Raw genomic sequence first — 288,358 nt, 5'->3', positions numbered from 1 at the left:
ACACATGGTTTATTCAGATTTTGTTCAAAGTTAAACTATTTCACTATCAAGTCAAACCAAATGTTCCGGGCTTCCATTTCCTAGAAGCTTGCTTCGATCCATAATTGACTTATCTAGCATGCATATCATGTGTTCTTGACATTTAGTAACAGAGCTTTCTAGCTATTTCATATTGACATCTTCGATAAGATCTCCATTCAATAATGACACCTTAACATCCATTTGCCAAATCTTATAATCATAATGTGGCTATTGCCAATAGGGTTTTAATGGACTTCAACATGGGCACAAGCAAGAAGTTTTCCTTATAGTCAGTTCCCCCCATTTGATTATACATCAAGAAAGCCCACCATATTCAGTCAAAGAATAAAACAAGAAGGAATCCCCCCATTGTGTTGCTCAAATTCGAATTGTCAACAAAACCTTTTACCACTCTTGGAGGGTTTGACCAAAGGCCACAAGGGGGTGAGTTTCCCACCTTGTTGTATTTTCTTTTATTGTTATCCCTTTTGTCCTTTTCTTTTCTTGAATCTTGTTAATGTTTGGTTATTTCCCTACCTTTAGCATTAAATTCGCATGTTGTATGATATTATATAATTTTGAAATTGGTTTCATTGTGGTTAACTATAGAAAACATGTTAGAGAATTTGAGTGGTTATTATATGTCTCTACCAAGGTTTAAAATTTTGATATGATACGCTCGATACGGGGCATATCATATCGTATCTATGAAAAACCGATATAGGATATGCATGGAAATCGAACATTTCGTCTTTTTTCATGCATGTCAGACCCGTATCAAAGACGTATCGGGGGTTTATAGGGGCGTATCGACGAAAAAGATATGACAAAAAAATAAAAGAAATTAAAGGGGGGAAAGCAACATTGTTTTCCCCGAAATAACCCTTCTTTCACCCCCAAATGACTCTAAAACTCCAAATTTCATTCCTAGAGTGCTAGATTTGCAAAAGTTTGCAAGAAACAAATGTGAATCGTTAATTTTTTTAAAGAATTTTCAGATTTTAAAAAAAATATGGCAAAAATAGGTAAAATTTTTCAATCTTTTATAATATCTTGTAATTTCTTTCTTGAATGTTTAAATTTATGTTGATCTACATTTCTTACATTCAAAATCACAATTTTTTTTTGTATTATCAGTAGATTTTTGGAAATTTCCTGAAGATATTAGGGGAAAATATAAATTAACAAAAAATTGAAAATGTAAATTTTTCTCTGCCTATGAAGACTAAATATGTTTTAAATCTATGGGCTAATCTATCATATCCATATTGCAATTGAAATTTCTTCTTTAATATATATATTTTTATTTTTTATATTTTTAGATTTTAAAAATAAATAATAATTACTTATATTTTATCATTTGATCACAACAATTGAATATATTATAATTCTGTGGATGATCTTTCATATCCATAGACCAATTGAAATTTCTTCTTTAATAATTATTTTTTTTTTATTTTTATATTTTTCAGAATTATAAAATAAATAATTAATAAATTATGTTTTGTCATTTGATCATGATGATTGAATATATCATAATTCTATGGATGATCTGTCGTATCCATTAGAATCCAACTTAATCCAAGTCCAAGTAGACTTAAGCCCATGCTATCCTAACCTAGAACCAAATGTGGATCAAGACCAAGTGGACTTAGTCTCAACCTCTCCCTTGCCTAAAACCAAACATAGACCAAACTAGGTTCAAGACCAAGTATGTTTAAACCCAAATCCATGCCAACATATAACCAAACCCACTCCAAGGTCCAATAGATGTAAACCTAAACCCATGCCAAGTTAGAACTAGGTCCCAACTAAGGTTATATGAACCAAGGCCCAACTCATTTACACCCAAACCCATGACCCAAGTTAGAATTATCCCCCTTTCCTTGACTACCCTTGTGACCCATAATAATGATCATTGAATATTTAATGTGTGGTATTGCTATCAATTTTTTTGTGAATATAGTTGATTGCTCTTGATTTTATATTTGTGATTTCACTTATTGCGTACTTCCTTCTGCATTTACATCCATTGCATATCATCTTAGAATGATAGAAACTCATGTCCTATAGGTAAGGACCTATACAAGTAAGCCACTATGACCAAAGTATCCTATGGTCGCTTGGAAAGCTTTAGACCAGCCACCAACCTAAAAAGCCCACTTGTTTAGTGGTGGAAGTTTGAAGGCTGCCAACCTCACTGGAGCCTTGTGTCTAGGTGTCACCCCATCATCCTGCATGTCTACCCTAGCTTAAGTTTATAACTACCATATGACATTTCTCTTACATGTGGGTGTTGTTTCTATAAATAGGCTTAAGTCCACTAATTTTTTTTTTTTAAAAAAAGAGAAAAAGCCAAAAAAATAAGAAAAAGAAAAATCATAATAATAAAAATGTGAAAAACAAAAAGATAAGAAGAAATGAAGCAAAAAAAAATGAAATAAAATCTTGAAACAAGGATAAAATATCCTAACATAAAAATTAATAATGATGATAAAAAATCCAAAAAAAAAAGAAAAAAAGATGAGGAAAATAATAAAAGCTTTACACAAGAAAGAAGATCAAGAAAATGTTAAAAGAAAAAAGGGAAAGAGGGAAGAGTAAGAGAAAAAAAGATAAGCCAAAGATGAAAGTTAAGAAAATATGGGGTAATGGGAGGATGTACACGGATAAGAAAATTTGAGAACTTAAATAAATAAATAAACAATATATATATAAATAAAAACAAGAAAGAAGATCAAGAAAATGTTAAAAGAAAAAAAGGGAAAGAGGGAAGAGTAAGAGAAAGGAAATATAAGCCAAAGATGAAAGTTAAGCACATGGATAAGAAAAATTGAGAAAATAAATAAACAATATATAATAATAAAAAAGAGAAAAAAGAAAAATGGGGAAAAGAAAAAAGAATATGAGAAGCAAATAAAAGAAAACACAAGGGAAAGACAAGGCAAAAAAAGAAATCCAAGAGAGAGTCTTTTCATACAAGCCCTCTTTGTTAAATTAAGAATACATATTCATTTTCTCCTTTTCCTTTGCAAATGTTTTACGACCTATAAGAATGCCTTGTGTGTGACATTCAATTCAGGGAAATCATTAAGGAAAAGGGAGATAACATGTGGGCATTGAATGGTACTCTTTATTGGGACAATACAATGAACCTTTCAAAGATCGAGCTAGATTGGCCACTATTAAAGGCTACCTTCCAATTGTGGGACCCCAAGGCCATGGTTTTTAAATTTGGTCTGCATCATCAGATGTGACTGGCATTAAGGCTATTCACGGGTTGGTTTGGTTTGGTTATACAGTATTTTGGCAATTGAATCGAACATTTCTGGTTGGCTATTGTGCCAACCGAAGCCGACCGACAAATAGCATAAACCGATTTGTAAAAATTCTGACGGGTGCTCGGTTTGGTCGGTTTAAACCGAATAGAGATCTCCATTTATATATTACAACATTTGATACTTGTTTCTTGTACTTTTGTAGTTTTAGTTTCTCATAAGATGTAGCTTTTAATGTTCTATCAGAAATGATGTAAAAAAATAAAAAGAAAAAAGAAATCATTATGAATCCTAGAGTTATAGAGATATAGTTTTAGGACAAGTGTTATGACAACAAGTCAGCAATCATCATTGAAAATTTTGAATATTTTGTTCAAATATTAAAATAAAAATTAATGTCTTAATGAAATGATAGATCATGGGGGTAGGGGCTGCTAAAATAGGCCTAGGGGTAGGGGTTAGGTTGCAGACACAACAGAAAGTGATAGGTCGTTTCATTGTAAAAATGTGGTTTACAGGAAAGTGGGACATTTCTTATATGAGAGATATCACTTTTTTTAACGACTATATTATATTACACTATATATAGCCATTTGGGTCAGTTTTACTCGGTTTATAAATTTATAAACCGCATCCCAAACCGATCAGTCGGTTTATTTATATTTTTAAACCGAAGTCGACCGAAAATTTAAGAAAACCGACCCAACTCGATCTGAGTTGGGTCGGATTGGTCAGTTTGGCCCAAGTCATGAACAGCCCTAACCGGCATTGGAGGAGATTACATTCCTTTTGTACATGAGACTGCATAAACAAAGTAGATTTCCCCATTACCCAACAAGAATACAAAATGGAGCTATCTGAATTCCTTACATGCAAAAAGAATATGATAGAGATGTTCGTTGAACACTCGGTCCACTTGAGTTACTTGTTGTAGAGGACAAACATCTATCCCAGAGAAAACCTAGAGAAAGGTCCAAAAAGGGAGAAGGAACACATTTTTACTTGTACTAGTGGGTCACGTACTAGCACCCCTTGAACAAAATCGAGTACATCAAACATGGGTATCGATTTTAGAGTAGTTCAAGAAGATCGAGTGCATCATGGTCCCACTTAGCACGAATTCTCTGTGGCCTAATGCAACTATACACTAGGGGGACTTGTGCTTTCTAGGGGTCCCTTCAGTTGCTATAGCTCTGCTCAATAATGCACATCCCTACACTAATTTCCCTTAAGCAACCAATTCAATGGATGTTCTAGAGCATCTTTAACATAACCTATTGACCTCGATTGACCCAAGACACCTTAGAGCATTACCTTCAACATATTACCTCTACAAGAGCTTAATGTAATCTAAAAAGTTGGGCTCCTCCTCTAAACTAACCATGAACAACCCCGTTTGGCTAGTAAGTTTCATCACAACATTGTATTAGCTTGACTAATAGGATTTGCACAATATGTACCCTTTTAGATCCTTCAACAACTTGGCTACTAATAGACACTTCCCATCATTGATGATCTCAACAAGGACCATGAGGATTTTCTCTTTTTAACGAATGTATGAAAGTAAGGTATGACGAGCAGTGATGGTCCACTAGGAGGGAGTTTGCCATTCTAATAGCCACCACCCTCCCCTTTTGTATAGTGCCTATCTTGATTGGATTCAAGAGGGTGAAGTTAGGTCCCTCCTCCTGCTACTTGCTAAGTTGCCCACTCTAGTTAGGCCACTATCCTCAAGGAAGTTTCTAGCTTCTAGCTTGAAGTAGCCCTTGTGGATCATTTCACACAAGCTACAATAAACCTGTCCAAGAGAGAGAAGCAAAACACAACAAAGCAAACCAAGAATGCTAGATCAATAGTTAGACTTGCAGAGAAGAAAAGGAAGAAGGCAGAAGATGAGGCTCAAGAGCTCCGGAAAGAGGTTGAGAAAAGCCATATTAGAGAGGAGTATTTGCAGAGTTAGTTATGAGAGGCTTAGACTTAACTAGAGACATATCAGAAGGAGCTTGCTTACACAAAATACTGAATGAGTGAGATCTCCTTACGTGGGTTGATGGATGATATTTGCTTAAACATGGTTGAAAAGGACTACCCAGAGTCAATCATTACAATAGATGACACAATGGGCCAGATGCAAGTTCGTATTATGTAGCTAGAAGCCTATATAATAGAGATGGGGTTCAGCCACCCGTGCCATTTTGATACATTTTTCTGTTATTTCTTTCATTTATCTACTTCAATATGATTGTATGAATAACTCTTCCTCAATATTAATAAAAGATTTCTCTTTTTTACGATGGATCTCCTTTGTTACTAAGTTTTTACTTAATGTCATACTTAAGTGTTAATAACGATATATAAAAAGAAACAACAACAACAACAACAATAATAATAAGGGATGATCGAGAAAAAAGAAGAAAGAAAGGAACAATGAGAAAAGTGAAAACAAGTAATAAAAATAAACAAGAATGTTCAATTTCTATTAAGGGTAATCGTTTTTAAGACAATATTTCAAAATTGCAAAACAATGGCAATTTGCAAGAAGAATCGTAACTCAACCCATTGCTTGTGTGATGGCATAGACCAACCTACCAGCAAACATGCCAATGTCCTCCCATCTTGAAGCCCAAGTATAGGCCCGCGGAGGGGAAATAGGGGAGCCAACCATGGTTCCCTACTGAATACTTGAAACTCCAAGAAAAGTTGGATGAGGTCTTAGCCTAACTTGCAACTCAATCTTAGTTGTTCACTTTACCTACCGTGACTCTTACAATTCCTCTACCTACCAGTACCCCTACAACCACTACTGTGCCTTTTTTCAGTAATCTGACTCCTTTCGCATTGCAGCCTGTGTCCAATGCCACCACCCAACATACTCCCTTTATCTTCACTGCCACCCACATGTTGTTTGTTCCTTAGCCAGGTATAACTTTTCACCCTCCCTCATTCACAACCAAACCCTTCTCACCCTCTCTCACTCACAATCAAACCAGCCCCCATCAACCTTCCTCCATCTACACAAAAAAAGAAACAAACAAACATAAAAAAAGAGAGAGAAAATAAAACTCTACAATCAGCCATGTGAAGAAGAAGGGAGAAGAAGAAAGAGAAAAAGGGGCTGGTTCTCCCAATGAAAAAGAGGGGGAAAAGAGAGTCTCCCATCCATTTTCGGCCAGGTAAGAAACCTTAATCCCTTTCTCACACACACCACCACCATCTCCTACCTCTTTTCCTTCCTCCATCACCCAAATTCAAACCCTAAATCCATTTTCCTCTCCACTCCCCCTCACTCTCCCAACTGAAATCAAAACCCTAACCTCTTCGATCTCCATCTTCCCACTCACTACCAAACCCTATCCTCTCTCTTTCCCTTTGATTCACTCCATTAACCCAATCGAACCCTATTGAAGAAATCTAGTCCAAGAACCTTGGACCCTAAGGCCAAACTAGCTTAAGGAAGAAGAAAAAGAAGGAAGAAGGAAAAACAAAAAAAAAAGAAGAAAAAAGAGAAAAGCCAACTCCCCCATTTGATTATACATCAAGAGAGAATACCACATTTAGCCAAAAAATAAAGCAAGAAGGAATCCCCCATTGTGTAGCTCAAATTCGAATTGTCAACAAAACCTTTTACTACTCTTGGAGGGTTTGACCAAAGGCCATAAAGTGGTGAATTCCCCACCTCATTGTATTGTCTTTTATTATTATCCTTGTCCTTTTCTTTTCTTCAATTTTGTTAATATTCTGGTTAGTTTCCTACTTTTAGCATTCGTTTCTCATGTTGTTGGATGATATTATACAATTTTTTATATTGGTTTCATTGTGGTAAAGTTTAGGAAACATGTTACAATAACTTGTTAGAGAATTTGAGTGGCTATTAAGAGAATAATGCAATCCTTAAACAACTCAATTCACTTTGCCTTCTTGTAAAATGCCTAGTGTTGGATAAAAAGGGGTTGAGAGGAGATCTCCCTACTTCCTTGCTTCAACCCTAGAATGGAGCTTGCTCTTGTAGAAGTATTATTGGATAAAAAAGATAGGGGATGAGACCTCAATCTTTCTTTGCTCCAATAAAAGTCTTTGAAATCGTCTTAGTGGATTGAAGTGTTCAAAGTGTTCATTATTTTCTTGGCATGGGAAAGTTTCAATATAGGAGTGACTAAAAATTTTCAAGTTTTTAACTCATTCATTTGCTCATTTTCTTGGAGAATTGGTACTATATGTTGCTTACAGGAGAGGGGTGTCTAACACCTTCCATTTCTCCTCTAAAAGTACTTAGAAAAGATTTAAATTGGGCATGAGAGTCATATTGACATGGGAGGCCCATTACTTTCATGTTTATTTCTTAGATAGATGGCGGCTCCTTCACATTTCAGCCATAAAGTGCACCCCAAATTAATTGGGTGCTCACACTTGGCTTACAATTTTTTTGGCATATCTTAGTGGTTCAGTCATTTCTTTTTAAATATTGTTGTATAAGTCAATCTATAAGTAATAGTCTAGAAAAATCGGTGAGGTCTCATTGGAAAACCATCTTAAGCCCAAGCACAATGGTTAGGATGCCATTCCTTATTGGTTTAGAAACAGGGCTTTCTTGGAATATGATTTGAGAGTACAGTAATCTCAAATGGGTAGTTTAGTAATTTTATCTTTTTTATCAATTCCGTTAGTTGGATTGGGGCAAAATGTCAAAGTTTGAAAGTTTAGGGGGCGTCTTTGTCATGAATGAAAGTTCAAGTGCCTGTGTCACTACCTCTGAAGTACAAAGTGGTAATTTGTAATTTACTATTTTTTCCTTTTTTTCCTTTGTTTCTTTGTTTCTTGTTCTTGTTCTTGTTCTTCTCTCATCTTTTTTCTATGTTTATATGTATAGGCAATGGAATCCATGGTGGTGGTCACTGGTCAAGCTGCAAGCTGCAATGGTCTAAGAATCGGGCAATGGAGGTTTTGATCCAAAAAAGGAAGAGAGAAAGAGAGGAAGAGAGAGAGAGAGAGAGAGAGAGAGAGAGAGAGAGAGAGAGTGGTTTTGATCCAATGGAGGTTTCTATGTTTATATGATTTGAGAAGTGCAAGTCGGGCGGGTTGGGCCGGGTTTATGTCAACTAGGCCTAGCCCTAAAATTTGGGCTTAAAGCTCGAGCCTGGCTCGAGCCCGAAGTCCAACCAGATTTTCTCAATCCAAGCCCAGCCTGTCCTATAATTTGCTACACTCGGGTTGGGCTCGGGCTCGGGTTGGTCAATGAACCCACTCTAAAGTTATACATATATAAATGTATTTATGCAAATATATATATACATATATTTATGTATGTATGTAAATATGTATGCAAAATATCTATATAAATGATATATATACAAATATGTATATATATACATATATTTATGTATGTATGTAAATATGTACGCAAAATATTTATATAAATGTTATATATACAAATATGTGTATATATATATATGTATGTATGTATAAATATATATAATTGGGTCGGGTTCAGGCCAGGTTCAAGCTACCTAAGGGCTGGCCCGAGCTTGGCTTAAAAAATATAAAATACCTAACTTTTTGGGCCCGAGCTCGACATGAGGACCGAAAATCCAAGTCCAACCCGTGTAAAATTTTGAATTGGGCCGATTCGGGTTTGGATTGAGTCCGCCCAAGTTGCACCCCTAGCTTGGGTGAGAGGATCTGTTCCTCACAAATTGACGCCTCACATGCACATCTACTATGCATTGAGAACATCTCCCGTGAATAATAACAAATAAATACGGGAAATGTTGTCAATGTATGATAAGATGTGTGTGTGAGACGCTAGGTGTGAGGAGCAGATCCGGTCTCCTGGCCTGGATGTTATCTTGCTAAAACGGACCATTTTCAACAAGGGACACAGTCAACCCCATCTCGGGTTCTGCATAGGCGTCTAGGCTTCCTAAGGTGACGTGTGACTGTGAGTAACGAAAATTGGAAACCTTATCTATTTCTGTTCCCCCCCGGCAATTTGGCTTGTCTTCTCCCGCGTATCGATGTCCCTTAAACCTTTGCGGCAGCGGTTTTCCTGTAAGAAACCTTGAACCAAAACCAAGAAAAAGAACCAGACTTAAAATCAAATCTAGGTTCTTCACTTTCTAGGGTTTCATTACAAAATTTCGTGCACGAGAGCTTTTGCCAACATTATTCCTCTGTGGTTTTTTAATTTCCAATACAAAATTCCAGGATGAGCATCACTCAATTTGCAATGGTAGTCTCCCTACATCTTTCTTAGTCTTTGTTCTTGTTTTTTTTTTCTTTAGTTTGTTAATTTAAAGTGGTGCTATTTTTTTTTTTGTTTACTTCTTCTGGTTCAATTCTTCATGATTGATAAGTGAAATTATGCTAAAATTGTGAATTGGAGGTTCTTTCCATGCTTTAGCTTCCATGCCAGTCAGTTAAAAATCAGTTACATATATTAAGCTGCACCTTCGTATGATACCAAGAACTTTGAGGAATCTTAAAACGATTTAGCTTTCTTATTAAAAAGCTGTTCGGAGTCATCTACTGAGCAACCTGCATTTAGATTATGATTGCAACCGGTTATTTTGGTGGTAGATATGTTTCTTTTCGGATAAAATTAGAAGCCTGCCCTTATATCATATTCTTTTGAATATTTTGATTGTGGGATTATTTCCATAAGGCTGCGTTTGGATTTGAATGGGTGGAAGTGGAAAAGCTTGAGGAAGTGAAAATTAAGGGGTCTCAAAAAAACTAGTCCTTCTATGGATTCAACTTTACACTAGAACAATGGAAAAACTTGGTATACGGTCTTCTACTTTCCAGATCTCAGATGGCTTTGTCTTTGGAGCAAAACCATGACATCCTTAATGTTGCGGATTTATGTTTCCTTTTGCATCTCATATTTCCAATTTTGTCCAATCCGGTGACAGCCTAACAGGTCAAACATTCTTGGCACAAAGTCGTGTTTTGGTTGTATTTAAATTTAGAAATTTGCCTTTTTTCCCCTTTCTTTGCTAGTAGTGAAGGCAACAATCTTACTAGTTCAGAAGTTTCCTATAAAATAAGTCATTTAGTTCCAATTTCCTTTTCCGAGCAGTTGAGTTTCACATACCTCATCTTTGAATTCAGTTTTACTTCTTGCTTGTTCCAACTCCCAGGGCAAAATTTGTTGCAGTTAATGGACTTTTTTGTTGTTTTACATGGAATGCTTTCTAGTTTTAAACAAAATTATGTCTTGTTCATTTGTTGGGAAGTTTTATGCAATGTTCTTCTTGATCTTGCTGTGTTTGATATTAACTGGTGCTGGTTTTGATGTTTTCCTTGGTTATTAGGTTCCTATAACTTTGTGTTATTTAATTTGTTCCATTGTTGCATTTAAGTATCATCATCAAACTTTAAACTGCAGGTTGAGGAGTTGGCACTTCTTATCAAGGATAACCTTCCCTGCAAGCATCTTGTTCTCTCTATGGAGGAAACGTTGGTTAACCTTCTTCAGGATGATGCAAGGTGATATTGCACTTAAATAATGGGGGAGTGTCCTTGATGATTATTTCTGTGGTTTTCATTATTTACATTTGTGATCCAACCATGATTAAAAGAGTTGGAAAGGAAAGAGAGAAAAGTTAAGGGAGGCAGAAAAAGAAAAAAAAAAAAACTCAGAAAGTACTTTGTAAACAGGAAACAAGCTTTTATGTGGCACCTAGGTGCAAATTGGCAAGGATGTTTAGGTCTTGTTTACTTAATTCTTTTCATTTTCCTGGTCTTCTATACTTAATATTATTTATTTATTTAATATTTTTAGAGAAAGATTGCTCTGGGTTTAATGGGTCTTTTTCTTTTCAGTTTAAACTTTAAAAGAAAAAGACACATCCATGGAGATGAAAGTGCGATGAGAAGAGAGCTCATAACACTTGTACCAATTTGAATGGTGGGATATCCCAGAAAAATACAAGGAATAGAACACAGGTCAAGCTTACCTTACCACGGGACACTGACAAATCCTGGGCAAAACACTGACATCTAAAAGTATGGACAGGTATAGAAAATAGTGGGGACTGATGAAACAAGAGCTAGTGTGGGGCCTTGAACTTGAGAACACGAGTAGGCATACAGTTGATAAGAAATGCAGCTTTCAATACAACATCAACCCAGAATCTCTTAGGCACATGCATATGCAACATCAAACTACGAGCCATTTCAAAGAGATGCCTGTTCTTCCTCTCAGCAATACCATTCTGTTGCGAAGTCCTGGGGCAAGTATTTAGATGAATGGTACTGTGCTGGGAAAAAAACTAATTTTGATAATATACATTTTGGAACTTCTTCTCATGAACAAAGTAAATAAATCCAAGTGTGTCTTTTTTTTTTTTTTTTAATTTTTTGGTAAAAGGATCCACTTAAAACATCAAGGATACAAAAAGGAGACCCCTTTTACAGAAGTGACAATTTGAAGCTAAGGGGGGTAAGCTAGTACAAAAAGACTGAGTTCTATTTACATTAACTTTTCTGGCTAGAGTGAACAACAACTTCTTTACTATTTGCATAGATCAGATTATATTATCAAAAAGAGTAAGAATGTACTTGGTTTGATCCAGTGAAGCTTGTTCATTCCATCTAATGTTTTCAGTGGCTCCCTTTAGCTTTAACAAGACTTCCTTTTCCTCAGATATTAGAGTAGCTTTCAGGATTCCTAGAAGAACTAGTCTTCTTAAGCCTCAGATGACTGCCCAGAGTTCAGCTTCTGAGGGGTGATTTGCTTGGCATGGTTGTCCTTCTGCAATGCCAACATTGTGGGGGTAAGATAACAAATATAAACCTGTGGAAGTTGAGTGAGTATTAATGTCCCAGGATCCATCCACAATGACCAGGGAGTGAGAACTAAAAGAGAACCAATGGAGGGAGAGGAAATCTGTAGAATTTTGTTCATTAGGATTTTCAGCAAACTGAAGATTTCCTGTTCGTGGGACATACCTGTCTGCTAGTAAGGCAATTTCACGAGGATTTGGTGATTTGCCTCTGAAGATCACATCGTTTCTGTGATCCCAAATGCTACGAAGAATGGCTAAAATCCTACCCATGAAGTAATTTTTCATTTCCTTTGATCCAGAGTATCTCTTTGACCACCAATCTAGGAAGTCAAGTGACCTCGAGGAGATGAAGTCTTCTGGTTTAAACCCAACTTGGGCATCTAACCAGATTGCCCTCGCCAGGCACTCAAAGAAAAGATAAGCTGGGTTTCTGGAGCACCATTGCAGAAAGTACAGCTAGTATCTCCTTTACTTCTTAAGCACCGGTTTGCTTGCTTAGTTTTAACTCCATTTAACAGATTTTTCCATCCAAATATCTGGCATTTGTAGGGAGCTTTTGTCGACCAGAGCAAACTGAAAAATCTCCTTTCTTTGAGGATTGATAGGGATGTTTTGAATTGCATTGACCGAGCTGGCTTCAAAGAGTTGATGGAGGAGTCTCTCATTCCACTCTCTTTGTTCTGTAATGAGGTCTTTAACAGTCCACCTTTGATTCTCTTGATGAGGGGCTGATGAAGCTTTAATCAGAGGCTTGTTATTGATTAGCCATGGAATCCATGGGTCAATTAGGGCATTTATTTTTTCTCCCCTTCCAACCCTCCAACAGAGATGAGAGGAGATTTGATCTCTTATCTTTAGAATGCACTTTCACCACCAAGAATGTGACTGTTTTGCCTTGCATTTGAAGAAGTTCTTGTTTTTCAAGTATTTTGTCTTTCATTGATCTATCCAAAGTTCTTATCCACCATTGAGGAATGTACAAAATTGTTTTGCAAAAAGCGCTTTGTTCATGGGTTCAGCTAATCTGAGGCCTAAACCACCGGCATTTTTTGGTCTACAAATTTTTTTTCCAAGATATATTGTGACCAAAATCTTTTCCTTTATCACCTTGCCACCAGAAATTTCTTTGCATCCTTTCGAGCTTTAACAAAACCGTCTTAGGCAGCAGATTTGTGACCATAAGATAGGATGGAATACTTTGTATTACAGCTTGTAATATGGTGGTTCTTCTTGCTTGAGATAAAACTTTGGCCTTCCAAGTATCTAGTTTATTTTCAACTTTGGTGATCACTTCTTTGTAAGGTTTGCTTTTGTTTCTTTGTTCATCAGTCCACGGCCCCAAATATTTGCTATTGAAGTTCATTATTTTCATACCCATGAGTCTGCAAAGAAGTTTTTGATGGACTCGATGGGTGTTCCTGCTGAAAATGATGCCGGATTTGTTGTAGCTGACTTGGTGCCCTGCTATCCTTTCAAAGAGAATTAGAGCTGATTTTACTGCCAGTAGGGAATCTGGAGTGGCTTGACAAACTAGAAGAAAATCATCCACAAACAAGAGGTGTAGAGCTTCCTGCAAGTTTAATTCCTTGTAGCCTTCTCGCGACCTCCTCCATTTCCAGCAGTTTGGAGGGGACCTGCATTCCTATTATGAAAAGGTAAGGAGAGAGAGGGTCTCCTTGCCGGAGACCTCTCTTAGTATGGAAAAATTCAATGGAGCTTCCATTTAGTTTAATTGGAAAAAGATTGTAGTGAACTAGTGATACATTGCTGAATTAGGTTGCACCACTTCTCTGGAAACCTAATTGCCGTAGGGTTTGAAGAAGGAAATTCCATCCCATCCTATTGAGAGCCTTTGCCATGTCGATTTTGAGCGTAGCCCATCTTTGTTTTCCTTTTTGATGCTTTAATTTGTGTACTATTTCCTTAGCTAGAATGATATTATCAGTAATATGCCTGCCCTTTATGTAAGCTACTTGATTCGGAGAGATTAGGCAAGAGAGATTTTAGCCTATTAGCAAGCACTTTTGCAATCACCCTGTAGGTGACATTGCATAGGCTGATAGGCCAGTAGTGATCAGCAGATTCAGCTCCAACCTTCTTTGGAATAAAAACTAAGTGGGTATGATTCAGCTCTCTTAAGAGATTTTCACTGGTAAAGAAATTTTGCATTAATTTTGTGAGATATTTGCCTAGAATATGCCAGTATTTCTGAAAGAAATACAGAGTAAAACCATTAGGGCCTGGTGATTTATGAGGATTCATTTCAAAGAGGTCTGATTTAACTTCTTTCTCATCAAGGATTAAGATTAGTTGAGGCTTTTCTTCCTCTGAGAGAATTGGAGAGATTAGACCTTCAAGAAGTCTTGGGTTGAACTCTTCCTCTTGGCCACAAATATTTAGAATGTGATTTTTGAGGATTTTCCCTATCTGATCTCTTCTAGACACCCAACTTTGATTGCCTTGTTTTAGCCATTCAATGCTGTTCCATCTTCTCTGCTTTGTTTAGAGGTGAAAAAATCTGGTGTTTCTATCCCCTTTTAACCATAATTCACGAGATTTTAACCTCCAGAGCTTCTCTTCGTAAGTCAGCCAATGATTGTTGATTTTTGAGATCTTTAAGTTTCATGTGGCTTAAGGGTCCAGAGGGTTCTGTTGGATTGATTAAATCTCTTCCTCCAGATCTTTGACTTTTTTATTTATATTTCCAAAGGTGCACTTGTTCCAATTCTTTAGGTCATCCTTGATACTTTTCAATTTACATATAATTTTATAGGCCAACAAACCTTGGACATGTTTTTTCTAGTTCTTTAAAGTCAAGTTCTCACAATCATCATGATCAGCTCACATAGGTAGAAAATGAAAGTTTTTTTCCCCAAAGAATTTGAAAACTGAATTTTTTGGATCGATCTTGCACTTAACCGGACCAGGTTTGAAACCAAATTGAAAGGAGATTATACCTGATATGGAGACCATAAATTGTAGCTCCCAAGGTGGTAGTTCATGCCTAATATCAGTCCCAAAATCGTCCTCCAACTAAAGATGGCGCAGTGTACAGGAGAAATCGATTCAACAACTATGATTTTAGCAAATCTGCTATCTAACTAACTTGGATCGAGTGGGATGAGTGAGCCTGAATTTTTTCAATGTTTTTCTTGCAAAAGCATTGGAGAAAACTGATAGAAATCAGTTATTGAAAAGCCTAGGTCGTGATAGGGTTTTTGGGAGACAAGAGAGAAGAAGAGAGATCAAGAATGAGAGGAATTCAAGAAGAATTCGCCCTCTTCTCTCTGTATCTTTTTATGGAGCAAGACTCTTAATCCAATTAAGAGATGATCCAAACCTTTCTTTTGATAAACATTATCCTCTTAAGAGGATAAATGCTCCATACCCATATCCAAGCCTAGTTTTGACCCAAATCACATGACAACTTAAGTTGTCATGTGAAAATTTAAGTAATCATATTAGTAATGGGCCTTAGGCTCATTTCTCTTAAAGGCTCACGTCCCTATTTGTTGCATGACCACTTTGGGCGTGATATTATATGGCGTGGGACCCCACAAAGGTCTCACACAAGTCCATGAGGGTCCAACCCCACCTCTGAAATAGATTAGTTCAAATTCACTACTTAGGGTAGTGAACCCCTGAGCCAATCAACATGGGCTCAGTCTGGGCCCAACATTTACACCTAAATGATCCTTGGGTTCAGCCACCCTATGAAGACCCAAGGATAATGGACTTATGTGAGATAAAGCCCATTAGGTAATCAGCCTTGTAATGGTTTCTTATACTTATCATCTTGACCCATAATCATCAGAACACTGCCCGACAGGGAAGGACTTCTCCTTTGGCTGCAAGGTGCAGTGTTACACTCTCTGCTCAGATAGATCCCGAGATTAAAACCTTTTGTAAACCTTTTTCATAAAATTAATAATATAAAAATATATATATACATATTTTGCAAAACCAGATTTCAAACACAGGTGAAATCCACTGCCATCAGTTTGGGTTTCCATTAGAGAGAGTGTAAACCTTGATATTCACTTTGTCCGACAAAGGGGTCGATCCTACCACTATGATCATCCACTCAAGTAATTTCCCAAATTGTCCCAACATGCCCAGATATTTGACCCTTGATGGATCTCACTGGTTGGCATATCAAATGCAGCCCGATCCACTACTTAGTGCAGTATCATAATCAAGTTTTGGGTTATGTGTAGCTTTTCAATTTTGCCTATCTATCTCCAAGGTCCAAGGTATAACTGGAAATTTGTCTGGGTTCAGTGTTTCTTCCGAACACCCACTACTTGTGCTTTGGGTCTAACCCTAGCAGGTGAGACAAGTTGCTCCAACTATTTGGCAACACACCAATGTTAGCCTTGTTAGGATAAACTCCCCAAGTTTATCTAATGGTTGAGAAAATTCTAAACTAACACGAGTCTTATAAGTGTCTAATTTAAGGGGTAATACACAAACATACCAATATGAACATGAAATAGTAATGTACTTTATTCATTTACAGATAAATGTTCATGTACATCAGTCTGATTGGAGTTAAGGGCATACACTATCTAACATCCCATACTACCGATGTGGGATATCTCACGTTAGCATCCCATAATACCAATGTGGGACAAATGAATTGTAACATTCCACCACGCTCCGCAGTCTCGATGCCCACACAGGCTGCTTTGCACTAGTCCACCTAGTCCCGGCCGAACACAACAATATCGATGTCACCACCTGCGACACGCGATTACAACTGGGAGGCATGGTGTAGGCTCTGATACCATTTGTTATGTGCCTTGGGAGAACTCGCCCCTAAAAGCTAACTGTTAGAGGGAGGGAACCCAAGCACGTATATACCACACAATAGTATTCCATACTACCGGTGTGGGATATCTCATGTTAGTATCCCATTACTACCAACATGGGACAAATGAATCGTAACTGACTATGACTTTGGCTTCTGTGAAAAGGTCCAGCCAGTCAAGGCTAGCAAAGGCTCTATCTAGCCTTTCTTTAACAAGCTTTTTTCCAAACTGCTTATTTGACCAAGTAAAGTAAGGGCCTGAACTCCCAACTTCAGTGAGAGAGAAGGTGTTTAGAATGCCTTTCAGAGATAGAGAGATGTGAGGGGGGTGACTTGAGCCTTCGTAATCTTCTGGAAGCAAGATATCATTTACATCACCAATCATCATCCAAGGTTTGTCTAATAGATAGCTCTTGCTTTGTGAGAAATATTGCCAGAAGAGAGCTCTATCACCCTTTGCTTGGATGGCATAGAGGAAGAGAAGGGACCAACTTTTACCTCGTGGGCCTTGTATGACTTTCAGCTCAATAAGTCTATTGTTTGAATCAATAGATTCAACTTTTAGTCCATCTTTCCAGCAGCAGATTAGACCTCCACTTTGACCTAGCACTTCAACTATTTTAAAGTTAAAATATTTCCGTCATTTACAAAGTTTTGAAGCTTCCTGCTGAGGGAGTTTAGCTTCACAGAGGAATAAGAAGTCTGGGTTATAATCATTTGAAATCTTTTTAATAGAACATTGAGTTTCTCTTCCCCCACCCCCACGAACATTCCAAGCAATAATTTTCATTTCCAAAGTAGTAGAACTAGAAGAAGGCAGAGAGAAGTAAAAGTAGATGTAATAGATTGAGGCTACTAAAGAAAAATACACAGTATAGAGAGTATCGAATACCTGGATTAACAGAGTGGCTATAGCTGCAAGCTGCTGCTTGGAATTTGGTAGAGTTTCTCAATACTTCCACCAGTCTGAATCCTCCAGTTGTCAAAAGGTTCCAGTTGTTTGAGGGCCGCCTCAGCTTCAATGGGAAACAGGCTGGGCTCTGATGGGAGCACTGGGACTGCACTGTTCGTCTGTTTTGTCATCTTGTTTGCATTGGAATCCAAATTTGCAGGTTGAGTGGTTTTCTCAGTGGTTGAGATTTTTAGTGAAGTGGCTCCTTTGGATCTGCCTATGGATTTGTCTTTTAGGTAATCCTCGAGGGAGGTTTCACACTTGAAAGAACGACCTCTTCTTTTTTTTTTTTTGATGTGTTCTGAAGGGCTACACAACAGGGGGTAGCCCATCCCCCAACCCATAACACCCCCAACTCAGGTGCAGGCAGGATTTGATCCCAAGTTTCTGCTACGACAGATGGAGACCTTACCAACCAGCAGGACGACCTCTTCTTTTTGCTACTGTTGTCTGATTAATCAGAGTTAAACCACCGGAGAGGGTGGAGTATATATGCACCTTACTGTTCTCTGAATTATCTGACAAATTATAATCTCATTGCATGTGATTCTTATTTTTTTGTGATTTGTACTGTAGTTGGACTCGTTCTGCTTATGCTTCGAAGATCTCACCCGACTTGCCACCTCCATGCTACAACTTCTGACCTTTAGACTTTTCCTCAGAAGAGAGGTTGATCTGCTGAAGGGTACCTTCAGACAGTCTCTGTTTTTTGTCCGCGCCACTTTCTTCTTCGAAGTCTTCATCTGAATTCCAGTCTCGGTGGACCAACTGTAACTTCCGGCAAGGAGAGTATCCTCAGCGAAGGTCTGGATACTTTAGAGGTTGGTCTGATTTAAGTTCAGCTCTCTACCAGTCGCCCGGAGAGTCTACTATACGATCTTCCATTTCTTTCGCAATCTGATTAAGAGAAGTACCGGGGGTTATTTGTATGCATTTTCTCCAAGAGTGGCCGACTAAACCACAGAAGCTACATAGTTTTGTCAGTCCTTTGTAAGCAAAATGAACCCAGGTTGTTTCGTTATTGTTGTTGAGGGCGAAATCTCTGAAAAGAGATTTACGGAGATCAACTTCAAGCCTTAGATGAATCATCTTACCTCTGGTGGGAATACTCATCTGAATTTCCTTATTTTCTGGCAAATCTCTTCCTGTTGCAGAGGCAAAAAGTTTGTAGTGATGGTCCGAAATGAATCTACGGGGGATATCATGCATCTGCACCCAGAGCCTTCTGGTGCCATATCTTTACCTTTTTACCAGGTTTGACATCTATCCATCTTCAACCAGCATCCAGCTAGAACGGATAAACCAAGGCCCTCTATCCACTACCTTTTGCATATCATCCTTACTCTCAAAGAGCCCATGCACTTCTCACAAAGGCCTTGACATTTTCTTTCGCTACCTGGATTCAAGGAAAGATACATCCTCTGAGAGTTCGCTGGATGTGGTCTTCCACTTCAGCAATTGGTTCTACCGGTATCTCCATGAAAGAGCCCATTATTCTCACATGTTTCGCAAGGTCTTCACCTAGCTCAGATATCTGTTTTGCTAACAGACTTTCTGTCACCTGATGTGCTTCATTTAATTCCTCACCAGATTTATCATCTTCCATTGTAGAAGGGGAGAGAAGAAGCAAACTGGAGGATAGCAGAAAAGGAAAAAACTCATTGAACAGAACAGAAGCTGCACAGGATCAGCAAATTCTCATAGGAGCAGAAACAAATATTTCGATGTCTGTTCTCAAATTCGAATTCGAGTCAAAGGTTCAAAGTATGGAAGCTGAAAAACAAGTATATCTTGAGAAGTCATCAGTGAAACTAATGAAATATCCGTAACCTCCTTCAACAATAATAGTAGTAGGGCCCTATACATCAGAGTGAACAATTTGAAATGGAAACTCAGCAATTTTATTTCTTGGAGGAAAACTTGTTCTACAATGTTTGTTTAAAGGACAAGTTGGGCACTAAAGTGAAGACTCAGACATTGACTTAAATGCATTGGAAACAAGACTCCCAAAGACAGAAAAGACAAATGACCCAAGCGGTAATGCCACAATAAAAGCTGGGCTTTATTAGACGGACTCTCAAACTGACTCACAAAACTTGTTGTATTACTTGACTCCAAAGCAGCAACTTCATCCAGAATGTAGAGACCATCAACTACAAGACCCGTACCAATCGTTCTCCCAAAAGTCAAATCCTGGAAAACATAGAAATCAGAAAAAAAATGTTACACTGCAACCTTTTGGAATTGCATAACAACCTCTATCAGTACCTCCATGCTGCTTTGACGGACATTCCTCAAATTTTCCATGGTAAGCTGGGCTATTTAATGTCCTCAAGAACTTCATTAGAAACTTCTATACTAGATCTTCCCAATGTTGAATACTATTTACGGCGAAATTCATAAACCATGTATAAGCTGGGCTAGTTAATGTCCTCAAGAGCTCCCTTACCTTCAGATTACCATTTGGAGAACGGACCTAGTGCATATTCAAACTTACTGATGTGCTCCTGCATGTTCCCATGTTGGCTGTTGTAGAGTTGCTAACTAGAGGGTGGATAGTATCCCCAAGGTATGGTTTCTACATGATTCTAAAGGGAGAGGGGTGCTGATACAAGGCGAATTTGGCTTTGCTAGTACATCCAATAATGGACTGGAGACGATCCATCAACTCTTCCTTGGTCATGTTTTGCAAATGATCTCTGAACTGCTGTGCTTCCGCAGCAGATCCAAGATCCAATGTCCCCAGAGACAGTGGGCACTGGCCTAGAGAAGGTGGTTGCAGGGAGGTGCGTGCTGGCCTTGATAGTTGTTGCTGCTGATTTGCAGGGGAATGCGGTGGATTGGAAGCTTGGTAGCTAGGCGGGAACACTGTAGGCTCCAGATCTGGTCTTTGTGGAGCCGAAACTCTGGTCACTAGGGCTGTCGCCGCCATTGATGGCCTCTATAGCTGTTGCAGTTGCTAAAAGTAGTTTTTGTAGCCAAGTGAAAAGTTGATCCTGCTTCTCTTCCAACCAATTCAACCATTCTTGTTGCTTCTCTTCCAAACTTGTCTAATTATCATTGGGCTCTCTTCAATCAAGGGAGATTCAACCTCCGGCATTGGCGGTGCTGGATCTACTGCCTCTACTGGAGTCTGTTGCTCATTTGCTCATGGAGTTTCTCATTGTGGTGGTATCCTTCCTCAAGATCAAAACCAAAACCAGAGATTCTTGATTAAGATCATCAAGAAAAGGATCATATAAGGATAGTTTGTGGGGTTTTGAAAGTTGAGCTTGGATGCTGAAGATGATATGGTGGTCATAGTTGTCAAGGCATCGCCTAGGCATCAACAAGGCGATTAGGTGCCCTTGGCTAGGTGCCTTGCCTAAACATCTTCATAATAGTAATTAGGTGCCTATCTAGGTGAATAGGCGCCTATCTAGGTGATAATGTGCCGCCTAAGCGACTAAAATGACAAAGTGGGTACCTTGTTATAATATCATTCATATTGCTACATCTTACTAATATGTATGTTATTACATTCTATTAATATTGTTTGTGTTTATGTCATTATAGTTTGTTTTAAAGTTTTACTATTGAAGTTTAAAAAATCCAGAGGTTTTGAGAAGAGAAAAAGAAAAAAAAAAAGAATGCAAATATAAAGAAGTTTATTTCTTTTTTGCTTTTTTTATAATCTTTCTCTCTTACATTAAATAAAACAGCAGCTCCACCCTTGTTCATTTTCTCTTTTACATACTCTTTGTCTTAAATTTTATTATCATATAAAAGTATTACCTTCTTTAGTTGCTAATTTAAATGAAATTTCATTTTTAAATACTTGTTATATTAGAACCATTTTTGGAAGTATTGGAGTACTATTGTCCTAGATATGTTGGTTTGCCATGTTTTGAGAGGAAATTTAATGTTATTAATAAATAAAATTGTTATTTTCCAATTAATATGCATGCTAAATTTTATATGAAACTAAAGAACTAGGAAAAACTTAGTTGTTTTTTTTTTTAAATGAAATTCTTATCGCTTGGGTATCACCTAGGTGCCTTACTGTCGCTTAGAATTGCCTAGATGCATTAACAACTATGATGGCGATGAAAGCTCATTGAAGTGGGGAGAGAACGTTTTTGAAAGGTTCCCCTGCCCAAGGGGACCAAATCCCCTATTTATAGGGAAAGGGAAAGTTGGCCATGCAATCACGTATGACCCTTGATGTGGGTGCTCGTGGTCCGGTCCAATAGGAGGCCAGCATGCGTTAGGTTTCGACACACAGAATGGATCCAATCAGCGTGCACGCAGAGCAGTGCTCGACGGGCTTTCCAGAACCAATGGCACAGATCCGATGGCCGCTCTCCCTGCATACGAACTGCATCCGAAACGTCCAGGCTCATCTACCTCCAGGCAGCCTCAAGTATAAATAGGAGGTGGCCCCCTCAAGGTAAGGGATTGGAACCTGAACTCAAGAGCAAGCACTCGAGATCTCCTATTCTCCTTTGTGGCCTCATTTGAGTGTTCATACCTCAGGCTTCGTCCACCTCGTACCACCTGGTACTAACTTGAGCGTTGGAGTCTCCGCCTCGAGTACTGACCCGGGGCCTCTAACGTCCTCCCTCCTTCACTCCTTGCAGGACCGGCCTACTAGTCCTTGGCCACCTTGGACCTCGGACCACTCAGCAACACCTCGTCTTAGGAGCGAATTGACAGTGTTGTCCTCGGCCTATTCCGAGCATCAACAACCCTCAACATTCCAGAATATTCTAAGGCGGTTGTTAGTTGCAACACCGGATCTTGGACCACCTTGGGTGAAGATGCATGTCCAGGGGGAGGACCAGGTACCAACCTATGTGGTTTTCCTCATCTCACCATGTGGTGGGATATGGGCTGCTATACCTTTAACATGTAAAGTACTATTTTGTCCGAACACAAGAGTTGCAAGGCCAGACCTTAGTAATGGGATTTGCCGTTCTGCGGATTTGATGTGTGTTGTGAGGCTATGTGGCAGAAAATACCTTTATGAGACTCAGCCAACTAGCGAACCTCAGAGGCCAAATACCAAGGAATTGCAATACTCTGATGCGATGCCATGGTAATTAAACATATCCATCCTCTTACAATAAGTTTTTGGTATCATTCAATTCTAGCCTACTCACAATCTCATCCAAAATTGTTTGCCAATCCCCCACCTCCTTCTTGATGGGAACCTCCATTCTCTGCTCCCATCTCTCTTGGCACTCAACCACTTTCAGAGCCATCTTAGAGCAAACCAGAGATACCTTCAACTCTTCACCTCATTTTTGGATTTGTGTGGTCTCTTGATTTCCATTACTTGTTTCTTCAACTTCTTGACTCATTTTGCACCTTTGTAAGTATTCATGTAAAGACTTTGCTACCATCTTCCAACCTTCCAGGAAACATACAAATTGTCTTTGACCTTGTCTGAATTGCTCTATGAGCATGAGGAACCACCCTTTCAGGTTTTTTCTTTGTTCTGACAAATAGTTCTTCCCTTCCGTTTTCAGAATGCTCCTCCAGCCTGGCGCCTGACTGATTGCATTGCCACATTGAGGAATCCCTTTAGCCAACTCACCACATCCCTTACCAGAAAAACATTTGCTCTCTTCTCTTCTCTGAACTTCAGCAATGTTTTTCCTCTGATCTTCAAATTTTCAATAGAAACTTTTCACCTCAACCTTGATTTCCTTCTTCCATTTTGTCACCAACTTGAATCCTTCTGTTTCTCCCCTCTGCCTTAAATATTATACAATATTACCTTAGGACCTTGTTATGCATGATGCATAACTATATGATAAATGCTTCATTTATGGAAAAGTCCGAGCAGCTATTACCTGGACCATCTGGACTGAAAGGAATAGAAGGGTGTTTCTAAGCAAGTCATCAACTTTGTGGTTTGCAGAATATTGGTTCCTGGATTTCTGTATCCAAAGAGTTTGCTGATCAGTCCCCAAGTCGACTCTATAATTGTCTATTGTTATGGGGATGGTTGATGTAGTTGAGGCTGGGTTTTCTTTGTTGGCACTGGCACCCCTTTCCATTTGTTGTATCATTTCATTTTCAGATCAATAAAATTTTACTTCACCTTTTTCATAAAAAAGGACAAATGTGCAAAGATATTTGGCTTTAAATGAGGACATGAAAACCACATTTCCAATAGAAAATGGCTTTCCCACTGCAATGGTAGTTCCCTACAACTAGGTACATAACTTGAGGTAAAGACACTTTCGAAATATCAGGTTTGCCTAATTGAGCAGTTATTCTCTTTATGCTTTTTCAAAAGGCTTCTCAGAATTTTTTTCCCTACACATAAAATGCTCTAGGATATTCACAGCTTGAGAAGAATCAAATGAATACTCAAAATTTAATAGATATACCTTGATCATATTTAATGTCAGTTTATTGATTTCCTCCCTCCTTCCTGTCATTTATCTGTTTAACGCTCTTGACTTTTTAGTGATTTGTGCATTGTCATTTTGTTGATAATACCTTAGCTCTTGTTTCAGGCTGTCTGTGTGTATTCTGTTGGGAGCATGGTTTGTAGTATCGCCAAAATATCGCCAATATATTGGAAGATAGCTAGGGGTGATATAATACCATCATGTAATCGTTTTTTCCCTATATCGCCGATATATTGCTAAAATTTCGTTAAAACCATCTAATATTTTTTATTAAACTAAAAGGAAAAAACAAAAAGGTACTACAAACGGGAGCTAAATCAGCAACATGCCACAAGTGTAAAATACCTCATAAAATGATTAAAAGAGAAAAAAATAGAGAAAGGAGAAAGAAGAAGAAAGAGGGAAACAAAGGCTTGTAGAGTGCAATTTTACCTTTCGGTCAAGGGACGCAAAAATGGAGTTTTGTCTTTGATACATTTTTACTCGTATTAAAGTTGAAAATGCATGGAAAAAGAGTGCTCAAGCCTTGATTATCTGGTTAGCCCCATCCATCAGATTTGTGAGCTCCAAAACCCTACACGATGTGATTTGCGAGCAGGAAGTTGGAAGCATCATCTTGTGCAAGCTTTGATTCTCCTTTTGGCTTATTCCTTATTTCTTCATATTAAAAAATGTTCAAATATCTTCGTTGTAAGATCACAGCTGAATCACAGAAGAGAGGAGAAACCAAAGAGTTTTTCACCTTCTCTGCAAGTTTATAACTGAAGGTTTAAGTTAAAAGTTTATAAATTACAAGAAATCTTTATAAATTTCAAATACTGATTAAGTCCCTATGTAATTACTAAATAACCCCTAAAAAATTTCACATATAAACCCTTCATAAATTGTTATTCATAATAAATCCTTTGGTAATTATTAATAAGTCCTTATTTATTTAATAAGGACTTATTTATTTTTGAATAAGTCATTTACTTTGACTAATTATTAATAAGCCCCTATTTGTTTATGATTAAACCCTTAAATAAGTTTTTATATACCCTTTAATAAATGTGTGATAGCTCTTATGTAACCAAAGTTCTAATAAAAATTCCAAATAAGTGATCCCTACATATTAATATATATATGCATAAATCATAATAACCAAAGTTCTAATAAAAATTCCATTTTTATCAGTTTTCATTTTATTTTTAAAATTTCCAAATATCTTAGAAAAATTAGCAAAATTTCTCTGATATTTCTCTATTTCCTAATAGCGAAATGTTTGTCAATATCGAAATTGCAAACCTTGGTTGGGGGAAGGGGGTGAATCTGTATTTATTGCCCAAGTTTTATGAAATGCTCAGTCTTATAAAACAGATGCATTTCATGTTCCTTCTTTCTTTGTCATTTTTCTCCCATAGCTCCTATAATTTCTGAAACTGGGAATCAATCTATATGTGTAAAATATGAATGTGAGAAATGTATTTTTACACCATGTAATTGCAGTCCAGATGGGGTCCTGGAGCTGGAACCTATGAGTCCTTACAACCGCCTTCTTGTCCATCGCCTTGCAGATATTTTTGGGTATGTCTCTTTTTAATACTTTTTTGTTAGATTCTCATCCTGTTTATGCATTATCTGAATGTAGTTGCTTTTTCCATTTTTTTCTGGATTCCTAACTATTTTCTCAAATATAAATCTTTTCTTTCCTTTGGCTTGTCAATGATGGGAATATTTGCTTTCAAATCCTAGGTTTTCCCATAACTCTGTTGGTGATGGAGATGATCGCCATTTGATTTTGGAGCGTTGTCCAGAATCAGCAATGTACGTTGAGTTACAAGAATTCTTCACATAGGAATCCTTCATTTATCTGCAAATTTTTATTACAAGCATTCCATCCTAGTCTCAGGTGCTATGCTTTATTAGCTAACCTTTTAATGGTAATACAACCTTTTGGAAATTTGTTTGTTTATGTTTCAAAAATTTATTAAATATGTTACAAGTGTAGGATGAATTGGGGTAGGCAGCAGGCAGTTCTGTCCATCTCTCTGAAATTACTTAAGGGTAGTCTGGTAATTTCAGTTGTAACTAGTAAAAGTAATGGTTGGGCGTAGGTGGAGACTGATTTTCTCTCCACCATCTCTCTCTCTCTCTCTCCTCTCTCTTCTTTTCCTCTTATACAAGCATTTTTCTCACTATTCACTTTATGCTCTGATATTTTATGATATGGTATCAAAGCATTAACTGAGATAGGATTAGCTGAATGCAATAGCTGTTTAGTAGGCTGTGGAACCAATAATAACACTTCACACCAGTCATAAAAATACATGGGGCCCACAACCATTCAATCTCAGTGTGGGCCCCATGTATTTTTTCCACAGTCTGCTACACACCTAAAGAGTTCAGCTAATTTAACCTGGGAATAATCTCTTTCTTTCAACCTGTCTTTTTCTTTCTTTTATAAAGACCTGCAATATCACAGATCTGAATCCATCCTTCTCATAATTATTCAGACTTGTGAATACTTTGCTTGTTGTTTTCACTTATAGTCACCTTTGGTTGGTGACTGTAAGGTGTTTGTGGTTGTAGTTTAGTTTCCTCATTGACCTTTGAAAGACGAACATGGTAGCTGGTGATGATAGTGTTCAGAGTTGAAGCTGTGTGGAACACAGCAGGTCAGAGGGAATATTGTTGATAACAGTACCTTGTGTTTGGTGAAGAATGAAGACTGCAAGTGTTAATCAAGAAGCCTGTGTATGCTGTTTGACAGTGTAAAAGTGTGCAGTGTGCTGTACATGTGAAAGTTTCTGGTTTATCTCCCAAGTGTGTTGGCTACAAGGACTGGTTCAGTGTTAATTTGAAGGTGCAGAGGTGTAAGGAGAATTCATGTAAGGGTAGTCTGGTAATTTAAATTATAATCGACTCTAAGAATAAATAATAGTTGGTTGCAGACTTGCAGTTGCGTGACTGTTTTTTCTCCCCACTGTTATCTTCTATGTCTTTTCTTTTTTTCATGACACTTTCTCTTCACTAAAAACAGGCTAAGGCCAACCGAAAAAGCACAACACCTAACCAAACACAAACAGAAGAATCAATGCACACCCATATACTTTAGAATTCCTCAGTGGAGGGAAGTGCCACAAAGTTACTCCTCCCAACTAAGGTTTAAAATGTTGGCTTCAATGGAAATCTTGACCACTTAAAATAAAAAAAAAAATCAAAATATCAGAAATTTCATACAGATTTGTTATAATAAATTTATAGCATTTGTAAATATTAATATTTTTGTATAGATTTTATTTTTAATATTTTTGAAGTTTGTAGAAATACTTGGATAGTGGGCCGAGGGGTTGTTGGGCTTTGTAATCCTTTGGGCCTACTATTATTTATGCTCTTACAGCTCTCTTTATGTTTTAGTTTATATGCAACTGCCCTAATAGGGGCATCCATTTAGTTTTACATTCAATTATGAATAGTTTGATAAATTCAATTGAGGATTTGAGGGGGAATGAGAACATTAGATTCTCCTCCCTCTTCACCCTATTCTTCAAACCTTCTTCTTCCTTTGTCGGAACTTCTTTTTCCTATTCTCTAACTTTTTTTGATTAAATCTCATATTACACTTCTGATTCACATCTTGGTATCGAAGCAACAATTTTTTCTTTTTCCTCTTCCTTGAATTTGTACACTCTAGGATCAGCAGGGTGTATGGAGGATTGAAGTGCTGATCATCTTTGGTTGATGTCACCCAGTTAGTAGAAGTTTTTCTTGGAGATCTCAGAGTTAGTTATTGAAGTCAAGAAAGAGTTCTGGAGATTTCTGCCCAAAATTTGGACCAACTGGAGCAGAATCTATTTGTGGTTCAGGTAAGGATTAAAGAGACCTTTTTGGACTGGGGCATAGTGCTCTGAAGGAACTCCTTTTACTAGTTTAAAGTGTGGAAGCCTTTGTTTTTTAAGTAACAGGGTATATATTTATTCATTCAATACCAAACCGCACACAAATTATGCAGAAAAAAAGGGTACAACATTGAGCCACCCAAGAGAAGCCTTACCACAAGTAACAACAGAAACAAAAACAAGTGACAGAAAACTGATTACTTATTACAAATTAGCAGCTGGACCTGGGCATCCCCAATCTAAACAAACTTTTCCAACCCCAGCCTTAGCCAGAGAATCAGCCATTATGTTGGCACTCCTAGGCTCCCACTTGAATGAGGCATTCAAGGCAGCACCTAGAGATTGAGCCAGTCTGACTAGAGGTCTGATTTTCCAAGGGATTTGACTTTGACATGTCATCCAACATAATTCCATTTGACAGTCACCCTCTACTTCCACATTCCGTCAATCCTGCCTAGCCAACAACTTCAAACCTTGAACCAAGGCCAGAAGTTCAGCCCTTAAAGAATTCCCTTGGCCCACCAGACCTGAAAAGCTTGGTATGATACTACATCCATGATCTCTAACAACTCCATCCACTCCCAAGGGCCCCGGATTTCCAAGGATGCAGCTGTTGAAGTTGAGTTTGAGCACCATTCATCAGGAGGGGATCAATTAAGCAAGGAGCTAATGTGAGAGTATATATATATATTTGAGAGTGAGGCATCGACTGGGAGTGTGAGGTCACTGGAACCTCGATATCACAGAAAGACAGCCTCGCAGGAGCCCTTTTGGGGGGCTCACAAGATTGCAGAAACGTGATTTTGCAAGACCAAGCAAGATCCAGTGACAGGATCTCATGGGTTGAGGATCTTGCAAATACAATGTAGTCTCACTAGTGTGAGTTAGATCTAGAAGCCAGAACTAATAAAAGGTTTTGATCTCATGATTAGTTGTGAGGCTCAAATTAAGACCTTAGGGTTGTGTGAATGAGATCTAGAAGCCAGAACTAGTAAAAGGTTTTGAGCCTTTTCAGGGTCATCATAAATATTAATTGTTGTATTTTACTTTGTAACTTTAAGGTTGTGTTGGATTCTCCTTTTCATCTTGCAGATGCATTTATCATGGTTTCTTTGGAAAAATTTGAAAGATATGACATTTACTTCAACATGAAGATTTTGGAAAAGTTTTCTGATCACCTGTTTATATCATCATGATCATTTAAGCCTTATCCCAACAATATGGGGTTGGCTACATGAATCCTGTTTTGTGATTCCATTCTGCTTAGTGCCATATTGTTGATCACTTGTTTATATAACCTTTTTTATTTTAAAATGCAGACCTCCCATCCTTGTTAGTGATATTTTGTGGCAGTATGATGAATGTCAATCTCCAACAACACACCAACTACTAAGGAGAAAAGAAGCTTTACCAGGTGACTTTCTTTGCCTTCTGCCACTTTTGTGTTTTGGGCCAAAGTCCATCTTATCTTTGCTTGCCCAACATACAGCACCATAAGTAATGAAATAGGAAAATCAACCAAGACAACAATTGGATCACTGTAAAAGGTGACAATGATATTGTTGTTTTGAAATATGATACAGATTAAGTGACGAAAGAATCAGTAGAGAGATAAACCACTTTTCTGATTCCTACAGCAATTTCAGAAATTTGGGTGATCAAGATATTGGTATTTTTTGAGCTTTTAGAAATTTACCATTCTTAGCAAAAATCAACATTATCATCTATAATAAATAACTTTTAGGTTTATGGCAATTCTTGCAAGCACGATTCATAGTGAAATCATGATTTACTATTTTAATAATTTCTGGTTTCTTTACATTAAGTTAGTTTTAATAGGATTTGTAATGAGTTACAAATTTGAGTGCCTCTATAGGTTTGTCTTAGTTCTAAATCAATTAGAAGTTTTTTGGGTCAATTTCTATTTCTTAAATTAGTTTTATAGAGAACAGTGTTCTCATGTTAAAGTCAAAATCTGTTTTTGACAAACTGGCAGTGAAGGAGGAAATAAAGTGGAGACAGAGAGCTAAGACAATCTGGCTTAAAGCAGGGGACAGGAACACTCGTTATTTCCATAAGATGGCAAATGCTAGAATCAGAAATTCTTCAATTAGCAAACTAATTTGGGACGATAAGGTGGGAGAATCTGTTGCAGAAATTAAAGTTATTGCAACTTCTTTTTATAAAAATCTTTATAAGGAGAATTGGAAGTGTAAACCTCTCCCTTTAAATCTCCCATTTAAGAGGTTGAGTGAAGATTAAAGGTGCTCCCTTGAAAGACCTTTCACTGAGGAGGGGAGATTAAGTCAGCAATCAACATTTTGGAGAATGAGAAATCTCCTGGGCCGGATGGCTTTTCCAACATGTTCTATGTCAAGTGTTGGGTTTTTGTGAAGCAAGATATCTTAAATACTTTTCAGGCCTTCCACTCAAGTGCTTCATTGCAAAGAAGCTTGAACAACATTTTTATCACTCTTATACCCAAAATTGAGGGGGCTGTGCAGTTAAAAGACTTCAGGAAAATAAGTCTTCTGAACAGCTTCTACAAGATTCTGGCTAAAGTTTTAGCTGAAAGGATGAAGGAAGTGTTAAGTAGTGTGATCTCAAGCACTCAAAGTGCCTTTGTGCCGAGAAGACAACTTATTGATTCAGCTCTCATTGCAAATGAATTGATTGACTCAAGAAAGAGAGAGGGGAGACCGGGTTTGATGTGCAAACTAGAAATAGAAAAAGCTTACGACCATGTAAGTTGGAGATGCTTAGATAGTATCTTGAAAAAAAAAATGAATTTTGGTAAAAAATGGAGGAACTGGATGAAAGTTTATGTATCCTCTCCAAAATTTTCCATCCTGTTAAATGGACAATCTGCAGGTTTTTTTGAGAGCTCCAGAGGGCTTAGGCAAGGAGATCCCCTCTCTCCTCTGTTCATTATTTGTATTGCTGAGGTCTTATCTCTCTTCAGTCAGAAGGCAGCTCAATGTAGTCTGTGGGAAGGGTTTACTATATTCCCAGGGGAGGAAAAAGTCAATATCCTCCAATTTGCTGATGACACCTTATATTTCATAGATGCTTCCCAAGAGCAGTTGGAGAACCTACTAGGGATTCTCAGCTGGTTTGAAGTAGTGGCAGGTCTGAAAGTCAACCTCAGCAAAAACCAAATTATTCCAGTGGGTCAGGTTCCTAAATTGGAGGAATGCGCAAATGTTATGGCTTGTCGGGTGGAACAGCTCCCTGTAAAATACTTGGGACTGCCCTTGGGAGCTAAAAGTTCCTCTTCAGCCATTTGGGACCCGGTAATAGAAAGATTGGAAAAAAAGTTGTCCACTTGAAAGGCAAAATATCTGTCTTTTGGAGGAAGAGTAACCCTTTTAAAATGTACCCTCTCAAATCTCCCCACTTATTTTCTTTCCCTGTTTCCTATCCCAACAAAGGTGGCTAAGAGATTGGAGACTCTCCAAAGGAATTTCTTGTGGAGGGGTTGGGAGGAAGGAAAGAAGATTCATCTTGTCAAATGGGAGCAAATATGCCTTCCTATGGAAGAAGGGGGGGTCTGGGTTTAAGGAAGATAAAGGTGACAAATTCGGCTCTTCTTAGTAAGTGAATCTGGAGGTTTGCCACAGAAAGGGGTGCCTAGTGGAGAAGCCTGATAGCTGCCAAGTTTGGAGTAGAATGGGAAAACTAGAGGTCAAGGGATCCCCTTACAAATTGGGGCTGCTCTTTATGGAAAGGCATAATGAGATATTTTCCTTTAGAGAGGGTGTAAGCTTCAAAGTAGGCATAGGAGACAGAATTAGATTCTGGAAGGATCCTTGGTACTTAGATCACCCTTTGGCTGAAGATTGCCCTACTCTTTATCAATGTGCCTCCAATCAGAATGCTTCGATTGCCAATTCTTACAGTTTCTCAGGAATTGAGGTGACATGGGCTCCACAGTTTAGAAGAATTCTTTTTGATTGGGAAATGGAAGAAGCTATGAGATTGCTGGAAATTTTGCAAGCTCAGAGTATTGACTATATTCAGGAGGACGAGTGGACTTGGAAGTGGTCTAAAGAGGGTAGCTTCTCAATAAAATCAATGGCCAGTAGACTCAGTAGTAGGGTTGCAGTGGGAGACTTTCCATCTAAGCAAATTTGGAACTCAGTTAGTCCCTCAAAAGTGAACTTCCTTGTCTGGACCATGGCTTTAAATAAATGCCTGTCCAGATCCAACCTAGAAAGAAGAGGCTTGCAGATAATTGATGACTCGTGCTCTTTGTGGTTCACACTCAGAGACTGCTGATCACCTTTGTGTTCATTGCCCGGTTGCTGCCTAGGTGTGGAACCACTTCTTACGGGCAGTGGAGATTTGTTGGGTCATGCTTAAATCTGTAAAGGAGGTGCTCAGTAGCTGGAAGATCAGTAATTTGAAGAAAAAAGGAAAGCTAGTCTGGAGTACTAACTCAGCAACAGTGCTCTGGGCCATTTGGTCTGAGAGAAACAACAGAATATTTAATCAAAAAGTGAAAAGCCCTGAGGAGATAGGACAGGCGGTAGGCAGTAAACTGATATCCTGGATTTCTGTCAATCCAGAGTTTAAACATCTAAATGTATTTCAGTTGTTGAGTTCTCAACCGATTTGGTGTTCGTAATGTTATCAGGGCAGGTTGCTCTCTAATCTATTTTCTCTTCTCTTGATTCTCACGAGAAGCACTAATCCTATTGTCCTATTAGGATTTATTTCTCTCTCTTCCTTGAGAAAGATTAAGGCTGTTTTGATCAACCCTAATTGCTGTTCAGTCTACTTTGCACAACCAACAAGAGAGATTTTATTAGATCTCTCTTGGGAGACCTTGGTTTGAGGCCAAACTTCAGATCTAGTGTTGCCTTGACCTGATCTATTCACCCTACATATAGCATCTGATTTGGTGAAATTTTCGAATTTCTGATTTTCTTCTTGGGGTGGCAATAGTGTACAATTTCCTTTCTGGACTGCAATAGCTTTGGACTTCAGGCATTCTACACCAGCCCATGATCTAGGCTTTGTCAGAGTTAGTTCGAAAGTCAGGGAAAGAGAGAGACAGATAGAGAGAGAACGACCTAATGGTGGGTGTGACACCTTGTGTCAGTTGACACCCTGAAAGATATATTAATATTAAGTTGTAAAAGGACAGATCTGCCCTTAATGTACAGGAGAGATAATACAAAGAATAGATATACAACTAAGAAAAGTAAAAGTACAAAATAGCTCTACGACTAGATTTCACTGTCTCTACACTCCCCCTCAAACTGATGCCTAGGAATAAGCATAAGTTTGTCCATGAGAAATAGATGCCGAGCCCGTGTCATTGCTTTAACAAGTTTGCTAGTTGAAGCCCGAAAGAGACATGAGGAAGAGATATGGTACCCTCAAGAAGGAGATCACGAATGAAGTAGCAATCAACTTCTATGTGTTTGGTGCGCTCATGGAAGACGGGGTTGGATGCAATTTTTATTGCACTGATATTGTCTGCATAAAGAGGAACAAACAACGATGGCTCATTTAGTATTTCAAATAGAAGAGCCCAAAGCCATATGATCTCACTACACACGGAAGACATAGCCCTGTATTCAGCTTCAGTGGAAGATTTGGACACAATAGCTTGTTTCTTGCACTTCCAGGAGATAAGGGAGTTGCCTAGGAAGACACACCAGCCAGTAGTGGACCGTCAGGTGTCAGGGCATCCAACCCAATCAGCATCTACATAGGCCATAAGATGAATGGGAGATGATGAGGAGAAGAATATCCCAGGTGACAGTGTGCCTCACACATATCTTATAATCCGATGAACTACAAATAAATGTGGTTGTCTCGGAGAAGAAACAAACTGACTTACTATCTGAACTGCATAAGATATGTCTGGCCGAGTCATGGGGAGATAGATTAAACTTCACACTAGTTGATGATAAAGGGTAGGATCTTCAAGGGGAGACCCATCATCTTTGCTAAGTTTCAGGTTTAGTTCTAGTGGAGTGTCCACAATCTTAGAGTCACTAAGATTTGCCATTTTAACCAGGTCAACCGCATACTTCTGTTTAACAAAGTAGCCTCGAGAATTTCTGCTCACTTCCAGGCCCAAGAAATATGTCAAAGGTCCCAAGCCCTTCATCTTGAAGGATTCACTAAGTAACTATTGTAGCCTAGAAATTCCTTCTGTATCATCCCCTATAATGAGTATATCATCAACATAGAGGAGTAACATTGTTACTCCCTGCTTCCTCCTTAAGATGAATAAGGAATGATCAGAAAGACTCTGGGTAAAGCCAACATTGGTGATGACGGATCTGAACTTTTCAAACCATGCCCTAGGGGCTTGCTTTAGGCCATAAAGTGACTTTTTCAGACGACAAACAAGTTACGGATCTGTACAGTATCCTATACAGGAGCAAAGGTCTCCTCATAGTCTATCCCGTATTCCTGTTTGTATCCCTGTGCAACAAGTCTAGCTTTATATCTATCTAGGCTCCGATCAGATTTCAGTTTCACAGAATAGACCCATCAACTTCCAATGAGAGAGGCTTCTGGTGGAGCTTGAACCAGGTCCTAGGTGTCATTCTCAAGAAGGGCTCGAATCTTAGAATCCATGGCATCTTTCCAGTGTGGTTCTGCTATGGCCTGCTGGTAAGGTCTGGGAATGTCTATGGTAGATAAAATAGCAGAAAAGGAGCTATGGTCTAGTGAATAACCATAGCAATTAGGTGGTCGAGAGATTCTAGTAGAACGACGTAAAGCGGGTCTAAGAGGAAGGTCAGGTACACTTACTGAGGGAGCTGGAGTGATCGGATCAGCAACTGGAGGTGGAGCAGAAGGGGGGATGGAGACTGAAGAAGGTCGTTGCTTCCTGAAGTATGTCTGAAGCTGTTGCAGAGGTGACAATGGAATATCTGAGGTGCCTGTAGAATCAAAACTGTGCAATAAGGAAATAGGAGATGAGAATTTCACAATATGTTCAAAAAAAGACACTTTCAAGAAAAACTATATTACGAGAGATTCGAAAGCGACGAACCAAGGGATCATAGCAAAGGAACCCTTTATGTTCAGAACTGTACCCCATGAAGGCACACAAAGTTGTTTGTGTAGTTAACTTTGTGCGTTCATGGGGTGGAAGGTGGACAAAACAAGCACAACCAAAAACCCTGAGCATGGATAGGTCTGGAGGTTTGTGAAAAAGAGATTGAAAAGGAGAGGAGTTATTCAAAACAGATGATGGAAGACGATTTATGAGATACATAACAGTGCTGGCCGCCTCCACCCAAAACCAAGAGGGTACATGGGAATCCTGTAAAAGGGTTCTGACTACACTCAAGATGTGCCCATTCTTCCTTTTTGCTACCCCGTTTTGTTGTGGGGTGCCCGAACAAGATTTTTGGGGTTGAATTCCATGTTGTTTCAGGTAGTTCTGAAAATCCCCATCAATATACTCTCCCCCTGAATCCGATCTTAACACACAAATTCGAGCATCAAATTGGGTAATTACATAAGCGTGAAAGTGTTTAAAAACAATGTACACTTCAGATTTCTTTCGAAGAAAATAAGCCCAAGTAAAAGGAATCCAGTCATCAATGAAGGTTACAAAATACTTGTATCCCAGCTGTGAAACAACTGGAGACGACCAGACATCACTATGTATTAAATGAAAGGGAACGGTTGCATGCTCAGAATAAAAAGGAAAGGGTAAAATATGACTCTTACGTTAACCACAAGTAATGCAATCTTTATTCACATTCTTAAAAGAAACAACAGAAACAGGTAAACTACTAGAAGCAAATAACTGATCAAGTTTCTTAGAAAAAGGATGGCCAAGGCGTCTATGCCACAAATGCCAATCATTATTACAATTAAAAGATCCAGAACTAGAAGTAGTAGAAAGCAAACAAGAAGTAAAAGCATAATCAATCTTATTCTTCTCAAACTCCAAGGCAAAGAGTCTTCCCAGTCTACACCCCTTCCCCTTCACCTCCCCAGTTTGCTGGTCTTGTATCAAGCAACCATCAGAAGTAAATGAGACATTATTACCTTCCTCTACAAGTTGGCCAACAGAAATCAAATTAGTGGTGAGTTTAGGTACAAATAGAGTTTTGGATAAATGAAACGAAGATGATTTAGAGGTAGATAAGTACAAATCATCACAACCAAGTATGTCAAGTTTCTCACCGTTTGCAGTAATAATGTCTATTGGGAAGATGGGGTTTGGGATACTGACTAAGAGTAGCCCCTGTCATGTGGTTAGAGGCTCTTGAGTCTATATACCAGAGGTGGTTCGGTGAAGGGCAATAGGTCGGTGACTTACCAGACAGACCGGTAGCAAAAAACGCTGAGGAGATGACTGAGGACATGAGCTGTCGAATCCTTTCTTCAGACATACTATTGGAGGTGTCATTTTGTCCAGCTACAGAAGTGATAGAGGAGGCATCTGAACCATCTACAACAGTCTGATAAGCCTTGTAGTTCCCTTTCTTCTGATTTGGACCACTACCTTTCTGCGGCCGGGTAGGACATTCAATGATGATGTGGCCGACCTGCTTGCAATAGGTGCATGTGTTTTTCTTCTTACAATGGGAGGAGAAATCCTTCTTCCCCTTTGGTTTAGTTTCCAAGAAGACGGCATCAATGTTGGAATCCTTCCTTCCATCCAATGTAGTTTGAGTAGTCAATCTAGTTTCTGCCCTCAAAATCTCCCCAAGAATAGTATCTGAGTTAGGAAGTGTTCCTCGGCTTAGGATATTAGAATGGACGACTTCAAATTCTGGCCTTAGGTGCATTAGGAAATGCATAATTTTTCTCCTGTCGAAGTGTTCCTTCATGTATTTAACACAATAGTCTGAAGGATCATCTCCCATGTGAACTAACTCATATTCTGTCCAAAGGTTAATGAACCCGACATAGTACTCCTGGACCTTTCTATCTCCCTGATAGTAAGAAAATATGTCAACCTCTATCTGATATTGTCTAGAGGTATTTGATTGCTGATAAACTTTCTCAAGGTATTGAAACATCTCATAGGCTGTCTTGTACCCTCTCATAGGGATAGCAATATCAGTTTCGACTGAGCCTAGAATCCATGGCGCAATTTTTGCGTTGTTGATCTTCCACTAATTAAGTCCCTTGGTGTTAGAGTCATCAAGTTTAGACACAGATCCATCTAGGTACCCCCAAAGACCCTTAGCTTCGACATGGAACTGGAAATTGAACTTCCATAGTGCGTAGTTCGTACTGTTGAACTTGATAGGAAGAACATCCATCCTTTCTGATGCCATCGAATGACAAAGGGCAACAACACACTTCCAAAAACCAAAAGAAATTCGAACCAGAGAAGAAAAGAAGAATACCTTTCGGCTGATGTCCAACAAAGGCAACTGTAAAGTTCTGCTGAACCGAAAAGTGGATCAAAACCCCTCGAAGACGAATCCGATCCAAACCAAACCAAAGATGTTCAATAGATCTGCTTTGGGCGACACCAAATCAAAAATTTCAGGCTGATCCGATGTCTCTATAGAGAGATATAAAAAAAAGATTGAACCCAGTGGCGCAACAGTCCGAAAAACAGATCTGTAGAGTTCAGATCTATAGCCGATCCAAGAAGAGAAGAAAAGATGATACTTAAGAACTTCCAAATACTGTTATGGAGTTCTTGAATCAGTAGTAGCCGAGGTGTTGAGTGAAGTTCAGGTCGTGACCTGCTCTGATACCATGTTAGAGTCAATTCGAAAGTCAGAGAAAGAGAGAGACAGACAGAGAGAGAACAGCCGAATGGTGGGTGTGACACCTTGTGTCAGTTGGCACCCTAAAAGATATATTTATATTAAGTTGTAAAAGGACAAATCTGCTCTTAATGTACAAGAGAGAGATAATACAAAGAATAGATATACAGCAAAGAAAAGTAAAAGTACAAAAATAGCCCTATGGCTAGATTTCAGTCTCTACAGGTTTTTCTCTCCAGATTGAAGGGCTCTCTCAAGCTCATTTTAACCTTACACTCAGTTTCTAGTTTGGAGTTTTTCTGAGGGCTGTTTTGATCAGCACAAGGTACCTCCTTGTTCTTGGAAAAGACATCTGATATGTTGGTAAATGACAATTTTCTCTCAATCGGCTGATTCAATCGACCTATAACCCTATATCTGATGTCATCCATTGGTTCTCTTGCTTCCCATTTAATTGTTTCAGACTTTAGATTGATAGTTGAGAGTTTTTAGATTCGACAGTCCTAAAACTTTCCTTTTTTGGACTGTCAACTTTGAGTTCTCGATTTCTGAAGTTGTTTGTGGTATTTTGTGGAGTCTCTTGACTTCCTCTAGTACTGGAATTCTTTTCTATCCCCCTGGACTAGAGTGGATTGTTGCTACATTTGGTTTTCTCTGATATTGTTGTGATTGGACTATTGTTTCTTTGCTGAAATGGCCTTTGATAGAGTTGATATTATTCTTGTGAAATTCGATGGATCAACTTATCGGATTGACACTATTGTTGTAGCACATTGAAGTAAGAAATCTTCTATTGGTGGTGATTCTCCGGCATCTATGATTGTGTTCTCCAGTTATTGGTAACATCTGCTATTTCTTCTGCCTTTTCTGCTATTGGCTTATCTGGTGAGTTCTCCAGTTATTGTTCTTTTCCTTCTCATGTTTGGATCATTGACTCTAGATCTACTAGCCATATGACAGGATCCTACCCTAACCAACCAAGTAACCTTCTTGAAACCCATCACAAACATATTGTTATTGCCAATGGTGAAAAGTTAAACATCATTGGTTGCAGTCTGTATCTTAAGCTTTCAGCCATTGTGTCATTCCCTCTTACCAAGACCTTTCTTGTTCCTAATCTCAATAATCTGATTTCTGTTGTCCAATTAGTTGACGAAGGTAACATTCTCACATTTTCTCATGATGGATGTTTGATTCATAACCGAAACACTGGGAAGGTGAAAGGGGAAGGGGTGCAGGTTGGGTTATCTGTTTGCATTGGAGTTCGAGAAGTCTCAAACAACAGCATCATCAACTTACTTCAGCTCCTTCACTTCTAGTTCCTTTCTGAATCATAGAAATAATGTTTGGGATTTATGGCATAAACATTTGGGTCATGTACATGTTGAGAAATTAATTTTTTTTTATTCAGGTCTTATTAAGAATAAAGTTCCTTTCTTGTAGACTTTTGATACATATTGTATTTCTTGTTGTTTAAGTAAGAGTTGTACTTTACCTTTTCCTCGCATGTTTGAGCATGCTACCTCTCCCTTTGAGCTTATTCATAGTGATGTCTAGACTACATCTATCACTTCTCAACTTGAATACAAATATTTTTTATTGTTCATTGATGATTGTAAAAGGTACATGTGGGCATACTTTATTTTCCACAAGTTAGAGGTATTCCCAACATTTAGGTTGTTCCATGTTATGGTACGGGTTCGGTTTCATCACAAGTGCATATTCATTGTTTAGATTCAAGGGGAGAATATACTGATGGAGACTTTTTATCCTATTTGAAGAATCATGGTATCAAGTGCAACAATGCTATCCAAATATTCCCCAATAGAACAATGTGGTTGAGCGCAAGAATAGACATATCCTTAGTATTGCAAGAGTCCCATACTTTCTTTTTGGGTAGAGGCAGCCAGTACAACTGTGTTTTTGATCAACTATATTCCTTCCTATGTTCTTGGTAATATGTCTTCCTTTCAGAAGTTGTTTGGTCATTGTCTAGATTTATCTATGCATCATGTTTTTGGATGTGTGCTTGGTTCGTCTTCCCGCTCGCAAACGTTCTAAATTGTCTACAGTGTGTCATTTGTGCTTTTATGGGTTGTAATCATGACCACAAAGGATTTCTTTGCTATGATCCCTCTATTCGTTGTATTCATATCTCATGTAATGTTGTTTTCCTTGAGCATATTGCCTTTTTTGTTGGAATTGCTAGATTTTCTATACCATCTGTTTCTGTTTTGCCAAACTTTGATTCGTAGGATGCTCCACCTCTTTTTACTAAGAAGGACCTTGTCGCCTTCTCTCACAAGCAATTACATGCTCTAGTCCCTGTGCCTGTCACTCCCCTTCCTCCTGATTCAGATCATCATCTCACCACTCTCCTGTAAGTGATACATCTATTTCAGATACTACTCTTACCTTTGTTCCCCTTTGTCGTTTTATTTGTATATCTAGACCTCCTGATCGCTATGATTTTCCTTTGAACCATTAGCTCTTTGTCTGTTGTCTTATGACTCTTATCTTCCACAGATATTCTTCACTCCTACCAAGAGGCTAGTCTGTCGTAGCTCTCATTGGAAGGAAGCCATGGATGCAGAGATTCATGCATTACATGAGAATGACACTGGGACCTTGTGCCTGCTCCTCCATATGCCTCTATTGTTGGGAGCCGTTGGGTTTACAACATTAAGCTAAAACCTGATGGATCTGTTGATCGATACAAGGCTCGTTTAGTTGCCTAGGGATATAGTCAGGAGTGTGGCATCGACTATGAAGTAACCTTTGCTCCTGTTGCAAAGATCACCATATAGTCCATGTTCTCTTAGCATTCTCCTTTGTCCAATCTTGGACCATTTGCTAGTTAGATGTGAAGAATGCCTTTCTTCATGATTAGTTGAAGGAGACATTCTACAAAAAGCCTCCTCCTGGATAATGCAATGGTTCTTCTTTAGTATGTCACCTCAAAAAAATCTCTAAATGGTCTAAAATAGGCTCCCCATGCATGGTTTGAATACTTTCAAGATGTAGTTGCTGCTAGATATAGCCAAAGTTCCTTTGATCACTCTCTCTATTAGGTGATGGACTCAAGGTATTACCATTCTTCTGTTGTATGTTGATGATGTGTTGTTGACTAGGAATAATGGTGAAGGTATCCGTGTATTGTAGATATAGCCAGAGTTCCTCTAATCACTCTCTTTATTAAGTGACGACATCAAGGTATTACCATTCTTCTATTGTATGTTGATGACGTGTCGTTGACTAGGAATGATGGTGAAGGTATCTGTGAATTGAAGTTGTTACTTCATAATTCCTTTCACATGAAGGATTTAGGCCCCCTCTCCTATTTCCTGGGTCTGGAAGTTCATCGTAGTGATCAAGGGTATTTTGTTTGTCAATAGAAGTATGCCTCTGACCTTGTTAAACTTACTGGTATTATTGATAACATGTTGATACACCTATGGCGCAGAATATTAAGTTACCCAAATCTAAAGGTCCATTGCTTCCCGATGCTACCTTGTATCGCTAACTTGTGGGATCTCTCGTTTATCTCACTATGGCTCGACCTGATATTTTTCATGCTGTTCAGGTTGTTAGTCAATTTGTTTCTACTATTCGTCAACCTCATATGATTGTTGTTTCGCATAATTCGGTATGTTAGGGGCACAACTTCTCAGGGGCTGTTCTTCTTCTCCTCCTCCCCTATTTGGTTGAAAGCATATGCTGATGCAAATTAGGCTGGTTGTCCTGACATTTGTAGGTCCACTTTTGGGTGGTGTTTCTTTATGGGTGATTCTCTCATCTCTTAGAAGCTTAAAAAACAACAGACAGTCTCCAAGTTTTCCACTGAAGCAGAGTATAGGGCAATGTCTTTTGTTTGCAGTGAAAAATTGTTTGGTTATAATCTCTCTTTATGGATCTTGGTATTCAGCTTCCTATTCCTATTCCTCTCTATGTAGACACTATGAGTGCCATCAAGATTGTATCTAACCGTCTTAAATGAGAGGACCAAGCACATCGAGGTGGATTGCTACTTTACTCGAAATCTTTTCATTGTTGGGTTTATATCACTTCCTCATGTAGCTTCGGACATGCAGATTGCTGATATCTTCATCAAGGCTATGATTAGAGTTCGACACCTCTTTCCTATAGGCAAACTAATGTTTATGTCTATACATCAATTTGAGGGGGAGTGTGGAGATTCTGTGACTTGATGTATCTTGTTAGTATAGTAAATGTTGTACATTACATGTATTCTTTATCCTCTTTTTGTCTTTCAGCCCTATTCATTCTTGTCATTGTACATATCTTTTAATATATAAGACTCTTTGAGGTGGGGGTCGACCATTCTGGACACCTAAGATTGTTCTTGTTCTCTTCTCTATTCGGCCAAGAGTGTTGACAAAGTGCATACCCTTAGAAAAGTATCAAGGGATGTGGTAAATAGATGAAGCCCCTCAAATTCAAAAATAGGAAGAAAACTAAAACCAAAAAGACAGTATGAAATACTTCTCCACACAGTAGGAATCTATCCGAACAATCTGTTCTCTGTGTATCTATGTGTGAACTGTTAATTTGAAATTATAAACTTGTAAGATTGCATCTAAGTTCTTTATACTGTTTCTCTCTTTCAGACTCAACAAGAAGGCTGCCTTCATTTCGATCATCACTTGAGGAAAGGGAGGCAGCTTATCTGGCTGCTCGTCAACGAATCTTTTCTATAGATGACAGTGAGGCCAAACAATCTGTTGGCAAAAAGCCACGGAACATCCCTGTGGTTGCTCGCCGGATGATTGCACATGCATTGGGTCAAAGAATTAACCTGTCCAATGAGGTCACTCTTCCAAACAATATAGAATATGAAGGGGAAAAGGAGAAATTGAACAGTAGAGAGAACAATGAAGTTTGTCATAGTTCAAGCTTGGAACTTTCTCGGGAAAGACTCGCATGCAGCCAGAAGTTGACATTGCAACCTAGTAACTCATGTGGTAAACCAACAGCAAGAAGCCTAGCAAGTGATGATGCATCGCAGACAGAAAAGATGCAGGAATCATCCCATAACAAATCCTCAAGTTTTGGTATGTTGCAGAATGGAAGCTATGGCAGAGATGTTTGCAGGGACAGTATGAAACAAGAGCATTTGGGAGCTGCAAGGAGAATGCTTGCTCATGCTTTGGGCCGAAACTCAGTCAAGGAGAACCCTGGTCTCGTGAAATGCAGTCAAACAAAACCTATTGACCATGAATAGATACTGAAAAGATGAGCTAAATAATCATTTCACTCGAGAGCAGCACTCGTGACTTTGTTGACCAGAGAAAGCACAAATAAGCATTTATATGATAAAGCGGTTGGTTGGTATGATACCTTCAGGGAACTAAGGTGGGAATCTGAAATCATGACTCGTGATATATGACAATTTCATAGCTTCCCAAAAACTTTTTATACATGCTTGTTCATGGGAAATACTAAAAAGGGTCGAATGTTGTAATTGGGCAAAGGAGAGCTAGCCAGGGATCTTATGGGAAACAGAGGTTTCAGTATGTTGCTGATCTGAAAAGAGTTTACGAGCTGAATCTGCATATTGTTTAGTTCTCAGCCAAGAGAAATTGATACTTGGGCTTCTGTGATATATTTGTCCAGCCGTGGGTTTGTTTTTGAATTTTGATACTATTTAGTCCAGTTTGTTTCTCATTGCAAGGGTGTTTATCCTTTCAAATTGGTGGTATGAGGAGAAAATTATCATCCCTCCTATACCGAGGGTAATCTAATCAAAATTTTAATTTTCCGACAAATATTCCACTGGACAGAAGGGGCGGGATACTCCCGTGATTATTCTTTCTTAGCCTGTTGATATAATTTGGAAAGCTAAAGACTAACTTTTGCGGTATTTAGTTGTTATTTGTTAACTTTAACTCCGGTATGTCAAATAGATTATTTATAACTAATAGCTAGTCAGGCTTTTTTTTTTTCTATTGATCAGTCACAGCCTCAAAGGTAGGCTCAGTTGCACGTTTAGGTGAATCAAATTCTTACCCAGAGAACAGAAAGACGCAATATTGTAGGATTCAAGTGATTCAGTCAACGTTGTAAGACATGGACGGTTCATTAAACTGCAAAGGCCACCAGACCAGGTTATAGATTTTATTTTGGAGATTTTACCGTTCAGTCCACCCACCCCTAGGTGGAGCTACTACTAGACTAGGGGTGGACTGAATCTTGCCCGTGGATTAATTGATGCCAAATTCACGGGCAGGATGTGATTTATAGGGGGGGCTACTAGTAGAGTAGGAGGGGGTTGCAAATTCAATTTCTGACGGGATTGCAATCAATTTGTTATTTTTTGTTACGAGGACATGGCAGGCCCAATGACAAAGGCACACATGTAATTCAGGATGGTCCTCAACTGGTTAGACAACATCACTTAGAGACTAGATGAGGTAGGGTGCCCGGCAAGAGGCCGCCCACAAGGTAGCTGCCCCGCTGGGAGCCTGGGGGCATCACAGTGGATGCTCTTCCCAAGCTCCATTGATCCAGCGCCCCATTGGACCTAACAGAGCCAACCCCTCAGCGTCCAACAGCAGCAGCCCGTCGAAGACCTCCAATCGACAAGGAGGAGATCCAGCCAGGTCCCACGACAACTGTCGGGGCCATGATCAACAATATCGAGTGGAAAGCCCCCGGGATGAAGGTGGGCGCTCTGGCAACTACAGTCCTCCTCCGAGGGCTGGAGGCCAACACCATGCCTCTCCCTCTCATGTATCAAATCTCTGTGAGAACTCCTCAACAAACAATGGGCCCGAAGGAATCAGGATGACACTGGAAGCTAACACCATGCCTCTCCCTTTCATGTTTCAAATCTCTGTGAGAACTCCTCAACAAACAATGGGCCTGAAGGAATCAGGATGTACTCGCATCAGAATACTTTGGGAATAGGGCTGACCCGTTCCACGTCCGAGAGGACCAGGACAAGGCTCAAGCTCCCATCGGCCAAATGATTGTCAACCTACAGGTGCAGATCGACACCATGCAAAACGAACTTCGGCAAGTTAAAGAGAGCCGAGGTGATGCCTCTACAAGCCAGAACCCTTCGCCTAGTAGAATGGACGCCTTCATCGACTCCACCACCTTGGAGCCCCTCTTGCCCCACTTTAAAGCCCCCACATTGGAGATGTACGATGGAACCACCGACCTAGACGACCACCTAAAAAGCTTCCGAGCATTCAAGCTCCTTTACAAATATTTTGACGCCTTGACATGTCGAGCTTTCCAAGAGACTTTCAAGGGGGCAGCCCGCCAATGGTTCTCTGGGCTCCCACCTCACTCCATCAGCTCATGGGAGAAGTTCCCTAATCTTTTCCTCTCCCACTTTGTCAGCAGTTGATGGTGCCAGAAAACCGTCGTCTCCCTCATGTCCATTCGATAGAAGCGTGGCAAGAGTCTGCGGTCCCCTCAGCTTCAGCTTTAGTGTAAACGTTTTGATTACGCTTAACTGCTAGGACCCCTCGGCCGTGCGACTAGCCGAAGCAAACAACCTTCACCAAGGTTATATGCTTGGACTGGACGACAACCAAGGCAAACGACTCTTAGTGAACCAAATGCCTACTTGCCCTCCTCGCTAAGGCATGAAAGCACAAGGACCTCAACTATGGCAACGGACAAAGATTTCGGTCTACCATGAACAAACACACTAGAATGAGCTAAGTACTTTGCTAAAATAGGAAGAATTCCGTGACCTTGGCCAAGCACGTCCCCACGACCTCAACTGACCGTAGGCTCACACCCCAAAATCCCCAAGAAAGGCTGAGCCTTGCGAGCTAAGGCACACGCCTCGCCCCGAACCCTCTACGACATAGCTTGGCCTCGACCTAGCTACCTTGACGGGGATAGAGAACAAGCTGAGAGAGCTAAGGCATTTGCCTCCCTTTCCTTCCTACTAAGGAAAGGGGCCTCGAACCCTAGGCAGTGTAGCTCGGCCTTGGCCTAGCAACCTTGATGGGGATGGAGAACAAGCCAGGAGAGCTAAGGCATTCGCCTCCCTTTCCTTCCCGCTAAGGAAAGGGGCCCCGAGCCCTTGATGGCATAGCTCGGCCTCGGATAGACTCCCTTAACTTGGTTTCCTACACAAACATCTAAGTAATAGGCCACTACCTTTTTTCACTATTTGTGACCTCTCGGAAGGAGGCATCGGCCCCTAGCAAAAAAAAAAAAAAAGAGAGAGAAGCAAAAAAAGGAACAAGTTAAGCAAAAAAGTGTTTCATTGATGTCATCTGTGTATCCTTACAAAAAATAGCCTCGGATGGGAGAGGTCGAGCCCCTTACAAAATTTGGACAAAAAGAAAAGAGAAGAAAGAGCAACTCAAGGCGATCCTTCATACTTCGGCTGCTTTGGTTGGCGTGGGCTGCTTTCCAACGGCCTAGTCCTCGGAAGGCTGCTCTCTGTTGATGGGCATGGGTCCCTCGGCCACTGGATCTAGTAGGAGCCCCAATTGGTTGATGTCAAACTCAGGCATCAAGGCCAACACTTGGGGCTTAGTGTCTTTAATGCCCTCAAGATACGAAGAGGCACCATAAGCAGCCAACTCCTTCTGATAATCTAGAGTCTTCTTCCACGCATCCACGACCTCCTTAGCCCTCTTCAACACAGCCTCGCACCACTTTTCGGCCGAGAGTCGCCTATCCTTGGAAGCATTCAACTTGTTCTCTGCCAACTTCAGTGTGTCCTTCAAGGACCACACCAACTCCTTCTCAGCAGAGACCTCAGCCTCTAGGACTTGCCTCAGATCACGCTCCTCTTGCATGGCCGAGACGATTGCCTATCGGCCACTCTTTGCTTCAGCAACCTAGACCTCGAGTTGCTCCCTCTTCTCCTCGGAGGCCTTCAGCTGAGATAAAAGAACCTCCACTTTATCACATAGGTCAACGGCATAGCAAGTCTCCTGCAACAGAAATACGATCGTCAGCAAAAGGAAAGAAAGAACAAGAAAATTTTCCTAAGTGACAAAGCAAGTACTACTTACCTCGGCCATACAATCCATAAGGGTGTCTCGGACACCCTGCACGCCCTTCTGGGTCATGGTGTTCCTATTGGCCGTCGGCACCATCCCAGTGAGTAGGGCCTAACCAACCCCCGAGGTGCTCAAGGAGTCTCCATCCTTGACGTTCCACTGGGGATGGAAGGTGCACCGCGTCATCAACAACATATCGCCCCTCAACTTGGACAAGTCACGGGGCCCTGAGTGGCAGGACCCTCAATGACCGCCTCGGCTGGGTGTCCCCTTGGCGTGCTTGCATCACCGACCTCGGCAGGGTGGTCCTTCGTTGCCAGCCTCTTGCCCCTCGGAGGCTGAAGGGTCTTAGTTGGTTTCTTGGTGGTGAGCTCCTGCCGCTGGTTCGCCTAGGCAAGTCATCTCCCCTTCTCAGCCTCAGCACCAATAGGCGCTTGCATGAGTCCTCTCGACACTTATTTCTTCGACAGGCCCTCACCCGAGGTTTTCTTCAGCGACTTAGCCGCCTCTAGTAGCAACTCCTTAGTGTTCGGTCGCATCTCTGCAAAAACACAACTAAAGTATCAGTATGTGGTTTGTGTTAGACAATGTGTGCCCTTAGCTCCAATAAGATTGATGTACATATACATTTATTGTAAATGAACAAAAGTACATTATTGTTTCATGTTAATATTGGTATGTTTTTGTGAATTTACCCCTTAAACTGGACACTTATGGGACTCGTGTTAGTTTAGAATGTTCTCAGCCGTTGGATAGACTTGGGAAGTTTATTTTCCCAAGGCCGACAATGATGTGTTGTCAAAGAAGTTGGGGTAGCTTGTCTTAGCTGCTAGGATTAGACCCAAAGCACATGTAGTGTGTATGTTTGGTTGAAACATTGAACCTGAACCATTTTCCACTTATGCCCTAGACCTTGGAGATTGATGGACAAAACTAGAAATTGCACATAACCCTTAGGCTTGATTATGGTACTGCATAAGTGTCGGATTATGCTATCTTTGATATACCAATCAGTGAGATTCATTGAGGGTCAAAACCTGGGTATGTTGGGGCAATCCGAGAATTCATCTAAGTGGGTGATCATAGTGATAGGATCGGCCCCTTTGTCGAAAAAAGTGAATGATAGGGTTTACAATCTCTCTGATGGAAACCTAAATTGTCGGTAGTGGATTTCAACTATTTTTGAGATTTGGTTTTGCAAAATATATATATGTTTTATGAAAAATGCAAAAGGTTTTAATTATTGGGATCCATTCGAGCAGAGAGTGTGACACTGCACCTTGTAGCCAAAGGAGAGGTCCTTCCCTATCAGATAGTGTTTAATCATTATGGGTCGAGAGGTTAAGTGTAAGAGACCATTAAGGGATGAATATCTGATGGGTTTTATCTTACTTAAGTCTATTATCCTTGGGTCTTCATAGGATGGCTGAATTCAAAGATCGTTTAAGTGTAAATGTTGGGCTCATTTTGAGCCCATAGTGATGTGCTCAGGGGTTCACTACGTTTAGCAGTGAATTCGGCCAGGCCTTTTCACAGAGGCTGGGTCGAATCCATGTGGGCTTACATGAGGTCATTGTGAGGTCCCATGCCATACAAATCAGGCCTAACTTGGACAAGCAACAACCTTGGGTCGTGAGCCTTATAATGAGGGAAATGGAATTTTCCTATTTGGGTGATGGGTTAGTGGTTTAGGTCAAATGGATCGATGTAATAGTTAAATAATAAAATTTTTAAAAATAAAAATCATAAAGAATCATAAAAACATAAATAAATGACAGAAAATTGAACATATATCTAATATTATATCTTAATTATATCAAATAACATTTAGTGTGATAAGAAAAGAATTTTTTTTATTAATGATGTAAATGAAATGTATAATTTAAAACTGTTTGAAAATGATATTTCCATCTAAGTGGTGGGTGAATAGTGCAGATTTCTAGATCAAATAAGTGAACCTATAATGTTATAATTCAAGTAATACAAGTTAAAAGAATAAATAGAAAAACAAAAAAGTTATAAAAATATGAATTTGTAGAAAATGTGGTTAAGTTTCTATTAAAGTATAATTGTTATATTAAAATGTAAGTGTAATAAATCATAATTATTGTTTATCAATGAAATAAATCTATATTGTTATTAAAAGTGTGAATGAGAATGTGAAACTTTTGTTTGCATAAAATACCCCACTTTTTTAATTTAGTCCCTCCCTACTTGTAAGGACAGACATGTAATTTGAGCAACCACTTGCTTCCTTATTCAATCCCTCTCATTAAGTCTTATATTTAAGGCAATAACTCCCATTAACATTCATTAAATAATATCTTTTACTAAAATGGGTGTATTTTTTAATTTGGTCCTCTCTAATTGTGAGCACAAAATGTAATTTGAACTATTGCATTTCTCCTCATTCAATTGCCTCTCATTAAGTCTTATATTTAGGATATTAACTATCATTCTTTCATTGAATCCTATATTAATTGATAATATTAAAGAAAAATAAGTGTAACAAAGAATAATTGTTTTTATTGATGATAAAATTAAAATACAAACTTAAAAACCAACCCAAAAATGGAGTTGCTTTCTTATTTGGTGGTCAGCCAACAATTCAAGTTTTTGGGTGAAAATGTGTCAACCCTTGATGTCATTGTTAAATGATAATAAAAATTTAAAAAGATGAAAGTACACAAAGGTATAAAAAATCATAAAAAACATTGGGGCACATCTCTAATATCCTATTAAACAAAAAACGTGTGGCAAATAAGAATAATTTTTATAGAGATAGAAATATACAAAATTTTAGAAACATAGCATTCACTATCATCATCATAAAAAATTGTTACATGCAAAGCACATGCATACTTACTACTAGTAGAATAAAAAAGTCATGAGCAAAGAGAATTAATGTCTAACCCAAAATCCCACCTTTTTGAGAAAAAAACCCATAGACATCATTTCATTTAATTTGCTCAACAAAATTGTAAAATAAAAAATAAATAATTAAAACTTATGCACATGAGATCCATAAACCCATTGACCAAGTTAAATGGATCAATGGTTTAACTTGTTATGCCAATAACATAATAGTGAAGTCACTATTTTTGTAAACAAGTAGTTTGGTGGTAAATGGATAGGATTTTGTTCAAGTGACAAATTAACCAATCTAACCAATTTATTTGAGCATAGGATAAAAAAAACTAGTTAAAATCAATGTTCTAAAAATCAATTGGAATTATATTTTAATCTAATAAATAAATGTGTGATTCAAAAATTAAATAATAACAATAAAAGTATAACAATTTTCGTAGAAATTCTAAAAAATTAAGCATTTTTAAATATTATATATTCATCATGTTAAACAAAAAAAAAATTGTGGAAAATGATATCTATTATTTTTAAAGATGAAAATGGCTAAAATTATAAAAAAAATAATAATCTCTTACTCATGTCCTATTGACCAAATTAAGTAGGTAAGCAGTTTAACTAAGAAGGCCTTTTGGTTGTTAACCAAGGAAATGGTTAGATCGAAGGTGATAGCTCAATCGATTCAATAATTTGTGTTGGATTTTAATCTCATAAGAGATTAGATCCAATGGGTTTGATTGGTCAATTACATGAGAAATTGCACCGGCATACTTGATTGGAAAATTAGCTTTTCTCTTACAAAACCCAATTTTAAACTTGTCCCACATTGGAAAATTATAAGTTTTGTTTTCAGTATTTTAATAGGAGCTAATTTACACTCCTTAGAAATATTAGAGGAGAGTATGGAGGTTTGATACCGCGCAACACGTGCACACGTGGCGCAATGAGGCGCTTTAGAGGCGCCTTTACTCGCGAAGGGCGGCTTTGGTTTTGGTGCGATGTTGACCATTGGTCACCGTTGATGAGATTAATGATCATGATTTGATCGGGTGTAATCAAGAGGCACAATTCAAAGTTAACAGTCATTAAATGTTAACTACCTTTTAAACAGTCACAATGTTTGAAATTGTGATTGTTCAAGGTACATTCTCTAAACCAACACCTACCTTTTCTTCACACCTCTTCATAAACTATTTAAGTAGCAGGAATCAGATTTCAAAAACATACATTTTCAAAATCCACTTTCTCTCTCTCTCTCTCTCAATCCGGTTTGCTATAGTCTCACAAAATGTTTCTTTGGAGATTCTTCAACTTTGTTGGTTGCAGATTCTTGGTCAAGGCTCTGTTGTATCGTAGGAATGGATTTGCCTGTAACCCAACAGAAAACTCAGTGAAACTGAGTAGGGGAAAATAACGTTCTAAAGACAGTGTCTTCAGACGCGCCTTAGAGCTTCTCCTCCAAAGTTACAATGACCCCATTTCCCAACAATTTTAGAATGTTATTCTACAATGGAGGCGGAAGCAAGCATGACTTCGATCAAGATGATGAACCAAGATCTTGTTCAACTGGACCCGTTCGATGGAGCAAACTTCAGTCGATGGAAAGACAAGATGATCTTCTTTCTGACCACACTAAAACTATACTATCTGCTGGACCCGAATCTGCAATCACTTCCTCAACCCACTGACAAAGACTCGGAAAAATTAAAGAAGGAAAGAGCAAAACAAGAAGATGACTCACTTTTGTATCGAGGACACATACTGATTGCCTTATCAGACCGGCTCTACAACTTCTACAAGGAATTTACATCTCCAAAAGAAATCTGGAAGGCCCTGGAATTCAAATGCAAGGTGTAAGAAGAAGGTACGAATAAGTATCTTATTGCAGAATACTTTGACTTCACCATGAACAACCATAAACCCATACTGGAGCAAGTTCATGAACTACAGGTGATAGTCAACAAAATTCAATCCCTTGACATCATCCTTCCTGAATCTTTCCAAGTGGGAGCAATCATTACCAAACTTCCACCCTCTTGAAAGGATTAAAGGAAGAAGCTTTTGCACAAGGCTGAAGAACTTACCTTGGAGAAAATTCAGCAACACCTTCGTATTGAAGAAGAGTCTCAGAATATAGACAGTAGGGATAAGACCCTGGCCGGTATGCTGAACTCTAAGGTCAATTTTGTATAAAACAGATCGAAGAAGACTAACCCTACATTACAAGTAAAGAAGAAAGATGGGAACTTCAAGAAGAGCAACAATAAGAAATGATCTTACTATGTTTGTGGAAAGAAGGGGCATTATGCCCGAGTCTGCCAACATCGGAAAGGCAGAACTAAGTCTACAAATATGGTAGAAGACAATCTAGTGGCCATGATTACTGTAGTCAACATGGCATAATCGTTTTTTGGATGGTGGTTTGATTCAGGCGCCACAGTCCATGTTTGCAAGGACAAGTCCTTGTTTAAGACATATGAAGAAGTGACTGATAGCCAGGAGGTACAGATGGGAAACCAAACATGTGCCAAAGTTACTGGAAGAGGCAACGTAGAGTTGAACTTCACCTCCGGAAAGACACTGACTCTCCTGAATGTTCTCCATGTCCCTGACATTAAAAAGAACTTGGTCTTAGTAAATCTTGTTTGTAAGAGGGGATTCAAAGTTGTTTTTGAATCCAACAAACTAATCCTATCCAAGAATGGGATGTGATGGTGCGCAATCCGGCGGGTCCTACCTGTCAAAGATCTTGCCTTGGGCTGGAGCAGAAGGTGCCTGAAACGAAGGGGAAAGAGAGTAATCTCTGGGGAGGAACCCGGTGAGTATGCTCTGAAGCTCAAGTTAGTATTTCCTCAAAGGCAAGATAAAACCAGATGGCGCAAAGTTCACATACCTTGTTCTTGGGGGGTAGAGAGCCATTTATAACCACTTCGTGCACTCACTCCTAAGCTTCTGTCAGGTCATGCATGATTACTTCTGTGCTTCTGCCAGTTCGGGTGTCATCACCTCTGCTGGGGCAGAACCGCCACTACTCTTTTTGTCGGAGCCGTCTCTGTAACTGGAGATGGCGGTGGCAGGTGGCCGTTGAAGTGCGGCTGTCAAGCGTCAGATCCCAAGTTAGTCAGGTGCGCCGCCCCTGGATACAGACTTCTTCGATGTCAGGTACGGTGTGGTTTGTTTAGTTCGGCGTCATGGAAGCGAAGTGCTGGAGTAGTGTGCGAGGTTAAGTCTTGAGTTTGGATAGAGGTATTGCCCGAACTGCCATGGGCCGGGCCAGTTCGGGTTGTTTCGTAAGGCTCGGGGCCTAAGGGAGAGCCCGGGCTCCTTGTGGGGAGTTCGGGCTTTGTAGGGAGTTCGGGCTCCTTGTAGGGAGTTCGGACCGCTGGTTCCTCCCTTCGGAGCTCGCGCCTTGGGTGTGCTGTTGTGCTGAGCTGTTGCCTTTGCCACGTGTTGAGTGGTTACGAGGTCGGGCCAAATCTTCCTTCATCAGGATGTTTGTTGGAAAGGGATATGGTTGTAATGGTATATTCAAATTAAGTATTAATAAGGAAAAGTTTATGTTTATATTGTTGATTTTTTCTCTTTTTGGCATGATAGATTAGCACACTTGAATTTTAAATCCATAAAGAACATGATCAAACTTGGTATAATTGCTTACAATAATGAATCAACTGAAAAATGTGAGATATGTGTAAAGTCTAAAATGGCTAAGAAACCTTTCCCTAATGTTGAGAGAAATTATCAACTTCTAGAACTAATTCATTCTGACATCTGTGAACTCAATGGTGTATTAACTAGAGGAGGTAAGAGATACTTCATAACATTTATAGATGACTTTTCTAGGTACACCTATGTCTACCTTATGAGAACTAAGGATGAAACCTTTGACATGTTTAAACTGTACAAGACTGAAGTTGAAAATCAACTAAAAAAGAAAATTAAAATCCTCAGAAGTGATAGGGGTGCTGAATATTTTAAAAATGAGTTTAATTATTTCTGTGAAGAATTTGGAATAATACATCAATGTTCTGCTCCCTATACCCCTCAAAAGAATGGCCTGACCGAAAGGAAAAATAGAATACTTACAGAAATGATAAACTGCATGTTGTTAAAAGCTAATATACCCTTAAACTTGTGGGGGGAAGCACTCTTAACAGCCTACCATTTATATAACATAACTGTTTTTAAAGTTAATAACAAATGCCCATATGAATTATGGACAGGAGGAAAGCCTAATTTAGCATATCTAAAAGTGTGGGGGTGCTTAACATATTATAGAGTTCTAGATCCCAAAAGAATTAAGTTAGGACTCAGAATTAAGAGAAGTATGTTTGTTGGATATGCAGAACATAGTAAGGCCTATAGGCTTGTAGAGTTAGAGTCCAACATAATAATTGAAACTAGAGATGTTGAATTCTTTGATAATAAACTGTGTTCTGAATCTACAAAAAATGACAAAGAACCTGAAAGAGAAACTCAGATCTCAATACCTATTGATAATAATGAAACTGAAAGAAGAAATGACACAACTGTAACACCTACAATAGAACCTAGATAGAGTCAAAGACAAAGAACATAGAAACACTTAGATTCAGATTTTATCTCTACTCAGTCAATTGTATTTTTGGTTAATGCTGATAGATAAAAAATTTTAAATAAGATACTCATGGTCCTAAACATTGAAAATGATCCAAAAACCTACAGTGAGGCCATGACCTCTAGAAATGCTGCCTTTTGGGAGGAAACTATAAATGATGAAATTGATTCAATAATGTCAAATAACACATGGGTATTAGTAGACCCGCCTCCAGGATCAAAACCAATCAAATATAAATGAGTGTTTAGAAGAAAATACAATACTGATGAAAGTGGACAAACTTTTAAGGCTAAATTGGTAGCCAAAGGATTTAGTCAAAAAGAAGGGATTGATAACTTTGACACCTTTGCACTAGTGGCTAGGAAAACTTCTATTAGAACACTCGTAGCATTAGCATCCATTTATCACTTATTTGTTCATCAAATAAATGTTAAAACTGCTTTCTTAAATGGTGATTTAAATGAAGAAGTTTATATGGAACAAACAGAAGGATTTGTTTTTCCTAGAAATGAGAAGAGAGTCTGTAAACGAGTTAAACCACTATATGGATTAAAACAAGTACCTAAACAGTGGCATGAGAAATTTGTTTCTTGCATTTTAGCTTTTGGTTTTAATCATAATAGTGTTGATAAATGCATCTACTCAAAATTCACTAAAAATTATGGAGTAATTGTATGTCTCTTTGTTGATGATATGATTATTGTGGTTACAAATATGATTGGTATAAATGAAACTAAAAACTACTTATCCTCTGTCTTCAAGATGAAAGATTTAGGAGAAATAGATACCATCTTGGGAATAAAAGTTAAAAAGTACAGTAGGGGTTATGCATTAAGCTAATCACATTATATTGAAAAAGTACTTGAGAAATTTAAGCATTTAGGGTTTAAAGAATATAACATGTCATATGATTCTAGTATAAAGCTAGTAGAAAATATTGATAGAGCAATTGTACAACTTGAGTATGCTAGTGTAGTAGGAAGCTTGATGTATGTTATGTTTTGTACTAGACCTGATATTGTATTTGCAATAAGTAAACTCAGTCGGTTTACAAGTAATCCCGGTGCAGAGCAGTAGAAGGCAATTGGAAGAGTTCTTGGGTATTTCAAGAGAACTTTGGAACTTTGCTTGTTTTATTGTGATTATCCAGCTATACTAGAAGGGTACACTGATGCAAATTGGATTACTGGTAATGAAAATAACAAGTCCACTTCTAAATGAATTTTCGTCCTTGGTGGGGGTGTGATCTCTTGGGCATCCAAGAGACAAACTTGTATATATCTCACTCAAACATGGAATTCGAATTCATAGACTTAGCGGCTGCTAGAAAAGAGGCTGAATGGATTACGAATTTATTATTGGATATAAAACTTTGGTCTAGTCCTATGTCTCCGATTTTCATTTACTGTGATAGTGAGACAACTCTGTCAAGAGCCTACAATGGTACATACAAGGGTAAGTCCAGACATAAAGTCCGAGACATGAATTTGTTAGGCAACTGATTCAAGATGAAGTCATCACTATAACCTATGTGAGGTCAAGTAAAAACTTGGCTGATCCTCTTACCAAGGGTTTGGCCAGAGAATTGGTAAGAATGACAATCAAAGAAATGAGATTAAAACCTTTACTTAGTCACCTGTAATGGTAACTCAACCTAAACCGAAAAACCATCAGTATTGGGTTTAATGGGTAACAACAAGTTACAACAATGTGACTATTAGCACTGACATTGAGAAATTTCCCATCACAACATAAACAATGTTGTCTGTGATGATGAGAGGTTGAGTTAAACTCTTAATGAAGTTCTGAAATGTGTCAAATAACGGAACACATAGTGGGAGTTCACCTATGTGAATATAGAAATAGTGCCGCTTCTCATGAGAGTTTGGGTTTGATCTCGAAATTGTTCATGAAACCAAGAAATAAGCACATGGCCATAACAGTGTTGAGCAAAATTTGAAACTCTTGCAGAGACTGGACATTTTGGTGTGTATATGTGTCTCCGGTCTGTCTTGAGAGTAATTGGTTTAAGGCTTTACCACCAATAACTTTAACAAGACTCTGAGATATCTATACTAACAAAATGTTTAAGTTGATAAACACCTTTTGTATGCATAACTGTGTCATAGTAGTTTGGATTGAGAGAGAAACTATGTAATTGATCAATCAATGTGGGGGATTGTTGGATTTTAATCTCATAAGAGATTAAATCCAATGGGTTTGATTGGTCAATTAAATGAGAAATTACACCTGCACACTTGATTGGAAAAATTAGCTTTTTTCTTACAAAACCCAGTTTTGAGTTTGTCCCACATTGGAAAATTATAAGCTTTGTTTTCAGTATTTTAATAGGAACTAATTTACACTTCTTAGAAATAGTAGAGGAGAGTATGGAGGTTTGATACTGTGCACGTTGCACGGCGCAATGAGGCGCTTTAGAGGCGCACTTTGCTCGTGAAGGGCGGCTTTGGTTTTGGTGTGATGTTGACCGTTGATCACCGTTGATGAGATCAACAGTCACGATTTTGACCAGGTATGATCAAGAGGCACAATTCAAAATTAACAGTCATTAACGGTTAACTACCTTTTAAATAGTCACATTGTTTGAAATTATGATTGTTCAAGGTTCCTTTTCTAAACCAACACCTACCTTTCATAAACTATTTAAGTAGCAGGAATCAGACTTCAAAAACACACATTTTCGAAATCTACTTTCTCTCTCTCTCTCTCTCTCTCAGTTCGATCTGCTACAGTCTCGTAGAAGGTTTCTTCGGAGATTTTTCAACTTTGTTGGTTGTAGATTCTCGTCCAAGGCTCTGTTGATCCTAAGAACGGATTTGCCTATAACCCAACAACAAAATCAGTGAAACTGAGTGGGGCAAATAACATTCTAAAGACAGTGTCTTCAGACACGCCTCAGAGCTTCTACTCCAAAATTACAGTGACCCCATTTCCCAACAATTTGTTTCAATCACAAATTAATAAACATTGGTGTAAAATACAAATAAAAAGATTTAAAACTATGTCCTTAAGTTGAAGGACAACAAATCCACCAGTACACAATGTTTTGATTACCTATCTTCATTGCCAACAAATTTTTGTAAACACTAATGTGCAAATTTGGCTATAAATCAAATAAAAGTCAACATGCTGATATTTAGTACACAAGAGGCCACATCCCACGAGTCCCATGCATAAGGAACATAAATGTTCTCACTCGTGATTTGTTATGCAACTCCGTTGGCACACTTGTGTATGCACCAAATCTGAATGGGCCTTTATTACACATGTTCTAATAATAACATTCAAACCATCATCATGACTTTTAATTTACACAATTCGCTTTAATAAGACCTATGATTAAAGTATAATCTCTGTTTTCTCTCACTAAATTCATGTTTAATTCATTTTTGTTTCTTACCATTGAATTCCACTAATTTTATATATTTGCTTATCAAATCTATATGGCTATATATACCACCTAATTTTAATAGTATAGAAAACTATATTTTTTAAATCTAAACAAAAACTAAAACCATTCTTTTATTTGGATAGTAGGTTAGCAGTTCAACCATCTTAGTCAAATCCATGATGTCATAATTAAATAAAAATATAAAAATAGATATGATAAAAAATTAAAAATATAAAAAATTTGTAGGAAAAATGGAACACTCTAATATCATATATTTATCATATTAAACAAAAAAAGAAATAAGCATAGGATGAATACGAAGTATATTTATTAATGATAAAAATAACAAATTTTAAAATTAACCAAACAACAAAATTGTTTTCCCATTCAAGTGGTAGTTTAGTGGTTTAATTGTCTACGTAAAATGGGTCTATCGGTCCACGGTGTCATAAAAAAATAATAATATTTTCAAAAACAAAAATTATGAAAATTTGTGCATGTCTCTAATATCATATTCATTATAATAAACGAAACTTGTTTTGATTGATGACGGAAGTGGAATACAAAATTTAAAATCAACTAGAAATGATACCACTTTTTTTGTTGGGGTGGTGGGGGCAATTAGTTTAAACATCCAAGCCAAATGAACCAAACTATGATTTTATAATTAAACAAGCGGGGACCCGTGCGATGTACAGGAAAATCAGAAAGTTGATTAACATAATTAATTGATTATTTGAAAGATGTCATGGGAGTTTTTTGTTTAATTTTTTTTAGGGGTCAAAGTACAAGGCTTAAAAACAACAATTAGTAAATTACTACTTTTAAAAACAATAATTACTAATTAGAGATATTCGGATCTAATATTGTTTTAATAATAAATAATAGTATTTTCCACTATTTTTTGACAAATTATGAAAGCGAGTATCATGTCAAAAACCCATCCCAATAACCCGAAAAGTTAATTGTGCAAACAATCCAGATTAACTATACATTTATGAGTAATTAATTAATTTATTGAAAATTAAATTACTAACAAATAATTAATTAAATTTTTTGTTAGAAGAACTATCTAAAATTAATTTTCAAAACATTAATTTTGGTGAAATGAATTATTATAACTATTGTAGAAAATGAAATTAATGATAATTATTGAGATTTATTTTCTAGAAACAATTGTCATTAATAAAAATTATTATTTTCAATAAATTTACGATAATTGTTGAAAATAATTACTAATATTCACTGAGAGTTTCAACAATTAATGAAAAATAATTAGTTGCCAACTAATTATTGATATTTCCTGAAAAAAAAAGAGGTTTTCCAACTAGAAAAAACATTGACATTTACTGGAAAAGGAGGTAATCCACCCAGAAAAAATATCATTAGTTATTATTCAATAATAATTAGTTACCAATTTACAGTAATGTATATTGGGTGGATAACCAATTAGTTGATTACTGAAAATTATTGAGAAATGATTACTGAAAATTATTATTCAACAATATTACTAAAAATATAAAAAAAAATCATTTACTAAAAATTAATTATTCAATTAAAATATGAATATGAATTTTAGAAAATTAATTAATGATATTTACTAAAATTTATTTTTTGGAAATATAATTATTTACTTCTTATTTTGAAGTTATTTTTAAAGTTATAATTTTACCTAATTTTCCTCAAATTACCAAAATTAACTTTTGGTTTATTTTTCAACAAAAATTTATTGAGAAATTTTGCTTGAAAATTACTGAAATATTAACAAAAAATAGTAATTAACAAACATTAACTAAATAGTGAACAATAACCGGTAGAACACATTAATTAATTAATGAACAACAACCATTAAAGCACATTAAATAGTTAGTGAAACACTCTCATCAATTAGTGAACACTACATAACCAGTTATCGGAGCGATGGAAAGAACAATAATCAGTAAAACATATTAATTAATTAGTGAACAATAACTAGTAAAACACATTAATTGGTGAACATTAACCTTGCCGACCCGTTTACCCATAGATAATCCGACCTGATAACCCATAAAATGTCTCCTTCTTCACCCGATATACTTTCTTCAAGTTTGTAAATTCACATTTGTTCATTAATGTGCTTAAAGATTTTACAAACTAATGAACACTCACATCATTGAAAATTTCACCCAAAATCACATTTGTTCAAGTTTCGTTGCTAGAAAACTAATAATATTTGAATTAATGTGGTCGCGGTTCGTCTCTATCAAAAAACTTGAAAATGGACACAAAAACGGAAGAGAGTAGATGAGAGAGTGAATAAGAGTGAACGATTAAGAAAAACGGGTAGTCTGTAACTCAAAAATGCTGTGTAGCATGCGAAACAATTCTTGGGAGGAATTAATGATAAGAGTTTAGATTGTGCGTTAGAAATTTAGATTACGTACCTGTCATTAAACTGATTTGTTATCGTGCCCGAACAACGTAAATCGCAAGCCTGAGGTTGCTGAAATAGAGTGAAGCTGTGAAGGTCACTGTCATCTATGATTTATGTGTGTTACTTACTCCAGCAAAGACAAAACAAAACAAAAACGTTAGGGGGTCAATTGGCCATTGCTCCAAATAAAATGCTCAAACGAAAACAATGATGCAAAAACCATCATCACCTGTTGCACTACTCTATTTTTATTCTCCCAAGAGAACTCGACAGCCATTGAAGAAAAAGTAAGGACACAAGGATTAAGAATTTGTAAGGTAGGGAGATGAAGTAAAAATCTATGAACGAGATGTTTTGAAACCAAATGTGTCTTGATGAAGATGTGAAGGGCACGGCACGTCTTCCATAGAGTAGTCACTCATGAAGGCACGTCTCTGTCTCTCCTTTAATTAAGGTAGAATGGATGGACTATGGAGATGTTGTCAGTTATTTTCTCCAAAATTACTCAAAGAAGGGATTCCATTTATGTTTGTTTTTAAACGTGAATAGGTGAGACTCAATTTCTTTAGGGTAAGATAAAAAGACTATTTTACCCTTTATTTTTCTTCAAATTTCCAAAATAAAATAAGAAAAAGGGAAAAGAAATGCTCGTTCATCAAATCCGGTTGGAGCTCTTCTTCGAGAGGCCCTCGGTGATTGGAGCCGTTCAAGGCATGATGACCGGACTCATTTGCATCACTCCGGGAGCAGGTAGGTCTTTTTGTGATCATAGTATGGGAATTTTTTTTGGTACTGTGCGTGCAAGGGTGGTGCAATCGTGGGCGGTGTAGTGATGGGTATAATGTCTGGCAGCGTTCCGTGGTCTACAAGAAGTCTTCGTTCCTATAGAAGGTGATCAGCTAGCTAGCATTTAATTCATTGAAAAAAAGAGGTAGTGCGTAGTGGAGTGTAGAGATTAACACGCTGTTATCGTTTTAATTTGTTACTTTGGTTAGTAAGGTGGATGATACGCTTGGGGTATTCCACATTCACGCGGTGGCGGGGCTGTTAGGCGGAGTACTGAGGGGCTATTGGCGGAGCCGGTCCTTTGCCAGCTCATCTTACCGGTGAAGAACTCGAGGGGTGCATTCTACGGTGGGGAAGGAGGGGTACAGTTACTGAAGCAATTGGGTACAGTCACCAAAGTTGTTAACTCCACTTTCGCATCAAGAGAATCTCAACCATCGGGATTGGCTGGAGAATGCAGAATAGAAGACAAGAGATATTGAAGTGAAGAGGAAAACCACCAAGTCTGAAGGGATGCAAAAAAAAATGGAAACCGAAATTTTAAAGAGCTCTTGACTGGTTTTTTTCTGTCGTTTTTTTAAGCGAAATTTTGAAGCGAAGACGAGAGATATTGTTAACTCCACCTTTACATCTCCACCATTTTTTTCTGCAGGGTATGCAAAAAATTTACAGGATTTAAAGAGCTCCTGACTACTGGTTTCCCAAGTTTGAAGCATCTCTTCCGAATGGGAAAAAGACAAAATTTTAAGAAACCGATATATTCAGAAATTCAAACAGGGTATCCGACGACAGAAAAATGGAAACTGAAAAACTCTAAAAGGATCAGGCTTCCCTTTTGAGGTTCTCGTTTCTCTCTTTCTCTCTCAAAATCTCAGCTTCCTCTTTTAAAGGCCGCAACTTACCAATGCATTATGGCACCAAATCTTTGCTAGATTTGGTGGAGATCGATGAAGAAAATTAGATTTTCTTGGAAGGATGGAAAACACAGGCAACAATGGACAGAGTAGAAGCTAGAAGCACCCTGGTTGTCGAACTATACAACTCCGGTCTACCAACAGGGTTTCGTCGGTGGTAGTTCTTTGTTCACCGTCAAGAAGACGATGAACAGAGATGAAGACGGAGGAAGGAGAAGAAGAGGAAGAAAGAGAAAGAGAAGAAGAAGAGGGGGAAAGAGAGGGGAGAGGAGAGAGAGATCAGGAAAGGACCTAGTCCGAGGTGGAGAGGGTCAATACCGGTTCGCCGCCACTGTGCTGAGAAAAATAGAGAGAGGTAAGAGAAAAGAGACTGAAGGTCTGAGGAGGAAGGGCTTGTTTGTGAGAGGAAGGGAACAAGGGAGGGGTGTAATATTGGATTTTAAAAGAATTTTAAATGTTACAGTGTCTCACGTGTGCGAGGGTTTTAATGGAATACTAAGGGATGATAACGATAAAGGTAGAGTCGGTCAATTGTCAAAAACAATAGGAGTAGCATCAGTCATTTTTCAAACAATAAGGGTACACTTTGTCAATTAGTTAAACAATAAGGGTAGTTTAAGAAATTTACCCATTTCGTTATCTAAGAATAGGTGGAATGGAGAGTGAGTGAGAGGGTGATGACTTGGTAGTTTGGGAGTGGTGGGAAGGGGGAGGGAGAGAGAATTAAGGAGAGAGCAGAATGGGGGGTTTGGATTGTTTTGCTATATATAAATAATCCTTGAGTTGTTAGAGGCCTATGCCTTTAAGCCTTTAGCCTTATGATGTGCAAGGCCCAAGGATTAAATAAGGACAATTTTTGGGAATATTGTTAACAGGAGTTAGTATTATCAATTTATGCCATTAAGGAGTCCAAAACCTCTTTAAGAACTTATTCACTAAAAGACAAAGCAATAAGCTTTTTCAATTCAGCATATTCAACTATTACCAAATGACCCCTAAGTTACTGTTTAGGTGATGCCCAAGCTAGCCGAAGTTGCCATGCAGGTACCTCCTCAAGGAAAGGGAGATCCATCGAATGGATGGCCGAACCATGCAGAAAGGTTGGGCGAAATTTTAAAAATGTTCTCTCTCCCTTCCCGGGAATCCAATTCCTAGATTTAGAAAATTGCATTTTCAAAGTTTTCTTGAATCCAAAATCAGACCAAATTTGAAACCAAAGGGAAGTGAGGGATGTACCTGATACGAAGTAACAATAACTCCCAACGCAGGAGTTCACGCCCAAAGAGAAGACCAAAACCCACCTCCATTGAAGATGACATAGTGTGTAGTGAGGTAGGATCAACAGGATGGTTCTTCAACAAGAACTTGAATTCTTCAACAAGAATTGAGTGAGGGATGGTGAGCACGATTTTAGATTGCTTCTTATACCAAGAACTAGGGAAGAATTCTGCAGTTTGTTGTTGTTAAAATCTTGAGGAATTTGCCCCCTATTTATAGCCTTCTTGAATCAGCCTCCTAATCTAATTAGAAGATAGTTTCCTAATCCAAATCCAACTAATCCTAATCATTTTAAAAACTGAATTTGCCCCCTTTTAATTAACTAACTTAAGCCAAGTTCAAATTGGGCCTTAGGCCCATTGAGCTTATGTGCTCACTTACTTTTTAATCTACTGTTAATTTTGCTCTCTTTATATGGTGTGGGACCCTAACATTGATCTACACATAAGCCACATGGGTTCAGCCTAGTCTCTATTGCAAGGCCTGGCCGAATTCACTGTAGGAGACAGTGAACCCCTGAGTCCATCACCATGGGCTCTTAATGGGCCCAACATTTACACTAAATGGTTCTTGGATCCAGCCACCTTATGAAAACCCAAGAACTGTGGGCAGATGCAAGATTATCCCATCAGGTATTACTCTCAATGGTCTTACACTTAACCTCTCAGCCCATAATGATCAAACATAGTCCAACAAGAGAGGACCTCTACCTCGATTGCAAGGTGCAGTGCTGCACTCTCTACTCACATGGATCCCGGGAATTAAAACCTTTTGCAAACATTTTGAAACCATAATATATATATATATATATATATGTATGTATATCTCTATATAAATACATATTTTGTAAAAACAAATATCAACGTTTGAAATCAACTGCTAATAGTTTAGGTTTCCATCAGAAAGAGTGCATTACCCGGTCATTCACTTTGTCTGACAAAGGGGCTGATTCCGCCACTATGATCAGCCACTCAGGTGAATTCTCAGACTGCCCCAACATACCCAAGTTTTGACCCCCTCTAAGGATCTCACTGATTGGCATATCAAAGACAGCCCAATCTGACACCTAATGCAGTATCATAATCGAGTCTAGGGGTCAGGTGTAACTTTCCAGTTTTGCCCATCTGTCTCCAAGGTCTAGGGCAATACTGGAAATTGGTCCAGTTCAGGGTTTCAAGAAAACCCACACTGCATGTACCTCAGGTCTCACCCTAGTAGCTGAGACAAGACACCCCAACCAACTTGGGGGTACATCAGTGTCAGCCTTGGTAGGATAGACCTCCCCATATATATACAATGGTTGTAATGTCCAGTTTATGGGTAAAAACGCAAAAACACACCACAATAACATGAATCAATTATGTACTTTATTCATTTACTATAAATGTCAAAAGATACATCAATCTGATTGGAGATAAGGGCATAACTGTCCAAAACCACTATGGCCGACATCCTCAGACTATGTCAGTGCACTGCTCACCTACAAGTGTGGATAACTACATCATTGAAGACCTTGGATAGAAGCGGAGTCCCACATAGACAATGATAAGCACTGCCTCCCAAGTATAAGCACCCTTGCCAGGAAAGGCGAAGCTCCCCAAAAATCTTAGTGGGCGGCTTCATCCCAATGACCCCTCAAGAAGCAAGTTCAGGTACAAATTGGACACTCAATCAAGGTACAATGACTTTAACTCTCGACTCTCTTACTCTCTTATGGCCCTCCTTGGCTCGGCCCAACTCATCCTCTATAACTCGGCCTGATTGACTTCATCCCCCATTACTAACTAGAGCATTGGAGTGCCTTCCTAGGGACTTCATCCTTGGGCCTCTGACTTTGTCCTATTTGTAGATCTCCTTGGTACACGACCTCGTACTTCCACCTCAGCTTTGTCCAATTGGAAGGATTATCTATTGCATGTTCAATTCAACACACCTCAGATCGGGCAGCATTAGATTGGCGCCATCTGTAGGAACCGGCATAAAAAGCATGCTTCCAATCTTCTCTCTCTCCATGCACTCAAAGGCAATCATGCATCCCAAAAACACCTCTGACCACTTTGGCGCCACTCCCCATCTTACACCGCCCTATAGAAGAAAGTCAACCGCCTCATCCTAATGAGGGAAGTGCTACGGTAGCAAGGACATGCCCCAACCGCAGCACAACCAGCCGCACAGGTGCCTACAACGGCTGATCCTCATGACGAGGACCCTAAAAGGCTCCTTGCAAATCCTCCAAGACTTCTCTATGATGTGTTTTCCATATTGCACACACCTAGTGCCCTCCACGGAGACTCAACCAAACCCTAACAACTAACTATGAATACTTGGGATTCCTAGCTTAGACTAGGTGAAGAAATAACAGTGTCCCCACCACTCATGGCTTAAGAACGACCAAAGAAGACCACTACATGGTGTCACAACGGCCATAAAGAACCAAGGACCCATGACAAGCCCCTCGACCAAGTGTTAAGGGAAGAGTTAGCCGGACACTACAGCCAACCCGTTAAGGAGCAACAGTCCAACTACGAGACGACCAGGCTCTACAAAGCTCCCTAAGAAACTTGAGAGCTTGGAAGATCCTCAACGAACTAGACTTGGAGGCCACTTGAGCCACCAAGTTTGTGACCTTGGCCAGCCTCAAACCGCAGCCACCTAGCCAAGTGGGCACCACTGCGGCTGATGTCTTGGACCCATCAACACACTACTCACCTACAAGTGTGGATAACTACATCACCGAAGACCTCAGATAGAAGTGGATTCCTACACGAACAAGGATAAGTATCGCCTCCCAAGGATAAATGCCCTCGTCGGGGAAGCTGGAGCTCCTCAACAACCTCGATGGGCGGTCTCATCCCAATGACCCCATAAAAAATGTGTCCAGGTACAAGCCGAACACTCAATTATTTAAAGGCATCTCTCCTCAAGGAATAAGGACTTTAACTCTCTAGACTCTCTTACTCTTTTACGGTCCTCCTCGCTCGTCCAAGCTTGGCCTAACCGACTTCATCCCTCCATTAGGGCATCTGAGTGCCTTCCTAGGGAACTCATCCTCAGGCCTCTAACTATGTCCTATCTATAGATATCCTTGGTGCATGACCTTGGCTTCATCCAGTTGGTAGGATTATCTATTGCATGTTCCGTTTGCCACACCTCGGCTCGACACATCTCCGATCAGACAGCATCAGATTACAACCTTTTTCAAGGCCCTCCTCCTTCACCCAAGCTATCTTCACCTCAGCCTCTTCTAACCCCTTTTTTAGCTGCTCACGGGCTTCCTTGAGGTCGTGAACGCGGATCTATAGCTTACAGGTGGTCTCGTCCCTCTCCTTGATCCCCCTCTTTAGCTTGGATAGCTCGGCCTTGATTTGAGCATTCTTGACCGCCCTCACCTCATATAAGCATCAGAGGCCACGTAGGCTATCGAACAGACCAACAACCAAGCACACTAACTACAACAAGGAACATAGAGTTAGTTAAGACATAGGAAGCCAAGAAGAGAAGGACCGAGGAAGGAATTAATGTCATGATCTGGGGCATGGTCAAGTTCTCTAGAAGTTGCTAGTGTGACTGCTGACCTCCCTCCTAATTTCTAGAAGCATAACACCCCAGGCCATCTACTTGGCCACCCCCTCGGTCTCCATCAGGTTGCCCGGATAAACCGTCCAATTTAGCATGTAGACATCTGCAACCACACCGCTCTCAATCTACACCCGCACTGAAGTGTCCCCCTTTGGAAAATAGGGTGGTTCGTGTTGTTGCGGAGCCTTCTCAAAATCCACCACGATGACTTCCTCAGTAGACCTCAGCCCCTTCGATGTCAAGGAGTAGTCTTCATGGAGCAACATTGGGTATTCGTAGCCCCCGACAATGTGGTTGAACTCCTCGTCGCTTGTGCCTTTCTTGTAGTCGCAACCTGCATATATCGGATATGGTCTTCGGTACCAGCCATGTCTGAATTTGTACAAGACAACCATATCAATCAGAAAACATAATGAATGAATAGGAGCAAAACCCAAACCAAAAGGCGAATGGACCAGACTGGAACTAATACGCCAAGGGGCGCATCAGCCCAGCATAGATCATCATGTTAGACTAGATGTATTCCATGATTTGCACTCGTACTACCCCCTCCTTATGGCCATTGTCTCTTTCCCCGATAGCTCGGACTCAATGGGGGCCTTGCCCTTCATTCGAGGGACGACCAGTTCGGAAGAAAATGACCAGCCATCTCGATGCTTAACAAAAAATAAGCCCTCCGTCTAGTACTTGATCAAGGAGAGGGCTCCAACGAGCACCTTGATGTTCAGACGAGTAGATAAATAGTAATACCCCTACGAGTGCTTCTTAAATTGAAGGAAACACTTAAACATTGGCAGGGTAATCTATATGTCCTAGAGAGTACAATAGCAGAGCATCCTGACCAGGTACCTAGACGAGTTTGGCATCAACTGGATGGGATAGACTCAATACCACCATAGCACGGTCACAACCCCTAGGTCTAAGGGAAACCTAAGATCGCCGATCATGTTGTGTTCATACACACAAATCTCGCGAGAATGGGCCGAAGTGGCCCTCTCACCTATCCCCAAGCACCTCAACTCAAACTCCTTGGGAACGCCATACACCTCCTAGATGCAAACCATATCGGCCGAGGAAAGACCACAAGGAGCCGAGGCGAACCGCTCCCCGAACCTCCTCTCAATGATTTGCCTTTCATCCTACTCATCCTCAACCTCCTTGGCACCGACTTCCTCTTGGACCTTGGTCCCCTTGACCTCGGCCTCTTCCTAACCTCAGCCATGTTTCGTCAATCTCACACTCATAGTTGTCAAGGCAATGCCTAGGCAGTTTTCAAACTTCGTCTCATCCAAACACCATGTAAATTTGAATAAGGCGCACGCCTAGGTGATTAGGCAGGTGCCTAGATGCAATTGCAAGACACATTAATACAACCCTTAATACATTGATCATTTAATATTTTTATATTGTTTTTACTTTTTTTGCCACATATAATTTTTATTGGTTTGTTTTTGTTATTATAATAGGACATATCACATATTATCACTCTTTTTATTAGAAGAATGCTAGCAAACCTTTTGTCATTTTAGGGTTTTATTTTCAAAACTGAATAGAAGATGGAGAGTTGGCCGGTCAAGTTTGTTTCACACACAATGCAACTTCAACATGTTCTACGGTGCAGCATAACCAAAAAGGAAATCTAAACTATTTCAAATATGCCAAGTACGTCAAATGAATCATCATCATCATCATCTTCTTATTCTTCTTCTTAGTTTTTAGTCCGTCTTAGACCACTTATTCTTCTTACCCTCTTCATTTTAATCCTTTTCTTCTTCCTTTTTGTTGGTTTTTCCTCTTCTTTTTTTTCGTCTTTTCCCTTTTTTGCATGATTTTTGGAATAAAACAAGGGCTCCACCCCCCTCTTTTCTTCATTTTCTTGCAATATTTTCACCCTTTTGATCTTATTCATTTACCTACACTTTGTTTCCTCCTCGAAGGTGATCTGAAATAGGGGTTCCGCCTCTTTTCTTCATTTCTCTAAGTTTTTTCATCATTTTTCCCTCTTCATTGGTGGTCTGAAACAGGGGCTCTGCCCCCTTCTTTTCATTTTGTTCTTTTATGTACCTCCCAAGTTTCTTGGTCTAAAACAGCAATGGAGCCCCTTGTTCTTTTTCTTTTTTTGGTCTAAAATAGGGCCTCCGCCCCCCTTGTATTCTCCTTAAGTTCTTTTTCTTTTCTTAGTCACACACAGGGAGTATGCCCTCTTCAATTCTTCTTTTAAGTTTGGATTTCTATTTCTAATATTCTGTTTTGCATACTTTAAGCATGACTGCAAGAATCATAAGTAAAAAATTTAGTTTAGAGGTTTGTAGGTTAATGTATGAAACCAAGTAACTAGATCTTGAGGGGTAGAAACATCAAACATGTAGGCTTCCTATTTTCTGATTTCATCACCAAGGCGAAGCCTAGGCGCCTGGGCACCCCATGGTCACCTAGCCTCGCCTTGACACCTTGAAAACCATGGGCACACTCACTCTCAAAATGGCAAGGTGAAATGGCTAGCCCAACTCCCTCCATATATAGAGGCAGCCAACGGTTCAGATGAAGCCCCACACTTTGCATGTGCATAGTCTCAAAAAGTAAAATGATGCAATTGCCAACCCGTACAAGCAACAATAGGGGTCCTAAACTAGTTGGTTGGCCCGTCGACCCAGTCTGGCCCAACTTCGACCAACCCAAAAAATCGAAGTTCTTCAACCAAGGACTTAAGAGCTCTTCCACTCCACCATAGCTAAGCACTACACTCATCGACTTCAGAACTGGGGGAGTGGTGTTTGGATGGTGTCTGAATTGGCCAAAGTCACCACCTGTCAATCTCCATGGCCGACCTCCTCGGACCACATCAACACCACTCAACATGAATGCACCATGAGAAGGTGCATTGAGGAGATAGAGTCCTATGCGGACAATGATACATGCTACACCGAGGAAAGGGGAACCCCTGAGAACCTCGACGGGCAACCTATTCCCAACTACAACACGGATGTTTGAATATATAGAATTTTTAATTTTGAAAAAGTTATATAGCATTTAAATGCAGTTTATCCTAGTTTATACTTGTCAAAATTTTGAAAAAGTTGTATAGCATTTTTAATTCTTCTATCATTTTCAACATTTCATGTGTCCTGGTAATTCACGTTCACATTAAAGTATATATTTCTTATTTATATGCACTTTTTTTATAGTCATCCAAGACTTGGATATTGTGTTATTAATGTATTTTATGGGATTCATTTAAGTTTTCCTAGTGTATCCATGTGTACCTTAATTTTTCCACCATATCCAAAATATATCCTAATATGTTTCTTAAAATTGTCTTTCCAATACTTTGAACCTTGTAATGGATAAATGATGCCTAAGTTTATGCGTTTACAAATTGTTATATATAACCATTTCTACTTAAATGAAATATTCTATTTGTTTGTGATAGACACAAAAAGTACCAACACTAAGCATGAATTGATTTGCAGAACGAACACTTTAGCCAACATGGTGATGTGAAACAATATCTTTAGCGTCCTTCATTCATTCTCAAATTGTGAAATAGGGTCATTGACAATAATATGTGACCAATTTCAGCATTTAAGGGACAAGTGTGGGCACTAGGAAAGGTGCTTGACCTGGTACTATGTCCCCTATGTAAATTCTCTTATAACAACTTAAGTTGACAAGGCAAAACTTGCACATCACTTTTTCATAAGGGATATTCCCTAGATCACTTTTTTCATGAATTCTAAGACACAATTATAAAAAGGGAATTAGATCCCAAGAACAAACATTAACATTACAAAACCTTATCAATCCTAATCAAGAATTTTTTGAAGTCTCAAAAAATAGGAATGTCAGTGTGTTCACCGTCACTCTCTTTTCACTCCAAGGGAATTCAATTCTTCCCAAATTTTTAGCTCATCAATACTGTTGCCCAGTTTGTTGGACCCAAGAGGGGATGAATTGGGTATAGCTTAAAACTTTTACCTAAATTTTGGAGATATATAAGCATTTTTAAATAGTTGAAATTATGTGTAATGAAATGAAGGCTTAGTTTGTGCATTTATAAGCCTTCATTGTAACAAGTACATGACACATCTTTTTGGAGTAGTCGACTACATTTCTCAGATTGGTAGCCCATGCTTCTATTGTTATAGGTAGTCAATTATACATTTTGGGATGGTTGTCTATATCTCATGGGCGCATTTCATGCCTTGACTACAAAGGTATGTAGTAAGGGAGCAATGGACTCAAATAAATGCAATAGACAAGTGCAAGTGATAGTATATTGAGGCCACAAAAGATAATAAACAAGGTTACAAAGTAGAAGCTGCAAATATGTTCTTTGTGCAAATGTGGTGTAGCTAGTGAAGTGAAAAGAAAAATAACTAAAGAAACTTGAAATATAAAATTAATGCACAAAGAAAGAGAGAGAGAGAGAGAGAGAGATGAAGAGATAAATAATGCACACATATTTTTATAGAAGTTCGGCTAACCGTAACTATATTCTTTACATCAGACCACCATTAAGGATTTCCACTAAACGGCTGGACTTCCTTGGCGCTAGGCAAGCCTTTACAATCATAGGTTTTTCAAGGCTCCTACAACCTTGAATACACTTCCGAGTGCAACCAAAATTCAACAAAACTTCATAGGTGTATGTTGAACCTAACTTGGTAGAACATCAAGGTCTCTACCAAACCTTCAAATTCCCATTGTTCTCATCCTTGAACACCACTCTATTACATTAGATATGGCATTGGAGCTTAGATACAAGGACATGCCTCTCAGTAGGCTAATAGAATAATTACAAGCTCAAGCTTTGGTGTTAACCCTATATGTTTTGATGATAACAAACACAATGAAAATACTAATGATGTATCTAAGTGTGTAACAACCTTAGTAAGCTTTTTTTATGCTTAATGGGAATAAAAAAATGGAATGCTACAATCGATGAAGTGGAAGCTCTACTGAATAGCTACCTATACTTCAATAAGAATTAGCATCATCATCACCATCTCCTCTCCAACTAAAGATGTTCTAAGAAATCAAGCATCAAAACTAATCAAGAAATTAAAGGCTTTCAAGCTGTTAAAGATTGATCTACTACAACAGCTCATAAAGGAGTCAAGAAGTCTACGTCAAATTGTGCTTATTTGCTTTTATCTTTTTAGAATCTTGATGCAAATCAGTTCTATTATGTACTCCATAAATACTCAACAAGACTCTCAATCATCCTAAGAAAGAATAATCCTTATTGGGGTTGGTTCCTTGGTTATTCTAAGCTTAAACATGTTATAAAAGTCAAGAAAATATCTTTAAAAACCAATGGAACAGTTTCCAAAATTTAGGGCAAAATGTGCCAAGGTTCCTTAATTAGTGTTTGGGTCGTCTGCCAGACAAATTAGACCCGACTATGAAAAATAGTTAACTACCGAGATACATGTGTCGATTAACTATCATAGCCAAGGCATGCAAATTGCTAGTCTGAGAAGATGTGTCAACTACCCAGTACAAATGTGTCAACTACTCAAATTGACTGTGTTTACAGGTTTACCGGTTGACTAATAAGGAGGAACTAGTTAATTAGGAGAAAAAAAATTCCTCCCTTCGTATTGTAGTTGACATCAGAATTGTAATTGTTTACAATAAATTTAACTGTTTACATGCTTCAATGGCTACTGCTAATTTTGGAAATCCTTATAACATGTCAAAAGAAATTTGAGTTATTTCTCAAGAAAGTAACATCCCACCAATGGCTAGAAAGCAGTCACTTTCTCTCAAATCCCCCATAAATAGAGTTCAACTTGAATGAAAGACAATATGGTAAGAGCCAAATTTGAATCAAAGCCTCAAATCCTCCATAAATAGAGTAGTTCAATTTTATTCAAAGCTTGTAAAAACAACCTATGCATTCACTTGTACATATTGTATATAGTTGTTTTCCAAAGAGAGCAAGTTACAGCAAAAGTCTTTTGATAGAAGAAATCCCTGAGCTTCATTAGTTTTAGAGGTGAGCTTTGTTGAAAAGTCATTGAGATCATCCTCACCCATTTATTGGAACCTTCCTCCCTAAGTTGAGCATATATGTGAATACTCTACCAACTATTAGTTTCAGTTGTAAATTATTTATATATGATTATTAAGAGGTTGTTCTTGCTATAAGCATGCTTTTTTGTTATATTAGTGAAGATCTTTGAGCAAGTAGATGTTTAAAGGTCTTGTCGGCACCTCGTTAAGCCCAACTACAAGGTATTGCAGGAACCTAGAAGCCCTACTGGTTTCAATCTTTATGGCACACTGTAAGTCCAATTGGTTTAGGTATTGCAGGAACTCAAATCCTATTTGTTGTAAAAGCTTTGGTAGTGCCTGAGAAGTCCAATTGGTTAGTGAAAATTCTTAGTGATGGTATGAAGTAAAGGACATAGGCAAGGTTGGTCGAACTTCTATTAAAACCTTTGTGTGCCTTGTGCTTTTGTTTCTTTTTTTTTCAAGATTGTAGTTATTTTTCTTTATGGTAACTTTTTTCAATTGTCATACTTGATCCCTTGAGATCTTGTAGATCTATTTCTTATTTTGTTTCCTTTATTTTTAATCTACAAGATATAAGGATAGCTAATGCAATTTGAGCTCTAACATTACTAGCTCCATTAATTTCACTAACTCTACTAATTGCTTTACTTTTATTATTTTTGTTGTTTAAATTTATTGTTCATTTACATTTCAAAAATATTTACTTTTTTCCAATTAGTTTTGTTTATCTTGGTAGGTGGTCCATCTCTCATTGTCCAAGTGTAGTAGGTCTCTATTACTTGTTATGGGCTAATCTTCTCTCTCTAGCTGCTAAGGCACACATCACCAGGTGTAGTTGCCATTTAGATTTTTTTTTATGAATAATAGAAGACTTTATATAAGAGAAGTAATTACAAAGCATAAGGGGAGAGGTAAAACCTCTTAACCCTCCCCTAGAGAGCACAAACAAATTGTAGTGTAGCTCAAAACAAATGTTCCCTTCCCACCCCTTGCTTTCAAAGAGTATTCGCAAAGGAGTTAGCGCTTCTCTTTACCCACTATAACTTAATTTTCAGGTCTTCTGCTAACCGATTAAACAATTTTTTTTCATTAATTAGCATACTTTCATAGACCACTATCTTCTTTTTGCAGCCAGTCAATAACCAATATTGAATCCCCTTCAACAATAAGCTTGTGACAATTCAACTCCTTAGCCTTCTTCATTCCTTCCATTAGTGCCAAGATCTTTAGCCTGAAGTGAGTCACCAATACCAACAAAACCAGAAAATAGAGCAATGACTTTTCCTTCCTCATCTGTAAAGGCTCCACCTATGCCAGAAGGCCCTAGATTGCCATCCCTACTACCACCAAAGTTAAGTTTAACGATCCTAGGGCTGGTGGAGACCAAAGGGGGGGTAATTTTGGTCTTTGCAAGGCTGAATCAGCCATATCCTTCCAGTTCCTTTTGATCACATCTGTGGAGATATCTTCAAATAACTCCATAGATTGCACCCACTATACCGCTCTAATAGTAACTACCTCAATAATGGCCTCCTTACTCCTTTCTTGGTCTGAAAAAATTCTTTAGTTTCTTTCTTCCCAAACTGTCCAACATATAGTAGTTCTAACACACCTCCATAGAGTTCTACCCCTTTTCTTAGGCCATCTAAAGAAAGAAGAGGCAAACAAGCTTTGTACATCTAGTGGGGGGTCCATCTTTAATCAAATAAGGATAGAAACCAAACCCAAATTTCTGAAACAAAGGGGCAAGATATTAACAAGTGAAAGCAGCTCTCATCATTAGCCTTAAATGGATACACCAATTAGGAGATAAGCACAATTAGGTCTTTGTCTTTGGAGCAAGTCACAAGTCTTACACCTTTCCAGAAAAGGTTCCCAACAAAATGCCCTAATCCTAGGAGGAATTGAATTACCGCAAACTTTGAGGATTGGAAAATTATTTCAAAGGTTAACAAAAGGTTGTACTAAGGCTTTGAAAAAAGAGGCACAAAAAGCACACAAGAAGAAGTTAAAGTCCAAATCCTGCTATCCCCCCACCCCAGATCCAAAACTACCCCCAACTAATAACTGAATTAGATCTGAAATAGAAGAGATTTCAAAGTCCCTAAATCCCAATCAAAACCAAAACTTGAGTCGGAAGGGACCAAAAAGTTGGACATCGACTCATCTTTAAGGGAAGAAAGGGAATACAAAGAAGGGAAATGATCTTTCAAGCACACATCCCCCACCCATTTATGCTCCCAAAATTTCACCTATTTACCATAGCAAAGATCATACCTGATGTAAGCCCAAAAAAAAAAAAAGAAGGAAGAACAACATGAATAGATTTCCACGGAGAAACTTGTGTAGCCTTAGACAAGACTCCAATACCTATAATCACCTTAGCCCAAAGTTTGTATTTTTCCTTTGGCAATCTCCAAAGCCACTTCCCTATAAGAGCCTCATTTCTTTCTTCAATGCCCCCTAGACCTAGACCACCATTAATCTTGCCTCTAGTAACCACTTCCCATCCAACTATATAATCTCTTTTCTCCTCACCAGTTTCTCATAAGAGATCTCTCATCATTTTTCCAATCTTCTGCTCACACCTATCAGGATTCTAAAAGCCGACAAGAAATACACAAGCAAGTTGGTCAATGTAGACTTAATCAAAGTGATCTAGCCTCCCAAAGACAAATAATTCTTCTTCCAAGTGGCTAGCCTCTTGGTGAATCTATCCACTACAAGATCCAAAAACTAATACTTCTCAAATTGTTCCTTAAGGGTAACCCTAAGTAGCTTAGAGACCAATTAGAAATCATGCAACCCAAGCTATCCGTCCTTTCTATCACATACCTCTCATCCATATTAACCCCCCACTACACAACTTTTATCAAAATTGATCCTTAGATTAGACATTTTCTCAAAGAGATGAATCACTAGCTTCAAGTTCCTTACCCTGCTAATCTCCTCGCCCTCACAAAACAGAATAGTATCATCAGTAAATTGTAAATGAGTGAGTGGAACCCTATCTCTACCCACCCTCCACCCCCTCACTAAGTTTCTAGAATCGGCCCTTTTTATCAATCTATCCAAAACCTCAACAATCAAGGTGAACAAGAAGGGAGAAAGGGGGTCCCCTTGTCTAATCCCTCTAACTACAGGGAAGTGGTTAACTACTACCCCATTAATCATAATAGAATAGTGGTAAGTCTCTAAATAGCCCTGAATCCACTTACACCACTTTGTCCAAAAACCAAAGCTCTTCATCACTTGCAATAAGAAAGACCAGTCCACCAAATCATAGTCCTTCTCCAAGTCAAGCTTACACACCAAACCTTTCCTCCCACTCCTCATGCCCTCCATACTCTCATTAGAAATCAAAATCTGATTAGTTATTCGCCTATCTCTTACAAAATCTGCCATTTAGATTTAAGCTTATTTCCTTTTAGTTGTACTCTCCTTTCTACGGTTATTTACATTTGTTGTGTTATTCATTGATTAATTGTAGAAAAACTAACTAAGATAATAGGTTGTAGTTCTTTACTATTTAATTTAATTATCAGCTGCTATCTTCTTTGTTGGTAGTCTTTATTGTTATTGTGCATATTTGTTGACTTCTAACCCTTGTAGCTCCTACTACCATATTTGTCTGTTTGTTTTGTAGCTACAGGTTATCTAGTTTAGTAGTTTGGTCATTTCAAGTTTAATATCTTGAATAACTATTGAAATTTATTGGCTAAGCTTAATAGATTGGCCAACAATGGTCACCCAAGTCAATGTTCCATTTGTCGAGGGATATCCAATATTCCAAGCTCATATTTTTTATGGTACTAATTTCACATATTGGAAGGATAGAATGATTGTCTACCTCATCTCTATGGACTATTGCTTCTAGAAAGCAATGGAGAAAATCCATTACTAGAGACATGGCAAATGAAAGAGCTATGAACCTCCTCAAGAGAGGCTTGAGCTTGGATGAACTTGGTAGGATCACCTTATACACATCTACCCAAGCAATATAGTAGTACTTAGTGCTTTGACATGAAGGGATCAAAATTGAAATGGTGACTAAGTTAATGTGTGAGGAAGAAGATCAGGATATTCAGTATTCATCTACTAATGTCCCTTACATAACCTACACCATGGAGGATAAGGAAGAAACTTTTTATGCAAAAACAGGTGATGATTATCATGATGGCCTATCCTCAGAAGTTCCTCAGAGGGAAATTGTTCATCCAATCCTTGAAGCTCAACTACCGAAGGAAAGAGCTATAAGAATGCCTTCAAAGGATATAGAAAGATTATTGGGGAGCTTCTAAAGCCAAACAAAAATGAAGCTACACCAAATATCTAATCAGCAAGCAATTGTATCCTCATCAGCAAAGGACAATGGTTACTATGAGGTAACCTTAAAACCTGTCCCCTCGATTAAGCTGTTCTCAAAAAGGGTTATGTGCAATTTAAAACAAGGATGACTAACTTTATTAGGGAACCTATTAGTCCAATTCAAAAGTATGTGAACCTATCAATAGTAGGATCGATTATTCTTATAAATAGATTAACGGAAGCATTAAGAAAATTCTCCCCACATCATAAACTACCATGAACCATTATATAAGGATCACCATATCTAAAAATAAAATGTCAAAAAAGGGGGAGTCTCGTGATAATATCACTATGGGGACAGTAAATATTGTTGGTCCATAAAGCATTGAATAGTGGGGTTGTCACTAGCAATCTATTGCTAAGGCCTATTAGTTGACTACCTTGAGCAATAGCAATTGATTGACTTTATAAGTAGTTGAGCAAATAGACAAAGTAAATGAGAAAAATTCCAAATCTAAGAGAAGAAGAAACCCCAAGCTCTAAAAGTTGCTCAGAAACCCTACTTTCATTCACAAAACCCTCAGATCCCATTAATACTTTGCAAAAATGGCAAGCTCCTAGGGGAAGAGGTGAGGGAGCTTAATTAGAAGATTAATCCTACAAATGATTAGACCACAAAAGGTCTTCTTTCCATAGAAGTAGAGACAAGGTGCCAAACAAATCTCTCCACTCAAAGCATATGGGAAGGAAGGTCAATGGACTTTGAGTCTCTCAAGGTGGAAGGCTTTCATATGAGACTCCCCTAAGAAATTTAGGATGAGACAACTTACTCGACTATAGAAAACTAGTTTGTTTTTCTCTTGTAGGATATTTTTATGCAAACCTTAGCACGGACAGGGGGGAAAACTCTGCACTCCTATGTTAAAGGAGTCAAGATGACTCTAGACCCCTCTATTCTTGCACAACTTCTTGGTATCCCTTGTTAATGATCCTAAGTCTATACAAGGAGAGGATGTTCCAACCATGGGGGTATAGATTTTACCAATGCTATAAGGGAAATTTTTTAAACCCGGGCTTATCCTCAAGTTACAAACCTAGGACGAGACACCAAAGGGTTCCTATGAGAATCATGTACATATTGTGGCCAAAGGGTGGATCCTTTGATCACTTCATGGAATGAAGTTATTTTTACTTTACTGCATCGAAATTGGAGTGTCAACTAATTTGCCCTATATAATACTAAAGCACATGCATGATGCCTCTACAAATGGAAATAACACTCTTCCCTTAGAACTCTTTGGAAAGCTTAGAGTAAACTTCAACAATCCTCTCCCCCACTTTTTATCTACACCTATCTAAAGAAAGTTTCAATTAAAAAATTTTAGAATTATTTAAATATTGTAACAAAATTATATACTAAGGGTCTGTTCATTTACTCTGACGTCTAACGTCTGACCTCTAAAAGTGCAATAATTATATTAAGAGGTATATTGATATTGGTGAACTTTTCTTTCCTCTGAACTCTGAATGTAGAGAATATTGTTTTGAATTCTAAATTTTGAATTTTGAATTCTGAAAAATGCCAAATGTCCAATTTAACCCATATAAGTGAATTTTTATTTATTTATATAATTCAATAAAGAAACAATATTAAAAATTATTATAATAAATATTACCTAATATTAATTATTAATAATTATTAATAGTAAATAATTAATAACAAATTAATGATTGATTCATTAATTATTAATCAATAATTAATAATTCATAATTAATTATTTTTATGATTAATTAATACTTATTATTAATAGTTAATATTTATTACTAATAATTAATTAACTATTATTAATGATAATTAATAAATTAATTAACAATAAGTAATAATAATTAATTATTACTTAATTATGAATTATTATTATTAATTAATTAATGAAATATTATTACTAATTAACAATTAATTAGTAATTAATACTTAATATTAATAATACAAAATTCGTAATTCATAATCAAATAAATAATTAGTAATTAATACTTAATACTTAATATTAATAATTAATAATTCATAATCAATTAATAATTAATTCAATAATTATTAATCACTAATTATTAATTAATCAATAATTATTTATTTTTATGATTAAATAATACATATTTTTAATAATTACTGTTTTTATAATTAATAATTAATTCATTATTAATAAATATTAATAATTAATTGTTATTATGATTAATTAATAACTATTATTAATACTTAATTAGGAATTATTATTATTATTAATTAATGAAATATTATTAATAATTAATAATCAATTAGTAATTATTAATTAATGAAACTTATGATGATAATTAATATTGTAATTAATTAATTTCTATTAGAATATTACTATAACATATTATAATGAATATTATAATATTAATCATTAATTTGTAATGTTAGTAATACTATATGGTTATACTATAATATTAGTATTATGAATATTATATTATTACTATTCATAATTTATAATACTACTTAATATAAATAATTATTGGTTTCATTATAATATTATAATTGGTAAATAATATTCTAAATAATTAGTTATAATAATTAAAATAAGTAATTATTAATACCACTATAACACGATAATGAATAATATAGTTAATGAACTATTATTATAATAATAATATAATATGAATATTATAGTATGTTATAATATTACATTATAATAATATTATGGGAAAAATAAAATATTGGTGGTGAGTCAGATGGGTCTTCATACTAGATGTTATAAGTTAATTGAGCATTAAAGGGGCAATATGGGCCAAATCCATTAAAATAATGGCCTGAGTCATTTGTACTTTAGCTATAATTAGGCTTCAGTGTTAAGAGCCATCGAACACCTCTTTAGCGCTGAAAGTGGTGCAAAACCACTTCAGCGTTAAGAGATCAGAGGCACCGAATAGGGCCCAACTTTAAAATATTTATTCAAAACACAAAAATTAATTATAATAGATTTAATAATATTCATATTATTAATAATTCTATATTTTTACAAAATACATCACAAAATTATGTAGTAACAATATAAATTATAATTTTATGAATTATTCAAATAATAAATATTAAAAATTAAAAAATTATTTCAATATCTCAATAACTAAATATCTTAAATAACAAAACATTAAAAATAGCTAAATAATTATATACGTAAATATTTAATATTACGTAATAACTTTAAAATAAATAAAAAGCAAATAATGAAAAATTTTAAATATTTTACAAATTATTTAAATATTTAAATAACGAAATATTTAATATGGCTAGTTTTAAATAGTTAAAACAACTAAAATTTAAAAAAAAAATCTTAAAAGTAGAAACATAATTATAATCGATTTCATAATATGCATATTAATAATAATTTAATATTTTACAAAATTAATAAAAAATTATGTAATAATAGTACTCATTATAATTTTATGGGTTAGTAAATTCAATAAATAATTAATATTTTAGAAAAAATAAATAACATTCTTATTTAAATAGTGAAATAATATTGTAAATAGCTAATTTCAGTTTTATCAATTAATAACTATAGAAAATAACTTTCAAGAAAATTAATATTTATTAATAATAATTTTACAACAATAGTGTATATTCATTATATATTTATGTATACATAAATTTAATATTTATTGTATTTTCAGTAATTATTTATTGTAATTTTTTGATAAATATGTTTTCAATAATTATTTGGAAACCTATTTTTGTTTTTGTTATTTAACAGAAAATTGTCAATAATTATTGGAGATTAAACAACTATTTTAAATTTTGAAATTTAATGTATTGTATTTATTGAATTTTTGTTATAAATTTATTTTTAGTAATTATGTATTTTTTATAAATTATTGATTAATATTTATTAGAGATTAAACTATTATTTGAGATTACACTATTTATTCACTAGTTTAATATATTTTCAATATTTATTGTATTTTTGTAAGTATTTTATTTTTGTTAAATATCTATTGTGTTTTCATTATAAATTTATTTTTAACAATTGTGTATTTTTGCTATAAATTTTCAATAATTTTTCGAGATTAAACTATTGTTATTTAATTATTAGAGATTAGACTATTAATTTAGCTGAAATTAGGAATGTTCAAAGATTGGTTCAATTCGGTTGTAGGTTGTTTCGCCAACCAAATCGACCTGGTTAGGTCGAGAGTTTGCCACTTGAAACCGACTGACCATTATTGAAAACATGCCAACTAGGGTTGTATTAGTTTTGGTCTATTTTCGGTTTGGTTTGTTTGTTCAAAAGATTTAAACTTAAAAATTAAATTTAAATTTAATAAATTGCAATGGTATTATTAATAAATAAATTAAAAAAAATTATGATATAAAATTTTTTAGACTAAGAAATATGGGAATTTTCTTACTTTCCCATATTAAAAATTATATTTAAAATACAAAACATTAATATATATCTATGATTGGGTCGGTTTACAAATGGCCAAACTGAAACTAACCTAAATTTGTTATGTTAGAAAATTGCTGAACCAAAACCAATCAGAAATATTAGAAAACTGACTAACTTGAGTCGAGTTCGATCAGATTGGTCATTAAAAAGTAAAAATATAAAACAACTATATACTCTTATTAATTCTATTGTTTAGTTTAATAAAGCCCGTGCATCGCACGAGTCCCGCTAGTATATATATAAAGCAAAATGGTCCATATCAGCATGCCTCTCTTTTCTCCAAACTTTTTTTTTTTTTGCTTTGTCCTTATATTCCCTCTCTTTCCACCATTCCCCCTTCCTAGCCCTTCCATGTGAGCCGTGGCAGCCCTCTCCTCTTCACTAGAGTCCCACTCCAACTCACTCTCTCTCATGTTCCCAATCACTTAGCCAATCCCCCTCTTAAAATATCTCTCCCACCTAAAATTCCTCCTAAAACACTTCTATCAGTCCACATGTCACCTTCTTCTCCTTTAAAAATTTGCTCCAAAACCCTCATTCTAAATTTTTTTCTTTTTTTAATTTACTTACTTTTTAATGCCACATCATTTTTAGGTATTTCAATACCAACTCTGAACTAGGATTTCCTGCACTCACTTTTGGTGTGGGAAGTGGTGCACTTCTAATTCAATTCAACCACGTCATTTTCTACATGGTCCCTTGTCTTACATGTGCGAATTAAATTAAATGGCAAGTTAGGGGAGTTATTTCTCTAAAATTCTTTTTTTGGAACTTAAGAAAAAATTAAAAAATGAATTTGACTGTGTAGTTTGAAGAATGAAAGAGGTTAAACAAAGCAAATGGAGAAACTCAAACGAATGGCTTGCTTGCAAAACCCTAGATGGTTAAACAAATGCAAGGAGTAGAAATCCTTTTGCAATTGCAAGAAATGGGATTTTTTCTATACTGTTTTGTATTCTTCCCTGGGCACCATTAATAAGAGCTTTGCAATTTTTTCTTTCTTCAATAAATCGTTTGATTTCACAAGCGTTCTTCTTCTTCTTCTTCTTCTTCTTCTTCTTCTTCTTCTTCTTCTTCTTCTCACTTGAGGATCTTGCTTTTTACAAATGAAGCTACAGCAAGAGTATTATGCAACATCAGACTGCACTTTGCACCAAGTTAAGCAACAGACCAGAACAGGTAGTTGGAAATTACATCTAAACCACCCATGTGTTTAAGTGAATTATATTCGGTGAATCCTTAAAAGGAGTTCGACTTATAAAATTACGGTTATTTTTTTGTAGTAATAATGATTCTGAGAGAAATGTCTTCTTGGTTCTTTACTGTAAATGCATTTGAATGCAAGGAATTTTCACGACTAGAAGTTCAATTGAATTCTACGCCTTGACTGAAGAACAATCTACTCCTACAAATCATTTTCTAATGGTGTACGCTTGTGACTGAAATTTTTCTGATAGCAATGGTTCCCTCTTGATTGAAGAACAATCTATTACTACAAATCGTTTTTTAAGGATGTATGCTTAGAATTGAAGTTTTTCTGGTAATAACGGTTCCCCCTTGAATGAAGAACAATATACATCTATTCCTACAAACTTGATAACCAATCTCCTTTGTTTTGTTTACCTCTTCTATCTATCAAACTTGATAATCAATTTCTTCCATTATTTTAAAGACAAAACCTCCTAAACTTTCTGTTTAATTTAATTCATACATGCGAAACAGAGGACCATGTAGAAGGTGACGTGATTGAATCTGATCAGAAATGCACCACGTCCCACAGGACCCACACCAAAGCAAGTAATCAACATCAACCAACCGAGCCAACCACGTTTAGTTTGTTAATCCTGTTTCCCGCAGCCTTCTGCAAAAGCTATGTTCCTTCGGTTTGGCTTCTCAGAACATTTGGCCTGGACCAAGTTTTCAGACAATTTTCAACCCCTCGCCTTCTCCTCTTCTCCCTGAATTAGAGTTTCAACCAGCACCGCCAACGATCGACGTCTGCAATACTGCAAACCCTTCATAATTCAAAGATTCGCATCATCGTTATTTATATAGAGTCGGAAAGTGTCTGCAACTCGTAGATTTGTTTTCGTCATTCTGTGGATTTAATCAACACGCTCTTCGTCATCTATATTTATTGTTTTATGTAAGAGAATTTCTGTAAAGAGAATTCAGCATTTGTTGAAGTGATCAAGCCCTCGTAGAAGAAGTCGCGAGCTCGCAAGCGCGGCAACAGATAAGTACGCATGAATGGAGAAGTCGCAGGAGATGACCAGGAGGATCAAAGAGTTATGGACCAGTTGGTCGAGGCGTTCTCTTCAGCTTCTCTATAAGAAGCTATACAGAGTTTCCAGGAGGTTTGCTAGAGAACAGAGATTCCAGTGGTCACATGTAAAGGAAAATTTGATTGATTAATGTTCTCCTTTTAAGAATTCTTGCTCTTCTTCTCGCAGCTTTTACGAGAAATGTCTAAGATATGCAGTTGATAAATGTGGAAAGCGATGCCCAAAATGCAGGCAGTTAATTGTGTATGACTTGCAGGAAGCTCAATTAAATTTTCTTTCGGAATTTTGTTAAGCGCTTGTAAAAATTTTCCTTCTGAATTAGCAACAATGAGCGATCTTGCATAGTGAACATGGTTCTTTGAAATACCATACAACTTCTGTTTCTAGCAGAAGTTGAAGCAAGAAAAGCAGTAGGGGACCTAAACAACCGTGAAGCTGTGCGCCGGAGTCCTGAAAAAGGGTTACACACGGAATCGAGTTATCCCAATTTCTAGCAGAATGAGCAGAGAAATTTGGCTTTTAGGTTGTAGAGTGAAGAATTCATGGAGGCATTTAGGGCAACCACCCGTCATCATATGCAACCAAGAAGAACTTGATAGTGATTAGAAACAATTAGTTAGTCCACAAACAATGAAGGATGTTGGTGCTCGGATTAGCTGAGGACAACAAAGTAATTTTGCCCCTAGACTCCGAAGGCTTCGAGGGTTCGGAGAGCTTGTGCTGAGGTTGAGGTCTATAGGCCGAGGCAGAATGGGTTCTGAGTACTGCAGATGCCAAAGGTAGATGGCCGAGGCACTAAAAGGCAGAATGCGTCAGAGGCCTTGGGTGAGAACCCGAGGCAGAGTCTCCGATGGTCAAGTTAGTACGAGATACGAAGAGGGGAACCAGAATATAGTTTGTGAGCCCAGTTCCAGATTCAGATAGTAGATTATATTAGATTAGTCCCCTTACCTAGAGGGGGCACCCCTATTTATACTTGAGTTGCCTGGAGGTAGGTGGAGATGAACGCCTGAGATGGGAGCTGTGTAGAAGTGTACAGTGGGATTGGAAGGATCATGTGAATGCTCCGCAACTGGCTCTGTACGAGGGGAGCAGGGTAACCCCTGCTGTAGCGGATCTTGTTCCCAACTCTAGCGCTCGTGGGATAGGCCTCCCAGCCTTAAATGGGTAGGGTTGGGTCCCCCCACTCCCGAGGCTGAGGTGGAGAGTTCAGCTTCAGCTGATGGTAGTAGTGGTGAGCGCCAGTGGGCCCGACAGCCGAGGTGTACCCTGCAGTGGCGTCCTCTTTCGTGTCTCTGCCTGGTTCGTCTTTGTAGGTTGAGTCGAGGTTGCGAGTGATCTATTGCACTACTACTTCGGACAGGTGGCCCGGGAGGCACACTCAGTGTGGGCGCTTAAGTGCCGTCATTTGGGCCGAGGACCTAGGGGCCGAAGGCTGTTTAGGCCGAGGACCTATGAAGCCGAAGGGCCCGTGAGGCCCAAGGATTCATGCGCAGGATGACTTTCTGGTTGAACCAATGTGTGAGTGTGTCGATTTGGGTGGACACGTTGGCTCGTCTTCAGTGTTGTTTTGTCTTCCGAGGGTGAGCATTCAGGGTGCGGCATGGCTGGGTCGCAAGTGTGGAGGTGCTTCCCATCCATTAAATTTGAAATGATCTGAGTCATTATTGGCGCGTCATTTCACCTTCCGAGGCTGAACGTCACATGGCGCGCCACGATTGGGTTGTGGAGGCGGTGGCTTCTCAGCCATTGAATCTCAAGAAATCTGGGTTGTTCGTTCTTCTTTAAATAGGATCCTTAGTAGTAGCACTCTTGTCGTTTGCCTCTAAGCGTCTTTGCCTTCGAGTGAACTCAGATTCTAGACTCTCCAACCTTCAACACTTCATTCTCGCTCTTTCTTCCTCCACATTTCTTAGGTAATTTTAAACAATGTCTTTCTCAGATTCTGGACCTGTGTGCTATGATCTTCTGAATGAGTCGGAGGGGAGCTCTTCCCATACCCCTTCTTCCCTTTCTCCTTTGAGTCCTTCTACTCTTGCCCCCCTTCAGTAGGGGGTTGAGGTGATTCAGGGGAGGGTAGCCTCCGAGGGTGTTGAAGGCAACCATCAAGGCGAGGACCCTCCCTGCGAGAGTTCCGCCTCCGTGACACTGAGGGAGGCCGAGGGGGAGGAAACCCTAGACCCTGTTTCCAGGACGAGTGCTGCCCAAGCAGTAGTTGAGACCGATGTCCTCCACCTGGGTTTCGAGAATTCTTTGAATGGGGACCAGGTCAAAGCTCTAGCAATGTAGTACTTCATTCCCTCGTCCTATGGTATGAGGGTGCCCGAAGTGGGCGAACGGCCATGGACTCCAAAGGAGGGGGAGATCTGCATCTACCAACATTTTCTCCAGTTCGGTCTTCGGTTTCCCCTTCATCCACTGGTTTCTGAACTATTGAGGGCGTATGGGATTACTCTTAGCTAGCTAGTGCCCAACGCCGTTAGGACTATAGTGGCCATGCTGGTGGTGGCTCGGTTCCAGGGGGTGGAACTAACACAAAGACTCTTCCAGGCATTGTTTGTGCCAATGAAGCATTCTTCCGAAGATGGCATGTACTACCTCCAACCCTATAGGACCAAGCCGATAGATAGCCCTTCTTTCGTGCATAACTAGAAGGGAATTTCTTCTTTTTGTCATGTTTCAAGGGTTGGTCCTTCAAGTTGGGGTGGGGAGAGGTTAGCCAGGCTACGGAGAAGAGTGTCCCCCTACTCACGAGTGAGGAGAACGATGATCTCATGCAGTTGCTCAACCTGGGGAGAGTCCAAGCTTAGCCTTTGGTCGAGGAGGTCCCACTAGTTTTTGCAGGGCTCAACCCTTCTCCCCTCGGTAGGAAAGGCCCTACAGTCCCATAACACGTCCTTTTCCCCTCTTTTTTTTCTTTTTGCTGCATTACTGATGGTTTTGCTTTGTTTGCAGAGGTGCCGATGGATGCCCACAAGGCAATGTTGGAACGTGCTCGCGCCATGCAAAAGGAGCGGGCTAAAACGCATTAGAGGCTTGCTGACAGACAGAAGGAGAAGGTCTCTACCCCTACAAAGGGAGGTTCCTCTCGTCAAGTCCCTGCTAAGGGGACCATTTCATAGGTCCCTACCAAAGGGACCACTCCAGCAGCTCCCACGAAGGGAGCAACTTCACAAGTCCCTACCAAGGGGAAGAAGCCTGCCGAGGCAGGAGCAGCTCGTGCCGTCGAAGTCGACCACCGGGTCAAAGAAGCCCACCCAGGAGAGAGAGGCAGGACAAAAGAGGCTGGCCAAAGAAGCCGCGGGGGATCAGCCCCCACAAAAGGTGGCCTACTCCGAGGGCTCAATGAGGGACGCCTCAAGGGGGTCCCACAAAGAACGAAGGTGGTCATTTTCTGCCCCCACACCCTTGGAGGAGCTCGTTGAGCGGTCTAACCAGATCTTTCATCCCTAGTGGAACGTCTGCGAGGGGGACTCCATCTGGGAGGAGGGGTTGGTCAAGCCCCGGTGAGCGGGGCCCTCCTCTCGAGGGACCGCTTTTAGATGCTAGAGAGCCCGCCCAAGAGAGTCTGCACCCAGGGCCTAGGAAGCCTGGCCGAGGTAATACTTGTCCCTTTTCCTTCATGCCTTTTTGTTTCTCTATGGGAAACTAACTTTTTCTTCGCTGCAGGTCTGCCTTCACTATGTTGGTCTCGGGGACCTGCTGAAGTTGACCTTGGCTCAGAAAGACAAGCTAGAGGAGGAAAAGGGGAAGCTCAAGCAAGCTGCCACCACTGTCGAGGAAAGTACCATAAGTTCAGGTAGAGCCTCATCGACGAACAGAAGTTCCGGATGGAGGCTCAAGCACAACCAAAGGAGGCGCAGGAGAGCCTTTCCAAGGAGTTGAGGTGGAGAAGAGGGTCAAAGGAGCAGCAAAGCGTGCTGCGGATGCCGAACAGAAGGCCGTTGAGGCTGAGAAGAGGGCCTAGCAGGCAGAGAAGCAGGTCGAGGAATTGGTCGATCTTGCCTCCAAGGCTTACATGGATGGGATCGAGGATACCAAGAAGGCGCTCGTGGTGGCTCTACCTGACTTCAATGCCGAATCATTGAAGGTGATCCCTAATTCTCTCGAGGAGGCTGCCACTCTGCTCTTCCCCCTCTGACAGGAGGTGAGACCTAAGTGTTAGACAGTGTATGCTCTTAGCTCCAATCAGAATGATGTACATTATGACATTTATTGTAAATGAATAAAAAAAACATATTTGATTCATGTTATTGTGGTGTGTTTCTGTGTAATACCCTTGAACTGGACACTTATGAGACTTGTGTTAGTTTAGAATGTTCACAGCCGTTGGAAAAGTCTAGGGAAACTTATCCTACTAAGGCTAACACTGATGTGCCGCCAAGTTGGTTGGGGTAGCTTGTCTCAACTACCATGGTGAGACCCGAGGTACATACAGTGTTGGTTTACTTGAAACCCTGAATCGGACCAGAATTCCAGTATTGCCCTAGACCTTGGTGATTAGTGGGCAAAACTGAAATGTTACACCTGACCCCTAAACTCGATTATGATACTGCACTAGGTGTCGGATTGGGCTGTCTTTGATATGCCAATCAATGAGATCCTTAGAGGGGGTCAAAACTTGGGTATGTTGGGACAGTCTGAGAATTCATTTGAGTGGGTGATCATAGTGACAGGATCAGCCCCTTTGTCAGACAAAGGTAATGATCGGGGATGCACTCTCTCTGATGGAGAGCAAAGCTGGTGCCAACCGATTTCAATCGTTGAAATTTGTTTTTGCAAAATATATTTATATAAAGATATATATATATATATATATATATATATATATATATATTATGGTTTCAAAATGTTTGCAAAAGGTTTTAATTCCCGGGATCCATGTGAGTAGAGAGCTCCTCTCTTGTCGGGCAATGTTTGATCATTATGGGTTGAGAAGTTAAGTGTAAGACCATTGAGGGTAGTACCTAATGGGCTAATCTTGCATCTGCCCATAGTCCCTGGGTTTTTATAAAGTGGCATGGCCCAGGGACCACTTAGTGTAAGTGTTGGGCCCATTAAGAGCCCATGGTGATGGGCTCAAGGGTTCACCACCCATAATAGTGAATTCGGCTAGGCCTTGTAACAGAGGCTAGACTGAACCCATGTGGATGATGTGTAGATCAATGTTTGGGTCCCACGCCATATAAGGAAACCCAACTGGGCAACATTTTGGAAGGTTAGTGAGCACATGGACTTGATGGGCCTAAAGCCCAATTCGAACTGGTCTAATTTGATTAGTTAAAGAAAGGGGCGGATCTGAGATTTGGATCAGTAGATAGGATAGGGCGTTATCCCTATCCACTCAGAGAGTCCAGATCCATACAGATTTGGATTTGGAAACTCCTAATAAGATTAGGAGGGATCTAATCTACAGATAAGATAAGGGCTTATCCTTATCTCTTAAAGAGAACTCCTTATCCAAATACATATTTTTATATTAGGAAACTCCTAATGAGATTAGGAGCTCTCTTTAAGGCTACAAAAGGAGGAGGAGGGCGAACCTCCATTCATCTCAACACAATAGATCTCAGATCACAGAAAGAGAGAAGACAGCTACAGTAAGACTGCGTCATCTTTTGCTCTCCTCCTGTTGTCGCCATTGCCAGTTCGATCTCCACTGTAGGAGCGATCAAAAAGTGTTCTTGATATCAGTTTTTGGAGAAAAACTTATCTGAAGCCGTGCTCACATTCCCTCCATCAAATTCTTGCTGAAAGATTCAGTTCTTGTGAAGAACCTGCTAATTCTGCTCCACCCTACGCCGTGTCATCTTCAGTGGGAGCAGTCCTTTGAGTTTTCCTTGGGTGTGAACACCTTCATTGGGAGATATTGTTTCTTCGTATTAGGTACCTCCCTCTCCTACCTTTTCGTTTCATATCTGGTTCAGTTCTCAGTTCAAGATTGATCCTTGAAAGTGCAGATTTTCTAAAATAGGGAATGTGATTCCTAGATGGGAGAGAGAGAAATTTTTGAAATTTCGCCCTACCTTCCTACAGGGTTCGGCCATCCATATGATGGATCTCTCATCCCTTCACTAAACTGGGTTTTTTCTGTTTTTTTCTTCTTCTCCTTTTTTTTGACAATGTACATGCATTCGGACTGAGGGGCAATGAAACAATTTTGTACAGCCAAAAATTGTTGTGCACAATCAAAATCAGTGGCATTTTTATCTTTGTCTCAAATGTTGCATTTGCTGTGTTGTTTTTCCTTATGTTTTTTTTGCACTTATGCTTTTGCTGCCGAAGGGTCCATGCCCCTCCAAAAGAAAAGTCATAGCGTGAGACAAGTGTAGTTATCTTTATTTTACTTGTGCGTCAAAAGCATGGCGAAGGGGTGGCCGAGGCAAAGCCTCCGTAGCTAAGCCGAGGTTTGCCTGGCCTAATGCCCTTGTAAGTGTTCACTTAGGCAAGGCCAAAGAGGCTGCAATGGGGGGTGGCCGAAGTGGAGCATGGGGCTCACCTGGCCCTCTTCCCCTTACTTATACTTGGGTAAATAGCAAGATGACTTGTCAACGTGAGAGTGGGGCCGAGATTGAGATGAGGCTCGCCTGTCTCCCATTTTTCTAAGTGTTGGCTTCAGTGACGCTAAAGTGGCCTGCCGTGCTGAGGGGTGGCCGAGGCAGAGCTAAGGCCCATCTGGTTTCGTGGGGACTAGGCAGAGCCGAGGCTCACATGGCTCATGTATCCTCGTGCATTACTTTTGCGAGGTCAAGATGGCCTGCCCTATTGGTGGGTGGTCGAGACAGAGCTGAGGCTCGTTTGGCTCCGTGGGGCTTAGGCAGAACCGAAGCTCATCTGGCTCCCATATCCCCGCATATATGTTTCCATGAGGTCGAGTGCAACGCTCCAAGGAGGTTGGTTTCCTTTGCTGATAGCACAAAGTGTGAAAGTTCAAGAGGCTAGCCACCGCCGAGGAGGGGTGCCGAGGCGCATGGGACCCTCGGCCGTCCTAGTGTATTCTGACACATTAAGTCATAACTAGGGTGTTCGCTACTTATTCGTTAAGTCTTGGCATTGGTCTAGCGAGGGGGCATAGTCCTCAGAGGAAGTCGTTTGCCCCTGCTAGTCACGAGGCCGAAGAGTTGTAAGAACTTAGTAGGTACACGCACTGAGCATTGGGCCAAAGAGGAACTTTGCTTCATTCATTCCATAATTTCAAAAAGATATTACAATCACTTGTACTACATCCAGAGGTTCTCCAATCTCCATGTCCGAGGTATAGGTCTTCCATCTAGGTTTTCCAAGTGAAAAGTGTCAGGGCTGACGACTCGCTTGATTCTGTAGGGGCCTTCCCAATTGAGGCCCAACTTCCCTACTCCGGGATCGGGAACCATGACTTTTCTGATGACAAGGTCTCCCTCTTGATAGTGTCTTTCTTTTACCCTGGAGTTGTAGTAGCGGGCCACTCGCTGTTGGTAAGCGGCTACCCTTATTTGTGCTTGTTCTCAAGCTTCTTTCAGTAAGTTTAAGTTTGCACTGAGGACTTCATCATTCTCAGCTTCATTGTACACCTCAACTCAGAGTTTTAGTTGGCCGATCTCTACTGGGATTACTGCTTCTATGCCGTAGGTTAAGCCGAAGGGAGTTCCCCCCGTAATTGTCCGAGGCGTAGTTCGGTAAGCCTAGAGTACACTGTTCAATTCTTCAGCCCATAGGCCTTTTTCCCGGTCCAATCTGGTCTTCAGTCTATCTAGAATTGTCCTGTTGGTGACCTTGGCTATGTCGTTGGTTTGAGGATAGCCCACCGAGGTGTACTGTTGCCTGATACCGAGGGAGGCGCACCACCTGGAACTTGGCATCATTAAATTGCTTCCCGTTGTTGGTGACCAACATGTAGGGTAGCCCGAAGTGGTAGATAATATTTTTCCAAAAGAAATTTTGGATGGCTCGCGTCGTGATGGCGGCCAAAGTCTCGGCTTCCACCCACTTGGTGAAGTAATCTACTGCAACAACGATGTACTTTCTTCCCCCCATGGCTCGAGGAAAGGGGCCAAGGAGGTTCATGCCCCATTTGGCAAAGGACCATCGACTGCTAAGGGTTAAGAGAGTGGTGGCCGGTCGGTGGCATAAGTTGGCGTGCCTCTAACATGGGTCACACTTTTGCACCAATCCATCTGTGTCTTTGTGGAGGGTAGGCTAGAAGTAGCCTTGCCTTAGGGCTTTTTGGGCTAGGGCTCTCTCGCCGAGGTGGTTACCGCAGATACCTTCGTGAATTTCTCGTAGCACATGGCTGCCCTCCTCCAGACGAAGGCATTAAAGGTAAGGCAAGGTGAAGGATCTTCGGTACAATTTCCCTTTCAGCAGGGTGTAGTGGGATGCCTATCGTCTGAGTCGCTTTGCCTCATTTCTGTCTTCGGGCAACCATGCAGTTGATAGGAAGTTGACGATGAGATCCATCCATGAAGGTTCGGTCTCTATGGGGAGTACCTGGACTTCTTCAATGGAAGGCCGAAGCAGCCACTCGACGTGCACGGTCTAGCCAAGGGATCTGTTGGAGGTACTTGCCAACTTGGAGAGGGCATCAACTCGTGCGTTCTTGGCCCGCTAGACCCATTGCAGGGAGAAGTGTTGGAAGTGGCGGGCTAGATCTTGAACTTTGGCAAGTTACTTGGACAAACTTTGTTCCCTGGCCTCATACTCGTCGTTCACCTGATTCACCACCAATTGAGAGTCATTGAAGGCTTCAACGTATGAGGAGTCGAGGTCTCTAGCAAGCTGTAGACCACCGAGGAGGGCTTCATATTCGGCTTCGTTGTTTTATGCTGGAAAGTCAAACCTTAGCGCATACTCTAGAGCAACATCATCTGGGGTGAGAAGGATGAGGCCCGCGCTGCTTCCTTTAGCATTGGAGGAACCGTCTACAAAGAGCTTCCATCAGGGTTGAGCCCCGTCATCTACATGATCCCCCTCAACATTTCTAGGGGTTGGCGAAGGGCTCGGCTGAAGGTGCACTCTACTATGAAATCTATCAAGGCTTATGCTTTGATCATGGGCCTCAGCTGGTACTGGATGTCAAACTCAGACAGCTCGATGGCCCACTTCGTCAGGCGTCTCGAGGTCTCAGGTTTGGCGAGGACATCCTTTAGGGGTTGGTTCGTCAGGACCACTACAGTGTGGGCCTGGAAGTACGACCAAAGTTTCCTTGCCGAAACCACAAGGGTGAAAACCAACTTCTCTATTTCAGGGTACCTAGTATCGGCGTTGCAGAGGACCTTGTTGGCATAGTATACTGGCTTATGCATGCCATCTTCCTTGATGAGAACTGAACTGACTACTAAATCCCTAGTCGAGAGGTACAGGTACAGGGTTTCCCCCTCGGCTGGTGGGGCGAGGAGGGATGGCGAAGTAAGGTATGCCTTGAGCTCGTCAAAGGTGCGCTAGCATTCCTTTGTCCATTGGAACACTTTCAACTTCTTGATGGCATGGAAGAAGAGTAGGCAGCGGTCGGCTGATTTTGACATGAAGCGGTTGAGGGCTACTATTCAGTCGGTGAGTTTTTGGGTCTCCTTCACCGTCTGTAGGGGTACCATGTCTAATATGGCTTGTGTCTTCTCAAGATTAGCCTCAATGCCTCTCTGAGTGATGACAAAACCTAGGAATTTGGCTGATGTAACGCCGAAGGCACACTTGCTGGGGTTGAGCTTCATGTTGTACTTCCACAAGGTGTCGAAGGTCTCGGCTAGGTCCGAGACGTAGGTCTCAGCCTTTAGGCTCTTCACTACCATATCATCCACATAGGCTTCAACGTTCCTCCCCATCTATTCTTTAAACAACTTGTTGGCAAGGTGCTGGTAGGTGTCCCCAGCATTCTTGAGGCCAAAGGGCATCACACGGTAGCAGTATGTGCCATGTTCAGTGATGAATGAGGTCTTTTCTTCATCGTCTAGGTGCATCTTTATCTGAATGTATCCGGAGAAGGCATCCATGGAGCTAAGTAGCTCGTACCCTGTAGTGGCGTCAATGAGGTGGTTTATCCTTGGAAAAGGAAAACTGTCCTTGGGGCAGGCTCGGTTAAAATCTATGAAATCAATATAGATCTGTCATTTCCCGTTAGCTTTCTTTACAATTAGCACATTTCACAACCAATTAGGGCAGTGTACCTCTCGGATGAAGCCAACATCGAGTAGCTTTTCAACTTCCTCCTCTATGGCCTTCTAACACTCTGGTGCAAAGTTCATCTTCTTTTGTCAAACTAGCCTAGAGCTCGGGTCCACGCTCAGCCTGTGTGTAATGACCAAGGGGTCAATTCTGGAAATGTTAGCAGTGAACCAAGCAAAGACGTCGACATTAAGTCTAAGTAAAGTTACCAACTCGGAAAGGCTCTCAAGGGGAAGGTTGGACCCGATGTAGACTATCTTGTCATGCTCATCCTTGTCTAGGGGGACCGAGACGAGATCCTCGGCCAACTAGCCTCGGTTCGTTGGCTCCTCCTTGAGGTCGAGACCCTCTAGTGGAAAATCTTCTTTGTTCTTGCCCTTCAGCGCAGCCACATAGCACTAACGGGCGTTGGCTCCTCCTTGAGGTCGAGACCCTCTAGTGGCAAATCTTCTTTGTTCTTGACCTTCAGCGCAGCCACATAGCACTAACGGGTGACATGTTGGTCCTTATGAACAACTTCGACGCCGTGCTTGGTGGAGAACTTCAAGGCGAGGTGGTAGAAGGAGATGGCTTCTTGGAGTGCGTGAAGAGTTGGTCTCCCTATTATGGCGTATTAGGGTGACCCGATCTTCATGACCAGGAACTCTGTCATCCTTGTCACATGCTGAGGCTTCGTCCCTACTATGACTGGTAGGGCGATCTTGCCCTCTGGCTTGACGATGCTATCGGAGAAGCCGACTAGTGGGGCATCTACGGGTTGGAGACGCTCCAAAGCTATCTTCATCTTTTCAAAAGCTTCGTAGAAAAGGATGTCGTCTGACGAGCCACTGTCAACAAGGATCCTCTTGACTATGAAGTTTGCAATAATGACTGAAACCACCAATGCGTTATCCTGGGGGACTGCTACCCCCTTCAGGTCCCCATCCGTGAAGGAGAGAGACTCTTGCTTCTGCTTCTTGGGGGTCGGCCCCTAGATGTTCAACTACCTAGCGTAGGCTTTGCGAGCCGAGGCCGAGGCTCCACCCAAGATTGTGCCTCCCACTATGACGTTTATGATGCCTGTTGCTTTTTGGTGATGGTGCTACTGCTGAGAAGATGAGGCACCAGCCTTGCCTTCAACATATTGCTTGAGGTGGCCTCAACGAATGAGGGACTCTATCTCATTTTTGAGATCATAACAGTCCTCAATGTCATGGCCAGTACCTCGATGGAACTTGTAGTACTTCTTGGGATTCCTCCGACTGGGATTCTTCTACAACTTTTCAGTCCACTTCATAAATTTCTCCTGCCTGATCTGCATCAAAATCTGTATGCGAGTGGAGTTGAGTGACGTGTACTGATTGTAAGCCAAGGTCGAGGCCAGTGGCTTCCTATTTTTGTTGCCATTGTTGCGGATCGGGTCTCCGTTCTCCCTCTTCTTCTCGAGGGCTCCATCCCAGTGCTCTGTGCCTCTCTCATGGGTGTCCGTAGCCGAAGCCTCTTCGACGGCAATGTATTTCTGGGTCCTTTCTAGGAACTCAAGATTCGTCTTTGGCTGGCTTTTGGCAATGGAGCATTTGAGAGCCAAGCCGGGGAGGAGCCCGCTGATGGCAGCATGCATGGAGACTAGGGGTCGAGGTTACAAACCTCGAGTTCTTATTTTTTGAAGCGATCGATGTATGACCGTAGACTCTCTCTTCGTTTCTACTTAACAATCATCAGTGAGACAATGCTTTTATAGGGGCATCGGCTGTTGATGAAGCGGGCGAGGAACATGCTGGAAACTGCTCTCATGAGGTGATGGGTTGTGGTGGGAGGCTGGAGAACCACTATCGAGCGACTCACTTGAAGGTTTCTTGGAAAGTCCGACATGTTAAGGCGTCGGAGTACTAGTACAGGATCATGAGCGCCCTGAAGCTCTCCAGGTGATTGTCCGGGTCTGTGTTCCCATCGTACATCTCCAAGGTAGGAGCTTTGAAGTTTGGGGGTGAAGGCTCTACGATGATATCAGGGGATAAGGCATCCATTCTCCATGGGCAATTGCTTTGTCCGGCTAAGGTGTTAATTCGGCCTTCCTTAACCTATCGACTCGGCTCAAAGTTCAAAAAACATGGGGTTAGGCATGGCCTGTGCGCCATCCCGGTCTTCATGAGCATGATGGCGATCGGCGTGGACTCTGGAGTGCTCGGAAGCGAGACCGTGTGTTTCTCGCCTAGCGTGGCAGTTGTTCAGAATGTCTCGGAGGTCCGAGACGTGAGGGGAAGAGGCTCGACGCCGGCCCTCGGCCCTGGAGTGGGCGTTGGGGCGACCGCGGCATCCGCCTTCGTCTCTCGGCAGATGCTGCTCAGAGGGCTGGCGGCTATCCTCCGATCGTTCCGGTTCTTCCTCCCTTCGGCTGGGAGATTTGGAGGTCCTAGAGAGTGGTCGGCTGGACGACTGCTACTAGACTCTGAGGGCTCAGTTCGATGTGCGTGGCTGAGGTTGGGGACCGGTCAACTGATGGACTCATGCCAGACTGGCTGTGTTAACTCTTCGGTAGGGCGGTCACCCTAGGGGTGACCTCCTGTCTGGGGGTAGTTCAGCTTGACTCACTGTGTTAAGTACACCAGGCGGTCGAGCATGGCCTAGAACTGTTCATTGGTGACATGATTATGCGTGTTTCTTGTTCTTCATACCATGTTGGTTGGTTGGAGCTTAGGGACTTGATAGCTTGTTAAGGTTCTTTTTAGGGAACTTCTTAGCAACGTCTTCCCACAGACGACGCCAATTGTTGGTGCTCGAATTAGCTGAGGACAACAATGTAATTTTGCCCCTAGACTCCGAAGGCTTTGAGGGTTCGGAGAGCTTGTGCTGAGGCCGAGGTCCATAGGCCAAGGTAGAATGGGTTCCGAGTACTACGGAAGCCGAAGGTAGATGGCTGAGGCACTACAAGGCAGAATGCATCAGAGACCCCGGGTGAGAACCCGAGGCAGAGTCTCTGACGGTCAAGTTAATACGAGGTATTAAGAGGGGAACTAGAATTTAGTTTGTGAGCCCAGTTCCATATTCAAATTGTAGATTATATCAAATTAGTCCCCTTACCTAGAGGGGGCACCCCTATTTATATTTGAGCTGTCTGGAGGTAGGTGGAGGTGAACACCTGAGATGGGAGCCGTGTAGAAGCGTACAAGGGCTTGGAAGGATCATGTGAATGCTTCGCAACTGGCTCCGTACATGGGGAGCAGGGTAACCCCCTACTGTAGTGGATCTCGTTCCCAGGTTTGGCGCTTGTGGGCTGGGGCTGCTAGCCTTAAATGGGCTAGGTTGGGTCCCCCCACATCAAAGGATAAAATACAATGATTTGTTAGTCCATAAACAACTCTAAACCCTAGAAATACAAATAATAATTAGATTTTACTCAGATAAATATAATGAAAAAAATAGTAATAGTAACAAATAATAGAAAAGGCAAATGACAGGAAAAAAATAGGGCCCATTTGGCATGTCTTTTTGAGAAGATCTTCTTATAGCTCTAACAGTCAAAAGACGCATTGCGCTTTTGACATAAGATCTGGGCAGCCTGAAAACCGTTTGATAAGTGCACATATTCATCGATTTGTTGGAAGACATTATCAGTCCAAAGACTGTTTGGTAAGTGTAGGTTATTGCACATTATTGATCTGGGCTACTTGTGCATGTTTGACACTTGACCCATCATGGTTGGGTCACAGTGGCCCAAAACCATGGTGGATATGGGTCTTATGGAACCCATCTACAATAACAATGTGTGGGCCCCATATATATTGAGTATTATCTTTCATTTATCCCGTATAGCTTTAGCATTGGTGGGGTCCTCATGTCCTTAATGTGGGGTCCACAAACCATTTATGAGGCCCACTTGGATTAACTAACAATATGAAAGTTGACCCATCATGGTTGGGTCATAGTGACCCAAATTACAGTAGATTGGGGTATTGTGGGTCCCAGTTACCTTGCATTGATTCGGGTACTATGTGTGGGCCCCACACATACTTAGTACTATCTTGCATTTATTATAAACACCATATGGTCCCTGTATTGCTTTAGCACGACTAGGGTCCTCATGTCCTTAATGTGGGATCCACAAACCATTTATGGGGCCCACTCGAATTTAATTTTAACTGGGGTCCTTATGTTCTTAATGTGGGGTCCACAAAGCATTTGTGTGGCCCACTCGAATTTAATTTTAACTGATTTAACTAATAATAAGATATTGTATCTCTAAATAGGTGTACCAAACATAAACATGTTCATAAGAGTTTGCTAAGGGTATCCTTACAAGTCATTTCCATACTAACAAAATGATAATTAACAGTATCATGAAAATGATGAAACATATCATTCCACAGCAGCAAGCATTGACTCCAAGTGCAACAGCATTGTTCTTCTTATAGTCCACATTATCATGACCATTGTTGTGTTGTTCAATGACCTACACTTGAGGTTCGCCTGATATATAATTATCTACCCACATGAAATCGTATTCATGTGGCTGAAATATAATAACAACAAAAACCGATTACACATTACTCATTTTTCATATTAAGTAGTATGACTCACAAATATTGATTTGTTGATTTCACACCTCACCATTAGGGCACTTATAAAACCATCTTCCATTTTTTTTTTCAGTTTTTACCATGAATAACCTCATACGTCCTCATCCACATGTACAAATAGGTCCCTTACGAATAGTGACCATAGCTATCATTCCACAAGTACTTTTAATTCATAACATCCGAACATTAAGAAATACAAACAAGTAATAACCAAGACAGTACACATATAAGTTCAAACTAACACAAACAGTGGGAAGTACACATACAAGTTCAAAGAGAAAACAAATAATCCAAGTATCAAATCAAAACCCACACAAGCTATGTAGATTGTCTCCTATTTCTTGGTCGATTACAATTAACACCTAAGTTGTAGTGATCAACCATCTTGGCTACACGTAAGTTGTAGCTAAGTAGGGGTTAGATTCGTAGTGGTCACCAATGTTCCGTTAGGAAAAACATGGGTTTAGGGTTTCAGTTAGACTAAGAGCTATGGCACTGTTTACTAGCCAAATGAGTTGTCTACCCCTTTCGGGTGACTTAAACCAAAAAGGATAAGATGGTTATTTCAAAATTTGTATGCTTATTATTTTTTATCTTTTTTTTTCTAATTTAGTTAGGGGAAATTTTGACATTTCATCTTTTTTTTGTCACAATTTAATAAAAATGTCAATGATTATAAAACTTAGGAAGAATAACCGATAACCCCAGGGTCAGAATTTGTAGGCTCAAAGTACATTTGGGGTAGGTGCCAGCTCGGAATTGATGCCAACTCACGGGCGAGTATGGATGCATAGAGTGTGGTTTTTGGACCTTCCGAATGTTTATAACTTTGTAGTGGGAACAAAAAATCTGCATTAGGCCTATCTGTACTTTTCCGTAAAACTTAAGGTACTAGACTCAGTTTGGAAAGAATACAAACACAAATATTTGAAGTGTAAATGCATACAAAATATAAGGTTTTGTACTCTACAAATTTGTATTTATATTCCTTCCAAACTAAGCATTAGGGGAATATGTAAACACTAGGGGTACAATTAGTCCATTTCCTAAACCTTAGGTTGCGTTTGTTTGCAGTGTAAATGCTAGACCAATGTAATATTACACTACTGTTTGAATGAAGTGTAAAACAGGAACGAAGATCGGTGTAAAACTCTTTTTGAGATATTTTTACATCAATAATCAATGTAAAAAATACATAGAAAAAATCAATGTAAAAGTACTCCCGCTCTAACGTTCGATAAGATTGTCAATTAATCAATAATGGCGAAAAACAAAGGTGTCATTCTGATTTAACGTTCGGTAAGATTGTATCAAGCTCCCCTTAGACGCTACCCACCATCATCCTTCCTTTCTCGATCTTCCATTTTGTTCTCAGACGCTCTCCCTAGATTTAATCATAACCAAAGGATCAAATAATTTGTTTTATCTTGTTTTGCTCTGAAATGCTCTTCTTTCTCTCAGATGCTTTCCTCTTCCTTTATGCTCTCAGATGCTCCCCCTGACGATTATCAATTAAGAATGCCACAGGGAGAATGTCCTTGTCGACGAAGCAGCAAGTGGTGTTTCAGTATTGAGGTCCCACAAATGGAGCTTGCTATCCCAAGGAGCTAGAGAGAGCAAACCGACGAACAGATGAGACTTGAGAGGTGATCGGAATGACAATGGTAGAAGGAAGTGACAACCATGTCAGGGTTGTTGATCGGAGTGGTGATGGCAGCTAATTTTGTATCTCTCTATGAGTTTTCCTCTTTGCTGATCATGTATTCTACCTTGATCAACCAAAAGCATAGAGAATTTAATTTGTGTAAATATTGGTTCGACTTTTGTACTCAGAAATTTGACTGTTGTTAAACTCTACCAATGTAATTTGTGTTTACACTATAAATAAATGTAGTCTTAGGCCTCTTTGCTTTAAAAGGTTTTTGGGTCGAGCTTGACGAACATGTGTTCGAATTTGCTCCTTAGACGGTAAAACCTACCTCTTAGCACATGGAGCCACACATCTACTTGTAAGCATGATTTTAAAAGGCGACAGAGGTAAGGCGACAGGCGTATGTCTCAAGGCGAGGCGACCAAATTTCACTTGGCCTCAATAGCCTCAGTCTCAAAGCAAGGGGCGTAAGCCTCATATTTAGTGAGGGGTAGGCCTTTGGCCTTTCACCTCAATTTACATGAGATGGTATCCTTAAATTAAAAGGGATTTTGGGTGGGGAAAATTGGATTTTAGTATGGACAATTTTGGAAAAAAAGTAAAAGAACAAGTAAAAACCCCAAAATGTAGGGTTTTCAGTGACCAAAATCTAATTTCTTAGTTTTCGTTTTTCAATCGAACTCAAAAAGATCAAACTCATTTCTCTTCTATTGTTCTTTGTTCTATGGCTGAACTCAAGATTCAAGAAGACAAGAATATTGGATGAAATCAAATCGTGCAACTACATACAGGTCCTCCTCCTCCTCCTTGAATCTTGCGTATAGGTTCTCCTCCTTGTTTTCACTTTTTTCTTTCTTTATTTTTTATTTTTATTTGTCTCAAACTATTAGCTTGGTGGGGTCGCAGATTTGTGAAAGGTTAGAGACTCAAGAGGTATTAGCGTACTACTTTCTTTTAGTTTTACTTTTGAACAGTAAGTGTTGTGATAACTGATAAGTGATGAGATGCTTGGATACATATTACCATGTTGTCATAAATTCATAATATATATTGAATCTGGATCCATTTTGTCATTTTCCATTAATAGCTCTTATTACAACCGTCAAACCGCCTCCGCCCCGAGGGCGTCTTGGTTGTAAGTTATAGGGGTAGATGTTTCCAAAGCACGGTTGCAGCGTGTTGTAAGGTTAGTGTGAGGCGCCCAGCCCATCCCTCCGTGCACTCGGAGCACCTCCCGTGCTTGTGATGGGGAGATATTCCCAATGAAGGATGATGGGATGGGTGGTTGGGCGTCTGTGGGCAGCCGATCCCGTCACGTCCGATTATCGAATTGGTCCAAGGGTCGTTTTTGAAGTAGGGTAGCTTAAAACCCTCGGGAGGAACTCTCCTGGACTCTCTGATGACCTGATGCCTGATGGGGATTACTCTCTAAGGAGTAGCTAAAACCCTCGCACGGTCACCAACCTCTCTGAAATCTGAGTATTTTTTCTTTTTGGTAAGATAAGAAAGTATTTATTCAGACCTTTCCATAAAGACAATCAGTTTCTCATCGTGTTTAACAACTAAGAAAAAAAGTAGAACAATGCTATTGATTCGATGTCTGCGCCCTCGTATCCAGCCTTTGGCATCACATTCTTCGTTTTGTTCGGCGGCAGCTGTTCAAGCAGAGAGAACGATTCGAGAAGGCCCTAGAAACGACTGGACCAGAGAAGAAATTAAGTCTGTTTACGATTCTCCAGTTCTTGATCTCCTCTTCCATGGCGTGAGTTTTAAAGCTCCTCTTCTCTAAATCAAATAGCTTTTAACATTGCCCTTTGTTTTACTTTCTCGTATCGAAAACCTATAGGGCTTTTTTGGTAGATTTCAATGTTTGCGTTTAACATATTGTTTTTCCCTACTAAGTGATTAACGAACACGCACTGTTCAATAATTTCTGTTATTTCTAGGGTGTTTATCTGTTTTTTTTGTTCCCTTTTTAATTAAATTCTGTAAATGTGTGGTTTGTAGAATGAAACTAAAATGCAATAGGCCCCTGTACAATGAGAAGCTGGACAGTGGAATAGAAAGGGAAATCAAACTCAAAAAAAGAACAAGTGTCTGTTTTTGAAAAGTGAGTGATTTGTCAGCCACGAAAACACCATCCCCGTAATCCTGTTGAGCACCTCTTCTCTTGATTTCTGCCTCCCTTCAAAAATTCTGTTATTTCTTTCACACCATTTGCCCAGAAGACTGCAGGGGGGAGGATGCTCCGTGCTATCTTTCCAGCCTTACTGAGTCTTCCTAAGTCCTAAGAACCAAGCCTCTATGATGAAACCCTTCACATCAGCTGGGAAGCACATTTTTAAAACCGAATCTTACCCAATCTTACCCAAACCTAGTAAGCAAAGTCACAGTGTAGTAAGAGATGGCTAGCAGTCTCCACCCTTCCATTACATAATGTGCAGGCCAGATCCGCCACCTCTAAGTCTCTTCTAACTAAATTTTCCTTGATTGGAATCTTGTCCAACACTGCAGACCAAGCAAAGAAAGCTAGCTTTGATGGTACAGACCTGATCCAGATCCTGTTACTTGGAAAGGGAGTGGTATCCTCCCTTGATAAGCAGTTATAAAAGGATTTCACTGAGAAGGAGCCCGACTTCTCATACAGCCATTTCCTTTTGTCCTCCCCTGTTCCAGAGATCTTGGAATCATATAAAATCTGCAGCAAGTTGACCAAAGACTCTACCTCCCAGTCATTATTCCTCCTGAAAAGAGGGTTCCAAGCACAATGTCCATTTTTTCTCCCCATATAATCAGCCACTGATGCATCCTCATTTACAGCAATCTCGAACAGATGAGAGACTAGGGTCATTAGTAGGACGTCCCCACACCAGTAGTCCTTCCAAAAAAGCACCCTATGGCCACAACCATAGGGGGCTCTAACTTTTTCTGTCTCCCACTCCCTGCTACTAGATCCATACTTTCATACAACTAATCTTCTCCACAAACTGTCAGTGTGTTCATTGAATCTCCATAGCCATTTCAATAGCAAGGCTGTGCTGACATCTTTCACTGATCTTATCTAGGGGTGTAAATGGTATTCGAAAATTCGAGTTCGAATTCGAGATTCGACATAATCGAATCGAATTCGGATTATTCAAATACCATTGGCGGTCGAATTCGAATGAAGCATTTTTACCGATTAATTAATTGAATCGAATTCGAATAGGAGTCGATCCGATTCGATAATACCTATTATACATATATATCAATATATATTAATATATTATTTTGTTGGAGTACCGAGTACGTACAATGAGCTTTTGAAAAATTTCTTTTATAATATTATTTTTATAATAAAGAATTGAATGAAGACAGAATATGCTATGATGATTATTTTTATAACAAATAAAATAATATTTTAATATTTTTTTATCAAAAGCCCGCATCTCATTAATTATTCTGTACTTTTCATTTCAATCACTTTCAATTTACTATTCATCTTTCTTCTTCCTCGCCTAATTGGTTCTTATTCTGCAACATTTTTTCTTTGCAGCTTCTTCTCTTTTGGTCCATTGCAACTTGAATATTAGATCCACAGGTTTCTTATTCATCCCCTGGTGAAGAGGTTGGTGTTAAAAATACATTTCGAATTCGAATCAAATTTGAATTCGATGTATTGCTTTAAGAAATCACCGGATATCGAATTGAATTCGAATATGAATATATTTAATCAGTTTCGAATTCGAATCAAGCCTGATTCGATTCGAATTCACTCTGTTTACACCCCTAATCTTATCCCTAGACCCCCTTTGGCCCTGGAGGTGCAGATTTTCTTTCAGTTTACCAAATGACATTTAGATTCATCCTTCCACTCCCTCCATAGGAAGTCTCTCATCTTTTTTTTTCTAGGACTGCAGCCCATCTAGCTGGAATAGGGAATAAAGACAGGTAGTATACAGGGAGGGAGGATAAAACACTCTTAATTAAGGTGACTTTACCCCCTTTTGACAAATATTTGGTTTTCCAAGAGGTTAACTTTCTAACTTTCTCAATTATGGGCTCCCAAATCAGTGTTTTAAAAGCTCAAGGTGCAAGGCAAGGCGTGCAATTTAAAAAAAAACTACAAGTTCAAAAAAATTAAAAAAAAGCAAAAAATTGAAAAAATGCAAAAAATTCAAAAAAATAAAAAATTATAAAACATAATATTAATAAAAATATAAACTTAAGTGTTAAAATAAATGTTTTAAAAAACCTATTATCTAAAATTAAAATACATAAATATAATATGTAAAGCATATTCAAATGAGAATTTAAAAATGAAATCAAACATATAAAACCCACACTCTTTTTTTTTTCCTCAATTGCATCAAGTAGCTGATGTGACATATTACATTCCTAATTCTACGAGCCGCCTTTCTGCCACGCCCCTCGAGGCAAGCCCAAACAAGTCCATGTTAGGGTCTTAAATTCTTAGTTTTCACACAAAAAATAATAATTTTATAGTTTTAATTTCTTTTAAGAAGATATTTTATTAGGATGAATGAATGGGCAACATTACCAAATAGGGGATTCTCGAAGCTTCGGTGAAATCGTGTGGCACGGGGGTCCGTGGGCAGAGTCCCCGGCCCAGTGGCCAGACTAAAAAAAAAGGATAAAACAACAAATTTTCAAAAGGCGCACCAGGCGTGCACCTAGGACCTGGGCTAGGCACCTACTCTAAAATGCGCCTCGCCTGTGCGTCTAGGCGTGCCTTTTAAATCACTATCCCAAATGGTTATGGATTTACAATTTTCACCCAAAGGCATACCTGGGTATTTTGATGGGAGTTTACCCTCTACATCACCAATCATCTGCCCAAGATTCCAGGTTTGCCACTTCCCCAACAGCCATTATCTCACTCTTTTGAATATTAATGTGTAAGCCAGTAACTACCGCAAACCATCTTAGGATTGCCTTACATTCCAGATTTGTTTCCATGAGGCATCACAAAAATAAAAAAAAGTGTTGTCTGCAAATTGCAGAAGAGATATCTCTACTTCCCTATTACCTACTTGGAAGCCTTGCACCAGCCCTCTCACCCTGGTTCTCTCTACCATCCTGAAGAGAGCTTCTATTACACAGATGAATTAAAAAGGGGGAGAGGGGGTCCCCTTGCCATAAACCCCTAGTGCTCCTAAATAGCCCAAACGAAGAACCACTTACAAGAACTGAAAATGAGGAAGAAGAAAGACATACTTTTATCCAATTTCTCCATATCACACCGAAATTCATCCTCTTCAAAATGTAGTCTAGAAAGTTCCAGTGTACATGGTCATAGGCCTTCTCCATATCCACTTTACATAACAGTCCTGCGTGGCCACTTCTCTTCCTCAAATCTATTACTTTATTTGCAATGAGGACTCCATCCACAATTAGTCTTCCTCCACAAATGCACCTTTGTTTCCAGCAATCAAGATTGAGATCACTTTTGCCATTCTATTAGCCAACATTTTAGCTAATATCTTGTAAACACTGCTTATAAGGCTGATTGGTCTAAAGTCATTCAACTCCACTGCTTCTTTCTTTGGAATTAGAGTGATGAATGTATGGTTTAGACTTTAGGCTTCTTTCGAGAGCACCCCTTTCATGATATTCGTTTAACACATCAACTACATCTTGTTTCACAAATCCCCAACATTTCTTATAACACAGAAGTGTGAAACCATCAGGTCCCGGGGCCTTATCTCCCTGTATACCTTTTACCACCTTCCACACTTCTTCCTCTGAAAAGGGCTTCTCCAAATCTCTAGTTTTCTCAGCTGAAAGGGACTTGAACTGTAAGCCATCCAAAACTGGTCTGTACCTCAAGTTTTCCTTGTACAGGTTCTCATTGAATTTTGCAATGTGGGTCTTGATTTGTCTTTCCTCTAATTCTACCCCCTGAACCTCTACCTTTTTTATTGTATTCTCCCTTCTCGCGTTTGCCATTTTTGTGGAAAAATCTTGTGTTATTAACTTATTATCTCCATCTTTCAACCGCAAACACCTGGACCTCTGCCTCTATTTAATTTCCTCTTGGTAAGCTATTTTGTCAAATTCCCTTTTAGCCAATTCTCTTGTACTGCGCTCCTCCCTTCCAATGCTACCATTTTCCTCTGCCCTGTCAATTTCTATAATCACTTCCAAGCATTTTTTCTTCTTTTTCTATCCTCCTTTAGCATCCCTCTGTTCGATTCTTTAATTTTTAGCTTTAGGCCCTTCAGTTTTTTGCTGAGAATATGACTTGCAGTACCTTCAAAGGACATCCCTGCCCACCATTCAGCTAACAAATCCATAAAACTGACTCTTCGAACCAGTAGTGCTTGAATCTGAAGGGAGCCCGGCCTCCTCTTATAGATCCACAGTCTAACATAACCGGGGAATGGTCAGACAAAGGCCTTGGAAGAGCTTCCAGTGACAGATTTGGAAAATTCTCCTCCCATTCTGTGGGCACCATAAATCTGTCAAGTTTAACCAGTGTTGCTTCTTCCTGGTTATTTGTCCAAGTGAATTTTCCACCTAACAGCGACAAATCTACTAGGCCTTTTGTTTTTTTTGCATCCTTCTTCTCGTAGGAGAATCTGGTTGCATTGAAATCTCCCCCCAATTACCCACGGATTGTTCCACTTTGTTCTGACGTCATCTAATTCCCCCCCAAAAGAGGTTCTCAAACCTTCTTCATTTGGGCCATATAACACTGACAAAACCCACTTCCAATCGCTCTACCGAGACTGAACTAACAGAGAAACAGAGAACTGACCTAACAACTTGTCTCTTACTGTCACAGCTTCAGTATTCCACACCACTAGGATCCCCCCAGAGATTCCCTGAGCAGGAAGGGCAACCCAATCACAACTGCTATCCCCCCAAACACTCCTGACCACCGAACTGATCTAATCTCTCCATCTTTGTTTCCTGCAAGCAAAGGATTCCGGGATTCCACTTCTTTAGAAAAGCATTGGCGACCACCCTCCTTCCTGAGTTTAAGCCCCTTATATTCCACGACACTAATATGAGAGATTCCATCTGTACACCGATCACGAAGTAACAAAACTAAAATATGTACAGTCAGCCACGCCAGTTTGAAAAGTTCCTTTTCAGTCCTTCGCCCTTTTCTCCCTTTCTTCTCAAACACTTTTCTCTCTATTTGTTATCAGATATTCCCTGGTTACTCCTTCTGGACCCTTCATTGAAACCCCCAAAAGATCACCTTTTTGCAGCAACTTTGACAGAATCCAACTTGAAACTTCTAGCTGCCCTTCCCTTGTTCCTTCTGCAAACGCTGGAGTTTTCACCAGTTGAGTACAGCCATTCCATTCTGCATTCTCCTCTGCCAGAACCACTGCTAAGGTGCTAACGGATGCAAGTTCTTTTCCTCGTCAGGCTCGTTGTTGACATCGCTAAAGCTAATCAGCTTACCTCCCTGAAGTGCATCTTCCTTCCGCAACACCTAGCTCTTCCACCCCTGGCGCTAGCATTTTTCTGCCTTTGCTTGAACCTCCATGGCCTCCCCCTGCTAATCTCTGACTTCTGCTTCTCTTTTGAGCAACAACCTCAACACTGGCCACCGTGTCTCCTAATGAGAGGTTATGAGCTTCTTTATGCAAAAACTCGGTCTGCCTTGACCCCAGTACAATCTGTAGTTTAAGCTGATTGTTTTTGATGTCTTGGGCTTTCTTAAAAGTCCCCATAATATGGGCTCCCTGTGGGCTACGATCTGGATTCAATGTAAGAGCAGTCCTCAACCCTCCTACATCTAAGGGCACGGGCGACACCACTTCATCACCTTCAGGATGAGCTTGATTAGAATCATCCTCAGAGTGAATACTCATGAAGGATCTAGAGTCTTCTCCTTTGACGACACCTGTATCTGCTTCTTCCTCTCCAATGGATAGGATCACACCAACTCACCTCCAATCTTTCACAGCATTTTTCTACAATCTTTTCGCACAGATTTTCCAAGTTTGAAATGGGTCATCGAGTGTGTGACCACTCTCTGACGCTTTCCAGTCTGCTCCTTTCAATAGACGGCCAGATAATTTCTGTTCCTGCACACGTGCCCTCTTTTTACCGTGGTGCCTTCAACTCTTGCCACACGTCCCTGAGTCTCCTTAGCTTCCTCTCCCTTGAACCCCCTAACGCTGTCATCTTCTTTGGCACCGACCTCCCTTTCCCTTGCGATTGACCCTTCTATTAACTTGCCTTTCAACTTCAAATTTACTTTGGCCTCAATGTCTGTGCTGAGAGAGCCATATGGACCAGATGCTTCTCTGCTAGCACCGCTTGAACTGCGTCTTCTGGCTTCCTACAGCAATTGGGAAGAAGTTCCAGCCGCATAGTTACCACTATCATCTTGTTCCCTTCCAGTATATTTGCTCTTGCTGGCAGGTTACCCTTCCATCGCACCTTGATCCTTATCCACTCTTCCATCTCCTTAGCCTCCTGCGAGTTATCCATTCCCACATAACCTCCGCATATTTATCTTTTCTTTTTCTTCTCTCTTTTCTAAAGACTCATTCTTTCCTCTTGTTCTTCTCTATTTCATATCTGAATCTTTTCTTCATATGGTTCAGTTCCTTAGGTCTCCCTCTTTTCTCACCACATTCACCGTAATAGGACTTTCTCCTTCCCATCCTGCATCATAACTCTGTATGTACTTTTGTACTTTGTTCTTTGAAGAAAAATGAGATTTTCACTTTTTTTTTTTGAGTTTGAATGTGGTTTATGATTCCTGAATCCTAGAGTAATAATCCTAGGCCACTCCTTGAGTGTACCGGGTTTTCTTTCTTTATTTTCTCTTTCTAGATTCCTCAATTTTGCATCTATACAACCTCAAGGAATATAAAATAACACTTGTATAAGTTGATTAATCTTAAGCTATCCAACTCTTGAACCATATTCCTTGAGGTTGTATAGCTGCATCATAGACCTGGGAATTCATTTACAAGTGCAAGGTTTCTTTAATTCTTTCATTTAAACCTTATTTTCCCCAAAATTTATATACTTCTTTTGCAGCTTTGGCTTCAAAACAGTTGAACTTATAGAAGTCTCAAACACTTTTCCTTAAATAGAAATTCATTTACAAGTATTTTCAAGGTTTCTTTAATCCTTGCATTAGTCCTTAGTTCTCCCAAAATTTCTATGCTTCTGCACCTTTGGCCCCAAAACAGTTCAGCCTTGTTAAGATTGCTAGATGATCTACATTTGGGCTTTCTTTAGTTAATCTAGAGTCTGTTCTGTTGTGTGTGTTACTTTACCCTATTTCTACACCCATAAAGGTTCACAATTGTAATAGTATGAGATTGATTTAATGAATGGAATAAGAGTTTGAGGTTTGAATGTTGCAAGTTGTGTTCTCTCCCCCTCCTTCCCCTTCCCCTAAAGGTGTGATCTTTATTTCTCTCTTCTCTATTGTCTTCTATATTTCGGATCTGAAAGAAATGTAAGCATGAAAGTTTCCATGTTAGCTGTGATCTTTATCTATCTATCTATCTATTTATAAGTATTGATTTGTATATATGACATTTCATAGTTTAATATGCTTGCATTTCTAAATTAGGATCTGGCTGATTCTTGAACCCTTTGTTCCAGTTTGCTTCTTCTCTATTTCAACCTCCTGAGCAACATTGAATTTCACTTTGATATAAATTTTATTGTTTCTGTAGGCTCAAGTCCATAGACATGTTCACAACTTTAGGGAAGTACAGCAGTGTACTCTTCTCTCTATTAAGACTGGTGGGTGCAGTGAAGATTGCTCGTATTGTCCACAATCTTCCAGGTATGACACCGGATTGAAAGCCCAGAAGCTGATGAACATGGATTCTGTTCTACAGGCAGCAAGGAAGGTTTGTTCATTTTGCATTTGACACTTCGCTGGTTTCATGGAAGTTATAATTGGTAGTTTGATGTTTTGATTGATCATATAATCTCAATCACTTGTACTCCTTTTATAAATTTCCAAATTAATGATTATGACACCATATTTTTCTTGAGGTGAATCCCTTATGGATTGTGTTTCACTGGAAGCCATGAATACATTGTAGACCTGCCTTTCTATGCACTGCTTTTTAGGATTGTCTATTCTTGAAGATACAAGCATCCCTCTGTCAATATTGTCTATGTTATTGCTAGAGGAAGTACATGCAAAGTGACCTTTCCTCACTTTCTTAAACCTCTGAGTTGCAAGCTGTAAAGCTCCAAGTTTGATCTTGGGCAACACTAGTTGAGATGATATTATAAAGCTTAAGAAATGGATCAACAAAGTATAGATGGAAAGGGCAGTGCAGGAAAATGCGGGAATCCTAGGTAGAAAGGGCTAAGGAGTTGAATATAAACAGGTTGATTATTGAAGGAGATTCACAAGTGGTAATTGGCTGGATAGAGAAGACAAATGATGGGTTATGGACTTATGGACATACATTAATGAACGAAGGCAATTAAAGTGGTTAACTCAAGGAATGGATGTGCGTATCCAGTGGGTTAAAAGATGTGCCAATTCATTTACAGATGCTTTGGCTAAACAGGGTATGGGAAGAAATCATTTATTTTGGGCTACACTGTAATTTTCCTTTTGGGGGTGAGGTAAGAGGGTTGACCTCCTCCTACCCTTGTATTTAAAACCTTTTTCTTAATTGATGAAAGTTTTCTGTTACCGGTAAAAAAAATGCTGGAATCCTAGGTTGTCCTATTATTGGTTGGCCTATGAACTGCTTGGGTCTTTCTTTAGGGGTTAATCCAAGGGAGTGTGGCTTTTGTAATCCTATCATGGAGAGGCTGGGTAAGAAGTTGTCAACCTGGAAAAGGAACTACATTTCCTTGGGAGGTAGAATAACCCCAATAAAATTCAAAGTAGTCAACCTACCAATCTACTACCTGTCAATCTTTAGGATCTCACAAAAGATAGCAAAGGAAATAGAGTGTATAATAAGGGATTCTTTTATGGGAACTATAGTTTTTTCAAGGCATCAAGGCGAGGCTAGGCGACCAGGGGGGCACCCTGGCGATGGATTTTTTATGTAAAAAACATAGATCCTAAGGGCTAGGGTAGTTCCCTAGGTACCATAACCATATTTCCTTAATAACTATTCATATTTTTCATAATAAAAGTATAAAGTTCATGTTAAAGTATAGAAAATCAACATATTCATGAGAAGAAAAAGAAGGAAAAGAAAATTAAAAAAATATAGGGTCTGAACCCTTATTTTTGTTATAGGAAAAGAAGAAGAAGAAGAAAATGTGTTGATTAGACAAAATTTTATGTTCTTCCTTACTTATTGGTCCAGGTTTTGAAGTCTTTGAGGGTTCAATAATCAATACAGCATTTAGCAATATTCGTGTTAATTAAACCCTAACAAATAAGAAAATAATAAAAAGAAATTAGTATATAAAAACAAAATGAATATTTTAGTTTAATAATGTCTATTTTATAATTATAATCTCAAAAAATAAAGAATGAAAAAGTATTTTATAATAGAAAGTACAGAACTGCTTGGCGATTAGGTGAGGCAAGCCTCCAAGGGTGCCTTGTTGCCTAGCGCCACCTTGACAACTATGATGGTAACCTGGAGAAGGATACAAAGAACCACTTAGTAAGAAGGGAGGTAGTATGTAGGAGCAAAGATCAAGGTAAGCTAGGAATCAGAGAATTGGGTAGAAAGAATGTTTCACTCTTTGGGAAATGGTTATGGAGGATGATCTGGAAAGGTAAACAGAAATCTGTTGAGACATGGTTTCCCCCAATATATGGCTAGAAGAAGCTGAACTTTGATGGGAGTTGTGTGGGTAATCCGGGCCCCTCAGGCATGGGGACCATTAGAGATGTAGATGGAAACATCATTTCTCTATATTCCGGTCCTGTGGACAGGGTGATGTGGCATTTGGCAAGGTGAGTTTCTGGCTGCAGTATATGGGGTTGAAAGGGCAAAAGAGCTGGGTATTAACAGACTGATCATTGAGGGAGACTCGAAAACTGTGATAAAGTGGCTGGCTGGCTGCAGAAGGGTGAGGGGGTGACATGGCAGTTGAGAAATGAATTCAGAAGACTTAAATGGCTCTCAAAGGACATGTCAATGAGATGGGTGAATAGAACTGCCAACAGCTTGGCAGATAGCTTAGCTAAGCAGGGGGTACAAAGAACACATCTGTTTTGGTCTCAATTGTTATTTGGTTTTGCTTAGCTTTCTAAAGCTGGGTTTTTTTCACAACTTATTGTTGTAACCAATTTTTCTTCTAATCAATGAAATCTTTTCTGTGTTGCTTATAAAAAAAATGTTGTGGAGAAAAGTGGCAATTAGCATTCATGGGATGTTCAGATATGGTTGGGCTACCTTGGCCTCTCCATGGAGGGGCCATTTATGGTATTCTTCCAGTTTTTTTAAATCTCACCAGGTAAGATGCTTGTTCTAGTAATAAAGTTATATTTTTCGGAGGACATATGGCTGGGAAATTCTCCCCTTAGGTTTTGTTTCCCCCTTTGTGTTCTATGGGTGGGCAAGTCCCTCCCTAAGAAGCTTCTACTGTAATAAGTTGAATGAAAATCATAGAAACTTTTTTAGATCCCTTAAAAGTGGATAGGTACATTTGGATACTTGCCTTTGGGTTATTTTTCTTGTGCATATTTCTTTAAGGCCCTTCCCCCCTTCCCCCCAATTGTGTTTCCTTGTTAAAGAAGTATGGGGTAAGCCTATTACTCATAAAATTCGGGACACTTTGTTGGGAGGTGTACCATGAAAGGCTCAATACTTTAGACATGCTGCAAAAGAAAAGATCAAATTGGTGTCTATCCCCAAATTGGTGCAGTCTTTGTAAGGCTGATGGTGTGTCTTGTTATCATTTATTAATATCTTGTCCTTTTGTTGCTTTTATTTGGGAAAAGTTTCTTTCTTTTTGGTTGTAGGTGGACAGAGCCCTCAATTATGGCAAAGCTGTTATACGTAGGGACCATTGTATGGAGATGTACAAGGGCTGCAACTGTATGGGCAATATCGGAAGAAAGAAATGCAAAATCTTTAAGGAGAGAAGTCAGGAGTCAATCTTTGAATATATAATGGCCAGGGTAGTGCATTGCGTTAAGTCCATGCAACTTTTCTCATGATAATGTGTGGAGAAAGTGGTGGGAGGTGGCTACATCTTCATCAAAGAAATCAAAAGTCTATATTCAATGGATACCACCTGAGGAGGGTTTCATCAAGTTAAACTTTGGTGGAGTAGTGTAGGGAATTCAGGTCCATTAGGTGTGGGAGGAGTCTTTAGAAATGTGTAAGGACACATCATTAGTCTGTTTTCAGGACCAATTGACTTTGGGGATTCCACAAGGGCCGAGCTCGAAGGCGACTCTGTAGTTGTAACTGAATGGTTAAAAAATAGTGAGAAAGTATTATGTGGTTACAAGAATGAAAGCAAACAAATTGGATGGTTGACAAGGAGCATGATTATAAAAAGACAATGGATGCAGAGTTATGCAAATGGGCTTGCTAATGCTTTAGCCGAGCAAGAGGTTAATAGGAATCAATTGTATTGGGCTTGCTTGTAATTGTTGTAATATTGTTTGAGGTAGGGCAGTAATTGCTAGTGCCATGGTTCACAATATCAGTGGTATTTAGGTGATGTTATGGAATTTTTTGGGATTTTTTTTCAAATATCACTGATATTTTCCCGATGTATACATATATACATCTATATTAAAGGTTTAATGTTTGAGAATATTATTACAACTTTTTCATATTTATTTAAAATCATCATAATTTTTTAAAAACATTCTCATGAAGGAACCAATGGAGAATGGTTATTGGCTAATTGGCTTATTATTTTGATATGGTTGACTTACTAAGTCACTATAATTTCAAAGAAAAAGAAAAGTGCATATAATTACAAAAAGGTATACTTACGAGACCTTCTAGGTTAAAACAAATGTGATTGGAAGGAAGAGAATGGTTTGAATAGGCATCATGGAATGGAGATTTTTGAATGTTGGATCAAAATCCTTTGAAATTAAACGAAGCTTTAATAAAAAAGATGATTTCGTACTAACGGAAAGGGCAAGAGAGCTTGGACACAGATAGTTTTGTCTCATGAGGACATTCTATGGACTAGATCCTACATTCAGGAAGCTCTGGAAATTGAATGAAGACATTTAGCAGACCGTAAGAGAGCGTTCAAGGGAAGAATCCTATGTTTACAACTTAAATAAAACACCTGGGGCAGATTCATCTGTCTGAGCAGATGGGAAAAATCAGATAAGGTAAGACACATTTGTATTCCAGAAGAACCAACCTCCGGTGGCTGGAACTCCTTCATCCAATTTTTGGACTGGGCTGTTCCGCCTAGAGTGAAACCCCACCATACTAATCTCACGCAAGAAGCCTTTCCATCGCTCCAAGTCAAAAGCAAAATCATAAAATTTGAAGGGTCTGCGTTTCTTTCGATTGCACATCAGGGAAAGCCATTTGGAAACTGGAGTTTGGCTTTCGTCTGCAAGAAAACACCTGCATTAAGTTGGGATGAAGTTGAAGCCGGACTGTCTGCAAATTTGCATTCTGAATCCATGTTGAAACTACACACTTTTGAACAAAACAAAGCAGTTGGCTTTGCCCCTTCGGAAGACTTGATTATCTCTTGGGCCAAGCTCAAAGCAATCTTCGTTTTTGGTGACTGGGTTCAAATTGAACGCTGGTGGCCAAAGATTAATGCAGTCCCTGATCAGTCGAGGTTCTACGGTTGGCTCGAGTTAAGAGGGCTTCCATTCCACCTCTGGACGAAGGAAATCTTTTCTCCGATAGGAGACACCTATGGAGGTCTTGAAGACATAGATCCCCGATCTTTGAATTTCTCTGAGTTAAGTTTTGCCAGAATTAGGGTGAAAAACCGTGGTATTCATGCTATCCCTTGTTCATTCCCAGTTCTGGATAGAAACGTCTAGTTCTACATTTGTGTGGAGGTGGAGAAGACCTACGAGTCACCTTTCGGTCTCTCCGAGTCAACTCACTCAAAGGTCTCTCCTCCACGTGGCACTTCCACCTTTGTCGCTCAGAGATCTGGTCGTAGTAGAGGCATGCACAGAGAAGTCGGAAAGTCGGTGGTGGCTCCTTGTGAATTTGCGCAGGAGCTCTCCTCCAAATCTAAAGGTGTAGTGGAGCTCAAAAGATGTGAAGAAGTTGGACAGGCGCAATCCCTTATTAAAAAGTCTCAAATCTCAAAAGCCCCTCCTAATTCCAGGATTGCCAATATTGTCCCAACTCCCAGCCGGATTGAAAACTTGGGCCGCTCTTCTCAAACCCAAGGCCCACATAAGTCTTCCGACCCATCTAGCACCACACTTTCATTCAGGCGGCTCCCGAAACTTCTCCTAGTTCAGGCCGGCATCTGGGTAAAGTTTTCATGGCTCCAACTCCGTCCATGAGCTCTGGCATGCCATCTTCCAGTGAAGAAGAAGACACAGAGGATGACCTTAGCTCGTATGCTACTGAAGTAGATCCAGACCCTCGTGAGTTCGCTCTTAAAAGAGTTAAAACCTGTTTGCAGACAAAGGGGGTTGGGGATGTGTGGAGATTCTCGAACAGACCCAGTTAATCGATCCAAGCTACAAAATGTCTTCAGAATTAGACCCCCCTGTTCGCAGACAAGGGAGAGATTCGTCACCCTCCTTTCCTGACGAAAACCATAAATCGCACTTAGGGAGTTCCCTCTCCCCCCATTCGGTTCTGTCTTCTCTTCAGCCTCCTTTTTCTTGCTCTGCTTCTACATCTCACTGTCTTTTTTCCCCTTCCACTCTTTCAGGTTCAAATGAGTTGCCATCCCACCCAATGCAGATCGTTCCAATTCAGACAGTTGTTCCACCAAGCAGTGGCAGGAAGGAGTCAGAGAATTTGGGAATGAACAATATAGCCGGAACTTTGGGAATTGTGAGAAAAGACAAAGAAGATGAAAAGGAGAGAATCCTTAATAAAGAGGTGACTAAATCTAGGCCCAGGAGAAGAACAGGAAAAAGGGTCCTAAAAAAGAACTAAAAAGGCTTCAGTGGGGTATAAGGGATCGCATCTCAAAAGAAAATAGGATGAACAAGGGGAAATCTGTCAAAGTGACTCAATGAAGATACTAAGTTGGAATGTTAGGGGTTTGGGAGGTCAGCTCAAAAGAAGCTTAGTGAAAGAAACATTGAAGAGAGAAAATCCAGATATAATTGTCCTTCAGGAATAAAAAAAAGAAGTCATTGATAGAAAACTTATGAAAGCCATATGGGGAATAAGGGGTAGAAAATGGACTGCTGTTCCAGCTGTGGGGTCCGCTGGAGGTATCATTCTAGCATGGAAGGAAGATGAAATTTCAGGCTTGGAGATCGACAGAGGTGAATTCTCAATCTTGGTTCTGTTCACTAATATTAAAGATGACTTCAGCTGGATCCTCACTGGTGTGTATGGTCCTAACTCTCCCTCTGATAGAGTGAGGTTTTGGGCTGAGTTGGAGTCCCTGCATGAGGAGGAGGACATACCATGGTGTTTAGTGGGTGATTTCAATGTCACCAGATTCAGTTCAGAACATTCTAATGGTAGAAACCCAACCAGAAGCATGAGAAATTTCTCTAATTTTATTGACAGACACAATCTATGTGATCTCCCTCTTACCAATGGACTTTTTACCTGGTCAAACATGCAAGAAAATGCCATAAGCTGCAGACTTGACAGATTTTTATTATCTCAGGATTGGTTGGAGAGATTTCCAAATCTGTGTCAAGAACTTTGTCCAAGATGTACCTCAGATCACTGGCCCGTATTGCTGAACACCGAAAGAATAATTAAAAGAAAGACCCCATTCAGATTGGAAAAATTCTGGCTACAACACAGACTTCAGTAAAAAGGTTGCAACATGGTGGGAAGACTGCAAAGTAGAGGGTTGGGCTGGATTCAGACTTCTTCAGAAACTAAAAGCTTTGAAGAAAAATCTTAAAGCTTGGGGAAGAGAAGAATTTAAAGCTGTTGAAGAAGAGAAAAAAAAGAATACTTTCGGAATTAGAGGACTTGGACAATAGAGAGCAAAATGGGACCCTCAATGCCTTAAACAGAAATGAAAGAGCAGAATTAAGAAAGGAATGGGGGCAACTAGTTAGAAGGGAAGAGATCTATTGGAGACAAAGATCAAGAGAGATGGTTGAAAGAAGGGGACAATAATTCCAGATTTTTTCACACCTATGCCTCGGGAAGAAGTAAGAAGAATTTTATTTCTAAGCTCAATCTTAATCAGAGAGAAGTGGAGAATCCTGAGGAAATTTCTGAAGCTTTCCTTTCTTTCTTTAAAAACCTTTACTCCAAGGATAGTGAAAACCAATTCACAATATTTAATTGGGATGGCACTACCCTTTCAGCCGAAAAGAGGGATTGGTTGTAAAGAAGTTTTGAAGAAGAAGAAGTCAAGAAGACTATTTTCAGCATGGACAGTGATAGGGCTCCAGGGCCGGATGGCTTCCCTATCCTCTTTTTCCAAAAATGTTGGGAAATTGTAAAGTCAGATCTCATGGAGTTTTTCAGGGACTTCCATTCATTTGCCATTGTTAACAAGGGCCTTAACTCTACCTTTCTTTGCCTCATCCCTAAGAAAGGGGGAGTTTTGGAAGTTAAAGACTTTAGACCCATAAGTTTGGTTGGGAGCATATACAAAATTTTGGCGAAGGTTTTGGCCAACATAGACTTAAAGAAGTCCTTGAAGATCTAATTTCCCCAAATCAGTTTGCTTTTGTTAAAGGAAGACAAATTGTGGACAACATTCTTATTGCAAATGAGTGTGTAGAAGACAGAGAATCCTCTGGGATCTCGGGGGTCCTTGTGAAACTTGATCTTGAGAAGGCGTACGACAAAGTGGATTGGGACTGCATTCTTGATTGCTTAAGGCTAAGAGGTTTTGGGAGAAACTGGATCAGGTGGATTAAAGGTTGTATTGGCTCTCCAGGGTTTTTAGTATTGATAAATGGTGAAGCGAAAGGTTATTTCAAGGCAAGCAGGGGTCTAAGACAAGGTTGCCTTCTTTCCCCTTTATTTTTCACTTTGGTGATGGATATATTTAATTATCTCTTTGATAAGTCAATTCTCTTCAACTTGGTGAAAGGTTTTGAAGTGGGTAGGGATAAACTTCACATCTCTCACTTACAGTTCGCTGACGACATAATCCTATTCTTAGATGCCTCTATAACTAACATCACAAACACTAAAATGGTAATTGAATGTTTCGAGATTCTCACTGGTATGAGAGTTAATTTTTGCAAAAGCAGTATTGTGGCTATTTGTGGCTATTAACTCAGTGGAAGTGGATCTTCTAGAAAATTTCAAATCTTTATTGGGGTGCAAAGTGGAGAATCTCCCCATTACCTACCTTGGGATGCCTCTTGGAGGGAATCCAAAATCCCTAAACTTTTGGAGTTTTGTGTTGGAGAAATGCGAGAAGAAACTATCGACTTGGAAGAAGTGTTATCTCTCCAAAGGGGGTAGGTTTACTCTCTTAAAGGCCTCCTTATCAAATTTGCCGGTATACTTCCTCTCTGTCTTCCAGATTCCGACCAAAGTCAGAAATCAGATTGAGAAGCTTCAAAGGAATTTTCTTTGGGAAGGTGGTGGAGATAAGAGAAACCATTTAGTCAGCTGGAAACAATTATGTAGACCAAAAGAGGAAGGCGGTTTGGGTATTGGACAGCTTAAAGAGAAAAATTCCTCTCTTCTGGGTGAATGGCTCTGGAGATTTTCGAAAGAACCTAATGCTCTTTGGACTGCTGTCATCTCAAGTAAATGTGGACGAAATACAAACGGGTGGGATTGCAATCTCCATTTGAACAGGATAAAGGCCATCAATCCTTGGAAAGGTATATGTTCCATTCATACTTCTTTCTTTCCTTTTATAAGGTATAAAGTGGGAAATGGTTCTAAAATTAATTTCTGGAAAGATCTTTGGTGGGGGGAATCTACCCTGGATGCCTCTTTCCCTAGGCTGTTTAACCTCACCCTTGTCCAAGAAGCCTCTATTTCTGATTGCCTCCCAAACCAGTCCGCCGAGAATTCTTTAAACCTCCACCTCAGAAGACCCCTAAGGGACTCGGAGATTTCTGATTTAATAGCTTTAATCCAAACCCTCAAAGATGCCTATATATCCCCCTCTCATTCTGACAGCCGAATATGGACCCTTCACCCAAATGGCGAATTCTCTTCTAAGTCTATGTTCAGGGCTTTGATTGCTGAAGATCAGCATCCCTCCTTTCCTTGCAAGAAAATTTGGTGCAGCCACATCCCCTCAAGAATTTGCTTCTTTGTATGGGAAGCCTGTCTCCAGAAAGTTAATACTTGTGATCTCCTTCAGAAAAAGCTTTTGGGAAGATGCTCCATTTCTCCTCATGTTTGTATTTTATATCTCAGTGAGGGTGAATTTGCAGATGACATCCTTCTTCATTGCAGCTTCACTCAAAGGATATGGTCCCATTTCTTGAATATGGCAGGGTACAGCTGGGCTTTTCCAAAACACATTGTGGACAACTTGAATCAATGGCAAGGAATAGGGCTTAGCAAAAGGGGTAAAGTCTTTTGGCAATCAGTGCCTCATGCAGTAATGTGGGGCGTTTGGGATGAAAGAAGCACCCGTATCTTTGACAATAAAAGCAGAACCTTGGAGGAGTTAATCTCAGATATTACCTATCTTTGCATCCTTTGGTCGGTGAATTCAGATCTATTTAAAGGACTTTCAGTCAATGATATTATTAGAAATATTCACCCCTTTCTGTTTCTGCCTCACCCTCAGCAAACTCCCTTGTGGCATCCCGTTTCCATCAGTGAAGGTGTGATAACCCTTAATTTTGATGGTTGTGCCTTAGGCAATCCGGGCTTTGCAGGTATTGGTGGTACAGTAAGGGACAAAAGGGGCAATATCTGCTGGACTTTTAGTGGCCCAATCGGTTGGGCCGACTCCAAAAAGGCTGAAGTGATGGCTGCTCTCACCGGAATCAGGATAATTAAGAATTTGGGTATTCAGAATTTGATTATTGCCGGTGATTCAGCAAATACAATAAAATGGTTAAGAGACAAAAAAGGGGGCCCTTGGAGACATTATCACTATCTGACTGAAGCTTGGGATTCTTTGGATGGATTGAATGTTAACTTAGTTTGGATTCCTAGGGAATACAATCATATTGCAGATGGCCTAGCTAAATTTGGTGTGTATTCGAGCATCTGTATAGCGACAAGCTTCCTCCTTCGTAACTTGCAGGGGTTCCCCCCCTTGTTTTGTATATCTCCTCTTGTTCCCCCCTCCCCCTTTTATTCTCAATAAATCTTGATTAAATTTTCTCAAAAAAAAAAAAACTCAATCTAATCAAAATACAGTAACAAAAAAAGACAAAAGTCAAAATAGCAAGTAATTTGCAAATTGTATGAAAGGAAAATAGCTAAATGACTAAAAGGGAGATAAAGATAGCTATTAAAGTCTCTTAATTTTCTCTTATTTGATTTATACAGTTCTTTGCTATGGTTTTTGAACCTTAAAGGTCCTATTATATTTCTTCTAGTGATTCCTTGAAGATAAACTAATTCCATGTTTCTAGAAAGCTTTCTTGATTTTTTAGATTCTCCAAATATCTTAGCGAAGTTAGCCAAATATATTTGCAATTTCTTGATGTCTACATGGTGAAATGTCCATCTATATTGAAATTGCTAACTATGATTTCTACTCTACCTAAGGGATGGTTGTACAATTTTACACACTTCATGATTTTTTTCATTAATAAAATACTTCAGTTACTCATCAAAAAAAAAAAAAAAGAAAAAGATATATATGGTGCCCATGTTATGTGATAGGTGTGTCTTGGTAGTTCATACCTCACATAAACTATGAAGTATGTGTTTTTTATGCTTTATTTATAGACTTCTAAATCTAGATTTACTGTTTATTTTATTTTATTTTTTTCCGTTGAGATTTGTTTGAGTTTTAATCAAGGTTCAAAATTTTGATACGATACGCCCCATATCGGGCGTATTGTATCGTATCGTATCTTTGGGGGTCCAATACACCTATTTAGACCCCACTCTATGCTTAAAATATCTTCCCAAAAACCAAAATTTGAAAAAAATCTAAAAAAAGTATTTCCGCGTGTATCCAAGTACCAATATGTCTCTGCCAATACACAGAGGTGTATTGATACTTTGAACCATGGTTTTAATAGTGTATCCACATGTGTATCTTAACTTTTCTATCATATCTATGCGTATCCAAAGCCTATCCCGATACGTCCTTTAAAATTGTCTTTTTTGATATTCTTTGTGTTTCTGATACTTTGGGCATTGATTGCATAGTTATTGAAAATATACCTATTGACACAAAAATCATGGCAAAGGAACAAATTTTAACTTTATGTGTTTAGAGAGAGTTATGAATAATGACTTACAACCTTCTATTTTATGATAAATACTCTTTAATAAATCTCATTTGAACCAATAATCATAACTCTTCATATTAATGGATCAATTCCTCTAACTAATAAACATCAGGAAAACTCCAAGAAAACAACAATTAAACCAAATTAGAAAAATTCATTACTAATGAAAAACCATTGGAGAAACAGGAATTTGGGAAAATTTGATTTCTTTGTCTGTGGTTTCTTTTCCTTCTCTCATATTCATTTGTCTATGTGTGTGTGTGTAGGGTAGCAACAAAAATTAAATCAAACTGAGACCAAGATCTGGAGAGCCACAACCAGATATTTCTATAAACTAATCAAACTAGTATAACTACTTGGAATAGTGCATTAGATTATGTAGTGTATTACTGTCCAAATAATTCTCATTCAGTTAGTTTTGGATATTATTGATGCTTCTTTCTTTTCTCTTGCTTTCTTTCTTTCCTTCCTTTTTTTTCCTGACTGCTGCATGCATTTTGGTATCATTTGCATTAATTGATTTTGGTGTCATTTGAAATTAATTGGCTATCTTTGGCAGGCAAAGGAGGCGGGTAGTACTCGTTTTTGTATGAGTGCTGCATGGAGAGATACTGTGTTTGTGGTGGGGGGGGGGGGGGTAGCAACAAAAATTAAATCAAACTGAGACCAAGATCTGGAGAGCCACAACCAGATATTTCTATAAACTAATCAAACTAGTACAACTACATGGAATAGTGCATTAGATTATGTAATGTATTACTGTCCAAGTAATTCTCATTCAGTTAGTTTTGGATATTATTGATGCTTCTTTCTTTCTCTCTTGCTTTCTTTCTTTCCTTCCTTTTTTTTCCTGACTGCTGCATGCAATTTGTTTTGGTATCATTTGCATTAATTGATTCTGGTGCCATTTGAAATTAATTGGCTATCTTTGGCAGGCAAAGGAGGCGGGTAGTACTCGTTTTTGTATGGGTGCTGCATGGAGAGATACTGTGGGCAGAAAAACCAACTTCAACCAAATACTTGAATACATAAAAGAAATAAGGTATGCAAAACATCAAATAAATTTGATTTTTGCGTTTGTTGATTGAAACTTGATTCACTAATCTTAGTGCATCCTTATGTCCTGTTGAATCAAATATCAGCCATTCCATACCAAGCAAGGAACTTGGTAGTTGCAACTTGGCACTTGCAAGTAATATTTCTTGATTGAGTGACATTTTTTTTGGTTGATTTTGCAAATATTGAAATGTAGAGATTTTGAGACTAGTTCCTTGGACATGATGGGAGAGCCTCTGGGGAAGCCCCCAGAAAACCCTATGTTGCCTTTGTTCTTGCTTCTTCTTTGAACCCTTTTCCAGCAGTCCTTGGTCCACCTATGGTGGATATCCCTCTAAAAGTGCCTTTGATCAAGTGAGGAGAACCTGTTGTGCTGTTCTTGGACAAGGAGATAGAGAAATCTGTTCTGCCTTTGTGATTTGCTTTGGTAGGTAAGTGCACTTATGGGCGCCCTTCCCTAGTGGAAATAAGAGTTTTTGATTGGACCTTTTCATTTGAAAGCTGCAATTGTAGTAGCCATCCTTTCATTTGAAATCTCTGTTCGCGGTAACCTCATTGGACTTAAGCCATGTTCTGGTTAATTTCAAGATGAAGGGAGTACCTTCGTGGATGGTTGAGGGAGGTATGTGTGATCAAGGACTTTTTGTACCATTTTCTTAAATGGACTCCTGGAATGGAGTTGGGTTGGGAGCCCTCAATTGTTTCCAACTGGATCTCTTTGCCGCACTTTCTAATTAATTTGTATAACGATGTTTTGTGCGACAATCACTCAAGTGGCTGGATGTGTGTTAAAGGTGGATAATGCTATAGCGAAGTTGGTCAGAATGACTGCCGCTCATATTTGTGTTTAGGTTGATCTATTGAAGAACCATGATTGGGTTTGGATTGGTTTAGTGAAAGAGGATTTTTGGTAGAAAATAGAATATGAGAATTTACCGAAGCATCGTACCTTTTGCTTCAAGCATGGCCATTGTGAGAAATTGAGTATGAATCCAAGCAAAAGAAGGAAAGAAGGAACTAAAGGAGGACCCATCCAAGCCAAAGGAAAAAAAGATTGGAAAAAAGCTGATGATAAAACAGATTTTTAGTAAGTTGTTGGTGGAAGGAGATTCTCAGTTGACTTTTAAATGGTTGCAGAAGGAAGTGTCCAGCTTGTGGAAGTTCTCTAATGAAAGAAAGAGAATTACTCAGTTAACTCAGAATATGTCTGTAAGGGTTCAATGGGCCAAGAGGTGCACTAACTCCATGGCTGATACCTTGGCCAAACAGGGGGTGGGAAGAACAAATCTTTTTTGGGCTATATTGTAATATGTTTTTTCAGTTTGTTAGAGAGGGTTAAGTCTTTTTACCCCTCTCTCCTGGTTGTAATTTCTATATCTCTTTTTATAAAATTTCTGTTATTGATAAAAAAAATAAAACAGATTTTTATCTACAAGTAATCAGGTAGTTTTGGAGTTAGATGCCAATGATGTGTCTGATGAAATGGTGTGAAGGATTCTGTAGTGGCACATAGCAATGGGGATGGGGCTCCAGACAGTGGAGAGAAGGAACCTGATTTGATTGCAGACGGTATTGAGATTGTTCAGGATCCCAACTATGGTGTTGAAGAATGGTTTTTTTCGGATCACAGAGTGGAAGACCAGGCGCAATTTGATGGGGAACAGGGGACTCAAAGCAGTGGTCTGGTTGAAGGACCTTGTAATTTTTTTTTTTCGTCAAGGAAACCTGGGGTGGTGTTTTCTATGGCAGAACTAAAGCATGATAAATGCTTTCTGGATGAAAGGCTGAGAAGGTGCTGTGGTGATCAAGTTCTTCGATTTGATGATGAACCACTGAACTGGTTATGAAATAAAGACATTGAGGCTTCTTGTGCAGCAACAAAGGGTGAAGAAGAAGCCAATGTTAATGAGGAAGGAGGACAGTGGATGCAGGTCACTATAAAGAAGAAAAGACTAAGGCAAGGTATTTCAATGTTGTAATGGGACCGTATGAGAAAATTGATGGCTGCAGCCCGGATTGGAATTGCCATGTTTGAGTTTGTGGACTGTGTTAATATGACTGCTTTGCTGGAAGTGGATGTTGGTTTACATTGGTAATCATTTTACGTAACAATAGGGATGACTTATATAGGCTAGGCTTGATTGTATTTTGGTAAATTCTTGCTGGGTGAATAATTTTCGAGTTAATGGGGTGGTCATTCTTAGATGAGTTGCTTTGAACTTTGTGGCTTTGGTAGTAGATGGAGACTGTGGATGAGAGGATATTTAAATTTGGTACACTATTCAGTCTTGGTCAATGTGGTGGCTGAAGATTTCTTTGAAGCCAAAAGAGGTTTGAAGCAGGGGGATCCACTATTTATGCTAATAGTGGATGCTTTTAGTCATCTAATAACTAGGTTGATAACAAAGCTCTAATTAGAGGTTGGAGGATTGGGAGGAATGGGGTTGTTGTTAGTCACCTGCAATTTGCTGATGACCTTATGCTTTTAGTGAGGATTTAGGGGAGGATGGGGCTAGGAATATGAAGATTTTAATAAGACCTTTTGAGAAAACCTCTAATTTGAGAGTAAATTTTGACAAGATCTGTTTGGCAAGAGTTAATATGGGAAGGCTTGCTTTTGGGGTAATTCCTAGAGAGCTATGCTTCCTTTCTAGGTCACCAAAATGTTGACTGGCCCAGTGATTTAAAAGGCGTGCCTATGCGCACAGGCGAGGTGCAATTTAGGGTAGGCGCCTCGCCCAAGTTATAGGCACATCCCTTTCAAAAGGCTCACGCCTGGTGCACCTTGTGCTTCACCCCAAGCTTTCGCCCCCAGACCCCCGTGCCACGCCCCTTGAGGCAAGCCCAAACAAGTCCATGTTAGGTCTTAAATTTTTAATTCTTACACAAAATTAATGATTTTATTATTTTATTTTCCTTTTAAGAAGATATTTTATTAAGATGAATGAATGAACAACATTAGCAAATAGGGGGTTCTCGGAGGGAGTGGCACAAAGGCGACTCGTAGAATTAGGAATGTAATATGTTTTACATCACATTAGCTACTTAAAGTAATGCAATTGAAGAAAAAAAGAGATTGTGGGCTTTACATGCTTGAAAATGTTTTATAGGTTTGATTTTATTTTTAAATTTTCATTTGAATATGTTTTATGTATTTTAATTTTAGATAATAGGTTTTTAAAACCACTAATTTTAAAAAGTAAGTTTATATTTCTTATTAATATTATGCTTGATATTTTTGATTTATTTTGCATTTTTGGCATTTTTTTGAATTTTCTGACATTTTTTATTTTTTAGCATTTTTTTTTTTGTATTTTTGTGCCTTGCTTCAAAAAGGCGCGTGCCTCGCCTTGCGCCTCTCGCCTCTGGCGCAAATTGGCCCTTGCACATTTTTTGCGCCTTGCACTTTTAAAACACTGGACTGGCCAATGAAGTACGTAGGCTTGCCTTAGGGGGCAAATCATAAATGTAGAGCCTTTTGGGATCCTATTGTAGAAAAGTTCAGCAAAAGACTAGCTAAGTGAAAGGCAGATTATGTCTCTTTGGGAGGAAGAAGTACCTTGATTAAATCTACCCTTGCAAATCTTTTGATCTACTATCCCTCAATTTTCAAAATACTGGTGTTGATGGCAAAGGACTTGGAGAGGATCATGAGAGACTTTTTATGGGTGCCTGGGGATTCAAAGAAAGATCACTTAGTTAATTGGGCTTTGGTGAGAAAATGTAAGATATAGGGGGTTCTAGGCTGTGACAATTTAATTATAAAGAACAGGGCACTTTTAGATGTAAGATCGTTGATTTATACTAGTACGTTGACCTGATATAAATTTGAGTCAAACTGGACCGGTCCAGGTTCATTATTCACTTAATTTGAGCTATGTACATCAACTTAAGTGCTAGAACTTTCTATAATAATTGTTAAAAGGGTAAAATGGGCAATGGCAAAATATACAAGAAAGTTCTAGAAAGTGGGGAGTCAAAAACCTTATAAATGGGGGCCCACAATAGACCCATTAGGGGGCAGCAAACCTAGATTTTCTCTCTCCTTTTCTCTCTGTCTCTCTTAGGTTCTCTGCAATTACTGTCCTACTCTCCCACTGTCCCTCGAACTTTCAGAGTTTGACCAGCATATTGGAATCCACCTTGTTTACATTTGGTAAATGGTTGGTGGGGGGGTCATGGGGTGGGAGATGGGCTATCCCTCTTTGTGTAGCCTTTTGGAGCAAAAAAAGAAGAGGGATCTTGCATTCATAATAACACTACTCCTATGTTTTAAATATGGTCTTTGCAATTTCATCTTCAGAAAACCATTATTCTCAACCCCCATGGAAATTGACCACTTCCCCCTCCCCCCTTAATAGTAATATAAACTTTCTGAACTTAGATATTAGTATCATGTCTGAATCAACTACAAATTCTTAGAGTCCCCGTTTTTATTGAAACAACATAGTTTGGTAGTCTCGTATAAGGGACCTCGCAACATCGCCACTGTCAAGTACATAGATATATAACTGGGGCCTGATCTTCCATGAAATCTCTTCAAACATATGGGGGCTGATCTTTCATGAAAACTCTTCAGAATTCTGGAGACTAATCTTTCAAAAATTCTTCAGAATCAATTCTTAAAAATAGTCTAATTTTGGTAGCTTCATCCCTTAGATATCACCCCCAAAATGAGGGATAATGATTGATAACAAAGGTCAAAATCGCTGACCCAAGTGCTATGTAATGACAAATTTTCCCTCATTGTTAAGCAAGAGAGTTAATGTGAGAGAGTGTATATACATTTAAGGATTTGAGGGAGAGACAGTTTGAGAGCATGGTGAAGGTTATCTCGTAGAGTCGATAGAATCTCTCATTGAGATCTTTCCCTACACATGAGTATCACAGAGAGTCGGCCTTGCAAAACTAAAAAGGAGCCCTTTTGGGGTGATGGAGGCCCATCCCAAGGCCCATCTCACCCCTAGGGGCGGCAGCTCCTAGGATAAGGTCAAGAGTCCAAGATAAGTCAAGAAAGGATAATAGGATAATTCAAGATCCATTAAGACTCTCCCAAGACTCCAAGACTTATCAAGAATCCAAGATTATCAAGACTCTTCCAAGATTAGCAAGAATTCAAGACTCCAATCAAGATCCAACAAAGACTCCAAGAAGCATCAAGAAATCCAAGACTCCCAGATTCATGTCCAACCCAGACGATAGCAGTCGCAACTCACCCCGTGACGGAGATCAGGGGTTCCCAGCTGTTTGGAGAGCAATCGAAGAGCAGCGTACAGCCACACGTAACATTGAACGGCAGTTGGCAGAGGTGACTGAACAACTGCAAACCTTGTTACGGGAGGTTGTCCCACGAATCCGGGAAAATCCACAGCAGATCGCAGGAGACGACCACGAAAGACCACCCGTCGCTACTGCGTCCCGACGCCCAGTTCTTGACGACGACAGTGATGACGATTTCAAATTTGGTGGTGCTCCAGTTCTTCCCGGCAACGATAGAAACGGTAGAAATTGGCACAATCAAGGTAATTTCAACCCCCGTAGGAATAATGATGAATTTAAACTCAAGGTAGATATTCCTACTTTTAGTGGAGATCTTGGTATAGAGGGACTTCTGGATTGGATCACAGAAGTTGATAGGTTCTTTGATTACATGGAAATACCAGAGGAACGAAGGGTAAAATTAGTAGCTTTCCGATTAAAGGGAGGCACATCTGTTTGGTGGGAACGGATGAGAGAGACCCGGATGAGAGAAGGAAGGGGTCCTGTTCGAACCTAGAGGCGCATGAAACAATTAATCAGAGGTAGATTTTTACCTCCCGACTATGAACAATATATGTTTGAATCTTATCAGAGGTGTGCATAGGGTTCTCGTAGTGTTAATGAATATACATCTGAAATTTTGAGATTAGTTGAAAGAAATCAATTATCTGAATGTGATAACTAGTAGGCAGCCCGTTATCTAAGCGGTTTAAGACCGTGTATTAGAGATAAAATTGGGGTACAGATGGTTCTTAGTGTGCAGGAAGCAAGGAACCTAGCCTTGAAAGCAGAATTAATGTTCCAGGGCAGGGCACGCAGTGATAATTATCGCCGGTACAGCGGGAGCGACAACAGACCGGCAACTGTCGATGGGAACAAATCAGTTCCGGCAGTACAACCTTCTCACCCGGAAAGTACAAGTAACGCCAGTAAGACTACTACAGGAGGACATACTCGAGGTAATCCTTCCAACCCTCCTAAACCCAATAACCCTTATGCAAGGCCTGCTCCTATTAAATGTTTTAAATGTAATGAGGTTGGACATTAGATCCAGTGACTGTCCCAGGAGGAAGGCAGTTAATATGGTAGAAAGGGAGGAGGAAGAAGATATTGTGGAGGAAGTATATTGTGGACCTGATGGGGAGGATGAAGAGGGTCCATATGAACATGAGGAGTATACTTGTGTGGTAAGAAAATTAATGTTGTCTCAGAAAAATAAGGATACTTCTCAAAGGCACAGATTATTTCGTACCAGATGTACTGTCAAGGGAAAATTATTTAATTTAATTATTGACAGTGGTAGTCAGGAAAATATTATTTGCAGAGATGTCATCCAACAATTACAGCTGATTCTTGAAAAACATCCCAACCCATACACAATTGGGTAGATCAAGGAAGGAGGCGGCGTACGAGTGGAAGAACGCTGCAAGGTACCTTTTTCAATTGGTAAGTACCATGATGAAGCATATTGTGATATTGTAGATGCTTGCCATATTTTGTTAGGGAGGCCTTGGCAATTTGATACAGATGCAAGGCACATGGGTAGGAAGAATACCTACTAACTTGAAAAAGAAGGTACACGTTATACTTTGTTACCTATAGCAGAAAAAAATATTACAAATACTCCAAAGGCACATGAGAAAAATTTCTTTACCATCACCCATCATCATGCTGAATTTGTTAAAGAATGTAAGGATACTCATGAGATACATTTGTTAGTAGTAAAAGGAGAAGATGTTAATGGAGAAAATACAATTCCAGCTGAAATACAGGGACTACTGGATGGATTTAATGATGTAGTTCCAGAGGAGTTACCAAATGAACTCCCTCCCATGAGAGATATACAACACCATATTGATTTTGTTCCAGGTGCTAGTCTACCTAACCTCCCACATTACAGGATGAGTCCTAAGGAGAATGAAATTTTACGAGAAAAGGTAGAAGAATTATTGAAAAAGGGACACATTCAAATCAGCATGAGTCCTTGTGCAGTACCTGCCTTATTAACACCTAAGAAGGATGGCAGTTGGAGGATGTGTGTCGACAGCAGGGCCATTAACAAGATCACCATTGGGTACAAATTTCCCATTCCTAGGCTGGACGACATGCTGGATCAATTAAGCGGAGCTGTAGTTTTATCAAAAATAGATCTCAGGAGTGGATATCATCAAATCAGGATCCGTCCCGGAGATGAATGGAAGACAGCCTTCAAGACTAGAGATGGCTTGTTCGAGTGGTTGGTCATGCCCTTTGGACTAACCAACGCACCCAGCACTTTCATGAGGCTGATGAACCAAGTATTGCGCCCCTTCATTGGTAAATTTGTGGTAGTCTATTTTGATGATATTTTGATATACAACAAGTCTATCACTGAGCATGTGGGACATATTAGGGAGGTTCTGAAAACATTGAGGGAAAATAAATTATATGCTAATTTGAAGAAATGCATCTTTATGAATGATAATTTATTATTCCTGGGATTTATTATAAGCAAGGATGGTGTGAAAGTAGATGAGGAAAAGGTGAAAGCCATTAGGGAGTGGCCGACCCCATCCACTGTCACAGATGTCAGGCGATTTCATGGGTTGGCAACCTTCTATAGGCATTTTATTAAGAATTTTAGTAGTATCATGGCTCCCATTACTGAATGCTTGAAAAAGGGGAAATTTCAATGGGGAGAAGAACAAGAGCAAAGTTTTGCTCTCATAAAAGAAAAGTTATGTACTGCTCCTGTTCTTGCCTTATTCGAAGTTGAATGTGACGCCAGTGGAGTTGGCATAGGGGCTGTATTGTCCCAAGAGAAAAGACCCATTGCTTTCTTTAGTGAAAAATTATGTGAAGCCAGGAGAAAGTGGTCTACTTATGACAAGGAATTTTATGCTGTGATAAGAGCCTTGAAAATATGGGAACACTACTTAATTGCAAAAGAATTTGTTCTCTATACTGGCCACCAGGCCCTAAAATATCTTAGTGGGTAAAGGCAATTAAGGAGTGATTTACATGCCAGATGGTCTGCTTTCCTAGACAAGTTCCCATATAAAATTGTGTATAAGACAGGACAACAAAATAAAGTGGCTGATGCACTTAGTAGGCGTGTAGCTCTCATCAAGACCCTCAGCGTTGAGATTGTGGGTTTTGAGTGCCTAAAAGACTTATATGCCCAAGATGAAGACTTCCAACAGGTATGGGAGAAATGTGTGAATAAGCAGTCAGCAGAAGACTTCTTTATTTATGACGGGTTCCTTATGAAAGGGGAACAACTGTGTATCCCTTGCACCTCCCTCCGCGAAAAGATCATCAGGGATTTGCATGGGAGTGGACTAGCAGGACACTTGGGAAGGGACAAAACAATAGAAGCTGTTAAGGGGCGATATTACTGGCCGAAATTGAGAAGGGACGTGTCTACCATCGTAAGCAGGTGCTATGTTTGTCAGACAACTAAGGGACAAACCCAGAACACAGGTCTCTACATGCCTCTACCCGTTCCTACTGCTATATGGGAAGACTTATCCATGGATTTTGTGCTAGGCTTGCCAAAGACCCAGAGGAACATGGACTCCGTCTTCGTGGTGGTTGATAGGTTCTCAAAAATGTCTCACTTCCTCCCATGCAAGAAAACAACAGATGCATCCGCAACAACCAAATTATTTTTCAGGGAGATTGTTCGTTTACATGGGGTACCCAAGACCATCACTTCAGATCGTGACACACGGTTCCTCAGTCACTTTTGGATGACCCTGTGGAGGTTGTTTGATTCAACACTTAATTTCAGTAGTACAGCCCATCCGCATACATATGGACAAACAAAAGTGGTAAATCGAACCTTAGGGAATTTAATTCACAGCATATGCCAGGAACGGCCGGAACAGTGGGACTTCGCCATAGCCCAGGTTGAGTTCGCCTATAACAATGCAGTGCATAGTTCTACAGGCAGATCCCCATTCTCCATCGTGTACATGAAGGTCCCTAACCATGCACTAGATTTAGTGAAACTACCCAAGGTACCCAGCGCCAGTATCTCAGCAGAACAGATGGCAGAACAAATCCGGTCCGTCCAAGACGCCGTGAAGCAGAAGTTAGAGCAATCCAACGCCAAGTACAAGATGGCCGCAGACAAACACCGCCGACCTCAAGTGTTTGATGTAGGTGATGAGGTTATGGTCTTCTTAAGGAAGGAAAGAATTCCCGTAGGTACCTACAACAAGTTGAAGCCTCGGAAGTATGGTCCATACAAGATCGTGAAGAAGATTAATGATAATGCCTATATAGTGGACCTACCAGATCATATGGGTATATCCAAGACCTTCAACGTTGCTGACCTTCACTGGTACCTGCCAGAGATAACACTTGCCTATCCTCATCACGACTCGGGGTCGAGTTCTCTCCAAGTGGGGGAGAATGATGGAGGCCCATCCCAAGGCCCATCTCACCCCTAGGGGCAGCAGCTCCTAGGATAAGGTCAAGAGTCCAAGATAAGTCAAGAAAGGATAATAGGATAATTCAAGATCCATTAAGACTCTCCCAAGACTCCAAGACTTATCAAGAATCCAAGATTATCAAGACTCTTCCAAGATTAGCAAGAATTCAAGACTCCAATCAAGATCCAACAAAGACTCCAAGAAGCATCAAGAAATCCAAGACTCCCAGATTCATGCATAAGGGGAGCCAGGGAGATCGGACGGTGGAAGATCAAGCCCAAGAATTCCAAGAGGGTTCGACCTTATCAAGACAGCCCAAGAGGATCAAGATCAAGATCAAGACTCATGTTCTTTCCTAGTTCTTTTACAATTCCCAAGTGTATTATAAATACTGCTATTTTCCCAAAGTTATTCATCAATTCATACTTCAAATTTTCAGAATTTCTTCAAGTTCTCCTTCCTATTTTCGCCACCTTTTCTCTCTCCTAGAGAAATCGGTGTTTTTCGCTAGGTGCTAGCGAACGCCCGGTGCTTGCATAGCCAGCCCCGGTTCTCATTGCTTCCACGCTGCGTCATGGGGACTCGCAGTATTGCATTAGTACTTACTACTTAGTAGGAGAAAAAATGTGATCTCACTAGATTGAGCAAGATCTAGTGACAAAGGATCTCATGGGTCGAGGATAATATGACCTCGTTGAGCTATGTGAGATTCAAAACATAAATCCAGTATGATATTGCTAAGCGGAGTCCCGTTGTGACTTCACATCAGAAGATCTTGTGAAAGATTAACTAAGTACTTAAGAGTATGATTGGAGCAAAGCACACGATTGCATTAGGGAAACCATGATCAGCTGTATTTGACGTTCGTATAGACACGACCTTGTGGTCCTTGAGGAAACATTTGTGTGGGAGGAAAAGGTGGGATTTGCTTCCTGCATGTATGTTTCTTTTGTTTTCTTTTTTAAAAGGTAAGGTAAGAATTTTATTGATGATGGATGAAAAGGATTACAACATCTCCCTGGTGCACCTCACCAGAGAGAAATACAAGTTATAAATTCCACAGAGATTGAGAGTAAAGTATCTGAAACACATTCTGATGCTTAAGCTCAGGTGTTACAGATATCCAAGAGACAAGCTTGTTCACAGTTAGCTGGATTAGGTCCTCTGTGCTTCTCACTTTGTTACAGAAAATTCGATTTTTTCTCTCAGACCATATAGACGCTAAACCAGGCGCCAGAATGGTCTTCCAAAGCAGCTTCCCCTTTTTCTTCAGACCAAAGGTTGCTTTTTAAATTGGAAATTGCTCATGGGATGTTGGGCGTCTCTCTAGCTTTCAGGTGTTGCTGTTGTAGGAATGCCACCACCGAGGATGTTAATCATCTTTTCGTGGGGAGGGGGGCGTCTTGCAAGAAAGGTGTGGTCTCAGTTTAGTAGCATCATGGATGTGGAGTTTTGATGAGTCCATTCGTATACTGCTCACTATGTGGTTAGATATAGCTAAAGACTCAAATAATCAATGGGCTTGAATGGCTGGTTTACTTGATTGCTTCATTACTTGGGAGATTTTGAAGGATAGAAATATGTGAATGTAGGGGAATTACCAATTTTCAGAGTGAACCATTTGGGTGTTAGAGCGTTGGTTTTAGGAGATTGGCTCTTTGAGACAGTTTTCAATCTCTCTCATGGAATCAGAGTTTGTCTATGCACTGCTTGGAAGTTGCTATTCAGCCTTATTGAGGAACCATTTTGAGGGTGGTTCTCGTTACTCATGTGCCTTTGGATTACATGAAACTAAATGTTGATGGAGCTTCATGTGTCTGTCCAGGGTTGTTAGGTGGAGGGGGAGTCCTTACTGATGCTAGAAATAATTTTTTCTGCATTCTACAACTGCTATGGGGAAGATCTAATCTTTTGACTGAAACTGATGTGTTGGTGGATTGTTTGGATATGGTGAGATCGCTGGGCATATCAAAGGTGGTGGTGGAAACTGACTCCAAAGTTTTATTTAATATAATTATACAGTCAGCTTCATTACCTTAGCGGTTATGGTATTGACATGAGTGTATTTTGGATTTTCAAAGCTACATGGATATTGAATTCCGCCACATTTAAAGAGAAGCTAACCAAGTGGTAGACTGTCTTTCTAAATTAGGCTGTGACAATGGTGAAAAAGGTTTCTTCTTCAACTGTTGGCTTGTTCTTCCACGTCTGCTTCAAGCTCTTCTTTGGGCTGATGGGCATGGTATTCCTTGCACATTCAGTGATTGTCTTGGTTCTCGCAGACTCTCTAGTCCTGTTTTTATTATCTGGAGGTCTGCTGTATAGTTTTTCTAGAGGGGTAAGGCTTTTACATCCCCCTCCTAGGTTTATTGTTTGATTTTATGGTGGCCACACCCATAGTTTTCAAGGCGCGAAGGTGAGGCTAGGCGACAGGGGGGCGCCTAGTTGCCTAGGTGGGTGCCTAGATGTCGCCTAGGCGGTTGATTTTTTTATGTAGAAAACATAGATCCTAGGGTAGTTTCCTAGGTACCATGACCATATTTCCTTGATAATTATTCATAATAGTAGTAGTAGTAGTAGTAGAAAATGTGTTTTAAGTTCTGCCTTATTGGTTCAGGTTTTAAAGTCTTTGGGGGTTTAATAGTGCCTATTTTATAATTATAATGTCAAAAAATAAATAATCAAAAAGTATTTTATAATACATAGTACAAAACTGTTTGGCGATTAGGTGAGGTGAGCCTCAAAGGGTGCTTTGTTGCCTAGGCGTCGCCTTAACAACTATGGCCACACCTTGTCACCTACACTTGGAGTAAACTTTGGAGTTAAAAAAATATAGAGATCTGAAATTAAGGTGAAGGTGCCAGTTAGCTCCCTGGTAAGATTCCTGCAGGTTGGAGCAGAGACCTGGGATTCAATCCTGCCTTCATTGGGGTTGGGGAGTTTGGGGCATGCACTACTCCTGTGATGTAAGCTCTTTGCCCAGGGGAAAAAGCAACAACAAAATTTTAACTGTAGGTAAAAAGGCTCTATATTGGTATTAGGTATACTAGACTGAATAATTAGTAAATTTAGTAAATTCAGCAGCATTGGGTTCCTCAGCTAACATTGCTTTTTATTTTTCCAGATAATAAAGATTTTTATAGACAAAAAGGAGAACTCCCCCTTCCCACCCAGAAAGGATCACAGTCAACATAGAAAGCATCCCCCAACAGAAACACTGACAAACCAACATGCATAAAATAAAAACTCCACTCAGCTAACATGCTTGAGTCATGCTTATGTAATAAATCCTGGGTGCTTAAATTACTTCTTCCAGTTCCACTGGTTGTGTGCTATGTATTTTGAGGTTACAAACTAGAGTTACAAGGTATGGCCTGCAATGTTTAAATTCTAACCTATGTGTGTAGTATTTGTCATGTGCCAGGGATATGGGCATGGAAGTCTGCTGCACATTGGGCATGCTAGAAAAGCAGCAAGCAATGGAACTTAAGAAGGCAGGGCTTACAGCTTACAATCATAACCTTGATACCTCAAGGGAGTATTACTCTAAAATCATAACCACAAGGTCTTACGATGAACGCCTTAAAACTCTTGATCATGTTCGTGAAGCAGGGATCAGTGTCTGTTCAGGTATTTCAGAAGACATAAAAACCCTTAAACCATTATTTTATTATAAGTGATTGGGGCAATGCTCAAAAAAAAAAAAAAGATTTAGCACGAGTCAGATTGTTGCTTAGAGAAGAAAATGCTTATTTAAGCTGTCTACTTTCTGAAATATAATGTTACCTGGAGAGAAGGATTATCATTTTTTTTTGTGGAAAATGAAGCAAAATAATGTATCTTTTTTCTTTATCAAGCCTATGACACATTGACATCATGAATAATGTCTGATCCTTGATTTGGGACTGGATTTCTAATTCTAGTGATGACATAAATTGATGGTACTACTTGGGTAGAAATGGTGGCTTTTGCGAGTTGCCACAGAGGAATTAGTTACATTTTAATTAAGGAAATAGTAGAGAAATAATTTAGAGTTGGGGGTAAATAATTAGGTTTTAGGGTTTGACAATATGATCTAAAGAAAAGGAGTTAGCTGACAGTGACAAATCAACACACTTAAAAGAAGCAGGCTATAAGGAAAACAAGATTTAGATCTTGGGATCCACTGATTGCTGTCAACTACAAATCAGTCAAGCTGAAGTTATCAAAGAAAATATTTGAAGATTACCCTAACTTAGTGCAAAACATTTTAAATAATGAAAGTACTTCCCTACATTGAAATCAAACAAACTTTTGGTACAATTTGGGGTACAAAGAAAAATTAAGATTATTTTAAGGCATTGGATTGAATAAAGTATATGTTGATTATTATTTGAGATAGGCAATGTTGTTTGATAGTCCAAGACCAGAAGAAATGGATTTACCCACTAAATTTGTTTTTGATAGATAAAACATCACATTTTCATTAAATCAAAGACAGATTACATGAACTGTTCCTTGGAAAGGTACGGGGTTCCACCTCTCCAAACAGAAAACACATAAGCTAAAGAAAAAAGTACACGAGTGCTGATACAAAATTACAGTTGAGTGCAGAACAATGTTTCCCTATTTGTCCCTTGTTTTGCCAAGACATCAGCAAAAAGCATTAGCTGATCTCCCCACCCACTGTATTATTTCAGACATATTCTTTGTCAGCGATTTAAATTTCTTTAGCTCCTTCTTGTAACACCATGTGACATCCTCTGGATTATTTAACCATTCCATCACAAAAAGACGCATAATTCTGACACCACATGACATCCTCTGGATTATTTAACCATTCCAGCCACTAAAAGACACCACGTGACATTCTTTAGCTCATTCTTTGTCATCCATAAAAGACACATAATTCTGACATCTCCCACTTGGCCTAAAGATCATTTTTGATTATTCTGGATATATTTCCCTATCGTGACTACCCAACAATACAGGAGGTAGTGCTTTAAAGTGCCCCAAGGTCTCACTTGGAAGTAAATTGTATAGTGGTGATTTTCCCTTCCTAAACTATTTTTTTCAAGTAATAATATCTAGTTTTAATGCACTTTTATTTTTTAATGAAAGTAATGGTCCTTAGTTATAAAAATAGTTTCCTCCTTGTCACAAGATAATGCAATGGGTTCTGTTTTATTTTGCACAGCTTGTGATTCTCTTGCTAAGTTTTTAATGAAGATTGTTTCATTTGTTGCTTTTGATACTGCTGTATCTTCTACTTCTCCATGAAATTGATCCTTCCCCAAATGTAAAGATAAATCCAATGGTAGATTCTCTTTTATCCATGTTGCCTTGCTAATCTGTGTTTGCATTACATTGTATTTTTGAATTTATTAATATGACATCAAGTCATTAATACTTTTGGATGTTCTATCTATTAAGCATGTCAACAATAAAGTATAGGTTTAGACAGGTACTGACACTTTGTTTATGAGGCTTCCTTCAGCTGAACATACCCAACCATTCTTGGGGAGATTATTCTTGATGTCACTTATCTCATCAATTACATGTTGAGCATGTTTTATAGTTATCTAGCCATACATCGAATAACGTTTACTTCTTCACCTCTATTCCCCATTCCTTGATGTTTGGGTGTAAGTGTTTTGTCCAAAATTTGGCACCTACTGGTATGCTAAATCTTTTCCTTGTTTCTTTATTGGGTATCCCTTCTCATACAAAAGATGCAAGTGTTGTTATGGACCTATATCCCAAAAAGTCTTTATATCCATCGATGTAACCTTTCTTGAGTCTCATCCATGTTTTCTTCTCTCCTCAAGGGCAAAAATTAGTAATATTGAGGAGAGACAAGTTCATTTATAGATACCCATTGTTGTGTCAATGCGTTAGCCTAAGTTGCATGTATATACTCATGGCCATAAGGGTTGGCCTCTGCCTCTAACTATGGAGCCCGATTCTCATATGGTAAATCCTGATCTTATCCCTAATGATCTTGATCTTCTCATTGCTACTACAAAGGTACTGGATCATGTATATAGCACCCTGTAGCTCATTTCAGCTGTGTTATTTTAGCTTCTTCATATCCTGATTTGTGTCTATTGTGTATAGTATATCTATTCCTAAGTGTTGCAAAGGCCCTGAGATCTTCTAAGAGAAAAAAACACTATGTTAGAAAAAATTGATGCCCTTCACAAAGACCAGACACGGGAGTGAGTTCATTTTCCAGAAGGGAAACAAACATGTGGGGTGTAAATGGAGTCTCTTATAAAGCATCTAGTAGCATTGGGTTGATGGTTCAGAGGTTCAGTTGAAAGATACAAGGCTAGACTAATTGCAAGAGGATTTAGGCAGATGTATGGGGTTGATTATATTGAAAATTTTGCACTTGTGGCCAAAAAGAAGTAAATAACTCCATAAGAATCTTTTTCCCTTGTGGCAACTTCTCTTTGCATTTTCATCAATTAAGAATTTAAGATATCAAGAATGCATTCCTTAATGATGATGATCTAGAAAAAGTCTATTTGGTTAGGCCTCTAGGTGTTCAGCTCCAAGGCTTTGAGAAGGTGTGCTGTTTGAAGAAATCTTTATATGGCCTATAACAATCACCAAGAGCATGGTTTGACAAGTTTAGTAAGGTAGTCCATCAAGTGGGTTACAAACATTGGTTAGGCCTCTAGGTGTTCAGCTCCAAGGCTTTGAGAAGGTGTGCTGTTTGAAGAAATCTTTATATGGCCTATAACAATCACCAAGAGCATGGCTTGACAAGTTTAGTAAGGTAGTCCATCAAGTTGGTTACAAACATTGCTGAGCATATCACACTGTATTTATGTAGAGGGATTGGAACCATATAGCAGCCTTGGTTGTATATGTTGTGACAATATTATTATTACTGGAATTCAGGACATGGAAGCTAAAAGTGTACTTAGCATCTCAATTTGAAGTCAAGGACTTGGCATATTTTTTCCCAAGGTAATAATACATCTTGGATCTTTTCAAAGACACAGGAAAATAGGGTTATAAACTAGCTGATACTCCCATTGATCTCAACCATAGACTTGGGGAAAATAATGGTTAGATAATAACCAGATGTCAAGCTATTTGAACATTTACTTGGGAGGCTATTGTATTTATCCATGGCATGTCTATACATTGCTTATCTTGTAGGTGTTTAATTCATTTGTTTACCCCAGACATCACATTTAACTGCAATTGAATGTATGCTTAAGTATTCAAAGAAGCGCCCTAGAAAAGGACTCTTTTCTCCAAGCATGGGATCATAAGGTTGAAGTATATATGGATGTTGATTGAGCTGGCTTAATAGATGATAATATCTACTACTGGTTTGTACACATTTTGTAGGTAGGAACTAGGTGACATGGAGAATAAGGAGCAAACTGAAGTGGTCAGTTCAAGTGCAAAGGATGAATAAAGGGGCCATGGAACAGGGTCATGTAAATGATACCTTTTTGTGTGTGTGTGTGTGTGAATAAAGTGGGTTTTGATGTACCTCCTGTACTTCTTGGCCTTGGCTCCTCCCATGGCTACTAGTTCTCTTTGGTCTCTAATCCTCAACTGTGTGCATGCATGCAGATAAAATGGGTTTTGATGTACCTCATGTACCTCTTGGCCTTGGCTTCTCTCATGACTACTAGTCTACTAGTTCTCTGAGGTCTCTAAACCTCAAATATTCTGAACTTATTAGGGACAATCAAGAAAGAAACACCAAGCCTTTCTACAAAATGTAAGAAGCAGAAAAACTATCAAGAAGCTAGGCTCACTGCTTTGGAGCTATTTCTGGTTATTGGTTTATGGTAGATATTATGGTTACATCCTTACCAGAGCATGGTTGTTATATATTGAGATTTGTTCAACTGAAACTCTCTAAGAATGATGCCAACCACCCAAAAGATTATAGGCCTATTAGTCTGGTGACAAACATCTATAAAATTCTGGCTAAAGTGCTCTCGTTGAGGATCAAAACAGTCCTCCCTTCTATCATTAGTGAAACCCATGGGGCTTTCATTCAAGGGCAACAAATAACATATAAGATCTTAATTGCGAATGAGTGTGTGGAGGAAATGAAAAGGTCTAGGAAGAGAGGTTTCATTTGTAAATTGGATCTTGAAAAGGCCTATGATTTGGTGGACTGGGTGTTTCTATTAGAGGTTATGCGAAACTGTGGATTTGGGGGCAAGTGGTTTTGTTGGATTTTTGGTGTATCAGTACTTGCCACTACTCTATTCTAGTAAATGGTATGGTGAGGGGCTTTTTTCCAGCTTGCAGGGGTGTCAGGCAAGGGGATCTCCACTCTCACCCTTACTTTTTACCTTAGTAGCCAATGTAATTAGTAGGATCATTACTAAGGCTAACAGTGAAGATGCCATTAGGGGTTGGAGAATAGGGAGACACCAAGTCCCTGTCACCCACCTTCAAGTTTGCAGATGACCTAATGATCTTTTGTGAAGGAGGTTTTAGCGAAAAGGTAGCAAACCTAAAGGAGCTAATCAAAGGATTTGAAAGTATTTCTAATTTGAGAATAAATTTGGAAAAGAGCTGCATAGCGGGTATAAATTTGGAGGTAGGGGAGGTCGAGGCTATTGCGGAGTGTCTTGAATGTTCCACCTCTGCTTGGCCTATGTCATATTTAGGGCTTCCTTTAGGGGCAAATCCTAAGGAGAGTAGATTTTGGACCCTAGTGATAGAAAAGTTTGAGAAGAGATTAGCCTCATGGAAGAGGAATTATGTCTCTTTAGGAGGGAGAATTACCCTAATAAGAGCTACCTTGGCTAACTTACCTACCTATTTTTTGTCTGTTTTTAGGATACCAGTTAGGGAAGCTAGGAAACTGGAGAAGTTGATGAGATATTTCTTATGGGATCCAGGACAAGAAAAAAAGGATCACTTGGTTAATTGGGAAATTGTGTGCAGAAGTAAAGAAGAGGGGGGTTTGGGACTTAGGAGGGTAACTAGAAAAAATCAAGCTCTGTTAGGGAAATGGTTGTGGCGATGGCCATTGGAAAGAGAGAGGTTGTGGCATGAGGTGGTGGGAAGCATTCATGGGAGGTCAGAGAATGGATGGGATGCTGGTGTATCAAGGCAAGCTAACCTAGCAGCACCTTGGAAGGCCATTCACAACACCCTTCCTCAATTCCTCAAATTTTCAGGTATGAAGTTTGTTTTGGCAACACTATTCATTTTTGGGAGGATATTTGGGTAGGAGACACACCTTTAAAGGATCTGTTCCCTTCGCTATTTTTTTGTTTCTTTGTACAAAAAAGAGGTGGTCTCAAAATTTGTCTCACCTTTGGGAACACCCTTAGATCCTACTTGGGATTTTGGGTTTCGTAGGGGACTTAGGGATGATGAAATTGAATCTCTTTTTGTCTTGCTTGGTTGTCTTAATCAGGTTTGTTTGGATCCCTCCAAGCCAGATAAGAGGGTATGGACTCCTAGACCCAATGAAACCTTCACTTGTGCTTCTTTCTTTAAGTCCATCTCTCAACTTTCTACACACCAACCCTTTCTGTCAAAAGAAATTTGGTGTAGGCCAATTCCCCAAAAAATTATGGCGTTTTGTTGGGAATCCATGGGAAAGTAAACACTCTAGATAACCTACAAAAGAGAAGACCTTTCCTCTGTATTTCTCCTAATTGGTGTATCCTCTATAGAGTTCACGGTGAGGATTGTTACCACCTATTTTAATATCTTGTCCCTTTTCTGCAGTTGGCTACTTTCGTTGTTTGGGAGTAGTTGGAGTCTACCAGCAGAAGCTCACATGCTCTTCAACCATTCTACCTTTTATTGGCCTACAACAATAGGGAGAATTATGTTGAGATGTGCTCGTGCTACCTTGATTTGGACTCTTTGGGAAGAAAGGAATATTAGAATTTTTCAATAAAAGGAAAGGAGCAGTTGGGAATTGAAAGATTGTGTGTTAAATAGGGCAATACTTTGGCTGAGGACCTTGGAAATCTTTCATCAATTCTCCTTTAATGACCTTTGGAGAAATTGGTCAACAGTAGCGAAGTGTTCATCTCTAAAGGACAAATCAATTACAAGCTGGTCTCCTCCATCCGAAGGCTCACTGAAGTTGAACCTTGATGGAAGTAGCATGGGTAATCCAGGATTATCCGGAATGGGGGGTGCTTTGAGAAATGAGAAGGGAGAGATTTTGTTGCTCTACTCAGGTCCCTCGGGAATTGGGGACTCCATCAGGGCAGAACTTTTAGCTGTTGTACAAGGGGTGCAATTTGCAAACCAGCTGGGGGTACAACACCCAACAATCTAGGGGGATTCCAAAGTTGTGGTGGGTTGGTTGAAAAATCCTTAAGAGGCTATGTGGTGTTACAAGAATGAAATGAAGAAATTTAGTTGGTTGACAAGGAATATGTTGGTCACTGTACTTTGGGTGGGGAGATCAGCAAATACTTTGTTAGATGTGCTAGCTAAGCAAGGTGTAAATAGGGAAGAATTCTTTTGGGTTCAGTTGCGATTCTTGCTTTTCTTTCCTAGTTTACTTGTAAGATTCAAGGAGGGGTTGCAGCTCGCACCTCTCCCTGGGATGTTGTATGAACTCACACTAAATCTGCTTCTGAATTAATAAATTTATTATCATTCATCAAAAAAAAAAAGGATTTGAAACAATGAAGATGTTGCCACTACCATTTTGCTGAGAGCTACAAAGTTGAAAGATCTGCCGCTGTGTTGTGACTCATAGGTTTCCAGGTATGTAGGCACTCCTTTCTCCCCTCTTGAGTTTCAGCTCCAAGATCTGAATTAACCTAGGATTCTGCAAGTCTGCTGTTGTGTTGTGGGTTTCCAGGTATATAAACCTCGATTTTCTCCCTTCTATGCATGAACGGTTGCACTAGAAACTGACAATCTTTCTTTTTCACTCTTTGTTGCTACATGCCAATGGATACATCTGATCTTTCATTTTCACTTTCCTGGTGTAAAATATGCTTCCCTTTTTCTATATCCTTGCGTTTCTTTTTTGTTAGAATATGTTGACACTGGTTTCAAAGTATTTTATTTAAAAGCTAGAATATTGGATATTTTGTGTATTGGCCAATTTGGTCCACATTGACCAAAACAATACACGTGAACCGTTGTTTTTTGTATTTTTAAAACTCACTTGAACATGTCTTGTTTTGGTCTTGACACTGGAATATGTTGGTTGACATTTCTGACATATCTCAACTTCTGAAACCATAGGTATTGTCAACTCATTTGCCCTAAACTCTGTTGACAGGAGGAATAATAGGACTTGGAGAAGCGGAGGAGGACCGAGTTGGTTTATTGCACACATTAGCAACACTTCCAGCACACCCTGAGAGTGTTCCAATCAACTCACTGGTTGCAGTCAAAGGGACACCTCTTCAAGACCAAAAGGTAAATGTTTTTATAGGTCTTTTCACTGTATTTATCTTGTCTTTGTTGATGCTGCTTGTTTAACTAGTGTTTGCTTATACATTCCTATTATCTAAATTATTTCCCTGAATTCAACTGAAAGTATTGTGTTCTAGAAATTTTTAGGCTCTTTAGATCATAACAATATTTTTAGGTTGTGATGCATGAACTTTCAAATATTAGATTTGCTAATTACATAAGGAAGGTGCAAAAACAGTGGGTGTATCTTTGTTGTTTAACAAAGGTTTTGAAAATATTATTAGTACTGTTTAGTTTCTCAAAATCTCATAATCCAATAGATAATACGACCAGGGTTTTTATAGTTGATATAAATTGTTGTGGTAAGGCTTTATTATGCTCAGTTGAGATTTCTTTTTCAGAAGTACTTTTATTAGAAAACCAGAATATATAGCAATACAAGCAACCTAGGGAGAGGTGTGAAATTCACCTTATCAAAAAAAATCTACATATTACATTTAGCTTGAAGTCAACCATTCCATTAACCAATCTTCTCTTCCAAAGTACATTCATTGTTATGTTACTGGTAAGCCATTTAACCTTCTTGAGTTCAACCCTACATTCCTAAATAACAGTCTCCAGATTTTGTAGCCATCCCACTACTTTTTGAAATCTCCTTACACAATTAGTCTGTTCAAATTTAAGTCTCTAGCTATCTGTAATCGTTGAACCACTGCCATAAGTTAAGCCCTAATTGAGTCTTCCACACCCACTGGACCTGGAAATTGAGCAATGGCATGTCCTCAGTTCCTAGACACTCCTCTAAGTCTAGAAGGATCTGGATTTCCAAGGCTGCACCCACCGAATCATAATAGTTGAGGTTCGGGTAACTGGTGGGAAAGGGTTTAGCATTTGCATAGCTTAAGGATGGGAGGAGAGAATAGGGAGATTCGGCAACAACTGACGATTGACAGACCAAGGTTCAAATAATTTTGGTGGGAAAAGCTGATGATTGATGGATTGATGGACTGAGGTTCAAATATCTCCTTTGACCGTTTGTTCATCACCAATGGAAGGAGAGACTAGTCTCCAGTCTCTTAGTCTTTTCGTCATTGTAGAAGGCCATAGGAATTTCTGATTTTTTGCCACTGCAGCAATGACCAACAAATGAGGTTGGGTTTGCACTAGATCTCTCTTTGGTCTTTTTGCCATTGCAGAACAAGGCCAAAGGATATTTTGTTTTTTCTGCAATTGCACTATTGCAGAGATGGTTGATTATGGGGTTTGAGATCTGGTGCAAATCCATATCTGTGTTAATTATATTCCTCTATATTGATGGGATTTCATACTTCCATATCCATTTTCCCAAAACTTTCTGCAGTACCATGGCTGAGAGCCTATATTCTGACATTAGAGATATTTGACCACTGTGCAGAACCCACACCTGGGTACTGTAGCTGGACTAGAAACCCTATTCTCCCAAACCTTTCTGCTGGTAATAACAACAAAAGAAAAGGTAGTCTTAGAGTGAGATTGATATGCCTCTGCCATTTGAGTCTGTAAAGGAGGTCGTCCGCCGCTTTGGTGGTAGTAGTGCTTGGATCTTCCTTACAAGTAGGGCTGGCAATTTTGACCCAACTCATTTGGTCCATCCAACCCACCCATGCCCACCTATGCTAGTGGCGGATCAATATGGGTTGAATGGCCCATTAGGATTAGGGGAAAAGGGTGAGGGTGGGGTTGGGTCGAGGGTACCCATTAGGGTCAGGACAAAGGGTCAGGGTGGGTTGGGTCAAGGATGCATCAACTGAGGGATTTAGGGTTTATTTTAGTATTCGAAAGTAATCGAGAAGGTTTCTCCTTCTCGGACTCTTTGACATCTGAAGATTCATTGTCACTCTCCCAAGGACTTTGTTGAGAAGATTAAACGTTTAGATTATGAAGAAGTGATGGCCGACTTGAATGAGCATCCAGACCTGACTTGAATGAACACCATTGAGCTGCTGGTAGTTGTAAAGGCCGAATTTGAGAAGTATGGGAGAGGTATGACTAGTGTATCCACTCTATTTAGTTCCTAATATTTTCTTTTTGGTCATGATAAAAACACTGTACCTGATGGCTCTTTTGCCCCAATTTCTAGAAAGGGAGATAATGAGACTATAGATTACCTTACCCTCACCTTTGTTCATGTCCTTAAACTCCACACTAACCTTTTGTCTACAAGTAACCTGAATATATCTATAAACTGTTGTACAAGTGTATAACCTTTTTCCCTTATTGCATTTTCTTAGGACCTACAGTTTTGAAAGGTGATTAGGAGTGGCCATGAGTTGAATGGAATATACTTTCTAGATGTTTGTGAGTGAAGCCAAGGATAGCTCTTGAGAATTGCTTTTGGTGTGCCTTTAGAGTCCATCAGTTGTATTGTGTTATGTCATTTATGGTTAGGTCATTTATCTTTTTCCTCTATGAGTCATTTTTTTTCAAAGTTGTTTAAAGAAGTTAGTGTATCAAGTTACATTGTGAATCGAGTGAATTCTCAAAGCATTGTAAAAACAATTATCCTCTGAGTATTAAAAGATCTACATTTCCTTTCCAGTATCACTTGGATATATTTGGTGCGCTCATGTGATGAAATTCCAAAGATTGTGAGACAATTTCATGAATTTTTTTTACCCAGTTTGACACATCAAAATATTCCAGTCATATAATGTTAAGAAATATTTTGAGAAAAGTCTTGTTTCTTACCTTTGATGATTTTGGGGTTCACCAAAGCTCTTGTGCGCACGCTCCACAACTGAATGGAGCTGTTGAATGCAAAAACCATTTTATTATTGAAGTAGTCATATGCATCCTCTTTGCCTCACATGTTCTGAAAATTTGGGGGCAGGCTATTATTACAACAACTTATACGGTATGGCATTTAGAGTCTTGGGTTTCAAATATCCCTTTAGTCTGCTTTTTCCCAACACAGATTTTTTCTCTTCCCCTTCGTCTCTTGGTTGCACATGCTATGTCCCTATTCCTAGCTCCTAAACACAAATTTGAACCAAAGGCCCGCAAATGGTTTTTTTTGTTGATTATGCCTCCACATAGAAGAGTTACTGTTGTTTTGATCTTGTTAGTGGCACTCAATTCGTTTCTATGGATGTCTTTTTTGTATAGTCTATTCCCTTTTATGGTCTTTCTTCTTAGGGGGAGAATTCTTTTGAGTTATTTGATCTTCCTTTTCTTGTCCCAATTGAGTCCATTGATGATCACTCTCCTGTTGAGTCATCTTTTCTTCTTAACTCTCTATTCCAGCTCCACCGCTGCATCCAAATGCTCCCTCCTTTGTGACTCCTCCTATCCTTCAAAGGTGGTAGTAGTGGCGAAGGCACAAGAATGAGCATATTGTTTCCACTTCTACATTTGAGCTTCCTAGACTTCCAAGTGTTGAGCCATACCTTTGCAACCTACTTTGCTGACCTTGATATCCTCATTGCTATAAGAAAACGTAAAAGAAAATGCATTGCATATTGCATTTCAAAGTATCTATCTTATAGGTTGCTCTCTCCATCCTATTATTCCTGCTTAGCATCTGTTTCTTCTTAGTCTATTCCTAAATCTGTATCAGAAGAACTATCGAATCTGAAGGCAAGGAGCCTGTTAGGTGCAAATGAGTTTATACCATAAAGTATCATGTAGATGGGTCAATTGAAAGGTTTAAAGCCTGCTTAGTTACTAAGGGGTATACACAAATGTATGAACTAGACTACATGGAGACATTTACCCTAGTTGATAAGATGACTTCTGTGAGAGTTTTGTTATCCTTGGCAGCTAATTTTCATTGGCCACTCCCTGGATGCATTGAAAAGAGATGTAGGGCAAGGCATGTAAACTGAATAAATCACTTTATGGCCTTAGGAGTTTGAAATGCTCAAGGCTGCTCTTATTCAATTTGGCATTTGGCAATACCTAGATATGGTCTGACAATACCCTCTTTGTGATGATGAGAGATAGACTGGTTACTTTTCTGATTGTCTATGTTGATGACATTGTTGTTATTGGTGATGATATGTAGGAGGTTAAAAGTTGCAAACATTTTCTTAATACTAAATTTGAAATTAAAGATTTGGGGGATCTAGGGTACTTCTTGGGGTTGAAGTTTCTCATTGGGACAGGTAATGTTAGGGTGAAACCAGCTACCTCATCCATTGATTTGAATCATAAGTTGTCCAACTTCTGATGGAGAGCTACTTGCGGATAGGAGTGTCCCAGAGTTTTTTTTTGGGGAAGTTGTGCCTATGTATGATTCACCCTAGCATTTCTTATGCAATTAGTGTCATCAGCCAGTTTATGCATGATTCTAGGTTTACACATGTGGCTGTAGTAGAGAGAATTTTGAACTACTTAAAGGGTACACTAGGAAAAGGTATCCTTTTTGCAAAGCATGATCACATAAATTTGGAGGCCTAATACAGATGCAGACTGTAAGTTGTATTTGATGACAAGGGTCTACATCTGGGTATTGTACTATGGTAGCTGGAAATATGGTTTTGGGGAGTAACAAGAAACTGTCGGTGGTTGCCAGGTCATTAACTGAAGTAGAACATAGTCATGGATTATGGTGTATCAGAATTGGTGTGACTATGGTCTCTAATGGAGGAGATGGGTGTTGAATATGACAAGTCACAAATGTTGTATTGTGATAATTAGGTGACCATTAACATAGCACATAATCCTATCCAACATGACTGAATGAACTATATTGGGGTTGGCAGACACTTCCATCAAAGAAAGAGTGGCATCTGGGGAAGTTTGCCTACCCTTCAGTGCATCTGAAGAGCAGCTAGCTGATGTACTTAACAAGGGGAGTTCCTAAAGCAAAATTACAGCGGTATGTTAGGAAGTTGAACATGATTGGCATCTATGCTCAGCTTGAGGGGGAGTGTATAAATATTGGCTGGATGGACCCTAGTTACTTTTAAGCAAGTATTCTTATCTTTTTGAGTTAATGGGCCTGTTAGCCTCTTTTACTTTATGTTTATAGGCAGTTGCCTTGTTAAGAGTATTCTTGTTAATTTGGTGTCTTTTTCCATCTTCTCCTCGTCTTCTTGTACTGATTTCTTCCTTTCTTTTGCTGTTTTCTTGATTAAATACACACATATTGCTGGTGTAAATTTTCTTCCATAGTTTTCAAGGCGTCTATGCGATTTTGGGCAACACTAGGGGCACCTAGTCGCCTAGTCGCCTAGGCGATAAAAAATTTATAATATAAAAAACTGACTTTTGGCTAGTTTCCTAGTTTTACATTCAGCATGTATGTTAATTGAAAAAATAGCAATTCTCTTAATTAAGAACATTAAATTTCCTCAAAAAATGTGGCAAATCATCACATCTAAAAGATATAAATCTTTTACATATATTAATTTCATTATTTTCAAAAATAATACTACTATAATAAGTATTTAATAGAGCAAATTCATATTAATTAGCAGCTAAAGAAAGTTATTAACTTTATATGATAAATATTCAAGATGGAAAGTAAAATAGAAAAAAACAACAAGGATGGAGTTTCTGTTTTATTTAATTAGAGGGAGAATAGAAAAAAAGAACTTTATTATTCTATTCTTTCTTTTCTTTCTTTCTTTCTTTTTCTCTTCTCAAAACCCTTTTATCTTTTAAATTTCAATAGTAAAACATTAAAACAAAGTAAAATCGATATATATATTTATATATAGCATATAATAAAATGTATTAACACATACATTATTAAGATACAACAATATAAATGATATTATAAAAGGCGCCCGCCTTGTCATTTTTGTGCTTAGGTGGGCGCCTAGTCGCCTGGAAGGGGCGCCTAGTTGCTAAAAGTCAAGGTGTTTGGGCGAGGTGCCCAGCCAAGGGCCCTAGTCGCCTAGGCGACGCCTTGACAACTATGTTTTCTTCTATCAGCTTTGCTCTTCTTCTCCCCTTGTGTTCCTTTTTTTTTTACAACCATGGGTATGGCTGTGACATTTGATGTTATTATCAATGACTTCCCCGAGAAGATTAGAACTTTAGGTTATGAGGAGGTGGTGGATGACTTGAACGAGCATCCAGACCTGTGTCACAAGAGTATTGCTAATCCTTTACTAAGAAGATTACCACTCAGTATATCTGGTGCAGAGGCGGGAGCTTTGAGTGTGACATCATCCTTCCAGAGTTTACAATGCTTTTGGGTGTTTGCAACTGGAGCATAGATTTTTGAAGTATGGTGCAAGCTGTTCCGAAAATGAGTTGTGCCTTTGGCAGCTAGCAGATTGTTTGGTTGCTTTGAAGAGCATCAAGGAGTGTGGATTCAAGAAAACACTTATAATGTGTCAGTGAGCTCTCACATTCGTCACAACTTGAGGGAAATTTATTGTTACTTCGAAAGATGTTATGTTTCTCAATATTCCATATTCAGGGACATGTTATTTGGGGCCATGCTCAATTGAGGGTAATTGGTCCAAAGATGGAGAGGGACATAGACAATGAGTTGATGGAGGAGATTGATGATTCAAGCTACTAATTTCCTTTCAGTCTATCTACTGGTTTCCCAGTCTGTAGAGTGTAGAGGCAGCGAAGCTCTGCATTTGGCCAAATTTTTAGTCTGCCTGATGTCAAAGTTTTTATTCCTTGGTCCTCAAGTTGTGGTTGGAAACACTATTCTGTTTACTTAGGCATTTCTATTATGAATCAGACCAGTTGTTAGGCTTGTAAAGATGCTGCAAAAGGTTACTGCAAAGTGCCTTCTTGACTTGTTGGATACAAGGACTGCCTTCCGTAGAAGTTCTTACCTTGAGGTTGTGTTTGGAAGTGACAATTCATATTCAGTCAGAATAGAAGATAAGAACACTAGAATTGAGTGGGTGGATTGGAAAAGTGCAACACTAGCATTGTTGGGAGGCAAACAGAATTACTATATGTACCGCCCTAATTGAATGTATCAGCAGTTCAGGTTGGACATGTTTGGCCCCATTAGGGAGAGCTAGTACAAGAAGTTGTTTGTCTCTCTTGCGAAAAAGCTGATAGATGTATTGCCTAGTGAGATGATGGTGTCTCTAACATCAAACTTCTGGTTGTCGAAGCTGTGGGATAGCTGCAGGTAGTTTGGCTCGAGAAGACCATGAATAGAGATGATTTACTAAGAGATTTGAAGCCAGGGATTCCAAAGAAACAGAGGAAGAAAAAGATGATGCTCGTGGGTGCTACCGCCAAAGTTCCAGCTTCAAAAGGTCAAGTGACTGGTCAAAGAACCAAGCATTCTCCTGGTAAGGGAAGGAGCAAGAAGACCAGCAAGATGCCTCCTGCTATTTCCAAGAGGCCTGCTTAGATAGAAATACCAAAGAAAAGGGGATCAACATCGTTGAAGGTGGTTCTCCAACACCACCTTATGCCTTTGGTGCATCCCCTGTATACATTCATCTACGAAATCCTTTTCTTTGACATGTTCTCTATGAACTTATTGCAAAGCTCTGTAGAGTCACACGATGAATGCGATTAAATCCTCTGCTTTACTTTGTCTCACATTTCTCAGAATCACAATTGTTAGTTTCCTCTGCATCACAAACCACTTTGTAAGAAACTTCTTCACTATGTCCTTCCAACATTGAATGTTGTTCTGTGTAAGGCTGCGTAACTGAGAAACACATGTGAGGTTGACAAACCTAGTGGTACATTAGAAATAGTTTTTTTTTTCTCAAAGTTGAAGAGAGTGGATATATATTTAAGGATTTGAGACTGAGGCATTAACTGGAAACGTGAGGCAAAAGAAGTGTCATGGAATGAGAAACTCATGGTAACCTTGATATTTTAGAGAAATTACCTCTTTGAAACCCTTTGATAGGGCTCGGAGGATCCCAAAAGTGTGATCTCACAAGACCAAGCAAGATTTGGTGGTAGTGGATCTCACAGAATGAAGATCTTGCAAACGTAATGTGACAATGCAATCTCACTAGTGCGCGAGATCCAAAAGTCAGAACTAATAAGCCAGCTTTGATCTCACGAGGCTGAAACCAGGATCTTAGATTTTGGGAGTGCACCCGGGGTGTGGTGCATGAGAGCCTCAGGAAAACCATGACTGGTTGTACCTGACATCCGTGTGGATACATGTCACTCTTGGAGTGGCCCCCAAGAATGTGGTCTAACGACCTCATGGTTCTTGGCACGTGTTCATTCAGGAGAAACAGGAGGGATTTGTCTTTTGCATGCTTGTTAAAGTCGAAGAAGATTCTGGAATATGCACTCCATGCATGTAACCTGGTTCCCTGATTCTATAAGTAGGGAACCAGGGCCTTGAAGTGGGGATCCTTCTCCCTTAGCCATTTTTGCCCTAGTCTTCTCAGCAACCTAACATTTTTCTTAGTTCCTGGTCCTTGGCTCTTCTAACCTTTAGGCATCTTCATCTCCCAACTTCAAGACCAACAGAGAACCCTCATCCTATTGGCTTACAGAAAGTAAATAAAAAAAGGTTTATTAATAATACAGAGGAGGTGATAAGAAATCACCCAACATCAAAGCAAGGAGAGAAAAATAAAATAAAATAAACAATCCAAACGAACACTTGTGAACTTACATGGCCCATGTCTCAAGAGATAACTGTTTGCATGGACATAAGAAGCATTTCTACTATACCCCTATTTTGCATGTATCTCAAATACGCAAGGTTCCTGGTGCCACCATGGAATCAAGCGGATACCCACTGTTCTTTTGCCTCCTAGTATGTACAATGTGATGATGCGAATAAGTCAATTTACTGGTGTGACATCTGTTATTGCGTGAAATCTTACTAATCATCTGAAGAAACACCCCTCAAAAATGAGCCTTTTTCAGAAAGTTATCTTGGCTTGCTCTTTCTTTAGCCAGTTGAGATATGGGAGATGATTCGGATGATTGCTACTGCTCGTATTGTGATGCCAAAGGCAATGGTCAGACTATCAGCTGGGCGGGTCCGATTTTCTATGGCTGAGCAGGCACTTTGCTTCCTTGCTGGAGCCAATTCAATCTTTACAGGAGAGAAGTTATTGACAACGCCAAATAACGATTTCGACAAGGACCAGTTAATGTTCAAGGTGCTTGGACTCATCCCCAAAGCTCCAAGTTTTTCCGATGAAGCAGCAGAAACTTTTGAAGCTGAAGCAATGTCTAATTCTGGCTGAAAATATCAATCTCATGGAATTTTAATTTATAGAAGGATCAAGACCATGTTACTCTGTTAAAATGAAATTCAATGCATCTAATACAATTTTACGACATTTTGTATTTAAAATGCTACAAATCTACCTGTTCTTACCTGTTTAACATGAAGTATGGAGGGGATGTTCTTAGCAAAGCAACCTACGATCTTTCATTCTTGCGAGGACAGAACTATGAAATTCAAGTTTACCAAGAAAAAAAAGCATTAAAATGATTGTTTTTTTACAGAGCTGAAGTGGGTTTGTGTGTTAAATCTGCAATGAACATGAAAAATGTACTGATTTCAGAATTTTTATTTAATCCTTTTAGTTCAAGTATATTTACATGGTTAGGTGCTTGAAATGCATGATATATTATCTCTTGCTCAATGGTTTGAACTCTATCCAGAGTTTAACCATCGATACTCTTATTTTTTGTTTTGGTTTTTCAGTTGACAATTTCCCTACTATGTTTATTGGGACAGTTATGTTCAAACCTATAAAAAATTTGTTGCTCCCATTATTTAGCGTTTCGGTGGTCTTGAAAACGATGAATACAGTACCGTATGTATCGATACCTGGAACCTTTCAATATATGGTTTTTGCCAAGGAATTGATTTTTCTAAAAAGTTAGGAAAAGTAGGAATTGTAAAAAAAAATTATTTTCCATGTACTTTGCATGATTTTGTTGTTAGGAAAGAATCATATAATGTATTTTGCAGAGGAAAGAACCTTTGCAGCTGCCCACCGAGTGCGCCCCACTGCCCATCCAATCCATGCATTGAAAACATCTTCCGTGCTTGTCATGGTTATGGGGAGATGTAACCAGTGCCAAGTTTCAAAATATCGATATGCCCATGTGTATTGGTACCTAAGTTAATGTGTTTTTATATATTTTTTAGTTTTTTTTTTTTAATTTGGTTTTTTGGCATATTTTTAATCATATTTTTTATTAAAAAAGAGTGGTTTCTGAAATAATGGTTTTTAAAACTGGACTGGACTGGATGGTCGGACTGGAAAACTATCAGTCAAGTGACCAGTAATGTTTTTCCCCAAAATCGGATTTTTGCCAAAAACTGTTGATTTTGGTCAGTAAAGCGTTGATTTGGGCAGTTAACCGTTTGAACCATTAGACCCAGAAATCGGACTCTTGACCAGTTCGTTCTTCGGATTGGTTTTAAAAACTTTGCCTGAAACCATTTTAAAAAGGCGTATCACGAAGCCATTGATATGATACGATATGATATGCCCGATACTCGGCGTATCGTATCAAAATTTTGAACCTTGCCCAGTGCACAGGGGGAGTGGGCTGTGGGGCACACTGGGAAGCCGATCTGATCGCATGGGAGGATCTATCAAATAAATGGATCCATCGAAAATTTTACATAATTCTCGATTTTTAATAATTTTAAATATTTTAGTAATTTAACTTTATCAATTGCCCTCAGTCACGATTTGTCTTAGATATGAATTTTAATGAATTTACTACCAAAGATGATTTGGTAACGAAAGTTTACTCTTTGGGCCACTACTTTTTATGTATGTCATACAGGTTTAAGATTCTTTGGGCCTCTACTTTTCTGATAAATGGTCATATTGGTGCTCTATAACTCCATAGTTCTCTTGTAGGAGGACATAATTCGCCATGCCCCAAACCATATAATGCAACATCTTTCCATCACCAGTTCCACTCTGCCCATTTGAACCCTAGAACCACATGTTAATCCAAACTGTCTTCTCAAATCAACCTTTGCAGTCTGAGCCCCAAGATCATTCTCATTGAAGAAAACATGATTAGAGCATTCTTCTACACCCATATTTGCAAGAAAGCCAGCTGGTTTGTTTGCTTATTTAAATACATGAGAGAAAATGATATTAAGGGAATCACAATTTTGTATAATATCATGCAGATTGTTGTTTTTAGCCCAAGGTTTCAGGACCTCAACCAACATTTGATTATCACTCTCTAGAATGATATTTTTTATACTAAGAACAGGGTATTATGCCATCATTGGTTGATAAACATTAAATTTGAACAGATGACCTCACTACAGTAACTCGAGAATGAATTCAGATTGGTTGAATGCCATGGCTGTTCAGCTGTATGTGGAATCAATGATGAGGTTTCATGTCAGTAATAAATTTATGGGCTCCACTGTAAAAGGTGCGGGTCCCATATATTTTATTACTGACACAAAACTTTACCATTGATTCCACAGCCCGCTGAACAGCTATCACGTTCAGCTAAACCTGGCTCCACCTCGAGAAGTTCTCTTAGCTCTTATGAGGCCTCCGCCATACTAGGATTTCCCCTACTTGCACAATTAGTATTCAATATAAAGACACTTTCTTCACGAGGATGCCATTTTATCCATTGGATCTTCTTGATAATAATAGGCTTCGAAGTGATTTACAATTTAATGTTTCATTGCCTACTAGAATTAGCATGCTGAAGCCATGAAATCAATTTATTTAAAACCTGCAGCCAATGTTTGATTCTTGGAACAACTTGATCTGCTGTAAAAGCTTTCCCATCATAATTTTTCTACATTTCTCAAGCCAAATTTCTCATAAAATAATTGAAGGCAAGAGAATAACAAATTGACTTCGGTGACAATTTCTTGTTGCAAAATCTCCAGCAAACCCGCACTCAACCTCTCACATTTTGAGCTCTATAAACTAGAATTTCAAAGGTCTTGGTAAAGTAATTCCAGCCAGCACTTGACTGTCAAAACTCCATAAGCATGACCAAAATATTCATATAGTGAGTTTTCACAGCAACTACACTTTACACTTAGACGTCATGAACACACCTTTCTTTTTAGGGTAAAAGACTTAAACCTCCCTGAGATTTCACCTAAATACTGAAACATCCCCTACCCCCCTTGGATATAAGTGGACAAAAACCTCCCATCCATTAACTCTCCATCCACATTTGTTAGCATATGGTGCTTTGAAAATCTCAGTTTGCCCTTAATGCCTTTGAAGAGACGGATAAATAGACTTTAACATCCATCGTTGTTCTTCAAGTTTTATAAGAGATTGTGGCTGTTCACGAGGTCTCCCTCTCTCTCTCTTCACACACACACACATTAAAACATGATTTAAGGATCCATCAAGGTTTCTCAATTCTTACTTTATCTATTATTTATTGTTGAAATCTCTGCTTCTATGTGATTTTTCATTTGTTTATTAATCTGAATGAATTTAATCAATCCCTCTAACTTGGTTTGGACAGGACACTCACTAATTGCATGAACTACTTTGAAATGGGCACCTGAGCAAACCCGAAAAACCAGAACCATGCAATGGGCATCCTTAGCCATCCTCTGAGGCCCAGAGATCAGATTGTGATCTCTCTTTCATATTTGGTTTCACAACCTTACAGTTACCTAATCTCGAATTGGTCATAGTATGCCATGAGGGCTTAAAAAGGGCCTAAGGAAATCTCTCTCTCTCTCTCTCTCTCTCACACACACACACTTTTTTTCTTGATCTTCCCCGTTTTTCTTCCCTTCTCTCCCTTGTTTTTGCGAAACCAAGTTATGAGGAATTGCTATGAAACTAAACATAAAACAAAAATCTATGGGGAATTGCAGTTCCTAGATGCATCTGGAATTGCAAATGTAACTATGATTGCAATTCTAAGTAAGACCTATACGAGACCATTGTGGGGTCCCACGCCATACAATATCAGGCCCAAGTGGCCATGCAACACTTACGGACATGAGCCATTAAAGAAAATGGGTCAAAGGCCCATTACTAATGAGATTAGTTAAGTACATGACAACTTGATTTGGGTCGAAACTAGGCATGGTTTTGGGTACAAAGCACCTATCATCTTACGGGGATAATGCTTCTCTTAAAAGAGTATAGATCCAAATTAGATTTTGATCATCTAATTAAGAGAGTGCTTCACAAAAGGAGATTAAGAGGGAGAAGGCAAATAGAACTTGTTCTCTTCACTCTCTTGCTCTCTCCTCTTCTCTCTTCTCTCCCAATAACCTTATCACTACCCAGCCATTGAAAGAATTGTTTTTTATCAGTTTTCCCACTGTGTTCTACAAGAAAATTGTTGGGGAAATCAGACTCACAAATCCCAGTCGATCCAAGGCAATTGGATAATAGTTTTGTAGAAAACAATGTTGTTGAATCGACTTCTCTTTCAATGTGCCATCTTCAGTTGGAGACCGATTTTTGGGAGTCATTTTGGGTATGAACTACCACTCTAGGAGATACAATTTGTGGACTCTGTATCAGGTATAATTAGTTTTAATTTTGGTTTCAAATCTAGTCCGGTTCAGTGCAAGATTGATATAGAAATTTTAGATTTCAAAATCTTTGAGAAATCGGTTCCTGGGTTGGGTTAAAAAAATTTTGAAATTTGGCCATCCATTAAACTTGGTTTAGCCATCCATATTCTGGACTCTAACCCATCCAACGATGCAACTTTTCAGTAGGTCCAAGACATAATTGAAAGTGGTATCCATTTAATGTTCAATTAACACACACTAGTTGTACCTTAGGTCCAACCTTAGTAGTTAAGACAAACTACACCAATTCGGCAATATAATAGTATTAGCCTTGGTAGGATAAACTTGTCAAGTTTATCTAGTGGTTAAGAATATTCTAAATTAACATAAGTCTCATAGATGTCTAGTTTAAGAGGTGATACACAAAAAAAAACATGCCAAAATACATATGAAATAATAACGATTTAATTTTATTCACTAATAAATGTTAGAATACATCAATTTGATTGGAGCTGAGGTCATACATTGTCTAATAGCTTCCATTTGCACTCAAGTCCAATTAGGTATAAGTCATAGTCCCATAATATCCACATGTCCCTTAAACACTTTTTGTGTTAGTGGCTTAATTAATGGGTCCACTACATTCTTTACTAATGCTACCTTCTGAACCTAGATGTCTCATCTCCCAACTATCTCATGTAGAAATATAATACTTCCTTTCTATGTACTAAGACTTTAAGTGAGCTCTCGAATAAGTAATGTGTTGGAAGGTACAACTCATAGCTCTTGAATGAAAAGGACAAATCCTTTTTTGGAATCATGCATGTTGAACCTCTTAATGGTCTTATCAATGTAAGTAGACTATTATATATAACCCTATCAACTATTTTGATTTATCTCTTCAAACTTGAAGTTCCAAGATGTAGAAAGCCTCTCTAAGATCTTTCATAGACAACTATTATGAAAGCCAAATCTTCATTGATGACAACATTTTTATACCATTCCTAATGAGTAGGACATCATCTACGTTAAGTACTAGAAATATAATCTTTTCTCCCACTATCTTTTTACATAGAGTTCATTTGCATTTTACTCAAAGTCAAACTATTTGAAAGTTGAATCAAACTAGATGTTCCAACTTCTAAAAGCTTGCTTTAGCCCATTGACCTATTAAACTTGCACACCATGTGTTCATAACCCTTAGAAACAAAGCCTTTAAGCTGTTACACAAAAATATTTTCTTTAAAATGTCTTTTTAAGAACGTAGTCTTAACATCTATTTACCAGATAATTATAATGTATGGCTATCACCAATAGTATTCAGACTTTAGCATGGCCACAAGCAATAAGGTTTCTTTATAATCAATTTTCTCTTTCTAAATGAAACCCTTCACCACAAGCCAAGTTGTATAGGTATCAATTTTTCCCTTAGGATTCTTTTTCTTCTTGAAGATCCATTTGAAACCAATTTCTTTTACCTTAAGGCTGAAGGAGTACAAATAAAAATATGTAGAGTGCAAAACCTTGTATTTTGTATTATTTTGTATGTATTTGTATTGTACATATTTGTATTTGTACTCCTTCCAAATTGAGCCTAAGGGGTGGTTCTACAAGAGTCCATGCTTTGCTAGTTTTCATTGAGTCCACATCAACTTTTATGGTATCTACCCACTTCAAGGAGCATGTCCAATATAACTTTTGTATAAGTTAAGGGATCTTTCTCACTATCCTCGGTTTTCATAAAAAAGGTCTGTTAATCGTAACCATATTGAATAAGTCTAGACGCGAATAGATTTTCTAGGTTGAGTATTTGTATCTAGATCTTGTGGGACATTTCCTACTATATCAAATTTCTCCTCATCAAGAACAACTTCTTGATGATGATTATTCAAGATGTAATCCTCTTCTAAGAAAGAGACATTTTGATTAATAGACATTTTGTTCACTTAAGTCATAGAAAATATACCCAATAGAGTCATTAGGGTAACCTACAAATAAGCAACAATTGTTTCTAAATTCCAACTTGTCAATACTTGTCTTTTTTATGTGTGTTGAGCAACCCCATATATGAACAATTGGTTCTAAATTCCAACTTGTCAATACTTGTCTTTTTTATGTGTGTTGAGCAACCCCATATATGAACAATTGGTCTTAGATTCCAACTTGACAACACTTTTTGATGTGTGTTGAACAACCCCATATATTTAAGTGCCATACACTTGGTTTCTTGCCAATATACTTATCTTTTTGCCGTGTGCTGAACAGTCTCATATATTTAAGTGACTAACACTTGGTTTCTTGCCAGTTCATAGCTCGTATAAAGTCTTAGGAAATAACTTGGTTGGAACCCAGTTCAACACTTATATAGTAATTTCTAGTATATGTCCCCAAAAGGGACGAACAACTCTGAATGAATGAGGAGTGGTCCATATCTAATAAAGTTTGGTTTTTTCTCTCTAATGTACCTTTCAGATGTGGTGTAGTAGAAGGAGACAATTGTGAAATGATTCTATTATCCCTAAAGTAGTCCTTAAATTTGTTAGAGAGAGATTCTCTACCTCAATCTGATTGAAGTGTTTTAATTTGTCTCCTTAACTGTTTATTGACTTCATGCCTAAATTCTTTGAACATTTTAAATGAATCAGACTTGTATCTCATTAGATACAAGTGCCCACACCGAGAATAATCATCCATCAACCTATACTACTTTAAAAAGTATGAATGGCCTCAAGAATATTTCTGGAATTTTCTAAGGACAATATTTACCTTTCTATATTTAAATTTAATGATAAAAAATGAGGGCAAGTAGGGCAATTGGTTCTTGATATTAAATGAGTTGAAAAGAGGTAATATAAAGATATTCAATGCATTCAATCCTCTCTCATTAAATCCAACATTTAAGTTATTAACTTACATTCATGTTCATTAAATCATATATTAAGTCATCTTTATTTCTTCTCATCATTAAGTTCTATTACTTAAATCCATACTTAATAAATTAATAGTTTCAATAGCATAAAAACTTATACCTTTAAAATCTACCTAGAAAAAATAGTGTTTTCATCTAAGTGGTAGTAAGAAATTAAACCATTTTGGGTCAAATGGGTTAATCCATGTTGCCATTGTTAAATAATAAAATTAAAAAATAGATAAAATAAAAAAATGGAAATATTTTTAATATACATATTAGACAATAATAAGTATGTTAAAAATGTTTTTATTAATGATGAAAATGGAATGTAAAATTTAAAACCAATTAAAAATAAAAATATTTTCCTATTCTCTCTCATTAAATCCTATATTTAAAATATATTTTTCTCATCATTAAATTCTTGTAATTAAATCCACAGTATTAATTTTAATAGTATAAAAATAAATATTTTGAAAAGTAATTTGAAAACAAAACCATTTTCTTCCCTCCCCGTGGTGGGCAAGCAAGCAATTTGACCATTTGGGGTTAAATGGATAAATAAATAATGTCATAATTAAATAATAAAAAATTAAAATAAATAACTATGAAATGTAAGAAGTATTTTTATTAATGATACAAATAGAAAGCTAATTTCAAAATCTACCTAGAAATTAAATGATGTCATAGTCAAATAATAAAATTTTTAATAATAGAAAATACAAAGAATCATAAAAATAAAAAAAAAAGATAAGAGAAAATTTTGGGCACATATTTAATGTTATATGTTTATAAAAAATAAAATATTGGGTACTTCTCTAATATTATACATTCATTATATTGAACAAAACTAAGTTTTATACAAAAATAATTTTATCAATGATGGAAATGTAATACAAAATTTAATGTCAAACTAGAAATCAAACAACTTTTATTTTTAGATGGTGGGTTAGTGGTTTGAGTAAAATGATACTATAGACTTGTTGCCAACATGGGACTCTTATTTCATGTTTGACATAGTAGAAAACCTATATCGAAAATAGGTTTTCAGTTTCTCTCCCACTCCTTGTGTCTCTTGATCTCCCTCCCTTCTTTCTCACTCTCACAATCATCTCTCGATCTCCCGCTCCCTTTATATCTCCCACTCCCTCTGCTTCAGTAGAGTGGGAGAGATAGAGGGAGCGGGGTAGCCAAATCAAAACCTCTCTCTCTCTATTGTTCTCCCTCAATCTTTCTTTTTAGAGTCGACTGCACAAGGGTAGTATAGTCCTTTTATGTTTAGTTATATATGTATTGTTCAACTGATGTGGCTGACTTAAGTGAGGGCACAATGGTAATTCTTGTATATCTTAGAAGAGTATAAATAAAAGAAAGGCCGACTAGAGGGATTTGAATTTTTCTCTCTAGTTCGGCTGTAACCTTTTCTCCTTCTTCTCTCTGTTCTTCTCCTCTTTCTTCTGATTTGAACTTATATGAACATCTAGTCTGAGTTTTATCATGGTACTAGAGCCATGATAATCGGTTCAGATCAGTCGTCTCATTTTTAAGGTTTTGCAGAATTCTCATTGATACCTAGAGAGTTTTCCATAAAGAAAGAAAAGGACTGGTCGTTTTCTCCTTCTAGGGGTTTCCATGCCTCCAATGAGTGCAGTCGTTGTGGCTTTGTGTGGTTGGTAGAAAACCCTCTACTCGGCAACTCGAAGAGGGCTGGTTTTGTGATAGTGACAGTGTAGACTTGGTACCTTCTACTCGACAGGTACATGATCTTCGAACTAAGTTTTGGTATGTAGCAAGTTTTTTTTATATGTTGCAGAACTGAATATCCTATTTGTGAGGTGTGTTGTGACGGTTTCTAGAGCTGACAATAGACGGCAACAATAGTGTTGTTGCTAAAAGTGGTGAACAGTTGTGAATATTATTGCTGAAATAGTGGTGAATAGTTGTGAGTGTTGTTGCTGAAACCTGGTACTAGGAACCCTGGTGTTCAGTCATTCGTGTGGAGTGTGGTGATTTATTAGGGCAGTAGAGTAACAATTTAGTGGTATAGCTTCCCATTGTTTTCTTGTGCAGTCATGGGAGACAGTTGAATGGTGAGAATTATGTCCCTTGGGCTAAGTCTATTGAAGTTTTCCTAAAAGCCAAAAAGAAAGTGAAACATGTGAGGGAAGATAAACCCCCAATTGATTTTCAGGGATATGATAAATGGGAAAAAAAGGATGCTCAAATTATGATTTGGCTATAGAACAACATGGAGTCCAAAATTAGTGTAAACTTCATGTTTTTAGATACAACCAAGGAAGTCCGGGATCATGCAAGGAAACTATATTCTAGACAAGATAACACTACTAGGGTTTACCAATTGTACCAAGAGGACTTCAATATGCAACAAGGAAATCTGAGTCTTGAGGACTATTATGCCAGTATGAAAAATTTACGAAATGAGTTGAATGTTTATCGTCCTCTTACACATGATGTCAAAATTCAGCAACAACAGAGAGAGCAGTTGGATGTGACCAGATTTTTAGTAGGGCTAAAGTTTGAGTATGAACCCGTAAGGGCACATATACTAGGCGGATCTGCTCTTCCCTCTCTTGAGGAAGTATTTGCTCGTCTTTGGAGGATTTCAGTTGGACCTACAAAGACTTCTACTATGTCAAATAGGTCTGCATTTGCAGTTACGAGAGGGAGAGGTCATGGTTGTAGAGGAGGTCAGCATGGTCGTGGTAGTGGTGGTGGACCCATGTATGGTCGTGGTGGTGGTTGTGTTGGAAGATGAGACTCAGGGGAGCCCGTGGTAGGGTACGTGGTAATATTCAAAGAAGGTGTACTCATTGTGGTATGGAGGGACATACTATCAACTTCTGTTATGATCTACATGGCCCACCTTCAACCTGGGCAAATCATGCATCTATAAATGGTGGTAGCTCAAGACAAGAATCTCAAGTTACTGATCAGATCCCCACTACATCTACAGATGCTTCCAGAAAGGAGATGGTGAGTGTTTTATGGGATGAGTATGAGCGGTTTATTCAGGGTACATCTCAACAGAACACGACTACACTTGCATGCACAGGTATGACTTGTCTGGCATCCACACCTTCCCGATGGATTATATATTCTAGATCTTTCGATCATATGATTAGAACCCAGGTGTGTTTTCATCCATTTCTATGTCCTCCACTTCCCAATCTGTTACTCTTGCCAATGGCTCTACATCAGCCATACGTGGTGTTGGTAATGTTGACACAAACTCATTATCCCTCTCCTTAGTTTTATATGTTCCCAAGTTTCCCTTTAACCTGATGTTTGTTAGTAAATTGATTAAGTCTCTTATTTGCTCAATAACTTTTTACCCTTCCTCTTGTGTGTTTTAAAATCTCAAGATGCGGAGCAAGATTGGTGGAGGGCATGAAGCTAGTGGACTGTATTATCTTGATGGTGGTGGCTGAAAGAAAAAATCGTTACCTTTTGGAAACTACTCTGTCCCTCTTACATTAGATGAATGTCTCTAAACCCTTTTGGGGTGATGCTATACTTACATCCTGCTTTCTTATTAACTGCATGCCCATGTCTATCCTTGAAGGTCAGTCTCCTTTCTTTGTTCTGTTTCCCACGTTGTCTCATTTTCCCCTTACTCCCAGAGTTTTTGGATATGTGTGTTTCGTTCATAATCTTGGGCATGGAATGGACAAGTTAGATGCTAGATCCAAGTGTGACTTTCTTGGCTATTCCATGACTCAAAAAGGGTATATGTGTTATAATCCTCGTTCTCGGCGTTCTTTGTGTGTTTTGATGTTACATTTTTTGAGTCTGTTCCTTTCTTTTCCGGGTCGGATACTTCTTCTCCTTCATTGCCATCACCCCCTCTTCTAGTTCTTGTTGAGGATCCTGTTCCTCTTATTCCAGTTGTGACCCAATCTTTGCCTCCAGTGCAGCTACCTGAGAGAGGACCACCTACAAGTGTATACACATCGTCAAGCACCAGCTCCTCCCTCGGCTTCATCACCGTCGACAGATCTAACAGTTGTTCCCACCCCAGCCCCAACCCCAAGTTCTGACCTTGATCTTCCTATTGTTTTTTGGAAAGGTAAACATAGTTGCACTCGCCACCCCATTTCCAATTATGTTTCTGTATCTCACCTTTCAACTTCCCATCAACAGTTTGTTTCTATGTTATCCTTTATCTCTATTTCCAAAGATGTCCAGGAAGCCCTCACTTCTCTAGGGTGGCACCAAGCAATGGAAGAAGAACTCTTGGGCCTGACTCGTACTCATACATGGGACCTCACCACTCTTCCGCTTGGTAAGCATGTTGTCGGCTGTAAGTGGGTGTACACGGTTAAATACTTACCTGATGAGAGTGTTGAACAGTTGAAAGCTTGGTTAGTTGCCAAAGGTTATTCATAGTAGTATGGTATTGATTACACAGACACCTTCTCTCCGGTTGCCAAAATTGGGTCAGTTTGTTTTCTGATTTCTCATGCTGCTATGTTTGATTGGCCCTTGTTTCAACTTGACATCAAGAATGATTTTTTACATGGTGATCTTCTCGAGGAGGTGTACATGGAGCAACCACCAAGGTTTGTTGCTCAGGGAGAGGGTGAGAAGGTATGTAGACTTAAGAAGGCTATTATGGACTTAAACAATCTCTTCGTGCATGGTTTGGGAGATTTAGTGAAGTAGTGAAGGTTTGGAATGAAACAGTGTTAGGTTGATCATTCTGTATTCAGCTATGAATCAAATATTGGGAAGATTCTCTTGGTGGTATATGTAGATGACATTGTTATCACAGGCAGTGATAGACCAGGGATTGACAGGTTGAAGACTTACTTGCAAGATCACTTACAGACAAAGGATTTTGGCAAATTAAGATACTCCCTAGGGTTAGAGGTTGCGAGGTCCAAGAATGGTATTAATCTGTGCCAGAGGAAATATGTTCTTGATCTGCTAGAAGAAACAGGGTTGTTGGGTGCCAGACCAGCTGAAACACTTATGGGACTGAATGCTAAATTGGGTAGTGATACAGGTGAGGAGTTCAAGGATCCAGGAAGGTATAGAAGGTTGGTGGGTAAGCTTAATTACCTAACAAACACTCGACCTGATATCTCATTTGCAATCAGTGTAGTAAATCAGTTTATGTCGAACCCTTGAATCCCACACTGGGAGGTAGTCCTAAAGATTGTGAGGTATTTAAAGGGTGCCCCAAGTCGTGGTTTATTATATAAGAGTGGAGGAAGTCTTGAGATAGAGGGATACAGGGATGCTGATTGAGTCGGGTCTATATCTAACAGAAGGTCCACTACAAGGTATTGCACTTTTCTTGGTGGGAACTTAGTGACGTGGAAGAGTAAGAAGTAGACAGTGGTAGCAAGAAGCAGTGCAGAGGCTGAATATAGGGCTATGACACACACAACATGCGAGCTAGTGTGGTTGAAGCATCTCCTAGAGGAGATGGGATACTCGATTGACACTCCTATGAAGCTATACTCTAATCCAATGTTTCATGAAAGGACTAAGCATATAGAAGTGGATTGCCACTTTGTACATGAGAAGCTGCTTAGTGGAGTGATAAGTACAACATATGTGAACACAGGAAATCAATGGGCAGATGTGTTTACCAAAGGGTTGAATCGGGGAAGAGTGGACTATATATGTAGCAAGTTGGGACTATATGACATATACTCACCAGCTTGAGGGGGAGTGTTAGAGTCGGTTGTACAAGGATAGTATAGTCCTTTTATGTTTAGTTATATATGTATTGTTCAGCTAATGTGACTCTCACTTAAGTAAGGGAACAATGGTAATTCGTGTATATCTTAGAAGAGTATAAATAAAAGAAGGGCCAACTAGAGGGATTTGAATTTTTCTCTCTAGTTCAACTATGACCTTTTCTCCTTCTTCTTCTTCTTCTTCTTCTTCTTCTTCTTCTTCTTCTTCTTCTTCTTTTTCTTCTCCTTCTTCTCCCTCTCTCTCTCTCTCTCTCTCCCTCTCTCTCTCTCTCTCGATCAAAATCTCCTTCTCCCTCAATCTCTATCGCTCTCCAATTAGTGTAAATTTCATAGCCAAGAGTTTCTTGTGAATTTTATCAAAATGGTGTAATAAATTTTGAACCATACCAAGTTGGTCTCGTGTTTTTTTTTTTATACGATCTGATTAATACCATATAAGTGTGTAAGAAAATAAGAAAATAAAAAAAAAATGAGAGAGGGAGAGGGAGATAAACTGAGGGAGAACGATAAAAATTAAGGGAGAAGGAGAAATCGACCGAGAAAGAGAATGAAAGAGATTAAGGGAGAACGATAGGTAGAGAAAGAGAATGAGATAAATTGATATAGATAACGTAAATACAGAAACCAAAAACCATTTTTATTTATTTTCAAATCACATAGTCGTTGAGTAGATAAAGATGACTATGAGTGAAAGAGTGTGAGGGAGATTGAGAGAGAGAGAGAGAGAGAGAGAAACTAAAAACCCTTTTTTTATTTTCCAATCACCCAACATTAAAGGGCAATTTCAATATAAGCTTTTTATTGTGTCCAATATGGATTAAGAGTTCCATGTTGGCAATAGCCACATTACTCTCCGGTGACATGGTGGAGGTTTTTATAAATTGAAATGTAAAGCCGTTTGTTTGAATTTTGTAGGTTTATGGACCAACTTGTAACCAAACTTTAAATGTACAACCGTCTCTGACAATAATTTTCCCTAAGTTAAAACTAATCCAAAGGCAACGCTATTTTTATCTAGATGGTGGGTCAATAATCCAACTTTTCAAAAAAAAAAATGCATGATGTCATAATTGAATAATAAATATTTAAGTTTATTTTTAATTATATTGTTACTTTTTTAATTTTCAATTTCTATCTTAACTATGATATATCTCAAATTCAAATAATTAATATGAAGAAAAAGTTCTCACGTGCAACGCATGTGCTTAATTACTAGTGTTATAAAGTAACTATGTACATTATGTCCTAACATTCAAAGAACCGTAGATGTATGTATCAAGTTAAGTGTGTCTGTAATTCTTTAACTTTATCAGTGAAAGACCATTTTGTTATCTTGCTTTGTAAGGTTCATAAGTTACTACATCTTCTACTATGAAAAAATCCAAAGGACCATTCTTAAGTAGTCTTGTGATTAAACTCAAAAGCATATAAGAATAAAAAAGGAGACTATATATACAAGGGTAGAGCTAGAATTTTTTGTTAAGGGGAGCCAAAACCTAGAAAACATGGATAGGGGGGCCAAAAGCTAAGAAATATGGATAAGGGGGGGTCAAAATATAAGTGGAATTTAAATGGATTTTGAGGGAATTTTGAAGTCATAGGGGGGGACATGGATCTCCTCTGCCACCTAGGCCCTTTTTGAAAAATTCTGCAATTACCTCCCTTCTATCATTGTCCCAACTAGAAAATGTTGGCCTTAAGCATTAATTTTTTGAAAATACCCATTTTACCCTTATGTTTATCAATTTAGATGGAGATTTACTAAAATACTCTAAAAACTTAATTTTTATTTGAAAAATACCCTAGGTCAAATTAAAGAGTAAAGTAATTTAATTTTGTAAACTCATTATGGTTGAATGAAGTCTAAAAGGGCAAATCTAGCATTTTGATTATATTGAAAGATTTCCTAATAAGTAGTAAGGGAAATTTGTAACTTCAAAGTCTATTATGGAGACAATAATGTTGTTTTTTCTTGATAATGGACTGAGGCAATGATGGAAGAGAGGTAACTACAGGATTTTTCAAAACTACAGGGGAGGTTTTTGTTAAAATGAAACTTCAGGAGAGGCTTTTGTTAAAATGATTGTCAGAAACCTCAAGGGAGGTTTTTATATTTTACCCTATAGATAAAGATAAAGGTCAAAGAATCAAATAATGTGATACACATGTCAGAAAGGCATTTGCTTGCCCATTAAGTCTTGATTGACGGTTCACATACCCACTATATCACATCATTTCAAATTTCTGCTATAAACTTCTCATACATCCCTAAAGGCTACCCTTCGGGCTATGCTTGGTTTGAAGGAAAAGGTAGGGAAATTCATACAAGGTTTGTAAAGGTTTCCCTATCTTTCCTTTCCTTTCCCTACCTTTTCCTTCAAACCAAACATAGCCTCAATGAACAATGCTAACTCTTCCTCGACAACTGTCTTTGTGGGATGCTCCTTGGAGGACCAATTTCACTATCCCTTCCAGAATCCTCTCTGGAGGCTATCTCACTTTTCCTTGGAAAAAACACTCCACAAACCACTTTGACCTCTACCCTCAGAAAACTCCCCTCGGGAAATAATTTTATTTGAAAGTTCCTTAGAATTTTAAGGCTAATTTTGTTTAAACAATTGTTTGAAAATTTTGGGGCTAGTATCTCATAGCCATGGCAAGAGTGACAAACCCATTTTTTTCTCAATAATTGGTACACTAGTGATTGAAAAAGGGGATAATGTAAGAGGATAGGATCATTTATCACTATAGAGGCATTGCAAGTAGAGAGAGTCATTGGTTGACCATAGTTACCCACCGCAGAGCATAAACAAAAACTCAGTTACTGGCTGCAACATGATCTTTTGGACTTTTAATACATCTCTTGCCCATCCTCCCTAGCATTCCCCCCTGAGTCTCTAAAACCCTAATTTCCTCTCATTCCCTTTCTCCTCAGTTGATCTATGGATCTAAGCATAAACAAAAACTCTGGATCTATGGATATAATAGATCATCCAGAGATTCCATATCATAAGATCTCACAAAATTAGTTATTATTTTTTTCTTTTTTTGTACTGGTAAAAACAAGGAGTATATTTTCAATCAAATATGAGATCCATGCATTCTGATCATTTTATTGGCCCATCTTTCATACCCAAATATTTTTTGTCATGTAGAAATTTCCCACCAAGTTTCAGATTTGAAGCCTTCTTTAAGTAGTATATCATTTTTGTTTTGCCGCTGTAGCATATACTGTAGTACGAATGGTAGTCGATACTTGTAATCAAGGTTCAATGTATAGCATCGGTCTTTGAACCCATCTAAATATCAAGAATTGGTTGATTTCAACCATAGTAAATGTTGACGGGTGATGTTTCATCACTTACGGCAATTATGATTGGCTACTAATAAGTGGCATCACTTATTAGTAGCCCCCCCAAACTGTATCCTGCCCGTGGATTTGGCATCAATCCACGGTTAGGATTCATTCCAGCCACAATAATATTCACTTGGATAAAACTCCAGATACGTGTTTTTTTTCCCATTCAAAAAGAATCGATTGTTTGAACCTTGCTTGCAATACGTAGACGGTACACCGAAGTATCGACGAAAAAGTTTTGAGACCCACCGCCGTTGGGGGAGTGGCGAAGAATATTCACATACACCGTAAGTCTAAGAAAAGTTTGAGACCCCATTTTCCAGTGTTTTACAGATCATCCATTTGAAATAACGGTATCACACAATACACACTGATAAGTTGCAATATTTTCAATCTTAGACAATTGAATAAAGCCTTAGAAAATCAATTAAACTCCTAATCATTTTTGACAAATAAAAATAGATATAAACATTAACAATTGTTTTTAGTGACTTAATTATCGACCTGTGCTATGCAGACTCCACATGAACTTCGAGTACTGCAACTGTAAAGGGAGTTCCCCTCCTTACAGACAACACTAGGACGAATGAAATCAGTCCTCAACTAGGTATGTCCTCTTCTTAGCAGCCAAATAACTGCTAACTACTAGAAACTAGTAGGACTCCAACTTCAGGGTCTTACCTCCCTTGCGCCCTACAACCAAGGGAAATCCTAGGTCGAACCTTGTGTTGTTCTCCTGCAGCCCTAGGGTTTCACAACAGCAACCCAGATAAAAAAAAGTGAAATACAGCAAGAAAGAGGAGATGGCGTCGGCAATAACCAAGAAGGTGCTCAATGCTCTGATACCATGAAAGCTGAACCACTATAGTCGAAGTAGAAAAAAAGAGGAGAAGAAGAAGAGATGCTGAAAATGTCGAACTGTACTTACAGTCGACCATGCCTTTATTTATATATAAGTGAAGTACAAAGTACAAGAATTTACTGGGATACCACTGATTAGTGATGGGACACCCAGAAGACTTAAGACATAAACAAGATTAGGCCCATTAGCAAAGGCCCAGTTACAAGATAAGTTTAACATAAGAATGGGCTAATAGGAATTCTTATCAGCCGAACACACTCAAGCCTTCTAACATATCATTCTAACAATACCGTCTACTTCATCGATCATTATTTGTAACCTCCTGCCCATAAAAATAAAGGAATATAGCAGATTTTCTATTTTCCCATTTTTTCCTTCTTTGTGAGGGGGAGGTGGTTGAGACTTAATGAGATATCACCGAGAAAGACATACTTGCAGTTTTAGATGAAACAAAAGGGAAGCTCATGAAATATGCCGAAAGATTTAAGTAAAATACTACCATTACAGATTGAAAAGGATACAAAGGGTAGTTCCCTTTCAGCTATTGGAAGATCCCAGAAAGTTTATAAGTAATATTGCCAACTCAAGTTGAAAATAAGACATGAGAAACTTGCAATTAAAGAAGCAAATAAAATGTGAAAAGGGGAAAACTTTGTTATCAGTTATTTTGAGAAGAAATATGCAGATGACAATATAATCACCACATCAGTGTCTTCCAAGGATGAAGAGATCAGATCATCTTTTTGCTTGAAGACACCATGGAGCAACTCTCATCTCTTTCTGAAGCAGTTCACTGACCCTTATTATCTAAATTCTCCACAAAAGATACAAAGTATAAGGAAAGGGTAGTAGTATTTTCCTTACAACCATTAGAGATCCCGAAAAAGTTTATAAGCAAGTCTCAACTTCAAGTTGAAAAAAGTCACAGAAATTTGCAATTAGAGAAGCAAATACAAGGTGAAAAGGGGGAAATTTTTTTTTAGAAATATTTAGTTTGAAAAGAAGAATGCAGATGACAATATAATCACCACATTAGTGTCTTCAAGGTTGAAGAAGAAATCAGGTCGTCTTTTTGCACAAAGATACCATGGACCAACTCTTGATCTCCGTCTGAAGCAGTTCAGTGACCCTTATAATCCAAATTCTCACTGGAGGATACTAAGTACAAGGATAGGGATCCCAAATGAGGAATGTATGCTGACCTGCAAGAGTAGAAGAGCAAAGAGGAGAGGAAACAGCATAGAATAGGAAACAGCAAAGAGTACATGAAAGGACAATCTGGCCCAATAACTTCAGGTCCAACATAACAATAAAATAAACAACACAAACATAAGAGTTGGCCAACACAATCACCCATTACAACACTCCCCCTCAAGCTGAGCATAGATGTCCATCATGCCCAGCTTGCCAAGAAGTCCATGGAACTTTGTTGAAATAAGCCTTTTGGTTATTGCATCAGTAAACTGCATTTTTTAAGATGTATAGGGAATACAAAGTTCACTAGATATTGTCCTTTCTCACAAAATGTCTATCAACCTCAATATGCTTGGTCTTGTCATGCTGAATAGGATTGTTTGTAATGTTAATTGCAGCCTTGTTGTCACAATACAACTTGAGGGGACACTCTACCTTCATTCCTAACTTACCAAGAAGAGTCTGAAGTCACAGTAGTTCAGCTACACCATGTTCTATAGGTCTATATCCAGCCTTTGTACTTGATCTAGCAACAACATTGTGTTTATTACTTCTCCAAGTGACCAAGTTCCCCGCAAGTATAGTAACCCAATTTAGACTTTTTGTCTCCAATGGAACCTGCCCAGTTTGCATCAGTATAGGCCTCTATCTCAAGTCTATCATGTTTCTTGAACAAGAATCCTTTTCCTAGAAAAATCATTAGGTATCAAAGCATTCTTGCAACTGCTCTCATGTGAGGAACCTTGGGAGCATGCATAAACTGACTCACCACATGAACTGCATAAGCTATATCTGGCCAGGTAAGAAACAAGTAGATCAATTTTCCCACCAATCTTTTATATCTTTCCTTGTCTATATAATCCTTACCAATGGAATCCTATAGTCCATGGTTTTGTTTCATAGGAGTATTGGCTGGTTAGCTTCCCATCATGTCCATTTCTTCAAATAGATCTAGTATATAATTCCTTTGTATATCTTTTGATCTTGTAACTTCAATGCCAAGGAAGTATCTTAGGTTACCTAGATCTTTGATCTCAAACGCTGAAGCTAGAAACTTTAATCTTCTTATCTCCTCTTGGCTATTCCCTGTAATGACCATATGATCCTCTTGGTCAACCCCACTCTGAGTATAGTCCACACTCTTCATAACCCCACATAGCCTTTCAAACTAGGCTTAAGGTGATTGCTTCAATCCATACAAGGTTTTCTTTAGTTTACATGCCTTCCCTTGGAAATCATAGCCCGGAGGGTTCTTATATACTTCCTCATGTAAATTTCCATTTAGAAAAGGACTCTTTGCATCTAATTAGTGCAACTCCCATAAGAAATCTATTGCTAAGCATAGCAAAACTCGAATAGAGTTGAGTTTTTCCACCAATGCTAATGTCTCCTTCTGTGTAAACCCTTTTGCCACTAGCGTCGCCTTATACCTTTCTATTATGCCATCTGCCTTGTGTTTTACCGTGAACACCCACTTACACCCCGCCTTCCTCTTTCCCTCGCGTAGATCCACTAATTCCCAAGTCTTAACTTTCACTAAAGCCCTCATTTCCTCATTCATTGCTTCTCTCCATTTATGATCAGTTAGATCTTCTAAGTACCCAATGGGAACATGGACAAAAGAAAGAGCAAAAGCGAAAGAGAAATAACTAGGAGACAAATAGGAATGAGACAAATACTTAGCAATGAGATGTCAAATGGCACAAGAGCGAACAGGTTTACATAGAGCAATTGGAAGATCCAATGTCAAAAATAGGTGTAGGAGCATCAAAGTAAGAATTATGGATCCACTATATTAGACTAATTGGAGTTCGGTTGGTTGTCGTCATATGCCAGAGGATCCCTCTTCCTTTTCCTATAAAAGATTCTCAGCTCCTCCTTACGATCACAATTATTATCACGAACATCAGCCTCACCTCCTGCTTCAAGAGCAGTAGTAGTAGTAGTAGTAGTAGGATCAGTAGGAGTCACACCAAGTTCACCCAAACAATTAGAACTAGAAGGATCAAAGGAAGAAAGTGAAAGACTAGAACTACAAATGGGAAAAGACACAAAGGAAGGAGAAGATGAATAATCCTCTTCCACCCTACTAGTTTCCCCCTAAAGAGGATTCTTAGGAGATTGAAAAATGATTGAGACTCAAAGAATACCACATCCTTGGTGACATACTTTCTCTTGGATCCAACTTTGTTCTTTTAGGATCCTTGACATGAATGAAGAAGACACATCTAAAAACTTTAAAGAGGTAGAGAAAACTCATTTTGACTAGGACAAAGGACAGAATAGGGAGTTTTCATACCTCACATCCTGAATGGCATCTGATTTATCAAGTATGAGGCTATAAGAATTACCTGAGACCAATAACCTTTGGACACCTGGTGCTGAAATAGTAGAGCTCGAGTAGTCTCCAATAAATGTTTTTTCTTGTGTTCAACAACTCCATTTTGTTGAGGAGTACTGGCACAAGTTGATTAATGCAACACACCTACATCCTCCATAAACACATTCAAAGATTTTTTGAAGTACTCAACTGTATTGTCTAAATGAAACCGTTTAATCTTTTTCCTAAACTGGGTCTCAATCATTTTATAAAATACCATGGTTGTGTGGTACTTCAACACGACTTTTAAGCAAATAAATTCATGTGGAAAAAAAGGTTATATTGCAATCGTTCTCTTCACTAATCTGTCCTAAAAAACACAATGAGTATGAAAAAAAGGTTATACTGTAATTCAGATTCTTAGTAAGCTTAGAAACAAATAACAAATATGAAGCAAAGTTTGGCACACGAAGAATAGACTTAAGGGAGAGATCTTTGTTGAGGTTTACCTCCCCCTTTTCAAAAATGGTGGAGAGAGAGCCATCAACTACTTTCACTTTGTCTTGGATGGACATGAGGTGATAAGAAGAAAACAAGGAGGGCATGTATGTCAAATAGTTAGTAGCTCCAACATCAATAATCCAAGTGTAAGGCCACGAATGTGAGGTGGTTTGTACCCTGAGGTTTGAGGAATTGGCTAGACCAGAAGTGGGAAGAAATGAGAGAGAAGCAAGTGGCCGCACCAGGGGCTGCCTACATACCCTCCAACGAGGGATTACGCCGATGTAGTTCACCAGAGCTGGAATTCCAGTGAGAAGTGGGACAAAATGAAGGATGGATGCATAAGAAGATGGGAGAAGATTGATATAGATGGGAGAGAGAGGAAGTGGATGGACTATTATCAAGGTGATGGGACAAGGATGGTTCCAAGGCCAGTTAAAATGGATGGGAAGCACCTATTTATAGTTTTTGGGTGCACATTCCAAAAGTTTCTTAAGTTGTCATTTTCCTATTTTACCCTCTTACTCTAGAATTTTCTTTTCACACATTTAAATCATGTGATTAATGATTTTTCTAGAATCATCTTGTTAATTGCCATTTCCATGTTTACCCTTTTGTCATTTAAATCACATGTTTATTTCCTTGCTTATCTGCATTTATTTTTTTATTTTTTCTGAAGGATCAAGAAGAAAATTCATTAAATTGAAAAAAAAAAGGAATTACATCTCAACACCATTGGTTGTCAAGTTCACACACCAAATACAAACTAGAAAACGAATTGAAAAGGATTCTTCATTACAAGGCTGTAAATCAAGGGTATTCCAAAACCTTTCCAACAAATCAGCTTTGGATACTTGATCAAAATCTGGAAGTTCAAGGACCCAGTCTGAAATCAGATTGCTCACTGCAGCTACCAGATATTCAATGCTTTTTTACCTGTTATCAAAAACCCTTCTGTTTCTCTCCTTCCAATTAGCCCAAGAAATTGCAAAAGGAACACAGCTCCAGAGAATCCTAGCTTTCTTGCTGCCTTTGAGATTTGGCCATTTCGAGAAGATCTCTGTTCGAAGCATTGGTTGGAAGACACTAATTCCAAATAAAGAGAAAAACTTCCAAATGAAGCTTGCTACACTTCATGAGAAGAACAAGTGAAGGATTGTTTCTTCCTCTTGATTACACAAATAACACCAGCTGGCCAGAAACAACCCCCTAGACTTCTACCCTTGGAGGGACTAGGTTACCCCACACTCCTTTTATCTGGTCTAAACCCATTCCTTCTCTTACTAGTGCCTTGTAGAATGACTTAACAGTGAATCTACCTCCTACATTCTTTCCACCATAAACCATCTTTTGTAGATCTAGTATTTCTGGTTCCTTCTAATTTTTCCAAAAGCATAATGCACTCTTCCACTTCTTGGTCCAGAAAAGGCCTTATGAATTTCAGATTCCAGATCAGTTGCTCCCCTCTCCACTCATAACACTAGTCTATTGAAACTTGTTGGTTTGTCAACTTGTATAATCTTGGGAAAACCTCACTTAGCTTCCCTATCCCAAGCCACTCATCTTCCCTAAACCCTCACCCTAGAGCCATCCCCCACTTTAAACTTGACTAGACTTCTGAACTCTTGATTGAATCTAATGGTTCCTTTCCAAACACTCACCCCATAAGAACTTCTTGATTCCCTTGATTCCCACCCAAATCTGACCACGCCATATTTTCCAACCACCACCCTCCATAAAGCCTCCCTCTCTGTCCCTTGCCCAAATCTCCACAACCATTTCCCTTCTCAGCTCCAAACCTCCCCCCCTCCTAGAAGTGCTTTGTTTATTAATTTTATTGCTAGAATGTTCTCATGCTTATTTCTTTATTCAAGAACGCTTTCTTGGTTTCTAGAACATTCATGCATTAATTTTGTTATAGTGTTGAAATATTCAACACTTATATTTAGTTAGTAAAATGGGCCAAAATGACCTGGGTTTGGCCGGTCTTGTCTAGTGATTTAAAAGGCGCGCCTAGGCGCACAGGCAAGGCACATTTTAGGGTAGGTGCCTCGCTCAGGTCCTAGGTGCATGCCTGGTACACCTTGTGCCTTAGTCCAGTCGTGCACCTTTTGAATGGGCTCGTAGAATTAGGAATGTAATATGTCATTTGAATATGCTTTACATATTATATTTATGTATTTTAATTTTAGATAATAGGTTTTTTAAAACATTTATTTTAAAACTTATGTTTATATTTTTATTAATATTATGTTTTATAATTTTTTTATTTTTTTTTGAATATTTTGCATTTTTTTTTAATTTTTAGCTTTTTTTTTAATTGTGCGCGCCTTGCCTCAAAAAGGCATGTGCCTCGTCTTTCGCCTTGCGCTTTTAAAACACTGGTCTTGTCATAGTTGTTAACACGCAATGCTACATAAGTCGATCCCCTTACACCAAGAGTTGGAATATAAAGGACTAGTAACATTGTGGGTAGATGTAAGTACTTGATTTAGCAAGAAAGAGGATGCAAGGAGATTATTTCTCAACCGAGCCATAGCTCAATTAAGGATTTCTACCCCATAAGCTGTAATGTCTAGAAGAGATCCCGATGAGACGGAACTAGTGGTCTGGCCCATCAAAGGGGTAACTGTGGAGGAGGTGCTCTTCTGATTTTCTGCATTGTTACTCATGATTATATTTCCACTCGCCATCTGACTCTTCTGAGGCTTTTTATCTTTCCTTAAAGCATCTGGTTTCAAATGAGGATAAAGAATTCAACATGTCTCTTTTGTATGTCTCTCACCCCCATAATGTGTGCACTTAAGATGCTTCTTGTCAGAACCCCCCCCCCCCACTTTTGTCTATAGGAAACCACAAAGTTGAATGCTTAGCAAGATAGGTATCCACTTGTACCTCCTTCCTCTTACTTCCTCATTTTGTACAAGATAATAAACATGTTGCGAATCTAGAAATTCATCCCATCCCAATATTTGAGACCTTATACCTTCATATTAGGTCCAAGCTAGCTAAGAACTTAAAAGCTCTACCTTCCTCTATTTGTTTGTACTTCTCCTTGTCCTTTGTATTTTCCTAGTCAATCACAAGATGATGGTCCAACTCCTCCCACAACCCCTCCAAAGTAGCAAAGTAAGTTGCTACAAACATATCCCATTGTTTTAAGGCAACAATATCTTGTGTTAAATCTGTAAATTCTTGTATTGTTCTTTTGTTGTCCATAGGTCTTAGATACTTTTTCCCAGATCATGAAGGGTGTGGGAAAGTGTTGAACAATCGTTGCAACCCTCGGAGTCATTGAAGCAAGTAACCAAGACATAACAATTACATTTTCCCTACACCAAGTTGAGTATTCAGCATCTTCCTCCTTAGGTTCTTCCTTATTTCCATTGATATAGCCCAAAAGATCCCATGAGGTAATGAACAACTTGACAAAAACTGACTGTTCTATAAAATTGTACTCATCCAACAACACACTAGTGATTTGTAGGCTGTACAGGTTAGGATTATCAAGGTTTGAGGCTCTCCCAACAGTTCGGTTGTCCTTAGAAGACACTTCTCTAGAGATTGTCGACATGGTTCCCCCCTAACAATAACACTACAACTTCTGTCACCAAAAAATAGGTTAATACCCTACTGAAAACTGAGGCCGAACTAGCAATGGTACCCTGTTGGACACTACTGTCAACTAACACAAAATAGAATAACAAATCAAGAAGAAAATAAGAAGAGGAAATAGAGAAAACACCACAATTTAACGTGGTTTGGCTCAGTAGCCTACATCCATGGGAAGAGAGGGAAAAATATCCACTATGAGAACAAGAAATACATGGCTGATCTCTTTATAGACTCACAACAAAATATCTACTCTCACTCAACCCTAATCCCACACAACCAATGGCTTAAATAAGCAAAAGGCCAAATTATTCTAGAATTTACACAAGCCCCTCTTTCTCTCATAAATACATACAAGTCCCCAAAATTTATCAGCATTACAAATATACATCTGTAACCTCCAAAAACCCAAATACAATATATCTCTTGACACCCTCCCTCAAACTCAAGGTGGAGAAACCAGCTTGAGTTTGCAATAAAGCAACCTCCATGATAGAAGGTGTATTGTTGAAGCAACAACCATGAAACTTGAGATGTTGAAGGGGCCTCTTAGAAACCAAAGTTGGATGTCAGAAATCTGAATGAAGTGTTGGAAAGCTAGTAGAGCCAAGTCATGATCTAGTAATCACTAAAGTGAAGTTGGCCAATGGAAAGCCAACACATATCATGCCAAAGAATCAAATTAAGCATCATAAGGCCAATTACAATCTCCAAACTGAAGAACCAACCATGTCAAAAAACAAGATCATCAGAAATGCCAACAAAATTACCAAAACAAAGTTGGCTAGTGGAAAACCAACTATGAACTCCATAAACCAAATTGAGGAATCGGAGTTGGCCAATCGAAAAGCCTACTAAATAAAGTGAATCAAGATCCCATGTCACTGAAAGAGATCAAATCTCTAAGGATTTCTTCAACAATAACTCAAAATTGATGAACATAATAAAGGATCATTGCTAAAACATTTTGTCAAACATCTTCCATGCAAAACACTTATGAGGTAAACAAACCAGATATTGACCAATGATAATAGATCCATCATTCACCAAAACAGTCCAAATATCAAACCAAGCCACAAACAACTTCAGCAATCAACAACTTAAAGTTGACAGTCTAAAAAAGACAAGGTTCTCAGACATACTGAACAAAGGAATGGATCAAAACCCTAGCAAATCAACTCCAGATCTCACCAAATTTCTAGGGCTACAAGAACAGCATAAGGCGACACGAAATCTAATATCTCAAAGTGAATAGAGCAATAGTTTGAGAGAACTTTGAAAAACTGACCTGATAGGTATCCCAGTCCAGAAAATCCAGATTTCTTGTTTTGAACAGAACAATCCAAGAAAGGGAATATAGTAGTCTGAAATAGTTGTGAAATATACCCAACTTGATGCTGAATAAGAATGAATGAAGTCTGAGATCAAAGCCAAATAAAATGAACCTCGCGTGAATAGTAACCGTGAACAGTAACTTGATTGTCGGTCTTCCTTTGTTCACCAAACTAATTCCCACACTAAACCTGCTCTGATACCATGTCAACTAACAAAAAACAGAATAACAAATCAAGAAGAAAATAAGAAGAGGAAATAGTGAAAACACCAAGATTTAGTGTGGTTTGGCTCAATAACCTACATCCACGGGGAGAAAGGGAAAATATCAACTATGAGAACAAGAAATACATGGTTGACCTCTCTATAGACTCACAACAAAATATCCACTCCCACTCAACCCTAATCCCACACAAGTAATGGCTTAAATAAGCAAAACACCAAATTATACAAGAATTTCACACAAGCCCCTCTTTCTCCCATAAAAACATGCAAGTCCCCAAAATTTATTAGCATTACAAATATACACCTGTAACCTCCAAAAACCCAAATACAATTTATCTCTTGACAACTACAACAACAGATGTACGGTTATGGAACCACTTTCAGCCTCTCTGCACCTTCCAGATACTGGAGAAACCTTTCTACTGCAACCGAAACTATCCTCCAGGCCTAATCTAGGACTGTCCACTCAGTCCTCCTAGATATGTTCTAAACAGATCTCTATAGTAGTTGAATGGCTACTGGGTGTGAACAAGCTCTAGTAGGGCATACACTAGGCTGGAAAAACTCCTCTTTGGTCCCTACACCCAAAAAGAAACCCTAGATACAGACCTCTTTGTGTGCTACACTCAGGCCTAGGGCTTCTTCACAGGTACCCAGAAAAATAAAAATAAGATAGAAGAGAAAATAAAAGGAGAAAAAGGTTGAAACAATCAGCAATTAGATCAATTAGTGCTCTGATACCATGTTTGCTGACCTGCAAGAGTAGAAGAGAAGGAAGAGGAGAGAAAACAGCATAGAAGAGAGAATGAATGAGCAGCTCAAGTGTTCTCAGCCGGCCCTAAAGCGAACTTTATATTAAGAGGCCAATAATACATGAAAGGACCAAGTATGCCCCTGATTAGTGGAGGGGCACATATGCTAAACAAATAAAAAACAGCTAATCTGAGTTCAATAACTTCAGGCCCAACATAACAGTAAAATAAACAACATAAACATAAGAGTTGGCCCACACGCTTAATCACCCATTACAACAGGGAAAAGACCCTAGAAAAGGAAAACAAAATTCTTTTACGTATTTATCTTCTTTATTGAGTAATAAGAGCTGGCTTATCTCCTATATCATCCAATAAGTCCAGTCAAAAGAATCTCCTTCAAAAAACATCCCTGAAAAAGATTCAAGAAGACATATTATGGCCTGGATTCCTTCACTAGCATAACCACAGCATGAAAAGGAAAAGACACTGCAAGCAATTATGAAAACCTAAAGGTCATGACCAAAAAGACACATTTTAAAGAACAATATTATATTGAACCTGACAATGAATCCCATTATACAAGCACTGCACTTCCCCATACTAAAAATTTAACACAGCTTTTGTCTTGTCTGCTTCTTGGTTGGGGAGGAGGGATTAATTCCATTCTACAAACACTGCATTACAACACCCATAGCTAGAAGGGAATTTAATAACGAATATGACACTATACAGAATGGAATGGTGAAACAGGATTCATGTAGCTGACCCCATATAATTGCGAAATCACAACCATTCCATCTACACTTCAAAAATTCTATTTATTCATAAGTCACCTTTAAAATTAACATCAACCTATAAGGTCATGATACATGTTAGAGTTGACAGTCATAAGGCTAGTTTGGTCTTTTTGCTATGTAATTAGAAATAAGCTGTCAGTTTTGTCTTTGTTTAAGTTATGCATCCCATACTCAATGAGGGACAAAATAGTTTTTGTATTCAAGACACATGACATATAAATAAAAGGAGAGCTGACTGAGAGAGTGGTTCTTTTTCTCTAGCCAAGCTCTCTATTTTCTTCCTCTTCTCCTCCTCTCTTTCTTCTTCCTTTTTTCCTCTCTGCATCACCATATCAGTTCTGAACTTTTGTGATATCTCATCAACTAGTTTGAAGATCAACAAGGGACTGTTCCTTTTAGGAGGTAATCATAACTCCAGTAGTTGTTGTGGTGCTTGTCTCGGTGGTATGTTAGAAACCCTCTACTCGATGACTCTAAGAGAGCTGGTTTGTGGACAGGTGTGAACAGGACTTCATAACCGGTTGGTGCAGTGATTTAAAAGGCACACCTAGGCGCACAAGCAAGGCACATTTTAGGGTATGTGCCTTGCCTAGGTCCTAGATGCAGCCCTTTCAAAAGGCACATGCCAGGTGCACCTAGGCGTGTGCCTGATGTGCCTTGTGCCACAGCCCAGGCATGCGCCTTTTTAAAACTTTACACTGTTTTGCTTTTTTTTTAACCTAGCAGCTAGCATAGTTGTCAAGGCGATGCCTAGGTGACAAGGCGCCCTTAGAAGCTCGCTCGCCCAGTCACCAAGCAGTTTTGTATACTGTCTTATAAAATACTTTTGTATTGTTACTCTTTTGAGATTATCATTATAAAATAAACATTATTAAACAAAAATATTCATTTTTGTATTTATAAACTAATTTCTTTTTATTATTTTCTTATTTGTCAGGGTTTAATCAACAGAAACGTCGCTAGCTTCTGTATTGAACCCTCAAAGACTTCAGAATCTAAACCGATAAGTAAGGGAAAAACGTAAAATTTTGTCTAATCAACACATTTCTTCCCCCATACTTCTTCTTCCACCTTTTCTTTTCTTCTTTTCCTATAACAAAAACAGGGATTCAGTCCCCATTTTTTTTTATTTTCTTTCTTCTTTTTCTTTTCATAAATATGTTGATTTTCTAGACTTAAACAGGAAGTTTATTATGGATAGTTATTAAGGAAAGATGATTATGGAACCTAGGGAACTACCCTAGGATATGTATTTTTTTAATTAAAAAAATCCATCTCCTAGGCGACGAGGCAACAAGGTGCCCCCCTGTCACCTACCCTCGCCTTGGGACCTTGAAAACTATGGCAGCTAGGCCGGGGGGCTTGCCTCGAAGGGCTTGGTACAAATGCAGCCCTTTCATTTTTTAGCTTTTTTTTTTTTTTGTAATTGTGCGCTTTGCTTCAAAAAGGTGCACACCTCACCTTGCACCTCAAGCACAAATTGCCCCCTTGCACTTTTTTTGTGCCTTGCGTTTTTAAAACACAGGGTTGGTGGCATTGTGTCCCCCCCCCATTATTTAGAGTGGATTTCAATTGCTTAGCAATGTTGGTTAGCAAGTATGTTTAGGGACTGATTTTTCCTTTCATATTGTTGTCTGAATGTGTGTAATAGCAATGAGTTTTTAGTGCTGAAACCTGAGGTAGTGTTTCAGCAACAATTAATTACTTGTGGTGTGGTGTGTGGTGTAGTGAGTGCTGAATAGTGAAGGGTGGTATTGGTGATTGAAGTTTTCCCTCTTTTTTTAACCAATGGCAACAATTGGAGAGTGTAGTGATAATAAATCAGGTGTTATGATCTCCCCCGATTACCTAAATGTACAAATGACATCCATCAAATTAAATGGTGAGAATTATGTGCAATGGGCCAAGTCTATGGAAGTCTTTTCAGAGCCAAGAAGAAGGTAAAACATGTGAAGGAGGAAAAACCCTCAACTGAATCTCAGGAGTACAGTGAGTGGGAACAAGAGGATGCATAGATTATGACTTGGTTGTGGAATAGCATGGAGACAAAGATTAGTGTGAACTTTATGTTTTCGATACAACCAAGGAGATTTGAGACCATGCTAAGAAACCTTCAGAATACTTCAATCTGTAGTAGAAAAATAAGAGCCTAGAGGAGTATTATGCTAGTATGAGAAACCTTCAGAATGAGATTAATGTGTATCATCCCTTGACTTAAAATATTAAAATTCAGCAACAACAACGTGAACATCTTGATGTGACAAGGTTTTTAGTAGATTGAAATCTATATATGAAACGATTAGAGCACAAGTACTAGGTAGATTTGCTCTTCCCTCTCTTGAAGAGGTGTTTGCCCGACTTCAAAGAATTCTATCGGATCTTTATAGAATTCTACCCTCTCTGACAGGTTTATTATTGTAGTGGCAAGAGGGTGAGGTCATGTAAATAGAGGTGGTGGAGGTGGACATGAATCCAAGGAAGCCAAGGTGGTCCTATGATTAAATGTATAAGTGAACAAGGTGGAGGTTGATATTTAGGGGGAGATCGTGGTCAAGGATAGAGTTATGGTCCTAGGAAGTGCACATATTGTGGGCTAAAGGGGCATACTATCGACTTTTGTTATGATTTGCATGGCCCACCCAATACATGGACTAATCATGCTATGACAAGTGGTGGTGGTGTAATTAGTGAGAGCCAATAAGCTGATCAGACACCTTCCACGTCTACATGTGCTTCTGGGAAGGAAATGGTGAGTGTCCCATGTGATGAGTATGAAAAGTTTCTTCAAGCTTCCTCTCAGCAAAACACGGCTACCCTTGCTCACTCAGGTATGGATTGTTTGGCATCCAAGCCTTCACATTGGATTATTGATTCTAGAGCCTTTGATAATATGATTGGGACTCTATACCTGTTTTCTTCTCTTTCTCAGTCTTCCACATCCCAAACAATTATCCTAACTAATGGTTGGTTCTACCTCTCCTATTTGTAGTGATGGTAATGTTGACCTTACATCTTTATCTCTATCCGTTATTTTATATGTACCCAAATTCCCATTTAACCTCATGTCTAGTAGTAGATTGACTAAGTCTCTTAATTGTTCTATTACCTTTTATCCCTCTTCTTATGTTTTTCAGGATCTCAAGATGAGGATGAAGATTGGTGGAGGGCATGAAGCTGGTGGATTGTAATATTTTGATGGTGGTGGTCCAAAAGTAGCACTCTAGTCTTCCCTCACTCCCCTCCAATGGCAGTGTAGGCTTGGTCATACATATCTCAAGACACTTAATTTACTTCTTCCATCATTGAGTCATCTTTTTTCTTTGGACTGTGAGTTGTGTTAGTATAGGAAACAGCATAAAGTTTCCTTTAGTCCTAGGGTTGATAGTTGGGTTTTGAGTCCTTTTTCTTTAGTTCATTCAAGTGTTTGGGGTCCAAATAAAACTGTGCATTATAATGATTACAAGTATTTTGTAACTTTTGTCGATGACTATTCAAGGATGACATGGCTTTACCTTATAAAAGTCAGAAGTTAATTGTTCTCTATTTTCTAAAAGTTTTATGCTGAAATTCAGACTTAATTTGGCATTCATATTAAAATTCTTGGTTCTGATAACGCAAAAGAATATTGTTCGAATATTTAGAGAAACACAGTGTAATTCATCAAACTTCTTGTACTTACCGCAACAGAATGACCTGGTTGAATGAAAGAACTGACATTCACTTGAAATTGCTTGGTCCATTATGCACAATATGAATGTTCCTGTTATGTAGGAGAGAAGAAGAGAGGAAGAGAGGAGAGAGAGAAGAAGAGAGAAGAGAGATCTGAGAGCCAAAAGTCCTACTGGTGGCGCTAGCTTTTTTGTATATATACTAGGGAGACAGGATATAAAAAATAAAACAAGAAATTTACAATAGTACCCCTACGGTACTAAGAGAATTAACAACTTTTAACACTCCCCCTCAAGTTGGGACATAAATGTCAATCATGCCCAACTTGTCACAAAAATCATGATGTCATGAATGGTATAACCCTTTTGTAAAGATGTCTGCAAGTTGATCTTCAAAGCTAACATAAGGAGTACACACTTCCCCTATGACGACCTTCTCTAATAAAGTGTTTGTCGACTTTGATGTGTTTAGTTCTATCATGCAGCACTGGATTAGCAACAATATTTATGGTTGCTTTGTTATCACAAAATAGGGTCATAGGTCCGTCAACTGGAAAACCCAACTCAATCAACAAATATTTTAGCCACATAATTTCAGCCACTCCATGAGACATTGCCCGATATCCAGCTTCAGCACTAGATCTAGCTACCACATTTTGCCTTTTGCTTCTCCAGGTAACTAGATTACCTCCTATAAAGGTACAGTAGCCACTAGTTGACTTTCTGTCATTCAGAGATCCTACTCAATCTACATCAATATACACTTCAACTTTCAAATGTCCATGCTTTTGAAACAACAAGCTTGCACTTGGGAACTTCTTAAGATATCTAAGAACTCTTTATACTACTTCAAGATGGGTAGTCTTAGGGGCATGCATGAACTGTCTAAGAACGCCCACTACATAAGCTATGTCTGGTCGAGTCATAGAAAGATATAACAATCTTCCTACAAGTCTTTGAAACTGTTTCACATCCTTGATGGGTTCACCTTGATAGTCACCTAGTTTGTGGTTAGGATCATTAGGGGAATCAACTGGCTTCACTCCCAATTTTCCTGTATTCTGGAGTAGATCTAGGACATACTTTCTTTGGAAAATGAAGATATTCTTTTGTGAGTGGGCCACTTCAATCCCAAGGAAGTACCTTAAAGGACCTAGATCCTTCACTTCAAACTGGGTAGCAAGAAAATTCTTCAACTTCTGAATTTCATCATTTCAATCACCAATGATAACTATATCATCAACATATACTATCAGTGCTGCAATTTTTCCTTCCCCTCTTTTCACAAACAATGTGTGATCAGATTGACACTGCTTGTATCCTCTTTGTTGTACTGCTACATGGAACCTACTTGACCAAGCTCTTGGTGATTGTTTCAGCCCATATAATGATTTCTTTAACCTGCACACTTTTTGTTCATTACCTTGAGCCCGAAAACCAAGGGGTTGTACCATGTATACTTCCTCTTCAAGGTCACCATTCAGAAAGGCATTCTTGATGTCAAGCTGATGAAGATCCCAGTCAAAATTAGCAACTAGGGAGAAAAGGACTCTAATGGAGTTCAACTTAGCAACGGGTGCAAAAGTTTCTGCATAATCTATTCCATACACTTGTGTAAACCCCTTTGCCACTAAACGACCTTTATACCGCTCCACGGTGCCATCAGCCTTGTGTTTAATTGTGAAAACCCATTTACATCCAATTGGATCCTTCCCCTCAGGAAGATTTACTAGTTCGCCATGTGTCATTTTTATGTAACGCATTAATTTCTTCCTTCATAGCATCTTTCCATTCAGGTACCGAAAGAGCTTCTGCCACATTCTTAGGGATAGGAGCACTGTCAATGGAAGAGATAAAGGCCTGAAAGGAGGGTGAAATGTTTTCATAGGAAACAAAGTGGGAAATGGGGTGTTTAGTGGTGCAAGATCTAACACCTTTCCGGTGAGTAATAGGAAGGTCAAGGTCATTAGCAACAAAAGTATCAATAGCAATGGGGTCAGGAACATCAACAAGAACCAAGGTACCTAGATTGGTATGATCCGCCCCTGGAGAGTCTGATGGCATTGGTGGTACAGCTTCTAGGTGCTCCACAGCTCTTGAACATGGTTGGCCTTTGTGATGATGAAAGAAGACACAAAAGGGAGGAGGATCAGGAAAATGAGGGAGTTGAACCAGTTTCTCCTCATTCCTACACTCCCCCTGAGGAGAAATAGGGAAAAAGGCTCACTCTCAAAGAAGGAGACATCCATAGAAACATAAAATTTCTGAGAAACAGGATCAAAACACAAGTATCCCTTCTCAGTGAAAGAGTACCCCAAGAAGATGCAAGGAATAGCACGAGGATCTAATTTTTCACGAGTGGGTGATAGATTTTGAACAAAACAACGACAACCAAACACGAGAAGGAATAGAAAGGAGAGCCATAGGAAAAAGAAGTTGATGTGAGGCTTTGCACTCTAACCAACGAGAGGGCATACAGTGATGAGATAGGTAATGAGTACACCACAATTTGTCTTTGTCATCCACCTTTTTATGAAAAATCCCCCTTCTTAAAGGTATTTCCCCCACTTGTAGTAACACTCCATTTTGCTGCCAACATAACTGCAGCCCCTCCAAAATTGTTCATCAAATTTCTTCTACTTTCTTCTTATTGTACTAGAGCATAAACTTCCTGGACGGATGGAAGACCCTTGCTACCTAGGATCTGGACTCTGATAGATTCATATGCAGGATTCAAGCCATGTAGGAAAGCAAAATCTCTTTGCTGGGAAACAAGTTTTTTGTACAATTTTGCATCTTCATCACACTTCCAGTCCACACTCTAATAATGATCTAATTCCTTCTAGACAGAGGTCAAGTCTGAATAGTACACAGATAGGCACCTCTCCCCCTGTTTACAAGTGGACGATTCTGCCTGAAACTGGTAAATTTTTGCATAGTGACACAGTTCAGAATATGTTGATTTTGCTTGTTCCTAAATCTCATTTGCCGTTTCAACCCACATAAAATTCCATCTTATTTGAGGTTGCATAGACACTAAAAGACAGGACATGACCATGCTGTTTTCCTGGTTCCATCTGTCATATTCAACATTCCTAGAATTGGGTTATTTGATTCTCCCATTTATATAACCTATCTTTCCCCTTGCAAGAATGTACAACTTGGTCCCTCTTGACCACTCTAAATAATTTAAGCCATCGAGAGTAATAACAGCCATGGGAAAGGATAGGTCCACACCCCCACTCATTCCATGCTGCATTGAGGAAACACTGGATGTAGCAGAATCTTCACCGCTCATGATTACAGATTCAAAAAAACTCTTGAAGTGGGCACAAAACCTTAAAAAAAAAGGTCTAACACCAAGGGAGAAAGGAACCCCCTTTTTTCTTCGGAAACACAACTCTTTTCTGTCAAACACAGGTGCTGTTACAGCACTCATCCCTTGACCTACAGAAGCAAACTAGTTGCTGTCACAGTGCATACAGGTCATCTCTTGACCTACGCATCAACAGAGATGATGGTATAGCAAGTACAAGTCACTCTCTGACCTTCAATTCACCATAAAAGCTGCTATCATAGCACACAAAAGGTCCTTTTTTTTTATGAATAACTGATTACTTTATTGAATTTAAAAGAAAGTGTACAAGAGAAAGTGAGAGAGAGAGACAAACTCTCTTAGCACACAAAAGGTCTTCACAACCTACAGTTTATACAGGGGTCAGCCGACCTCACAAATAAGGAAAGAAAGAGGTACTGATCACCTCACATCCAACCAGCAGACCTAGTACAGGTTCTGCCCTGGCGCACGACCAAGAAAAAAAAGAGAGAGGTTACTTCAGTGTGTAAGAAAAACTTGATCTTCAATCAGCCAAACAGTAGATGAGGGCGGCAGATCTTGAAATCTGGTGCAAAGGAAACTGTTTGCTCGATTTCTCCTTTCAGATCTAATAGTCCCGCTCTGGTACCATGTTATGCAGGAGAGAAGAGAGAGAAGAAGAGAGATCTGAGAGCCAAAAGTCTTGCTGGCGGCACCAACTTTTTTGTATATATACTAGAGCGACAAGATATAAAAAATAAAAGAAATTTACAATAGTACCCCTGTGGTACTATACTTAGAGAATTAATAGCTTTTAACAGTTCCCAAGCGCTTTTGGAGTGATGTTGTACTTACACCATGTTTCTTCATCAATCGGATGCCCATGTCTATCCTTGGAAGTCATTCACCTTTCTTAGTCTTGTTTCCTACTTTATCTCCTTTTCCCCTTGTAGAGAACACCGATGTGGGCCCCACTGCAGTGGTCCCCACTGTGTTCGTAGGACAGCATGTGTAGTTATTTGTTTCAGTTATAGTAGTGTCAGTTTGAGTCAGTTTGTTAATTCAGTTGTTATTTATTTCAGCTTTTATTTACTTTATTTATTATGTAAGTACTAAGGGTAGATGTGTCATTTCCATTATGTACTAAACATAACCTATAAATAATAAGAAAGTGGCGGCGGCAGATCTGTTAGAATCTGTCCCTCCTTTCAACCACTTGTGTTCTCCTGTTTTTCTTCTATTCTCTCTCCTTTCTCTCACTTTTCTTCTGTTTTGTAAACCTAAAGCCTATTAGGATTCAAGACTGATTACAGTCTTGATCTTCTACTTGGTATCAGAGCCTATCTAGGGCTTCTCATGTGTGTCTAGTCCAGCGGACCACATGAGGACTAGCTAGGGCTGGAAGCTTTGAAGAAGTATCCGGTGGCTGAATCTTGGAGATTACCAGGAGAGGTTCGCAGCAGTTGAAGACTTGCCGCGGCTTGCAGAGAGTTGGTAATCAGGAAGAAACAGCGAAGGTTAGGGTTCAGGTAACCCTAGAAGACAGTAAACCAAAGTACATAAGTAAGTTTTTTTTATTGAGTTTCAGAGACTGCAATCAGTTGAGATAGGTTGGACCTATCTAGAAGGAGGGGCCAAACTGTGTTTAAGTTTGTTTCTAGGGTTTGACTTGCCGAACTGTGTTTAAGTTTGTTTCTAGGGTTTGACTTGCCGAACTGTGTTTAAGTTTGTTTCTAGGGTTTGACTGTTGAGCCGAACCCCCCCTCTCAGAGGTGATTAGTTTTTAGGGTTTCATATTGCCCTACGACAAGTCCCACTTGTGCGGACTGCTTGGAGAGTGCAGCTGAGCACTTATTTCAGACCTACAGTTGAAACCCTAATTTTGCTCTCGCATCAGTGGGTCCCACAATAGTGATTTCAGAAAATAGCATCTCAGATTGATAGGCTGCCTGGTACTGTGCATGCCGATTGATTTCAGATCAGATTTGAGTTGATTCCTTGCATATACTGTGATAGGCGGTTGGTTTCAGATTGTGTTGGTTTCGGATCAGATTTCAGACCTGCTTGTTTGACTCTGTTTTCTGGTATAGTCGCTCTAACAGTTTGTAGCCACTAAATCTTGATCAAAGATGGAGTTTATGGGTCAGGGAGAAAGTAGTTTCGGAAACCACAGTTATGGTAGTGTATCTGAAACCGGGTTTCAGATTACAACTATGAGATTTGATGGGTCAAATTATTTGGAGTGGGCTCAATCAGCCATGATGGCTATTGGAGGAAGGGGAAAACTGGGTTACCTCTTGGGAAATGTGGAAGAACCTTCCAAGGAGGACCCAACATACACCAAGTGGGTTCAAGAGAACTATTTGGTTATGGCATGGCTGTGTAATTCATGCAGCCACATATCAGCCGAAATCACTTGTGGGCAAAGACAGCCAAAGAGATATGGGATGTTGTGAAAGAAACCTATTCCCAACCCCTTAATGTTACCAGAGCCTATGAACTGAAGTGTGAGGTGAACAACCTTAAACAAGGAGAGAAGCCAGTTTCTGTCTACTTCTCTACCTTGAAATCCTTGTGGCATGAGATTGACCATATAGAGACCCTTGAGTGGGAGAGTCCCAAAGATGCACAGACTCACAGAAAGCAAGTCGAGACAAATAGGGTATTTGAGTTTCTGGCTGGTTTGAATTCAGATTATGACATTGTGCGACAACAGATATTGACAAGAAATAGTGTGACCCTTTCTCAAGCATACTCCCTGGTGCATAGTGAAGAGACCAGGAGGAAAGTCATGATGCAGCCTCAGCCCTCTTTCCCAGCCTTGACAGCTATTAAACCTAAGCCAGGGGGTGACTCAGAAAGGGACCAGAAGAAGGAAGATAATCGAGATCTGGTATGTGAACATTGCAAGAAACCCAAGCACACAAAAGATACTTGTTGGAAGCTACATCCTCACTTGGTCCCAGCAAAACTAAGAAATAAGAAGGGTAATGCTCATGTGGCCGTGAACACTGATTCAGCATCCTCATCAGGCACATCCCTAGAGACTTTAGCTACTGTTCGGGATGCCCTCATACAGTTGGAAAAGGAAGTTGGGAGTTCAGCTCAGCCATCTCAGTCACCATCAGCTCCTGCCACATCTGCATTTGCACATTCAGGTACTCGAGCCTCAGCTTACCATGCTTCAGCTCCAGGTAATACTGACCACTGCTGGGTAATAGATTCAGGTGCATCTGACCATATGACTAGCTTGCCATCTTTGTTCACTTCTTATCACTTGTCCTCTGGCCGAGATAGAGTATCCATTGCTAATGGCTCTCTTGTTCCCATTTCGGGCAAGGGGGACATTAAGCTATCGGATACTATCTCTTTATCTTCTGTCTTGCATGTTCCTAAGCTTGATACTAACCTGCTTTCAGTTAGTAGTATTACCAAACACATGAACTATTCAGTAACCTTTTTCCCTGACCGATGTGCTTTTTAGGATTTGGAGACAAGGAAGGTGATTGGGACTGGCCGTGAGACGAACGGGATCTATCTGCTTGGAGAGAATTCTCGTCGGGAGGAGTCAGTGGATAAGAAGTCTTTTGTTTCCTAGTCTATGAGTTCGGTTATGCTTTGGCATAACCGATTAGGTCATTTGTCTTTTAAGTCTTTGAAGAGTTTGTTTCCTGCTTTATTTGAGTCTGTTGAGTTATCAAAGTTGAGGTGTGAGTTTGCCAAACATTGTAGAACCTCTTATTCTTTAAGTAATAAAAGGAGTAATTCCTCTTTTGATATTGTGCATACTGATGTTTGGGGACCATATCATATCTCTTCTATGGGTGGGTACAGATATTTTCTACTGTTTGTTGATGACCATACCCGTTTTTTTTTTGTCTATCTTATGCGTTCTCGGGATGAGGTTCCTGCTCTGACCCAAAACTTCCATCCGATGGTTCTCACTCAGTTTGGGACCAAAATCAAAGTCCTTAGATCTGATAATGCAAAGGAATACTTTGCTCAACCATTGACCTCCTACCTTCTTAGCCATGGAGTTATTCACCAGAGCACTTGCCCTTATACACCACAGCAGAACGGCGTTGCCGAAAGGAAGAATAGGCATATCTTGGAGGTGGCTAGAAGCATTATCTTTACCTCCAATGTACCTATTCGCATTTGGGGTGATGCTATCCTCACGGCAGTTTATCTCATTAATCGAGTTCCTTCCCGGGTTCTTGATATGAGAACCCCCTTTTCCCTTCTATACCCAGACGAGGAGTTGTTCATTGTTCCCCTTAAAACCTTTGGTTGTACCTGTTTCGTTCAGCTTCTCAGGCCTCATCATTCCAAGTTTGAACCTAAGGCCTCCAAATGCGTTTTCCTTGGTTATGCACAAACTCAAAAGGGTTATTGCTGCTATGATCCGGTTTCAAGGAAACGGTTTGTCTCCATGGATGCCACCTTCTTTGAGGAGACACCCTATTATCCGAGGGTTTCTCCTCAGGGGGAGAGCAGTGAGAGTGGGGCTGTTTTGAGTTTCTTTCCTCAGGGGGAGAGCAGTGAGAGTGGAAGTGGGGCTGGTAGAAGTGGGGCTGTTCCTTTACCTATTCCACTGGATAATGAAGGCTGTAGTGGTGAGGGTGGTCAGAGAGAGCCGGAGTTGAGAGTATCACAGGTGATGCAAGCAGGTTGATCCTAGTCATCGGCAGTACCGACCAGCTCCAGTTCCTTTTGCGGCTCCAGATCCAGAGCCTACTGAGATACCTCTCACTGTTGCCACTTCCCCTCTTGTGGATGACCTTGATCTCCCTATTGCCATTCGCAAAGGGAAACGACACTGCACCACATCTACAGCTCACAGCATCTCACAGTTCTTATCCTATGATCGTCTGTCTCCATCTTACTGGTCCTATCTCACTTCCATTGCCGATGTTCCTATTCCAAGAACAGTGCAAGAAGCCTTATCAGTTCCAGAATGGAAAGATGCAATGCAAGTCGAAATGGATGCCCTGTTGAAGAATAATACTTGGGCACTGGTTGACCCACCAAAAGGAAAGAAACCGGTGGGATACAGATGGGTGTTCACTGTGAAGCATAATGCTGATGGCTCTATTGAAAGGTACAAAGCCCGGCTGGTTGCAAAGGGGTTCACTCAGACTTATGGTATAGACTACTTGGAGACCTTTGCCCCAGTAGCCAAGATGACCACTATCCGAGTTCTGTTATCCCTTGCAGCAAATCATTCTTGGCCCCTGTTTCAAATGGATGTTAAAAATGCCTTTTTGAATGGAGACTTATAGGAAGAGGTTTACATGCAGTTGCCTCCTAGATTCTATGATACAGAGACAGGTAAGAAGGTTTGCCGACTGAACAAGGCATTGTATGGTTTGAAACAGTCACCTAGAGCCTGGTTTGTTAGGTTCAGATTAGCCCTTGGAAAGTTTGGTTATGTACAGGCCCAGTCAGATCATACACTATTCATCAAGAGGGTGGAGTCCTCTCTGACACTACTTGCAGTATATGTTGATGATATTGTGGTGACAGGAAATGACAGTCATGAGATTGGGCTAGGAGTGTTGATGACAGAAGGTCTACCTCTGGATATTGTGCCCTTGTGGGAGGTAACCTTGTCTCTTGGAGGAGTAAGAAGCAGAGTGTTGTTTCCCGCTCCAGTGCTGAAGCAAAATACAGGTCAATGGCTAATGGAGTGGCTGAAATCTTATGGCTGAGGTCACTACTTGAAGAGTTGGGTATTGACTATGAAAAGCCCTTAATGTTGTATTGTGATAATCAGGCAGCTATTTATATAGCCCACAACCCAGTGCAGCATGACAGAACTAAACATATCGAAGTTGATCGACATTTTGGGCAAGAAAGGGTCACATCACAAGAAGTGTGTCTTCCGTACATCACATCTAATATGCAGCTCGTGGATATCCTCACCAAGGCTGTACCAAGGAAGAAGTTAGAGACAAACCTATCCAAGTTGGGAATGATAGATATCTACTCCCAACTTGAGGGGGAGTGTAGAGAACACTGATGTGGGCCCCACTTCAGTGGTCCCCACTGTGTTCGTAGGACAGCATGTGTAGTTATTTGTTTCAGTTATAGTAGTGTCAGTTTGAGTCAGTTTGTTAATTTAGTTGTTATTTATTTCAGCTTTTATTTACTTTATTTATTATGTAAGTACTAAGGGCAGATGTGTCATTTCCATTATGTACTAAACATAACCTATAAATAATAAGAAAGTGGCGGCGGCAGATCTGTTAGAATCTGTCCCTCCTTTCAACCACTTGTGTTCTCCTGTTTCTCTTCTATTCTCTCTCCTTTCTCTCACTTTTCTTCTGTTTTGTAAACCTAAAACCTATTAGGATTCAAGACTAATTACAGTCTTGATCTTCTACTCCCCTTACTCCTAGAGCTTTTGGTTGTGTATGTTTTGTTCATAATTTAGGGCCTAGGATGGACAAGTAAGATGTGTGCTATAAAATACATTTTTCTTAGCTATTCCAGCTCCCATCATTCATTTGTGTGTTTAGATGTCACTTTCTTTGAATTTGTTCCCTTCTTACCTGTCCTAATGTTCCTCTCCTCCAGTGTTTGCTCTTCCTATTCCAGTTGAAGACCCCATTCCTACAATTCTAGTTGTGCCCAAGCCTTCATCTTCTCTAGTGCGGGTTACTACTAAAAGGCCACCAATCATGCAAGCAGACGGGCACCAGCTCCTCCTCCAATCTCTTCTTCATAAATAGATCCAACAATTGTTCCCTTCTGACCTTGATCTTCCTATTGCATTGCAGAAAGGTAAACATAGTTGTACTTATCATCCCATTAACAATTACGATTTTGTTTCTCACCTTTCTACTTCTCATCAATAGTTTGTATCTCTTTTATCCTTTATTTCCATCCCTAAGAATGTCTAAGAAGTTATTACCTCCCCAGGGTGGTGCCAAGCAAAAGAAGAGGAACTATCTACACTTGCATATAATCACACATGAGAGCTTACCACTCTCCCTCTTGGTAAACATGTTGTTAGATGTAAGTGGGTGTATGTTGTGAAGTATTTACTGCATGGCAATGTAGAAAGGTTGGAGGCTCAATTGGTGGCTAAAGGTTACTCTCAGTTATATAGAATATGTTTAAAAGGGCATGGAAGGTGTACGCCTAGAGGTGTGCCTCCAAGCAAGGTGCCCCTAAGATGCCTTGAGGCATAGGCTAAAGGGGTTGACACCTATGAGGCGTATGCCTCGTACGCTTTTTTCATGAGGTGTACGCCTCATATAAAAAGACAAAATAAATAAAAAAAGAAAAAAAGGAAATGAAAAGAAAGGGAAGGGAAGGGAAAGAAAAAGAAAGAAAGAGAATAAAAAAAGAGAAAAAGAAAAAAAGAAAAGGAAAGGGAAGAGAAGAGAAGAATATATAAAGGGAAAGAAAGTGGGAGTCAATAAGACCCCTCGCCCCCCCCCCCTTTCAACTAGTGTTATGCATCTCCATTCTTTTTAATATAAAAGATTTTTATTAAAAATAAAGAAAATTGAGATCCTCCTTCCTCATACCCCTCTTCTTAAGAAGGCTTATGCCTCTCATGTTCTGAACTATGCCTCATGCCTCTAAGTAGTGGTGTCAGTTCGAGAAAGAGTGAGAGAGCAATGAGAAAGACAAAAGTCCAGATCTGTTAGGGTTGATCAACCTGATCAAACCAACCCAGAAAAGATGTATTTATATTAATCTTATGTAAATGAACAAGATTGTCCTTACAAAGAGAATAAAAAAGGAGTTGTACACTAAAGTACACACCTATTATAGTATAGAAAGAAAAAATAAAGTACAGTACAATAGAATTACAAAACTACCCTTCAGTAGTTCTTCTACACTCCCCCTCAAATTGATGCTGGGGTAGAAGCATCAGTTTGTCAACTAGGAAATAATGTCGGTCTTTGGTCATGGCTTTGGTTAAGAGATCCGCAAGCTAGACCCGATGAAACATGTGGGAGAGAGATGTGACCTGCATGGAGAAGGTCACGAATGAAGTGACAATCCACCTCAATATGTTTAGTCCGCTCATGAAATACAGGATTGGTTGCAATCTTGATTGTACTCATGTTTTCCACAAACAGAGGAATAGTAGATGAGTGATCAATATTCATGTCATGAAGGAGAGCCTTAAGTCGGATTATTTAACTGCATACTAAAAACATGGCTCTGTACTCGACTTCAGTAGATGACTTGGAAACCGTTTGTTGTTTCCTGCATTTCCAAGAAATCAAAGAATCACCAAGGAATATACACCAGCTAGTAGTAGAGCGACAAGTGTCAGGACAACCGGCCCAGTCAGCATCTGCATAAACACGGAGCTGTATGGATGAAGAGGATGAGAAAAACAAGCCATATGATAGTGTACTTCGTACATAACGAATAATTCATAGAACTGCAGAATAGTGAGGCTGAAGTGGAGCTGAAAAAAACTGACTCACAATCTGAACCGCATACGTGATGTCAGGTCTAGTCATGGTTAGGTAGATAAGACCACGTACAAGTTGTCTATATAGGGTAGCATCAGGAAGAAGATCACCCTCATCTTTACTCAACTTACAATTAAGCTCCAGAGGTGTATCAACATGTTTAGAGTCAGTCAAGCGAGCAAGAGACACCAAATCAGAAGCATATTTCTGTTAGTTGACAAAGTAACCCCGATGACATCTTTGAATTTCGAGTCCAAGAAAGTATGTTACTGGCCCAAGATCTTTCATTTTAAAGGAGTTACTAAGCAAAAGTTTGAAATTGGTAATACCATCCACATCATCTCCAGTAATAAGGATGTCATCAACATAGACCAAAAGAAGAGTCAATCCCTGAGCTCGCTTGAGAGTGAAGAGAGTAGTCTAAAGCACTCTGCTGAAAACCAACTTCCAACACTACTGTACAGAAGCAATCAAACAAGGCTCATGGAGCTTGTTTAAGGCCATATAAAGATTTCTTCAGTTTACACACCAACTGAGGATTGTCACAGTAGTTGGGAGGTGGTTTCATATAAACTATCTCCTATAACTCTCCATGGAGGAAGGCATTCTTGACGTCCATCTGATGAACTATCCACTGTTTGAGGGAAGTAACAGCTACTAGCAAACAGACTATTGTCATTTTGGCCACAGGTGCAAAAGTTTCATCATAGTCAATTCCATACTCTTACTTGTAGTCTTGAGCAACCAGGCGGACCTTATATCTTTCCAGAGTACCATCAGATTTGAGTTTTACGGTGTAAACCCACCAGCTACCAATTATGGAGGCATCTGGAGGAGGAGAGACAAGACCCCATGTGTCATTTTCCAATAAAGCCTGAACCTCTGAATCCATAGCTTCTTTCCAATGCTCAACTACTACAGCCTAGTTGTAAGACTTAGGAATATCTGTGGTTGACAAAACAGCTGAGAAGGAGCTATGACTCGAAAAAGAAGCTATAGCGATCAGGTGGACGAGAAATACGAGATGACCGATGCAAAGGAATAGATGAAGGTAAATCCTCAGGAGGAGAATCTGCACTTACAGTAATGGTGGATGGAGAGGAATGACCAGACACTATAGCTTGAGATGGAGGAGGCATAGGCAATGGGTGAACTGGCTACTTCCTGAAGTATGTCTGAAGAGGTTGAAGAGAAGGAGAATCACCTGTAGATCTAAAGTCATGCAGAACAGAAATGGATGGTGCAGGTAATTTACAAATATGTTCAAAGAATGAGAGATTCTCAAGAAATATGACATTGCGAGAAATGCACAACTGACGGACTTTGGGATCATAACAGAGAAACCCCTTGTGTTTTGTACCGTATCCCATGAAAGCACACATAGCTGATTGAGTTGTTAGTTTTGTGCGTTCAAGGGGAGGGAGATGGACAAAGAAAACACATCTGGAGACACGAAGAATGGATAGGTTTGGTGGGCGATGAAATAAGGCCTGATGGGGAGAAGAATTTTCAGGAATAGGTGTAGGAAGACTATTGATGAGATGAACAGCAGTGCAGGTCCTCCACCCAGAAGGTAAGGGGAGAATGTGAATCTTGTATCAAGGACCTCACCATACTAGCAATATGACAGTTCTTGCGCTACGATACTCCATTCTGTTGAGGAGTACCAGGACAAGATCTCTGGGACTGAATGCCATGTTGTTTAAGATAGGTTTGAAACTCATCATCCTCACCATCGTAGTACTCTCCCCCTGAATCTGACCTCAAAATATTTATGGTGCTTTTAAACTGGGTCATTACAATAGCATGGAAGTTCTTAAACATGGAGAAGATTTTTGATTTCCTTCTAAGAAAGTAAACCCGTGTGTAACGAGTATAGTCATCAATGAATAATACAAAGTACTTAAAACCCAAGCGTGAAATGACTGGAGACGACCACACATCACTATGAATGAGATAAAAAGGTGTAGATGCATGTTCAGTAGAAGATGGGAAAGGTAAAACATGACTTTTACTATAGTAGCAAGTTAAACAAGATTTATCAATATTCTTGACTGAAGAAGTATTCAAAGGCAAACAACCAAAGGAAAACAAATAATCCAAATTCTTAGCATGGGTGTGACCCAAACGTCTATGCCATAAATGCCACACATTATTACATGAAGAAATAGAAGAACTAGGAGAAACAGATAGCAAACAAGAATCCGGTGAAGATCTCTTAGTCTCGAATTCCAAAGCAAACAGCCTCCCAAGCCTATGCCCCATCCCTTTCAGCTCCCCAGTGTGTTGGTCCTGAATGAAACAACCATCACGCGTAAATAAGACATTATTACCATCATCAACAAGTTGTCCGATAGATATTAAACTAGTAGTCAATTTAGGGACAAAGAAAGTTTTGGGAAGATGTAAGGGTTTGGTCTTAGTGGTGGATAAGAACAAATCGTTACAACCATATACAGGTAAAGAATCAACATTAGCGGTAATAATATGGTTGTTGAAGGATCTAGGTTTAGGAGACTGACCAAAGGAGGCACCAGTCATGTGATTTGAGGCCCTTAAATCAATAATCCACATGTGACACAGAGATGAACACAAAAAAACAGACTTACCAGCCAGTCCAAAAGCAGAAAAAGTAGAAGAAATAGTTGGAGACATGAGCTCACGGATCTTTTCTTCAATCAGATTTCCCTGGGCATCTGATTTGTGGGCTGATGATGAGGTGGCAGCATCAATAGAAACAGATTTGATTGAGGGCTGATTAGCCTTATGCTGTCCTTTCTTGGGAGGCCTAGTCAGACATTCCACAATGATATGCCCTTGTTGTTTGCAGTAAGTACAGAAATTTTTCTTCTTGCAGTGGAATGCCACGTGACCAAATTCTTTGCATTCATAACACTACAACTTCGGGAAGTCTTTCGTACCCTTCTGTTTGGTGGCTAAGAACACAATATCAATCCCATGTTCCTTCTTCTAATCAAGTGCAGATAAAGTAGAAAGACGTGTTTCCTCCCGTAACAACTCTCCAAGGATTGCATCTAGTTCAGGGACTGGTTCTCTACTAAGAATGCTGGAACGAAGAGTTTCATAGTCAGGCCTGAAATGCATCAAGAAATGCAAGGTCTTTCTCTTAGTGAGATGCTTCTTCATAGTCTTCACACAACAATCTGTAGAAAGATTCCCAAAGTGAGCTAGTTCATATTCAGTCCAAAGATTTATAAATCCTACATAGTATTCCTGAATCCGCTTCTCCCTTGAACATAGGAGAAGAGATTGATTTCGATCTGATATTGCCTAGACATATTCGATTGTTGATATACCTTTTCTAGGTATTCGAACATGTCATGGGCAGATTTGAGACCTCTCATCAGGATACTGACATCCATTGAAATAGACCCAAGTATCCATGATGTAACCTGAGCATTTTCGGTTCTCCATTGTTTCAGCCCTTTGACATCACTTGCGTCAGACATGGGAGTGGAACCGTCAATGTAACCCCACATGCCTTTCCCTTCAACAAAGTACTGAAAATAAAATTTCCAGAGAGCAAAGTTGCTCCCATCAAATTTGACGGAAATAAATTCACTCTTTTCCAAAGCCATAATGAACAGGAAATAAGTAAAGATCGACCTAGTCGAGCAGTAAGGAAGTAATGCAGCTGTGAGAATCAAAGAAACTGATAATAGAAGCCTCTTACAGTCACCAGAAAGTGTCCAAGTTTCAGCAGAAGAAAACTTGAAACACAGTCTAGAAAAGGAAAGTTTGGGTGCAGCCACCCAGAAGAGATGTATAGATCTCTCTCAACTCTTCTCAGATCTCGATGAAAGTTTCAGAATATGATGAGATGACCTAGGCAACACTTCCTTTCAAATCTCACTGCAAACTGAAGTCGTACGAGAAAGATCTAATAAAATCTCTCTCCTTGGATGCACAAAACACAGAGAACAAATCACTGGATAGATCAAAACAATCCAGATTCAATCGGCAGTGACAAAAGATGTCACACTGATCAAAAAGAGGAGAAAAGGATCAGAGAACAGCCTGCTCTAATACCATGTTAGTTCGAGAAAGAGTAAGAGAGAAAAGAGAAAGACAAAAGTCCAGATCTGTTAAGGTTGATCAATCTGATCGAACCAACCCAAAAATGATGTATTTATATTAATCTTATGTAAATGGACAAGATTGTCCTTACAAAGAAAATAAAAAAGGAGTTGTACACTAAAGTACACGCCTATTATAGTACAAGAAGAAAAAATAAAGTTCAGTACAATAGAATTACAAAACTACCCTTCAGTAGTTCTTCTACAAGTGGAATGCCTCACATCACACCTCCACGTTTTAAAACATTGATATCTAGTTGATTACACAGAAACTTTTTCTCCAATTGCCAAGGTTGAATCTGTCCAAGTGTTGATATCTTTAGCAGTAACGTATTCAGCTTGACATAAAACGGCCTACTTACACGGTGACCTTGAGGAAGTATATATAGAGCAACCACCAAGGTTTGATGCTTAGGGGAAAGATGGTAAGGTTTGTAGACTTAAGAAGGCAATCTATAGGTTGGAATAGTTTCCATGTGCATGATTTGGCAGGTTTAGTGAAGTAGTAAAAAGCTTTGGTATAAAACATTGTTAGGTAGATCATTCTGTGTTCAACTACGAACCAAAGGCTGGAAAGATATTGTTAGTGGTGTATGTAGATGACATTGTCATAAATATAGTGATAGTACGGGGATTGACAGATTGAAGACTTTTCTACATGATCACTTCCAAACAAAAGATCTTGGTAATCTGAAATATTTTTTGGGAATAGAAGTTGCAAGGTCAAGGCATGGTATTAACCTGTTCCAAAGAAAGTATGTTCTTGACTTGCTAAAGAAGACAAGACTGTTAGGTACCAAACCGACTGAAACACCTATAGAACAAAATGTCAAATTAAGTACTGATGTAGGTGAGGAGTTTGAAGATCCTAGGAGATTCAAAAGGTTGGTGGGTAAGTTGAACTACTTGACTATTACTCGGCTCGATATATCATTTGCAACGAGTGTGGTGAGTCAGTTTATGCAACATCCTCAGGTTCCACACTAGGATGCAGTTCTACGGATTGTCCGATATTTGAAGGGAGCTCTAGGTCATGGCTTGTTATATAAGAATGGAGGAAGTCTTGAGGTAGAAGGTTACACAAATGACAATTGGGCTGGCTTAGTTTCTGACAGGAGTATCCACTACAAGGTATTGTACCTTCCTTAGGGGAAATCTGGTTACTTGAAAGAGCAAGAAACAAACCACAATAGAAAGAAGCAATGTTGAAGCTAAATACAGGACCATGGCACGTACTACATGTGAACTAGTGTTGTTGAAGAATCTTTTGTAAGAGATGGGATTCCCAATTGACAGCCCTATGAAGTTATACTGTGACAACCAAGACACAGTCCATATTTCCTCTAACCCAATTTTCCATGAGAGAACAAAGCACATAGAATAAGTTGATTGCCGCTTTGTAAGAGAAAAGGTGCTCAATGGAGTGATAAGTACAACATATGTAAATTCAGGAAACCAGTGGGAAGATTCTGCTTATAAATGGGTTGAGTCAAGGGAGAGTGGATTACATATGTAACAAGTTGGGATTATATGACATATACTCACCAGCTTGAGGGGGAGTGTTAGAGTCACCAGTCATAAGAGTAGTTTAGTCTTTTTCCTACGTAATTAGAGTTATGTTGCCAGTTGTCTTTGTTTAAGTCACATAACATATAAATAAGAGGGGAATCAACTAAAAAAGTGGTTCTTTCTCTCTGGTCGATCTCTCTATTTTCTTCCTCTTCTTCTCCTCCTCTCTTATTTCAAACATAGAACTGAACCAGTGCTAACCGAACCATTAACAATACATAAAGCTATAAATGTCTCATATCTGAAATAGTCCCCATAAAGCATTTCAGAAAGACCCAGCAAAGTTGGACAGAGAAGTATTAGTCACATTTTCAAAGAAACTTCAAATATTCTTTAAGAATCAATGAAATGAAAAAAGGAATAATGGAGGTACAAACATGACTAGAAATGGGTATAGTATGTAAATAGATGCATTTGAGGTAAGCATTGTATCAGGACAATGCAGCCACTTTTTGCCAAAAAAAAAGAAGTAGCATATTCAAAGAGTAGAATTTCATTTGGAAAGGAAGAAAAGCACCCATAAAAAAACAGAAGTATACCTTGAAAGTAATCTAGGTAGGAAGAAGTGGCTCCCTCTGATTAGATCGAATGTGATGATTAGCCTAGAGAAAAGGATAAAAAGAATAGAACATAGCCATAATAGTCAAAAGGTATTGTCAATCTTTAATGAATTTTAACAAGAAATGAAACACATATTTTAATCTCACATCCTCATTTGCTCCTGCTGCCATATTTACGAAAGATGATTCCTTTGACCTGATAAAACAAATATCCATATGAGATTCAAATGGAAGGATGGAACTTCAACATTGTCATTGGCAGACTCATCCCAAGTATATACTGCATGTGTTTAAATCACCAGACAGTTTCCGAGTAATCACCATAGCATAATATTGCAAAACTTTCTTCTGGGTCATTTGATATTTTCCCATTCATTAAAAGACAGGCAGATACTGTAACTAGTAAGATTAGATCATAATTATTTTTACTTATAGTAATCAAAATGAACAGAACCATATACAAGATAGGTTTTCCCCAACTCAACCTTTAACACAACCAACACACACAAACAGAAAGCTGCACCCACTATCCCCTAATAAATACACAGAATACAACAATAGAAGTGCAGTTAAGAGGTGAAATACTCTAATGAGATGCAAGTATTCTTTCATAATCCTTTTTACAACAATGAAAATGTTCGGTGTAAATAGAAGCAATGAAAAAAAAAGGACATGCCTGCGATTATTCTGAACATCCATCATTTCCAGGGCTCCGTTTTGTGGTTCTTCTTTTACTTTTGATAAAGATGAAAAGAACTGAAGAGTGAAATGAAAAACCATATGTAAGGTATGCCCCAAAATATAATTCAAGTGAAAAGAAAATTAAGAAATAGTTGTCTTCCTTTAATTACCTGGTGCATTGAGATAAACACAATAGATATTCCTAAAACAAAATTTACAGTTAGAGTATGGCCAAATAATGTAGCAGATGCTATGCCTGTAAATATTGTGGCAACAGTTGATGAATATTTCTTCAAAATTGTATCTGCAGGCATTAAGTAAAAACTTCCAATTACAATGGGTATAAGGAATATAATTTTTTCAGAAATAATGATCAATAGTCTGAAAAATAGGATTTGCTTTAAAAATGCCAAAACACTTTATAAAATAAAAGTACATAAAACAAACCTGCATATTTAAAGAAAAATGAGGACAAAATGCCTTGTGCTGCATTGTTGCATATTAAAAATATAGTTGCTTTTGAGTGTCCTTGCAGAATATCAAGGCTATTGGGACCTGGAAACATTCAAGTCAGAGAAGCCAATCATTAATTCTACAACTCATTCTATTTTATTTAGACAGTAATAATAGTTGTAGATCCCACCGGCAAGCCACAGGGCTGTTCCTAAATTAGCTCCTAAGTTCTATGGGCCTTTCAAGGTTTTGCAGCGAATTGGTGAGGTTGCATATAAGCTGGAACTTCCAGAGCACAGTAGGATTCATGATGTTTTCCACATTTCCTTGCTCAAGCTGTTTAAGGGTGTTCCTCCTATCAGTGTTCCCTCATTACCACCTTTGAAGGAGGGCAAAATCATTTTCCAGCCTCAATCTATTGTTCGCTCCAGAATCAATTGAGGAGTTGTTGAAGTTCTGGTGGAATGGGCCAGCTTACCATTGGCTGAAGCTACCTAGATTCCTTTGACTGTGTTTCAAGACACCTATCCTGAATTAGAGCTTGAGGACAAGCTCTTAGTCCAGGAGGGGAGTAATGTTGTGGATGCTTTTATTGGAAAGAAATACAGCCACAAACAGCAGCAGTGATGGGCGTTAGATTCAGTGTTCCTATCTTATCTCTTAGCTAAATTCAATGTTCCTATCTTATCTCTTATGTAAATTCAGTGTTCCTATTCATTAGGCAGTAGCATTATTATTTCCTATTTATTAGGAAGTTTTCCTAAAGAAGGACTCTTATCTTCTTGTAATTTCCTATTTAAAGGAGCAGATGATATTCAATAAAATTATTGATATTTTCAGTCAAGAAAGAGCAGAGGAGAGTTGGTGGTCTCTTTAACAAATCACCATTAGGGCGCTAAAGATAGGTTCCTCGAGAAAAGGGAGAAACAAGGGAAAACAAGAAGTTTCCGCTAACCGACCTGTGACGAGATCCTATTCACGGGCCCTTAACACCAAGGATCTCTTTTATTCTTTTGTCGTAAAAAATAAGAACTACACAAGTGCCCTTAGTAGGGCGTCCATCACTAAAGATAGCAATAAAAAAACAATAAAAAAAAGAAAAATAGGCCCACTACCTACTAACACAAGTCATAAACATAACTTAAAGAAAAACAAAGAAACTAAGGCCCATTTGACCTATAATCTCTAGACTCCCCCTCAAGCTGATTATAGAAACTAAGGACTACAGAATTGTACAAATTCTGCTGAAAATGTACATCAACTACAATTATAAAAAATTTAAAAAAAATACAATGTGATATTGGCTAGACAGAGTTCTGATATGAAACAGGTAATACCAGGAAAAGAACTTCCAACACTGCCTTAATGGACTAAAGTTTGTTTACATGAAAGCACTGCTTCTCTATTAATTCAGTAAAGATTTAAACAGACCTAAATGAAAATAAATTGAAAAGCTTCATAGGCCTCTTTCATCCATACACATATGTACATAACAAACTACTAATACGTTTACTAGTTTCAGAAAGGACAAGATATCTTTGGATCAGTCAAAGATACCTGCAAACCAGAATTGTTAGTTTCATCGTACCTTTAAAAATGGCAGTTCCAAGAATTGCTATGAAGTTGAATATAGCACCATATCCATATAAAAATAAATTCTGCAAACCAGCCAATTGTTATCTATCATGTCTTGTTACATCTGAACTTCAAAATTAAAAAATGTAAAAAATAAAACTGAGCAAATCCACACCAAGTTTCCAAACGTCCACTCTCCCAGGAAAAGTAATGACAATATTGGATATAGCAATTCTAACTTAATATTTGCATAATCACTTGAAATTTGATTGGTGGGATTAACAGGGCAAGTAAAAGTTCAAAGGGGGGGGGGGGGGGAGTGATAAAACTCAAGGTAGATAATCTACATGCATGGTGGACCCAATATCATAGTATGTGTCAGAAGTATTAGTTCTATATGTACTTTAGGCACAAGGGAACTATTATAATTTAACTTTATTTTAACCACTCTAACATAAAAGGGGTTCAGGCACTACCACACCCTAATCATTGGATTCTTATCACGTTTTCTTCTCTCTCAATGACTTCCCTTCCTTCCTTTAGTCTTCCTATGACAATTGACATGGCAACAGAGCATTATCTGCCATAGAAAGGACTAGCTTTCATCATCTTCCTCTTTTCTTTATGCCTGAATTGAAGAGAATAGATTGTTGGTGGAACAACAACTCAACCTCATTTGATCAGCCTCTCTTTCTATTTTTTCGTTCTTTTTCTTTCATCATAAGACAAAAGTGCTTCCTTTATGATCTGAAGTGGTGATTGAATCTGGTAGGGCTTCATGAGAACATGGTTTGTAAATTAGATAGTGATGAACATTTCACCAAGTAGAGTTGGAGAAACTTCAGAGATATTTCACTAATTTTACTAAGATAGAGAATCTAAGAAATTAGAAAAGTTTTGTAGAAACATGGAATTAGTTATTAGAACAAGAGATCATTAGAAGAAATATAATTGCACATATAAGACTCGAAAAACCATAGCTAAGAATTGTATAAATCAAACAGGAAAGAAATTACAAGACTGTAATGTCAACACTCTTGTCTGAATAGAGAGAAGAACAAGAATAATCTTAGAGGTGTCAAGAATGAATGACTCCCACCTCAAAGAGTCTCTTATATATTAAAAGATATGTACAATTACAAGAATGCCCATATAGGGCTGAAAGAGAAAAGAAGAATAAGCATAAGTAATGTACAACAAGGACTATACTAATAAGATAAATCAAGTTATAGAGTCTCCACATGTAATAGGTATATTCTCTTCAACTCCCTTTTGGTCTTTAGCCATCTTCTTTTCTTATATATGTCAATTACTTGGCATCGTAACTTTTGTCTTTATTGTTACTATATTTTTTTATTAGATTGAGAATACACTTTTGTGGTTATATGGAAATATAGTGAATTATAGTGACTTGGTAAGTAAAAAGCCAATTATCACAATTTCCTATTGGTTCTTTTAGGAAAATATTTTTAAACAATTACAATGATTTTACTGAAATATGGAAATTTTTAATAATATTCTAAAAATTTAAACTTTAAATATATAGTCTATCAATGAAATCTGAAATATCGCCAATATATTGGCAAAAAATCAGAGAAATTTTGCATACCAAGTTTCCATATTGCCACCTAGAAAATGAGGATATTTTAGTGATATTTCGCCAAATATTGTCAATATTACTAACCATGCATGTGAAATCTCTGTTGAAGCCCTTTGATTGTGGTTCAAAGTAGCAGAAGTTTTGATGGTGTGCACAAATGTAATTCTTCTGTTGTGGCCTAAGATCCACAAGGAGTATTCCAAACGTCTTTTCTGAGGGCTAAGAAAGCTATCTGTCATCAAGAAGTGTTCTGGTGCTACTCATGATATCTTATGAGGAGCTTTTTGATGTATTATATCATTATAGTCCTTATTGTACTCTATACATATTCTTACTCATCAAGCCATGCTTTTAGTATTGGGAGTCGATGGGTTTACACCATCAAGCTGAAGTCTGATGGTTCCTTAGATACAAAGTTCATCTTATTGCTCAGGGGTACACATAGGAATATGGTAAGAAACGTTTGCCCCAGTTGTCAAAACTACTATAGTTTGTGTTCCCTTGGCTCTATTTGTCAGCTAAAGGAGACGGCATATTTGATACCCCCTCCAGGATACTGTAGTGATCCCGCTCTTGTCTGCCAACTAAAGAAGTCGTTATATGGACTGAAACAGGCTCCCCAACCTAGCTTGAGAAATTTAGAGATGTCATTGTTGTTGTTAGATACAGTCAAAGTTCCACAGATCCTCTCTTTTTGTCTAAAGAAGCCTTAGTGTGTTACAGTTCTCCTAATTTATGTTGATGATATGTTGTTAACTAGGGATGATGAATGAATTTGAGAAATTTAAGTCTCTTCTTTATAGTTCTTTTCATATGAAAGACTTAAGTTCTCTTCTTTATAGTGCTTTGCATGAACTCTCCTAAATAGATGGTGCGTTGTGTCAGACACGCTCTTGAGTCTAACACTCCACGGATTCTCCAAGGGCACTTCTACATAACATTTCCTTTTTATTTCCTAGCTTATTGAACAAATGAACAGTTAATATACAAGGTGAATCCATTTTTTGCATCAAACATCAATTAGAAACAAAGGCTACAATTTTTTATGTTATAATGTTTGAATTCAATATGAATCATTTTAATAGTATCTACTTTTCCATAGATGTGGCTACAAGTCCATTTTTTCTCATCTTTCTGACTCAGATTCTGGGATACACATTGGATCCCAACTCCTATGTCCATGCAACACTGACTAGTGCCTTGAACAGTACTTAGAGGGCTGAACAATAGAGTACAGACCGCCAGATTTTTTAAAGGCTTTGGGAAATTGATTTGTGCAGCTTAGAAACGTAAAATGGCATGATCAATATCTTAAACTCAGTTATTGGAGAGTCTTAGCAAGCTGGACATGATTAATATCTATGCTCAGCTAGAGGGGGATGTTGAGATATATGGAATTGTGTGAGTTACTTTAATCAGGGGTAAACATGTAATTTCATGAAATGATATTTAAACTAATGATGTTGTCAATAGAAGGACTGAATTCTATTAGAAATCCTTTCTGTTCCCATTTTCTCTCTGATCTACGCTTTCTCTAGTTTCTCCTTAAGATCAAGCAACAAAACACTCATCTGAATCACAAAGTTGATTTCTTTGGAAAGCAAATACAAATAATCCAGGCCAATGGACTAATAGGAAGAAAAATACGAAATGAAATGATATTTAATCCTTTCTGTTCCCATTTTCTCTCTGATCTACGCTTTCTCTAGTTTCTCCCTAAGATCAAGCAACAAAACACTCATCTGAATCACAAAGTTGATTTCTTTGGAAAGCAAATACAAATAATCCAGGCCAATGGACTAATAGGAAGAAAAATACGAAGCATATTATAAATAAGTGGAGATTATTTTCTTAACAGATCCAACCACAATACCATGAAGCCCCAGGTTATTTTCATCCACCAGGCCTCAAGCACATTAGATAGTACTGAAGAATCACCTGAAGATAAATACTTGTCTCAAATTGACTCTTCAATGCATATTCATTGTAAACAGAAGCCAAAGATGGAACAGTAACCTGTAATGTGAATAGCCATTGTTAAGCATTATCTCCAAAATCTTTTACAAAGTTTATCAGAGATTTTTTTTTTCTTTTTGACAAAAAAACAGAGACCAATATCAGTTAAGCCACTTGCATATGAAATGCAAACAAGAAGCTTATTGATTCCATTTTATTTGTATATAAACATATAAAATGCAATGAACTATTTGATGATTATTTGCAAGATAACTACCCTAACAAAGTGAATTGAGCATTTGAGAATTAGATTATACACTAAAATAGAACACTAAGAACATCCGAATGTGATGGTAATACATTGATCACAAAACTTCAAGTGGACAACTTTAGAGGAGACTTACACCAAAGTGGGCATTAACTTTTAACACCAGGCTAGTAATAGAATCTAGATCCACAATAAACTCATGATACCAACCTCGGTTCCAAAAAAGATTATGCAGTATATTACTTACAAAGATCAACGTATATAGGTATGCACCAGTTGCAACTGGAAGACCCATAGCAGTTGTACCCTCGGGTAGTGACCGGAGCTGATTAACACTAATTCCAATGAGCAACAGAGCCAGAGCCTCCCACTGTCACAAAATAATGAATTGGAATATGTAATAAGACACCGATTCATTTGAATTAGTTTGCCAATTGGATGGTTAAAAGACCAAATGTATCAAAAGGAGATCATTTAGAATTTCAAGCTAACCTGAATTATGGAAAATCGCCGTCTCATAATCATCTTTAACAGAACAGCAATAACCAAAACCTGCAAATGTTTGCAATCCTCAAAAGAAAATTTACATGAAATACCCTGACGCCTAAAGACACTAAAAACCTATCACGAGAGATAAGGATATCCTTATATTTGAACAAAATTTAGAAACATGTCTACATGTAAATCTAACAAGTAGAGAAGTAGGAAAATCCAAGTACTCTTCATATGATAAAACAACAACAACAGTATGAAATATTAATAATAGTTTTGTTCTCTCATTGGTAGAAAAACCACCTTCTTTTTATAATAGCACCTTATTAATTAAAAGAGAACCAAAAGCCATAGCTTCCAACATAGAAGGGAGAAAAAAGGGGAGCCAAGCCAGAAAAGCCACAAAAATGGATTGGGTTAGAGTTCACAAAAAACTCCAAAACCAACACCTGTCTAGTGACAAACAATCAAGCAGCATTATTTTATACTAAAAATAAAATGTATTGAACAAAGAAAAAAAGTATAGCAGCGGATTGAAGAAGCACTACCTCGTTGACCAAAGGATGTTTTCCTAAAATTTGAAGGTCAAGACTTGAGAGTAAGGTCTATGGATATATTGGGGCCTTTTCCATTGTAAAATATTTTTCTTTCTCCATGAACTCCCCAACCTTTCCTACTCTATAAAAGATCAAAGCTTTTACAGTTTTACTGAGAAGCCACTATGAGGATAAAGTAATACTGGTGGGATGCTCCAATAAAAATGTAAAGATTAGTGTCTATCCCCTCTTGTGGTTATCCTTTGCTTGATGAGTAATGAAAATGCAAATTCCTTTATCATTCCTTTGTGTTATATATGGAATCTGTAGAAAGATTGGGCCAGATGGACCTTAACTTGCTCCTATTATTGTTTTATTTCTAAGTTGTTTCTTTCTTGTATTGGGCCTTGTTACAATTCAGGTCTGCCTTAGAGTTCGGCCTGACTGAGTTCAGTGATGTAGAAGAAGAAAAGCTGATAAAGAAAAAGAGAAAGAGAGAAAGAGAGAAAGAGAGAAAGAGAGAAGAGAGAATTCTGGTTCGAACTGAAAGAGTCAACCTGACTTCTCCCAGTCAGCCAGTAAGTATTTATATTATTATTAAGCATGACTGAAAAGACCTATGTGCCCTTACTTAAGTTAAGAGCACATGTTTCAACACAACATTACAGATCAGCAACATCAATCAAGGTATAAAGACAGAAATACCCTTACGCTAACACTCCCCCTCAAGCTGGTGAGTATATATCATATACTCCCAACTTGTTACATATGTAGTCCACTCTTCCCCGACTCAAGCCTTTTGTAAATAAGTCAGCCCACTGATTTCCTGTATTAACATGTGTAGTGTCTAGCTCTCCATTCAGCACCTTCTCCCTCACAAAGTGACAGTCAACCTCAATGTGCTTGGTTCTTTCATGAAACACTGGATTAGAGGAGACTTGAACTGCAGCCTGATTATCACAATAGAGCTTCATTGGAGTGTTAATGTTGTACCCTACTTCCTATAGAAGGTTCCTTAGCCACACTAATTCAAAAGCGGTATGCGCCATAGCCCTATATTCTGCTTCTGCACTGCTTCTTGCCACAACCGTCTGCTTCTTACTTTTCCATGTCACCAGGTTACCTCCTAGAAACATGCAATAGCCTGTAGTAGACCGCCTATCAGACATAGAACCAGCCCAACCAGCATCAGAATACCCTTCTATTTCAAATTTTCCCCCACTCTTGTATATCAGACCGCGACCTGGAGCCCCTTTTAGATACTTCACAATTCTCAGAACCGCATTCCAATGAGGAATCAGAGGTTTTTGCATGAACTGGCTTACCACACTAACTGCAAATGAGATGTCTGGTCTGGTAATGGTTAGGTAGTTCAGTTTGCCCACAAGTCGTCGGTATCTGCCAGGGTCTTCAAACACTTCACCCATATCACTGCTTAGCTTAGTATTTGTGTCCATGGGTGTTTCAGCTGGTTTGGCACCCAACAAGCCTGTTTCTTCCAGCAAATCAAGCACATACTTCCTCTGGCACAGGTTAATCCCACACTTGGATCTCGCTACCTCTATCCCCAAGAAGTATTTCATTTTACCCAGATCCTTTGTCTGAAAGTGATCCTGCAGATAAGTCTTCAGCCTGTCAATACCAATGTTATCATTCCCAGTAATAACAATATCATTTACATACACCACCAACAGTATTTTTCCTCCTGGAGAGTCATGACTAAATACAGAATGGTCAACTTTGCACTGTTTCATGCCAAACTTCTTTACCACCTCACTGAACCTACCAAACCATGCTCGAGGAGACTGTTTAAGCCCATATATAGCCTTCCTTAGTCTGCACACCTTACCATCCTCCCCCTGAGCAACAAACCCTGGAGGTTGCTCCATGTAGACCTCCTCGAGTAAGTCACCATGCAAAAAGGCATTCTTGATATCAAGCTGATATAGTGGCCACTCATACATGGCTACAAGAGAGATCACAACACGAACTGACCCTATCTTAGCAACCGGTGAGAAGGTCTCTGTGTAGTCAATGCCATAGGTTTGGGAGTACCCTTTTGCAACTAATCGTGCTTTCAGGCGTTCAACACTACCATCAGGCAGATACTTAACCGTATAAACCCACTTACAACCAACAGCTTGCTACCCAGGAGGAAGAGCAGTGAGGTCCCAAGTATGATTATGATGAAGGGCTGAGAGTTCTTCCATGGCACGGCACCACCCTGGAGAGGCAAGGGCTTCCTAGACATCTTTAGGAACAATAACTGATGATAACAAGGTAACAAACTGGCGATGGGAAGCGGAAAGGTGAGTAAGAGAAACATAATTAGAAATGGGATGAAGGGTGCAAGTACGTTTCCCTTTCCGCAAAGCAATGGGTAGATCAATCTCAGATGCTAAGTGGGGGTCAAGTGCCGGATCCGTCGACGGAGATGTAGCCGGAGTAGTAGCTGGTGCACGTGGGCGATGTGTATACACATGACGGATAGGTGGGCGTTCAACAGGTGGTGGCACCGGAGGCAAGGATTTGGTTACGACTGAAACAAAGGGAGGAGGATCAACAACGGGAAGTGGAAGAGGAGGAGGTGATGAGGAGAAAGAAGCATCACCAGACCCCAAAAAGAACGGAGTAGACTCAAAGAAACTGACATCAGCACACACAAAGGACCATCGAGAACCAGGATGGTAACACCTATACCCTTTCTGGGTCCGAGAATAGCCAAGGAAGATGCACTTGAGAGAACGGGCATCAAACTTGTCATTCCCGGGACCCAGATTATGGACAAAACAGACTCACGGCGTAAGAGGGAACGGAGACAAAGTGGGAAACAAGACCTAAAACGGAGACTGGCCATCAAGGATGAACGTGGGCATCCGATTAATCAGAAAACAAGAGGTAAACACTGCATCACTCCAAAAAGGTTTGGGAACATGCATGTGATGCATTAGGGATCTTGCTGTTTCAAGGAGATGGCGATTCTTTCTCTCAGCCACCCCGTTTTGTTGTGGGGTGTAGGTACACGAGGTCTGATGTATAATGTCGTGTTGGTCCAGGTATTCCTGAAATGATGAGGATAAATATTCGCGGCCATTATCAGAACGAAAAACTTTGATGTGGATACCAAATTGGTTACGAATTTCAGCATAAAATTTTTGAAAAATGGTAAACAATTCACTTCTTTCTTTCATTAAATAGAGCCACGTCATCCTTGAAAAATCATCCACAAAAATGACAAAATATCTGTATCCATTATATGACATTACTTTATAAGGATCCCAAAAATCTGAATGAACTAAAGAAAACGGACTCGACACATGGTTATCAACCCTAGAACTAAAGGGAACACGATGGTGTTTCCCAAACTGACACGACTCACAATCCAAAACAGAAAGCTGACTCAAGGACAAAACCAAGGACTTCAAGACTTTGAGCGACAGATGACCAAATCGGCAGTGCCACTAGAGAGGAGAAAGAGATGACTGGAGAGCTGTTGAAGTTCTACCACCACCACCGTCAAGATAATACAGTTCACCTGCTTCATGCCCTCCACCAATCTTCATCCCCGTCTTGAGATCCTAAAAGACACACATAGAAGGATAAAAGGTAATGGAAAAGTTAAGTGATTTGGTCAGCTTACTAACAGACATAAGGTTAAAAGGCAATTTAGGAACAACAGAACTGATGAGAGGGATATAGGATCTAGGTCAACATTACCAACACCACAAATTGAGGATGTGGAACCATTAGAAAGGGTGACAGATTGTGATGTTGAGCAATGAGATAAGGAGGAAAACACACCTAGAGTTCCAGTCATGTGATCGGAGGCTCCAGAGTGAATGATCCAGGGATTGGGTGTAGATGCCAGACAAGCCATACCTGAGTGAGCAAAAGTCGCCGTGTTCTGCTGTGATTGGATAAACCTCTCATATTCATCACGGGGAACACTCACCATCTCCTTCATGGGACCATCTGTGGATGTAGGAGGCAACTGGTCAGATGAATGATTCTCCTGTCTAAAGCTGGAACTTGAGTCACCAGTCGCGGCATGATTGGCCCAGGTTGAGGGAGGACCATGTAAATCATAACAATAGTTGATGGTATGTCCATCCATACCAAAATGAGTGCACTTCCTCGGGCTTGAGCTACGTCCTCTACCACGGGCTCCCCCTGAATCTCTGCTCCCAGTACAACCACCACCACGATTATAAGTAGACCCACCATTGCCACTTCGGCCATATGCAGAACCACTACCACCACCACGGCCAGACTGAGCTCCCCGAGCTCCACCTCTACCACCACGGCCTCTCAATGCAGCAAAAGCAGATCTATCTGAGATATTAGAGTTCTCAGTAGATCCAATAGAAATCCTCCGAAGTCGAGCAAATACCTCTTCTAGGGACGGAAGAGCTGATCCCCCTAATATCTGAGCCCGTACTGGTTCATATTCAGACTTTAGTCCTGCCAAAAATCTAGTCACATCAAGCTGCTCTCTCTGTTGTTGCTGAATCTTGACATCAGAAGTGAGAGGATGATAGACATTCAACTCATTACGTATGTTCCTCATGTTGGCATAGTACTCCTCAAGACTCTGATTGCCCTGTTGCAGATTAAAGTACTCTTGATAAAGCTGATAAACCCTGGTTGTATTCTCCTGCCCCGAATACAATTTCTTCGCATGGTCCCACACATCTTTGGCAGTATCAAGGAACATGAAGTTCACACTAATCCTGGGTTCCATACTGTTCCACAACCATGTGATGATCTGAGCGTCCTCTTGCTCCCAGTCTTCATACTCGTGAGAGTCAAAGGAGGGTTTCTCCTCTTTGATGTGTTTTACCTTCTTCTTTGCCTTCAGAAAGACTTCAACGGATTTAGCCCAAGGCACTCTCCATTTAACTTAATGGAGGTCATCTGAACATTCAGGTAGTCTGTAGGCACCATCACACTAGGTTTATAATCATTATTGTCTCCCATTATGTTATCACCAATTCTGCACACTTGCTGAATTCTATTATCACTGAGATCTGCACACTACACACCACTAGGTCACACCTGTCACACTGATTGCAGCACTAATTGTTGCTGGAATGTGTGCTCTTTACACCACAAACCCTAGATCACACCTGTCACACTGATTTCAGCACTTGTTGTTGCTGTAAAGTGTGCTCACACCACAAACCCTACTCCTACAACTACCTGAAATCTCACCACTATATGATCATATCTCTTCCTTCAAAATGCACAAAGAAACCAGCATAAACCCTAGAACTTACTCGCCGAAACCCTAGCAAATGGTCTGAAACACACCTCCTATTTAATCCATAACAGATATCATGCACTGAAATCTCTTACCTTATCGCTGAAGTAACACCCATGCGAGCAGGAGAGCAGTCCACACACAACAGCCGCTTCACACACAACAGCCACTGCCCACACAGTTCGGCCCTCTATTCTTCCTCTACTAGGAGAGGGCGATCTCAGAAATCACAGCAACATACGACCTGACTGGAGGCATAGAGACCCCCAAGGGAAGAGGGCGACCACTCCTTTTCAGCCCTTTCCCTTATCTCCAATCGAACACAGAAAAAAAAAGAGGAAAACCCTAGATAGGGTGCGCAGAGAATGAACCCTAGGCAAGCAGAAACTAAGGTAGATTTAACCTAGCTCTGACACCATGTTACAATTCAGGTCTGCCTTAGAGTTCGGCCTGACTGAGTTCAGTGATGTAGAAGAAGAAAAAGTGATACAGAAAAAGAGAAAGAGAGAATTCTGGTTCGAACTGAAAGAGTCAACCTGACTTCTCCCAGTCGGCCAGTAAATATTTATATTATTATTAAACATGACTGAAAAGACCTATGTGCCCTTACTTAAGTTAAGAGCACATGTTTCAACACAACATTACAGATCAGCAACATCGATCAAGGTATAAAGACAGAAATACCCCTACGCTAACAGGCCTCAAGTATATGAGCCATCTTTTATTTCTTTTTATTGTTTACCAACTCAGGAGCCCTATTGGAGCATTCATGTAGTTCCATTTACAGTTAGTATTCACAATTAATAAAACAAATTGATAGGGCTGAAGGGAATTACGATGGACTGAACTCTTCATCTCCCTCTTCTCTCATCTCTCTCTCTTCCTCTACTTGCTTTGTTCTTTCTTCCTTTGGTTGTTTTTCTTTTAATATTCACAGCATTTTTACTGTTCAACTTTCTTCTTGGTATCAGAGCAAACCCTACCTTTCTTTTCTTCCTTCTTTTAATCCCATACACAGTGTGTATGGAGAGTTAAGCTGTTGATTATTTAGAGATTCATTCGGCCTGGTTGGTAGAGGGTTCTAGAGAGCTTTTTCAATTCAGATTGCTGCCCAAGATTGCTCCTTGGAGATTTTTTGCAAAATCCTAACCAACTGGAGAATTTCCAATTGAGGGTCCTAGCGGTGCTTTGAACCTGGCGCTCAGGGTTTAAAGGGTAGTTTTTGGACCCTGATTGAGATCGATTCAAGCTAAACAGAGTTTTGGGGTACCCCTAAGGAGCAGCTGCAATTTCCAAATTTCTCCTGGGTTGCAGGGTGAAGTGAAACCCTATTTTTTGGTTCCTGTTCAGGTCAGCAATTAGCTTATTTGTTTTCAGTAATCCATATTTACTATTTGAATATTTTATTTAGAAGTATTGGACTTATGGAGAACTCTGGAGTAGAGAACAAGCAGGGGACAATGTCTGGACTGGGCTTGGGAGCTTCTATAGACCCTCTCCTGGCTATGACCACTGTGAAACTTGATGGAACAAATTATCTAGTTTGGTCACACCATCACAGTCAGTAAGGATTCATGTATGCAGTAGAGGGAAGTGGGGATATATTTCAGGTAGTAAGAAGAAGCCAAAGGAGGATGATCCCTCCTATGAGAAGTGGATGCAGGAGAACTATACTTTTATATGGTGATTGGTGAACTCAATACAACCAGAGTTAGCATTACTTATGGGAGAATGATGTGAATATATTATGGCAAGGGAAGAAACCTTCAGCTGTATACTACTCTAAGATGGAATCACTTTGGCAAGAGATTGACTTAATGGAGGCAGTGGTTTGGGATAAAAAGGATGTTGAAACATGTAGGAAACTTGTGGAAAGAAACAGGGTGTTTGATTTCTTGATAGAATTCGACCCTGAATATGATATAACTAGGAAAAATATTTTAACCAAGGATGATGTCTCACTATCACAAGCATATATTATGGTTAGCAATGAAGAGAGTAGGAGAAAAGTATAGATTCAGGAGCAGCACCTGTTGATCATTTTGCTAATGTGGGAATGAAACCGAAGGCACTTGAGGAGAAAAGGGAGGTTATACGTGAATACTATCTGCTAGTATTTTCACAAAATCTTTGAACTGTTGCATAACCTTTTTTCCTTCTTATTGTGCTTTTTAGGACCTAAAGTCCCAGAAGGTGATTGGGAGTGGTCATAAAGCGAATGGGATATACTTGCTAGACATGCTTGAGCAAAGCCAGTTATACCCTAAGCGAATGGGATCCCTCTCTTCTACCTCTAGAAAGGAAGACATCAAATTCAGGTTCTAATCTTATGTTATCATTTGTTCTTCAGGCTCCATTTGGGAAGAGTGCAAATACAAATATGTTCAGTGCAAAACCTTGTATACACAGTCCATATTTGTATTTCTAAAACTCGTATTCGCAATCTTCACAAACGGAGCCTCATGTTGTCATCTACTAATTTATTGTCAATAAGCTATGTTACCAAAAACTCTATTTGTAAAGAGACTTTTTCCCCAATTTTTTGTGTTCCGGGATCTGGATTCAAGTTGTCTACTTTGCAATCATGTCAATTTTTTAGTAATCAATGTCCTAAAAATCTAGAACCTATTTTTGGAGTTCTAGATTGGATCATCTTAATTTTAAACCCTTGAGGCTCCTATTTCCTAATATGTTCAAGTTTATACCAATTTGTAGTCTATAATGTGAATTTTGTGAATTTTCTAGACATTGTAGAGCTTCATTTCTTCCAGGCAATAAATGAAATTTGTTTCCTTTTGATAATGTGGAGTGACTCTTCTCACCCATTCTACAAGCTAAAGATTCCACCTGTAGTTAATAAACCTGTGCATAGTGCTTTTGTTCAGCAATTCTACAAGCTAAAGTTTGTTGCCTTGGCCTGATTCCAAATCTCCTTTGCTGTTTTGGCCCACATAGAATTCTTCCTAAAGGTTGGCTGCATAGATAAGAGCATCCAAGACATAATCATATAAGTCTCCTGCTCACACGTATCATGAGCTCATCCACTCTCCTTAGGTTTACCAATTCTTCCATTTAATACTAGCAACCACTTTACTCCTCTGAACCATACCAAGAGGGGTACCAATTCGTCCACTCCTGCTCACACGTATCAAAGCAGCCTTTGCACTTCAATAACTATTCTACTATAAACACCAACACTGTGACAGTCTACACAGACTTCACAACTTCGGTAATTGGTCACACCCACCAACTTAGAGATCTGATCTGACTCAATCTGATGTCCATACATTAGTCCACATCACCATCAGCAATCAGTAGGCAAAAACAGGTCTCTACAAACCAAAACAGGATAATAAGAAGTCCAATAGGTTCTGCATGCTAACAGTTCATAAATCCAATCTAAAATAAGTCTGCAATTCACTTCCAGCCCTGTACACCCTCAAAATACACTCAAACATGCCTTTACAGGAATGAAACTTGGGGGGTGTTCTTTTTTTGGATTTTGAGAGGGCATTCTTTTTTTTGAATCCCATGTTCCTTTTTCAGATTAATGTGGGGACCAGGGAAAGTTTATTTTCCTGGGTATCACTTACCCGGGTAAGGGTAAGTGATACCCATCTCCTAGGTGGGTAAGTAACTTTCCCACTTGGGGGGAAAGTTTCCAACACTTGAATGGGACAAAAATGCCCCTTTTAATAATGAATTTTTTATGGTTAAAATGGTCATTTCCTTTTTTTTACTTGGGAAATAAAAGAACATGGGTAAATACTTTTACCTGGGTAAGTGTTTCCCAGGAAAAACTTACCCAGGTAATTGCATTTACCCGGGTAAGTAACTTACCGAAAAGCGAACGGGGCCTTACTTCCATATCTGTAAACCCTTCAATACATAGTCAAAAACAGTTCTGCACAGCCTCATCAGTAACCTGTAACAGAGAACTGACCTCTGGCAGTCACATATATCATGCAACCAAGAAGACTGCATTTGGAACACCCCCCAGCAGTCATACAGATCCCACAATCCACTAGAGCAGAGATGCTGAGGTTAGTAAACCACTTATACGTTACTTCCACCAGTAGTGATCGGCCACCAAAGCATGGTTGTTTCTTGGTACTACAACCAAGCAGAAAAAGAAAAAAAAAAGGAAAAATAAATGGGTTGCAGGTTTAATCAAACAGCCCCAAGCCTTCTTTCAGCCTCGAGTCACAATTGACATTCTCAGGAAAAAAAAGAGCAAAATCTCAGATCTGCGAATAAAAAACCTTCTCTTAAGTCAGACTAGCAGTTATCATGGAAGAATACGAAGTAGAAGAGGAAGAGATTACTGGGCCTGGTGGCACCCGCTCTTTTATTATATTAGGTTGACATAATAAAAGGTAAAATGACTGAGTTACCCCTGGCATCTAGTAGTGGAAGAATTACAACAGTTACAAATGGACACCACAGTGGAAGTCCAACTTCTTTTGAGGACTCATTCTTCTCTCGACCAAAGAAAAGAGGAAATGGTTTATGGAGATGCACAAGGACAACAATACAATGATCAATGTGGGGGGAGAGAACTGCAAGAATTTTCTCTGATAAGAACCAAACTAGAGAGAAAATTACAGAGATGAGAGATATCTCAATTGGGTCAAGATATTGAAGTAGTTTGCACATTTTTCTACAGAAGATATCACTAGGGGCTGGCAAGCAATTGTTGTTTCATCGTTATTCAGGACCATGGAAACACTGAGATGGATACCACCCTAAAACAATCCAATAAAACTAAATCCTGAGGGTTTTGTTTTTGGCAATAAATAGAAAAGAAAAAAATATTAATAATAGAAGAAAGTACAACTGAGGGTGATGAGAGATCACCAAGAAATACAGAGAGGTACATGAAGATAGGATACAAATAAAAAGAAAGACTATAACCAAAAAAAAAAGGAAGACTGTAACTCTAGACCAACTCAAGGAGATTCCAAAAAACAGCACCAAGATCTTCTTTTGAAACCCCCTCAAACTCTGGAGGAATGAGAACTCAATTCATGACCCTTTTACTGCAAAGAAGAGTGATACGGTCTCTTGAACGGGAATTATCTTCAATGATTCTCCTACTTCTTTCTTTCCATACTCCGCAGCAAACACCAAAGGGAATGCAGCTCCAAGCAATCTTTGCCTTGATATTTCCCCTTATAGCTGGTCACCTAGTGAATAATTCCTCTGCCAAACCAGGGTCCATCCAGCTATCTTTAAAGAGAGCCAAGAACAAAAACCCAGATGAATTTAGAGTAGGGACAACCAATAAAGAAATGATAGACATTCTCCACTGCATTCTCACATAAATAACGCCTAGTCACCTACTAGCCATGTGGAAACATCTGCTCAGGAGTATGGGAGATTCAGAAATAGTGAAGGTGTTATGTTGCCAATTTATTCTGGTCCAATTAAAGAGACTCATCTAGGGCTGAGTTGTTGGAAGTTCTACACAGATTAAGACTGGGTGAAATATCAACTATGAGATGTAATGGTAGAACTGTAGAAGGTGACTATGGGTTGTAGTCTGATGGTTTGAAAAAAAGCATACACTAATGGTAATTGTAGAGAAGATGGGCCGAATGGCCCATAGGCTGTTTATCCTTCTTTATCCTTTTATGTTCTTTGCTGTAATGGGCCTTAATCTGGGCCCTTATTTTTCTTATGTTATGTTTTTTAATTTTATGCCCAAACAGGGGCCTCTCTATAAATTACAAAAGTTTAACTTAATGAAATAGGATTAGGGGTGTAAGAGGAGATTATGTTCGAAAATCTCTCTTTGAACCCTAGTTGCCGCCACCTTCTTCTTCCTCTTCTCTCTTCTTGAAACCTGATTTCTGCAACTTTCTATTGATTTTTTGCAACACTTTAAACAGTCCTTTCATTTCAAAAGGCTGTTTTTCTTCTTCGTATCAAAGCAAGCTCGTCTTCTTCTCTTTTCACCTTTTTTCTCCCATACACAATGTGTACGGAGAACTGAATCGGATGAATAGTTAAAGAAACCTGTTTCTGCCTAGTTGTTAGTGGTTTTTGGAGAGAAGGGGACTGGTTTTGTTGTCCTCCTGACAGATTCAAGTGTGTTGCCCAAAACCCTAATTTTCTGAAAAAATTTGATTACGGGCCCCATAGGGAGTTTGACCTGGGCACTCAGTGACTAATAGTCTTCTTTTCCTTCATCTTGAAGTTCGATTCAAGTGGATTGGTGTTTTGGAAGTCTACAAGGTGCGGCTGAGATTTCTCTATTTGTTCGGGGTTCCGGGTGTGACATAGGTAGCAGGTACAACATAGGTTTTCTTCTATCTTCATTTATTGTTATTTGAAGTTGTGGATGAATTCAGCAAAGGAAATTTGGGATAGTGTTGTTGAAACCTATTCCCAAGGCTTACAAGCTAAGGAGTGATGTGAAGAATTTGAGACAGGGGGAGAAACCTTTAGCTGTTTATTTCTCAATATTGAAGTCTCTATGGCAAGAAATTGATTTGATAGAAGTTGTAGCCTGAGACATCACTAATGATGTTGAGACCTACAAGAAACTTGTTGAGAGAAATAGGGTGTTTGAGTTTTTGATAGGGCTGAATCTAGAGTATGACATCACAAAGCAAAATATCTTATCCAAGGATAGTGTTTCACTGTCTCAAGCCTATGCCTTGGTAAGTAGTGAAGAAAGCAGGAGACTTGTCCAGGTTCAAAGGGCTGGTCTAAATGACCACTTTTGCTAATATGGGAGTAAAACCTAAGGGAGTTACAAGAACTCCAAGTGGCTCAGGGAAGAAAGAAATTATTTGTGAGTATTGTAAAAAACCAAAACACACTAAAGACAAGTTTTGGAAATTGCATCCTAAGCTTCTTCCTCTTCGGTTTCAAAAGAAGTCTAATTATATGGCAGGGAGTGCCAATATTGTTGTTGGTCCAGATAATGACAGATGCCTAACTGAAGAGGAGACTACTAGTGAGCTTAGCAGCTATGAAGGCAAAGTATGAGAAGTTTGGAAGGATGATTAATCACCTAGAGGGTGTGGCCTCTTCTTCCAACCCTCCAGGAAATTCAACCTCTTCTGCATTTGCTCATTCAGGTATACGGGCTTCTACCAATCATGCAACTATTTCAAGTAACCGTAGGATCCCTTGGATTATTGATTCTGGTGCTTCTGATCATATGACCAGCCTTTCCACTTTGTTTGTTTCTTATGATTTACTTCATGGTCGTGACAAAATCACCCTAGTCGATGACTCTCTTGCTCCTATCCCCGACAAGGGAACCATCAAGGCTACAGAATCCTTTGTACTTCCTTCTACACTTCATGTACCCAAGCTAAATACAAATTTGTTATCTGTAAGTAGCCTAACTAAGTCTTTGAACTGTTGTGTAACCTTCTTTCCTTCCTACTGTGTTTTTCAGGATCTGGAGTCTTAGAAAGTGATTGGGAGTAGCCATGAGGCAAATAGAATATATCTGTTGGACACTCCTAGATAGAGCCATGAACAACCTGGAAAAGCTACTTTTGGATCTACATCTACAGAGTCTATCAGTCGAGTCATGTTATGTCATTTTTGTTTGGGTCATCTTTCTTTTTCTGCATTAAGTCATTTATTCCCATAACTGTTTAAGGGAATTAGTCTGTCCAGTCTTCATTATGAGTCTTGTGAGTTGTCAAAACATTGTAGATCTTGTTCTCCATTCCATATTGTGCACTCTGATGTGTGGGGGCCTAACCACTTACCTTCTATGGGTGGCTACAAATATTTTATCTTGTTCATTGATGATTTTTCACGGTTCACTTAGATATTTTTTATGAAGTCCCATGATGAAGTTCCCAAACTTGAGAGGCAATTCTATGAATTTGTTCTAATCCAGTTTGATACTAGAATTAAAATTTTCAGATTCAACAATGCAAAAGAATACTTTGAGAAAAACATGACCTGCTATATCACTGACTTGGGGGTTATTCACTAAAGCTCCTGTGTTAGGACACCAGAACATAATGGAGTTGCTGAAAGAAAAAATCGACATATTGTTGAAGTTGCAAGAAGTATCATATTTTCCTCACATGTCCTTACAAAATTTCGGGGTGATGATGTTCTTACTAAAACCTACCTAATCAACCGTATGCCATCCAGGGTTTTTGGGGTTCAAGTCTCCCTTCAGTCTTCTTCATCCAGGCAAGGACCTTTTTCCTATTCCACTCTATGTTTTTGGCTGCACTTGTTATGTACATATCCCAAGTGTCCAGAGACATAAATTTGAACCAAAAGCCCGCAAGTGTATCTTCCTTGGTTATTCCCCCACACAAAAGGGTTATTGTTGTTTTGATCCGAAGAATGGAACTCGATATGTCTCAATGGATGTCATCACTTCTGAAGGACAGTTAGCTGATTTCCTCACCAAGGGCATTCCCAAGGCTAAACTTCAGCATGATACTGAAAAGCTTGGCATGATTGACATCTATGCTCAGCTTGAGGGGGAGTGTAGAGAAGATAGGCCGAATGGCCCATAAGCTGTTTATCCTTCTTTATCTTTTTTTGTTCTTTGCTGTAATAGACCTTAATTTGGGCCCTTATTTTTCTTATGTTATGTTTTTTAATTTTATGCCCAACCAGGGGCCTCTCTGTAAATTACATAAGTTTAACTTAATGAAATGGTATTAGGGGTGTAAGAGGAAAATATGTTCGAAAATCTCTCTGAACCCTAGTTGCCACCACCTTCTTCTTCCTCTTCTCTCTTCTTGAAACCTGATTTCTGCTACTTTCTGTTGATTCTCTGCAACATTTTAAACAGTCCTTTCATTTCAAAAGGCTGTTTTTCTTCTGTAATATAAACATTTAACAAGAGAAGCAAGGATCTTGACATAGGGAGCTGATAACAACATTAACTTGGATCAACAGTTCTATGAATGCTATGGCTGATCCATTGGCAAAAGAAGGAATTACCAAGACTGAAGTAATTTGGGGAGTGACTTCCTAGGAGTGTAACCTGTAACTTAAGCAAATGTGAAAAAAGAGTTTCAGTAGCTGGGCTAACTTATGCTGTAGGGGGTGCTTGCGGTACAATCCAGATTTTACATCCTTTTTTCTAACCTTAAAATTCTGTAACATTACTGCTAAAAAAATAGTGTACACTCAGCCTTCTATCATTATAATTATAATAGAAGGTAAAAATCAAAAAAAACCCTGCAGGTATACATCAATAGTGAAGATGCGTTTTCCTTCTACTCATAACAGAAAAGCATAAAAGCAATTACAAGAACTTGAGAGCAGAATATGAATCTGGTTTATGGAAGCAGAGGAATTGTTTGTTCACGCTTATCTTCATGGTAACAATTTTTGTAACCAAATCCATCATTTCAAGCATCATAAAATAGTAAGTGCCATCAACGAATTATTTATCAAGAAATACCTTCAGGTTGCTCAGCATCTTAACAGTTGCAGGATTAAAATATAACTGCATAAGGTAACAACATGATTAAAATTCATGAAACAATGAATAAGGCAAAAAGGTAAGTATAGATCAAAACTTCATAAATCACAGAAAAAGCACATAACCTTTTTTATTGAGTCAAACAATAATACAAACCATAAATGGATGATTTCAAAAAGTGGAAAAAAAATAATAAATGGAAACCACATATGAGATGTACATATGGATTATACCTGCATGATGAATTTTAGATAGTTATTGATAGCATACAGAAGAGCTGGAACAGCAAGAAGAACATTGTTGCGAGCTGCCTGCAAGAAACAGACATTTTAGTATTAATTATTAAATATAATAATAAAAAAGTATAAATAAAAAAATTAATACAATATAATTACAGTAATAATAAAACATTAAGAATGAAATAATAAAATAGTATGAAAGTAATAATAAGATAATAATAGTAAAATAAGAGTATATTAATCATTAATATAATCATAAAATATTCATCAAATAATGATACTATAATAAAATATTAGAAAATTAATAATAAAAACCAAAGATATTATTTATTTAATAATAATCATAATAACTAAGTACAATTAAAATATTATTACATTATAATTAAATTAATAACAAAAATACTAATATATTATTTTAATAAAACTAATACAATATTAATAACTAATAAGAAAATAATAATAAAATAATAAATTATTAATAAAAATATTATCAAAGTAATAATAATATAATAACATATTAATAAAATATTCATAAATTATTGATAAATACTAAGATATTGATTATTAAACACTAATAAAATAATAAGAACAAAATAATAAAAAAGCAAAAGAAAATATTTATTAAATAATAAGAATTAAGAAGAAATAAAATGTTAATATAATATAATTAAATTAATAAAAAAATAATATATTAATTAATTTTAAAATGATAAAAAAAATAATAGAAATTAATAAAATATTAATAAATTAATAAAATATTAATGTAATAATAAAATAATAATATATTAACAAAAAATACATACACTAATGATAAATACTAAGATATTAATTATTAAATAATAATAACAAAGAACTAATAAAACAATAATTATATTTTGATAGAATATTAATTAAATAATAATAAAATAATAAACAAACTAATACAAAATTGAAAATTTTTAGTTGATTCCAGTTCCAACTCCCAATGAACCAAACAGCAATAATCGTAATCCAATTCCGATTCCTAATTGAACCAAATAGACATCAAGAATAGGTCATTCCGATTCCGGTTCCGGGGAATTTCAATTCCAATTCCAATTCTAGTCCTATCCTGTCCGCGGACCAAATGGACCCTTAAGTTATAGAGCCTTGGACACAACTCATAAAGCTTTCCACACCAAGCAAATTATCTTCCCAAAATTCAAACTTGACTCACTCCCGACTTTCCAAGAAAGAAACGGCTGAATCAATGAATTGGATTTCATAATCCCTTTCCAAATGCTCACCCTATAAGAAGATCTTACCTCCTTCACATCCCACCCAAAGTTTACTACTCCATACTTGCAAGCAACCACCCTTCTCCAAAGGGCTTCCCTCTCCCTACCAAATCTCCAAAACCATTTCCCCAACAAAGCCTTGTTAAAAATTCCCACCCTTTTCACTCCCAATCCCCCATCTTTCTTGGCCCAACATTAGGGGTGGCCACGAGCCAAACCTTTCACGAGCTATTCGAACTTGGCTCGTGAAAAGCTTGGCTCGGCTCGGTTTAAACTGAGCTTCGCCAAATTCGAGCTTGATATATAGGCTTGTTTGCTAATCGAACTGAGCTCAAGCCCAATGAAGCTCGGCTCATGAGGCTCGCGAGCCTAGTATTAAATAAATAATTTTTATTATATATACATACATATAATTTTATTATATGTATACATACATATGTACATATAATAAATACTTTTTTATTATATATATATATATATTAATATTTATATTAATATAGTATTTTTATTTTTATGTATAATAGTAAATAATTTTTATAATTCTTAAATTTTTGTCAAACAATTAAAAAAATAATAATTTTATACATATAATTTTTATTTTTCAAAAAAACTTGGCTTATAGTCGAGCTTGGGCCGAGCCAAGCTCGAATTCAAGTCTCTAGCTCGAATCGAGCTCGAGCTTGATACTATTCCTGCAAGTCGAGCTCGAATAGCCAAGTATTCGGCTCAGCTCGGCTCGAATCCATCCTTGCCCAACATACCAAGTACCATCCAACCAAGTGATATTTCTTTTTCTCCACCTTTATATTCCATAGAAAGTCCCTTTGAAGCCTTCCAATTTCTTCCATCACCTAAGTTGGAGCCTTTAGGAGAAACAAATAGTAAATTGGAAAATTAGAAAGAACACTCTTTCTACGAGTGATTGCCCCATCAAAGGACAAATATTTACTTTTCCAACCTGCCAATCTTTGTCCAATTCAATCTAAGACAAGTTGCCAAGTATATGGAGCAGCTGGCCTAGCCCCGATGGGTAGCCCAAGATACGAAAAAGGGAAATCCCCAATAAGGCAACCCAAAGCCCTAGCACATTCATCTAAAATAGATTGTTGAATATCTCCAACCCCAATCATCACACTTTTACTAAGATTGATTTTTAAACCCAAAAGCAATTGAAAACTTTCAAGAATATCTCTGATATTATAAGCTTGCTCCACAGATGCATCCATGAAAATCAAGGTATCATCAGCATATTGGAGATGAGAAAGTCATCCTCCCATTTCCAAGATTGAAACCAGCCAGCAGCTCCTAAATCACCCCTCTATCCACCAACTTACTTAACACCTCCACCACTAAAACAAAAGCATAGGGGAGAGAGGATACCCTTGTCTCAATCCCCTCGATGTGTCAAAGAATTTTGTTGAAACTCCATTCACCAAAACTGAAAAGGACACCAATGAAATGCAATGCAAACATCTAGCTTCTCCATTTCTCCCGAAAGCCCATCCTCCTTATAACTTCTTCCAAAAAACCACATTCTACATGATCATACACCTTTTCCAAATCAATTTTGCAAATCACTCAACCTTCCCCACTTCTCATTCTTGCATCTACACATTCACAAGCAATCAAGACCCCATCCAAAATCTGACACCCATGAACAAATGCTATTTGAGTAGGATCCACCACCAAATGAAGTACCTCATTCAGCTTTGCAGATAACACCTTGGCAATAATTTTATATGGGCTTGAAATAAGGCCTATTGACCTTAAATCCCTCACCCTGGCTGCATTACCTTCGGAATAAGAGAAGTGAAGGTTACATTTGCCAACTTTTCAATCTTCTTCTCCACCCATAACTCCCTAAACATCTTCAATAACTCTTTTTTTATGATATTCCAACACATCTTATAAAAGACGATATTGAAACAATCTAGCTTAGGCACCTTCTCCCCCCTCATTTTCTTAACCACATTCCACACCTCTTCCTCCTCAAATTCTCTCTCCAACCGCACCTTTACCTCCCCCTCCTTCCCTAACCTTTTTCCAGACTCAGGCCCTCCCCTTCCTTCCCCTCTTCACCTCCTCCTTTAGGATTTTTGAAGTTAAAAGGACTAACCTGGTTATCCCAACCAAGAGATTCTTCCTCACAATACTCATCTTGAGCTTGACCAATTACCTCTTTCTCAGTCTTGCCTCTTGTTTCATTTTCTTGAGCCCTCGCATCCGTCGTTACTCCCGATCCCCCCTCCTCTGCTCCTTTTTCGTCGTCCTCAAGTCTCTCGAACACAATCCTCTCCTCCGTTCTTAACAAGCCACCACGGTCCTTCTCTCCTTCGTTGTCATCTTCCTTCCAACTTGATGAATTATCCAAACCACTCCTCTGTTCAAAGGTTTCCCAAGCTCTTCGGAATTTGTTTCTATGCCATTGCAGCCTATTATGATTCGGCCTGCCCTTGAGTTCTGTTAGTCTGATAACAGCCAAGAAGAGAGAGAGAGAAAAGAGGAGAAAAGGAGAGAAGAAAAGTCTGGTTCGAATGAGAGAAAAAATTCCCTGCCAGACATGTTTTATATTACTAACATAATGGAAAAGACACATGCGCCCTTACTTAAGTGAGGGACACTAGTTCTAATATAATATTACAGATCAGCAACCTCAACATAAGTATAAAGACAGAAATACCCCTACATACTCGACACTAACACTCCCCCTCAAGCTGGTGACTATATATCATATAATCCCATCTTGTTACATATGTAGTCCACTCTTCCCCGACTCAACCCTTTAGTAAATAAGTCTGCCCACTGGTTCCCTGTGTTAACATATGAAGTGTCCATCACTCCATTCAGCACCTTCTCTCTCACAAAGTGACAGTCAACCTCTATATGCTTGGTTCTTTCATGAAACACCGAATTAGAAGACATATTAACTGCAGCCTGATTGTCACAGTAGAGCTTCATTGGAGTGTTAACATTGTATCCTATCTCCTGTAGAAGGTTCCTTAGCCACACTAATTCACAAGTAGTATGTATCATAGCTCTATGTTCTACCTCTGCACTACTCCTCGCCATGACTGTCTGCTTCTTACTTTTCCATGTCACCAGATTACCCCCAAGAAAAGTGCAATAGCCTGTGGTAGACCTCCTATCATACATAGAACCAGCCCAGTCAGCATCAGTATATCCTTTTATTTCAAGTTTTCCACCACTTTTGTATATCAAACCACGACCAGGAACCCCTTTTAAATACCTCACAATTCTTAGAACCGCATCCCAATGAGGAACTAGAGGTTTCAGCATGAACTGACTTACCACACTAACCGCAAATGAAATATCTAGCCGAGTAATGGTTAGGTAGTTTAGTTTACCTACAAGTCACTAGTATCTGCCAAAGTCTTCAAACACTTCACCCATATCACTGCTCAGCTTATTATTTGTTTCCATAGGTGTTTCAACTGGTTAGCACCTAACAAACATGTTTCCTCCAGCAAATCAAGCACATAGTGAATGGGGAATGACCATCAAGGATAGACGTGGGCATCCGATTAATCAAGAAGCAAGAAGTAAGCACCACATCACTCCAAAAGGGTTTGAGAACATTCATGTGATGCATGAGGGATCGAGCTGTTTCCAAAAGATGACGATTCTTTCTCTCAGCCACCCAGGTACATGAGGTCTGATGTATAATGCCATGTTGTTCCAAGTATTCTTGAAATGATGAAGAGAAATATTCACGGCCATTATCAGGACGAAAAATTTTAATGTGAACACCAAATTGGTTGCAAATCTCAGCATAAAATTTTTGGAAGATGGTAAACAATTCACTCCTTCCATTCATTAAATAGAAGCCACGTCATCCTTGAATAATCATCGACAAAAATGACAAAATATCTCTATCCATTGTATGAAATCACTTTATAAGGACCCCAAACATCTGAATGAACCAAAGAAAAAAGACTCAACACACGATTATCAACCCTAGGACTAAAGGGAACACGATTATGTTTCCCCAACTGACACAACTCACAATCTAAAACAAAAAAATGACTCAACGAAGGAACCAAAAACTTCAAAACTTTCAGTGAAGGATGACCAAATCGGCAGTGCCACTGGAGAGGAGAGAGAGAGATGACTGGAGAGTTGTTGATGTTCTTCCATCACCGTCAAGATAATACAATCCACCAGCTTCATGCCCTCCACCAATCTTCATCCCCGTCTTGAGATCCTAAAAAACACACAAAGAAGGGTAAAAAGTAATAGAGCAATTGAGTGACTTGGTCAACTTACTAACAGACATAAGGTTAAACGGAAATTTAGGGACATACAAAACTAAGGATAAAGATAAGGGGGTCCTATTAACATTGCCAACACCACAAATGGAGGATGTGGAACCATTAGCAAGGTAACAGATTGTGATGTTGAGCAATGAGAGAGGGAAGAAAACACACCTGGAGTTTCAGTCATGTGATCAGAGGCTCCAGAGTCAATAATCCAGGGATTGGGTGTGGATGCCAAACAAGCCATACCTAAGTGTGCCAAAGTAGCCGTGCTCTGCTAAGATGTGGATTGGACAAACCTCTCATACTCATCACGGGGAACACTCACCATCTCCTTCCTGGGAACATCTGTGGATGTAGGAAGCATCTGATCAGTTGAACGACTCTCCTGTCTGAAACTGGTGTCACTAGTCATGCCATGATTGGCCCAAGTTGAGGGTGGACCATGCAAGTCATAGCAATAATTAATGGTATGTCCATCCATAACACAATGAGTACATCTCCTCGGACCCGAGCCACGTCCTCTACCACGGGCTCCCCCTGAATCTCTACCTCCAGTACGACCACCGCCACGGTTATATCTAGGTCCACCACCACCACTCAGGCCATATACCGGACCACTGCTACCACTATGGCCAAATTGAGCTCCCCGAGCTCCACCTCTAACAACATGGCCCCTTGATACTATAAAGGCTGATCTATCAGAAACGTTAGAGTTCTCAGTAGATCCAATTGTTGAAGTCCTCCAAAGTCGAGCAAACACCTCTTCTAAGGAAGGGAGAGCTGACTCTCCTAGTATCTGAGCCCGCACTAGTTCATACTCAGATTTCAGCCCCACCAAAAATCGAGTCACATCAAGTTGTTCTCTTTGTTGTTGCTAAATCTTGACATCAGAAGTGAGGAGGTGATAAACATTCAACTCATTACGAATGTTTCTCATACTAGCATAGTACTCCTCAAAACTTTGATTGCCCAGTTGCAGATTAAAGTATTCCTGATACAGCCGATATACTCTGGTTGTATTGTCTTCACCATAATACAACTTCTTAGAACATGAAATTTACACTAATCTTGGGTTCTATATTGTTCCATAACCACATGATAATTTGTGCATCCTCTTGTTCCCAGTCACCATACTCATGAGAATCAGTGGAGGGTTTCTCCTCCCTTATGTGTTTCACCTTCTTCTTTGCCTTCAGAAAAACTTCTACAGATTTAGCACAAGGTACATAATTCTCTCCATTCAATTTAATGGAGGTCATTTGAACATTCAGGTAGTCAGTAGGTATCATCACATTAGATTTGCTATCATTGCTATCTCCCATTGCTGAATTCTGTTATTACTGAATTTGCCACACTGCACACTACTTGATCACACTAATCACACTGGTTTCAGCACTTGTAATTGTTGAAGATTGCACTCTTTACACCATAAACCCTACCCCACGACTACCTGAGATCTCACCACACTATATGAGGACCACTCCCCCTTCGAATCACACTAAAAAACAGCATAAACCCTAGCACACTACAATCTGAAATCCCACCATACAATCTGAAACATACATCCTATTTGATTCATAACAAAAATATGCATAGAAATCTTACCTCATCACCCGAAAAACAAACCACACAAAAAGAAATCAGAACACACAAGACACCCACTGCACCACACGAATCAGCCCTCTTCTCTTCATCGATTAGGGGAGGGCTTCTTAGAAACCACAACAACCGACCATGAACAGCACAACAAGAGGCATAGAGGCCTCCAAGGGAAGAGGGTGACCACTACTTTTCAGCCCTTTCCCTTATCTCCAATCAATGGCAGAGAAATCAAGAGAAACCCTAGACTAAGTGCGCAGAAAACAGAAATCTGGGCAGATCCGAGTTGCTTAGTTGTGCTCTGATACCATATTATGATTCGGCCTGCCCTTGAGTTTTGTTAGTCTAATAACAGCCAAGAAGAGAGAAGAAGTGTTGAGTTGGGCCTAGTTGTTTTTTATTCTTATTTTAAGCTATTTAATTAGGAAGTTGTTGGGCTTTAGGCCCATTAGTTTATGTTTTTAAGTTGTGACTGTTCAGCAACATTAGTAGCCGCCCTACTAAGGGCATCATTGTAATATCTCATCCTTTAAGTTAAGTATAAATATAATGAGGGGTTGGCGGCTATGGTTAATTCAAGAATCCTGGTTGACTTCCTACTCTTTTCTCCCTCTCTTTTCTTCTCTACTACTGAAATCTTTATCTTCCTCCCCTTTTCCTTTCACAAGAAATTCAATTAAATCTACAATTAGTGATTTCTACTTGGTATCAAAGCAGGCCAAAGGTTCCTTGAGTTGTTTCCTCATGTAGCCCTAGATCGGCCGACTGCATGGTGATTTAAGAAGGCTGATTGAAGTTCTCAGGTAAGCCCAGATTTTGGATTTTTTGGTTAATCTGTGTGCCCCGTAGCTGGTCTAGGGTTTCTCATCAAAATCAAGAAAAAATGGAGAAAGGGTTAGAATCTTGTTTCTGTTGGACTCTTCAAATTTTGACCTAGGAAGTGGTGCCCTAATTTTTTAGGGTTCCTTGGAGTTTTCTATAAGGAGCGGTTCAAGTCCTGCCAGATTTAGAGGCTTCTAAAGATAGTGGCTGTCTCTTCTCTCTCTTCTCTCGTCCCACAGAAAAGGAATCTTTTGTGGGAAGACAGTCTAGGACACCAAAAAGGTGTTGTTAGTTCCAGAAGTGTTTCGTTTGATCTTGTTACATATTTCAGTTATTTTCTTTACATTTTTTGAGAAGCATGGAGGGTCACGGAGTTGAAAATAAGCCCGAGAGTGAAATGGGACCAGTGAGAGGAGGTGCTAGAGACCTTTTCGGGACTGGGACCATTACTACAGTTAGGTTGGATGGTGCAAATTACTTAGAATGGTCACAATATGCAAAGATGGCCATTGGTGCTCGTGGGAAATTAGGGTATATCACTGGTGAGGAAGTGAAACCCGACACTAGCAACTCCCGGTGGGTACAGGAAAATTATATGGTGATGACTTGGTTGTGTAATTCCATATTGCCCCATATAGGTAAAAATTTTTTTATGGGCAAATACAGCTAAGGAAATATGAGATGGGGTTGCAGAAACCTATTCACAGAGGGAGAATGTTGTTATGGCTTATCAGTTAAGAAATCAGATTATTTCTACAAGGCAGGGAGATAGACCTGTTGCAGCCTATTTTTCAGCCCTTAAAACCTTATGGCAGGAGATTGACCATTTAGAGACATTTGCTTGGGAAACCACTAAGGATGCAGCTACCTATCATAAACATCTAGAGAAGTATAGGGTGTTTGAATTTCTTGCTGGCCTTAATCCTGAGTATGATACTGCAAGACAGCATCTTCTTTCCAGGGACAGTGTTACCCTCTCCCAAGCATATGCCTTTGTGTCAGGGGAGGAGAGTAGGAGAGATGTGATGATGAAAAACCTTGTTTCTGATCAGTCTGCCATGGTGAGTACCGTGAAACCTAAACAAAGAGGACAATTGGGAGTGGTCGTGAAGTGAATGGGATCTACCTCCTAGATGTTCTTCCTCCTCATCAAAGTCATCATGTCAGTAGGGATAGTGAGTCAGGGTCTATGGGTCAAATTATGCTTTGGCATAATCATTTGGGCCATTTACCTTTTTCTTCTTTGAGTCTTTTGTTTCCAAAACTTTTTGAGTCTGTTAGTTTGTCAAGTCTGGAGTGTGAAGGTTGTCAACTTGGAAAGCATTGTAGACATTCATTTAAACCTAGTAATAAAAGGTGTTCTTCTTCTTTTGATGTTATTCATTCTGATGTGTGGGGACCTTACCATGTTCCTTCTATGGAGTTTATCGATATTTTCTCTTATTTGTGGATGATTTCTCACGATACTCTTGGATTTACCTGATGAGATCCCGCGATGAAGTACCATCCTTGGTGAGGCAATTTCATCAGATGGTGCTAACACAGTTTGGAACAAGAATAAAGGTGTCCAGATTAGACAATGCTAGGGAATATTTTGAAAAACACCTTACTTCATATCTGTTAGAATATGGTGTTTTCCATCAAAGCAGTTGCCCTACAGCCCACAACAGAATGGTGTTGCAGAAAGGAAGAACAGACACATTGTTGAGATTGCAAGAAGCATGATGAGCACATCTACAGTTCCAGTTTGGTTTTGGGGTGGTGCAGTTCTCACAACAGTATATCTGATTAACGGGGTGCCCTCTCGTATACTTGGATTCAACACCCCATTCAGTCTCCTTTTTCCTAAGGAGGAGATGTTTCATATTCCTCTCAGGGTGTTTGGGTGTGTCCGCTTTGCACATGTCCTTGGTCCTCACCGCTCAAAGCTTGATCCCAAGGCAAAGAAGTGTGTCTTCATTGGATATGCAGAAAATCAGAAAGGGTATTGCTGCTATGATCCAGTCTCTAGGAGCCGGCATGTTACCGTGGATGTCACTTTTTTTGAATCCACATACTTCTTTTCAAAGAATCCTTCTCAGGGGGAGTGTTTTAGGGAAGTGAGTCAGCAGTCTATTCCTCTCCCAGTTCCAGTCCCTGTGTCTACTCCTGTGCTTGACCATCCTGTGTCACCTACCTTACCACCTCCTTTGCGTCCTGCTTCTCAACATTACTTACGACAAAGACTTCACAAGGAGATTGATTCCACTACAGCAGAACTCACATCACTTCCTGTCGATTCCTTGGAGACTCCAGATTCGACTGACATGGATTCAGGTATTCCTCTTGATCCCGCTACTGTTTCAATTCCCATTGATTCTACTAACCCAGTTACAAATAACCCTGATCTTCCTATTGCTCTCAAAAAAGGGAAGAGAAAGTGTACTGCTCATTGTATTTCACAGTAATTATCCTACAGTGGACTTTCTCCTTCCTACCGTGTTTTTCTTTCCTCCCTTGACTCAGTGTCTATACCCAAGGTGTTAGTGAGGCTCACTCCAAACCTGAGTGGAAGACAGCTATGCAAGAAAAGATGGCAGCTTTGATTAAGAATCAGACATGGGACATTGTGGATCTACCAGAAGGCAAGGAGACAGTTGGATGCAGATGGGTTTACATGGTAAAATATAAGGCAAATGGAAGTATAGAAAGGTACAAGGCAAGACTTATTGCAAAAGGGTACACACAGACCTATGGTGTTGATTACTTAGAGAGCTTTGCACCGATTGCAAAGATGACCTTTGTTCGGATACTTCTTTCTCTTGTTGCCTCATACTCTTGGCCCTTGTTTCAACTTGATATGAAGAATGCTTTCCTAAATGGGGATTTGCAAGAGGAAGTGTATATGAATCTTCCTGCTGGCTTTTACAGTGATACTGAATAGGAAAAGGTATGCAGGCTTAAGAAGTCACTTTATGGCTTGAAACAATCTCCCAGAGCATGGTTTGACAGATTCAGAATTGATTGCTTTTGGATACACTTAGATTCAATCCGATCATACCTTGTTTGTGAAGCGAAGGGGATCTTTGGTGTCAGTCCTAATTGTTTATATGGATGATATTGTTGTCACGGGGAATGACCTAAGTGAGATTGTGTTGGAACCCAAACACTCCCTTCGAGCCCAACTATGGGAGTGGAGCAGACCACCACCAATCAGCATTTCACTAAAAGGCAGAAAGGGTAGTGGGAACGCGGCAGAGCCTCCAGAGCTAGTTACACTCAGAACCTTCCAAAGTTAGTTACACTCAGAACCTTCCAAAGTTAGTTACACTGCCACTAGAAGATATTCTCTCCATGATTGCACACATGTAGGCCAGCTATATAAGGCCCTGATCATGTAATAAACAGTGTGAATGAATATCTCTTTACCTCTCTCTCTCTGAGTCATTCTTCTTCCTACCTTCCCCTCTCTTCTCTCCCTTCATCTTCTGCTTCAGGAGGTTAAGCCACCCTCGAAGGGGCTTCTGAGGTGAGCGGTAACTAATCAATTGGTATCAGAGCCAGGCTATCCAGATCACAGGCTTCAGGATGCCACAGACACGTTCCTCTACCATGGATGATAAAGTCGACCAGCTTGAGGGTGGATTCCACCAGGTGTTGAACGAACTCAGGGAACTCAAAGTGGTCGTCTCAAGCTTCACCTCTCAGCAACAATCCGGTGAGACCAGTCACCTAGCAGGAATGGAAGCCTCTGCTTCCAGCAGCCAAAGAACAGGGTATTACCCCACCAGAAAAGTCAATAAGATCAACTTTCCCAACTATTCCGGTGGAGATCCCATTCCTTGTATCTTTAGAGCAGAAAGATTTTTCGAATACCACGAAACACCCGCACACCAGCGTGTCTCCATCGCTTCCATTCATCTAGAAGGAGACGCGATCCTATGGCTCCAGTGGTATCGCCAAAATCATCCCCAGGTAACTTCGGGCAAAGTTCACTGAAGCTCTGTGCATCCGTTTTGGACCGACGGTGTTCGTGGACTACGACGAGCATATCACTCGATTGAAGCAGACTGGAACGGTAGCAGAGTACCAGCTCGAGTTCGAGCGAATGGCGACCAAGGTACATGGCTGACCGGAGAAGGCCTTAGTGGGATGTTTTGTGGGAGGCCTCAAAGAGGATATCCGCCTGGAGGTGAGGGCTCTCCGTCCAGTGATAATCATGGCTACGGTGGGATTGGCTCGCCTGCAAGAAGAAGAAAACGACAACCTACACAGAGCCAGCAAGCCGACCAACCCGAATGTGAGGACTCCTCCACGGGTCGATCAACAGCCCATGAAACAGGTTGGGGATCATCAGAAGCCCATCTTGCCCAGGCCCACTATGCCCTTCAAACGTCTATCATGAGCGGAGATGTAGGCCCGGCACGAGAAAGGCCTTTGTTATAACTGTGATGACAAGTTTGGGTCGGGCCATAAATGTCGGGTCCAGTGAGTGTTTTTCCTACAGACAGAGGAAGAGCCAGAAGAGGCAGAACCAGAGCACTTAAATGACTGTGAACTGATTCCAGACGGACCAGAACCTAACAGGGCCGAGATCTCCTTTCACGCCCTCATGGGCCTCAACTCTCTTCAGTCCATGCGAGTAGAAGGAAGATTGGTTGGCCGGACCGTGATGATTTTGATTGGCAGTGGCTCTACCCTGAATTTCATCACTTGTCGTTTGGCAAAGCAACTAGGTATGACTATACAACCCACTCCTCTCTTTTCAATCCATGTGGCTAATGGTTGTCAGATGTCATGTAATGGTGTATGTAAGAAGGAAAAAATCCTCATTTAGGGCCATAATTTCATGGTGGATCTCCACCCATTGGAATTCTCGGGGGCTGATATTATTTTGGGGGTTCATTGGTTGCGTGGCCTAGGTGCACTTTGTGATTGTGCCAAAATGACAATGGATTTTCACCAGGATGGCCAGACTTGTCATTTACAAGGGGTGCGTCCCCCTAGTCCCCAAGGTGACACTTTAGCCTCCATGGTACGGGCCTCCAAGGATGCTGGACAACCCTTATTTATGCACTTAGGCATTCGGCCCACAGTCCCAATTCTGGACAACCAGGGTTGTGTCCACCCCACAGGAGCCCAACACGAGGCCTTACGATCGATACTCGATCAGTTTGGTGACGTATTCAAAGAGCCGAACCAATTACCTCCACCTCGGGCTCATGATCATCAAATACCTCTCTTACCAGGTTCTAAACCGGCCAATGTGAGGCCATATAGATACCCTTACTTCCAGAAGCTGGAAATTGAGAATGCAGTGAGAGAGCTATTGGAAAAAGGGCATATACAGACCAGCACCAGCCCTTTTTCATTCCCGGTACTCCTAGTGAACAAGAAGGATGGTAGTTGGCGCTTTTGCGTAGATTACCGGGCCTTGAATCAGATTACAGTGAAGGACAAGTTTCCTACACCCCTCATTGATGAACTGTTGGACGAGTTAGGAGAGGCACGAGTATTCTCCAAATTAAACCAGTGGTCCGGGTATCATCAGATTCGGGTCCACCAGGCTGACATCCACAAGACGGCCTTTAGGACCCACGATGGCCATTATGAGTTTTTGGTTATGCCTTTTGGACTCACCAACGCGCCCCCTCCACCTTTCAGACCCTCATGAATGACATCTTCAGGCCATTCCTAAGGCGATTTATTCTGGTGTTTTTCGATGACATTCTGGTACACAGCGGAGATTGGGATACACATGGAACATCTGAAACTCACCCTCACAACTCTAAGGGGGCACCGGTTACATGCCAAAATGACAAAGTGTTCCTTTGGACAATGACAAATTCAATACTTAGGCCATGTGGTTGCAGCAGGGCAAGTCATGGCAGACGAAGAAAAGGTAGACGTCATCCAGAAGTGGCCCAAGGCCACTACTATAAAGGCTCTAAGGGGCTTTCTTGGGCTAACCGGATATTATAGGCGCTTCATTAAGGGGAATGGGCTTATGGCCGCCCCTCTAATGCGTCTATTAAAGAAGGATTCCTTCGGTTGGGCTGATGATGCCTAACGGGCTTTTGAAGACTTGAAGATAGCAGTTTCTAGCCCTCCAGTCCTCACTCTTCCAGACTTCTCTCAACCCTTTGAAATAGAATGTGATGCATCGGATGTAGGAGTAGGACCGTCTTGATGCAGAAAGAGCAGCCCATTGCTTATTTCAGCAAGGCTCTCTCAGCAGCTCACCAAAGTCGGTCCACTTATGTCAAAGAAATGATGGCTATGGTAATGGCAGTGCAAAAGTGGCGTGCATACCTATTGGGATGCCAATTTGTTATAAGGACAGACCAACAAAGTTTGAAGTACATAGCAGAGCAAAGGGTGCACACCCCGAAGCAGCAAAAATGGCTTAGTAAACTGATGGGCTTTGACTACCTCATAAAATATAAGCCTGGGCCCGCAAACAGAGTAGTTGATGCCTTGTCACGAGTGGAAGAGTTAGCCCATCTGACTTGCTCTCAGCCCAGTGTTCCCTTGTTTGAAGCTATACGGCAAGAAGCCAGGTCTGATCTGCAGCTACAGAACATTAGAGATAAGTGGAGTCGTAACCCTTCCCAAGTTGCGGGTTACCAAATTGTGAGGCCTGATCTTTTCTTTAGGGGCCAGTTTGTTGTTGCCCAGAATTCAACCCACAAAGTTGAACTGCTAAGGTTGTTTCATGACTCTGCGTTGGGGGGACACTCAGGGGTGCTACGGACCCCAAAGAGGCTCAACAGCCACTATCATTGGGTAGGAATGCGTAAGGATGTATTGCACTATGTATCCGAATGCCAAACCTGCCAACAGCATAAATACTCCTCACAGTCTCCCGCTGGCCTTCTACAACCCCTCAAGATTCCAAAGCAAGTGTGGGAAGACCTCTCCATGGACTTCATCACGGGTCTTCCACGTTCTGCAGGAAAGGAGGTTATCATGGTAGTGGTTGACCGTCTCACCAAGTACAGCCATTTCTCTGCATAACCTCACCCTTATACCGCAGCAATGGTGGCTGACATCTTCATACAGGACGTCGCCAAGCTGCATGGAACCCCAAGATCCATTGTCTCAAACCGTGACCTTGCCTTCCGGAGTTCATTCTGGAAGGAATATTTTCGGTTGCAAGGAACCTAACTGCACCCCTCCACAAGTTATCACCCGCAGACTAATGGACAGACTGAAGATCGTAATCGATGCTTGGAAGCCTACCTTAGATGCTTCATAGGGAGAAGCCTCGACAGTGGGCTCACTAGCTTCTGTGGGTAGAATACTGGTACAATTTGACTTATCAATCGGCTATTGGAATGACACCCTTCAAAGCTCTATATGGCAGAGAACCCCCTCCCATATTACCTTATGAATATGGGTCATCAAAGGTGGCAGAAGTAGAGACCCGTCTACTTGCGAGAGACGAGATTCTTAGATTGCTTAAGTCCAACTTGACAAAAGCCCAACAGCGAATGAAGGCCTGCTATGACTCTCACCACCGCCCATTAGAATTTCAGGTGGGTGATTTTGTTTACCTTAAGCTCCAACCTTACCGCCAGATCTCAGTAGTAAGACGGGCTTGGCACAAGCTAGCGCCCAGGTATTATGGGCCTTATAAGGTTTTGGAGAGAGTGGGCCTTGTTGCTTACCGGTTGGACCTCCCTTCAACCTCAAAGCTTCATCCGGTGTTTCACATCTCACTTCTTAAGAAGGCGGTGGGAAATCATACTCCTGTCTTATCTAACTTACCCCAATTCACTGAAGAAGGGGACATTGACACAGAGCCTATCAGAATTGTGAATTTCCGTTGGGTTCGACGAGGTGGTCAGGTTGTGCCAAAAGCCAAGGTAGAATGGGTTGGACTTCCTCCAGATGACGCCACTTGGGTACCTTATCTAAGGCTGAACGAGAGGTTTCCGAACCTAGACCTTGAGGCCAAGGTCGATGCTAAGGAGGGAGGAATTGTTGGAACCCAAACACTCCCTCCAAGCCCAACTATGGGAGTGGAGCAGACCACCACCAATCAGCATTTCACTAGAAGATAGAAAGGGTAGTGGACACGCGGCAAAGCCTCCAAAGTTAGTTATACTCAGAACCTTCCAGAGTTAGTTACACTGCCACCAGAAGATATTCTCTCCATGATTGCACACATGTAGGCCAGCTATATAAGGCCCTGATCATGTAATAAACAGTGTGAATGAATATCTCTTTACCTCTCTCTCTCTAAGCCATTCTTCTTCCTACCTTCCCCTCTCTTCTCTCCCTTCATCTTCTGTTTCAGGAGGTTAAGCCACCCTCGAAGGGGCTTCCGAGGTGAGCGGTAACTCATCAGATTGATTGTCTGAAAAGGAATCTACATAAAGAATTTGAAATAAAGGATCTTAGAGAACCGAGATACTTCCTAGGCATTGAAGTTGTAAGATCAAAACATGGAATTTTTATCTCTCAAAGGAAGTATGTCTTGGATCTTCTTCAAGAGACAGGGAAGCTTGGAACGAAGGCAATCAGTACCCCTATTGATCAGAACCATAGAATCAATGCATCAGAAGGTGAACCAGTAAAGGACATTGGGAGATATCAGAGATTTGTGGGTCGGCTGCTATACTTGTGTATGACAAAACCAAACATTTCCTATGCAGTAAGTGTGGTAAGTCAATATATGCATGCTCCACGAGTCCAGCATTGGGAGACAGTTGACAGGATTCTTGCTTATCTGAAGGGACACCCGGGCAAAGGCATATTGTTTACTGATCATGGACAGTTGAAACTAGAGGCTTATACAGATGCAGATTGGGCAAGATGCCTTGATGACAGGAGATCAACTTCAAGAGTGTGCACCCTTGTTGGGGTTAACCTTGTCTCGTGGAAGAGTAAGAAACAAACAGTGGTGGCAAGATCAAGTGCTGAAGCTGAATACAAGGCCATGGCACATGGAGTTTCAGAACTTCTCTGGATCCGTTCCCTATTAGAAGAAATCGATGTACAGGCAAAAGAACCTATGATGTTATACTGTGATAACCAGGCAGCAATTAACATTGCCCATAACCCAGTCCAGCATGACCGAACTAAGCACATTGAAGTGGATAGACATTTTATCAGAGAGAGTAACTTCTGGAGAAGTTTGCCTTCCATACATTGCTTCTGATCTGCAGCTCGCGGATGTTCTCACAAAAGGTGTTGCAAAGAACAAGCTGGAGCATGATCTACGCAAGTTGGGAATGTGTGACATTTACTCCCAACTTGAGGGGGAGTGTTGAGTTGGGCATAGTTGTTTTTTATTCTTATTTTAAGCTATTTAGTTAGGAAGTTATTGGGCGTTAGGCCCATTAGTTTATATTTTTAACTTGTGACTGTTCAGCTACATTAGTAGCCGCCCTACTAAGGGCATCCTTGTAATATCTCATCCTTTAAGTTAAGTATAAATATAATGAAGGGTTGGCGGCTAGGGTTAATTCAAGAATCCTGGTTGACTTCCTACTCTTTTCTCCCTCTCTTTTCTTCTCTACTACTGAAATCTTTATCTTCCTCCCCTTTTCCTTTCACAAGAAATTCAACTAAATCTACAATCAGTGATTTCTACTAGAAGAAAGAAGAAAAAAAAAGAGAGAGAAAAGAGGAGAAAAAGAGAGAAGAAAAGTTTGGTTCGAATGAGAGAAAAAATTCCCTCTCCCATTCGGCCAGACATGTTTTATATTACTAACATAATGGAAAAGACACATGTGAACTTACTTAAGTGAGGGACACTAGTTCTAATATAATATTACAGATCAGCAACCTCAACATAAGTATAAAGACAGAAATACCCTAACACAGCCTCCCTCTTTTCTCTTCATCTCTTCAACTCCTATTCCCCCAATCTTAATGCTCTTCCCCTTATGTTTTTTCGAAACCTACCTCAACCCTAGGCTCGCACTTATTAGTAAATTCATCATTCACCCCTTCTTTTGTCTTTCCTATTTTACCCTCTAAACCCAAAAAGGGCCCTTCACTAAAAATTACCTTTTTACCCTTATTCTCCCTTGCCTTTTCAGCTTCTTCCTCTTCCTCTTCCCATTGTTGCCCTATGAGTCGCGACAGTTCCTCTTCTCCCTTCCTCTCTCTCTCTTCTCTTTCATCTTTATTCCTCTTCCTCTTTCCATTTTTTTCTAATTCCAACACCTTTTCCATATCACACTTCCTCCTGAAACTAAATATAAAAAGCACACCCCCAGTCTCCACACATTTTCTAAATGCCTACCATGCCATTCCATTGACACGTAATTCTCCACTTCTCTGATATCAGGATCAGAGTTGATGAACCTCCCAACCAAACAACAATACAAAAACTCCAACCTTGGGTTGCCACTCCTTGCATTTCCATCATGAGAATGAAAAAACAACGCCTTTTTCCAGTTAACAATTAAATTTTATTGCTTGTGTACAAAACAATAGAATATATTCAGCAAAGGGCTGGATTCGCTATGTTGTTAGGCTACCAATGTGCTTCCTAACCACAACCCCTATCGATTACATCAATCATTGTGATATTGTTCCCTAAAATAGATTAGCTCTGTTTACCCCATGTTTGGCAATTGTATTGGCAAAACTGTATGCTGATCTTCAAACCCATTTGAAAGTGCCTCCTAGTTTCCTAGTCAAGTATGAAATTATACATAAAATGACTACATTTCTATGGATGAATCACACAAAGAGGGATACTAAGAGCTTCAAACAACTAAATCCGTTCTTACACATAACTTCAAGACTAGAAAGCTCCTCAAATGGGTATTAAAAACCTAATATTAAAATGAACCACAAACACATGGAAGGCTTGAATTGATCTTTAACATGATTTTATGATGAGAAGCCCACTTCAATAGTTCAATAAATGTGTAAAATGTGAATGACATATTCTTGGCATAAGGCATCTCAAGACTCAAGGTATGAGGCATGTGTCTTATAGCCTTAAAATTGAATCTCAAGGCTCTTAGCTTAAGCTTTATTTTGTTGCATTAGTCAAACAAGCTTTTTGGAACACTTCTGAAATAAAGAAATTTAGCTATTCCCTTCAACCTGTCTTTCTTAAACTCACTAGGATAGCACGCTGAAAATACAAGATCAGACTTTTGACAATAACACCTTCAAATACAAACAACAGAGAGCTAAATGAACCTGCTAAAATGGCAGGGAACTCTTACCTGCACAAATGTAGAAACTGAGAGAAGGGGTTTCTCTCCTACCTTCTGACGTCTAGCCTACAGAATTAAGCAGAACCATAATAAGATGAGCATCACAGCCATGTGTATCAAGAGACAAAAAAAAAGCAGAATCTTTATTCAATTCCAACAGAATCCTTAGTCACTCCTAAACAGTGTCCAGCTAAAGAGCAAAGAAGCTTAGGAAATTCCCTGCCACCCATGTTACCCAAATACAACAAGGACACAGCTTGACAAGGCATCAAATAAGGAGTTCACAATAAAAATTAAGTATCCAACACAATATGTCACCCTAGTACAGGTATTAAGGAATTATATTCCACCCCAACCACCAAATCACACGTACATAAACAAAATGAATACATAAAATGAAAAAGTAAATTAGTTATGTTGTTGGGACCACTGTTAGGTTCTTATTAGACTGTTATTATTGCCTTTTCTTTGTTAAGCTGTAACCATTGTAGTTTTCTCTATTCTTTAAACACCCTCACATATAATTCAGTGAGGGTGCTGCCACTGACACTTTTCCAGCAAATATTCTTTCTTCTGATCTACTGTTTCTCCTTCTCTCTTCCTCTCTTTACTTCTAGATGGAATCAGAGCAAGATTGATAGAAGTCAAGGCTTGGATCCACCTTTCTTTCTTCTCTTCTACTCAGATTTCCTCTAGAATTGACTGGAATTTCCAAAAATCTGAAAGAGATCCGATCGAGTAAGTGTTTTCTGCTATTCTTTCTTTTCCTTTTGGTTGTAGAACCAAAAAGCGCCCTTCTTTCTTCTCTTCTACTCAGATTTCCTCTAGAATTGACTGGAATTTCCAAAAATCTGAAAGAGATCCGACCAAGTAAGTGTTTTCTGCTATTCTTTCTTTTCCTTTTGGTTGTAGAACCAAAAAGGTTATTGTTTGGGGTGTTTTATTCCTTCATATGATGAGTTTTTGAGTTCATGGAGGAGTTTCCTCAGTGTTCTTCTGTTGTTGAGATGTGAGATCCATTTGTCTGTGTGTCGTGCCCTGTTTTATGGATCTCACACCAAGTTTCAGACCTGGCAATCTGTATTGTGGTGTGTTTGGTGCTTGAGGAGTGTTCTTTCCCCCCACACATCAGTTGTTTAGCAGTGTACAGACTGTGAGGGTTGGATGGAGGTGTTCCCTCCTTCCTTTTTTGGGCTGGTGGTGTTTGAAGGTATTTCTACTGCTGGTTTTGTGTCTTCCAGCCAGGTTTAGGTGTTGTTAACAGATAAACAGATCGGGGTTTGTGGTTGTTGGTGCTTTTTACTCCTTTCTGGTACAAGTTTCAAGTGTGATTACCATTTATTATGTGTAAGGACAATGCCTACTGAAGATTCAACTATCTCAGAAGTTACTGGAAGCCAAAACATGACCAGTTTAGGTGCTAAAAGTTGGGGTTTTATTGTTGCTATCACTGTCCTTGATGGACTCAATTATTTGGAGTGATCAAAAAGTGTGAAATTATACGTGGGCTGAAGAGGTAAGCTTGGGTATTTGTCCGGTGATGTCCCTCAACCTAAGGAGGCTCGTTTGGCTCGTGGTAAGTGGGACCAAGACAACTACTTGATCATGTCTTGGCTAGTGACCTCTATTCACCCTAGTCTGAGGAAGAACTTCATGTGGACTGATATGGAAAAGGAGATATGGAATCAAGCTAAGGCTACTTTTCCGAGCAAAGGCATTATGCTCGTACATATCAGCTTCAAGTAGTGATCCACTTGTAAACAAGGGACTGTGAGGGAGAGTATGTTCTGGGCAGTTTTGTAAGAAAGATTACTGGGGGCTCAACACCTACTTAGGGGTTGACAGATGTACTTAAATCTGGAAAGTTATTTTTAAGTTATATTAATGAAGTTGTTGTTTCCAATCAAAAAAAAAAAAAATCCACTTGTACAGGAGGAGAAAAGTCTGTCATCATATTATTCTTCTCTGACCTCAATGTAGAAAGAGCTTGATTATTATCTGACTGTTGACTGGAAGAATGAATCAAATGCATAGGAGTATAAGAGACTTATAAATCAGAAGAGGGTGTTTGCTTTCTAGGCTGGTCTTAATCCCAGTTATGAGCTCATTCGTGTTCAGGTATTAGGGAGAAAGGAGCTCCCATCAATTCAGGAAGTTTACTCCCTAGTTCAATCTAAGGAGAGGAGGAAGGGTAATGATGCTATGAAGAGGACTGAGGCTGTTGATAGAGATAAGTTGAGATGTTCTCATTGTGGCAGAACCTGACATACCAAAGAAACATGTTGGGACCCTGTGGACAAGCCAAAGAAATTCCAGTCCTTTAAGGAACCACAGCAGTATGGGAATAAAATCTAATCTACAAAGGAGAAGGCCCTATCTTTGCATCTCACCTAATTGGTGTACTCTTTGTAGATCCCATGGTGAGGATTGTTATCATTTACTAATTTCTTATTCGGTTACAGCAGATTTGTGGGATTGGCCATTCTTGATCTTTGGATGCAGGTGGAAAAGGCCAGCAGAAGTAAGCTTGCTTTTTTACCCTTCTGTCTTTGCTTGGCGCCAACAAAGAGGAAGAATAATGTGGAGGGTTGCAAAAGCAGCATTGCTTTGGACAGTGTGGGAAGAAAGGAATGCCAGAATAGTCCAAGAGAAGGAGAGAAGCCAACAAGATGTGAAGGACTTTATCCTGTATAGGGCTATCTCGTGGCTAAAATCTTTGGATTTATTTCAGCAGTTTTCTTTCAATGATTTGTGGTGGCATTAGCCAGCAGTGGAAAGAAGTTCCTCGTTAAAGATAAAGGTGCACAGGAGCTGGGTACCACCACCTAAAGGTTTTATGAAGTTAAATTTTGATGATAGCAGTCAAAGCAATCCAGGTTATTCTGGGATGGGAGGAGTTATAAGGAATGAAAGTGGCTCTGTAACTCTGTTATTTTCAAGCCCATTAGGCGAGGGGGGCTCCACTAGGGCAGAACTGCTTGTTGCTCTGCAAGGGGTAGATTTGCTGTGCAGATAGGATGGAATAGCTAGTAATAGAAGGAAACTCCAAGGTGGTTATGGGGTAGTTACAGAACCCAGAGACAGTAGTTTGGCATTTCAAGAATGAACTTAAAAAAATTAACTGTTTGACAAGGAATTTGAATGCTAGAACACAATGGGTGGGAAGATCTACTAATGCTATGGCTGATTGCTTAGCCAAGCAAGGGGCAACTAGGGATGAGTTGTATTGGGCACAGTTGTAATCTCTTTTAATTTTTGATGGGTTGGAGAGGTCACAGCTCATGCCTCTCCAAATATCTTTTGTAATTGTTATATGTTTCTATCCTCTTCCCTAATAAAATCTCTCATTTATCAAAAAAAAAAAAAAACGGTGACTCATCTCAAGAGAGTATCTCCACAGGCTCTAACTCCAAGGAGGGGATGCTAAATACCTTACGTGATCAGTTGAAAGAGTATGGTAGGACTCTCCAGCAACTTGAAGAGTGCTCAGTCACTCTGTCTACCTCACATCTATCCACTTCAGGTAACCAGACCTCTGCATTTCATGTGTCTACCTCATTTCCAACCATTGGATCATTGATTTTGGGGCAACCAACCACATGACTAGTAATAAGCCAAGTTTATTTTCCAATGGAAACTTACTCCTTTCCAATGTACTCTCATATCTTCTCTCCACCACTCTTCCACCTTATGAATGAAGTCTGGATGAGTATGCCACATAATTTCAAACCTAAAAAGGGCGGGGCCACTCAGAAAGTCCCCCATTCCAATACTATTTGGGCAATGATCAAAGGTAACCCTTGGCAATTCCCTAGCCACCAACCCTCCCCATACTCTTCCTTCTCAGTGCCAAACATAAATCTATCTTCAAACAAGTAGGGGAAGCCTATAAATTAGACCAAGTGAACAAATTCCATTGAAGCATAATCTCTTTTAGCTCACAGGAGTATACTAACTCATTGAACTTCCTCATGCTAGTAGAAATCTCCCCTAGACACTAGGGATCATCCCATAATCCCCTAATGTCAAAGAGTTCCTCCAACAAATCCTTTCTTTGTCTATAATTGTTAGGCCCATAGATATTTGTCAAGACCCAAGTAAAGCCATCCCCTACATTTTTAAATTTTAATGAAATTGAGAGAAACAGCCAATTAGTTCTTCTATAGATTCCACCACTTCATTTCTCCACATTGTGAACATTCCCCCTAAGGCACCCCAAGAAGGTGCTACAGTCCAACTAATGCCACTAGAGCTCCACACACTCCTCATCCACCTTCTATCCATATCTGTGAGTTTAATTTCCTGCAATATCACTGTCTAGTCACTCCCTTCACAAGAGATCCTTTATAACCCGCTTCTTCCTAACACTACACAATCCTCTAACATTAAAGCTAATAATCTTCATAACAACATATGTAAATCCCACCCGCAATAATTTGAAATAAAACAGAAAAAGGAGAAGATTGAAGAAGATGGGAGAGAGAAACAATGGATGAAGAACATGGAAGAAAAGGGAAGGAAGAGAGTCAATCAAACCTCTCTCCAGTTCCCCACTATTGTATTTTATTCTTTAATTGTAAAAAGGACAAAATTAAATGAATACCTGTTATGGACCCGGGAATAGGATCTCGTCACGGGTCGGTCCACGGGAAAAACCTCTTGTTTTCCCTTGTTCCTCCCCTTCCCAGCCGAACCTATCTTGGCGTCCTAAAGGGTGATTTGTCCAAGAGATCACCGAACTCTCCTTTTACTCTCTTCCTTGACTGAATTTTTTTTATATCTTTATTCAATAATCTCAGCTCCTTAAATAGGAGATTACAAGAGGTAAGAGTCCTCCTTGTAGGGAGACTCCTTGATAACTAAACTGCTTACAGATAAGATAGATAAGACTCCTAGATAAGACTCCCTACTCAAGAAGGATAAAAACTCCCTAAGATAAATCAGATTCTATACTAATCCTTATTGGAACAGATAAGATAAGAGTAAGATAAGAAAGCAGATAAGATAAAGATAAGGTAAGATGAACTGTGGCTAGCTAGATAATCTGATGAGGGTCCCATGTTACTGCTGCTGTCGGCGACGATACTTCCTCCCAACGAATGCATCCATAACATTACTCCCCTCCTGGACTACAAGCTTGTCCTCAAGCTCGAGATCCGGATAGGTGTCTTGGAGTTCAGTCAAGGGAATCCAGGTGGCTTCGGCTGATGGTAAGCTGTCCCATTCCACTAGGACCTCGAGAACACCCCGATTGATTCTGGATCGAACTAAAGACCGAGGTTGGGGGATGAATTTGCCGTCTTTCAGGGGCAGTAGGGGGGGTACTTAATCCGGGGGATGACCCGTAAATGGCTTGAGCAAGGAAACGTGAAAAATATCATGGATTTTGTGGTGCTCCGGCAGTTCGAGCTGATATGCAACTGGGCCGATCCGCCATAATACCTTGAAGGGTCCATAAATTTTAGGAGCTAATTTAGGGGCAGCCCGGTGTCCCAAGGAACGTTGCCGATAGGGCTGGAGCTTCAACCACACAAACTGACCTTGTTCAAGAGTTAGTTCTCGTCGATGCTGGTCATAGGCGTGCTTCATGCGTAATTGCGCTTGTTGCAAGCGGAGAAAAACTTCAGCTAGGAGGGCATCGCGCTCTTGGAGGGAACGATCAATCTCATCCAATCGAGTTGAACCGGGCTCGTATGATAACAAGCGAGGAGGATCCCGGCCATAGACAACTCGGAAGGGTGTCATGCCGAGGGACAAATGATAGGCCGTGTTATAACAATATTCGGCCCAGGGAAGCCAATCAACCCACCGGCGTGGTTGGTCCCCAACAAAACAGCGGAGGTACATCTCGATTGTACGGTTCACTACCTCTGTTTGGTCGTCTGTCTAAGGATGGTAGGTGAAGGAAAAAGCTAAGGTCGTACCATGCAACCGAAACAGTTCCTTCCAGAACGCACTGGTAAAAACAGGGTCCCTGTCGCTGATGATGGATTCTGGTAGCCCATGTAGACGGAAAATGTGTAAAGAAAACGTGGGCGACTGAAACAGCACTGTACAGGTGTGACAGAGGGATGAAGTGGGCATACTTAGAAAAGCGATCCACCACCACGAATAGAATTGATTTTCTGCCCACCTTGGGTAGGCCCTTGATGAAATCCATGGATATATCAACCCAGATTTGTGTTGGAATTGAGAGGGGCTGAAGAAGGTCAGCTGGGTGTAGGTTCTCCCATTTGTGTTGTTGGCACGTGGAGCAGTTATGGAGGAAGTCCCGAATAGAAGATTTCATACCTGGCCAATAGAAATCAGCTTGGACATGATGCAGTGTCTTCTGAATGCCCTCATGGGTGGAGTTATGTATACCGCAGATGACGGAGGGAATTAAGGAAGAATTTGCCAAAAGGTATATACGTCCTTTGTAAAACACTAGCCCGTCATGAATGGACCAATTTGAGTCGGTTGTCCCGGACTGTATTTTCTGAACAAGGTCCTTCCACTCCGGTGAATGTGGCAGTGTGTTCCTGATGTCTTCCAGCAGGGTGACTCGGGGGTGTGAAATCGCACAAAGGAGCATAGTATCTTCGTCTCGTCTAGACAAGGCATCTACGGCACGATTTAAGGATCCCACCTTGTAGTCTACCCGAAAATCAAAACCGAGTAGTTTGCTAACCCAATGTTGTTGAGGCGAAGTGGTAAGCCACTGTTCCAACAAATATTTGAGGTTGTAGTGATCAGTCTTGACGACGAAGGATCTTCCCCATAAGTATGGCCTCCAGTGTTGCACTGCCTTAGCTAACCCAATCAGTTCGCGCTTGTAGGCGGGTAATTTTAGATGTCGGTCAGCTAGTTTGCGGCTGAAGAAGGTGATCGGATGCCCCCGTTGCTGCAATACGGCTCCAATACCTATACCTAATGCATCGCATTCGACTATGAATTCAAGGTCAAAATTTGGAAACTGCAGAACTGGCGTGGAGGAGAGGGCTTCCCTTAAACTCGCAAAGGCTGCATCAGCTGCATCGTCCCAATGGAAGGCATTTTTCTTTAGCATTTTGGTGAATGGGGCAGCCAAAAGTCCGTAATTTTGTACAAACTTGTGGTAGTAACCTGTCAGACCTAGGAACCCGCAGAGAGCCTTGGCGGATTGGGGCTTGGGCCATTCCTTGATTGCTTGAATCTTGGAGCCATCCACCGTGGACACCTTGCCCACTGATTACATGCCCTAAGTAAAGAACCCGGCGCTCCCCAAAAGAGCATTTGGACCGCTTAAGGAAGGGCTTGTGTTATCGCAAGAGTTCAAAAACAGTCCGTAGATGATGTACATGTTCTATCCATGACTTACTGTAAACTAAGATGTCGTCAGAGAACACTAAGACAAATCTGCGGAGGTAGGATTGAAATATCTCGTTCATCAAAGACTGGAATGTGGATGGGGCATTGGTGAGACCAAACGGCATAACTAGAAATTCAAAGTGACCATGATGCGTTCTGAAGGCAGTTTTCTCCACATCCTCGGGAGCCATCCGAACCTGAAAATATCCTAACCGTAGGTCTAATTTCGAGAAGTACTGGGCTCCATGGAGTTCATCCAGCAGCTCATCTACAACGGAGATAGGGAATTTATCCTTGACAGTCCAGTTATTGAGCTCTCTGTAGTCCACACAAAATCTCCAAGTCCCATCTTGCTTTGGTACCAATAGAACCGACGAGGAGAAGGGAGAGGGGCTAAGACGAATGATTCCTTGCTTCATCATGTTCGTACACTACTTCTCTATCTCGTCCTTCTGTAGATGTGGGTAGCGATAAGGCCGGACGACGACGGGTTCTGATCCTGCTACCAGAGGGATCCGATGATTGCAAGCTCAGGAGGGTGGAAGTCCCTTGGGTTCTTGGAATACATCTGATAAATCAATGAGGAGTCTTTCCATATCCGCTATGTGCATTGTTTCGCCCTGCAGTGTATGCAACTGCATTTTTGCCTTTACTCCGGTTCCCTACCAAGTAACTTGTTTTCCATCCAAGTGGAATGTCATTGTTAGGGCGCTGAAATCCCACAGGGTTGGGCCTAGGGTGATCAACCATTTAACTCCCAGAACTATATCAAATTCATCTAAAGATAGCACGAATAGATCAGCAGAGAAGGATTCTGATTCGACCTATATTTGGATGTTCTTGCAGATTCCGGGACTGTGAACCCTCTCTCCATTCGCTATAGCTACCAGCAGTTGTGGCCTGATTTCCATAGGTAATTCTAACTGGAGGGCAGCTTGCTCACTTACAAAATTGTGCGTGCTTCCTGAGTCAACAAGGATGCGTACTGGTTTCCTTGCTACCTGCGCCCGCAATTGCATGGTTTTTGAGGTCTTTATCCCGGTAATCGCATGAAGGGAGATCTCGAATTCTAATGCTACGAGTTCATCCTCGTCCTCCTCTTGTTCGTCCACCAGAAGGCAGAATAGCCTCTTGCATCTGTGCCCCGCTGAATATAGATCATCGCAATTGAAGCGCTGCCCCCTTGCCCGGCGCTCTGCCATCTCAGCTCTGTTTAATGGGTGGTGCCGCCATGCTGCTTCCCATGCTTGATGCCAACCTGGGAACGTTACCTGGATGAAATCTCTGTTCCCTGCTGGTTGCTGAAGAAGGGGACACCCCTATTGACTTCGAGGGTGCCCATGACGTCGGCGGCCAACCCACACTGAAGGTCCCGCGGCTGAGCTGTAGCTTACGTTCGAAGGCACAAGCTAGGTTCATGGCTGTGACCAGGTTGGGAGGGTGTTGCATCTCCACGTCCACCCTCAGGGGTTCTACTAACCCTGCGGTGAACTTATCTACCTACTGATCTGGTCGTACCGAGGCTGCCCTGGCAAGGAGGGTTTGAAATTGGTGTTGGTATTCAGCCACGGTTCCTGTTTGCTTGAGGTTGATCAATTCACCTAGCGGGTTGCTCATCAACGGGGGTCCAAATATGAGGAGGCAGTAGGATTTGAATTGACCCCAACTGAGCCCGTGTTCCTCCTGCTCTAGTCAGTAGAACCAGAGCTGCGCCTCCTCCGTTAGGTCGAAAGCGGCCAGGTTGACCTTGTCTGTGCCTTCCGTGCGCTGATTGCGAAAGAACTGTTCACAACGATATAGCCACCCCAGCAGATCTTCGGTGCCGTTGTAAGACGGGAACTCCAGTCGGCTGTACTTGGAAACAACCGCGGCTGTCGGGGCGGCGGTCTGCTGTTCGCCGGACGACTCCGTCCAATCTGGTCGGCGGCTGTTGGTGGTGGCAGTCCCTTCGGAGCTCTTCTCCCTGTTAGAGAAATACGGTTCCAGCAAGCGTCGCAGCTCCCGGACATCGTCTTTGACTTCACAAACCTCCACGTTCTCCACAAGCCTGTGCTCCAGTTCGTGGACCCTAGACGACAGCTACTCCAGATCTCCCATGACGTTAGGCTCTGATACCAAGATGTTATGGGCCCGGGAATAGGATCTCGTCACGGGTCGGTCCACGGGAAAAACCTCTTGTTTTCCCTTGTTCCTCCCCTTCCCAGCCGAACCTATCTTGGCGTCCTAAAGGGTAATTTGTCCAAGAGATCACCGAACTCTCCTTTTACTCTCTTCCTTGACTGAATTTTTTTTGATATCTTTATTCAATAATCTCAGTTCCTTAAATAGGAGATTACAAGAGGTAAGAGTCCTCCTTGTAGGGAGACTCCTTGATAACTAAACTGCTTACAGATAAGATAAATAAGACTCCCTACTCAAGAAGGATAAAAACTCCCTAAGATAAATCAGATTCTATACTAATCCTTATTGGAATAGATAAGATAAGAGTAAGATAAGAAAGCAGATAAGATAAAGATAAGGTAAGATGAACTATGGCTAGCTAGATAATCTGATGAGGGTCCCATGTTATTGCTGCTGTCGGCGATGGTACTTCCTCCCAGTGAATGCGTCCATAACAATACCCTTAAGAGGGTAGCCAGCACTAGAAACAATGATAAAAGAAATAAAACAGGCCCACTAATCACAGGTATAAAGCATAAACAGAAATAAATAAACAATAATGAACTATGGCCCGTTCGGCCCTTCATCTCTACACTCCCACTCAAGCTAGGCATGAAGTTGAGCATAGATATCAATCATGCCCAGCTTGCTTACATAGTGTTGTAACTTTGCCTTAGGGACACCCTTGGTCAAAACATTTGCTAGATGTTGCTCTGAGGCAATGAAAGGAAGACAAACTTCTTTGGAAGCCACTCTTTCTTTTAGAAAATGATGGTCTACTTCAATGTATTTTGTCCTATCATGCTGAACTAGATTGTGAGCCATGTTAATTGCAGTCTGGTTATCACAATACAACATTAAAGGATTATCATATGCAATACCCATCTACTCTAGAAGTGACCTGAGCCATAACAACTTTGAAACTCCATGGGCCATGGCCCTATACTTTGCCTCAACTGAAGATCTAGTTACTACAAACTGCTTCTTACTTCTCCATGAGACAATGTTCCTCGCTACCATAACATGGTAACCAGATGTAGATCTTCTATCTTCAATACTACCAGCCCAACCGGCATCTGTATAAGCCTCTAGCTTCATGTGTCGATGCCTAGTGAAGAGAATACTCTTTCCTGAAATCCCCTTAAAGTAACACAAAACCTGTTCTGCAGCCATATGTGTGACTCTAGGGGCATGCATAAACTAACTAATCACACTAATAGCATAATGAAATATTTGGCCATGTCATATAAATATATAGTAACTTCCCCAAAAGTCGTTGGAACACTCCCCTATCTTACCAAGAGCTCACCATCATTAGCTGAGAGCTTGTGGTTGGCATCAAAAGGTGTAGAGGCAGGTTTGGCACCAAGTTTCCTAGTCTTAGTAAAAAAATCTAACACATACTTCCATTGGGAGATGAAGATACCATTTTTAGACCTTGCAACTTCAATTCCCAAGAAATATCTCAACCCCCTTAAATCCTTAATTTCAAATTCTGAATTAAGGAAGTTCTTGAGTGCTTATTCCTTTGTATCATTGTCTTTAACCACAATATCATCAACATAACAATAAGAAAAGCAACCATAGTACCTCTCCTCTTATTAAATAAGGAATGGTCAAATTGCATCTAAGTGTAACCAAACTCAACAAGTGCAGCCTAGAATCTGTTAAACCAGGCTCGAGGGGATTGCTTGAGACCATAAAGGGATTTCTTCAATTTTTGCACACCTTGCTCCGCATTTCCTTACCATGCATGCCTGGAGGAAGTGACATACTTCAGTCAACTCCCCACTTAAGAAGGTGTTCTTAACATCAAACTAATATAACAGCCAATCAGAACTTACTGCCAAGGACAAAAAGATCTCTCATTGAGGTCATTTTGACAAATGGTAAGAAGATCCCCATAGAATCAACTCCACACACTCGACTATAACCCTTGGAAAATAATTAGGCCTTATACCTCTCAATGGTATCATCAGCATGATACTTGATGGTGAACAACCACTTACATCCACTGGTTCCTTCCCATGAGGCAAATCTGCAATATCCCATGTATTATTTTTGCGAAGTGTTTCTATTTTAGTTCTCATAGCCTCCCTCCATTCTGGCTTAGATAAGGCCTCTCTATTGATTTGGGTATAGGCTGAGAGGAAATAGAGGCTAGGAAAGAGTAATAGGATGGTGACAAGAAATTGTAAGAAGGTACTTGGACGTTGTACATTTTCTCTTACCCTTTCTCACAGCTATAGGTCGGTCTAAATCTAGGAAAGAAGATGCTAAAGCAAGTCGTAAAGGAACTATCCTCTCTTCAGGAGCTAGGAATGCCTAAGGCTCAACTGTAGATGGGAGAACAACCTACTCATGTCATAAGCTTTGTCTTTGGTACCACCTCTAAATAATAGGATGAGTAGTGAAAACTAAAGGACTAGCAAGTGGAGGAGGAGGAATGGGAGAACTGGGAGAGGAGGAGGACTTTGAATCAACTAGCGGCCTCTTCCGCCAGTCGGCCTCTTCCACTGTTGCAACGAGTTACAGCGGCGATTTCGAATCAACTAGCGACAACATCCCTCTCTATAATTTCTCTCCCTATTCTCTCTCTCTCCTCCTCTCCCTCTCCCTCCATTTCCTCTCCTCTCTTTCTCTCGGCAACATCCTCAACCACCACTCAGTCTCTTCCACCACTGCAACTTCTTGCATTGGCGATTTTGAATCAACCAACGACAGCATACATCTCTGTAATTTCTTTCCCCCAAACCAATCATTATGAATAGAGCATCCTGACTTATCATTCTCTCTTCTCTCCTTCCCTTCCTTCCCCCCCCCCACCTCCTCTTGCCTTTCCCGCCACCACCAATGCAACTCTCAGCAATGGCAGTCCTATCTATTCTAATTATTAAATATTTTTTTAATAATTTTATTCTTATTTTAATAAATTATTTTTAATTTTTATAAATATATTTGTACTAATTATTAATTATTTTAATTTTTATTAATAATTAATTATTAAATATTTTAATAGTTTTAAGATATTAATTTGATAATTATTAAATTTTTTTTCATTGCTTTATGGACTTTATTACTATTTTCATTATTATTTTAACTCTTAATAATTTATTTTTAATTTATAAATTTATATGTATTTTTTTATTTTATTCTTGTTTTAATAAATTATTTTTTACTTTTTATAATATACTCATATTTTTCAATATTATTTTGAATTTAATAAATTATTTTTTATGAAATAATACAAATTGAACTCAAAAATTACTAAATAGTCTATTTTAGGGGTAAAATAATAAAATCAGGGAATTTCAAATGCCGAAGGGTTGATCCAACACAAACAACCCTATCTATTCAGAGCCTCTAAAAAGTAGAAAAGCATCTATGCCTCTTTTCAGATTTCAGACACTTTTAATATCTTTTTAATTTTTCAGATTTATCAAACGCCTCCTAAACACATTAGAACCAAAAGTTACTCTCTGAGGTGATACTTGACTTTGTTCAGGTATATTCAACAAGTATATCCCATTCACCTCTTGGCCACTCCCAATCACCTTCCGAGATTACATGTCCTGAAAAAGACATTAAGAAAGGAAAGGCTACACTACGATTCAAGGATTTTGTCAAATTAAGTCTATATTAAGTTTAGGAAGATGAAGAACTGAAGATAAGGTAAGGGTATCTAAAGCTCTGATGTTTCCCTAGCAAGAGAGCCATCAGGAAGAGAGATCTTGCCTCGGTCAAATAAAACCTAGTAAGTATAAAATCAATGAGACACACTAGTCATATAGTTAGAGGCACTAGAGTCAATTATCCAAAGGATCCTACGATTAACTAAGATAGAAGCATGATTCACAATGGCACAAATACCTGAATGGGAATAGGCAAAAGAGGAACTATTTCTTAAGGAGGTAGTAGTTGTAGTAGTAGACTCTAAGTGGTCAATGAGTCAGCCATACTTCTCATACCCTACTCTGGCAGCTGCAAGCTGTTCTCTCACTAATTTTTCTTCACTGAAACATTTTTCAACTCTCCTCATTGATAACCATGGCATAAGATTGAGATAAGGTCACTTCGTCCCTCGTTAGAATGTTTCGTCTAACAATACCATACTCAGGATTGAGTCCTATAAACAACTCAAAAACCCAATTCCTCTCAACTACCTTCCTATGAGTCTCAGCATCCTTAGTACACCTCCACACAACAATCTCCATCAAGTCAATCTCCTACCATAGGCTTCTCCCCCTGTCTTAAATTATTCACATCATTCTTCAGCTTGTAAGCCCTAACAACATTCAACTTCTAAAACTAAGTCTTTGTGACACTGTCCCACACCTCCTTTGTAGTCTCCATTGACAAATAATGTTGGTTAATATGAGGCTACATGGAATTCATAACTAGCCTACAATTTTATAATGCTCCTACATCCACCGTTCATAGACAGGGCCATCCTCCTTAGGTTGCTTCTTACTCCTAGTGATGTACCCCCATTTCCCTCTACTGTAGACATGAATCTTAATTGGTTGAGACTATGCTAGATAATTAGTCTCATCTAACCTCACTGAGGTTATTGCCCCAAACAGTCTCCACAAACCCTCTTGGGCCAAACTTGGAGTCTATAGGTTGTTTCATCTCACCTCTAGTTTGCTCCATTGGCCAAACAGAAACAAATGAAAATAAATATAGGATATTACTAGTCAAGACTCACTGCCTCCTAAGGCCAAAACTTCTTTTCAAATAGCCAAAAATAGGATTTCACCAGACCTAGCACCTGGAGAAGAAGGAGAAAGTCTGGTCGCTCTTATTAGAGGCTCCACAAATCTCTCCAACTTGGGTTGATCTCAAAGATACTCAAAAAACTTCTATTCCAGCCCCAAGTGCCACTTCCAAATTCCCTCTATACCCCTCAATTTAAAAACTCTCCAGTTAGCTAGGGTTTTCAAGAAACTCTCCAAGAACCTACCTTGGGCCCCAAACAAGCACTGCAATCTTCTCCAAAAACCTCCTCTAATTAGGCTGAATACTTATTAATTAATCAACCAATCAACTCTCCATACAACCTGTGTATATGAGATTAAAAAGGAAAAAAGGAAGAAGGTAGGAACTCTGCTCTAATACCAAGATGTAAATCCCACGTACAATAATCAGAAATAAAGCAGAAAAGAAGATTGTAGAAGGTGGAAAAGACATACAATGGAAGAAGAAGACAGAAGAAAAGGGAAGGAAGGGAATCAATTGAACCTCTCTCCTGTCCCCCACTATTATATTTTATTCTTTAATTGTAAAAAGAACACAATTACATGAATACCCTTAATAGGGCAGCCAGCACTAGAAACAATAATAAAATAAATAAAACAGACCCATAACTAAGGCCCACTAATCACAAATATAAATCATAAACAGAAATAAATAAACAATAATGAACTATGGACCATTCGGCCATCATCTCTACAACAACTAAGTAAACAAACCAACCCAAGCCAAAACTATGGACCATTCGGCCATCATCTCTACATCAGATTTTAATCTCTCCACCTCCAACATCTTTTTCTTTCCTTCTCCCATTCCTCAAGCAAACTTTAACATTCTCCACTTCCTTCAATTTCAACCCCATCACCTTTAGTAATTTCATTAGCATTTTCAACATATCCTTCCTTTCTCTTAAGATCCTCAAAAAACTTGCAAATCATCTTCCAAATCCTCTCCCCTTGTTCCCTTTCTTCAAGTCCTCCCTACTCACCCTTCCCCCTCTACCCCACCCTCTCATCTTCTTGGCAAGACCCAGGCAATGGTTGAGATTGTTCAATATCTGTTACTGAATGATACACATGAGAATAGAGTTGGTTCAAGATTGAAAATTGGGGTCAATAGGACCTGGATTGGAATCCAACCCTAAGTTTCCAATTCCCAGAGGATTTGTACTGGGTAAGGCCACTTGAAAAACACATAAGCCCCTTGTTGGTGCATCTCTGCTCTGGCTCACAAGAGATCTCACCTCTTCATTCCCATTACCCTGTAATTATTTAACCTGTAAGATCAGTTTAAGTCCATTGGAGCAGTGATTTTGTTTTCTACCACCAGTCTTCTTCCCTACCAACCCCCACTATGATCTCAGACATCTATCGCAACAATACATTCCCTGGGCCACCAGACATCAGTTGCAATAACACACTTCTCCTTCTACATTCTCCTTCTCTTCTTCTACTCTATTTTTCTGATTTCTTAATTAAGTTAAATACAAGGATGGACATGTCATTGCCCTATTCTCTAGACCAGTGGGAGTGGGGGAGGGGACTCTACTAGAGTTGAATTGTATGCAGTGCTGCAAGGAATTCATCTTGCAAATGAGCTGAATATAGAAAAGTTGATGATTAAAGGTGATTCTAAGTTCATAGTGGGATGGCTGAAAGATCCGGAATATGTGATTTGGTGCTATAGGAATGAAATGCAGAAACTCAAATGGATAACGAAAAATATGACACTCAGTATACAGTGGGTGAGGAGGATGGCCAATGCTTTTGCTAATTAAGGGGTGAACATGGATTGATTGTATTGAGCTCAATTGTAAACAGTTATTGTTAAATTTGTGATGGGAGAGGTTGCACCTCTCTTATGGGTACTTATACTGATTATATCTGTACTGATTACAATATAGATAAATAAAATTCACTTATGAAAAAAAACCAATTTAACTTCATCTAAAATCATATAACTTCTCCAAATAAGGGGAACTTTTAGCTGTACAGCAATAGAAACATTAGACTTGCTTACAACCCAAAATCATGTAAACTAAAGCATGATAACCACATTTTATCAAACTGTTCCTGAAGGACATTCAAGCTACCTGGAACAAGAGCATAATAATTGCAAATAGAACCTTTGCAACCTCTGTTAAAAAGTTAACACTGATGGGACTAAACTTGAAACTTCCATCCACCTTAGACATAAAAACCAAAATAGGCTGCACAAGAAAGACAAGACCACATTAGGTACTTTGAAGCATTAAAAAATCCAGAAGTAATTCAAGTTAATCAGCAACCATAATACTAGACAAGTCTGTTAATTTTCTAGAACAGTTTCTTTTTATATCAATATGCTTATAGAATAATGCCAACATCGTGACTAATGTCATTCTCGAACCATTTGGACTTGCCAAAATGACAAGCAAAGTTAAGAAGCTAAAACTTAAATGATCAAATATTAACAAAAAAATACAAGGCAACCCATTGAGTCACTAGAAGCAGCTCAAGAAGCTGCATAGCACCAAGTAAGCTGAATATTTAATGGTAAATCTTGGCACCATATTGTTCCTTCCCAAAGAAAATGCAGAATCTAACAGAAGATGAATTCATCTCAGTCATGGCTCCACTGTTATCTGTAACAAGAATCATGAATCATACAGAAGACCATATTAGAATATGCCAAATCACCTGTAGACCGACCAAGATGCAATCCCCAACAACCAAAAGGACATTGAGGGCTCGGTACTTAGATGATAACTTGCTCCTGTGCCGATCATATGCTCTTGACACGGTTTTTGAAGTTGGAGAAACCAATTTAGAGTGGCAGACACTGCATTCTATCATCCCGTTCTTCATTAGCTATTAGCTTAATTCCCGAATTATCACCAAGAATTAGAACTTTATCTACAATACGCAAAGGTGGACCAATTGAAGCAGCAGTATTATCATTGTCGGCCCCAGACACATCTTGTAGTAGATAGAACCATCCAAGAAAACCTATTGTCAAAAGTTCAAACCACTCATCATTGGAAAGAACCCCACAGGCAACAATATTTATACTTCATCGAATAAATTCTTATAGAATCAGATTGTTTGAATTGGATAACTATAAATTTCAGAAAAAAATACGGATACTATCATAACTTCATACAACTAAATATACAGCAAGCCACCAAATTCAAGTCAACGACCAGCAAAATTGAAACTTTCCTTCACTTCCATAATCAAAACCTAACCAGATCTTGTCATCAAATCAACAAATCTATGATTTGCAATTCATATAGTCATGGAATCCAAAAAAAACTGCTTGAAACCACACGATCATATCGACAAAGTCATATACTGCAGATACACGACCGGGATCTTTCCTAGTCCAACAAATTAATTGATCTCCAGAGATTCGGACACCTTAACCACCCAAACGACCTCGAATTCAATCAAATTTCAAAAAACAGTACTCAGGTGAAAAAAGAAAAAGAAAACTCTCAATTCAGCATTCCCAGCCCAATTCAAAATCCAAAACCACTGGAACCGCTATTATTCGACGAGATTTGAATACCTGGGTAGCTGAACTTACCAAACTCCGATACGATTCGAGGAATTAGCGCGCCAAAACAGGGAGAATTCTTCGATCTGGTCCAAGGAACTCGAAGAAAGAGAGAAATAGAACGCTTGTGGCACTCAGATATGGATCTATGGAGATCTATAGATGCGAAGAATATACAGAGACAGTGAGCATTTGCGAAGTATTTATAGCCGCAAAGTTCGCTTCTTCTCTTCCCTTTACAAAGTTTGCTTGAATTTTACAATAGTCTTCATGCGCCGTTTGCGGTTGCTGCAGGTATGCAACAAGAATTTCAAAAACAAAAGTAAATAAATAAAGATGTGTAATAAGCATGAAGACAGAACAACACTTTCGACTGGAATCTTGTGCGTTTGAACTCGCTGGAAAATCACTACGAGTTCGCAACCTTTCACTTTTTGAACCAACACATTATAGGGGTAGAGGTGTAAATCCAACCGTGCTTCCCTCCGCCTCTCAGATACTTTGGGGGTCCGCCCGGCACAGCCCATGTGGGCCTGTACCGTGCCATGGCCTTGGTCAGGTGGGCTGTAAGTTGTGTCGTAGACCTAAGCCGTGTCACGCTGGGCTACGGTCTTGGCCTTGGGCCTGGGCCAAACCAGGCCAGTCTTTTTTTTTTTTTTTGCTAAGTAAAATATTTAACTTTGGGAACCAATAAGAAAATTAAAAAATAACAAAAGTTTGAAAAAACACTTAACAAAATACAAAACTTGAAAAAAAAATAGGAATTTTATTTCATTTGAATTTGAATTTGAACAATACAATGGTCAATGGATGAATGAAATATGGAAAATGGAATAAAATATAAAAACAATATAATAAAATTATAGATTGACAATAAAAAATTACATTGTTGAAAAAATAACAAATAATTAAAATAAAATTGAAAAACAAAATTTACAATAATTTTAAAAATGCAATACAATTATTGACTATACAAAAAAATATTGACTTCAACATTTTTCTTCATATTCCACATACATCTCCTTGACCCTGATCATCATCTATTTCTATTGAAACATCAAGTGAAATGTCATGCCATCCTTTATCATACAAACAATCATCAACATCCAACCAATCTTTCAAACATATGCACATCTCCATACTTTCATCATTCGTGCAACTTCTCTTATCATCCAACACCCTAGTACCTGCATTAAGACAAGACTAAAATATCAAAAGTATTCATTTCCATGTAGCAAGAAAGATATTTTTTTTCCATATTCACTCTACCACGCTAAAATATCAAAAGTATTCATTTCCTCCGAGTCAAAGTAATCACCTGAATGAGAAAAATTTGCTTGTAAATAAAAAATAAATAAATTTAGTAAATGAACTTATTGATGAAGTGGGAGTATATTTTTGCCTCTTACTTATTGATGAACTAGTTGTTTTAAAAGTGGAAGTTGCACCTATACAAGTTCCAACTTTCCTATGCCCTAGATTCATATAAATCATACATATCAAATAATAAACAATTAATTTCTTATTTTTTATTTCCAATTTCAATATTCACATTTTCACAATACGATTCAAATAAAACATATAAACCATCTTTCCTAATCCTAGAATCTAAAATTGTAACTAAGCAATAAAGAAGAAAAATGTTATTTCAATATTTTTTAAATTTATTTTCCATTATTTCAACAATACTTTTAAATTGTGAATGCTTTCTATATTTTGCAAAATATTCACTAATTATAAATAAATGATTAACTAAAATACTAGTTCAGTAATGAACACCCGAAATTTCATTAGTTGTATCATAAAAAATTTGTAAAAAAATCTTTTCTAAAACCTACCATTTTCTATTCTTCCTCAAATATAATATCATATGGTATTTTGTATTATAAAATTAATAAGAATTTGTTTATAAAAAATACAACTTTATTAAGTAGAATAGGTAGAATTCCATCTATGTTGAACATCCAATACAAAATTTGTATATTTTAAACCATAATTTTGACATAAATATTTAAATTCTTATTTTCTTATTTTAGAACTTCTTATATACAAAATACAATTTCTGATTTTAGAAATATAAGAAAAAATAATAGTTAAAGCATCTTAAACACATAAATTTAAGATGTGGCGTGAACATATAATATGAAATAAGACATGGTTTAATTGAGATTTTAAAATAATAATTGTTGAATCATTATTACTAGCTTTATCAAAACTAACAGAAAAAAAGTTTATTTTCAAGGGGTTTCTTCTGTCAACTTCCCCTTAGAAATCGAAATTTCAATTAACCTGGTACAGAATACGAAACTTCCATCAACTCCAGCTAAAAAATATGAAATTTTTCCAACTCCTCCCCCCATTAGCAAAACAATAATAATATTATACCGTTATACCCCTCAACACAATTCGAAACAAGAGAAAAAGAACTCTATTTGAAAATCGATGATTCGTTCCACCATTTGAAAATGATGACTATCTTCTTCCCTATGCTCCTTTATTTGTCATCTAGTTGAAAATCAACAATTTGTTCCTCCATTCAAAAACGACGATTGTCTTCTCCCCCGTGCTCCTCCATTCATCATCTAGTAGATGACTTCTCTATTGCTCCCGACATTCTTCTTCCCTAAAGGCCCCCTGTACTAGCCATCCGAGGCAACCATTCTTCACCGTCGGAAGTGAGCTTTCCCGACCATCGTGCACCCCCATCCAAATCTAGTAATCTATGGCAAGCTAGAGCTCAGAAATCTATTTGCTGGAGATTCAGTAGTTTATAGTGGGATTTGCTCCTCCAAAACCCTGTTCTATTGCTTTGAGTGTGGTAAGGAATTAGCTATATTTTTTTCTTTGCATTTTCCATTACTCGTTGTGTTGTCTCTTGAACTAGGAGATGTTGTAGAGTTTGTCTCTAAGTTTGGATCACAAGAGAAGGCTCCAACAGATTCTCTTTGAACACTTCGTAGATTTGCCACGGTTGACTATGGAGATGGCCCTTTTGAGTTATCTAGTAAAATTGTGGGACTCAACTATCCAATGATTTATAGTTGGTGAAAGGATTGTGCAATTCCATGAGGCTGATGTTGCCTTGATAACGAGGCTTGGCCTATCAGGTAGTACAGTTGCCCTATCGGAAGGCCTTCTTGGTAGTGGATTGTTCAAAAAATCAATTGGCTTTGATGAAAATCACTCTACCTCTGTAGAGCTGGATCTCGTATGGCGTAGGCTAAAAAAGATTCTTTCGTTAGATGGTGAGGAGCACATTGAAGAAATAGTGAAGCTGATTATTTTGTAATTATTTGGTTATGTGTTGTTTCCCTAAGGCAGTTCAAGGGTGAGCTCCTTCTAGGCTAGATATGTTGATGATTTACAACGTATCGATGGTTATGATTGGGGTAAATGTGTACATGAATTCTTAGTCGGTGGTCAAGATCAGTTTGTTTCTAGTTGTGGTGCTGGAACAAGCGAAGGCTCATCCTCGTATAGTGGCTGCCTATTTGGATACTGAGCTGTGTTGATGGTTAGTGTGGATGGCATTCATTTTTTTTATTTATACTTTATATTAATCTCATTCAATTGAGGATCACTTATTGGTTGATTGCTTTTTTAGGCATGTGAATAGAGAGTGCAACACTGTACCTTGCAGCCGAGGGAGAGGTCCTCTCTTGTTGGACAGTGTTTGATCATTATGGGCTGAGAGGTTAAGTGTAAGACCATTTAGGATTTATACCTGATGGGCTAATCTCACATAAGTCCATAGTCCTTGGGCCTTCATAAGGTGGTTGGACCCAATGACCATTTAGTGTAAATGTTGGGCCTGCTAAGAGCTCATACTGATGGACTTAGAGGTTCACTGTCTTTAGTAGTGAATTCGGCCAGGCCTTATAACAACGGCTAGGCTGAACCCATATGGGCCTAAGGCCCAATTCAAACTGGGCTAATTAGATTAGTTAAGAGATGGGTGAATTTAAGTTTATATCTGCTTCTAAATCAGCAAGAGGATAAGATATGTCTTATCCACTTAGGAGTTCTGATCCAAATAAAGATTTTGATCAAAGAACCCTCTCTTGATATGATTAGAAAGTTGATCCAAAAAGGCTTATAAATAGAGGGAGAAATCCTTCTGTTAAACACTTTTTGCAAATCTCAAATCTTCTCTCTATTCTTGCCTCCCTACCTTGTTCGATCTCTAGTTCTTGGAGTGACCAAGATTGGATCTTAATATTGTTTCTTGCTGAAAGAAACAATCTTAATGTTGTGCTCCCATCCCTGTGTGATTCTTGCTAAAGAAGTGGGGTTCTTGCTGAAGAATCTCTTTGTTGATCCTGCCTTACCCTAAGCTATGTCAACGTCAGTGGAGGAAGAATTTGGTGAACTTTTTGGGTGTGAAGACCTATGTTGGGAACTACTGTTGATTCCATACCAGGTATATCCCTTCCTTTACCTTGGTTTCAGATTTGGTCTGATTTGTTTCAAGAACGAACCTTAAAAAATGTAGTTTTTCTAAAATAGGGAATAGGATTCCCGAAAGGGAGAAAAAAATTTTTTGAAGTTTCGCCCAGCCACCCTACATGGTTCGGCCATCCATATGATGGATCTCCATTCCCTTCACCTTTGGTGTTCATATGTAGTTTGTGCACCCAGGGGCCTTAGAGTGGGTGTTGGTCATGAGTGGGGTCGAAAAGGGCGAAAGGTATTTTTAGCGTAGCATACATATTTTGAGTTATATACAAGTTGACTTACTACTAGTGTTGAGATTTTTTAACTAGCGTCAAACTAGATTTTTCAAAAATTTTGCAAATCCTGCATGGAATCTATGGAATATCAAATTCTTTGTATGGAGGCCAGTGAGTATGCCTCAACAAAAAAGCAGAACGAGGCACTTAGTAATGAAGTTAATAGGCTTCATAGAATGTTGAGAAATAATGGGATGGACCCAGATGTAGTACCATTTAGTGAGGGGCCGGTAGGTTTGGCAACGTATGTGCTATACGATGATGATTATGGTAAGACTTGCTTGCTAGAGTTGCATGTGGCATCACGAGGGTAGAGCAATCTTCTGAAAGGACTTGCACTATAGCCCCATCTTGCGAAATTGTTCATCTCTCCCTCCATTGCCTCTACTTACAAATGTAAGTTTCCCTGGGCAAGGAGAGAGTGAAAGCAAAACTGCATGGTGGTGTCGCCTTACCTAACTCTTGGGCAACAAGGGCAAGTAGCGGAAGAGTGTTCCATTGTTGCAGGGTCCAAAAGAGAAATGAAGGGGAAGGTGAAGTGATATTGGTGTTGTCTTGATATTGTTTGTGGGGTTGATTTGGTTATTGTGTTTAGGGTAGAGTTGTTTAATAGTTTAGTGACTAGTGAAGTATTTCTTACAATCAGTGGATGCACGATCCTTGTGGACTTCTTTTAAGATGAAGGACTTGCTCCCAAATGAGGACTTAGCAGTTGTGAAATGGTTCTTAAACAACTCCAAGAGAGGACAAGTGCACAAGATTGTATACAAGATTGTGTCCATTTAATTGATTTGCTTTAAACTATATTTTGTCCATACCATTATTTTTTTCTTGTGTAATGAAGTTGATTAATGATTATGGCGATGAACAATTGGTATGGAGCAATGGTGATGTATTTTTTACCCCAGATTGCTTGCTGCCCCTCTTTAACCCGGAAGCATGGGTGTATGATGAGGTATTGGTTTGTCTTAGGGGAGTGTTGCATGTCGTATAAGGCTAATTAGCAATGTGGCTGATTTGACATGTTTGGTTGTGTAGGTCATAGATGTGTATGGTTCTTGCTAATGGCAAGAACCACCAACACCATCAAGATATGCTATGTGTCTTCGATGACACCAGTATGGATTGTTTATCTTTAATTGCAAATATATTTCTCAGATTTGGTTCTTGCTGATGGCAAGAACCACCAACACCATCAAGAAATCCATATGCAAACGATGCATTTTGTGATATAATCCCAATGCTATTTGTTTTTAATTGTAGTTGTATTTCTCGGACGTCTGCCACGATATTCTATATTAGTGGTTGAAGCCCAATGAAATATTGATGTGCAATAAGGTTTTCACACCATTATCTGAGGGCTCACACTTGCAGCTACTAGTGGTGGATATGTTGAACCAAAAAATCAAAACCTACAGTTCCCTAAATAGTAGATGCCATGTCACTTATGCAAGATACATGGTATGTATCATGAGTTGATTTTTACACTACTAATTGGGCATAAGATAATGAGTCGGATTGCTCATGTGTCTGTTCAATTTCACATTATCTGGCAACAAAAAAGTTTGAGAGAAAAAATCGCACCATTTGTTCCCGGGATCACTAGTTAGCCATTTGAATTCCTGGAGTCAGCCCCCCAACAAGTTGGGTACATGTTATATGTTCAAAGCTTAGGTATAGAGGTACTTTTATGATGGTTATTGAGTCAAAAAGTGATGTATGTTTTGTGCAGTGGTAGCAAGTGTGGGGTGTTTGTGATGAAGTATATGGATTGCATCGCTCGAGGTGCAGATTTTGACTTTGATCCAGTGAGTACACGTGAATTCCGTTTGTTATCACAAAACAAAATGTCTCCCATTAATACTAACATATAATACTTATGTTGTAGAGAATGATCGATGTTATTATGTGGTAGATAGGGGCTCAACTCATCCGAAACCATATCCCATGATTTCCACATGTTATGAGGATGATTGAAAACCTTTTTTATTTATGCTTTCTCTCATTTGACCAGTGGGAGCAAATATTAACAGTGTAAATTTTTGTACAGAGCTAATGATTGAGTTGATCTAACTATGTAAATTTAGAGGTGAATGGCTTAAATTAATGCAAAATTTTTTATATTGTCAGGTGAAACCTTATCTCCATAGTAGTGTTCCATTATGTGTGTGGTGTGACTTATAATCAAAATTTTGCTCAACAGTTAGTGGCACAAGGTAATGTGAAATAAAAATTAGGATGGAAAGGGTTTGGTGGCTAGCGAACCCCACTGTACCCGCTGGATCGGCCTCTAGGATGTGAAATACCACTTGCTAATTAGCAAGTGGAGTGCAGGGGTAGACAGGCAACAATACCACTTCCACGGGGTGGGGAGAGGTCTCCTAGATGTCCACATAGGAGGCAGAGATGCCCCAGGCCAACGGGGAAGGTCGACAGTGGGAAATGGTGCTTTTGCAGAACCATCGTTTCCCACGTCAGTCCGAGCTGTCAGGCCGATGGGGAACTGGATGGTGTCGAGATGCTCGGTGGGTGAGTGGCAATAGGAGGGAGTGGATTTGGTGGCCAACGAACCCCTTTGCACCCACTGGAGTGGCCTCCAGGTGATTTTGTCATTTCCAAGATGAGGTCACGGAGGGGGTGGCGCAGGGGTAGACGGGCAATGGAACCACCTTCATGAGGTGGGGAGAGGTCTCTTAGACGTCCTCAGAGGAGGCGGAGATGCCTCGGGCCAAAGGGGAAAGATGACAGTAGGAAACAATGTTTTTGCAGAACCACTATTTCCCACCGTAGGTCCAGGCCGTCAGTCCGATGGACAGTCAAAAGGTATTGGGGATGTTCGGTGGGTGAGTGACAGTAGGAGGGAGTGGGTTTGGTGGCCAACAAACCCCTCTGCACCCATCGGAGCGGCCTTCGGATGATTCTGCCATTTCCGAAATGCGGTCCTAGAGGGGAGCATAAGAGTAAACGGGCAACAATGCCACCTCCACGGGGTAGGGAGAAGTCTCCTAAACGTCCCCAGAGAAGGCAGAAACGACATAGGCCAATGGAGAAGGCCAACACTATGAAACAATGCTTTTGCAGAACCACCGTTTCCCATCGTCAATCTGGGTCATCAGGCCGATGGATGATTGGAAGGTGTCGGGATGCTTGGTGGGCAAGGGGCAGTAGGAGGGAGTAGGTTTGGTGGCCGGCGAACCCCTCCGCACCCATCAGAACGGCCATTGGGTGTTTTTGCCATTTCTGATACACAGTCCCAGAGGGAGTGCGGGAGTAGATGGGTGGCGGATTGGTGGTACAACCTCCACGAGGTGGGGAGAGGTCTCCTATATGTCCTTTTAGCATTCTAACCCTAGGGCGTTCTAATCTCCACTGTTCATTCTAGGGCACTCTCTTTTAACCATTCTAACTCTAGGGTGCCACCTAACTTCTAATCCTCACCATTCAGCCTTTAGCCACTACATCTCAGCCCTCTATTCCACTCTCAATCTCAGCCATTCACTCTAGGGCACCACCCATTCCTTTTAATCTTCACATTTCAGCCCTAGGCACCCAAATCTCTACCATCCAATTCTGGAAGCCTAAATCCAAGCCCTACATAATATTGGGCGCCCTCTCCTTCTCTTCTCAGCCTTAGGATCACCTTAGAACCATCCTAACCCTTCATTCAAAACCCTAGGGCACCCATATTTTTGCTAAAACCCAGCTACCGCCCCCCTCTTTCTCTCTAATCCCAGTTTTATCCACCCTTGTCTATAAAAAGGACACAAGGGTTCCTGAGAAGGGGTTGGATTTTGCCCAAGGTAAGACAAAGGGCTGATCTTGAGAAGTTCAAGGGTAGAGGAAGAGGAGAATGCCCAGGCAAGAGGAGGGGTTCCTGCTTGCAGTTTGACTAGCCACTACTGCCACCACTGGATTCAAATCCCAACTAGTTTACTTTCGTTTCAGACTTAATTTCGAGTTCTTATTTTTCCTTGCTGCAATTTACTTTTATCTATTTCATTTTTTTTTCTTTTCTGCATATCTGGGATTTGGCCAGGTAAGATGCAAGGCTTAGCTCGAGGAGTTCGAGGATCAAAGGAGAGATCCGGAGACTACTACCTTTGACCGAGTTGCAGACTATTCATTTAGTTTCTTTTGTTTATTTATTTCTATTATTTATTTATTTTTCTGCTTTTTTCACTTTCAGCATTGTTAGAATATTATTTTAGTGGATTCCAGTTTAATTAATTAAAGTTATGTGTTTCTACAATGTCCCTTTGTGTTCTTTTATCCGTATTAAAGTTTATAACGATTTCTCCCTCGCTTCCCTGTAGATACAACCCGTTCTCACCATTTACTACGTTTGTAATTGTTATGAGAAACAGTGAAACTTACAAATATTAAAACTGGTGTTCCGAAGTGGTTAAAGACACGCTTTCAGACACACCAAGTTTTTGACACCGTTGCTAGGAAGCAACGGACAAAATTTTTTATTTGATTTGTTTGGATATGTTTCATTCTTTTTTTATTTTTGTTTAATTACTTGATATGTAATCTCATTTTAATTCTTAACTCTTTGATTTTACAGGACATAATAGCAAAAGGTGGGGTACCAGACTGCTGAAGAAAAGAAAAGAAAAGAGAAATTGGATTGTGTTTCAAGTATAGTCGTCCTAATTTGGACTTTTTTTTCAAACTCCTTTTTCTTGGTAAAATAGTGATTTTTGAATTCTTTGTTAATTAAACTTTCTCTTTCATTTTTTCTAGATCTGATTTATTCATTGTTATGTTTAAGATTATTAGGTTCTATTTTTTATTTTCATCTTAGAAACTCACTTCATTAATTTTATTTGCATTTGCATTCCAACATTTCGGGTTTGATATGCTAGAGCATGCATCATATAGGATTATTTAATTGTTGAAAATATCTTGTTAGTTGTGAATGTGTTAGGCTTTCTTTTTATTATTATTATTTTAATTGCTTCTCTTGCTTAGTTTATTTTATTATTTTAAGTTAACTTGCTGAATTGCATATTAGAAATAATTGTTCATGCATTGTAATTAGTTGCATTTATTTTGTTTATTGTGTTTTTTTCTTTTTGTCATTAATCCATTTAAGGGCAATCCAACTTAAATAAGATAAGGTGGGGATTTCATCACCCCTCCTTGGCCCAAAAGTCACCACTCTTCATGTGCGGCTCACCCGAAACTGTAATTTAAAATTTGGATAGCAAGATCCTTTCGGGAGCTCACATTTGGTTCAAAAGTGTGCTGAATTTTAGGGAAGCTTGTAATTACTTTCCATAATCAGCGGTTAGTGTCTAAGGAAAGAGGTTAAATGGCTAAGCCGAAGCAGGTTTTGTGGTTACTTAATTTGGTCCTTGTGAGAGCAAGGGGAGCCTCCCACATCCCTACCTCTTACCTGGCTACCCAAAGGAAGTGGTGTAATTCCAAGTGAACCTAACAGAATTCATATTAGTTGAACCACTAGTATAGGAAACCTTAGGTCAGCCCAGATGTCGTGTGTTTGAATTTCATGCATTTTTTTAATTTAAAAAATTCAAAATTTGAATTTAAATTTCCAATTTCAAAATAATAATAAAAATAAAAAGACTTAAAAAAATGAATTCAATGGCCAAAGTTTGTGGAATGAGAAATTACTTCCAACCTAAGCCACAAATAGATTGGAACCATGTGTCTCAACAACTTGATAAGATTAGTGGGATGGGTCAAAGACTTGATCAAGTCCTTGCTTAAACAAATTGGCCCATACATCCTGCCCAACATGTTCCATCTATGCAAGCCGACCCATCTTGTTAGCCAGTGCCCTGTGGCAGGCCCATGTCAACTAGTCATTCCAGAGCAAGTACATGTAGCTAATAGATTTTTCCAACACAATGTTAACCCATCCTTTAGTCCATATAACCCTGGGTGGGAAAATCAGTCCTATTTCACTTATTGGGCCCACTCCCAAGAACCCACCTTGCCTGATGTGCACTCTCAATGGTTTGAAGCCCAGACTCACTATGAGTACAATAATTAACCTGGGACTCAACCGGCTCAGCCATGTCAAACCTCCTCTCAACCTTATCAAACTAATTCACTTAATGAAAGGTTTCTGCAGCTCCAATAGCTGATCTTAGCTCAACAACAATCTATCCTAAGATTAGAGAGCCAAGAAATTCAGCTCCTGGAAGCCAACCTGCAGTGGGAAGGGATATGTAGACCGCCCCCAACCTTAGCGGTGGGGGTGGTGCTTATGAGATAAGTACTTATGATGGGGGTGGGGGTTTCAATGAGAGGGGTAAGGGATGGGTGGAGTATGGCAGTACGAGGTGCAGCCTAACGACCATGGGGCAATCCAATGTAAAATAGGAGCACTATAGCATGATGCAAGTCAACCAGTCAATGCGGTGACCCTTTGACAGACATCACCATAGGCTAGAGGGATAAACCAGACCTAGGTACTGCTTTATACATGCCTTAGCCGCCCATGCACAAGGACCAAGGTAAGCCTAGGATCAATGGGAGGGTGGTGCAAGTCAATGACCAATGGGCACTCTAATGTAAAGGAGACCGGAGTAAGGTGGTACGAGGTGTAGCCCAACGACCATAGGGCAATTCGATGTAAAAGAGGAGCACTATAGCGTAATGCAAGTCAATCGGTCAATGCAGTGACCCTTCGACAGACATCACCATAAGCTGGAGGGATAAACCAGAAGTACCGCTTAACACATGCCTTAGTCGCCCGTGCACGAGGACCATGGCAGGGCTAGGATCAACGGGAGGGTGGTGCAAGTCAATGACCAATGGGCACTCTAATGTAAAGGAGACCGGCGGTATGAGGTGCAACCCAACGACCATGGGGCAATCTGATGTAAAAGAGCAGCACTGCAGTGTGATGCAAGTCAACCGGTCAGTGCAATGACCCTTCGACAAACATCACCATAGGTTAGAGGGATAAACCAGGATCTTAAAACATCTATAAATGGGGTGGATCTTGAATTTGGTTCACACACTTCACATTTTAACCAAATTCTACTATGTTTTTTCAAGTCCACAAAGGAGCACAATGACATTAACAGTGTAATTATTCCACAGAGCGAGTTGCTTAACTTGATCCAACATGAATTGAATGAATAGGATACAGAGTGGATTGTGAGTTCCGGGAATGGCCTCTATCAAGCAATTGTGGCCTTTAACGTATGTGGACATGAGGTATCATTTACTGACAAACTATGTCCATTGTTGGGATCTAGCATACAAACAACGGATGCAATAGGAATCTGCCACATCAGAGAATCCCACCACATCTATTTGGTGGATGTCACATACCCAGAATACCGCCACGCTCTTAGGCAAAGTCAGAACCTACAGAGAGACGTTGACGCTTCGGTGTAGGATAATTTGGCTTTGAGACAAAAAAAATTGGAACTTGGATGCAATGTCACAAAGATGAGGGCACGGGCCGACATTAGTGTATTGAACAACAATCTATAACGTGAGGATAAGGGTCCCTGTGGTCACCATCGATGCATTTGGTTTTGCGAAGGGACTAATCATATCTATTAGCCATATATTTTGATCAATAGTTGTATCGTCCCAACCACCCCCACCCCCATCTAACCTAAACACTACCGCAACACCATGGAACCACTCCCAGTAGGATGTATGTGTATCTTCCCTTTCCTTTATGCTAGTATAGGATGTATGTGAAAATTTTAATGGAAGTAGTCGTGTACTGTTGGTACTTGCACGTCACACCTGACAATTAAATTTACTTCACTTTATGAGGTGGTACTGCACCCTCTTACTGACACTCACCCGCCGAGCATCCCAACACCTTCCGGCTATCCATCGACACGATGGCCCAGACCAATGGAGGAAAACAATGGTTCTACAAAAGCATTGTTTCCCACAATCAACCTTCCCCGTTGGCCCAGGCCATCTTCATCTCCTCTAGGGACATCCAGGAGACCTCTTCTCACCCCGTGAGGGTTGTACCGTCGCCCTTCTACTCCTATACCCCCCCTAGGACCGCGTGTTGAAAATGGTAAAATCACCCGGAGGCCACACTGGCGGTGCGGAGGGATTCACTAGCCACCACACCCACTCCCTCCTACTGCCACTCACCCATCGAGCATCCCAACACCTTTTAGTTGTCCATCGGCCCGATGGTTCAGATCGATGGTGGGAAATGGTGGTTCTACAAAAGCACTATTTTCCACTATCGTCATTCCCCGTTGGCCTGGGGCACCTCTCCCCACCCCGTGGAGGTGGTTCCGCTGCCCGTCTACCCCACGCCCCCTCCAAAACTGCATCTCGGAAATGGAAGAATCACCTGGAGGCCGCTCCGGCGAGTGCAGAGGGTTCCCGGGCCACCAAACCCACTCCCTCCTACTACCACTCACCCACCGAGCATCCCAACACCTTTCGGTCGTCCATCGGCCCGACGATGGAAAATGATGGTTCTACAAAAACACTATTTCCCACTATCGGCCTACCCCATTGTCCTGGGCCATCTCTGCCTCCTACTACCACTCACCCACCGAGCATCCCAACATCTTTCGGTCGTCCATCGGCCCGACAATGGAAAATGATGGTTCTACAAAAACACTATTTCCCACTATCGGCCTACCCCATTGTCTTGGGCCATCTCTGCCTCCTCTATGGATGTCCAGGAAACCTCTCCCCACCCTGTGGAGGTGGTACCGCCACCCGTCCACTCCAACGCCCCCCTCTGGGGTCTCATCTTGAAAATGACAAAATCACCTAGAGGCCACTCCAGTGGGGGAGCAAGGGTTCGTTGGCCAGCAAACCCACTCCCTCTTACTGCCACTCACTTACCAAGCATCTCGACACCTTCCGGTCCTCCATTGGCCCGACAGTCCAGACCGATAATGGGAAACAATGGTTCTGCAAAAGCACTGCTTACCACCATCGTCCTTCCCTGTTGGCCTGGGGTGACTCCGCCTCCTCTGGGGACAACCAAAAGACCTCTCCCTACACCATGGTGGTGGTTCCGTCTCCCGTCTACCCCTATGCCCCCCTTTGCGACTGCATCTCGGATATGGCAGAATCACTTGGACGCTACTCCGGCAAGTGCGGGGCAGTTTGCTGGCCACCAAACCCACTCCTTCCTACTACCATTCACCCAACGAGAATCCTGCACCTTCTAGTCATCCATCGGCCCAATGGATGGAAACGATGATCCTACAAAAGCATCGTTTCCCACCGTCGACCTTCCCCGCTAGCCCGAGGCATCTCTGCCATCTTTGCAAACGTCTAGGAGACCTCTCCCCACCCCATGGAGGTGGTATCTCTGCCTATCCCACTAAAATATTACCTCAGATTTTAATCAACAACTATAAAACAACCACTACGGGTTATTCCGAGTTGTTGAAATTTGAAGGATGCATTTCCGTTTGCAATTACAATACTTAGTACAATACCGCAAACTATTCAGGGATTGATTCTCAATACTTCGTTGGCTATTCATACCTACAAATGTTCAATAACCCTCAGTAACGACATCCGTATCTTAATAAACACTACACAATTCATTTTCATTAGCATTGAACTAAGCAACATACAAATATTCATTTACAGAGGTCCTTACGGCAATCAAACAAGGAAAAAATGTAACAAAGTAAATTGCCTGTGGTCGAGAAGCGTCAACAAACTGGGATCCGATCTTTGGTGCGCTGCAAATTAACAAGATTTGATGAAGGGGTTGGACAGTAATCACTGATACTAATTGAGAACGACATGTAAGGGTGCAACGAGCTTGGAAGCCTTTGCATGGGTGGCTAACAGGATGCTAAAACATCGGAGTGAGACAAAATCATAGGGGGCGTCCAAATGGAGTGAGCCAAAAGCACGGGGGCCTCCAAAGCGGTTGAATGTAGGGGCCTGAGAATCCTTCCAACGCCCACTAAACCCAGCTTCCAGTGTCCTTTCAATGGTCAATGCAGGGTGCCTCCGACGGACGATGAACAGTAAACCGATGGTCGACCTTCCTTCGAATGGGGAACATTGAGTGTCATCCATGGCCGATGACTATTGAATATCGGGAGATTTGAGAACGTTTCAACATCCAAAATGAGGAAGACTGTCAAGAGAGAACAACGTTTGTTTCTCCTTTTTTGAGCACGGGAAAGAAGATGGTCGGGAGCAATAGAGAAGTCATCATTATCGAATAGAGCAATAAAGAAGTCGTCGTTTTTTAGTAGAGTTCGTTTCTCCCTTTTTTTAGCATGGGGAAGAAGACGGTCGGGAGCAATCTACCGAACGGTGAATGGAGGAGCATGGGGAAGAAGACAACCGTCATTTTTGAACAGAGGAATAGAGATGTCGTAGATTTTCAAACGGAGTTCTTATTCTCCAGTTTCGAATTGCGCTAAGGGCTATAACGGTATAATATTATTACTATTTCGTTGAATGGTGGGTATGTCAACCTTCCTTTAGACGACGAATGCAGGAAGCTGAAAAATCGAATTGTGGAAAACTCAACGACCAAATAAATTTCGAACCAAGCTTCCAAGGGTATAATGGGTATAATGATTAAATTTATGTTGACATGGGGATGGAGGAGCATAAACAAATATTCAATTTGTTGGCTCGGGTTGGCATGGGTTTCATATTCCGTACCAAGCTCATTGAAATTTCGATTTTTGAGGGGCAGCTGATTGAATACTTGCATCAATTGTTGAGCCAGTATGTGGCCATTCAAGCATAATAAAACTTAAAATTCTTTTTTTTTTCTGTAAAAGCCAATTATCATCAATAAAATGACCAATAAGACAAATATAACTAATATTATATTTAGAGGTCCAAATATCAACAATAATTGCATCTCCAAAATTAAGATTTGATAAAACAAAAATTAAATTTTGTTTATATGAATTAAAAAATTTTAAAACATCTAATCTAATATATAAACTCTTTTAAATTGTGAATGTACAAAACATTGTAAAAATATTTCAAGTTTAGAATCCTCAACTAATAAAAATGGTTCTTCAGCATGTACAATATAATTTGTTAACTCATGTCTCATTTTTTCTTGATGAATATTTAAAATTACCAAAAACCTTACACCCAATTTGTGTTTGTGATGTATCTTTCCTTACTTATTCATCTTGTTTCTCATGGGAGAGCAAATGTTTCCCGAAGTGGTCAATACCACCCTTGCTATTATAACTAAAGTCACTCCTACACTTTTGGCAAACAACTCTTTTTCCCTTCCCCTCAACCTCTTTTATTCTAAATATTTTTTCAAACAGGGCTAGTCAACTTAGTGTCTTTATTTTTCTTTCCCTAGTAGCAGTACTAGGGGCAGGAACTCTGACAACATCAGTATCATACATATCAATGTTAATGCTATCATACTACGACTAAACATTGTCAACATTGAACATGTTGAGAAAATGGTTTCAGGAGGAACGATCGACCATTTTTTTAAATTCTAAAAAAATAAAATTTAATTTAATTGCACTTACCCAGATTGTCAAGTCGAAATCTCAACTTGATTTCAACGGTTGAAGCATCCAAGCCTCCTAAATTGCTAACTTGAGATACTTAAGCAAACATTCTTCTTTTTGAAATTTAAATAAAGTTAAGAGTTAGGGAGCAGAGAAAGAAAGTATGAAACTATAGAAGAGAGTATGAGAATTGGTGTGATGAGAATGGTGGAGGATAAGGGTATTTATAGAAATTAAAAATAATTTAATTACCCAAAAGACATTAAAAAACTAGCCATTTTAAGTTGTTTGGAGGGTATTTTGGTCATTATAAAGCCATTTATCATTTTACCAACTGCCCCCCAAACTAGCTGTTGGGGGAAATATTGTCACTTTTTATCCATCCAAAGCCAAAATTCAGAAATACCCCCCGATATAGCTTCTTATAGTTATTGAGGGTATTTTTGTAAAAAACACCCAAAAAAGCAAAAACTAGCCATTGGAGGGGTCCCAACAACTAGTTTCCTCGGACAAGGTGGGGAATGCCATGTCGGGCAAGGCCGACACGCAAGCCGCGGGCGATATGGCCCACTCAGGCATGATGTGTCATGCTGGCCCATGGACCTATAACCCCAAGCCCGACACGACCCACTTGCCGTCATGTTGTGCTAGGCGGGCCAACCCAAATTTGCGGCGCTCTATATAGGGAACCAAGGGTGGATACCGAGGTGGTAGCACACAAGATCCTTTGTCTTCCTATCACTGTCCTCCCATTATTTTTTATTGGATAAATATAAAACAATCATTAAATATTTTTGAATTAAGGGTTCACAAACTCTCAAACTATTTCAATGTGGATTAGACCAACATTTTGAAAATGGACCCAAAGGCTGAACTGTTTTTGCCTCTAGGTTCAGGTTGTCGATTCAACTATCCAGGTTAAATGAGTCAGACCATGCCACAACAACACTTTACATATTCAACTATATGTATAATTATATAGATATATGTGTATAAACACATACTTTATCAATAAATAATGTATAATTATTTTATATAATATATGCTTTATTTTATATTTCATTTATGTTTTTTATTTAGTTTTTAATTTTTATATGTAACAAAATATTAAATTTTGTGATTTGAGAACAAAAAAAATGTTTTTTTCATGAAAATAGTAGGGCAAAATGCCTATGGCCCTTGTGATGCATTGTTCACAAAAATTTACTCAAAATAAAAAAAGACCACCTAACCACCCCAATCAAAAATTGAAGAACAAAGTTATGGCCTTAGAAATATGCATACATATGTAATATGCAACCTGTAACCTGGTCAATAGGTTAAATAGTTCAACGTTTCAACTCGTTGGGCCGAACAGTTTTTAACCTAATTAATGTATGGATGAGACTTCGGACGGTTAAACTAGCCAAGTCAATGGTGAACTAAAAACACTTGATTAAACCATAAAATCAATTGAGACGCCTAAAATTTGTCATTATATAATAACAATAATAATTACAAAATCTAGAAACATGGGAGTGTAAGAGGATGGATTTATACATCACTATGGTGGCATCGTGAATCACGATTCAAAAGTTGATCACACTTATTCACCATGGAATAGAAACGATAACCTAGCCAATGGCTGTGACACACCTTTAAAGACCTCAATGTGTCACTTATACACTTTTCTTTAAAGCTGACAGGTACGAAATGTGCAACTTTTGTATAGCATGCCTGGTCCATTAAGACCTCCTGTGGGCAACACGTACTGAGATCATAACTTTGGTCCCCACTCTATGACTTGACACATGTTCCTGTCAAATCGATGCAGGAATCTGAGGCTTTAACTTGGGATTTAGGGTTGTTAATGAGTTGGATCTGACCTAATGGACCAGTTGGATCTGAATCGATTGGGCCAGTTTTGGCTCCAGGAACGGGAATCGATTGGTCGGTTTTAAGTTCTGATATAGGGTCCCAACTACTATCGGTTCAAAACCGATTCCACCTAGTCCCGAACTGATTCAGACCCGACCCTATATATATAATATTTAATATATATTTAACATAAATATTTATTTTTTATTATTATAACCGAATCTGTTGGGTCAGACCCAATTGTCCTGAGAATCGATCGATTCGGTTCCAGTCCAAAAATTACAAACCCTATCGGCTCTGGTTCTCGGTTCTCAACATTTCATGTTCGATTGGTTTTGGTACCAATTGGTTCTGACCCAGACCTGACCCATGGACAACTCTATTGGGAATGCTCTACAATATCTTTCCGTCCATGCAGGTATGCACAATCTCTTTGTTTATAAACAGGAATGCCCATCCATTCAAGGGCACTTCTAATTCCCTTTTCATCCCCTTTCCTTGGCGTCTTCCCAAATCGAGACAAACTCTTTGAAATCCTACCTCCCCTAAATTCCATCTTCAACTTCAAAGTTTAGACCACTTACAGCTGCCCTACATTTAGAATCTGTAGTTAGAGTTTTGTCTTGAGGATAAGGATGCCACCGGAATCACCTGCCCATTTAACTAACAAGTAGCGTGATGTAGAAGAAATGTTTCAAGATCACCTGACCAACTTGGTTAGGAAACTTTGCCAAGGTAGAGGAAAAGTAGGATCAGTTATTCAATTAGTTGAAAAAAAAGGTTTTAGTCACCACAACTTGTGAGTCTTGCCTATAATGCAGGATCAAATACCCCATCACTAGTAAGGCACAATGGAGTACGAACACACTTGATTTGACATACAAAATGTGTGTAGTTCACTGAATGTTAGGACATGTAATGGGCTTGTCCTACTTTGTAACCTTTATCGACGACTTATCGAAGTATGGATACAAGCACCTAGTGAGACACAAGTCTAAATACTTTGCAAAATTCAAGGAATTCAACTTGAAGTTGGGAAATAATAGAAAACAAATCAAAGTGGTGAATACCTCTCTAACAAATTTAAAAACCACCTAGAGGATAAGGGAATAATTTCATCTTTGTCACCTCCTACCACACCAAAATTCAATGGTGTATCAAAGAGAAGAAATCATACCTTATTAGACTACCTATTCCTTTTGGAGGCATTCACTTGAAACTGCAATCTATGTGTTGAATTGAGTAATAACTATGTTAGTTCTCAAAACTTCATATGAGCATTGGATCGGCAAGAAACCTGTGTGAAACACTTGAAAGTAAAGGTTGTCCAGCACACGTCAAAAAGGAAAGTGCTAAGAAACTTGAACTTACAACTCATTGTTTATTTGTAGGCTACTCAAAAGATTCAAAAAGGTATCTATTTAAAGACCAAAGAAATCAAAATGTTTTTGTTAATCGAAATGACCAATTCCTTGAAAAAGATTACATCATGAGTAATCATCATCAGGAAATTGTTCTTGATGAGAATTTTGAGATAGTAGGAGAAGTCCCATAAGTTCCAAAAAGAACTACCTGAGTTAGAAGGCCTACTCGAGTGGCCTCCTGTCCAATATGGTTACAGTCAAGAAACATTCCTCACAAAAACCGAAAATATTGAGAAGATCCCTTAACTTATAGAATTATTATGTTAGACATAGACTCGTTAAAGTAGGTAGATGTCATGAATGGTAAGATGGACTCAATGAAGACCAAAAGAGTATGGATTGTTGTTAATCTACCCCTAGGGTAAAAGCAATTGGTTGCAAATGTATTTTCAAGAGATAGGGAGGCCCTAATGCAAAGGTTGAGAACCTATACAATTCAACTTGTGGTAAAGGGTTATACTTAGAAAGAAAGAATCAATTATGAGGAAAAACCTTCTCGGGCATGGCTATGTTGAACTTCATTATAATTTTGTTGGCAATATCCGTACACAATGACTTCGAGATCTAGCACATGGATGTTAAGACAACATTCCTAAATAGAGATCTTATAAAATCAATTTATAGGCTAAAGCGAGCTTTCAGAAGTTGGAACACCCATTTTGGCTTAATAATAAAAGAGATTGGCTTTGAGCAGAACCTAGATGAACCTTGTGTTTATAAAAAGAGAATCAGAGACAAAGTTGTGTTTCTAGTACTTTACATGGATAGCATCTTGCTCATCGAGAATGATAAAGGAATGTTGTCCTTAGTGAAGGTATGGATTTCACAACTATCCTCCATGAAATATATTGGAGAAGCTTCCTATATAGAGCTATAAAGTGGGCCACACAAGATGCAATATAGGTTGTGCCAAGCCTAGGTTTTGAGGCCTACGGGTCAGCATGACACAAAACGAAAAAGTGAGACATTTGTTGGCATGATCCACCAATGACATGGCATAAAGCTAGCCTACTAAGTATATAGTAGGCCTCAAAAATTACCATTGGCTAGTTTTTGCTTTGTGGGAGATTTTTACATAAATACCCCAAACGTATAGTTTAGGGGGTATTTAAGTAATTTGTCTTTGGGGGTATTTGATAATTAAATTATAAAAAACCAAAATACCCCTCCTAACAACTATAAAATGACTACTTTTAGAGATATTTTAGTCAATTGATTTGATTCCAATTACTATAAATACCCTTACACTTACTCATTATCATGTCCCTAATTCTCAACTTTATTCAAGTTTCAACTGGAAGGAGGTTTGCTCAAGTATAAAAAGTTTGCAATTTGGGTGGCTCAGAAGATTCATTAGTTGAAATCAAATTGGGATTCCAAGAAAGTGGATTGGGTAATTTAAAATTAAATTTCATTTTTTAGGGTTTAGTACTACAATTATTTTAAAATGGTTAGGCCCTAAAAATCCCTTTACCAACAAGTTCGGCTTTGAGGTTTATAGCCATAGCATGACAACACTGATATGGGTGCTAGTAGGTATATGGATAATGCTTCTTCCAAAGCTACCCTAGTACTATTACTATGGGTGGAATTTGAAAGAAAAAGACTAGGAAAGTCAGGGAAATATTTACCACATAAACACTTTAGGGGAAGGGAAAAAGAACTGTTTGCAAAAGATTTATGACTGATTTTAGTTACAGTAGCAAGGGTGGTACTAACCATTTCTATAGACATATGACCATTCATCTAAAAAATAAAAATAATAAAAATCAAACACAAATTAGGCATAGATTGTTTTTCGTAATTTTGAATATTTCCAAGAAGAAATGTGACAAGAATTAGCTAAATATATTGCACATGCTAAACAATTGTTTTTATTAAAATAAGACTCTAGCCTAAAAGATATTTACAACAGTTAGTAAATCACTAATTTAAAAAAGTTTATAGAAATACAATAAGAGCATGTGCTTCAAAAGTTTTTTATTCATATAAACAAAATTCAATTTCTATTTGTAGGTATATAGTGTCCGCTCAGATCCTCAAAAAACATCAAACACTAAATTAACACCACGAGGTTGCATGCAAACAACCTATAGTCAACTTTCCTGTAGCGATGAACCCGTAATGCACCACAAGTGCTGCAATGAACTCACAATGCGTATTGCAGAACCGCGATGAACCCACGGCCTACGAGCCCATTTGCGACCCAAACCAAGAGAAACCCGTCGAGCTCATGCCGGGGCTCGCGCGTGCCCAAGTCCACGAGGAATACACCACCAAAAGACGTGGCGGGATGCCACGTAGGGTTAACAAGATATCGCCCGCTAGGCAGTGACGTCACTGAATGCCACGTTAGTCAAATTAAGCGCGCAAGAGGTAGTAGCACACATGAATAATGAGGGATTTTGAAGAGAAGGAAAGCCAATCCTCAGAAAGATCCTCATGAGTCATGAGACACCTGGCGAAACCCCAATGGTGCACTTAATGATTGACAACAAATCTAATATTCCCTTTTCCGAAAGAGAAGCACCTTTATCTCCTATGTTTTAGAATCTCGGGATCCCCCCATAAATAGAGATCCTCTCCGTATTGGAATTTATTCAGCACTTAATACTCAGCATCTAGCACTCAAGCACCCTTTGGTTTCTATCTCCCTATTTCCTAGCCTTTCTCTGTCTTTCAAAAAGACCATCCCCCATCCAAGCCTTACCCTACCTACACTATTTTTTCCACTCTTAGTTCTAATATTACACTTATATATGATATTTGGACTTTAAAATACAATATTAGTTATATTTATGTCACGGGGATTTTATTAATGAAAATTGGCTTTTATAAAAAATAATTTTAAGTTTTACAAGAGTTGAATGGCCATATACTGGTGCAATAATTGCTGCAAATATATTAAATACTTTACATACTTATGGAAATGAAAGTAAAGTTATTTTTATATTGGTTTTGATAAATTTATATGTACAAGATGCTTTAAAATTTACTTATATTAAATTTCTAAAATTAAAATTTGTATTATATATATTAGAAGCTCAATCAAGTGTAAGACATTAAACATAAGTTTTGACATAAGAAAGCAAGTCTTCACCAACACAAGCATCCTCTGAGGCAACACAAAGCCAGATTAACAAATCACCTCACTGGATCACTGATCACTAAGCGCTCTATGAAGCAAGGTAAAAGAGGAAGGCATTCATGACCTACGCCACAAGGTAACGCAAAGCTAGAGTGGTAAGCTACATCGCTAAGACTGCTTTGTGAGGAGAGACATCGCAATATGACATGTGAGGAGACATGAAACGTGGTTCCCCAGGTTCCCTCATCTTGTCATGAGACATTTCATAATAGTTACCTAGCCAACAATAAAACCATATCCAACGTTGAACCACTTCATGTGCATGACTTGCCTCATAGAGCTATGACTATTTCATTGAATTATGCACACGTAGAGCAAAGGACAAGACAAATAAAAGAAGAGGACATGATGAAGGTCATACTCATGGTCACTAATGTACAGACAGGGTCCCAAGGAAACCATGACTAGTTGTACATGAGTTCTTAATTGATACGTATCATGCCCTGACAGGGTCCAAGAACGTGCTTTAACTGCTTTGTGGTCCCAAAAGAGTTGTGTCTAAGTCTAAGGGGGAGAAGCAGATGGGATCTACCCATTTAGTTTCACAAAATCCAAGGAATATTTTGTATTCCCAACTTTGCACGTGGCATTCTTGTTCTCTTCCAAGACAATAACAAGAAAGGGAAGCTACTGTGTCAAGGAATTTAGTCGGTCTAAACATAGGAATCATCATCTTTCTTCCTTGCTTTCAAAACCCACAGAATATCTTTATCCCTATTAGCTTACATCAAGAATCCCTAGTTAGGGTTTTGTACAAGGATGATGCCACCACATAGAAATCAACCACCGAGAGTGGATGAGACAACACTAACTCCTCACCACCAAAAGAACCCTACTAAGAGCACAACTAGCATCAGAGGTACAAGTGCCAACCACAGAAGGATAAATGCACATTGCTCAATTGGTAAGTTTAGCAAGAAAGATGTATGAACTCCAAGATTATCTTGACAGAATGGAAGAGGAACATCACCAAAGAATGCAATGAGAAAAGAAAAAATAAGATTGCCTATTCCAACTATTGCAAAGCTTCTTTGGAATTGTAAAGAGCCAAGCAACGTCACCAATGTCAGCAAGTCAAACACCACCAGAATCAGTAGAAGCTAACCCTATCCTACTAGTAAAAGGCCATCTGGCATTGGAATTGTTAAAGATTCAACCAGAAGCAAGGATACCACCAAGAACACAATCTTTTAAAGCACCATCCCCATTGATACATCTTCTTATGTCCCTCCGCAACCATCAACCTAAGTTCTTCAACACCAAAACTTTGGAAAGAAAGGATCCAACATCAAACCAAAGATGAGATCTTGTATTGTTTACAATTTGTGGTCTCAGGGAACAAAAACCCTCTCTACTAGGACTATATACCATACACATCGCACAATAACAGGCAATGTCAGGGAGCATATCAACAAATTCAAAGATGCCCTGGGACCATACCCCACAGATAGAGACATGAAGTTGAAAGAATTTTAAAAGAAATTCATAGGCCAAGCATAGTTGTGGTGTATAAATCTAGCACAAAGAAACATACATACCCAAGAAGATTTGGTGGAAAGATTCATGACAAAATGGTTGATATTGGAGAGAACAATGACATTTTTCGATTTAAAGAATATCAAACAATATGATTTGGAAGAACATGTCGATTATGTCATGCAATTCAGAAAAGACATGATAAAAGTACTAAGAGAGTATAATGAAGAGATCATAGTTGATGAGTGCATACGAGGATTGAACCTTAAGCACCAAATCCGGATAGAAAATATCAACATAACAAGTTTTTCAAAGTTGTGGCCATGCACGTAGGCCTGTAAACGGAATTGAAAAATTCTACTTCGAATTTGAGATTCGAGTTAAACGAATTGAAATTAGATACTTTAGATCGGATGAATGGTCAAATTTGAATATGATTTTAATGTCGATTATTTAATTGAATCGGATTCAAATATTAGGCGATTCAATTCAACAAATATCCGATTCGATTACAAGTATTATAAATATATAAATTATATATCTATTTATCAACATTTGTGTTAATGAATATTCATTTTTAAATATTTTTCTACTAATGGTTGAATGACAAACCATGATGATTTTTTATAAAACTGCCCTTCATAATATTATTTTATTAATTAAAAATCGGTGAAAAGATAATGTACAAACAAGCTATCATTAACTTCTGAAACAAAATTTGAATAGTTTAATATTTTTAAGGGGAAGGCCATCCATCTCTTTGTCATTACTTTTTGATTCCATAACTTTTGAAAAAAAAATTGGTATTTTAATATTTTTAAGTGGATGCCCGCCCATCTCCTTTTCGTTACTTTTTGATTTCATAACTTTTGAAAAAAAAAAGAATTGGTATTTTAATATTTTTAAGGGAAGCTTGCTCATCTCTTTTGTCTTTACTTTTTTATTTGATTTTCCTCTTCATTTCTCTCCATTTCCATTTGGCTATTCTTCCTAGTTGCAGACCTTGAAATCCCTCTTCTCTCTATTCATCTCTCTCTCAGGTGGTGATTGACAAGGGATGACAGCCATCGGTCTCTCTCTCTCTCAAGTGGAGGTCGGTTAAGAAAGCAACGTCGGTTAAGAAAGCAACAAGAGTATTCAAATCGGAAATAGAAATTAAGATAAAACAAGAAGTATAGAAGATCTTACAAGTCAAATTCATAAAACCAATAGCCCAACTGAAGTGGCTAGCAAGTGTGCTACTAGTAAAAAAGAAGAATGGTCAACTCAATTTAGTCCAACATTCCTAGCACTATGAGACAAAATATACATACATAACATAATTCGAACAACTAAACATCATTCTCTACATGTACTGTATAGATTTCAGGGACCTTAATCATGCATGCCCCAAAGACGAATTACCATTGCCTAATATGAAAACCTTGATAGACTCCACAGTGTGGCATTAAATCTTCTCCTTCTTAGATGCTTTTAACAGTTAAAACCATATCCAATGTATGTAAGCACATACTGCCTTCAGAACACCTTTAGGCAACTTCTACTATAAAGTGATGCCATTTTACCCGAAGAATGCAAACTCAACCTACTAGAGAGCAATGACTAGCATTTTCCACAACATGTTACACGAATAAATAAAATGCTACGTGGACAATATAGTAGACAAAGTAGAAAAAAAAAAAGAAGATCATGCAGAAGTCCCAAGAAAAGTTTTCACAAGAAGTAGAGAATATAACCTTCACATGAATCCAATAAAGTATGCCTTCAGAGTCAAATCAAAGGAATTTTTGGGATAGAAAGTAGATGCAAAATGATTTCCCCCAAACAAGTGAAAAGTCAAGGTAGTATTAAAAATTCCTAGCCCTAGAAACAACAAGCAATTTAAAACTTTCATAGGAAAGCCATCATACTTAAGGCTATGTTTGTTTTGGAGGAAAAGGTAGGGAAAAGAAGGGAAAGGTAGGGAAATCTATACAAGGTAAAGGTTTTACTACTTTCCCCTTCCTTTCCCTACTTTTCCTTTCAAACCAAACACAACATAAAAGGTTCATCCTAGGCCTGGTTGCAACAATATCCCCACTAATCAAGTTGACAGAGAAAAAATGCTCATTCAAGTTGAGCAAGAAGATACCTTATAGAAGATTAGGAAAGACCTAACCAAAGCTCCAACCAAGGCTCCACGCATAAAAGGGAAAGAGTTCAAACTGTACACAATGGCTAACCCAAAAGCCAAGGGTTCTTACTAGTGCAAGAAAATGAGGAGGGGCAAGAAAGGCATATATATTATGCCAATACTAACCTTAAACAAGCAAAAAAGAATTACTCAACCATGGCCGAACTAGGTTCGGTGGCTGGCCAAATTTACAAAAAACATTTCTCACCCAATCGAGAACCGATTTCCCAGTAATTTTGAAAACTAAAATTTCTATATCGATCTTGCACTAAACTGAACTAGATTTGAAACCTAAATTAAAACTAGTCATACCTGATACAGAAACCACAAAATGAAGCTCCTATAGTGTAATTCACACCCAATATCATTCTCAAAATTAGCCTCTAACTAAAGATGGTGCACTGTGTATGTGAAATGGATTCAACAAC

At 39.3% G+C, this 288,358-nt stretch overlaps 3 protein-coding genes and 1 long non-coding RNA gene across 15 annotated transcripts; 2 read left to right on the top strand and 2 right to left on the bottom strand.

Moving 5' to 3' along the window:
• Positions 1 to 9,155: 9,155 nt before the first annotated feature.
• On the top strand, positions 9,156 to 43,631 carry LOC104598296 (uncharacterized). 6 transcript variants are annotated; one of them, XM_088891367.1, is made up of 7 exons: positions 9,156 to 9,525; positions 10,684 to 10,784; positions 24,357 to 24,453; positions 25,742 to 25,814; positions 25,983 to 26,054; positions 29,449 to 29,543; positions 42,474 to 43,631. In XM_088891367.1, exons 3-7 carry the CDS (start codon positions 24,384 to 24,386, stop codon positions 43,085 to 43,087), a joined length of 924 nt encoding a protein of 307 aa, XP_088747493.1. In that variant the 5' UTR covers positions 9,156 to 9,525; positions 10,684 to 10,784; positions 24,357 to 24,383; the 3' UTR covers positions 43,088 to 43,631. The 6 variants fall into 6 exon arrangements, with proteins under 6 accessions (XP_088747493.1, XP_019053498.1, XP_010258597.1 ...); XM_019197953.2 differs by lacking the exon at positions 24,357 to 24,453; XM_010260295.3 differs by lacking the exon at positions 24,357 to 24,453 and having other exon boundaries at positions 9,157 to 9,525; positions 25,737 to 25,814.
• Positions 43,632 to 46,080: 2,449 nt separating this feature from the next.
• On the bottom strand, positions 46,081 to 62,488 carry LOC148790343 (uncharacterized). Of its 2 annotated transcripts, XR_016078578.1 has the most exons (4): positions 60,361 to 62,488; positions 60,142 to 60,254; positions 46,857 to 47,385; positions 46,081 to 46,775 (listed from the first exon to the last, which is right to left on the bottom strand). It is a non-coding gene; the product is annotated as an uncharacterized LOC148790343 (long non-coding RNA). The 2 variants fall into 2 exon arrangements; XR_016078577.1 differs by having other exon boundaries at positions 60,142 to 62,486.
• A 38,897-nt stretch (positions 62,489 to 101,385) lies between these two features.
• Positions 101,386 to 152,868, top strand: BIO2 (Radical SAM superfamily protein). The gene is made up of 6 exons (XM_010260294.3): positions 101,386 to 101,868; positions 109,772 to 109,951; positions 122,439 to 122,545; positions 135,661 to 135,866; positions 143,476 to 143,615; positions 152,462 to 152,868. The coding sequence occupies exons 1-6, from the start codon at positions 101,689 to 101,691 to the stop codon at positions 152,756 to 152,758; spliced, it is 1,110 nt and encodes a 369-aa protein (XP_010258596.1). The 5' UTR covers positions 101,386 to 101,688; the 3' UTR covers positions 152,759 to 152,868.
• A 17,497-nt stretch (positions 152,869 to 170,365) lies between these two features.
• LOC104598294 (CMP-sialic acid transporter 4-like) lies at positions 170,366 to 261,967 on the bottom strand. 6 transcript variants are annotated; one of them, XR_735344.3, is made up of 17 exons: positions 261,694 to 261,967; positions 260,805 to 261,113; positions 260,219 to 260,335; positions 243,895 to 243,951; positions 224,758 to 224,835; positions 224,504 to 224,548; positions 209,299 to 209,358; positions 209,054 to 209,176; positions 208,521 to 208,598; positions 204,996 to 205,065; positions 203,402 to 203,509; positions 203,125 to 203,258; positions 202,950 to 203,029; positions 202,421 to 202,469; positions 202,253 to 202,315; positions 170,912 to 171,085; positions 170,366 to 170,690 (listed from the first exon to the last, which is right to left on the bottom strand). XR_735344.3 is itself a non-coding variant. In XM_019197948.2 (16 exons), exons 2-15 carry the CDS (start codon positions 260,970 to 260,972, stop codon positions 202,265 to 202,267), a joined length of 1,218 nt encoding a protein of 405 aa, XP_019053493.1. In that variant the 5' UTR covers positions 260,973 to 261,113; positions 261,694 to 261,967; the 3' UTR covers positions 170,366 to 170,690; positions 202,253 to 202,264. The 6 variants fall into 6 exon arrangements, 5 of the variants coding, with proteins under 5 accessions (XP_019053493.1, XP_010258595.1, XP_010258594.1 ...); XM_019197948.2 differs by lacking the exon at positions 170,912 to 171,085; XM_010260293.3 differs by having other exon boundaries at positions 170,667 to 171,085.
• Between the last annotated feature and the right edge of the window lie 26,391 nt (positions 261,968 to 288,358).

This window comes from Nelumbo nucifera, chromosome 7 (genome assembly GCF_055504915.1).
Source record: "Nelumbo nucifera cultivar China Antique chromosome 7, China Antique-T2T, whole genome shotgun sequence".
NCBI lineage: Eukaryota > Viridiplantae > Streptophyta > Magnoliopsida > Proteales > Nelumbonaceae > Nelumbo > Nelumbo nucifera.
The sequence above is the reverse complement of the archived record's forward strand: the minus strand, read 5'-3'. Positions and strand labels throughout refer to the sequence as shown.

What these genes read in the sequence shown, in the direction of transcription:
- LOC104598294 (XM_019197948.2), bottom strand. Translation starts at nt 260,972, where the DNA reads ATGAAGAACGGGATGATAGAATGCAGTGTCTGCCACTCTAAATTGGTT. An exon ending in TTATTATGCTCTTGTTCCAG is followed by an intron (nt 243,952 to 260,218) that starts GTAGCTTGAATG and finishes TTAATTCTGTAG; the next exon opens with GCTAGACGTCAGAAGGTAGG. An exon ending in CAGTTTCTACATTTGTGCAG is followed by an intron (nt 224,836 to 243,894) that starts GTAAGAGTTCCC and finishes TGTTTCTTGCAG; the next exon opens with GCAGCTCGCAACAATGTTCT.
- BIO2 (XM_010260294.3), top strand. Translation starts at nt 101,689, where the DNA reads ATGCTATTGATTCGATGTCTGCGCCCTCGTATCCAGCCTTTGGCATCA. An exon ending in GAATACATAAAAGAAATAAG is followed by an intron (nt 122,546 to 135,660) that starts GTATGCAAAACA and finishes GTCATGTGCCAG; the next exon opens with GGATATGGGCATGGAAGTCT. An exon ending in CACCTCTTCAAGACCAAAAG is followed by an intron (nt 143,616 to 152,461) that starts GTAAATGTTTTT and finishes CTCTTTCTTTAG; the next exon opens with CCAGTTGAGATATGGGAGAT.
- LOC104598296 (XM_010260295.3), top strand. Translation starts at nt 9,502, where the DNA reads ATGAGCATCACTCAATTTGCAATG. An exon ending in GCATCACTCAATTTGCAATG is followed by an intron (nt 9,526 to 10,683) that starts GTAGTCTCCCTA and finishes TTTAAACTGCAG; the next exon opens with GTTGAGGAGTTGGCACTTCT. An exon ending in GAGAAAAGAAGCTTTACCAG is followed by an intron (nt 29,544 to 42,473) that starts GTGACTTTCTTT and finishes TCTCTCTTTCAG; the next exon opens with ACTCAACAAGAAGGCTGCCT.